We start from the raw sequence: 288,358 nt of genomic DNA on the forward strand, positions 1-288,358 counted from the left end.
GAATAAGTGCTGTTTGTTGGAACTTACGACTTTTAATTACACCATGAACTGAAAGGACAGAACCGTGGGTAATAGTAGTTGTAGGGCCATTTCTGGACGACCAGATTCGTGTGGATGGTACTCTGAGAGTGACTATGACATTTGTGTTTAATGTGTTCAAAATGCCGATTTGAGTGACTTAAAGACTTTCGTCCGGGTAACCATGGGAGAGATTTGACACCGAGACAGTGTTTCTAGGAAAACTGTCAGAAACTTTTTGACCCCAAGAAAATCACAGAATGAAATGATTCCATGTGACTCGCTAGATAGGGAATAATGTATTTGTACTTGTAATTGTGTAAATTTTTTTGTGTGTTTCATTCCTGAAGGGACAGCAAGTGTAATTGTATTTCATTAACATTTGTGTTTAGAATAGTTAGTGTTTTTTTTGTTTGTTCTGGGTTATCAAGTTCACGTAGCATGTTTATTAGAATATTTGGTACAATGATGCTTTAATTATTAGCCAGTGGTGATATACTAACGTAGCGGCTCTTGTTGCATTGGTCAGTAAGGTTGTCACAGGGGACAAGAGTGTGCATTGCACAACAATTATCGGGATTAACTGATGCATTTTGACGTCGTCGACAGTAATGATCTTGTTGGTGTGTTGACTGAAGCCACTTATTTGCATCATCACAGTGGTGATATTTCACATTAAAGTTTAATGAAGGCTAGTCGAAATGCAAGTTCTTGTCGTCTGAAATGTGTAACAACAGAGAAATGAGCAGTAGAGTAAGATACGAGAGCTACTGGTGGATTCAAGCACTTATTGCTAACTATTTACTGCGTGTATTGATCAAAGTTGATGGACTGACTAGCTCAGCAGCAGGTATTTGTACTGGTGGACAAGGATAAGGTTAAACTCACAGTCGATTAGTGGTGGCAATTGCTTAAGTGATGATAGTTAATGAAGTATGACATGATGTCTTAGATGAACTATATTACGTAACCAGTATGTAACTTGTGGTATATTTCATTGTTTTTTTTTCTCAGTTTAATTTCTCTGTAGGTTTGATGTACATTTCAGGGTAATGGTATGGAGCCTGACATTCTACATGTAACTAGTGTATGCAACTTTTTTTCTTTTGTTGATTTTGTTTTGTATTTAGACATTGCCGTGTAAAGATTATTACAATGCAATTTATGAATGTCAGATTACTTGTTCTGTGTTTGGATGGTGAGCTATTTAAAATTTTATGAGTACAATTAGTATTTTTTTGTTTGTTTTAGAATTATTGAAGTTTGGATTACTCCTAAAAATAACGGAGATCCCGGTAAACAAGCAAATTTTTATCTCACCATTATTTTTATTTGTATGATGTAATGTTTTATTTGTCATTTGGATTGACGTAAATTTGTATGTGTACGTTACTCCGGATTGTGGAGAGTACAATAATGTAACAACTGTGTCAGTAATTTGGTAAAGTAACAGCATTTGGTCGTCTATTTGAGGTCACCAGGGGCTAAGGTCTCCTCCTGGTTATTATGATGACTTGCTACGTTTGTTCTACTACAGCTTTCTTAAAAAAATGCTCGGAACTATGCTCGCATTGCAAGGATAGTACCGTGCCATTTTTTTCTGCATGGGTAGCCGGTGGTGAAAGGGTACAGTACCGCCCGACATTGAAAATAGGTACAACATACTTCATTATTCTTGTCAGAACAACATATTCTTTGTAAAAATAACTCAATTTCCATTAATACAGCGAAGCCGGATACCAGTGTGGGAAAAAATGACAGTTTATTTATTTAATTGATCACATGTGCACTCCCACAAAATAAATCCCTACATCCAGTTTGGTGAGATCTGTGAAATGAATGAATGTATGGTAATCTGCTAACTGCAGATAGTGAATGTGAATATATGATCATCTTTGAGACGATCCTTTGGCCACCTTTGGTGGGACCAAAGAGATGAAATTTACCTGCGCTTTGAGCGCCTGAAATGTGGCTGAGCAATACGGTAGCAAGGTGCTCCCCCACTTCGGCAGAGGTGCGAGAGGACCTGAAGATCGGCCATGTTTCGGCACTCTGCCACTGGATCTTGTGCTGTTAAGACCTGTCTTAGGTGTGCTCCGTAAAGACAAAAGAGTGGAGACATGGTATGCATGTGGAATATTTAAGAGTACTTTGAAATAATAATTTATCTATTTCAGGAACTTTTGTGGGGAGAATTAAATGTCAGGCAGGTAATATTAATGGGATCATAGTAATCTTCAGAAGTGACCAACGGTCACAATGAAACCACGTGTAGCAATAAGTTGAAGTACTTCCGTGTGCTTAAGTTAAGCTGAATTACTAGCTTGTGTACTATAAGTTGAAATATTTAAGAAATAGCGTGTGCAGGACTTGAAATTAGAGACGAGTACTTCTACGTGTTGAGTACTGTGTGAGTCTCAATCTGTGTATGAGACAAAGGATAACGAGAAGTACTCGTCCATGGTATCAGTTGAGAGGACTCGTGTGTGATGAATATGTTCTTAATATTACTTTGCGTGATATGTTTCCATGTGATGCTTGATTCAAACTATAATACTCTGAGAGAGAAGCAAGGTGAGTAAGCCGTCTATCCAGCAACGGCACTTGGCTTGCATTGCACAGGAAGATGTGCATATATCTCCAGAGTTCATAGTAGGAAAGTAGAATTACGAAGTGGGGCAGTGTCGTGTGAAACTGGGATAAATATTAATTGAAGTGGGAAAGCTGAAAGTGATAATGTTGTGACTATTCCCTGTGTTGTATTTCATGTTGTAGTGTGGTGTATGTCATGTAATTTAAGTATGTGTGGTTTGCATGGGAGTGTAGCAAGGTAGTTCAGAGGTAGTGGGCTATGCGTGTACCTTTTGTACCGCTCGGTCTGGAGGAAAGTTTCGTGATGATGGTTGTGAGAGTCGAAGTGTGAGATATAGCAAAAGATCCACCATCCTATCCAGGAAGTGCACTGTAGCGTTAAATAATTACGAGACCATAAGGTAGAGAATCACCAATGTAAAGCCATGCCCACTGGGCGGAATTTCTCATGTGTTATTGTTGTACGTTATAGAATTTGTGTGTTTAGGTTATAGAATTTATCGGAATAAGTAAGATAGTGAAAAGAAAAAGATTGGTGGCCCTTTCCTTCGAATTGTATGTTGTCATGATATCCAGAATTTATAATGTGTGCGCCACTCATATTCAGTGCGATGGCCACATGTTGATAAAAGCCGTTAAATAAAAAAAAGAAAATGTGGTATTGCCAGTGCGTAGTGAACAGTCAGAGTTCTGTAAATTACTGATAGTCAGATGTGCATTTCCATTGTGTATTATTCATATAGGAGGATAATTTGTAACTTAATTGTAAGTACGAGAGTTCATGTCACTCGATAAATAAGAATGAATCCACTCGCTTGGCAGACTACTCATCTTGCAGGCCTGACTGCTTGATGCCACAGTATGAGCAAGGCATGTGGGTGCCTCTCAACTCTATACTGACGCCATAATCGGTAATGTCAGGCTTGTTTATAGATTGAAGGTTAATTTATTTACATGTCAAGTTCCATAGGAGCAAACTGAGGAGCAAATCTCAAAGGTCATGGAATGTGTCAGTACATGAAATTACAACATAAAAGTAATAACAGGTAAAAATAAAATGTTTATGAACCTGAAATAAGTCAAGCCATAAATCTAAATAAATGCAATCAATAACACAACAAGAATTAACTCCTCGAAAGAATAGGAGTGACCCATGAGGAAACTCTTCAGTTTCGATCTAAAAGCACATGGATTACTGCTAAGATTTTTGAATTCTAGTGGTAGCTTACTGAAAATGGATGCAGCAATTGTACCACTTATTGCCCGAACCGCCCATTTCTGAGCCAGAAATAGCATTTTACAATGGGAAGAGTTACCCCATAATATAACACAAGACGACATAAGCTAATGAAAATAAGCAAAGTAGACTAATTTGCATGTCGAATGATCACTCACTTCAGATACTGTTCGAATTGTAAAAATGCCAGCATTAAGTCTTTGAATAACGTTCTGAACATGGGCTATCCACGACAGCTTACTATCTATCTGAAAACTAGAAATTTGAACTGTTCAGTTTCACTAATCATATGCCCATTCTGTGAAATTAAAATGTTGGGTTTTGTTGAATTGTGTCTTAGAAACTGTGAAAAACTGACTTTTACTCTGATTTAGCATTAGTTTACTTTCTACAAGCTGTGAACTTAGCTACTGCACTACTTGAAACTGAACCAATGTTCCACACAACATTCTTTACTACCAAGCTAGTGTCATCAGTGAACAGAAATATTTTAGAGTTACCCATAATACTAGAGGATGTATCATTTATATAAATAAGGAACAGGAGTGGCCTCAACACTGATCCCTGGAGCACCTCCCACTTGACCATACCCCACTCGGACCTTTCGCTGTCTGTTGCTAAAGTAAGAGGTGAACCAATTGTTAGCTGCGCCCTGTATTCTGTAATCGTCCAACTTATGGAGCAATATTTTTGTGATCAACACAATTAAACATCTTACTTAAATCAAAAAATATGCCTAGTGTTCGAAACCGTTTGTTTAACCCATCCAGTACCTTACAGAGAAAAGAGAATATATCATTTTCTATTGTTAAAACGACTTCTAAAGCCTAACTGTACATTTGATAGCAAATCAAGCGATATAAATTGATCAATTACCCTTACATAATTTTAGCAAACACTGATGGCACAAAAACAGATCTAATATTGTCTACATTATCCCTTTCTCCATTTTGATAAAGCGGCTTTACTACCGAGTATTTTAATTGTTCAGGAAACTGAGAATTCTTAAAGGAAAAATTACATACAGGACTAACATGTGCAGCACAGTACTGTAAAATGGGGTTAATAGCAACAAATCTGAACTTTGTCAATTTCAAACAAAAAAATACTACCCAAAACTCAGGTCTGTATTGTTCTTATCAGCTTATGATATCAACAAATTATTTTCTTTCAATAAATTAAAAAAAAATTAAAAATGGTGTTTCTAATCACCCCACAGATAGGGCTGAATAGAAACAGTGTTATAAAACTATCATCATTTCTTATAAAAGCAAAGAGAGGTTGATAAAAGCTATGAAATTACTTTTTCCTATAATAAAATAAACAGATAAACATTTATTTCAAAAGATAATGGTTTATTAATTTTAAAAGTAAGTAAAATGTACAGAAATGTTTGTCGCATGACTAATCTATTCAAACTTAAGGTGAACAAACAGAACACAGCTGTTTGCCATGAGCCTGGTACTGTATTATTATTAAATTGTTAAACCAGACAGATCATCCTCAAAACATGTCTTTGAAACGAGTACTTGAACTGAGAACCAGCGATGACAATTTTAGGATGACAACGTAGTAGATAGTGTCGGAAGTTCCATGCGGCTTTTCGCGGATGATGCTGTAGCATACAGAGAAGTTGCAGCATTAGAAAATTGTAGCGAAATGCAGGAAGATCTGCAGCGGATAGGCACTTGGTGCAGGGAGTGGCAACTGTCCCTTAACATAGACAAATGTAATGTCTTGCGAATACATAGAAAGAAGGATCCTTTATTGTATTATTATATGATAGCGGAACAAACACTGGTAGTAGTTACTTCTGTAAAATATCTGGGAGTATGCGTGCGGAACGATTTGAAGTGGAATGATCATATAAAATTAATTGTTGGTAAGGCGGGTACCAGGTTGAGATTCATAGGGAGAGTGCTTAGAAAATGTAGTCCATCAACAAAGGAGGTGGCTTACAAAACACTCGTTCAACCTATACTTGAGTATTGCTCATCAGTGTGGGATCCGTACCAGATCGGTTTGACGGAGGAGATAGAGAAGATCCAAAGAAGAGCAGCGCGTTTCGTCACAGGGTTATTTGGTAACCGTGATAGTGTTACGGAGATGTTTAGCAAACTCAAGTGGCAGACTCTGCTAGAGAGGCGCTCTGCATCGCGGTGTAGATTACTCGCCAGGTTTCGAGAGGGTGCGTTTCTGGATGAGGTATCGAATATATTGCTTCCCCCTACTTATACCTCCTGAGGAGATCATGAATGCAAAATTAGAGAGATTAGAGCATGCACGGAGGCTTTCAGACAGTCGTTCTTCCCGCGAACCATACGCGACTGGAACAGGAAAGGGAGGTGATGACAGTGGCACGTAAAGTGCCCTCCGCCACACACCGTTGGGTGGCTTGTGGAGTATAAATGTAGATGTAGATGTTTCTTGAGACAAAATATTCCTCTTCAATCTTTGTGAACTTTTTGGTTTGATGAACTCTTTTTAAAAATGTTCGAACAAAACCGTTGCCAACAAGGTAATTAACTTTGCAAACATAACAACAATAAGATGAAGTTTTACCATATACTTTGACCACCATATAGTCTCATTGGCTTATGGAGATACCAGTATTTTCATCTTGATCTGAAGAGGACAAAATCAAGTCATCACCACTGTCCTGCACTGTGTATGCGTCTTCATCCTCTGATAATGAATCAAGACTTTTCTGTTTTTCTTGGTATTTTTTCTTTTTTTTCGTTACCTTGGCTTGTTCCGATGTACAAGGGTTTGGAACACTGTAAAGTGAAGAATTGGGTGTTACATCCTCCCCATCCATGTCCTCAGTCATCAATACTAGCACTTCCACCAGGTTGGACATTAACTTTTGTCCTTTCTTGCCTTTGTTTAGGAGTCTGGTCTTGTCTAAGACTCTGTCCGAGTTCTATAAAACTGTTGTCAACAGCATTAGTGGACTCTTCATCGTTCTTATCCTTGTTTTCATTTACCAGTACCTGGGAGCATTGACAACATTCATTGCAGTCTAGTCATACTCCCACATTTCCTAAAACCTGCAAAAACATATTTTTCCCTTCAAGGTGTCACACAACTTTTTCAAAAGCAGAGGAAATTTATTCTTAGAAACTGTTGCCTCATTTCTTCCTGGGCCTTTCTTCCATTCTTCTAATATTGGGCGCCAAGTACTTTTAAAAGACCCAAAAAATGCCACATGCAGTGGTTGTGTCAAGTGTATTCAATTTGCTGGCAGGAATATAAATCTTATGTCACTGTCCTGACAGGTAAACTGATTCTATGGACAGATGCGAAGATAAATTGTCTCCAATGAGAAATTTCTTACCTTCCAGCTTTTTCAGGTATGGGACAACTGCAAGGACCCAATCGTTTAAGTAGAAGGAATTGAACCAGACAGACTTTGTCTGATTGTATCCTGCATATTTTGGCCCACCTTCAATATAAATGCAAAGCCTTATACACGACATAAGGGGGTAGTATAGTGCCATCTGTAAACATTACGGAGATTGATGCCTTTGAGGAGCTCAAGACCCTTTCAGCATATGTAGTACCCCTCTGTGTGACTCCCTTTGCTTTTCTTGGATCATCTGTAAGGTTTGCCTCATCATAATTTATTATATTAGATGGCAGCACATTCTCTGACAGTTCATCGAAGTAACTGTTGATAGTTTCTGGTGTAACACCAGCTCTGGAGCGTTTTATGTTTTGGCACATTCACACTGCTAACTGATCTTTGTGTCGCCTCCTAAATGATTCCACAAAATCATGACCAGGGAGATTATTCGTAAGCCTTCTCACTTCCTTCCCCCTTCTGTCTAGAGAATCCTTTACTAGAAGTCTTAAGGTCGTAAAGTTAATAGAATAGCCCATTCACTGTATATTTTCAATCTGTCTACAAACAGCTTCTCTTCTTCAAAAGACACGGCAGTTTGTCCACCGTCAGGTTTAATCTTGGTGCCTCTTTTTCGGTGTCTGTATAGTATGCTAAAATGAATCCCATGTTTTTCAGCTGCTTTCCACAAGCTAACCCCCAATTTGGTATCAGAGAGGGCACTGTTTACACAGTTAGGTCTGTTTATTGTAACCACCTCCCATGATGGATTTGTATTTCCGTGACATATTTGAACAACAACTCTGAAACAAGGAAGATATGTTAGTTGTGCATGTAACATTACTAGAGAATTATGTAGTATTAATATGGCATACTAATATATTTTTTTTAGATTTCGTTATTGAGGGGCGAATAAACACCAGAATTCATATGTCTCTATTAACCGCGCAAAGTTTATGAATATAACCTAAAAATTTTGAAAATTCACAGACTGATTTCATTGAAAGTGAAACAAAACCAGATCTTACTGTTTTATACAGAACTTATACCTAGTACTTACAATGCCATTAATTGTCATATGTAGAATACATGTTTACTTACCAGAAAAGTTCAAAGTACATAGGAAAACTATCGACCAGACACAAAGGTAAACATCAACATACAACATACAATGTTGCCAACACAACAAAACATAATTTCCTTGTTAGTCTGAAGTGTTGCCAACCCAAAAACAATACTAGTTAAAAATTAATGTCCAGTACAACCTTATAGTATTCAAAGTAATTAAGTATCAGCATGTATACATGGACAAGGAAAAAAAATTCCCGGATTTTTCCTGATTAAAAATACATTTTTCACGGGTGGAAACAGACTTTTTCTGTCTTAAGAGACAGTATATTTTCCTCGGAATTGCAAAACTTATCAATCCTTTGAATGGTTATGGTTTTGGACACGGGTGTAGAATTTCCCTGCACTTTAGAAAACGAAACTCAGGGAAAAAAAGACACGTTTTGGAAATATATTTGATGTGCAGCAACATGTACGCTGCGTATTTTCGTATTACGAAAGTATACATTGTAATTACACCAAACACCGCATGTTACTTTCCGAATCACTGAAATCAAGATTGCGATGCGCTTTTGTAAGCCAGTCATAGCTCATGTCATGTGATCTCGCCAGCCGATGACAGAAAATATTTAGAGCATAGGACGCGTGAAGTAGTCAGCCAATAGCAACATCATTGTTAAGTAGCGGTAACACACAAGTTAATGGTTTAAATTAATATACGCAGCGTTGCTACAAGAAAAGCAAAGCTTCCCGCATATAATGTTTATTTTTTGGCGCGTATTACACTTTAAGATACATCACACAAATGTGCCAGTAAAATTTTTAATAATGACGTAAATGTCTGATCTTCAGGGTTCGAAATTCTTCAAATGGCTCGTCATCAAAGAAATGACTTTTAAATGAGAGTCAAACGCTCTGTTATTTAAGAAATTCATGGTACATTCTCGCGCATAGTCCAACTTACGTTAAAGGATATTTACTTTGAAAGTAACGCTTTTCAAACCAGCATTCGCAATATTTTTCCGCGACCTGTTAGAAATAGGTTCGTTTCAGCAGTTGCCAGATAGCGCCAGGTAACAGGCGACACCGCGCTTGCGCAGCTAGCATGACGTAGGAAGCCCCTATGAACGTACATGTAAAACACTAAAAGATCTTACATTATGTTGTAAAAGCAGCAAGACATCACAGGGTACTCCAAGAGCATAAGAATTTCTTGAACCATAGTAAAATGTGCACATTTAAACTGCAACTTAAAGAACACATTCGTATGTCCAGATTCCCAATGAAGTAGACCTCGACCTGATATTAAGCTTTTCAGTGTGGTTTTTCGCGATGTAAATTTTCTTGGAACACGCGTCCTATGCTCTAACTGGTTCTTTATTATGGCATAATGTCATACGCGCTAGAAGATGAAAACGTGCACTTGAAATGCAGCGAACAGTTTAAATTACCAGTACTGTGGAATTAAAAAATTCGTTTCAATTACATTGACTGCCTCTGCGGAAAAGGTTAATAAAAGCCAAATTTCTTTACGAAACACACAAAAATAGCTTCATTGTTCTGCAAGGCGATTAATGCTTGACTGTCAGAAAGGTGGAAATAAAATCTGAAACTAATAATGTATTTTAGCCTTCTTTAATTGTGTGAATGTATTTCAATTCACTTGATACCTCCCAGCCACAGTTATCCGCTTTGTTTTCCTTTGACGTGAGAGTAAAGGAAGGGGAAACAGCAAAATTACTAAAAGTGAACACAGGTCCGAATTTTCAAAAATATGTGCATATTGTAGAGCACATCATTCTGAAAAGTTTGAAACATGAAACGTGTGTTCGAGAAAACTTAAGGCATGTTATTTGGTCTTTAAGTGTGCCACAGTGCAGTGCCACGCCTGTTCATACAGCATTCTCCTATCACATGTCACTGTATTTCGCCCCGTGGAATTGAAAAGTGTATATTTTGTAAGCGATGCTATCAAACTATATTCAGCACAGTGGAAACTGAAATGTCCTGTAGTGCCGCTCCTGATCCCAGTCGGCAGGTTTGACAGCCTGCCCCTCTATTTTTTTTTAACTCGCCATTAATAGCGGATGGGATTATTTGTAATCGGGAGAACAAGAACTCTTCAGAAAATTTGCACTCTTCATTGTCTATTAGCAAATAACTTGCTGTTGACATAAAATTAAATATAGGATACACAAAACCAATATAGACAAGAGACAAGCTACACTCCTGGAAATGGAAAAAAGAACACATTGACACCGGTGTGTCAGACCCACCATACTTGCTCCGGACACTGCGAGAGGGCTGTACAAGCAATGATCACGCGCACGGCACAGCGGACACACCAGGAACTGCGGTGTTGGCCGTCGACTGGCGCTAGCTGCGCAGCATTTGTGCACCGCCGCCGTCAGTGTCAGCCAGTTTGCCGTGGCATACGGAGCTCCATCACAGTCTTTAACACTGGTAGCATGCCGCGACAGCGTGGACGTGAACCGTATGTGCAGTTGACGGACTTTGAGCGAGGGCGTATAGTGGGCATGCGGGAGGCCGGGTGGACGTACCGCCGAATTGCTCAACACGTGGGGCGTGAGGTCTCCACAGTACATCGATGTTGTCGCCAGTGGTCGGCGGAAGGTGCACGTGCCCGTCGACCTGGGACCGGACCGCAGCGACGCACGGATGCACGCCAAGACCGTAGGATCCTACGCAGTGCCATAGGGGACCGCACCGCCACTTCCCAGCAAATTAGAGACACTGTTGCTCCTGGGGTATCGGCGAGGACCATTCGCAACCGTCTCCATGAAGCTGGGCTACGGTCCCACACACCGTTAGGCCGTCTTCCGCTCACGCCCCAACATCGTGCAGCCCGCCTCCAGTGGTGTCGCGACAGGCGTGAATGGAGGGACGAATGGAGATGTGTCGTCTTCAGCGATGAGAGTCGCTTCTGCCTTGGTGGCAATGATTGTCGTATGCGTGTTTGGCACCGTGCAGGTGAGCGCCACAATCAGGACTGCATACGACCGAGGCACACAGGGCCAACACCCGGCATCATGGTGTGGGGAGCGATCTCCTACACTGGCCGTACACCACTGGTGATCGTCGAGGGGACACTGAATAGTGCATGGTACATCCAAACCGTCATCGAATCCATCGTTCTATCATTCCTAGACCGGCAAGGGAACTTGCTGTTCCAACAGGACAATGCACGTCTGCATGTATCCCGTGCCACCCAACGTGCTCTAGAAGGTGTAAGTCAACTACCCTGGCCAGCAAGGTCTCCGGATCTGTCCCCCATTGAGCATGTTTGGGACTGGATGAAGCGTCATCTCACGCGGTCTGCACGTCCAGCACGAACGCTGGTCCAACTGAGGCGCCAGGTGGAAATGGCATGGCAAGCCGTTCCACAGGACTACATCCAGCATCTCTACGATCGTCTCCATGGGAGAATAGCAGCCTGCATTGCTGCGAAAGGTGGATATACACTGTACTAGTGCCGACATTGTGCATGCTCTGTTGCCTGTGTCTATGTGCCTGTGGTTCTGTCAGTGTGATCATGTGATGTATCTGACCCCAGGAATGTGTCAATAAAGTTTCCCCTTCCTGGGACAATGAATTCACAGTGTTCTTATTTCAATTTCCAGGAGTGTAGAAAATACATTTCTTCAATCCTTACCTCCCAGCATTTTTTTCTCTATTAATCTTGCTACAGCTTTACATGGCGTGCTTTCCTTTCTGTGCAAGAATCTATTACCTCACCAAAGTTCGTCAAACGTTTTGCTACATGAAAAATCGAAATTTCGTTATCTAATACTGAAAAAGATGTTCATACAAATAATACCCAAGACTGGTGTGGTTTCTCGATCTGATTACGTCTATTTTGTCACTATACGATAGATAAAACAAAATAGGCCTTTCTAACATTGCAGCAATTTTGTAACACACGCCAAATAAGCGAGACTATTTTGGCACAAATGGTCATTTTTGTAACACGGCAGAATATAATTCACGAAGTACCAAATCAAATGCCTATTAGGCCTACTACAAGGAAAAAGCTTTACGTTAGGAAATAGTTTCACATTTCATTCATATGCACCAGTTTCTCAAGCATGAGATCGAAAAGTAGTATTACGAAATTTTTGAATAAATTTGGAATCGTCTATTCCTCCATAATTTGTGTGATGTCCCCGTTTCTTCTGCTTCCTCGTTCTAACAATCTGTCATCGCCAATTCTGTAGCTATTCCTGTCATTGTCAAAGTTTGTTCGCCGATTAACTTTACTAACCCTGCCAGAATCACCGGTTTAGTTACCCCGTGATTATTCTGCGGTTAGGCGTTGTTACATATTCGTACAAAACGTTTTCTGCGTTACTTCCAAAATAGAACTTAGTGGCTGCTAGCCGGGGACTGTACAACTGGTCCTTACTAGTGTAGCGATCTGGCCAAAAATTTTCTGTCAAAATTTCATTTTCTTGGATACAACGAGAAGATAATACGTAACCTTTCTCACTCGTTATTCCTGTAGTTGTTTATTTCTATTCTGGTAGACTGAATCTACGGATTTCGCCAGTCAACCACATAATGCGACAGCGATTGGCAGTCATCTGTTCGGCTTTACTCCGCTCAGCTCGTATCGCCCCATCCCCTTTTGTCTGCGGAAAGTTTATTTCTAGATGCGACGAGGATTCTCCTGACAGACATCACGTACACTATACACACATTCAAAAATTAACTTAAAATTCTGAATGTATGCTTTCCCGGCGTATACAGCTGGCGAAGAGTTCTCTTCTGGCGAAGATGATGAGTACAGACTCGTCGAAACGTCGCAGTTTGAAGACACCGCCACCTGGCTGGAAGCCCGAAAACTCTTCGCCAACTTATAATTCATTCAGAAATGAACTTAAAATGTGTTCAAAAACCAACAGGGATGGGTTTCAAAATCACATACACGATCGATCGATCAACGTGCGCTGGATGCAAGGCGCTTTGTGAAACAAGTTTTTTTTTCCCTCGAGAATATGAATTTGGCGCCCCCTTTTCCCGGCAGCATCTAGCTGCTTGCACAGCCAACATTCCCGTAGCCAGAAGCGGGAGAATCTACTACACAAACGTGACTCAACAGCGCATGCGCATGAGCCCGCTCGTAACTGCTAACACGAATCAAATGTAAACAGTTGTGACTTCACGCTCATCGGAGGGGATTCGTTGTTATGAAGTATTGCATAGTCTTCCTAAAGCCTTTGACACATTTGCTGTTGGGAGACACTTGCATGAGGACTGTGTGTCGTTGTTGGAGCATTTCCTTTACAATTTAAGTTATTTTCCTTTTTTCTATCTCGTTTATGTTTTATTGTTGAAGTATTATTCTGCAAAAGTGGGATATAGTAATATCCTTTGTTAGAGTAACTGTTCTTACCAGTCAAAATTAAAAAAACTTAACTGAAAACTAAAACAATGAAAAATTCCCAGAATTCTAAAAAATCCCTGGTTTTTCCCGGATCGTATACACCCTGTGTATATGAAGTTTTGTTTCTATTCACCCCGTTTTACGATACTTTAGTATTCTGCAAGGCACTCCATCATATCCATGAGAGTCCTTAGTCTTCAGCGATTTAATTATTGACTCAATTTCCCCCTTGTCTGTATCACAGAGGAGTATTTCAGAGATCAATCTCGGAAAGGCATTTGCCAGGAGAGTTATACGATTCCCTGTGGAAACTAAATTTTTATTTTTCACCAGCGATGCTCAGAAAATGATTGTCAAATACTGTACATATATCTGATTTAACAGTAACAGAAATATTTTTACCAAGCAGACACTTCACAACTGACCAAATGGTTTTAATTTTATCCTGAAAATTAGCTATTCTGTTTGCATACCACATACTCTTTGCCTTCCTAACAACATTTTTAAGTACCTTACAGCACTGTTTGTAATGGGCTACTGTAGCTTGATTGTGACTACTTTAAGATTTTGATTTAATTCCTGCTTTGTTCTACACGATATCCTTATCACACTAGTCAGCCACACAGGCTGCCTTTTCTCTCAAAGAACATGAGAAATGTGTTAAGAAAAGCATTATATTTGTCATCTATGTTTTCAGCACTATAAACATCCTGCAACTCTTGTTCCTTGACAAGGTTTAAGAAACACTCTATTGCTGTTGCATTAACTTTCCTACATAGTTTGTAATTGTATGTGACATTTGTTTGAGAAGGCCCATAAAAGCCTTTAAAGCGTTAAAATTTGCGCACCATGGTCTGAAAGGCCATTCATCTTTTTACTAACAGAATGCCCATCTAGCAATGAAGGATGAATAAAAATATTGTCTATGGCTTTGCTACTGTCCCCCCTGCACCCTAGTTGGAGAAAACACAATCTGCATCAGATCATACAAATTTAGATCTACCAACATCCTTTTTCTTGCACCTTCATATACAAAATTTATATTGAAGTCGCCACATATAACTAATTTCTGGTACTTCCTATAAAGTGAATCAAGAAACCTCTATCTTGAACAGAAATGCTCTGAAGTCGGAGTTAGGGGACCTATAGACAACAACAACTAGAAGTTTATTTTCACTGAATTCAACTGCCCCTGCAAAACATCGATATATCTGTTCAGTGCAGTGCCGTGATACATCTATGGACTCAAATGGCTTTTTACGTACATGACCACTCTCCCACCCCACAAGGAACTCCTTGAAAAACAGCCAGCTAATCTGTATCCAGGTAAAGGAAGACTCTGAACTGTCACATTACTTAAGTGGGGCTCCGATATACCAATAATTTCAGAGTCAACATCTATAAGCAGTTCACTAATTTTATCTCTAATGTCTCCTATACTTCGATGAAATATGCTAATTCCTTCTGTACTTGGAAACATGATGTCCTCTGAAGGTGAGCCCTTAGTTAGAGGGACTTCCTTTAAGCAGGTATACGTGTCAGCTGACATCAATCTAAAAAAAAGTACAGCTCTAACACCAACTACTACAGGAATTTTTCCAGGAGAGGTTTAAAATATTTTCATTGTGTGTGGGCTATTGAATTAGCTTGAAGGCAGTTTTCAGAAGTACTTCGTTAGACTGTCTCTGTACCTGCTGCAAAGAATCCATAGAAGTCCCAGTCTATACACAGTAGGTTAAAGTTGCCTCCAACTAATACTGCATGGTATGAGTATTTCCACACTAGTGACTGCAGACTTTCTTTTGGATGACTCAGGACTTCAAAATTGGACTCAGGTGGCTGGTAAAATCATACATAATGTCAACAATGTAGCAAAAGCTAGATTTCTACTTACTGTAAAGAAGACATGTTAAGTTTCAGATAGGAACAGTTAAAAGACACACACACAGCTTTTGGCCACAGCCTTCGTCAGCAGAAGAGGAACAGAGAAGAACACACCATTCATACACACAAACAAGCACACCTCACACACATGAGCGCCAAACCTGCTTTCACGTATACCTGTTACATTCGACCAGACAACTTCACTGTCACACTCAATACAAACCTCAATAGGGACAATATTTTTGTCAATTGCAACGAACACCCCTCTCCTATTGTGTCTAATCTGCCTTTTCGATATGTTTCATGAATCACTAAATATCTATGAGCTGTCTACTTTGGACTCAAGTATGTCAAACTACCACTTAACCTAAAAACCCCCAAGTGCATTCGTAAGTTCTCTGCTACCCAAAAAGCTGCTTCCTTTGTGTAGTGCACCCTCTGACCTATTCAGAGGCATCCTGCAATTCCTCACTCAATAATGCAGGTCCAGTAATCTGCACCCAAGCCTGTCATTTGATGAAGCCTTTGGCCGAGATCCTCCACTTGTCTTCAAAGCAAAGGACCACAATCAAATCTGGGAACAATGCTGCAAATTGCAAGCTCTACTTGCACCCTGTGCGACCAGCCAGTAGCCTTCACCAGCTGCCTGTATGAACTGAAGATGACCTCTGAACACAAGCAACAGGTGCCAATGTGAGACACAACTTGCAGACAGCTGCACTCTGCAGATCCGACAGCTGCAGGCAAAGCCTCCTTCTGACCCCGACCCGCTCCCCGCAGACGTACTAAGTGCACATTGGCTTGCTTTCTTGCCCTGACCATTACGTTCCTAAGGAGCTTTGCAACATGCCTAACATTGGAACTCCCAATAACTAGCAAACACCTGCCCCCGTGTACTTCCTCCTACCGTGCTGAAGGAATGACTACCTGTCTACTCTCAGGGTGAGGCCACGCGGTCAGCTTGAACATTGGCCCTCTGCTTATATAGACTTGAACGCGTCATCACTTGCAACTCACCCTCCCACTGCATCTGGTACACTGGATGATGCCTCAGATGCAGAGCCTGTGACATCTGAGGTGTTCCATGTGCTGCATCAGATTCTCCATCCCCATTGCACCCCAAGGCAGCAGCCTGAAGTGGCTGACCACAGCCAAAAGTGCATTGAGCTGCGAGCTGCTGGAGTAATGTAACCAGCTACTGTGTCTGCACACATCCTAGCAGGAATAACTGAAGAAGTAAACTGTAAAAGTACCAACAGAAACCTAGATATGCAACTTGTTACCATCCTGAAGTGTCACCAATGCAGGCTGATGCCTGAGCAAGCTGTTCAGAAGAAATGACGACTATGCTACAGACTGATTCTACACTTAACAATTACAAAAACACAGATTATACCTCAAACAGAAAAACATGCAAAACATTTAAGACATATTCACAATATAAGGGCACTCGTCTGTTGACTCACTGTACAGGACTGCAATAATTCTTGGACTGTGTATTGAGTGCCCTTTAGTAATTCTGCAGAGTAGTATTTCTGTCTAATTCCAGCAGTTACAAGAGTATTCTTTTAAGTTTCACAGTAAGTAAACATGCCATAGTTTTTAAAATCAAGTTTGCGAATACTCTGATGCGATAATGCTAAATATCATCACCTATGTGATTTATTTATTTTTGAACCACAAAAGGATTAGTTCATTTCAGAAACAATCTGAAAGAGATTTAAAAAATCATCTTGAAATTGCTACTGTTGAACTATGATTTTATTAAATGCATTTTGCATAAGAAATGCAAAAATATTTCTATATTAGTACTATTATCATGACTGAAGTGCGGCTTTCTTTTTGCATGTATCTTCTGGCTATACTTGTAGCTTTTTTCAAGGGCAACAAACCTTTTTTCCTGATGTAATCAGAAGGGGCCTATCTTTTCTTGATGGGCATAGCTAACAGAAATCTTACAGTCAGAGGTTAAAAGTTTTTTGAACATTCTGGTTGAAACTGTACATATGCCGCCTGTGACATCAACACTTACTCCAAGAAGTTTGATAACATTTGCAGAGCTCAGCTTTGAAGAAATGCACTTTTTTTGCTTCCATTCATTAGGTCATCACAATAAAGAACACAGCACAGGTGTTACCAATCATTAAATTTTTCCTGTACCAATGCATGTTGCATTTATACAGCCTTGTGGATCTTATTTTAAGATGGACAGTTCAGAGAACAATGCCAAGACATGACAAACCTGATTTAATTTTGTCCGTACTTTTCATTGGCTTTGAGAAGGTAAGTGTATTAAGTTGCTTTTGAATCTCATTCTGCCGTACTGGTAACAACTTGTGGGACCTTTTGTTGATTTAGCTGCTCTTTGTTTCACCCTAACAACCACACCACCACCAATAATTATACATGGAAGTGCTAACAGCTGAAGCAAATTTGTACGCTCATCTATACTAGAGTGGTAGCATGATCTTTCTTTAGAATTTTTTTTACATCTTCCAATTACTTTGCCCTAATTCATTGTTTGTGATTAGATGTAGAGGAAACAAAAATATTGAAACATTCACTTTAGCAAATTCAAAGCTTTGTAACTTTGATGGGTGGCAGAACATACACACTCCGTATTTTAAAAACTTTTATTCAGTTTTAGCTGGAGAACTTTCTTTTTTACAGCATGTAATTAATAATGTCTGGACGGAATTACCAGAATAATTTTTTAAAATAATAGTAACAATGATCTTTTTTACGTGCATTACACAGAAAGGGTAGGAAGAAATGATTCCAGGCAAACATATTACTTCAAACTAAGGCTTTTGCTGGACACAAGGGAAAGTAATAAATCTACCGCACAACTCACTGGTAGATTTCAACATAAAAATTTGCAGTAACTCTTCAGTTACTAAACAGGAATTTATGAAACTTGGCTCAGAATTGATGTTACTGATAAGAAAGCAAATCAGACTTAGTAGTTTGAAGGATGTATCATCAAATCGTACACATACATTATGGAAGTGTAACAACCCAGATACCTACAAGCTGCTTCAATTATCAACTTAGAATGTGAGTAGTCTCACATAAATTTCTGATCAAATGGTTTATGCAATGCTCAGATTTAAATGGAAATAATGCATTAAAACAATATTACACATAATTAATATTATTTTACAATATAATGTTATTTCTAGTTATCCACCTCGTCAAGAGTTACTGTATATTACACACACAGCAAAACTAATATAATGTACACAACAAATCGAAGTAAGAGAAACAGCTAGAACACATAGGTACATTTTGTACTTTTACATGATTAACTTTACTGTGCAAACTCTTATAATTAAAAATTACCATCTGATGTGATAAGCAATTTAGACAATGTGATAGTTTACACAGTTTAACAACATCCTTCGAAATGTACAACATACTGCATAACTTCTAACTGTACAAACAGAAGTTCAACCACACTTCCCGACCAGTTCGTTTAAATTATGTAATTCAAGCAACAGTAAGAGCTAAAGCCAAGGTGGAGGAGGAGTGATTTTCTTCCTTCTTGAAAGTGCCTGTCTTTCTCCTAATATACATATTTACAGTCACAAGGCAGTAATTAATACTGTTATCAATGTGATTAGTTCAGCAGTAGTATTTGTAGTCAAAATACTTCACAGATGCAGCCTGTAGCGGCAGCTTCTGCCTGTTAATGTGTAACTTGACACTAATTCTACATCCATGAATGTTCTCCTTCACAATGAGATTTATTGAACATGATGTGTGAATGAATGAACGAACAAACATATCCTGACAACTGTTTGGTGTAATAACATTTACTTCATTAAAATTAAAGTTTGTACACTTTGTTACACATTTCAGAACAAGGAGCTATATTCCTTCTGCCTCCTACTCCTTCTGCATGGGCGAGTCCGTGAAGAATTTTTTGCCTCCAAATGGCCTGGTAGACAGAAAGAAAGAAATAACAGAATTAAAACAAATTCAAAACAAAATATGTATGGTACAGTTCAATGGGTCAGATTATCTACAACACTGAAATGAGGGAAAGAGAAACAATTACAGAAGCATACTCCACACCTAGTGGCAAGAAATTAGATTAACCAAAACTGTAACTATGACCACAGATAAATAATGCTGAAAACATTTGCATTTTGAGTGGCAAACAAGAATGTATTTACAGAAGTGGAGAAATGGTAGGTAAACTGGCAGTGACACGAATAGTTCAACACTAAGGAAATAATTAGCTCCTCTTCGTGAAAGATAAACCCTGTAAACTGTAGTCCATGACAATGAAGCGAAGTACTACTTACCACATCAGTGCTCTCTAAGAAGACACTTGAGTGTGGTGACTGATGGCATAGCTGAATTGATACAAATCTGAGGACACTTAATTATTACTAACCTCACTTATCTCTGTTCTAGTTTACCAATATAATATAGTGTGTTAATTATTTTTAATTTCTCTCTTCACTGATTTTGGGTAGCTCAAAAAACCTAATCAATTGCAGAACAAGAAACGAACATACTTCACTAAGCACAGTGAAGACTTAACAGAAATGTAACAACAATAACAGTGTATGCCCCATTTCTGCTGGACTCTTAGTAACCTGAATGAACTGAACAACTGTTTGAAATATTGAACTATCTTGTGACTTCTATTCCTGTGACTCCCATCATCCATAATGCCATGTGTCTTCCTGAAGAGCCCGTGTAACAATCTTTGGCAGCTAGAATAAGACCATCAATAAAATAATGATGGTATTTAACAGTACTGCAAATGAGACTACGGACGACTATTCAAACACCTCTGTTAAACATAGGCAACTAAAAGTTTAAGGACATCCACCTCTATTTAACGAGAACAGAGGTATGAAGTGCTAAAGTTGTAATTCTGTAAGTTTTCTGTGACCCTTTGGAACTTTATATCCTACTATTACTTACCGATGTAACACTTTTCAGCGGGCTTTCTGGTTCCGAGTTCATTATAAATGTACACACAAATTACCACCCACTACAAGTCAAATTAAGTTTTTAATGACCATAAAATCAAGAGTTGGTCAACCACACATGAAGTTCAACAATATGAGCAACTGCAGCCAAATATCTGAGTGACTCAAGTAGAAAACAGACTTCAAATCTCAAACAGAAATGAAAATTCAGAAAAACGATAGTTGTTCGAGAATCCTGCAGTAACGTACCTCACATTTACGTGATATAATTTTGGTTAAAGAACAGCAAGAAAAAATTGTTGGGAGCATGCCATATAATGGAATACATGACAAGTGACCAACCACGAGCAGCAACAGAAAAAACCTGATTAGTCATCATGGACAGTTAAAAAAGTAAAAATGTACTGAAACGATGTTTTTACAAGAAAAGTGTGAAAAGCAGGTGATACAAAACTAAGTGCACTGAAGAATTTTTCTTGGCTCCTTGAACCAACACTTACAACTGGCAAGCTCAGCCAGTAAAAGCAAAAATATATGAGCAAGTCCTGGCTGAGCACGTGCTCACAAGCTTTATCAGTCTATATGAATTTGCCAGTTACGAAATGAAAAGAATTGAGGGGTGCAAAGAGGGAGGGGTTGTAGAGAGTTGAAATGTATGTTCACTTTCAGTCTTGTCAGATTGCTTCTAAAATCGGAGGGTAAAAAAATGTGCACTTTGACTTTCTTTACACTGAAATTCAAACTGGTATAATACGTCTTTAGTTATTTCATTTGGAAGCAGTACCTTCAATATTAGGAAAAGAATAGATTGCTACAAACTGTAAAGGTGACTTGTGGAGTTTCAGACAGGCACAACGAAAATTCTGTTACAGATTAATAGCTTTCAGCCAAAGCCTTCATCAGCAAAGAAAAAATAAACATATTCCCACAAGCAGAAGTCATGCACACATGACTGCTAACTCTGGCAGCGAGTATCACATGTATAACCATCTGGAGTGGGGTGGGGAAGGGGGAGGTAAATCAGTTGAAGCAGATGGGGGAGGAGTTGAGGTTCTGAAGAAATGATGATAGGGTGTCTTGGCCCAGAGTTCAGATCGAGGAGGTATCGTCAACAAACCAGACCAGGGGTTTGCGGTTTTGGGAGGCTAGGAAGGTTTCCTCTAGAAGACCCATAAACAGGTTGGCATAGGAGGGTGCCATGCAGGAAAGTAAACAAACAAATCAGTGGCACAGTCATGGGCACCCACATGGCATCCTCCTATGCCTCCTTAACCCAGCATACTGTCGTCTTAGATGTTCATCACTTCCTCCCTGGTGGCTCCATCCACACTTCCGTCCAAATTAAACCCACTAACCACACACAGTTCTTACATTTTGACAGCCGCCGACTCTTCAACACCAAAAGAATCCCTCCCATACAGCCTTGCCATCCAGGGAAAGCGTATCTGAACACTTTCCCAGCATGCTCAAGGTCTCACCAAGGCCATGCTCCCCAGGACCTATTCTTCAAACAGACTTCCATGCCATTTCCCACACACAACTCAATCCTCCCACCACTCCCAGGAGCCAGCTACAAAAGAGTGCCCCTTCACCACCCAATACCACCCTGGACAGGAACAAATGAACCACAACCTTTGTCAGGGCACTTGAATTAACATGCTTTATTTCAAAGGTAGCTTCACAAGGTGGGGCTCCACTTCTATTTCGGCTCCACTTCTATTTCTGAACTGCGCAATCCTTCCAACACTTTCTCCAGTCTCAAAATGATGCCAGCCTCAACCTACAGTAATCCACTGTCTCCATAACCTCCTCCCAACAGTTTCCACCCGTTTATCCTGCCATTCCCTCAGCCAACATACCCACCTATCCTATCCCCTTCCCTGATCCTTTCGTTTTAAACTGTGTCCCCCCCCCTCCCCAATGCCAGACAGCACTCCTCTCCACCCACCCGCACCCTGCCATCCCTCCCCTTCCCCACCCCACCCCACTCCAGATTGCTATTCAAGTGATAGTCACAGTTAGGTCACAGCTGCTGATGGTAGCGGTGTGTGTGTGTGTGTGTGTGTGTGTGTGTGTGTGTGTGTGTGCACGCGCGCACACAAACTTTGGTCAAGAAGACTTTGGCCAAAAACTATTTATCTGTAACAGACTTTTCGTTGTGCCTGTCTGCGACTTCACAGGTCACCTTTAAAGTGCGGAGGGGGGGGGGGGGGAATGGTTAGGTTAAAGTTAGATATAGTGGGAATTAGTGAAGTTCGGTGGCAGGAGGAACAAGACATTTGGTCAGGTGAATACAGGGTTATAAATGCAAAATCAAATACGGGTAATGCAGGAGTAGGTTTAATAATGAATAAAAATAGGAGTGCGGGTAAGCTACTACAAACGGCATAGTGAACACATTATTGTGGCCAAGATAGACATGCAGCCCACGCCTACTACAGTAGTACAAGTTTATATGCCAACTAGCTCTGCAGATGATGAAGAAATTGATGAAATGTCTGATGAGATAAAAGAAATTATTCAGGTAGTGAAGGGAGACAAAAATGTAATAGTCATGGGCGACTGGAATTAGACAGTAGGAAAAGAAAGAGATGGAACGTAGTAGGTGAATATGGATTGGGGCTAAGAATTGAAAGAGGAAGCCAACTGGTAGAATTTTGCACATAGCATAACTTAATCATAGTTAACACTTGGTTCAAGAATCATGAAAGAAGGTTGTATACATGGAAGAACCCTGGTGATACTAGAAGGTTTCAGATAGATTATATAATGGTAAGACAGAGATTTCGGAACCAGATTTTAAATTGTAAGACATTTCCAGGGGCAGATGTGGACTCTGACCACAATCTATTGGTTATGAACTGTAGATTAAAACTGAAGAAACTGCAAAAAAAGGTGGGAATTTAAGGACATGGGACCTGGACAAACTGATTAAACCAGAGGCTATACAAACATCTCATTTCAGGGAGAGCATAAGGGAACAATTGTCACAAATGGTAGAAAGAAATACAGTAGAAGAAGAATGGGTAGCTCTGAGGGATGAAGTAGTGAAGGCAGCAGAAGAGCAAGTAGGTAAAAAGACGAGGGCTAGTAGAAATCCTTGGGTAACAGAAGAAATATTGAATTTAATTGATGAAAGGAGAAAATATAAAAACGCAGTAAATGAAGCAGGCAAAAAGGAATACAAACATCTCAAAAATGAGATCGACAGGAAGTGCAAAATGCCTAAGAAGGGATGGCTAGGACAAATGTAAGGATGTAGAGGCTTATCTCACTAGGGGTAAGATAGATACTGCCTACAGGAAAATTAAAGAGACCTTTGGAGAAAAGAGAGCCACTTGTATGAGTATCAAGAGCTCTAATGGAAACCCAGTTCTAAGCAAAGAAGGGAAAGCAGAAAGGTTAAAGGAGTATATAGAGCGTCTATACAGGGGCGATGTTCTTGAGGACAATATTATGGAAATGGAAGAGGAGGTAGATGAAGATGAAATGGGAGATATGATAATGCGTGAAGAGTTTGACAGAGCGCTGAAAGACCTGAGTCGAAACAAGGCCCTGGGAGTAGACAACATTCCATTAGAACAACTGACGGCCTTGGGAGAGCCAGTCCTGACAAAACTCTACCATCTGGTGAGCAAGATGTATGAGACAGGCGAAATTCCCTCAGACTTCAAGAAGAATATAATAATTCCCATCCCAAAGAAAACAGGTGTTGACAGATGTGAAAATTACCGAACTATCAGTTTAATAAGTCACAGCTGCAAAATACTAACGTGAATTCTTTACGGACAACTGGAAAAAATGGTAGAAGCCGACCTCGGGGAAGGTCAGTTTGGATTCTGTAGAAACGTTGGAACACGTGAGGCAATACTGACCCTACAACTTATCTTAGAAAATAGATTAAGGAAAGGCAAACCTACGTTTCTAGCATTTGTAGACTTAGAGAAGGCTTTTGACAAAGTTGACTGGAATACTCTCTTTCAAATTCTGAAGGTGGCAGGGGTAAAATACAGGGAGCGAAAGACTATTTACAAATTGTACAGAAAGCAGATGGCAGTTATAAGAGTCGAGGGACATGAAAGGGAAGCAGTGGTTGGGAAGTGAGTGGACATGGTTGTAGCCTCTCCCCGATGCTATTCAATCTGTATATTGAGCAAGCAGTAAAGGAAACAAAAGGAAAGTTCGGAGTAGGTACTAAAATCCATGGAGAAGAAATAAAAACTTTGAGGTTCGCCTATGACATTGTAATTCTGTCAGAGACAGCAAAAGACTTGGAAGAGCAGCTGAACGGAATGGACAGTGTCTTGAAAGGAGGGTATAAGATGAACATCAACAAAAGCAAAACGAGAATAATGGAAAGTAGTCGAATTAAATCGGATGATGCTGCGGGAATTAGATTAGGAAAGGAGACGCTTAAAATAGTAAAGGAGTTTTGCTATTTGGGGAGCAAAATAACTGATGATGGTCGAAGTAGAGAGGATATAAAATGTAGACTGGCAATGGCAAGGAAAGCGTTTCTGAAGAAGAGAAATTCGTTAACATCGAGTACAGATTTAAGTGTCAGGAAGTCGTTTCTGAAAGTATTTGTATGGAGTGTAGACATCTATGGAAGTGAAACATGGACAATAAATAGTTTAGACAAGAAGAGAATAGAAGTTTTCTAAGTGTGGTGCTACACAAGAATGCTGATGGTTAAATGGGTAGATCACGTAAGTAATGAGGAGGTATTGAATAGAATTGGGGAGAAGAGGAGTTTGTGGCACAACTTAACCAGAAGAAGGGATCGGTTGGTAGAACATGTTCTGAGGTATCAAGGGATCACCAATTTAGTATTGGAGGGCAGCGTGGAAGGAGACCAAGAGATGAATACACTAAGCAGATTCAGAAGGATGTAGGCTGCAGTAGGTACTGGGATTTGAAGAACCTTGCACAGGATAGAGTAGCATGGACAGCTGCATCAAACCAGTATCAGGACTGAAGGTAACAACAACAACAACTCTGCAACTAATACCTTTTTTCTTAAGTGATCTCAGTGAAACATGTGTTTTACATTTTTGTGGGGTCCAGACTTAAAAACTGCAAAATTGAGGAAAACATTAAAGCTCCCAAAATAAGAGCCTAAGAATGTGATACGATTAAAACTTGTAACCCTTACCAATACAGTGTATATAATCTGTATAAGTGAAGGAAATTAAATGTGCAATACAATGTTTATGCAATAATTTGTGGTAAGGAATTTCCTCTGTTCTTTAAAAATCACAGATGTGTAACATCAAATAAAAACTCATCAAAAAATTGAAATAGATATCTGGGTACAAGGTAACAGCACTATTTTCCGACACGTGACAACCACAAAATATATGTCAAAACCCATCTTTGAGACATCTTACCCTTGCATTCACCTGCAAAAAAGAAAAATATCAATGAACATGGTGAATTAAACAAAAACTGTGAAATATGGTGAAAGATGTCGGAATTTAATGGGAGTTCAGGGGTGGGGTGGGGTTCCCTCCCATAGTCAAAGGCAGTTTTATTTGGGCGAGTAGACTTCAAACCACATACACACAAAGCTTGAAATACATTTTTGAAACATGTTTCTGGCTACTTGATGTGGACACCATTTGGAAACATCTTTCAAAACATGGGAACATCTATCCATAGCAGTGTCCGTAGAGATCATAGGGCCGGCCGGAGTGGCCGTGCGGTTCTAGGCACTACAGTCCGGAGCCAAGCGACCGCTACGGTCGCAGGTTCGAATCCTGCCTCAGGCATGGATGTGTGTGATGTCCTTAGGTTAGTTAGGTTTAATTAGTTCTAAGTACTAGGCGACTGATGACCTCAGAAGTTAAGTCGCATAGTGCTCAGAGCCATTTGAACCAATCATAGGAAACGATGTTCTGGGCAACTATGACACGCCACTGCTGCATGACCCAAGTGTGTATTTGTGTGTCGCATTGTGTCTTCCACTGTATACAGTTGTTACATGTTTTGTTTTCTCTTGCTGTATGAAGGTTTTCCAGGAGCAAAATGAGGGGTGGGGAGTAGCGGACGAGGCAGCGAGTGCCTGAGGATCATGGATAATAATGGAAGAGTTTTGGAGGAAATGCATGAGCTCAAAAAGATTTGGAAGGAGTACTTTGAAGATCTGTTGAATGCCGTCAAGCGGGTAACTAACAGCGATGGAGAGCCTAAGGCAGCAGACAATTATAATAGTGGGGAAATTGATGATCTAACTTGGAATGAAGTGGAAGAAGCCATAAAGAGGATGAAAGGGGGCAAGGCACCAGGTTGGGATGAAGTAACAGTGGATATGATACGAGCAGCAGGAGAAGTAGGAACCCAGTGGCTATACAGAGTGCTGAGGGTGGTGTGGAAGGAGAACAGAATTCCTGAGGATTGGAAGAAAGGAATTATAGTCCCGATCTTCAAGAAAGGGGATAAAAGGAGATGTGAGAACTACAGAGGAATCACCCTGCTATGCCACTGTGGAAAAATCTATGAAAAGATCCTGGAGAAGAGAATAAGAAGCAGTATTGAAAGTAGACTGCAAGAGGAGCAGTATGGATTCAGACCGGGAAGATCAACAACAGACCTCATATTTGCGGTAAGGCAACTGAAGGAAAGGCACTATGAGTACGGGAAGGACTTAATCATGGCCTTTTTAGATATTGAGAAGGCGTATGACAGTATCTATAGGGACAAGCTCTGGGATGTGCTGAACGCAAAAGGGATAGATGAAGAGATAACACGAAAAGTCAGAAAAATGTATGAGGGAAGTGAGAGTTGTGTGAAAGTGGGGAGGGAACGTACTGCATGGTTCAAGCTGGAAAATGGGCTGCGACAGGGAAGTGCACTTTCGCCTTTATTGTTTATTATTGTTATGGATGAAATCTTACAGCAAGTATCAGATGCAATTGGAGATCATAAAATGAAAGCAGTGCTTTTTGCCGATGACCTGATGTTATGGGGAAATTGCGAGAAGGAGGTGCAAGAGCAGTTAGATGTATGGGAGGCAACGGCAGCACAATATGGAATGCATTTCTCTGCAAAGAAAAGTGAAATAATTGTCACAACAAGGAAGAAGAATAGGCCAAATGTGGATATAACTTGTGGAGGGGAAAAACTACAAGTGGTAGAGAACTTCAAGTACCTGGGAAGCATGATTGAAAGTATGGGGGGAAACGCAATGGAAATAAATGAAAGGAGCAGAAAAGCAGGGCAGTTCTTCAAATGCATTAGGGGGCTTATTTGGAGCAAGGAGGTGCCACAGAAATCCAAGGGAATTATATACCGAACCTACTTTGTCCCCATATTGGCATACGGAAGTGAGACATGGGTAATGCACAAAAGCGACAAAAGTAGAATACAAGCTAGTGAAATGAAGTTCCAGAGGAGCAGGTTGAGTGTAACAAGACGAGACAGATTGCGAAATGTGTATGTGAGGGAAAGACTAAAGGAGGAACCAGTACAGGACAGGATAGAAAAATCAAGACTGCAGTGGTATGGACACATCAAGAGAATGGATGAGGGAAGAATTCCAAAGAGGATGTTTGATCTGCAACTGGAGGGGAAGAGGCCCAGGGGAAGACCAAGAGATAGATGGGTGAAGGGAGTGAAGGAATGTGTGACGAGTAGAGGAGAGAACTGGATGAAGGTGGAAGAGGGGGAATGGTAGAAAGACAGAACACGATGGAGAGGCTTGTGTTCCCGACAGACCCAGCCAGTGGCTGGAAACTGTCCAAGATGATGATGATGATGATGATGATGAATGCGCAATACAAAATTCAGATCAGTGGGTTTTAGTGTAATGAATAACGACGTGGTTAGCTGACTTACAGGTTATAGGTTCGCAACTCACTGTGTGATAATATTTTCTTTAACTTAGCATCGTTATCACATTCGTTATGATCATAATACAATACGTTCTGCAATATTCGATGTTGTCAAACATTTCTGCCTGGTTAGAGAATGAACCATGAAATAAATATTTGCCTGTTTATTTCTGAATCTGAGAGATTTCTGAGTATGTGCTTAGGCAAAGTTCATATTGTTCCTTGTCACAAATACTTCACTTTTCATTTCCAAATATGTGGCAATTTCTAAACATGTGGTTAGGCAGGAACCCAAGAGGACAGCTTGAATTGCTGCAAAGTGAAACAATGAGCAATAACATTCATACTCTTCACTGTCACAAATATTTCGCACACTGTGCAACCTACAAATATATTTCCCTAAAGAGTTTGTGACGAAGCAAGTTGGGATTTCTCTACCTCTTTTCTTGTTTTTCCATCTGCCTCCTTAAATTCATTTTATTTTCATTTTTGCAGAATTTCCATAAACATGCACAAGTATGATCTGCATTTCCATAAACGAGAAAGGTTGGCCCTCAGTCTTAAGGAATATATGCACTGGGTCTAATTTTGTGCTTAGTTTTGTGTATGTAATTAATTTCCCAATTTATTTTGACCATTCCTAGTTAATACTTGTTATGGGGTGAAATCGGCAATTGTTTCATGAGTTCGATTATGTTGTTGACTTAAAAACAAATATAAATTATGCACTAATTATGAATATTTGGAAAAAGAACTACTAGGATTCTTAACGTATTTATTTGGCTCTATTTAAAAACATATTAGCAAAGCCAACCCTTAATTAATTCCAAAATAATTACCAGATTTGTCAGAAGTATTGTTTGTACAATTATATCTGTTAATTTCATTATTTAAACAAATAATTCAGCCTAACCTTTACGACACAAGGAACTGTTACAAAGAAGCAATTTTTCGATGGTATTCAAGTAACTGAATGAATTATGCTTCAATAGTAATTTCTGTAACTTAAACATCGAACGATGTATAGGTTCAGTGCCTATTATTGTGAGGACAGATAAAGGGCTGAATTTTGGTCCCAAGATAGTCAGCCCATGGCCGATTTTCATTCGTATTGGTTACAATAACAACAATGCATCAACTTAACAGTGGAATTAGTGTAACACATATTGAGCCTGTGTTAGATCAAGTAATGACAATGCCTACTCAAGTTATTTCAGAAATGGTGCCACACGTACTGTATTATTAGGCAAGAACTGTGAACAGTGTGGTTAGGCTTTTAATACTCATCGATGTTCAACATCAAACTATTGTAGCAGTACGTTGATGTTTGCCTGCAACCTATTAACGAGGCTTATCAACATTTACCAACAGTGAACTGGCAATATAACTCATTCTGGAAACATCCCCAAGGCTGTGGCTAAGCCATGTCTCCGCAATATCCTTTCTTTCAGGAGTGCTAGTTCTGCAAGGTTCGCAGGAGAGCTTCTGTAAAGCTTGGAAGGTAGGAGACGAGGTACTGACGGAAGTAAAGGTGTGAGGACGGGACGTGAGTCGTGCTTGGGTAGCTCAGTTGGTAGAGCACATGCCCGCGAAAGGCAAAGGTCCCGAGTTCGAGTCTCGGTCTGGCACACAGTTTTAATCTGCCAGGAAGTTTCATAGTAAAAGTGGTTCATAATGCACTAGAGCTAGGCTTAACAAGATTTATTACCTGTTGCCTCCATGTGGAGTATTAAAGAACCTCCTTGTTGAAGAACCTGAATGCTGCCATTTTAATGATGTAGCTGACGGTGTAGCAAAAAGTGTGTCAGATCGAGAACTAATTGGTGTTGAATTATTATTCACAAAATGTGCCCAGTATTCTGAAGGTAAACTCATCAAATTTTCAACAACCTGTAAATAAAAGATCTCAATTTAACTACCAAAATTTTGAAGCAACAACACTTAACAAATACTACATCTAAAGATCCACCAGTAATTATAGAAGACTACCATGTGGCAGTTGACGAACTTACCAATTATCTCATGCAGACTAATTACAATTAACAAGGAATATAGACGTACACAACCATCAGCACTTGACCAAGTCCTTGTCCATGTAGGGGACATTAATAAACACAAGACTGCCGTCGTGGGTATGAGCAATGCTGAATAACTGTACAGTAGAATTCTCTCTTATTACTTTAAGAAGCCACATCACATACTCTCATGGGGAGTGGGGGATGCATATCGATCTGTTACAACTACCAGGCATAAATTAATATCAAACTCAAAATTTGAACATAGCCACAAAAGCATGTAAAACTAATTATGTAAACAAAATCAGGTGTTTCCGTACGAATGTGCAAAAACGTTGTAATCTCCCCATGGAAAATTACCCTCTACCACGCAATAATTAATAATGGTCAATCAAATCATCCACATTTATTCACTTTTGAAAAGTATCTGATCGGATTTTCTAGTAATATATGCGCCGACAGCTCGTCGACGCTAAGGTATTTTTCTAGTACATTTATTCTTTGGAATAACAGAGATACATATATGTATTCTCCATGGTTATTATGGACGGATAACTAGGACAGCTTCGGAAGTATCTGTTGGAAGATTGTCGGGTTGCTAAAAGAGACATATTTGCTCTTCTTCTCGCTAAAGCGAGCTATTAAAGTTTGTGCCACTAGCGGGTTATTTGAAGAGAGAGAAAAATTGTAAACGCAAATTAAGTAAGACTGAGAATCAACAGAAAACGGAACATGTAATGGAGATGGATTGAATATACAATTTTCCTCAGAAATAAGGTTTGTGACCCTTTTATTCTAGAGTGAATGACGAATGAGTTCTCTGTCTGAATCATTGATGATTGTCTTGGCCCTGTAATTAGTGGGGAAGTTTCAGTTGTGACGAAGAGAGCCTGCAATCACCGAGATTTTATAAAATCGTCCAAAAAGGCTTCGGACACATCTGAAATTCTAAATCTGTCGTAAAATGAACGAATTGTTCAAACAATCGATTTTCCCAACTGAATGCAGCGCTTAACAATAATAATAGATATAAAGATCTTTTACAGCAAGCCAGCCGCTGAATATTAAGACGAAGGGCTCCACCAGAGATTCTATTGGGCTGAGTTCACGTAATGAAATATTATATTTAAAACTGTATATAGATAAAGGACAGAGAGAGAGAGAGAGAGAGAGAGAGAGAGAGAGAGAGAGAGAGAGAGAGAGAGAGAGCGAATGAAATTAGAGAAAATACGCAGAATCCTCCATTAGTATAATTGTTTGCCTGTTTATCACGGATCAGCCTAAAGATAAAACAGGAGGCCCTTACTTTACTGTACAGGTTTATGTGTGAGAGACATTACACCAAGTTAGCAGCAAGCTGCATTCACTTACTTTCATCATTTACAGTATAATCCATTATAATGGCCAATCCGTGACAGGACACGTTTTTGGATGTTGTTAAAATAATTTTGTTCTCTGTTTCATGTGAACTATGACGAGCCAACTTAACTGATGCTTGGAAAAGAGAAGAAATACTCGCAGTCACATTAAGTGGATCTACAAATAAGAACATAAAACAACACGCTGGGCGCAGAGAAAAGGCCAGATCTATAATTTTATTATTACAGCTTGCTAGTATAGATGAAGTATACGCTTTTCTATTTAGTATTATTGGATATTTGAACATTGATTAATTGTGTTCATGCTAGATGTAGTTTGATTGACTTGCCCCAGTTGCATTTATTTGTATAAGTACAGTAAGAAACTAGCCACAGAAGTACTCTTGTGTGAACGGAGTTACATATAGTGACAGTAGAAGGGATATATATATATATATATATATATATATATATAAAAAAAATAGAGGGAAACATTCCACGTGGGAAAAATATATCTAAAAAGAAAGATGATGAAACTTACCAAACAAAAGCGCTGGCAGGTCGATAGACACACAAACAAACACAAACATACACACAAAATTCTAGCTTTCGCAACCAATGGTTGCCTCGTCAGGAAAGAGGGAAGGAGAAGGAAAGACAAAAGGATATGGGTTTTAAGGGAGAGGGTAAGGAGTCATTCCAATCCCGGGAGCGGAAAGACTTACCTTAGGGGGAAAAAAGGACAGGTATACACTCGCACACACACACATATCCATCCACACATACACAGACACAAGCAGACATTTGTAAAGGCCTTTACAAATGTCTGCTTGTGTCTGTGTATGTGTGGATGGATATGTGTGTGTGTGCGCGAGTGTATACCTGTCCTTTTTTCCCCCTAAGGTAAGTCTTTCCGCTCCCGGGATTGGAATGACTCCTTACCCTCTCCCTTAAAACCCATATCCTTTTGTCTTTCCTTCTCCTTCCCTCTTTCCTGACGAGGCAACCATTGGTTGCGAAAGCTAGAATTTTGTGTGTATGTTTGTGTGTCTATCGACCTGCCAGCGCTTTTGTTTGGTAAGTTTCATCATCTTTCTTTTTATATATATATATATATATATATATATATATATATATATATATATATATATATATATATATATATATATATATATATTGACGGTAGAACATTTATATGGTTTTAACTAGGGCAATGTTTAAGATGAGTCAAGCAGAGCAGAGCAGCACGCAACAGCCTTCAGCTGTTAGCACTGATAATAATGATGTAGTAAGAAGTGTTGTAGAACCGATCGTTACAGATAGCGCAAGAGAACGCCCTGTAGACACGGCTGGAGATGAAACGGCAAGTACGCAACATGGGTTAGATCCATTGGTCATTATCATGAGACAGATGCAGATGATAACTGAGAGCATGAATAATATGAATACAAAATTAGCCTCAGTCACTGAAGGGCAAAATGATTTGAACGCGAAATTAGCCTCAGTTACGGAAGGGCAGGAAAATTTGAAAACTGAGATTAAGCAGCAGTTACAAGACAGTTTTTCCGAATTAGAGCAGCGGATAGAGGCGAAGACAAAGGAACTCAAAGATCAGGCCGAAGAGACGGAACGAAAATTAACTGCACAAATAGAATTGGTGAAAGCTCAATGTGAGGAATCTACTCACCGCATACGTGTAGAAATGAAGGAGTATGTGGCTATTAAGATAGATACCGTACGGGAACAGGTGGAATTGGTTCCGCAATTAGTACAAAAGCAAGGTGCCATGTCATGTGCAATTGCGCAACTTCCTGAATTGGCACGTACGCAGACTAACCTAAAGGAAAGTGTTGAACATCTGACAGAGCGTCAAGATGTTATAGACCACCAAATTAATGTATTAACGGGCAAATTATCCGAAATCACATTAGAAAACAAAAGGCTATTGTGTGAAAACGTTGAGCAAAATGTTAAGGCAGCATTCCAGAGTCTATTTGGCAAACAGGAAGAGAATTTGTTTGCGAAAGGACTTGAGGAAGTGCGACAGCAGTTAGGTGCTGATTTCGAGCATTGGAAACAAACGATAGAAGAGTCGATACGCGTTTCACAACAAGGCTCAGAACAAATGAATACAGGCCAGCAGCAGAAGTTGGCAGCGACTATAGAGCCAGTTACTGCACATTCGCACACGATACCGACTGGTGTAAGTAACTCAAAACATTAAATTGCCACGAGCTAGTCGTTCGCGTGAATTTTTATCTAACGGAGATTACGAAAGCCTTTGCCATGGCGAAGAAAAAATGATAAAGCATCGGCAATTCCAGATTTTTAACACTGACAAAAGGGGGTCCATCCAATTGTTTTTATTCGAAGTTTCAGAGGAGTGCTACCCAGAAATTGGTCGGAGTGGCAGAAGATCCGTTTCGTTACAGGATATATACAAGGTTCGGGGGCGATTTGGGCCTCGGACATGACTTCTGTTTGCTCGACATATGACGATTTTGAGAAGGCGTTTTTAGCAAAGTTCTGGTCAGAAGGGGTACAGGAACGCCTAAGGCAGGAGGTGCTCTACCCAGAGCCTTTCTCCTTTTCAAAAGGAAGCCTTAGGAAGTATTTTGAAAAATATATAAATAAAACTAGATACTGGGACAGACCTATGCCCTTGCCAGACATAATAAACATACTTAAGGCAAGACTACCAATTAGCATCCGGAATCAATTGATTTACGGCAATGATAAAGACTTGGAGTCGTTCCTCACGACGTTAGACCATATAGATATTATTGAAGCGAACAACCAGAAAGCCCGTAATAACAGATTCCAATATAGGGAGATTGGACCTCCGCCCAACGGTAGGCAAGGGAATGGACAGAGATCGGTAAATAGCGGAGAAACCCCTCAAAATCTCAATAGTAATACCGGCAACAGTCTTGCGAGGGGCTATCCAAGGAACAACAGGAATGGGAAAAGATACAATCCCGTGTGGGGGAACGAAAGGAATTTCAGACCCCAAGCCTGGAATAATAACATTAATAGAAAGTGGAATCAACCGGGGGGGAATGAATTCAAATAATCAACATCAGTGGGGACGGACATCTACGAATCAACCGGTAATTACCGAAGTGACGGATGATGTCAACCAGCAGGCAAGTCAAAATCCAACAAACTTGTAAGGACCCACTCGTGCCCCGGAGGAGCGGTCAACAATTGGTTGAGGGGCAACAGGATATGTGTACCCATGCTAACGTATAATGATGGACGATTACTGGCAGATGAACTGACCGAGGACTTAGAACCACAGGATGAGGATAAGGAACAGGTGGCAGTAGCCGAAGTGCAAGTCATTTTGGAGACTGTACCTATAGTGGCGGTTTTAGACATAGCTGCAACCACAAATGTTATTTCGGAGGCACTAGTAAACAAGATCAGAAATATAAGACGAGTACCAATTTTTCCAGTTCAAAATTGCAGAATAATAGGCGCCGTTGGGGCTAGATCGGCTAATGTAAAAGTGCAGTCACTACTTAGTGTAGAAGTCGGAAATGCAGCAATATTAAGCACATTCCTTGTTGTGAAAAATTTGGTGGTAGACTGCATTATCGGAGTCGACAGCCTACGTCAATACGGATGCAGAATAGATTTTAAAACAGGAGAAATTTGGTTAAATGTAAATAAACAAGAAATTGAGTTGGACTTGTTGAAAAAAGAAAGCCTTACCAGAAAATATAATAGTGGGATCAGTGTGCAAGTAATCAGGAAGGCACAAAATTCTAAACAGCACGTAATTAATGAGTTCCAAGTCAAAGGAGATTTCGGTCAATTAGTGTACGAGAAGTTAAATGAATCCGACTGCATTACTGAAGATCAGAAGCAGCAGCTAAAAGAATTATTATTAGCGTATAAAAACGTGTTTGATGAAAGGCCAGGAGTTATTAAGGGATACATATGCCATCTCTACGTTAAGCCGCACGAAACGTATTGTAGAACTTTCTATCCTGTTCCCTGGAGGTTAAAGGCTCAACTTCAGAAAGAAATAGATCGCATGTTGAAATGGGGTTTGATCGAACCCTCTACAAGCCCATACTGCTCCCCACTGTTGGTCGTGCCAAAAGCAAATGGGACTGTGAGACTGGTACTCGACGCCAGAGAAATAAATAAAATCATAATTCCAGTGAGAACACATCCGGAAAACATAGACGAACTTATACAACGGTTCCAGGATGTCCAATATTTGACAAGCATTGATTTGCGGAGTTCTTATTGGCAAGTCAAGCTGGATGAGTCATCAAGGAAATATACGGCTTTCATTTATTCCGGAAGAAGTTACCAATTTACTGTAGTTCCTTTCGGACTCAACATTAGTGCTGGAATCTTTATAGCAGCTCTAGATTATGCACTAGGCCCAGAACTAAGAACCAGGATAACAGTGTTTGTTGATGATTTGCTTATTGCATCGAAGACTTGGGAGGAGCATATTACCTTACTGAGACGGGTGTTGGACGTGTTCAAAACCATGGGAATAACTGCTAACCTACAGAAATCCCATTTTGCAGTACACAGAATCAAGTTCCTGGGGCATATAATTGACGCAAAGGGAATTTTACCAACCAAGGAGAAGCTAATTGCGATTAGTAAGTTTCCAACACCCAGAAATAGGAGGCAATTAAAAGGGTTTATGGGTCTTGCCTCATTTTTTTAGAAGATTTATAACAAATCAGGCCATGAATGCAGCAGCTCTAAATAGTTTGCTGAAGAAGGATGTGCCCTGGCTCTGGACATTAGAGCGTCAAGAAGCATTCGAGGAGAGAAAGAAGCAATTAGTAAATGCACCGCTTTTGTACCATCCGGACATGCAAGAAGAATTTTACTTGTCAGCAGATTCGTCGAATGTGGGTCTTGGAGCGTGCCTTTTCCAAGTACGCAAGATAAATGGACAACTCACCTTCTGTCCTATTGCGTTTGCCAGTCGTGTTTTGTCCAACTGTGAACGAACTTACACGACGACAGAATTAGAGGCTCTTGCAGTCGTCTGGGGTTTTAAAAAATTTCATTATTATCTATATGGGTCAAAGACTATCATATATTGCGATCATCAATCATTAACGTTTTTACAAATGTGTAAACTGTTACACCCCAGACTGGCTAGATGGACTCTCGCTCTGCAACAATACCAATTTAAGATCGTGCATGTCTCAGGACAGCAAAACATTATTGCTGACGCTCTATCAAGGTCACCGCAGGGTTTGACTAAAGAGATTGAAGTAAATAATAACTCTGAATTCCCTGTATTGCTGCTGCAGGAAAATCCATTTAAGACGTACTACGTCAATTTGTGTGCGCATATGGCACAGTTACAGAAAAGAGATGCTCAATGGGAAAGTGTCATTCAAAGGTTACAACACCAACCTTCGGATCAGATGGCAAATTATTACAAACTGGTAAATGGCGTATTATTTTTCCGCTGTGGAAGGCAAAACAAAGTCCGTTGGTGTGTTTGTATACCTGAGGCGCAAATAGAGAAACTTGTATGGTTCACTCATTTAACCTGGGGACATTTCGGTGCGACAAAATGTGCAGACAAGATAAGTGGGTACTGTTATTTTCCCAACATAAAGCGCAGAGTGCATGAGGTCTTAAAGAGACGCATAATCTGTCAAAAAACAAAGCCGGATTCAAAAGGGACTAAGCACCCATTATGCTCTATATTAGTCCAAGAACCAAAAGAATTAATTTCGTGTGATCTGTGTGGACCGTTACCTACTTCAAGAGGTGGTGTTAAATATGTGTTAGCATTTCTCGATGTGTGTACGAAATACGTAAAGCTATACCCGATAAAGGCGGCTACAGCCAAAGTAATTGTATTAAGATTGATAAGGGATTATCTTCCACATGTTGGTACACCTAAAGCGATCATAACAGACAATGCTAAAATATTCATGGGACTCCGATGGAAACAGACTTTGTCTCAAGTTGGTGTGAAACACATACTAACATCATTTTACCACCCACAAGGCAATTTGGTTGAGAGAATTTTTAGAGAATTCAATCGATTTATGAGGACGTATTGCCATAATAAGCAGACTGCGTGGGCAAATTATGTGGAAGAGTTTGAGCAGATATACAATAACATGCCCCACTCCTCAACTGGATATACACCTTGTGAATTGATGTTCGAAGCAAAAGAGGAAAACTTCTGGACTGACCATATGCCCAAAACTCAGGAAACTGAGATGCCTTGGGAAGAAAAAATAAGACAAGCCATCAAAAATATGACGAGGGGGGCAAAAAAAAAAAAAAAAAAAAAAAAAAAAAAAAAAAAAAAAAAAAAAAAAAAAAACCCACACAACAAACGGATCAGAGAAAACAACAATTTGACAAATTAATCAAGAGGGTACAGACATACCGGGTCGGAGAAAAGGTATTAGTCAAAAGACATACCAAATCATCCTTAATAAAGAAGAGTATAAAGAAATGGGAGTTACTATATGCTGGCCCATACATTATCCTACAAATTCCGAATCCTGGGACTTACCTATTAGCATACCCGGGATCGAACAAAATAAAAGGGTTATTTTCCCATAACGACTTGAAGAAATTTAATGAAGATTAGAAGATAGGGAGGAATGGTGTTGCGAGTGACAGAGATAAACGCCCGTACGCCCGTAAAAAAAAAAAACCACCTGTGTGTGTAGTGTTAGAAAACTTTAAATTGAAATAATTAATCAGTGACATAGACTATAGAAATAGTGACTAACTATTACTATCGAGTGTTGCAAAGAAGATAGTGGAGATAGGCTTCACCTGTGTTTGGGTGAACATGGAACTTTAGCATTGCTAATGTCATCAAGATTTATAAAGGATCTAACTGACCTTCAAGAACAATGAAATGTTTCCCGTAAATGATGCTGAATAATCAAAAGAGGTTCCGAGTGAAGGTTCATATATAATTTCAAGTGCACGCTTAGATGTGTAAACGTGTGAAGGGATGTGTTGAGGCAGTGAATCATGAGTGACGGTTAACGCCGCAAAGACAATTTCCCGCGCAAAACAGTTGACATCGGCGCGAGAGATAGAATCGATATAGACGACACAGATATGCTTTGTAAGAGACTCGCACCAAACGCGAGGGTAAACTGATTCATGTTGAACTTTAAAAAGAAAAGGTGTTATAATTAGAAGTTAAGAGTTTTTAATTTATTATTGAATGTTTAAAGAAAGTAATATTCATAGAATTAATAATTATTTAATGGGTCGTGTTCGTTTGGAATTTTTGAGGGGGGGGGGGGGGGAGGGGGGAGCGGCGGAATCCATTTCCATATATGTGCATGTGTGAACGCCGTATGAATCAGAGAATAAATGAAAGAAGTGAATCTGCATTCCTCAATGCTAATAACTTTTACATTACAACAATCAATTGGAGAAATATGTGTATTTAGGATAAAAAGTTTTTGAGTATATATAAATTATACGACTTTCAAGGAAATGATGGGTTATGTCTTTGTATAAAATGAACTACACTTTCCATTATTCGATGATTTGAATCCAAAATCTATTGTAAGTTGCATGAATCCTTTAAATTACGAAGAACAAATCAGTGATAGAAAATGTGTCAGAACTTTTGGACTTATAAGCACAAGTGGGGATGCAAAGTCAAAAAGAGTATTCAAACGAGAGTAAATATGATGATGCTTTTGGCAACATCATTAGTTAATGGCTAAATTCCTTGACGTACGTCATAACAAAAAGGATCCATGAAGCCATAAGGATTTTGCTTTCAAAAAGGAGAATCTTGGACGGTGCAACCTAACCAGTTCTCTTACAGGAAGAGTTTCCCTTTTGGTCATTGCTAATTCTTTTGGAATGAATGTTGCATGTGAGTTCGAGTATCCCTGTCCCTTCTACTCTTCCCATTGTGGGTCGCGTAGAAGACCGACTACAAATGTGGACGTCGGGGACATGCAAGACCCAGGGGAGTTTTAGCACCTCAAGATATTGTCCTAGGAACAAGATTGTAAAACGAAAATTCACGTTATTTATTGTAAAATGGTTTTTTTTTTTTTTTTTTTTTTTTTTTTTTTTGCTAGAGGCACAAATCACTCTTCTCTAAATCGTGATATAAATTGATCCCTGTCTTTCCTTTAGAGATTATTTCAAAATTATTTTTTTCTTCTATAGGCTTTCCTATCTTCTATGTACCGTAGGCTGGGGGTCTAGGCTTAAGAGGTTTTCCAAGGTTTCCCTGCTTAAGATAGTTCCCGAACGGGTAGACCCTGATAACAGTTTCATGAAAGATCATCTTCCTTGGTTGTGCACAGCAAACATAACACCTAGATGCACGTAAAAGCAATACAGCCGCAGTAACTGTCTCTTCATTTCTTCTGTTTTCAACATTTCTTTTCTTCGTCTGTCTTAAATATAATATTCTTTTTCAGTCGGAGGACTGACAATCATCACTTCCGGGTTATCCACACTAATAGATAGCTCGCGAAGTGTGTTCGGTAAATCAAAATTGAGCTCACAAACTTCACTCGCTGCGAGGGGCATTGTAATCTCCCCACGGAAAATTACCCTCTACCACGCAATAATTAATAATGGTCAATCAAATCATCCACATTTATTCACTTTTGAAAAGTATCTGATCGGATTTTCTAGTAATATATGCACCGACAGCTCGTCAACGCCAAGGTATTTTTCTAGTACGTTTATTCTTTGGAATAACAGAGATACATATATGTATTCTCCATGGTTATTATGGACGGATAACTAGGACAGCTTCGGAAGTATCTGTTGGAAGATTGTCGGGTTGCTAAAAGAGACATATTTGCTCTTCTTCTCGCTAAAGCGAGCTATTAAAGTTTGTGCCACTAGCGGGTTATTTGAAGAGAGAGAAAAATTGTAAACGCAAATTAAGTAAGACTGAGAATCAACAGAAAACGGAACATGTAATGGAGATGGATTGAATATACAATTTTCCTCAGAAATAAGGTTTGTGACCCTTTTATTCTAGAGTGAATGACGAATGAGTTCTCTGTCTGAATCATTGATGATTGTCTTGGCCCTGTAATTAGTGGGGAAGTTTCAGTTGTGACGAAGAGAGCCTGCAATCACCGAGATTTTATAAAATCGTCCAAAAAGGCTTCGGACACATCTGAAATTCTAAATCTGTCGTAAAATGAACGAATTGTTCAAACAATCGATTTTCCCAACTGAATGCAGCGCTTAACAATAATAATAGATATAAAGATCTTTTACAGCAAGCCAGCCGCTGAATATTAAGACGAAGGGCTCCACCAGAGATTCTATTGGGCTGAGTTCACGTAATGAAATATTATATTTAAAACTGTATATAGATAAAGGACAGAGAGAGAGAGAGAGAGAGAGAGAGAGAGAGAGAGAGAGAGAGAGAGAGAGAGAGAGCGAATGAAATTAGAGAAAATACGCAGAATCCTCCATTAGTATAATTGTTTGCCTGTCTTATCACGGATCAGCCTAAAGATAAAACAGGAGGCCCTTATTTTACTGTACAGGTTTATGTGTGAGAGACATTACACCAAGTTAGCGGCAAGCTGCATTCACATACTTTCATCATTTACAGTATAATCCATTATAACGTAACAGGACATAGAGAATGGTCCACTGAACAATACGAGTTTTCTGCTTTGTCTAGCATTACTGTTTTCTGGCTTTTTTACAACTAACATTCATACAAGTTCACACTTATTGTGCTATTTACATACATGTACATTCTCTATTTCCTGCAAGGAAACAAGGAGGATAATCCTGATTACTAGGAAGTCATGATGCAGGTTTTGTTTACTTGACTTCTCCACAAGGTGGCTCTTTTTTATTGTATTTACATTTTCCCCTGACAGAATGTGCTATGAATCAATGACAGACCCATTCATTAGTCAGTGCTTTTCAGAGACGTACAGTACAAGTACTGGTACAACTTCGCAGAACTCCCACACGCGCACCTTGTTCATGGGGAAGTATGCTGCAATGCTTCCACTGCTGAAAGGCTGTACAAGGAACAATTTTCTAACAGGTTTCATCTTTCACAGCAAGTGTTTATTTCTCTCGGTTGACAGATAATAAGGGAGACTGGTTCATTGGAAAGAAGAAACCAGGCACCTGCCGACATGAGGACCACATGCAAACCCAATTTTGAAGAGGAGATGCTGGAACATGTTGCAGCGAACGCCACTGCAAGTACTTCTTGTACTGCACGTGAAATGGATGCTGTAGACACTAGCACGTGTCAAGTACTCCACGAACATCCATAATGAGTCCGTGCAATGCTTTTGACTGACTTTGCACCAGGGGTCGCATTGTGTCAGTAGTTGCTCCAACAAAGGATTAATTGACTAGATTTCCTCCAAATCGTGTTACTGATGAGGCCTCATTTGATTATGATGGTACTTCGAACAGCAGGAATAACCATCTGTTGGATGAGGAAAGCTCTCATGCTGTCGTAGACTCACAACATCAAGTACGTTTTGCTGAGAATATCTGGACCGGCATTATAAGTGGCGATCTCACTGAGCCGTATCTTCTACCTGGCCTTCTGAATGGCCACCTGTACTTGAGGTTTGTGCACATAGTTCTAACTGAGTTGTTAGAGAAAGTACCCTTGGCCGTTCGTGAGAGGATGTGGAAACAACCTGACAGTGCACCACGTCACTTCAGTGTGGATGTCTGCAACAATCTCAATGCTGTATTTCCTGGTCGCTTGATTTTAAGAGGGGGTCCTATTCCATGGCCTGCGATTTCCTATGGGGGTACCTGAAGTCACTTCTGTACAAGATCCCAGTGGCTACAAAGATGGAATTAACAGTAGAATCTCGCTTAAGGAGCATCTCCCATAACGAACAATTTGCATAACAAGCAAAACAAGTTGTAAAAAAATGACTCGCTTAACGAGCCATGTTTCTCATAATGAGTGGCGACAATTTAGTGTGATATCATCATCTGTTCGATCATGACGAGAGAAATGTTCAACAACATAAACGGTTTTCACTGTTGGCAGCGGCATATGAACAATGTCTTTAGTACATACTACTGTCTGGGTTTAGCGCTCTTTCTGCTACCATCTTACGGCGGCTTGTGATCAAACATTTTTCTAAACTTGTGTTCACACTATTATTTTTTGAGTGCAAATTTTAATAACCATCGTAGAAATCTTCCCAAAGATAAAGCTTCAAGATGACAACCATAAGAGAAAGAAAATTACCTCAGAAATGAAATGTAAAATCACTGAAAAACATGAATATTGCGTGAGCTTTGCTGGTTTAGCGTGCACAGACATTCACTCTACATCAACTATTTGCACTATCCTCAAGAAAAAGCAGAAGATTAAGGAACAGATGCTTCAAAGCAAGTGAGAAGAGTATCTACACAACAATTTCATATTAGGAACAATGTTGAAAGGTTGCTCCTTATATGGATAAATGAAAAGCAATTGCAGGACGACCCTATTAATGAGATCATCATTTGTGAGAAGCTGAGAATGTTTTTTGCCAACCTTGTTAAGAAGACACCAGTATCATCAGTGGGTGAAGAAGTGTTTATGGGGAACAGTGTGTGGTTCGAGATGTTTAAGAAAAGAACTGGCATCCACAGCGTTGTGAGGAACAGCAAAGCAGCCAGCTCCAACACAAAGGCAGCAGATAACTTCATCAGTAACTTCAAAATGCTCGTAGATTCTGAAGATTATCTGCCGCAACAGGTTTTTAATTGTGACAACATGGGTCTATTCTGGAAAAAGATGCTGAAGCGTACCTTTGTAACAGCAGAGGAGAATGCACCACCCAGTCATAAGCCAACGAAAGACTCTCTCATATTGCTATTCTGTGCCAATGGAAGTGGTGATTCGAAAATTAAACAGCTGCTTGTTTACAATTCAGAAACTCCTGAAGTCTTCAAGAAGTGTGAAGTACAAAAGAGCAGGTTAAAGGTGATGTGGAGGTCTGACAAAAAGGCCTGGGTGACAAGTGATCATTTTTGTGATTAGATGAATGAAGTGACTGATCCTTGGGTGAAAAAATATTTGCTTGAGATGACTCTGCCACTCAAATGTTTTGCTTGTTATGGACAATGCACCTGCCCATTCTCCAGGCCCACAAGACCACCTCCTTGAAGAATTTCAATCCATCAAGGTGCAATTTCTGCCTCCCAAACTACTCTGTTACCCCAGCCTATGGGCCAGCGGATTATTTCTAACACGAAAGCTCTATACTAGAGCACTCTTCGAGCATTGCTTTGGGTTGACTGAAGTTACTGATCTCACTCTCAGAGTTCTGCAAGTATTCCCTTTGACACTATTGCCAGCATCAAGATGATCAAAAAGGTGTCAGAAGGAGTTACATCGAGAACTCTCACTTCTGCTTTGAAGAAGCTTTGCCTGGAGTGTGTTGTCCAATGTGACTCTGAGGCATTTGAGTCAGTACCTGTGGAGCCTGTAGTCAACGAGATTGTGTCTTTGGCCAAGAGCTTGGGACTAGGAATGGTTAACAATGATATCGATAAGCTTGTGGAAGATCACAACCGAAAAAGGACCACTGAAGAGCTTATGGAGTTGCCGTATGTTTCACAGCAGGAAGTTTTGGAGAGGAGCTTTTCAGAAGAGGAGAGGAGGTGGAGGCGGTAACAGGTAAGTGGCAATCTTCTGGCACAATAAGAGAAATACTGAAAGCATGGGAATCGATTGCATCATACATTGAAAATTACTTTTGAATGCATTACGGGAACAGCAGTGATCAATGTCTTATAAATAATTACTATTAAAAACAGTCTTGACCACGATTCATTTAACAAGGTGACCGGTTTCGACCACTACTGTGGTCATCTTCAGACCATTGAGTAGGAACCTCTTTCTGTTGGAGAATCACTACTGATTCTCCAACAGAAAGAGGTTCCTACTCAATGGTCTGAAGATGACCACAGTAGTGGTCGAAACCGGTCACCTCGTTAAATAAATCGTGATCAAGACTGTTTTTAATAGTAATTAATTATACATTGAAAATCATCACCCCAATCAAGCAGTGGCTAAGCGCACTGCAAATTTATTTGACGATAATTCTGTGTCGCATTTATGCAAAGTGTTGAAGCATTGGCAGAAACAAATGACTATAGATAGCATCCTAGTAAAAAGAGAATTAGTTATATATCATGTTTAATGAAGTACATAATACTGTATGTATAATTTTCTATGAATAAATGGCACGAATAAGACAAAACTTTTAGTACTTGTTCCGCATGGAACACTTTGTCGTATTTTACATTAATTTATACGGAATATATAGTTTCGCTTAACGAGTTTTGCAGTATGAGTAAGATTCTGGAACAGTGTAGTTGCCAGAATTGTAGCTGCCTGTAATGCGATTCAAAACACACCAGGGATATTTGTATGGGTGCATCAGAATCTGGTTCACCAATGTCATGCTTGCATTGACGTTGGTGGCCATCAGTTTTAGCACATTTTGTAAGGTACAGTGCAAATCTTATGTTCACTGTGTCAGTGATATTATTTTTAGTTAACTGTAACTAATGTAAATAAAAAAAGTACACAGCAATGCGATTTTATTCCTATTATCTCCTTCAGTTAGCTTTTCTGACGCCAGGTTTCCTGCCTGAAATTGTTCAATGGAGCATCCTTTATGTCCTGTTAGTTAAATTTTTGTGCACTCTTGTGTAAACACCCTGTAGAAATCACATCTAAAAGATGTAAAACTGTCTTACATAATGTAACACTTACTGGAACTAGCTGCTTTGATTCTGTCATCACTGCCATTGGTTCCGGTTCTTGAGAAGAGAAACCAATTAACGTAGGACCAAATACCTTGGCAAGATTTGATGCAGGCATTTTGCACTCTGGGCACTCTGACACTCTGCAACCAGATTTTGTCACAATTTAATAACGAAAACTTAGCTTTAGTAGTCACACTACAATGTTCTACTCAAATTCCTCCTTGTCCCAAACTTCAACACCTAAACCCTCACACAATTTACTGTATAACTATAACGCACCAACGACTTAACACTAAAATATTCCAAACATTGTTCCTTAATGGAATGCCTTGAAGCAGGTAACAGGTGCAAACTACTATTACAGCTGTACTTACTTTTGAAGGTGCAGAATCATAAATGCCAGTGTATCTCTGTTGGGCTGTGGCAATTCTGAAATAAGTTGATATAATGCTGAGTTTCTTTCTGTGAGATCTTTTATATCCACAGTCCGAATAAATTCTGGCCACAGAGAGTAGGTTACAAGTGGTTCCTTCAATGAACGTAGAAAATCCTTTATTGTCCCACAGATAACAGGAATTTCAACCCCAGAAAGGTTTGGGACACCTCGTGCACGTAAGAATTTCTCCTGCGTAAAGATATAAATGCATATCAAGAACCTCTGACTTACAATTATCAGTGTAACCCACGGTTAAAAACGATAATTTACAAAATGATAAATACCCAAAATTGATATAAAAATAACATAAAACAACATTCTATAAGTGAAAAAATATCATTAGTGTGGCATATAACATGAATTTTAGTTACACACAGCAGCAAGCAGTCTAGTAAATGAAGTGAAGATTATAAAACCAAGCTAGAATTTGTGCAGATTAACAGCCTTGTCCGCCCCTGGTAGCGCGATGGAATGTCATACCTAACGGCCAGGGTATGATTCCCGGCTGGGTCGGAGATTTTCTCCGCTCAGGGACTGGATGTTGTGTTGTCCTTATCATCATTTCATCTCCATCGCCACGTAAGACGCCGAAGTGGCGTCCACTCAGAAGGATTGCACAAGGCAAACGGTCTACCTGATGGGAGGCCCTAGCCACATGGCATTTCCATTAACAGCCTTGAGATGGAGAGGGGATTAGGGCCACAGGTAATAAAAGTTTTCACACTGGAATAGTGTGTGTTACAACTTTGTTATGTAAGTGTTAGAAGACTGGATAATCAATAATTCTGTTATTTCAAGCAATAATGGATAGCAATATGATCCCATAAAGGTGTATAGACAAAAAATCTGATTATTTTACTACAAATTAGTTCCAATGTATCTGTATTTATGGAAAACCTTGAGACTAATTACACAGGGATCTTGACGGCTGAAATGACATACACGGAGTGGCATAGTACAATACAGAATATGAAGAGCATGGTCTACTGACTACAAATGATACCTTCCAAAAAATTATTCAATGGTAATATAATTAGAGTACTAAGAGGAACTTAACATCAGTGACAATAGGGTTCCTGCCTTTTGTAAATTTAAAATGCCAGCATGCTTCGACATCTCCGTGCTGTGCAACACTGACACGGAGATTGAGTATGGCAGTGCAGTATCATCTCTGGTTGTTTCAGTATACACAAGTTTCCTGTGCTAAGGGGAAGGTTTCTAAATGTAACACTCATCAGGACATATTCTTTATACAGGATAGAAAACAAACACACACACACACACACACACACACACACACACACACACACACGGAAACTTCATTAAGTGAATAATGTCGAGTCCAGGCAATATAGCCAGACGTGATAATTTCGCCATGCTGGTAGTGCTATATCCTACTATATTGAGTGTTTTCAGTGCACTAGTTCCATGGAGTATGTTTGGTTCATAAGTCTTAATGACACCTTTATTAAGATATTTCCAATAGTCATCACCTCTTACTTGTAATAAGTAAAGTAGTTGTTATGTTTGACAAGAGAAAATGGAATGATTAGACAGAGGACACCAAGTTCACTTGCAGAGTGCAACTGAAGAAAAACTAGAACAGTTCAAAAAAGATCAGTGTTCATTATGAGAGCTGAAGCGCACATATCTTTTTCAAGAACAGCTACTATATCTGCGAACAAGGTATACCTTTTCCTGCTATTTTGTAGTGCAAAACAGGACATGTGAGTATGCTGTTGCAACTGAAACAATTCAAACAAAAGGTTGCAAAATGGCACGTAAAAGAAACATTTCGCCACTGGAATTTAAAAGTTCATATGGGAGGGTTTGGCAATTTATGGAATGAAGTAATACATCCACTAGTCACAGAACTACAACCACGCAAAAACTGCCTCAAGCTTACAAAAAGAATTTTATATCTTTCCAGCATTTTGGGACTTTACGGGTCAAAAATTTTTATTTACATTCCCCAATAAGGGAATGCAGACCGAACACTTGTCTCTCTTGACATGCTAAACAGCACTACAGTAAATAACATAGGGGAATGTAGTGCGCAAAAATGTACAGCTGTTGCCGAACAGCAGCGGTTTCTTTTTCAAGAACAGCTACTACATCTGCGAACAAGGTATACCTTTTCCTGCTATTTTCTTCTTAAGTCTTTGATGGTTTGTAAAAAGTAATTGCAGTAACTTGTAATGGTATTAATTTCAATAAAGATGTGTGTATATGTCATTCTGAAATTGATGATTTATGATCTGAGGGGAACAAATCTAAATTACAGGCCACACCATGATTTTTCAAGACAAAAGCAAGGGAAGAAGTGTGGCGTACATTTGCGCAAATACAGGACATAATATTTTTAATTGAGATTTTAATTGTTTGTAGGTATATGTCTGCAGGCCTGGTACACTGAAATTCTCATACCACAGGACCACAGAATACCAATACAGTACGCAAACAAAACAAAATAGCACTGCCCATTGATAAAGTGGTGTATAATGCTGTAATTCATGTTTGGCAGCACTGGTAATGTTGCAGCTCCATCAAGCAATCCAGGAGACGCCTTTTAAGAGTTATGGATTGACTGGACAACTACAACCATTTCCATTACTGCCAGAAACAAATTACAGCATGATACTACATTTTATTGGTGTACAGCAAACACAAGATTTTTCCAAGCTTGACTGTGGTTAAAAACTGTTTGTTGCTATATCCAGGTTTTGTCATGATCAGATAACCCAACTGACAACTTTGCTCAACTTGGGCAAGAAGGTGTGACAGCATTTTTACTTTTGAGTAAAATTATAATGGTCTAACTGTTATTGTCTGGAATTTTGTAACCACAGGGTTAACTACAGACCTGTTACATGGCAACTGGCATACACAAAATTGGTGAAATTCCACGTCTTTGCTTCATGTGAGAAATGTTAACCATGCCAGAGCTGCACCCATTGCTGAAGACTATATGCATCTGGTCACCTGTAGTGTTTAAGCTCAGCCACTTTCTAGCAATTCTGGATGTGTAGAGTGTCGCATTGTCCTACTGTAATTGCTCAAGTACATCAGAATGCGCAATGGACATGAATGGATGAAGTGATCAGACTGGATGCTTACATACCTGTCACCTGTCAGAGTTGTATGGTGGTTTTGTTGGGCCCAGACAAGGCGAAAAGCTTTGTGTTGTGCAATTATCAAGGGTACACAAGAGGGCCTTTGGCTCCAAAAGCACATACTGATGATTTTTTTGTTGACTGTTTCACACGCTGACACTTGTTTATGGCCCAGCATTGAAATCTGCAGCAATTTGTGGAAGGGTTGAACATCTGTCATGTTGAATAGTTCTGTTCAGTTGATGCTGGTCCTGTTCTTGCAAGATCTTCTTTTGGCTGCTGCGATGGTGGAGATTTGATGTTTTACCAGATTCCTGATAGTCACTTTACACTCGTGAAATGGTTGTACAGGCAAATCCCCATTTCATCGCTATGTCGGAGATGCTGTATCCCATCACTCGTGCGCCAACTATAACACCACATTCAAACTCACTTTACTCTTGATAGCCTACCATTGTACCAGCAGTAATTGGTCTAACAACTGCACCAGATACTTGTCTTACATAGGCGTTGTCAAACGCAGCGCCTTATTCTGCCTGTTTACGTATCTCTATATTCGAATACGCATGCCTATACCAGTTTCTTTGGCACTTCAGTGTATATTAAGGTAAAATTTACATGCATATGTTTGTTATGCTTTGAAGAACTGTCAGATAGGCATTTTATCATCCAGCCTTCCATGTACTTTTGTAGGGAAAGAGTAATTAAACAATCACCTAACTTATTAAAATAACTCTACATGTCATGAATATTTAAGGATGGTCAGCAAGGCTGGTGATGCAACTGAAACATGACAAAATTTTAGAGCGGCCACAAAATTCTAAAGGTGTGGAAAAAATCTGTGGTATGTGCACTCTTCTGCCAAAACCATTAGCGGCTTGTTACACCAACAGTTAAGTGCCACATTGATTATGCTGGTAACTGGGTATTGTATTGGCAAATTGTGTGGAAGCTTGCGTGGTTGCAGCTTTGGCGTGGTTTACAGTCCACACACCCAGTAAAGACATGGAATTACAGTAATTTTGTGCATGCCAGTTGTCATGAAACAGGTCAGTAGTGCACCATGTGTTTACAAAATTACTGTAACAGTTAAACCACTAAAATTTTACTAAAAAGTAAAAGAACGGAATGTACTGTCTTCTAATGATCTTCAAAAAGTTAACAACAAAACAGTAACACTAAGGCGTGAGCCAAAAAGGATTATAAAATATAAACTAGACCATGCTCTTTGTGGCTTATAAGTATGGAATTCAAACATATCATAAAATTATTTACTTTGCAATAATTAAAATAGAAATGAATGACAATTTTGCCAAAAAAATACAGAGAATACTAAAATTGTTTTATTGTGTCACCTTAAAATGTATACCATAAGGATCAAACTATAATATTGTCAAAATCACTATATTTTCAAAGAGAGAGAGAGAGAGAGAGAGAGAGAGAGAGAGAGAGAGAGAGAGAGAGAGAGAAGCTGGTGTATCTCAACAGGTATTGGAGAAAACTAATAATCCAAGAGCAAACTTGTTCAACAAGTTTTGTACAGCAACCACCAGAATAGTTACTGACCAAATATACCAATATTTTTAATAGAGAACAGCACTTAAGAGAAAATTTCTTATTGGTTCAAACTAAAAATAATTTTACCCTTAGCATTCGAACATCTCTATCAGAACCAGGAACACGGTAGAGTCCAACTTCATTCAATCCCCTTGCTTCCACTTCCTTCACACAATGCAGAATGAGAGCTGGTATCATCGGTGGTGTTGGTGGCGCGAAATCCGCAATGGAGCCCTAAGAGAGAATGCAACAATCTGAAATGCATTACTAGTCTTTACATCAACCAAAGTAAAGAATGCCAATTGGTTCAAGTTTTCTTAATGGCGTAAAATCTTTTCCCAAGGGGATAAAACTGATCAGTTCAATGCACAATCTGATTCAACTAGCAGGTACTCATATGAATTACCTCAAGAAATTATTCTTAACATTTTAAACTTCCAAACAGATTAAAAGTGTATTCCAGAGCATGCCTAGAACCTGGAACAGGTATTGTCAAACTTTTTTTCTCAAGAGCCAATATTGCACCGTGGGGCGGCACTTCAGGCAGCATATATCCAATCTTAGTATTAACTGGTGACCTGCACAATTTACTATGTTAAGAATCACAATAGACTAGATGTAGTAATATTAATCTGCACCATTTGAAACACTATGAGTGAACTGTTCTTTGTTTAAGATTACTGTCACCTTCAGTAACCCAAAGTTTTGACACTGTAGTTGCCGGATTAAGTGGTGTACTGTCTGTGTGGGGAAAATTATTGATTAATAAAAGTAATTATATTTAAATGCATTATGCCTTATGTGACACAAACATAGATGATGAAATTCCCTCTACCTTCTAGCTGTGGCAAGTGATTTAAAATGCTTGAGCTTTTGGCCGAGTACTTCTTAGCCATTGTCAAGTAGCATCACCATGGCTGAGGAGTAATCGGATAAAAGCTCATGGATTTTAAACCATGTAATGCGGCTGGAAGCTTGAGAGAATTTTATGAGTATATCTACCTGTGAAACCATTCAGTCATATATAACAAGTATAAATGTTTACTACGCACTTTCAATGTAATTTTTGTTCTACCCATTGCATTTTATTACAACAACCATAGTTTCACATTCCTTGCTACAAATATGTATCACTTTCTTTATAAAGCACATTAGAGAATCAATGTTATTTACATGTCAAAATTTATACCATAGCACCTCATCAGTATGAGTCACACACACCTGTGATTTATCAGTACTGAAAGATGAACAACAAAACAAAATACCTCTCACTTCCTCTAACCCTGCAGTAGCCACACTATGTACCCCTCTGCCCCTGAAAGAAGTGGTCAACTTGACTTAAGCCCATCTTAATATATTACACCCCCCCCCCCCCCCTATTTTTGTTTGTTACTGAGCAGGGAAGGTACAAAAATGGTACACTCAATCTTAGTTGACCTAGGATTGATTTGACTGTTAGTTGCTATATGCAATTTTCAAGGCATGTATTCAAATAAAGTACTGCTTCAGAAAAAAAACCTCATAAAAACATTTTCATTACATGTTTATTTTTATTTTAATGCCTTGTGCACTGTCCACTACTGTTTCAAGACTGTCACTACTTTACAAGGTGTATTCTTTTTCCTGTGATCAGAAGAAAATTATCTCAGTAGAGCCGTGGTACCACTGAGTTAGTGGACTGTTGTCTGGCTCCACTGGCTGAAGTGTAGTATCGACTATCCCTCTTGCGGCCCCAGTTGGTATCTGCGAGTTGTATCCTTAAAAGGTCTTTGCTTGCTGTTATATATAAGGGGTTCGCGGGCCCCAGAAGCAGGTATGAAGTTAGGGGATTGGTGGTAGTGTTGCGACAAGAGGTGGTCACGAGGTCTGAGCGGCCGAAGCCATAAGCTGCCAAAGGAGGGCCTGTGCAGAGCCAAAATACCGGAGTACTTCACCAGAGTCAGCATCTACAAGCAGCAGACCAACACCCTGTCGGTTGGTTGGCACAACATTCATGTTGGGCGACCGCTCCATGGCCTCGCTGCTCTCTTCTACCTGGCTTTCATCGGCACCACTCAGTAAAGGCTGCGATGCACTCTGGACCCACAGACCTGCTTGCTGATAAAGGGGAGTAACATGCTGTAATCCTCGTGGTGATTTGTTTCATTGTCTATCTGCCCGCCTTATTATTTTCTGGTTTGTACCCAACCCTAAATGTTCTAATTGTTTGTAAATACAGCCAGGTCAATTTTACTAAGCATAGGTTGCTGTTAAAAGAGGGACCTTATGGTTAGATTTAGCTGTTAACCAGTTCAATTATTTGATTGTAATTGCATTTATCAGTCATTACTTATAATCTGATCAAGCTGTTGTATTAAACCATTCGTTTCCGTATTTGAAAGAACGAGTCATTATTGGTGTATTTTAGCTGGATCTTGTGGTTCCGTCGAGTGAGTTCTCTTGTAATAAGTGTCCACAAGTGATGTTTGAACACGTTTCTTCAGAGCAGTCTTAATAACTGACTATCAGTTTAACCTTGAAAATATTAACAACCAACTGTCACCAGGGCTTTAGTCAACTGTCAGAAGGGAGGGGTTGGGGTCCAGTCGCATCTTGGTTGCCGACTGAATATGGTTGGTTGCTTTGAAGTAGGCCTTATCATTGTCATATAGTTTGCTAATCTGTTTAACCTTTAAGCACAGGTGTCCATCTTAGCCCCGAACCTTTCGACATACAGCTTTCAAATTAAAAGTGCAGTCATTTGTTTTGAGTAATTGAATCACTCTTGTGGTCAATGGTGCTTATATAGTTTTCATGTGTTGCAGAGGGGCAGTTAAAAAGACGGACAGTGTCCAGCACAGCAGTAAACACCGATGTTCACCCGATAATGGGCGGGCTCCAGATCCAGCCATCTTGTAATCATTATAATTTTGGAATACAGCACTTCAGATTTCTTTTGCAGAGATTAAAAACTTATTCACCTTAAGGTTTACGGTCAAAAGAATTTTGCAAATTTGTTCATTTTGTTAAAAAAATTTATGGTTAAAAGCTTCGATTATGTAATAGAAACTTGCCTTTCAAGGGAAGATGGGGCTGCCTTCCCGGGATAAATGCTTAGGGGAGCTTGCCCTGCATTTCCTAGGTCCATATTCCATTGTCAAAATTCTAAGCCCAGTCAATCTTTTTGTCAGGGATCTGGGAAAGGGCAAGCTCATAAGGGTTCATCTCAGTCAGTTTAAACATTCTAGCAGAGTGAGGGGTTCTCAGCCCCTTGCTAGGGTTCTCAAGATGCATCATAAGCAGTGCACTATTGCAATACCACCGGAGATAATAGGCATTAATTTTCAAGCACAGAATACTCAAATTTTTAGGTTCTTAGTATTTAAAACATTTTACGAGGATGAGACGACAGGAATTATTTCCTGTACCAATAAATGATTCACAGGAGTTGTACGAAAAGAAACTTCCCATATTCCTACAGAGATAGTACCAGCAAAAAATAGGTAACCGTTGACCCATCACCAAGCCACTTCTTGTAGAACTGGAAATATAGTGAATAAACTGATGGCAAGACAACAGGTAGTTTCTTATTACCTGTCACAACAAACTTATACATGGAACACTTCGAAGCAAGGGCACTAGAAGCTGCCACGTTGAAATCTTTGTGTTTCTATTGGTGTGGCTACATGGAGTGTAAAAGCTTCAAGATTTCCTAGAGCATTTGAGCACTATCCACTGTAACATAAAATTATCCACTGTAATGTAAAATTATCCACTGTAATGTAAAATTCGTAATGGAGCTTGAAAAGTGAGCTAATTAATTTTCCTCGATGTGTCAGTTAAGAGAATACCAGATGGATCCCTGGGTGACAGAATATGCACAAAAATTACACCTACAACTGGTGATCCAAAGGAATGGGTACTAAGAACATCAAACTGAACGGTTAACAATCAAAATGAAGAATGGGGGCGGGGTAAGGTTTCAGACAGACTGAGGAATGGAAGCCCAAAAATCACTGTCTACCTTGTGCTGGCCCAATATCTGCAAACATTGGTAGAATACTGTGGAAACATGGCATCCAATGTATTTTTTCCCTTTAACAAAGATAAAAAGTATTCTTTGTTCTATTAAAGACGATCTATCCGTGAAATATGGTGAGACCAGTGCTGTGGTGTAAACACCAAGTTTCTGGGACAGCGTAATTAGAGAGTCTATCGAAATAAAAATATCAGAAAACCTAATAAACAGGAATGGAAGTTTCATTTAAATATTACTTGGGGTCAGCTGGGACTCAATTTATTAAAATCTCGCCAACTGCCACACACGAGTCTGAAAACGCAGAGGGAATTTGTGTTTCATGGAGTATCAGTGTCTTCTCTGTAAAAACAGAGTATCAAAGGGCTCAGCAGACATCAGGACTAACTCTGCTATAAACAGCAGTTTGAGACCAACAACAGCTCACAGCCTGGTTGAGCCCAGGCAGTGAGTACACACAGCAGCAAAACTCGCAGCACCTGAAGAAGAGTTTACAAAATAGTAGCCAAAACTGTTATGCAGAGACTGTCAACAGTCATTCCTTAATTTATTGATGAAGGTCAGTCGCACAGTCCTGGGGCAAGTATTCTACAGACTAATTGAATACAAAGATATAATAGCAGTAACTTCCGCAACTATAATGAGAAGAAGCTTCTCCCCTCCCCCATTTTCCCCGACTTTCATAAAAGAGTCTGTCAAGCTCCAACAGACAGTTTTCTTAACATTCCACAGAGTCAATCACAATCACCTGATAAAAACAATGAAGAACATGGATCTCATTGACAACAACATGGAAGTGTTGACAAATATGATAACTGGAACTACATGAAAATTTATGTAAATGGATGATCATCTAAAGAAATAAGAATAAAATGTCAAGACCCCAAAGGAAGTCTTCTATCAATATCAATTACTGTTATCTTACCACAACTTATGATCATAAAAAATTGTCACAAATAACAATTCTTTAACAAAATTTCAAAATGAGAGCTTATGCAACTGATGTTACAGTGTTAATAAAAATGCTGATGGCATGGATCTTCTTGAGGAAGAAGGAAGGAACTGTTTAACAACAACCTGCACACTCCATGCAGACAGAGGGCGGCTTGAGCTCAGTATCCACGATGAACGAGCAGCCTGTATACAAATAGAATAAATCGGGCTTTAAAAAAAAACACTACACAGTGTATTACAGCATAGCTCTTTGAAGCATCAGCTCCGAAAAGTTTGCTAGATCTAACAGATACAGAAAAGAACTATTACGAAGACCCAAAGGGACTTACTATAGAGGGCTAAGTTATTTAAAATGCTGTATGATAGGAAAACTAAACAGTACTACAAAAGACATCAATAAGGATTTGCAGGACTGAAGAAGGACATTGAAAACTAGTTTGCAAACATAGTATGGAAAATGGTCTGAGAAAATTGAAATACCCAGATACATGCAAAATCTGCTTGACAAAAGGCTATAAATAACATAATAAACACAAATGAAACAAATTGTGTCCAGCACACAGTTTTCATCCGCCAGAAAGTTTCATTTCAGTGCGTACCTCGCAACAGAGTTAAAACTTTGTTCTACAAATGAAAAGCTTTACTGGACTGGACTTCTTAGTGAAACAGACAAATGTCACAAATACTCCTTAAATTATATTACATTTCACCCATCCACATGCAAGTCCTTTGTGTACTGGCCAGGCCGGTAATCCTCCAACTACTATGTCGCTTTTGAATGGTGCATAGCCCCATGTTATATCTTTTTTTGACTGACTGACCTCCCTGGCCCACAGCCACAATTTTAACTGTTGTGTGGTCTGCTGGTGGAGCTACAGGTGTCTTAGAAACTAGTCATGCAATACATGATGTATCATTCGCAACTGAAGCGTACTTTCAATCTAATCAATATGATTCTCAGTAGCAGTTGTTCTTTGAATCTGCTTTTATGTCATATGGAGGAGTGGAAAATTGGAAATGAATGAGGAGAAATACAGCACTCAGCAGATGTACATATCTGGCTCGGAAATAACTATCCAACATACTTTGACCTCAAGAAATTTCCACCCGAAGAACACAAATTCAATAATGTGCCTAATGGGACAATATGTAATTTCACAGTTAATCATCATGAAATGGACATTTTCATTGACTTCTTGATGTACTATTTCTGCTAACAAAATAAGAGAAGGTGAATTGTCTCAACTGGCCAACTGTTGACGCATTTCATAGCCTACCTTAAATTGCACCACATAGTGCAATGTTAAATAGCCATTAGTGCAGAAAGGTGTAAGATGGAATGTAACACGGACCACCACTGGACAGACATCAAACACCTATAGAGAAATTTATGTTCAGACAAAACTTGCCAAGCAGTACAAATCATTTCGATATTATGAGTGGTGCATTTAGACTCCATCTATGGCAACCTAGACTCAGCTCCAGAACACACACTGTCCTAAAGGAGCCTGAGGCATCTGGCAGATATCTGGACTGGGAAAACTCTTAGATTACGGAACGCGGTAAAAAGGACGAAAGTATCTATGGCACAATGGACCCTCTTTAGGGGGACCAAATCAATCTGTGTGCCTGCAGAGAACCACTAACTATCCAGCACGTATACATTAAATTCCAAGAGTGTAGTTGCATAAACTATTTCTTCTAATATTTTGACTATACACTTTCCTGTTATTTTCTGGGTGAGCCGGTGCCAGAACACCACATTACAATTGCTTCTTTCCCAATCGAGTCCAAAATAGGTGAAGCCAATGCTAGAATTAATGTACAGCCTACAAACGATGCACGGAACACTGTAAGTACACCCAAATCCTACAACCCAGTATGTCAGTTGTGGAAACTTATTGCCGTCAATCAGTGTCTCTGGTGCTTGCTTATCTGTGGCTATATACAGGGCTATTACAAATGATTGAAGCGATTTCATAAATTCACAGTAGCTCCATTCATTGACATATGGCCACGACACACTACAGACACATAGAAAAACTCATAAAGTTTTGTTCGGCTGAAGCCGCACTTCAGGTTTCTGCCGCCAGAGCGCTCGAGAGCGCAGTGAGACAAAATGGCGACAGGAGCCGAGAAAGTGTATGTCGTGCTTGAAATGCACTCACGTCAGTCAGTCATAACAGTGCAACGACACTTCAGGACGAAGTTCAACAAAGATCCACCAACTGCTAACTCCATTCGGCGATGGTATGCACAGTTTAAAGCTTCTGGATGCCTCTGTAAGGGGAAATCAACGGGTCGGCCTGCAGTGAGCGAAGAAACGGTTGAACGCATGCGGGCAAGTTTCACGCGTAGCCCGCGGAAGTCGACGAATAAAGCAAGCAGGGAGCTAAATGTACCACAGCCAACGGTTTGGAAAATCTTACGGAAAAAGCTAAAGCAGAAGCCTTACCATTTACAATTGCTACAAGCCCTGACACCCGATGACAAAGTCAAACGCTTTGAATTTTCGGCGCGGTTGCAACAGCTCATGGAAGAGGATGCGTTCAGTGCGAAACTTGTTTTCAGTGACGAAGCAACATTTTTTCTTAATGGTGAAGTGAACAGACACAATGTGCGAATCTGGGCGGTAGAGAATCCTCACGCATTCGTGCAGCAAATTCGCAATTCACCAAAAGTTAACGTGTTTTGCGCAATCTCACGGTTTAAAGTTTACGGCCCCTTTTTCTTCTGCGAAAAAAACGTTACAGGACACGTGTATCTGGACATGCTGGAAAATTGCCACAACTGGAGACCGACAGCGCCGACTTCCTCTTTCAACAGGATGGTGCTCCACCGCACTTCCATCATGATGTTCGGCATTTCTTAAACAAGAGATTGGAAAACCAATGGATCAGTCGTGGTGGAGATCATGATCAGCAATTCATGTCATGGCCTCCACACTCTCCCGACTTAACCCCATGCGATTTCTTTCTGTGGGGTTATGTGAAAGATTCAGTGTTTAAACTTCCTCTACCAAGAAACGTGCCAGAACTGCGAGCTCGCATCAACGATGCTTTCGAACTCATTGATGGGGACATGCTGCGCCGAGTGTGGGAGGAACTTGATTATCAGCTTGATGTCTGCCGAATCACTAAAGGGGCACATATCGAACATTTGTGAATGCCTAAAAAATTTTTTTGAGTTTTTGTATGTAATGCAAAGCATTGTGAAAATATCTCAAATAATAAAGTTATTGTAGAGCTGTGAAATTGCTTCAATCATTTGTAATAACCCTGTATAAGTTAGCGTAAGGAGGGCTATGCGTGAAGTGTTCAGTGAATTAAAATTCAGTGAAGTAAAATTCTATGTACCGACTTGACAGAAAATCCTAGGAAGTTCTGGTCTTATGTTAAATCAGTAAGTGGCTCGAAACAGCATATCCAGACACTCCGGGATGATGATGGCATTGAAACAGAGGATGACACGCATAAAGCTGAAATACTAAACACCTTTTTCCAAAGCTGTTTCACAGCGGAAGACCGCACTGCAGTTCTTTCTCTAAATCCTCGCACGAACGAAAAAATGACTGACATCGAAATAAGTGTCCACGGAATAGAAAAGCAACTGGAATCACTCAACAGAGGAAAGTCCACTGGACCTGACAGGATACCAATTCGATCCTACACAGAGTGCGCGAAAGAACTTGCCCCCCTTCTAACAGCCGTGTACCGCAAGTCTCTAGAGGAACGGAAGGTTCCAAATGATTGGAAAAGAGCACAGGTAGTCCCAGTCTTCAAGAAGGGTCGTCGAGCAGATGCGCAAAACTATAGACCTATATCTCTGATGTCGATCTGTTGTAGAATTTTAGAACATGTTTTTTGCTCGAGTATCATGTCGTTTTTGGAAACCCAGAATCTACTATGTAGGAATCAACATGGATTCCGGAAACAGCGATCGTGTGACACCCAACTCGCTTTATTTGTTCATGAGACCCAAAAAAATATTAGATACAGGCTCCCTGGTAGATGCTATTTTTCTTGACTTCCGGAAGGCGTTCGATACAGTTCCGCACTGTCGCCTGATAAACAAAGTAAGAGCCTAAGGAATGTCAGACCAGCTGTGTGGCTGGATTGAAGAGTTTTTAGCAAACAGAACACAGCATGTTGTTATCAATGGAGACACGTCTACAGGCGTTAAAGTAACCTCTGGCGTGCCACAGGGGAGTGTTATGGGACCATTGCTTTTCACAATATATATAAATGACCTAGTAGATAGTGTCGGAAGTTCCATGTGGCTTTTCGCGGATGATGCTGTAGCATACAAGTTGCAGCATTAGAAAATTGTAGCGAAAAGCAGGAAGATCTGCAGTGGATAGGCACTTGGTGCAGGGAGTGGCAACTGACCCTTAACATAGACAAATGTAGTGTGTTGCGAATACATAGAAAGAAGGATCCTTTATTGTATGATTATATGATAGCGGAACAAACACTGGTAGCAGTTACTTCTGTAAAATATCTGGGAGTATGCGTGCGGAACGATTTGAAGTGGAATGATCATATAAAATTAGTTGTTGGTAAGGCGGGTACCAGGTTGAGATTCATTGGGATAGTCCTTAGAAAATGTAGTCCATCAACAAAGGAGGGGGCTTACAAAACACTCATTCGACCTATACTTGAGTATTGCTCATCAGTGTGGGATCCGAACCAGATCGGGTTGACAGAGGAGATAGAGAAGATCCAAAGAAGAGCGGCGCGTTTCGTCACAGGGTTATTTGGTAACTGTGATTGCGTTACGCAGATGTTTAACAAACTCAAGTGGCAGACTCTGCACGAGAGGCGCTCTGCATCGCGGTGTAGCTTGCTCGCCAGGTTTCGAGAGGGTGCGTTTCTGGATGAGGTATCGAATATATTGCTTCCCCCTACTTATACCTCCCGAGGAGATCACGAAAGTAAAATTAGAGAGATTAGAGCGCGCATGGAGGCTTTCAGACAGTCTTTCTTCCCGCGAACCATATGCGACTGGAACAGGAAAGGGAGGTAATGACAGTGGCCCGTAAAGTGCCCTCCGCCAAACACCATTGGGTGGCTTGCGGAGTATAAATGTACATGTAGATGTAGATGTATATATAGCACAGTTCATGCATATGTTTAAAAGGATGAAGAGCGTGTTGCAGCTTCAGACTGTTGGCCTGCTCCAGAGATGGCCAAAATATTGTAAGAGGCAATTAAAAAGTTTCCATTCAAAGACCATTCTGTCCAGAATCAGTATGCCAATCAGGCAAAATCACCTTGAGCACTGAAGCAATCAATCCAACGCTATGGCAGGTTTTAATATACCCATTTGGCAGAACATTGTGTCCTGCTGTACGAAGAAGTCTGTAACTACCTGCTGCATACCCTCATCTGACAGGAATAGTTGACTCTTTAAGTGACCACAGGTGTGATAATCATATGGGGAGAGATCAGGACTATAGGGTGAATTCTGAAGTGGCTCCCATTTTAACTCGGTGTAACTTCCATGTCACAAGACCTATGACGTGTGATATGAAGCAGCAGCACCATTCTGCAATGGTGGGTTTCTACAGACATTTACCCCTATACACACTGTTTTTCCCCAATGGATGTCTACTGGTCGGCAGCCAAGGTTAAATTACAAAAATGTAATTACAAAAACTCGAGTTTCATTAATTTTAATGATCCTCAGTCATTTTCATCATCAGTGTTCTGCCTTAAGGCAGGTTTTCACATGGTAATTCTCCAGGCTGTCCTGTCTTCCGCCATCCTCTTCAGGTCTGTATAATTTCCCCTTCCCTATATGTCATCTATCCTCTTGTATCTCTTTCTTCCTCTCAGTGTTATGCCACAAACCAATCCTTCCAAAGCATCTACTAGCAAGCACTCCCTTCTCAATGAATGTCCCTACCAGTTCTTTTTCCTTTCTCTTACAACCTTCAGCAGACATCATCTCTCACCAACCCTTTCCAATCCTCAGTCAATAAACAATAAAATTATGTATATGAATTAAAATTAAACTTCTAATATATACAGGTTTAATACTTACATCTGCTTTAATTAAATCCGTCATTCACATAGTAAGTAGTTACTTGGCTATTACAACCAAGTTTGTCAAAATTTAAAGTATAATAAACTTTGATTAAAATGGTCTACTGCACTTGTTGAGAAATTCATGGATGGAATAGGAGTAGTTGGCCACCAAAAATTCTTTTAAATTATGTTTAAATTGTGCCTTGTCTGTAACTAAACTCTTAATGGTTGCTGGTAACTTATTGAAAATGTGTTGCTGAATACTGGACTCCTTTCTGGGAGAGAAGTGATTTTAAATCTTTATATATATTGTTTTTATTCCTAGTATTGATACTGTGTACTAAGCAGTTAGATGTAGAAAGAGATGTATTATTTGCAACAAACTTCATAAAGGAATAAATATATTGAGAAGCTGTGGTTAGTATGCCCAATTCTTTGAATAGGTTTCACACGATGTTCTTGGATTTACACTACACATTATTCTTATTATACGCTTCTGTACCCTAAAAATTTTTTCTCATCTGATTCGCTACAGTTTATTCTACATTTTATCGTATTTAAATAATCAAAGCTTGACCACTTTCTAAATAAAGTAACAATAATATCAATTACACAATAAATAATAAATTCTTTTACATGAAACCAATACAATTTCCTTCTTAGCTTTGAATGCCACAGCCAGTAGTCTTGCACAAATGTGCTTTCTGATAACTAAATAAAGAACAAAAGTAACTATTATGCACTAAACTTTACAACAAATGTTCTATTACCTATTGATTCAATAAGGTGTCATGCTGCCATCTTTCAATGCGTTTTGTGCGGAGGAAATGATGATCTGATGCTTAACTGAAAATACTAATAATTTAAATTTACTGTATCTTTTAAACAAATAAAGTTACAGAATAGATATTTACAACATTTGTCATTTTAATTATGCTCTTCTATATGAAATGTCGATCGTTGAGATCGACCGAAGCATTCAGATTTTAGCATTCAGGTCTTTGTTACAAAACTTGTTAATTTCACTTAACAGTAAATCCTAGATAGATATGATCAGTATTAAAGTTTTGTTGGGATCAGCATGAAAATTTATGAAGGATGGTAGATTAAAATTATTGTGGCTTCATTGCCTGAACTACTACAGAAATACATGGTTTTCATAAATGTTTACCTTTATGGCTGATATTAGGTCTGCCATATTTAACACTGCTATGTCTCCCTGGCCACAAACAGCTTCTATGGGGTTTCCCTATGACGTAGATTCTCGTCTGTCTCACTTGACACTACAGCACTTAGACCTCATTCAGCACAATAGATGCCTGTGAATTTACCCATCTCGTGGCGAATCTGTGCTCTTTGTGGCACACGGTCCTGGACAACAGGGTACATTTCGCAATTCCTGAAGGATGGCTCTTTCAGCCATATACTTAAATAAAAGTGAAATGCTCGTTAACTCACAACATTATTCATAATCCACAGAATCTGTAAACTGCTGTCTGAGAACACCATCACATTCAGCAGAGAACTACTGTTGGCATACTCGAAGATGACATTAGACTTTGTGGCAGATGGGAGTAAAGTAAATGGTGAACTCCTTCATGGTCACTCCTATCAGCCACTGTGCCGAGTGTCAGCTTGGAATGCATGAATAGTAAATGTGCACATCCACCCACAATATGAAATGAGCAGTGAATGTCAACAGGAAGAGAATGTTGTAGTCACCCCAAAGGTTTGTTAGAAGTGCCTCTCCATGCTGTGCAAACCTTTTGATCTTTGTGTAACTAATGCAGTCTACATTCATTTGAAACTACTTAATTGTATTCCTTCCTTGATTTCTCTCTCTAATTTTTACTGTCCACACAACCCTTCGTTACCAGATAGATAACCCTCATATGGCTCATGACTCTTTTGAGAGTGCCTTGAGAACATGGGGTCCCAAGCCATTACAGTACTTCTTCCTTTGCTGTGCTGCAATTCTGCTGTCTGTCTTGTCTGACCTATCGCGTGGGACAGATTGCTTGCTGACAAAATAGCTCACTCATAGGTTATTGAGTATGTTTTTTTTTAATTTTACACCACATATTTAGATTAACTTTAGATCCTCACATCTGGGTTTGATCTTCAATTTTCAAAATTCTTCTGTCTGTTCAGGGGTGCCATATCTTTAGGCACTGGCGATCACACCAGGTGGCCTGTTCTCTGGCTGGGTGGTGTCTTTAGGGAGAATCCTTGTTCGGAGTTGTTGACATGAGGGTGAATATTTGACATCATGAAACAGCAAAGTTATTAGTTGGTGGCCGTGAGGCTCCAGCTATCCTTTCAGACAGACCGCTATTCAGTGCAGATTGTTATGAACGTAGAAATCTTTGCTCCTTGGACACGCTATGGGAGGAAAACAAAACCAATTGACTGGCTGTTACTCCCCTCAGTTCCTGGTTTATACCTGAATAGATGGTCATGTGTCCCTGTGTCTTTGTGAAGGCAGCGTTATTTGTGATGGATATTTGAAAATGTATTTGACGAATACTCTTCCCTTGGTAAATTGTGAAAGGGGTTCCAGCTGAAGTTGATAAAATGTACCCATTCCGGGGCATTTTCACATGAACAACTTGGTGATGTACGTGTTACTACACTCCTGGAAATGGAAAAAAGAACACATTGACACCGGTGTGTCAGACCCACCATACTTGCTCCGGACACTGCGAGAGGGCTGTACAAGCAATGATCACACGCACGGCACAGCGGTCACACCAGGAACCGCGGTGTTGGCCGTCGAATGGCGCTAACTGCGCAGCATTTGTGCACCGCCGCCGTCAGTGTCAGCCAGTTTGCCGTGGCATACGGAGCTCCATCGCAGTCTTTAACACTGGTAGCATGCCACGACAGCGTGGACGTGAACCGTATGTGCAGTTGACGGACTTTGAGCGAGGGCGTATAGTGGGCATACGGGAGGCCGGGTGGACGTACCGCCGAATTGCTCAACACGTGGGGCGTGAGGTCTCCACAGTACATCGATGTTGTTGCCAGTGGTCGGCGGAAGGTGCACGTGCCCGTCGACCTTGGACCGGACCGCAGCGAAGCACGGATGCACGCCAAGACCGTACGATCCTACGCAGTGCCGTAGGGGACCGCACCGCCACTTCCCAGCAAATTAGGGACACTGTTGCTCCTGGGGTATCGGCGAGGACCATTCGCAACCGTCTCCATGAAGCTGGGCTACGGTCCCGCACACCGTTAGGCCGTCTTCCGCTTACGCCCCAACATCGTGCAGCCCGCCTCCAGTGGTGTCGCGACAGGCGTGAATGGAGGGACGAATGGAGACGTGTCTTCAGCGATGAGAGTCGCTTCTGCCTTGGTGGCAATGATGGTTGTATGCGTGTTTGGCGCCGTGCAGGTGAGCGCCACAATCAGGACTGCATACGACCGAGGCACACAGGGCCAACACCCGGCATCATGGTGTGGGGAGCGATCTCCTACACTGGCCGTACACCACTGGTGATCGTCGAGGGGACATTGAATAGTGCACGGTACATCCAAACCGTCATCGAACCCATCGTTCTACCATTCCTAGACCGGCAAGGGAACTTGCTGTTCCAACAGGACAATGCACGTCCGCATGTATCCCGTGCCACCCAACGTGCTCTAGAAGGTGTAAGTCAACTACCCTGGCCAGCAAGATCTCCGGATCTGTCCCCCATTGAGCATGTTTGGGACTGGATGAAGCGTCGTCTCACGCGGTCTGCACGTCCAGCACGAACGCTGGTCCAACTGAGGCGCCAGGTGGAAATGGCATGGCAAGCCGTTCCACAGGACTACATCCAGCATCTCTACGATCGTCTCCATGGGAGAATAGCAGCCTGCATTGCTGCGAAAGGTGGATATACACTGTACTAGTGCCGACATTGTGCATGCTCTGTTGCCTGTGTCTATGTGCCTGTGGTTCTGTCAGTGTGATCATGTGATGTATCTGACCCCAGGAATGTGTCAATAAAGTTTCCCCTTCCTGGGACAATGAATTCACGGTGTTCTTATTTCAATTTCCAGGAGTGTATAACACCCCTCAAGAACCTAAACATTGTACAGGGATTAATTTGTCACTAGGATCTAAAACTGTAGATGGACAAAATACAATGCCAACACTTGGAGAGGTGAGGGGTGCAAGTGGTATCATCCCAGGGAACCATTCCCTGCACATGGCCAGAGAAGCAGCATCCTCATTTGTGTCTACCGATGACAGGGCTCCCTTTCAGGAACTCTCTCACTGGAAATCCACAACTCAGCACCCAGACACTAGCCAATGACTGAAGGAGCCATCAATTGTGGGTCCCAGGGCTGCCCACTCTTCTTCGGGTACTACACTCATGTTGGGGAAATCCTATCTACATTCCCAATCGCCAAACGACAAAATCTGTTAAAAAGAGGCTGAAGAAATCTCCGGAGGTGCCAGATTCCCTCATGCCACTAGACTCCCAAACAATGTTCGTTGTTCTACCTCCTTGGGTGACAAGTTGATTTTGTGGCATGACCTGTACTCCTAGTTTCATCGCAATTAACCAGTACACCCTCAAGGCAATTATTTACCAGAACTGCAGTGGATATTGCTATCACCTGTCCAAACTACAACTAATTTCCTCTTGTTCTGCAATATGTGTTGCTCTCAAAGTACACTTCCTTATGAAAATGCTCCAGTTCTTGGAAGTTACTGTGCATTCGGTCTCGAGAGAGCATCTGTGAGGGTCGTACAGACATCGTCAGTGAGGAGGAGAGGGCCACAGCAGTGCAACTGACTTTTTGAAACCATCCATACAGTTATGTTAGTTAAGATGGTGGGAATCACATCCTGCAGCCATTAAACCTCATGGGCTCTCATTTGAGAGTAATTGACAAAAAAATATCAGAGTTTTGCTTGTTGCTCCATAGTGTTAAAGAAGTAGAATTACATAGCTTGCATGGTGTAATGGATAGGGTATTAGCTATACATGAAGCAGGCTGTGGGTTTGAATCTCATGAGATGCAGCAATTTTTAATCCTTATTGAGATGAAATGACTTTGATCATTGTTTTATGTTCCTTTGTCACATCAAACTGCCAGACAGAAACCAAAGCCCTTCTGCTATGTTGGCGACACTTTTGTCGTTTGGGGACATGGAAAGCAGCACTATATGAGTTTCTGGAGCACCTCAGCAGCATCCATCTCAATATCAAATTTACGATGGAAATGGAGGAAAATGGATGCCTCCCCTTCCTGGACATACTAATTAAGAGGAAGTCTTCCACCAAAATGGTCACAGTGAAACACAGATCAACAGGGTGCTTAAAAGGAAGAGGCAAGCAATGACAACTCCAGAAGAAGACAAATGACGTGCATTCCTTCTGTATGTAGATCTGCTCTCGGCCAAAATTGCACGACTTCTGGGCGAATACAATGTGAAAACCGTTCTCCGCCCACCACCGAAGACGAGGGAGCTCCCTGGTTCTGCCAAAGACCCGCTGAAGCATAACACACCATGAATATACAGCATCCCATGCGAATGTGGTAAACAATACATTGGACAAACACAGCGCTGTATATCTGAACGCTGTGAAGAACATACCAGATGTGTGTGACTAGGTCACACAGAAAAATCAGCCATAGCAGAACACAGCATAAATGAAGAACACACCTTCAACTTCGAAAACACGAAGATGCTGTGTGGAGCATCTGGATTTTGGGGAAGTATTATTAAAGAATCCCTAGAAATAAGGATTAAAGACAACATGGTCAACAGGCATGAGGGATACGAACTCAGCACAGCATGGAACCCTGCAATAGCGGCAATCCGTTGGGAGCGCACCCGTCAAGATCCTCTGCCGCAGATGCAGACGGAATGCTTACACAGAGAACCAAACGCTACCCCCGCCAGTGCGCGCTCGCTGCTGCCCACCGCGGCCTCCCAAGGTCTAGTGGAGGGGGCTGACTGCACGTATAAATACCCGCTCCTCATGAATCTTGACACTTCACCAGAAGATGGGTAGTATGACACTTCCCGAAACGTCACGATTATAAACATTACCACCCGGCTGGAGACCCGAGAAACCTTCATCAACAGTTTACGCCAGGAAAGCCTACAGTCTCATATATAGCCATGTAATTTAAATTCAGTATTATTGTTACTGGTAGAGAGGCTGTGTTGAACATTAATTCTGATGAATACTTGAGAGGGTGGTTTGATAAGTTTAGTATAAAAGTAAGAAAAATGTTTCTTTTGCATACAACTCGCCTTACGTTTTGACAGTCTCCTTTGAGGCATGTACACTTGATCCAGTGAACCTACAGCTTTCTCCTCTCATCGGGAAAGTAAGTTCTGTCAAATTCTGTAAAATACTCTATGACTGCAACTACCACTTTCTCATTTGCTGAAAATTTCTTCCCAGCAAGCCAAAGTTTCAAGTTAGAGAACAGGAAGACGGGCTAGGTCTGGTGAATAGAGTGGACAAGCAACCAATTTAAAGCCCAGTTCACACACTTTTTATGATTGTTATTGCTGATATTTGGAACTTTGCATTGTCCTGGCAAAAAGAGCACTTTTTCGTGTGTCAACCTTGGTCTTTTTTCAGCCAGTGCAAGTTTCAAGTGTTCAAACAGGGAAGCATAATAGGGTTCTTATGGTTCTGTATTTTTCCAAGTGATCGTGAGGATTATTCCTTGGGAACCCCAAAAAAACCACCTGACAAAATGGTCTTTGCCTCCTTTGGTGCGTTTTCACCAACCTTTGTCCATCGTTTTCAATGCAGTTTTGTCTCTGGCACTTAATGATACTCTAGGTTTCAACTGTCACAAATCGGTCTAAAAGTCTTGTACATTGCGATTAAACATCACCAGACATTGTGTCGAAATGTTGTGCCACATGGGCTTTCGGTTGACTGTGAGCAATTGCGGTGGCTCCTTGCTCAGAACTTTTCATAGCTAACTCTCCATGCAGGTTTTATGCATAGCTCAGTTGAGATGCAAACAGTCTCGGTAATATCCCAAATTTTTATTTGGTGGTCTTGCATTACCATATCAGCAGTTTTCTTTGTTGTGACCTCACGCTTCATCATCGCTGATTGTCCAACCAAGTTTGAATTCATTAAAAATGGCTCTGAGCACTATGGGACTTAACATCTGTGGTCATCAGTCCCCTAGAACTTAGAACTACTTAAACCTAACTAACCTAAGGACATCACACACATCCATGCCCGAGGCAGGATTCGAACCTGCGACCGTAGCAGTCACACGGTTCCGGACTGAGCACCTAGAACCGCTAGAGCACCGCGGCTGGCTGAATTCATTAATCCTAAAGTAAATGGACTTCAGTAATGGCACAGAGTCTCTGTTAACTTCATCTGGTTCTGTTTTGATTTGTGTTGTGCTGTTTGTTGGCGACTTTTCCCAGTGGTATAGTGACCAGTCTTTGGTCTCGATTCAGTGGCAGATGTTAAGCTGTAGGCTCCATTCGAAGGGCCTCAATTTGGACTCTTTGCCATGGATTCCAATTCTCATCTGCAAAAATATGAGTCGTGCATATATCTCATACCACAATCCATCCTGACCCAGATGCTTGGACTTTGCACAGTCCCTATTTTTGGAACTTCTGTTTAGTAAATATCTGATATGACTGCTCCGCATTTGTCAACTAGACGAGCTGCACGAGAAAGTTTAATGATTTGTGTTTCATTGCCCACATTTCTTACAATGCAGAACCTGCTACCGTTCTCCAAATTTACTGGGTCCTTGTCTCGTCTCAGTTGGCTTGTGGTTGACAGTTTCATGGCTCAGTGGCACCTTTAGCTTTGAAACTGTTGGACCCGGGTCCACTCTTGTGCCAAAAGATTGGACACCGGCGTCTTCTTGCTGAATTGGGGATCTTCCCTCTTCAATTCAGATGTTACCCACTCTAGCTCACTTCTGCAATGAAATTCGATTACCATATTCATTTTGCATACAAGGGGCCACTTCATACCTACCCTCTAGTGGATTATCAGTTAGAGTGTGCCTTGAGAACCTCTGCCCAAACTCTTAGAACATACTCCATGTTTCATCACACCACACCAACCCATGGCTTCCACCCTACCCTTTCCTGGTTAGTGTCCATACTGTGAATTACACCAGATGTGTTTCAAGGACCTTAAAGATTGTCATCTCCATGACCTTTCATTGTCTGTTCCTCTCAGTTCTTCAGGAGTATCATAGTGCTACCATCCACAAGACATATGGCTGTAATTGAAAAAGTGCTATGATCATTTCTCCAGTGGCAAAAGCTTGTGGCTTAGACCCCATTCGGATCACTGGGAAGGAGTAGCAGAAGGGAAGGCAACCAAGAGAAAAGATGGAATAAACAATGAGAAGGTAAAGTACGAAGAGTTAGGGTGTGGAATGTGAGAAGTTCAAATACAGTAGGGGCCTGAAATATCTGGCAAGGGGTGTGAAAAGGCTTAGTCTCGACATCATGGCAGTCACTGATGCGAAATGGTAAGTAGAAAAGGCTTTCTGCACAGACATATATAGGGTATATAGCAGCAGCAGAAATGCGTAATTGGAGGAGGATTAATTATGAATAGGAAAGTAGGGCAGAGAGTGAATTACTGTAATAGTCAGTGATAGGATTATTCTCGTCAGAATGGACAGTGAACAAACTGCACAACAATAGTTAAAGTATACTTGCCAACATTACAAATAGATAATATGGAAGTGTATGAACACTAAGATAATGAACATACATTTCAGTGTATGAAAGAAAGTTAAAATCTCATAATCGTGGGTGATGAGGAAGGTAATAGAAGACAGATTTGTGGGGGGAATATGGAATCGATAGTAGGAACTGGCCATCATCAGTCATTTTGCTCCTTGAATAGCAAAGCCCATATGCTACTTTACTTTTGTTGACATTCGTGTAGTACCTTTTTTCCATGACACTGTACAGCCATTTACTTGTCCTTTGCTGTCTGACAGAATTACAATGTAGTCAGTGAAACTCCAGTTACTGTTCTTTTCCCTGAAATTTAATGCCATTCCAAGTTTCTTGTTCTTTTCATATACTGCTTGCTCAATTTACAGGTTGAATAACATAAGGTGCAGTCTACAACTCTGTTTCGCTCTCTTCTAAAAGCAGCTTGGTTTGTGTTTTAGTTGTAACCAACCTCTTGGTTCTTAAGTTTTTTTTTCCCTGCTTCTTGTAGACTTCCATTCCGTTCAAAAACACTCTCTAAAACTACTAATGCTTTAATAAATACGGATTTGCATTTTCTTAACTCACCTTGTAAGATGAGTCACAAAGTTAGTAAGACTTCACGTATTCCTGCATTTCTCTGGAAGACAGACTGATCTTCCCTTAGGTTGGCTTTTTCGCGAAAGTGGACGGTCAGTCCTTAGGTAGCTTGGAAGTGAAACGACTTAGAAAGTTTCACGTTGTGCGGTATTGTGGGACTTAGGCTCTGAACGGTTAGCAGCCGTGCACCTGGTATGGACTAACTTTTTGAGTAGTTAACGAGGTGGAGTATTGGACTTTTAATTTGCAATGAGACTGTGAATGATTGAACTGTGTCAACGGATATAATGTAACAGTAATTCTAAATACGATCACTTTCGCTATTAGTCTGCTTTCTGAATAAACATTATTCTAACCAAATCACAACTGTGTGGCCTACATCATTTATGGATCATTAATTTAGCTCCCAATATTAATATTACTGTTGTTGTATGTTACATACAATTTAGCACACTTGCCATCAGCCACACAATTTAACCAAAGGGTCACAAGTATCTAATTTAGGGCGTGTAATGCGACACATGCAGTTCAGTGCCTAGATGACTTTGAGCCAAGACATTTCAACAAAGAGGAACCGCATGTAAGCTCGAACACCTTTGGGATGTTAGCTCGCAATGTAACCAAGAGAGTGGTAATCTTATTCCATGTGGGAAATGGAAAACACAGTAATGTCCTACAGTTTACCAAATTATGTTAATCGGAAGGTATGTGTCGTGTAAATTGCTGGGCATGTCATACATCAAATACTATTCCATTTGGGAAGATAGCCGAAATGACTTGCAGACATGCAATCATTCATAAGGACAAGGGATCACAGTAGATCTCGCATAGTTTGCACGCCAGATACTGAGGTGCAAGTATTGTGAGGTGTAGATCATGATATTTCTCCAACAAGTGTGTGTAGAATTAGAACTGCTGAGGGTGCAACTGCTCTTGCATCGTCAATTCTGTACAAGTAGTTACTTTATCATCACCACTTACACTACGTGAGAGCTTTTAGGGTGTGAAAGAGACCGTGCAATACACGTTGACTGGTGTGCAACAACCAATTTGTGTGTTAAGCGCTGGGCAAGTTCATTTGTCTGTTCGGAAGGAGAGGCAAAGATTGTCTGCCCACTTACTACCGGTCAGAGGTGCGCTGAAATTACAGTATCAAGACGCACGCTCTGTAGTCTCTCTCAAATGTATTTTACAGAAACTATTTGGTAAAAAATTTCAGTAATCTATCTTCAGCAACTGTAATTTTATATAATGAAATAATAAGCAACCTGTTGCATAAAGGAAATTTAATTTCTTTTCCGGCTTCTTATTGTTGACACTCGCAAATAATGCAATAGATGTACCCTTATGAAGAAGGGCACTAAGTGCCCGAAACCAGTAAAGAAATTAAATTTCTTTTATACAACTGGTTGCTTATGAATTAGTCACAAAAAATTTCATTTTTGTGTTACTTACAGCTTTATATGTCAGCCTCATGAAAATGTTCCCATCATTTTTTTAAGGGTCACAATTATTTTAGTATTTGCACTGAAGACATTGCACGAAAATCGAAAAAATTTGCAATGAAAAATGGGGGTCACAATGATTTTGCGTTTGGTGCATATTACGCAATATGTTGTCGGGTATGAAATTTAGCTAACCTACTGAATTTTTGTTTAGACTTTGATAGAGGTCTCTGCCTGTCACCAATCTCAAGAAAACTGATCTTATCTAGTGGACCCATTTGCAACCTCAAGTGCCAATGATAAAGCCAGAATGAAATTTCCATATCATTCCTCATATCTCAAATGGTTTGAGATACTGAAATGATTTTGCTGAATGATAGCCTGTGAAGCTAGAGTATTTTGCCACATGGTTATTACGCAACACTTCATTAATGGCCACTGACAGCTAGTTAAATGAGAAACATTGTGGGTTTTGAAAAAACTTAAGTAAAGGCATTACACGTTTATTTTTGTGCCAAGACGGTGCTTCTTCATAAGTTATTGACCTTGTTCTCAGTTCCTCACTCAACACTTTAACTGCCTGTGTCAAATTGGCACACAAGGTTACTTTCCTGCCAGGACAAGTGCATAAAATAAATACACCATATTTCAGGCTGCCTGTGTACTTTGTGAACACAGCTACATTGAACTCAAATGGATACACACAATGAAGAAAAATTCGCACACTCTGGCTTCACAGTGCGACTCCTCACATACTGGCAATACAAAAGTCTCTCTCTCTCAAAATTTCATCCTGCACATATATTAGGCAGTAAATGGACTTTAAAGATTGGCAATGTGGCAACACTGTAATCACGTGTATACTGACTACCGTTTTCAGGATATAGCAGTAGTGCTCTGCAGTTGGCACAGTGGATAGCGTTTAGGGTTAGCATTCAGAAGGTTGCAGCTTATTTTGTTTTCAATTGATGAAAGTACTCTGCAGATATGGTATCTGGTGTCTTAATCGTCATACAGTGGGTCTTCTACAAAACATTTGCAGTTACGTACTTCGAACACAGAAATGAAAGTAAAATCTTTTTCATTGGTCAGCTTTTATAGAAGCCTTTTGCATGTTGTGGATGTTTGATTTTTTTTCACGGCACAGCATCTGCTACATTCCAACCCGTTTTCTCTATATACACTCCCCCAAACGGTCCCATCGAAATTATTTGCAAAGCACGTTGCTAACCCTACTAGTGAGGTAAGGCTCTAACAAAATGTAATGAACCTGAACGTGGCAAGAACAACAGTTGGTATTAATAGATGGGACCACTGGAGAGAGGGTCCACACGAGTTTAGAATCTAGCAGATGCAGTATTGAGTCATGACATACAAAAGGTTTCTTTAAAACATGAACAATGAAAACAATTGTATTTCCAGTTCTGTGTTTGTAGAACTTATCTTACGTAGAAGACCCACTGTAATCACTGTATGTTGATTGAGATGCCAAATACCGTGCCACGTAGCCTACATTTAGCAAATAAAAACAAATAAGCCTCGATCCAGAATCAAACCATCTACCTTCTGCATGCTAACCCACAACGCTATCTACTGCACCAACTACAGAGCACTGTTGCTATATCCTGACAGCGGCAGTTAGTAAACATGTGATAACAGTGTTTCCAGATCACCAATCTTTAATGTCCATTTACTGCCCGAAATACACGGAGGATGAAATTTTGTGACATTTTTGTATTGCTAGTATGCGAGGAACGCACTGCAAAGTCTGAGTACGCAAATTTCTCTTCACCCTGTATACCTCCCCAGCCCTCTTGGACAGGTTTGGTTCTGAAATGTGTTGATGGACCGCCTCCATATTTGCCATGTGATTACTGACAGCTTCTTCTCAAGGTTGACAACTATGTGCACGAGTTATCCAAAACAAAAGCTCATGTGCTTGGACTGTCTTTTCAGTATTCACACTTGTAAAGCATACAAATTATTAATGAATTGAAATATGTTTTTACATCTGCTACGAAATTTTAAACGACTTACTGAAGCATAACAAATTCAGCATTTATGTTATTTTTCCTTTATTCCTGCAAAAATAAGTGTCATTCACCTGAGCCTTTATTTGTAATTGAAGAATGTTTATATACATATGTACGAGCAGGAATAATATTGAAGAAATTAACTTCAAAGCCATATGCCTAACAATTACACAGATCTGAAAAACACCTCAGCCTGGTACATAACCTTGGGGATTAACGTCCAGCAACTAAGGTATTAATACAGGGTGTATACGTGGACAAAGAAGAAACATTCCCGGATTTTTCCCGGATTTCCCGGTTAAAAATGCACTTTCTCCCAGATGAAAACACACTTTTTCCGTGTTATTAAGTGACAGTATATTTTCCCTCTGAACTGTAAAACTTATCAGTCCTTTGAATGGTAATGTTTATATACACGGATGTAGAATTTCCCGGAACATTAGAAAACGAAACTCAGGGAAGAAACTCCGGAAAGAGTTTTGATGTGCAGCAACATGTACGCTGCATATTTTCGTATTACGACAACATAAATTCGTATTCCACCAAACATCCCATGTTACTTTCCGAACCATTGTAATCGAGATTGCGATGTGCTTTTGTAAGCCAGTCATAGCTCATGTAACATGATCCCGCCAGCCGATGACAGCGGTTAATCAGACCACAGGACACGTGATGTAGTCAGCTAATGGCAACATCACAGTTAAGTAGAGTGGATACGCAAACAGGAAAAGTTAATCTTTTAAATTAATATACATAGTGTTGCTACAAGAAAAGCAAAGCTTTCAGATATAATATTGGTCTCTAAGGTTAATAAGCTGCAAGAGAAGCCAAGTTTTCACTTATAATGTTGATATTTTTTGCGTGTTACACTTTAAAATATATCACAAAAACGTGCCAGTAAAATTTATAACCGAGTCCAGTGACCTGTCCTCAAAGTTATCCACAAATAAATTAGCTACCACAAAGGAGAGAGACCTTCCCGTAGCACTACATCAATTTGCTCATAATAACGACATGAATGTCTGATCTTCTGGGCTCGAAATTCTTCTAAATGGCTCGTCATCCAACGCTCTTTGATTTAAGAGATTCATCGTACACTCTCGCACATAGTTCAACTTGCGCAAAAGGAAATTTACTTCGAAAATAACGCTTTTCAACCAACCATTCGCAATATTTTCCCGTGACCTGTTACAAATAGGTTCGTCTCAGTAGTCGTCAGAGAGTGCCAGATAACATGCGTCACCGCACTGTGGCAACTGCTATGATGCATGGAGCCCTTATGTTCGTACGTGTAAAACATTAAAAGATCTTACAGTATGTCATAAAAGAGGAGGGGGGGGGGGGGGGGGGGGAAGAAGAAAAAACACATCAGAGGATACTCCAAGAGCATCGGAATTTCGTGAACCATACTAAAATGGCACTTTTAAAATGCATACTTAAAGAGCACATTCGTATGTCCTGATTCCCAATGAAGTAGGTCTCGACCTGATATTAAGCTTTTCATTGTTGGTTTCGGAATGTAAATTTTCTTGGATTACCAGTACTGTATTAACTCATATTTGACTATTATGGCATAATGCCACATGCTAGAAGATGGAAAAGTGCACTTGAAATGCAGCAAACAGTTGAAATTAGCCAATAGTGTGGAACTAAACACTTTGTTTCAAACACATTGACTGCTTCAGAGTAAATGATTAATAAAAACCAAATTTCTTTAGCAAACCGACAAAAATAACTTCATTGTTCTACAAGGCAATTCATGCATGGCTGTCAGAAAAGTGGAAATGAAATCTGAAACTAATAACGTATATTAGCCTTCCGTAATTATGTGAATGTATTTTAATTCACTTGATAGCTCCCGCCCACAGAAATCCATTTTATATTCATTTTACTTGAGAGCAGTAAACGAAGAGTAAATAGCAAAATTACTAAATGTAAACACAGGTCACGTGGAGACTACCCACTTCCCCACAATAACTCAGACTGCTCTGCACATCAGCCCCGGACATACGATATTTCCGAACGGGGCAATACTAAGATAGTGGCTTTACCCCCCCACCTCGAGCGTTTGAGATACATCAAAAATTTTAAAAAATCGAATTTTCAAAAATATGTGCATTTTGTAACACACATCTTTCTGAAGAGTCTCATAAGTAAAACATATGTTTGAGGAAATGTAAGGCATGTTATTTGGTCCTACGTGTGCCAGCGTGCAGTGCCGCCCCTCTTCATACAGCATTCTTCTATCGCACGTCACTGTATTTCGCTCTGTGGAACTGAAACGTGTATATTTTGTATCGGATGCCATCAAACTACATTCAGGACAGTGGAAATTAAAATGTCCTGTGCTCCCAGTAGCCCGGTTTGACATCCTGCCCCTCTTAAAAATGGTAAGTAAATAAAAATAAAAAACACGCAATTAATACTGGATGGGATTATTTGTAATCGGGAGAACAAGAACTCTGCAGGAAATTTGCACTCTTTATTGCCTGTTAGCTAATAACTTGCTGTTTTGTTTGACATAAAATTAAATATATGATAGATAAAACAAGTAAAGACTTTAAGTCCTAGCTTTTTTCCCTCTCTAATCTTGCTACAGCTTTACATGGCGTGCTTTCCTTTCTGGGAAAGAATCTATTACTTCATCAAAGTTCGTCAAACTTTTTGCTACATGAAAAATTGAAATGTCATTGTCGACTTATGAAAAAGCTGTAAATACAAATAGTACCCAAGATTGGTGTATTTCTCGATCTGATTACGTGTGTTTTGTCACTGTCTACTAGATAAAACGATATAGTCCTGCCTAATACTGCAGCAATTTTAACACACACCAAATAAACGAGACTGTTTTGGCACAAATGGTCGTATTTATAACACGATATAATTCACAGAGTACCAATATCAAATTCCTATTAGATCTACTACAAGCAAAAAGTAGTATGTTAGAAAATAGTTTCACATTTCATTCATAGGCTCCAGTTTCTCGAGCATGAGATCGAAAAGTTGTAGTACGACATTTTTATATAAATTTGGATATGTGTCATATTCTTCCCTAATTTGTTTGTTGTTGTTCTCCTTCCTTGTTCTAACAAACAATCTTGTGATGACTAATTCTGGAACTATTCCTGTCGTTGTCAGAACTTATTTGCTGGTTAACCTCACTAACCCTGCCAGAATCTCTGGTTTAGTTATCCCTGATAATTCTCCAGTTAGGCATTGTTATGTTCGTACAAACCATTTTCCGCGCTACTTCCAGAATAGAACTTAAGCGACTGTACAAATGGTCCTTACTTATGTAGCGATCTGGCCTAACATTTTCTGACAAAGTTTCATTTTCCTAGATACACCACGAAGATAATACGTAATCTTTCTTATCTGTTACTCCAGTTAGTTGTTTATGTCCACTCTAGTAGTCTGAATTTACGGATTTCCCTAGTAATTGTAACAACGCTGATCATTCGCAAACCCAATCAACAACATAATCAGACAGCGATTGGTGTTCACTCGTTCGGCTTTACTCAGCTCAGCTTGTATAGCCCGGTCCCCTTTTGCCTGCAGGAAAGTTTATTTCTAGATGCGACGAGGATTCCCATGACAGACATCACGTAAATTATGCACGCATTCAAAAGTCAAATTATGATATTTTTTTAATATGCCACCAAACTGGAGTTGTCATCGGTCCCTAGGCTTATACACACAAATTAATCTAACTTACATTAAGGCCAACACATACACCCATGTCCGAGGGACGAATCGAACTTTCGATGGGGAGAGCCGCTCAAACCTTGACAAGTCGCCCTAGACCGCGCAAACCGTGACAAGTTGCCCTAGACCGCACGGCTACCCGCGCAGCTTATGATTCATTCAGAAATCATCTTACAGAGTGTGTTCAAAAACCAACAGGAATGCGCATGAAAGTCATATGAGTAGTCGATAGACCAATGTGCGCTGGGTGCTAGGCACTTTGTGAAACAAGGTTTTTTCTCCTCAAGAATATGAATTTGGTGCCCCCACCCTCATAGATCCGGGCCCACTACACATGCGTGAATCTGAGAGCTTGGGCACGGCAGTAAAATTTTTCCTATTTGCATCTAGCCGCTTGCTGCGACTGCTTACACAGCCAACAGCCACATTTCTGTAGCCAGAAACGGGAGACGATACTACTCATACGCCACTGAACTGCGCATGCGAATGAGCCTGCTCGTAACTGCTAAAACGAATCTAATGTCAACAGTTGTGACGTCACGTTCATCGGAGGCAGTTTGTTATGAAGCATTGCGTAGTCTTCCTAAAGCCTATGACATATTTTGCTGTTGGCGAACGCTTGTATGAGCACTGTGTTTTGTTGTTGTATATGGCAAATTTCCTTTGCAATTTATGTTTTTTTTTCTCGTTCACGTTTTATTGTTGCAGTATTATTCTGCAGTAGCGGGATACAGTAATATCCTTTGTTAGAGTATCGATTCTTAGCAGTCAAAGGTACAAAAATTTAACTGAAAATAAAACAACGAAAAATTCCCGGAATTCTAATAAATTCCCGGGTTTTTCCCGATTTTCTCCCGGGTGAAAAAATTCCCAGATTCCCCGGGTTGTATACACCCTGTAATGAACCATTGTTTCAGAATTCTCTTCCAACTGGCGTCTGCACTACATGTTAGTGAGCTGACATTGTGTAAACTCAGCTGCGTTTTGGCAAAAGAAGCAAATGCTAACATGGGAACAAGAGGAGGTTTTAAGCCAAATTCAGCACTCATTATCCTTCTCTCAAAGTTACAAATTATTAAGTTAGGTGAAAGCAAATTGGAGTTTGTGACAAAGTAAGCTGGGATATCTTTATTTCCTCTCTTGTTTTGCCTTCTGCCTCCTTAAATTCATTTTATTTTCATTTTTGCCTAAGTACCATTAACATGCATAGGTATAATCTGCATTTCCATAAAAGAGAAAGGTTGGCCTCAGTCCTAAGGAATTATGCATCGGGTCTAATTTTGTTGACTTAATTAATTTCCTAATTTATTTTGCCCATTCATTCCTAGTTAATACTTTTGTTATAGGGTGAAATCTGTAAATGTTTCATGACAGATTCTATTGTTGGCTTAAAAACAAATATAAATTATGCACTAACTACAAACATTTGTAAGACGAACGACTAGGATCGTTGAAGTATTTATTTCGTTCTATTTGAAACCATATTAGCAAAGCCAGCCCTTAATTAATTATAAACTAATTACCAGGTTTGATAAAAGTATTGTTTGTATAACTATCTTAATATCATTATTTAAACAAATAATTAGGCCTAACAGTAGAAGGAACTCTTAAAAAGAAGGAATTTTTCCATGTATTCCGTTAATTGAATGAGTATGTTTTAACTGTAATTTGTGTAATGAACACTGTATAGTTTCAGTGCCTATTATTATGAGGATATATAAAGGATCAATTTTTGGTCCTGAGACAGTCAGTCAGTCCACAGCCGATTTTCAGACATGAAACATGTATTGGTTACATTAACAACACTGCATCAACTTAAGAGTGGAATAAGTGTAAGACAAATAGGCCACTTGTTAGAACAATTAATGACAATGTTTGTTTAATTTATTTGAACAATAGTGTCACAGGTGCTGTACTATTCTGCAAGAACTGTGAACCATGTGGTTAGGTTTTTACTGCTCATAGATGTTCAACAGCAAACTATTGCAGCAGTATGCTGATGTTGCCTGCAACCTGTTAATGAGGCTTATTAACATTTCCCAGTAGTGAACTGCCCATATAATTGTGTAATACTTGTGTGTGTGTGTGTGTGTGTGTGTGTGTGTGTGTGTGTGTGTGTGTGTGTGGGGGGGGGGGGGGGGGGCTGTGAACAATAAAGTAAGGAACTGTGAAACGCAATTGTGCAACTGACACCTACATCATCTACAGTAGTCAGTGCTGAATTTCCACACCCTTTTTTTCAGCCAGTATAACAAAGCTGTACATCAACACCGAGGACTATCAATGAAGAAATTAAGCAGGCGAATGTAGCAAGTTTTTGTTGCATATTCAGTTGAATTCATTTATGTATTAACCAAAGCAGAGGTGACAGTAGATCTTTTTGGGTGGTCACCGTGCCAATCTGATGTGGAGTGACTATAATTAATATTTACGGAAAATATGAACATAAGTTCAGTTTGGAATGGTACTTCCCCTCCACTGGTTGACATTTCACCTATAGTAGGCGACCACCGGCCCGCAACACCCACCACTACTGCTCTCCTCACGCCTACCCTACTGACTGGAGGGGACTTATGACCACAGCAGTTGAGTCCCATAGTGCTCAGAGCCATTTGAGCCTACTGACTGGGCATGTACCACTCACATTAAGCTGCATGGACTCTACATAGTTTTGCAGCTAGCATTTATGGATTATGGAAGGTTCGCAGTAAGTGGGATACTAAATTACCCGAATTTTCATAAATGAGCAGATAAAAATTCACAAGCATTCATGGAAAAAAGGCCTCATTATCTCTTTAGCACCATTGTGGCATGAAGGACAATTTATCATCAATTACTATGCAACAAATTACCTGCACTATTTTTAAACATTACCTTTGTAAATTGTCATTTATGTGCAATGGAGGCAGCAACCTCTATTCTACAGCTTGTAGGACAGTCCCATACATAAGAATTTAATGCATTATGAATAGGTAGAGTAGTATAACTTTCCCATTCAGCTGACCACAGTCTCTCAGATTTCTGTCTATGGAGACATTTAAAGGCATTTGGGTATCCCATACTCACTAACATTCATACATTAAATGGACATGGGTAGCATGCATGATCTGAGGGCAGCTGATAATGTTTGTAGGAGAAAAAGGGCTGAAGGATTTGTAAAAATGAGAGGTAGCCACATTGAGCACTTACTGTACTGGCGGACATGTGGCTGTCATACAACTAAATAGCTCTTATTTGCATTCAGACATATGTCTGCAGGACTTCTCTTGTCTTGTCCGGAACCATCCCTTTAAGAATATTGGACTTTTTTCAAACATCCCGTACAGTACTTATCAGAAACACAGGATTAATTTTCTTTCCTGGAGCATAATTCAAACACTATTCAAATTGAACGAGAGCTCAAATAAAAGGCAGAATTTTATAACAGGTTTAAATTTTTTTCCATCATTACTTAAAATGAATGGTAGGTAACTTGTTGATTACTAACTTATTCCAATGACCACGTAACGTAAGATGCAGGTCCCAACACAAAGGTGTGTAGACATTTTTGAACAAATTCTAGTTTTTATTATTCCCAAAGCTAACATGAATAAAGTCATTCAAGAAACAAAGGGCAAGCAAAATGAAAGTAATTAGGCCCAACACAACTCAGGTGAGCACTGATCTTGTCCATGCATTGTGTAGATTGAATGGGCGGAGAGGGAGCGAGGTGTGTGTGTGTGTGTGTGTGTGTGTGTCTTCTATACACCTTCAAGTGCTACACAATTGTGTAGATTGAATGGGTGGAGAGGGAGCGAGGGGGAGGGGGTGTTCTATACACCTTCAATTGCTACACATAGAATTGCTAGAGTTTCTTGCATCTGGTTTCTAGAGAAGCTTCAAGTGACCACGTTGTCTCATTTTAAGTGAGAGCTTGCAGGTAACCCCTAAGAAATAACCACACAGTGAAAGATCTAGTGAACAAGGCACCTACTCCTTAATTCCACAGCAGTGGACTGAAGTGTCCTTTAGAAATTTACTAGTGTAAGAAGCCATGGATCTTCTTGAGTTACGACAGGTGTTAACTGCACACCCTAAAAATGCTCTGTGCAAAGGCTAATGTGAGTAGAAGAAGGGACAGACATTTCAAGTCTACAACTGGACCAGTATTCATTTGTTCTGTGTCATTGCCAACCTCAGTCCAACATATAATCCAGTCTACACTGGCACTGCTGTCAACATTCTGTATCGACTTTACTACACTTAAGTTTTCTTTTTGGAGTTGTTAACTGTGCATTACATCTACTTACATATGAGGGGTTCAGAGCACAAGTGTGGCATAACTCCACTTTTAGCTGGAAACGATTTACCCAGGTATTCATTAACAGAGACATCTACATGTGTGTGAAATCTTATGGGACTTAATTGCTAAGGTCATCAGTCCCTAAGCTTACACACTACTTAACCTAAATTATCCTAAGGACAAACACACCCACCCATGCCCAAGGGAGGACTCGAACCCCCGCTGGGACCAGCCGCACAGTCCACGACTGCAGCGCCTTAGACCGCTCGACTAATCCCGAGCGGCAACAGCACACCTACAGTTCAGAGCTATAAATACACACTGAAGTTTCATCAACTGTGCATAGAGTTGGGCACTGTGTTAGTGCCTTTAACTGTTTCCCGCCTTTATTCAGAGCACAATGTACATATGTCCATGCACATTAGTGGAAGATGGAATGTAAAGATTTTTGCAGTGGCCATATTATGGAGTGTTGTACAGAATATCCACCAAACATGGAAAACATTCCTATGAATGATACTATGACAGGTAAGCCACACCAATAACTATTAATAGTATTCTATATGTAGTCAAAATGGATAAGATACTGTTTCTAACCTAACCTGTCTAAGGGTGCTGCATTTTACCGTTACATATATACCCCAACAGAAGTGCAATTTATAACAATTGCATACTGTGTACCGTATGCACTCGAATCTAAGCCGCACCTGAAAAATGAGACTTGAAATCAAGGGGGGGGGGGGGGGGGGGGGGGGGGGGTGTATTCCCGAATCTAAGCCGCACCTGAAATTTGACACTTGAAATTCAAGGGGGAGAGAAAAGTCTTAGGCCGCACCTCCAAATCGAAACAATGTTGATCTATTGTAATATGAGCCACAATTTAGGTCGAATGAATGACGATACAGCTACAGTAGTTCGGTTCGAGTCGTAAGCTTAGCAGTTAAGCTTTACCAGGTAGCCATTGCTATGCGTCAGGCGCTCCGTCCGTATTTATACGGATACCCTTCCTTTTTCAAGTGCTTCGTCTGGTTTGAATCGGTTGCATATTTTTCTTTGATCTGATAAGTGCCGTTCACTTTGTTAAAGGTGTCTAAGCTGAAAATGCATTATTGTACTGTGTCATGCATTGTTTGTCGCATTCTGATAATGAGTGTTTACTGGCTTGCTTTTGTGCGCGCCACCACCGCTTACAAATTTAAAAAAAAAAAAAAGAGAGAGAGAGAGAGAGAGAGAGAGAGAGAGAGAGAGAGAGAGAGAGAGAGAGAGAGGAATTGTCTCATTAGCGAAACAATGGCAAGAGACTGCTATTTGTTGTTACTTACACTATTGCTTTCTTTGATAATGATCAACAAGAACCAAATAATAGACTGCGTATGATAGATGTTCTGAACGAGAGTTTAGCTAAGAATTTTTCTCTGTTTGAAAATCTTTGCAGACGTCTCTTTTGTGCATTACATTCTGCACAGAAATTAGAGTCATCTTAGATTTAAGAATGTAGTCAATTGCCGTGCTTCATTTCAGATTGTATCACTATTAGGCATAAGAATAATACAAATATAAACATGACATGATATGTATATTCTTCCGTATTTGCTGTTGTCTCGCACTAGTTTCGTAGGTTATAAGGCAGACAGGATTTAAATGAGATAGCAGCAAACACGAAAGAATACATGGCAAAATGTTTATATTCGTTTTATTCTTATGATGAAGAGAATACTGCATGTGATTCACAATTCATAAAAGTTCCTATTAGCAACCATCTCTTCTCACAAGTAGGAAAAAATTCGGAACGTAGAGTTGGACATATTGACAAACATCCCAAACAGTCTTGCCAGTCGGATTTTCGTAGTACATTGAAATGCTGCTACATTCGAAGGTGAACAATACGGAATTTGTATTTACTTCGTTGGATAATGTATAAAAATGCAGTGGTCGAAACTCGGGGCGGAGAAAAGAGCTCGTCTTCCACCTTTTTTTAAATTTATTTACTGACGCAGAGGTTTTGGTGCCAGTATTTATCTTTGTGCCTGCAAAGCATGCCTGTGTAGCGCTACATACATTTGACAGCAAAAGTTAGTTGTGGGGGCACCTACCAACGTTTTTCAGAACTTCTGCATACTTTGCACTCGATTCTAAGCCACAGGCGGTTTTTTGGATTACAAAAACCGGAAAAAAAGTGCGGCTTAGATTCGAGTAAATACGGTATACTATGAATATATAACAACTGCATAGTACAACAGAACTGCAGAATTTGACCTAACTTTATCATACTTTTAGGTTCTGAGGAAGTTGGTAGGGGCCATAAAAGCACAGTAACTCCCAACGCATGGAAACAGAACATCCATAAAAATAACAGGAACACAGGACTATTGTATACAGTATATCTTGTAGTGGAAAGAAAGTTCCAGAAAAGATATTTGAGGACAAGGAGTGTAACTGCAGGACGGAATATAATGCAAAAATTGAGGCAAGTAAGAGGAAAGAAATATTCGAAAATTTTTGGAGGAGGAGGAGGAGGAGGAGGTTAGTGGTTAACGTCCCGTCGACAGCGAGGTCATTAGAGACGGAGCGCAAGCTCGGGGTGGGGAAGGAAATCGGCCATGCCCTTTCAAAGGAACCATCCCGGCATTTGCCTGAAACGATTTAGGGAAATCACGGAAAACCTAAATGAGGATGGCTGGAGACTGGATTGAACCGTCGTCCTCCCGAAGAAAATTTTTGAAAATTAACAGACTACTCCAGACAGAATGTGTATATTCGGTGACTTGTTCCGTCGAACTTAGTACAAAGAAAACACTTGGAAGAATGGATGTCATTCTCCAAACGCAATCACATACAAATACTTTCTTAGGGTAGGAAATAATAGTACACAGTTGTGCAAAAAGCACTCTTAGGGACACTGCAAATAAACGGAGATTATACAGATGTATAGGAAAGGAGGAAGTGTTTGCTGCGACTGATTCACGCGGAAGAAAAACACCTGAAAATAAAATAGACGACAGTAGTGTTCAAGAACATATTAAGTTGTTTCCATTATACCAGAAAGGTAATCCCCATTGACGATATCTCAGCCAGGACATCATAGTGAGAAAAATGTATGAACTCTATATTCAATGGTATAGGATCACTCGCAAAGAAGCGGTCAATGCAAAATATTAATATCATGTTTTCAGTTCAAGATTTAATCTACATTCAAGCCTCCATCGAAAGACACTTGTAAAACATGCCACGAACTACAGCTGAAGACTGCAACTGAGGATGCTGTACAAAAGAGACGTAGGTTGCAAAACGAGTACGACGAACACCTAGCACAGGCTGAAAAGCAAGAGTGTCGATGAAATAAGGCGAAAACTCAGTAACTAGTGACCACTATGTGCCTACACTTGATTTACAGAAGGCATTCCGCTTTCCAAAACTGTAGATGTCTGTTGCCTACTATAAGAGAAATTTATACGTGTGTAATCTGGGATGGCATTCTTTTAATGATAGAAACGGATACATGTACATGTGGGATGAAACAGAAGGAAGTCGAGGTTCCCAGGATTGTGTGTCCTGTGATGTGAAACACCTCGAAGAATGTGCGAAGACATACAAAGTAATAACTTAATATACTGATTCATGTACAGGACAGAACCATTAATTGTAACTTGTGTTTCCTTCATGAAATTAGTGCAAGACCCAGACATGAAAGTGTAAGTAATAAAACACAAATTTATGATACCTTGCCATAGATACTTGCCTGAATTAGCCAGCAAAAATTAAAAAAAAAAAAAAAAAAAAAAAAATTTGGTGTTACAAAAAGGTACCGCCAAACTTTCAGGAAACACTCCTCACACACAAAGAAAGAAAATATGTTATGTGGACATGTGTCTGGAAACGCTTACTTTCCATGTTAGAGTTCAATTTATTACTTATCTTCAAATCACATTAATCATGGAATGGAAACACACGGCAACAGAACGTACCAGCATGACTTCAAATACTTTGTTACAGGAAATGTCCAAAATGTCCTCCGTTAGCGAGGATACATGCACCAACCCTCCGTCGCACAGAATCCCTGATGCGCTGATGTAGCCCTGGAGAATGGTGTATTGTATCACAGCCATCCACAATACGAGCACGAAGAATCTCTACATTTGGTACCGGGGTTGCGTAGACAAGAGCTTGCAAATGCCCCCATTAATGAAAGTCAAGAGGGTTGAGGCCATGGAATTGGTCCGCCTCTACCAATCCATCGGTCACTGAATCTGTTGCTGAGAAGCATATGAACACTTCGACTGAAATGTGCAGGAGCTCCATCGTGCATGAACAACATGTTTTAGTCGTACTTGTAAAGGCACATGTTCTAGCAACACAGGTAGAGTACCCCGTATGAAATCATGATAACGTGCTCCATTGAGCGTAGCTGGAAGAACATGGGGCCCAATCAAGACATCACCAACAATGCCTGCCCAAACGTTCAAAGAAAATCTGTGTTGATGACGTGATTGCACAACTGTGTGCGGATTCTCGTCAGCCCGCAAATGTTGATTGTGAAAAGTTACAATTTGATCACGTTGGAATGAAGCCTCATCCGCAAAGAGAACATTTGCACTGAAATGAGGATTGACACATTGTTGGATGAACCATTCACAGAAGTGTACCCGTGGAGGCCAATCAGCTGCTGATAGTGCCTGCACACGCTGTACATGGTACGGAAACAACTGGTTCTCCCATAGCACTCTCCATACAGTGACATGGTCAACGTTACCTTGTACAACAGCAACTTCTCTGACTCTGACATTAGGGTTATCATCAACTGCGCGAAGAATTGCCTCGTACATTGAAGGTGTCCTTGTCGTTCTATGTCTTTCCCAGTCGCGAGTCATGGGCTTGAATGTTTCGTGCTCCCTAAGACGCCGATCAATTGCTTTGAACGTCTTCCTGTCGGGACACCTTCGTTCTGGAAATCTGTCTCGATACAAACATACCGCGCCACGGCTATTGCCCCGAGCTAATCCATACATCAAATGGGCATCTGCCAACTCCGCATTTGTAAGTATTGCACTGACTGCAAAACCACGTTCGTGATGAACACTAACCTGTTGATGCTACCTACCGATGTGCTTGATGCTAGTACTGTAGAGCAATGAGTCGCATGTCAACACAAGCAGCGACGTCAACATTACCTTCCTTCAATTGGGCCAACTGGCGGTGAATTGAGGGAGTACAGTACATACTGACGAAACTAAAATGAGCTCTAACATGGAAATTAAGCATTTCCAGACACATGTCCACATAACATCTTTTCTTTATTTGTGTGTGAGGAGGAATGTTTCCTGAAAGTTTGGCCGTACCTTTTTGTAACACTGATGTAACTTACCAAACGAAAGTGTTGGTATGTTGATAGACACACACACAAACACAAAATTCAAGTTTTCGCAACCCACGGTTGCTTCATCAGAAAAAAGGGAAGGAGAGGGAAAGACGAAAGGATGTGGGTTTTAAGGGAGAGGGTAAGGAGTCATTCCAATCCCGGGAGCGAAAAGAGTTACCTTGGGGGGGAAAAAAAGGACAGGTAGACACACACACACACACACACACACACACACACACACACACACACACACACACACACACAAGTAGACATATGTAAAGGCAAAGAGTTTGGGCAGAGATGTCAGTCGAGGCGGAAGTACAGAGGCAAAGATGTTGAATGACAGGTGAGGTATGAGCGGCGGCAACTTGAAATTAGTGGAGGCTGAGGCCTAGTGGGTAACAGGAAGAGAGGATATATTGAAGGGCAAGTACCCATCTCCGGAGTTCTGATAGGTTGGTGTTAGTGTGAAGTACCCAGATAACCCGGACGGTGTAACACTGTGCCAAGATGTGCTGGCCGTGCACCAAGGCATGTTTAGCCATAGGGTGATCCTCATTACCAACAAACACTGTCTGCCTGTGTCCATTCATGCGCATGGAGAGTGTTGCTGGTCATTCCCGCATAGAAAGCTTCACAGTGTAGGCAGGTCAGTTGGTAAATCACTTGGGTGCTTTCACACGTGGCTCTGCCTTTGATCGTGTACACCTTCCGGGTTACAGGACTGGAGTAGGTGGTGGTGGGAGGGTGCATGTGACAGGTTTTATACCGGGGGCAGTTACAAGGGTAGGAGCCAGAGGGTAGGGAAGGTGGTTTGGGGATTTCATAGGGATGAACCAAGAGGTTACGAAGGTTAGGTGGACGGCAGAAAGACACTCTTGGTGGAGTGGGGAGGATTTCATGAAGGATGGATCTCATTTCAGGGCAGGATTTGAGGAAGTCGTATCCCTGCTGGAGAGCCACATTCAGAGTCTGATCCAGTCCCGGAAAGTACCCTGTCACAAGTGGGGCACTTTTGGGGTTCTTCTGTGGGAGGTTCTGGGTTTGAGGGGATGAGGACGTGGCTCTGGTTATTTGCTTCTGTACCAGGTCGGGAGGGTAGTTGCGGGATGCGAAAGCGGTTTTCAGGTTGTTGGTGTAATGGTTCAGGGATTCAGGACTAGAGCAGATTTGTTTGCCACGAAGACCTAGGCTGTAGGGAAGGGACTGTTTGATATGGAATGGGTGGCAGCTGTCATAATGGAGGTACTGTTGCTTGTTGGTGGGTTTTATGTGGACGGATGTGTGAAGCTGGCCTTTGGACAGATGGAGGTCAACGTCAAGGAAAGTGGCATGGGATTTGGAGTAGGACCAGATGAATCTGATGGAACCAAAGGAGTTGAGGTTGGAGAGGAAATTCTAGAGTTCTTCTTCACTGAGAGTCCAGATCATGAAGATGTCATCAATAAATCTGTACCAAACTTTGGGTTGGCAGGCCTGGGTAACCAAGAAGGCTTCCTCTAAGCGATCCATAAATAGGTTGGCGTACGAGGGGGCCATCCTGGTACCCATGGTTGTTCCCTTTAATTGTTGATATGTCTGGCCTTCGAAAGTGGAGAAGTAGTGAGTCAGGATGAAGGTGGCTAAGGTAATGAGGAAAGAGGTTTTAGGTAGGGTGGCAGGTGATCGGCGTGAAAGGAAGTGCTCCATCGCAGCGAGGCCCTGGACATGCGGAATATTTGAGTATAAGGAAGTGGCATCAATGGTTACAAGGATGGTTTCCGAGGGTAACAGATTGGGTAAGGATTCCAGGCGTTCGAGAAAGTAGTTGGTGTCTTTGATGAAGGATGGGAGACTGCATGTAATGGGTTGAAGGTGTTGATCTACGTAGGCAGAGATACGTTCTGTGGGGGCTTGGTAACCAGCTACAATGGGGCGGCCGGGATGATTGGGTTTGTGAATTTTAGGAAGTAGGTGGAAGGTAGGGGTGCTGGGTGTTGGTGTTGGTGGGGTCAGGAGGTTAATAGAGTCAGGTGAAAGGTTTTGTTTTGTATGTAGTGTTGTCTGAAAGCTGACGCAGTCCCTCAGCCACATACTCCTGATGATCAAGTACCACGGTTGTGGAACCCTTGTCCGCCGGAAGAATGACAATGGATCGGCCAGCCTTCAGATCACGGATAGCCTGGGCTTCAGCAGTGGTGATGTTGGGAGTAGGATTAAGGTTTTTGAAGGTTTGAGAGGCAAGGCTGGAAGTGAGAAATTCCTGGAAGGTTTGGAGAGGGTGATTTTGAGGAAGAGGTCCCGCTGTGACGGAGGACGGAACTGTTCCAGGCAGGGTTCAATTTGGATAGAGTCTTGGGGAGTTGGATCATTAGGAGTAGGATTAGGATTATTTTTCTTCGTGGGAAAGTGGTATTTCCAGCAGAGAGTACGAGTGTAGGGCAGTAAATCTTGGACGAGGGTTGTTTGGTTGAATCTGGGAGTAGGGCTGAAGGTGAGGCCTTTGGATAGGACAGAGGTTTCAGATTGGGAGAGAGGTTTGGAGGAAAGGTTAATTACAGAATTAGGGTGTTGTGGTTCCAGATTGTGTTGATTAGAATTTTGAGGTTTTGGGGGGAGAGGAGCTGGAAGTGGAAGATTGAGTAGATGGGAGAGACTGGGTCTGTGTGCAATGAGAGGTTGAGGTTTGATTGAAAGGTTGTGGAGGGTGAGCAGTTGCCTTTCTGAAGGTGGGAAACCAGGACATTGGATAGTTTTTTGAGGTGGAGGGTGGCATGCTGTTCTATTTGCGGTTGGTCTGTAGGAGGATGCTCTGAACAGCCGGTGTTGATGTGGGAGAGGAAAGATTGAGGACTTTTATTAAGGATAGGAGTTGACGGGTGTGTTCATTGGCTGAGTTGATGTGTAGGTTAAGGATTAGGTGGGTGAGGGCTATGGATTGTTCAGTTTGGAACTCGTATAGGGACTGATGGAAAGAAAGGTTACAGCCAGAGATGGGAACTTTAAGTGTGAGGCCTTTGGAGGTAATGCCAAATGTCAGACAAGCCTGAGTAAATAAAATATGGGAGCGTAATCTGGCTAGGGCGAAGGCATGTTTGCGGAGGGAATGTAAATAAAACTTAATGGGGTCGTGGGGATGTTGTGAGGGTGGATTTTTGTAAGCATGTGTTAGGCAGACCTCTTCAAAGCCTGGCATCAGTGACACAAAGCCGAGTCCACAAGACCAGGCGGACTGTGATAACCAACAAGAAGAAGGATATGCTTGATCTTATAAAATTTATTCCTACTGTATATCGCGAATTCTTCAAGAACTTGCCTATGAAGGTGACTACTCAACGTTCAGATTCCCGGGATCACATTTCGGATGAGCAACGAACCTGTATTCACACCATGTATTTGAAGTTACAGTAGATGACTGATAAAAGGGTTCCCTTTCTTTTTTGTTAAACAAGTCATTTCCTGCACATTTCCTGTATGATATTCTGTTTTGTTAATATATTTACAGACTTTAGTGCATATTATCACATATTCACCAATACAAATAAATTATTAACATTAATAATTGTTTATACACTTCTTAATTAATGCTCCTCTTACTCAAAACTATCGTAGGTGGAGTTACACCACTTGTGCATTTTCCATGTTGTCTTCTTTTGTACATGAGGGGTTCAGAGCACATTTGGTAACTAAGTAAGGCTAGGTGGACTGTGAGGAAATGTCAGCGTTGGTCACGTAATTTTGATTTGTGTCAATTCAGCTAATGACCACACCGACTCTCTTCAAGGTCTGTTTAAATAACTCTTCATTATGTGTATAAGCAACTGGCCATGCTATTCCAAGCTCAATATGGCGAGGGAGAAAGAGTGCTAGCCAAGATCTCGCTATACGCACTTCAAAATAAATAAAAGCAGTGAACATATCACAAAAAAGCAACAGTGTCTCTATTGTCAAATGATGGAAGGAAGTCTGCCTTGAATTCTGTATATTTTTCTGCATTGTCTTAGTAAGGCACAATTCTCTTGGAAAGGGAGTATCAGTAGCTAAAGAAGAGGGAAAGGGGGGGGCAGGGGGGGGGGGGGAAGAAGAAAACGAGACAGCAAATAAAATCACACACCAGAGCTGAAGCCTATTTTCAATATCACAAGAGAGTAAGAATGGGGTAGAGAAGTAATTATTGTTTGTGGCATTTTGGCAGTCCATAAATACATACTGCCATTGGAATCTTTGGGAGACAGTACATCATGTTTGCTTCACAACAACTGCAATAAGATCTGCATTGATCCGTTCTTAGTAGGAACACGATAGTGGCTGCACTGTCTATGAAGATAGTAGCTTTACTTTTGTTTGTACACAGCAGTAAGAATTTCATTTCACCTACGCTCAGACAGCTTTTGTTTTGCACCAGGGATAGTGATGATTTTTAGACTGGCATATCATAAGCTTCCAGTACTCTGTGTATTATTTTGATAAGTGGTTTCACAAAGTGGAACTTCATCAAATTTAGGCTCAAACACATTAGAAAGCAAATTTAGGTAAGGCACTTAGAATCAATGCCGGCATCATTTTCTTTCTTCTTGGTAACAGTGTCACATATGTTCTTTTACATTTATTTGCACCTATCATACAGTTAGGACTGGGTAAAAATAAATAAAGAAATTCACTGAAATGTGACTAACAGTGAAAGCAGCTTAAGTTGGATATTTCTTTTCTTTATTGTGAGTGACAAATGACGCGTTGTACCCATCAGCAGCAGAAACAAAATAATCAAACAGCATTACCGAATTATTTAAATATACTCCTTCAATTACTGATGTTGGATACAATGGCTGACTGGTTCAGAAAAATATTTATTTACATAACCTTTGCAGTTAACTACAGCACAATGAATTTTTTAACAGTTCACACCCATTTCAAAATTGTGAAGTTTATCGTGTCAGTCACAGAGAGCATAAAATATTCTTTATTTCTTTGCACTAAATGGTGATTCCAGTTCTCAATTTTTCACATATATCTTGAAATACATATATATCACAAATCCTAGAGCATAGAATACACACGTTATACATACATTTTTGTCAGCCATTAAATTACATTATTATCTCTTTTTTTTTTTTTACAAAACGTATTCTACAAATTAATTAATTTGTAACCTGACAGGGGCCTAATCTAGTTTCACTCCCCCAGGCCTCTGAGAAGCTTAGTGCTTAGTCCGCCACTGCAAATGGTATATATAACGAGAGAGAAAAGGACAACTACATCATTATGGCATTGCCTTTAGTGTCTGGTGATAGTGATGTGAAGTCTTTAAAAATATGCTAGCTGAAGTAACAGTGTCAGCAAAATTGGCAGTATCTGCACTTCAAACGGTGCACATTAGCAGATTTGCGTTACCATTAGTTGATAACCGTACCCATTTACAGTACAAAAAGACTCAATCTGAAAGGCAGAATAGTCGATTGCCAGACTTAATCTGTCTTGGAAATCAACAGTGTAAAACCTCTATAAGCCACGACATATTTTTATGATAGTTGTAGGATAATGTTACACAAATTATGACGATTTGATAAGAAAAGAAGACAGAATTGATTGAATTCACCAGTTGAGATCGAAGATCAAGAAGTAAAATAAATAAACTTTATCAAAGTTTTCAATACTCACAATAAAACCTTTCCCTGTAGGTGTGTTCGTAACTGGTACACACGGCAATGGAAGATTATCTTTACAAGTCAGATGGCAAACTCCTCTGCAGTCACGACACTTGAGTGCTATTTTACCAAATTTGATTCTGAAATGAACATAAATTACTTTTAACTGACGATATGCAAACTGACTTACAGTGAAACACTTATTTTACATTTTCTTGAGGTCCAGACTTAAAAACCATAGAAGTGAGGGGAATGCAGAATTGGGGAAAACATTAAAACCCCACAAAATACAAGCATAAACATATGTAATCGGCATCTACGATAGAAAATAATAATCCTCCCCAATACAATGTATAAAATCTGCCTAAGTGAAGGAAATTAAACATACAATACACTGATAATGAATTTCATCAGTTCTCAAAAAAATCACAGCTGTGTAACAGCAGGTAGAAACTCGTCAAAAAATTGAAATTGGTATCTGGGTGCAAGGCAATAGAGCTGGTCTCCAACATGCTACGACCACAAATTATACATCAAATCACGCGTTTTTGAGACCTATTTCCTTTGCGTTCACCCAAGGAAAGTCAAAAATTGATGAACATGGTGAATTAAACCGAAAACTGTGAAGGCAGTGAAAGGCATCGGAATCAAACGTTTGGTGGCTTGTGTTTTCTTTCAGTGGCGAATGGCAGTTTAATTGGGTCGAATAGACTTCAAGCTGCGTACACACTAAGCTTGAAACATGTTTCCAGCTACTTGATGTTGACACCATTGGGAACATCTTTTGAAACACAGAAATGTTTATCTGTAGCTGCGTCGGTACAGATCAAAGGAAACCATGTTTCAGGCCAGCTACTGCATGTCACTGCTGCATGAGGCAAGTATGTGTTTATATGGTGGATTGTCTCTTCTGTGTTATAGAATTGTTAGGTGTTTCATTTTCTCATGCTGTATTAAGTATTTCCATGGGGGTGGAGGGGTGAAATGCAGTGGACAAGGCAGGAGACTGTAGTGTTCTTATACCAGTACCAGGCTGACAGCTGCTTGTGGAATATATGAAGCAAGCAGTACAAGAACAGCAATAAAACAAGATACTCTGCAGAAACTGCTATTACATTTGGCAAAGCTTGCTTCAAAATGTGAAATAAATGCTCAAGGATCTGGAATGAATCTCCTGTTGGCATATAACTAAGACAACAGCATGTCTGGTTGTAATTGCATTCCCGATTTTTTTTAAGGATGATGATATATGTCAGAAATTCAAAATCGTTAGATGATATCCAACTGAAATTACACAAACTAGAGCTGTATATACAGTTCCCACACATAGCTAGCATCCCACCAGTTCTGTAGTATGTTTTTGCTCACCAAAAAAGACGATTATATGCAAAACAACGAACTCATTCCTTACAACAACTAATCCTATTTTCTCAACCATTAACAACTACTATACAAACGCTCCATCAAAATACTATCATAGTTTTAAAACCAACTACAAAATTATTGTGATAAATGCGACCTTATTCTGTAAATCTACGAAACACAGAGATGCTTATGGCCAACGGGTTACGATAAATAAATAAAAACAGAATGAATGACGATAATGTCTTTCTGTTTTGTTTGCGTAAACCTTCGAGCATTAATAATGCAGCAGCACATATTACAGTTTCCTCATTTCTATATATACCATGGCAGACAATATGAAAACAACACAACACACAGTGTTGCAGACGATGCAGATACACTAAAATATGTTTACTGCAAATATGGACAGAAACAGAACAAGAAACGAAGTCGGAAACTGATGCAGTACATTGCAGGAAATGTTTCCAACTGAAACATGTTTCCAGTGGCAGTGTGGACACAGCTGCACACTGCTTTTTGCAGTTATGACATCACTAGTGGGCTTTCGACTATCAGCTTATGCAAGCACTTGTGAATTGTGTGCATTTCAATTGTTCATTTCCTTCCTAGTGTGTGACATGTATGTGCACAGTACACCATCTGAAAGCAACGGTGCATTTAAAGTCTATCAAAGATACCTTACACTTATCATCGTTAGCTGACAGAGGATTTAAGTTCACAACTCACTGCATGCCAATATTTTTTTCAACATATTGTTGTTAACGTGTTCATTATAGTCTTAATACAATATGTTCTGCAATATTTGATGATGTTAAACGTTTATTTATGGTTTGAGAATGAATGATGAAATATACATTTGCCTGTTTATTTCCAAATGTGTGGTGATCCCAAGCGTGGTTACACAGAAAACTACGAGGACAGCTTACATTCCTGCAAGTTAAACGAGCAGCAATAAAATTCATATTGTTCCTTGTCACACATACTTGGTTGTTTATTTCCGAATATGTGGTGATTTCTAAGTGTGTGGTTACGAAGGAATCTAATAGAATAGCTTAAATTGCTGCAAGTGAAACAATGAACACTTCTTCCTTGTCACAAATTTTTCACATGTTGCACAACCACGAACATATTCTTCTAAAGAGCTCTTGCTACAACTGAGATTTTCCTGTCACTATCGCACCCATAAACATCAACCTAATGCTATAGCGACCAATAACTCAATAGCCTCATTCTAATTGCTTCCACATTGCCACCACATTATGATTAAGTCAGTTCCTGAAAAACGTAGTGTGAAATGTACTTGACCCATCATCACTGTGCAGTAAGCCAAACATTACAAGTTGTGTCGGCAATGCTGATAGTGAGTTATGTCAGCATTTCCTCTCTCTGCAACAGCCTGAAATTTCCATTAACTGCGTTCATCCAAGGTGCAAACTCCTGTCTTTTGGGCCACTTCTAACTCATTTAGTCACATCAGACGTCACTAGGAAGAAAACGGGACAAAGTCAAGTGAGACTAAGTAAGAATGTAGAATCAAGTAAATTTTACTAGGAAGAAATATATATTAAAAAAAAAATAAAATAAAATAAAAAAAAATAATTAGGATTGATTTTACGAGTTTTTCACAGGGACTATGAATTTATCGTGTAGGACCGTGAAATACATAAAATTGGAGAACGTAAAATCGAAGTTCCACTGTAGTTTCTTTTTATATCTATTTACTTCTTTCACTTATTATTCAGGAACAGAAAACAGCAGAAACATCAGAACATTAGTCTGACACATAAATTAACAAAGATGTCTCAGTTTTAATTATCAGCTTAAAAAATAGTTATGTAATTAATTTTTGTTTATAGCAGCACGTCTACTGTCCTGGACAAATTAAAAAACCCTGTGCCACAGTATAGTAGCACATGCTAGAAGAACCAGACCTAAATGTTTCAGCCCATTTCCAATTTATCGATGGAAGGCAGAAAACATAGGTGCTGAAAGGAAGGAAAAAATTGATGGAAACTACGTACTAGGCAAGAGATGGAGTACATGGAACTAATAGTGAATGTCATATGGTATCACAGGTTAGTTGTAGGACTGTTGATGTTTTTAAAAATATAGAGAATCCGATAAAACAATATTTAAACAAATATCATTGGCCCTTGTTATACTTACAGAAAGTATCGACATTGCAAAGAAAAAAATATCAATGTCTCATCCAATAAAAATATCATTATTGAATCACGTTGGGTCTTTTCCATTCTTTATCCACTTACTAGGCACGCAACTCTCCAGATCATGATTTACAATCTGCTTAAACTTTGCCCATAATTCCTCTACATCCATCTTAATGGAACTAAGTCATGCCACTTCACTATCTAAGTGAGATTTTAGTAACTGTTTACTTGCTCTATCTACCAGAAACACTCTCCTAGCATTCTTAACTGATTTATTAACTTTCAGAATCATAGCTGCTATAATGAATCTCTATCACTAATCCCTGTTTCTATACTGACACAGTCTATAATGTCCAGCCTATTTCTAGCTAAAAGGTCCAAGTTATTTCCATTGCGTGCGGGCTGCCGTGTTAGCTGCTCAATACAATTTTCAGAAAATGTGTTCAAAAGTATTTTGCATGACTGTCTGTGCTCTGACAATGCATCCATAGACATCCCCGTCATACTTGGCAAGTTGAAGTCGCCTCCAGCTAGTATTGCATGATCTGGGTATTTATACACTATTGAACGTAGACTTTCTTTGAATGACTCTAGAACTGTAACAGTGGAGTCAGGTGGCCAGTAAAAACATCCAACAATTAACTTAGTTTCACCGACAACTGTTGTATGTCACCAGAAGACTTCATGGTCACACTCAACTCAGACTTCAATAGAGAGAATATTTTTGTCAACTGCAATGAACACTCCCCTTCCTATGGTCTCTAATCTGTCTTTGCGATGTATGTTCCACAACTCACTAATTCTCTCAGAGCTTTCCACTTCAGGTTTCAGCCACCTCATAGCACAAGAATAATTTGAGCACAAAACTTTTCCGGCGGGGCAGCAAATTCAGGAACTTCATTATGAGTTCTTCCAATTCAACGAATTCGAACATAAAACATTGGCAAACAAGAACCCTAAAAAGTTTTGGTCATATGTAAAATCGGTAAGCGAATCTAAATCCCCTATTCAGTCACTCGTTGACCACGATGGCACCGAAACAGAGGACGACCGAAGAAAGGCAGAAATACTGAATTCAGTGTTCCGAAACTGTTTCACTGCGGAAAATCTTAACACGGTCCCTGACTTCAGCCGTCGCACGGACGCCAAAATGGAAAATATTGAAATAAACGATATCGGAATTGAAAAACAACTGCTATCACTTAGTAGCGGAAAAGCATCCGGACCAGACGAGATACCCTTAAGATTCTACAGTGATTATGCTAAAGAACTTGCCCCCTTTCTATCAGCAATTTATCGTAGATCGCTGGAAGAACGTAAAGTACCTAGCGACTGGAAGAAAGCGCAGGTCGTTCCCATTTTCAAGAAGGGTCATAAATCAGATGCGAATAATTATAGGCCTATTTCGCTTACGTCAATCTGTTGTAGAATAATGGAACATGTTTTGTGTTCTCGTATTATGACGTTCTTAGATAATACAAATCTCCTTCATCATAACCAACATGGATTCCGCAAACAGAGATCATGTGAAACTCAGCTCGCCCTATTTGCCCAAGAAATTCACAGTGCCGTAGACACTGGCGAGCAGATTGATGCCGTATTCCTGGGCTTCAGGAAGGCATTTGATACGGTTCCGCACTTACGTTTAGTGAAAAAAATACGAGCTTACGGAATATCGGACCAGGTTTGTGATTGGATTCAGGATTTCCTAGAAGAAAGAACACAACATGTCATTCTTAACGGTTCAAAATCTGCAGATGTAGAGGTAATTTCGGGAGTACCGCAGGGAAGCGTGATAGGACCTTTATTGTTTACAATATACATAAATGACTTAGTTGACAACATCGGTAGCTCTGTGAGGCTATTTGCAGATGACACGGTTGTCTACAAGAAAGTAGCAACATCAGAAGACTCGTACGTACTCCAGGAGGACCTGCAGAGGATTAATGCATGGTGCGACAGCTGGCAGCTTTCCCTAAACGTAGATAAATGTAATATAATGCGCATACATAGGGGCAGAAATCCATTCCAGTACGATTATGCCATAGGTGGTAAATCATTGGAAGCGGTAACGACCGTAAAATACTTATGAGTTACTATCCGGAGCGATCTGAAGTGGAATGATCACATAAAACAAATAGTGGGAAAAGCAGGCGCCAGGTTGAGATTCATAGGAAGAATTCTAAGAAAATGTGACTCATCGACGAAAGAAGTAGCTTACAAAACGCTTGTTCGTCCGATTCTTGAGTATTGCTCATCAGTATGGGAGCCTTACCAGGTTGGATTAATAGAAGAGATAGACATGATCCAGCGAAAAGCAGCGCGATTTGTCATGGGGACATTTAGTCAGCGCGAGAGCGTTACGGAGATGCTGAGCAAGCTCCAGTGGCGGACACTTCAAGAAAGGCGTTACGCAATACGGAGAGGTTTATTATCGAAATTATGAGAGAGCACATTCCGGGAAGAGATGGGCAACATATTACTACCGCCCACATATATCTCGCGTAATGATCACAACGAAAAGATCCGAGAAATTAGAGCAAATACGGAGACTTACAAGCAGTCGTTCTTCCCACGCACAATTCGTGAATGGAACAGGGAAGTGGGGATCAGATAGTGGTACAATAAGTACCCTCCGCCACACACCGTAAGGTGGCTCGCGGAGTATAGATGTAGATGTAGATGTAAAAATCTGACAGTCGAAGCGTCTCTATCGTGAACGCTGTTTGACTTCCATAGCTGTGGATCAACTGGTGATTGTTCATCAGAACACCTAAGTCTTACAGCCTAGTCTAAAAAAATCCTCGTGTGCACTCCTCAAGTACTCTGCTTCATTTGTTTTGAGCACGACTGACCTATTAAGGGGAGCCCTACTAATCCCCCACACGAAAACTTAAGTTTAGAAATCTGCAGCCAAGACTGTCACAAAGTTGAAGCCTTTGGTTGAGACCCTCTACTCGGCTCCAAACAGAAGGACCCAAATCCACTATGGGAACGATGCTGCAAATTTGGAACTCCGTTTGCACTGTGTGTGCGAGGCCAGCAGTCTTCACCACCTCCACCAGCCGCCAGTACAAACTGAAGATTGCCCCAGAACCCATGTGACAGGTGTCGCCGGTGCCGACGTGAGCCATAACTAGCAGACAACTGCACCTGCACTCTCGAACGCGCGCAAGCAGCTTAGCACCTCTTTGAACAGAGGTGCACGATATTTGTGTTTGCTGTGAAAGACGTCTAAGAGACTTTTTAGGGGAATTCTCCAGGCAATGTCATCGAGATAAGCTTCAGTGAGCACAGTACATTATTGTTTATGCTTCTTGTCTTACACACTTCCTGTTTCATGAAATTTATTCACTAATTTGTGAACTGCATCGCAACTCTGAACTCCGACACCTGGAAACTTCTGTTCTCGCCATTGTTGTGGCCGACAAGACAATATGTCTGCGTGGCCTTCAGGCTAAAAAACTGGGGCAGGTGCAGCTTCCTTGGCCGGCCTGCAATACCCCGGTCACGCTGACATCAGATAAATGGAACACCCAACATTACCACAACCTTGTTACTTTCTCTGTTTAATAGAGGTAAAGTTAACAAGATCCTGAAAATATGGTGTCTTCTCAACAGACGCAAAGTTTTGCACTGCCTGTTACCCGAACGTCAACTGGCACAAACCACAACAAGAGTCCCATTATCTGGAGCCTCAATTTGCTTCATTGTAGTAATTCAACAAATGGAATGTGGAAGTATATACTGTATTATATGTGTGTTAAAGTCATTCAGTTACTGGCTGACCTTCATAACATTAACTTCATGTTAGTACGGTAAAGGTGGTTTTTGAAGCTTTTGTATGAAAAACAAGAGAATAAACAGTGAAGTTAAGTTACTTATAAAGAAAATTTTGAAATATTTAAGAAGGAAATATATTAATTTCAGTCTACAGGAACAGAATTAAGAGTAAAGTCTTTCATATTCAGCCTCAAAAATTGATGACATTGAAATACAAGGAAAATAGAACGTCCACAATTTAAAAGTGCAGACCATAACATAAAAATTCTGAAGAGCACAAATTGGTCATTAAAGTTGGTGAATATTTAAAAGAGATCTTATGCTGTAAACAGCACCAAGTTCTCATCCCTGGTCATCTACTTATTTAGATTTATGTTACCGAGCATTAAGCATTACCAATCTATTTATCAGTGAAGTCCCTCAATAAAGAAACTTACTTTTTACTGCAAGGTTCGCACATCTCTGGGCGAATAATTGTCTTTGAGCAAAATGCATGAGGCCTGTTATTAATAATTTTATCAGCACCAAAATTAAATCCACCAACATGAGGACTCGGTTGTATGGATTGCTTGCGACTGGTTTTTGGTGTCAATGAATCATCTGTATCAGAAGACACTGGAAAGAGAGAACAAGAAATTTAGTATTTCCGTAATGGGTAGCACACACAAGTAATACTAATCATTACTCAAATTAAAAGAAAAAAAAAAAGAAAAAAAAAAAAGAAAAAAAAAAAAAAAAAAAAAAAAAAAAAAAGGCTAACAATATTTTTAATGCAGTTGTTACTCAGAAATAAATGCATCAAGAGAGTGTTGTCATGATGCAATGCAATCTCAACCAAACAGATTTAAAAATGGTAAACTGTAAGCCGACTGCATGAAATTACCTGAAAGTGTGGCAATGGGAGTGGTCCCACCGCTGAATCTATTAGAGATTCATGTATCACATATGAGAGATTATTCATGAAACTGAATTACTATTTTCATTGTGAAAGCTTCTTAAAGGTGTCAAAAATCACCATCACTGTATGCCCACACACAATTTTCTATTTCTTCCTGTGAGAGTATACGAAAATCACTATTTTGATACTTTATCTGCAGCCCCTATCCCAAAGGAAGGCCCACTACATAAATTGCTCAGGAAAATAAATGCATAATGCACAAATATGTAAAATTTTGGTTTGTAATGCATTGTAAAAGTGATATAGCGTCAGATGATCAACCACAACAAAATAAAATGAACATATAGTAGTTATTAAAAATAAAATACAAAACCAATCACAATTTTTGTATAACAATCAATAGAAATAAAAAGACCCACTGAAGATGATATACAAGTTTCAAACACGTTTCAGTAAAAAGTAAAACAGAGAAAGCTTAAAATTTTGGAGAGTGTGAAGTATTTAAAACACCAATTTAATTTGCAAACATAGGATAAACAGCAACAGGCTGTTTCACCACCAGGTGTTGTTATGAGCATATGCATAGAAGTACAGGGTTATTACAAATGATTGAAGCGATTTCACAGCTCTACAATAACTTTATTATTTGAGATATTTTCACAATGCTTTGCACACACATACAAAAACTCAAAAAAATTTTTTTAGGCATTCACAAATGTTCGATATGTGCCCCTATAGTGATTCGGCAGACATCAAGCCGATAATCAAGTTCCTCCCACACTCGGCGCAGCATGTCCCCATCAATGAGTTCGAAAGCATCGTTGATGCGAGCTCGCAGTTCTGGCACGTTTCTTGGTAGTGGAGGTTTAAACACTGAATCTTTCACATAACCCCACAGAAAGAAATCACATGGGGTTAAGTCGGGAGAGCGTGGAGGCCATGACATGAATTGCTGATCGTGATCTCCACCACGACCGATCGATCGGTTTTCCAATCTCCTGTTTAAGAAATACCGAACATCATTATGAAAGTGCGGTGGAGCACCATCCTGTTGAAAGATGAAGTCGGCGCTGTCGGTCTCCAGTTGTGCCATGAGCAAATTTTCCAGCATGTCCAGATACTCGTGTCCTGTAATGTTTTTTTCGCAGAAGAAAAAGGGGCCGTAAACTTTAAACCGTGAGATTGCACAAAACACGTTAACTTTTGGTGAACTGCGAATTTGCTGCACGAATGCGTGAGGATTCTCTACCGTCCAGATTCGCACATTGTGTCTGTTCACTTCACCATTAAGAAAAAATGTTGCTTCATCACTGAAAACAAGTTTCGCACTGAACGCATCCTCTTCCATGAGCTGTTGCAACCGCGCCGAAAATTCAAAGCGTTTGACTTTGTCATCGGGTGTCAGGGCTTGTAGCAATTGTAAACGATAAGGCTTCTGCTTTAGCCTTTTCCATAAAATTTTCCAAACCGTTGGTTGTGGTACGTTTAGCTCCCTGCTTGTTTTATTCGTCGACTTCCGTGGGCTACGCGTGAAACTTGCCCGCACGCGTTCAACCGTTTCTTCGCTCACTGCAGGCCGACCCGTTGATTTCCCCTTACAGAGGCATCCAGAAGCTTTAAACTGCGCATACCATCGCCGAATGGAGTTAGCAGCTGGTGGATCTTTGTTGAACTTCGCCCCGAAGTGTCGTTGCACTGTTATGACTGACTGATATGAGTGCATTTCAAGCACAACATACGCTTTCTCGGCTCCTGTCGCCATTTTGTCTCACTGCGCTCTCGAGCGCTCTGGCGGCAGAAACCTGAAGTGCGGCTTCAGCCGAACAAAACTTTATAAGTTTTTCTATGTATCTGTCGTGTGTCGTGACCATATGTCAATGAATGGAGCTACTGTGAATTTATGAAATCGCTTCAATCATTTGTAATAGCCCTGTATATAGGGCAGTACGATATGCTGCGATCACTGCTAGATAACCCAGCCTCTCGTTCGAACTAACATACCTATGCCACACCAAAAGTGCTTGAATCCCAATCTTGAATGACTGAGTGAGTGAGCAAGAAAATGCTGATGGAAGTTTGGGTAAAGAGGTATAGAAATTCAAGAAGAATGCAAATACAATCCTCTATCTGAAGGGTTAGAAAACTGCAAATCACAATATAATGCTAAAACACTATGTAACATTCAGCGCTAATCAGTATTATTTCTTATATGTTGAGTGGAATATATGAAAAATTAACAGCTGATCATCATTGTGACTGATAACACTAGTAAACATAATAAATGTTAATGATGTGTGCGCTGAATTTAGAACCTTTGAGGAGGTATGCCTGGCTTTTTGTTTTAACGTTACGTGAAAGTTCTTCAGGTGTATAAGTGAATACAGCTGATCAAGTGAATAAGAAGATGCAGACTGGGATTATGTGCCTGTAGAGGAAAGCAGTTCATAACTGAGAAAAACATTTCCGTATAAAAAGGGGAAGTAACAAACAGCAACAATAAAAAACATGAAAACGCTAAAAATAATGCATGAAGTTGTCTGAAGTAGGAGACAATGGAAGATTACAACAAGCAATTAAGAAACAAATATACCAGAATGGGTATTTCACTTTGTAGAAGAGTGTAGGCCGTCGTGAAACTTTCTGATTGACTATGCGCTATAACGGAACTTTGACCCAGACACTTGGCTTTTGTAGAGATTGCATACCATGCTGTGGGGCATGGCTGGACAAGTTTACAGGTAAAAACATTTTTCACCAAAGTAGATGGTCCTGGTTAATGTCTACATCTGACAAACAGCTTATGAATGCCATGAAGAGTCAAATTAATACTCTTTTTAACTACTTTGGGTTGAAGCTGGAAAGTAAAACAAAAGTTATGTAGGTATTTGAAAGTTCGTTCTCACCAAGAATAGAGTGCAAATTACCACCCTTGCTAACAGCTGCAGCCTCAGGAAAAAATTACCAAGCAAAATTGAACTGCTGTGCATCTTTTTCCATACCCTATAAGTATCACATACTACAATGTCCTATAATTGGATAGATTGGGGGAGATATGCTCACAAAGCAGCGATATGAGACCATACAAAGGTTAAAGGAATGTACAAGCTTTCACAGCCAGCGAGTCCTTATTCTGTCAGAATGGTTGAAGGGGAACGATAGGGGATGAATGGAAAGGACAACTGAGGTCCAGGAAATTGGGAGAGTTCTGATATTGACCAGAACACCAGGTCAGGGGAGACTTATCAAAAAATGTTCAAATGTGTGTGAATTCCCAAGGGATCAAACTGCTGAGGTCATCGGCCCCTAGACTTACACACTACCGAAACTAACTTATGCTAATACACCCCCCCCCCCCCCCGCCCCACACACACACACACACACACACACACACACACACACACACACACACACACACACACACACACGCACGCACGCACGCTTGAGGGAGGACTCTAACCTATGGCAGGAGGGGCCGCGCAATCCATGACATAGCGCCTCAAACCGCATGGCCATTCTGTGCGGCGGAGACCTATTAAATGTGATGAGAAGGAAAGATTAACTGCTGGAGATTGCATTGGACAAGATTTGAAAATCTGAAAGCTTGAAGGTGGAAGATGGAGTAATAAGCGTGAAAGAAACTACTGACAAGCTGGTACAGTTCATAAGAGTGGAAAGCTAAGGGCATTGTATGTTGTATAGGTGCATGATGGGAAAAATAGACAGGTCAGAAAAATAAAACTAAACGGGAATGAAGAAAGGAGTAGTTACTGAGAAGAAATGCTGACACCGAGGAAATTAAAGAAAATAATGAACGTGAATTAAGACTAGGTGGGTGGCACCAACCAAGGACTTTTAGAGCCAGTTCCCACTTGTGAAGCCCTGAAAAACTGGTGCCTGGTGGAAGAATACAGATGGCATGTGTTGCAAAACAGGTACCGAGGTCATGACATGTTGTACAGCAGGATCTGCAACAGGACACTGAGTGACGCCAATGTACACCCTCTGCCTATACCCATTCATCCTAAGTAATAACTTAGTGATAGTCATACCAACGTAGAAAGCTGAACACTGTCTACGGTACATACGTAATTTCACAGGTGGCTCTCCCTTTGATAGCATATGTTTTGCCAACTAACGGGCAGTCAAGTAGACAAGCCACAGGGTAGGGAAATGGGTGCAGAAGGTGCACAGGGTGTGACCAGGTTTTTTTAACTTAAACAGTTTTCAAGTAGGTATGAACTTTCCCAGTTCAATTTATTGTTTTAATTCTTTCTTATCATATAGTTCATTTTTCTTGGGAGAAATTCTGGCCCACTCACTTGTCCTTAAAATTTTCGTACGAATTTGCCTACGTTTTTCCCATCCTTTTCCCTGATTGTTTCCCTTACTTCCCCCTCTGCTTTTTTGCTACTCCCACCATCTATAATAGTCCAAACCCACCTCTTTCACCACAATGAATCCCATCACCTGCTTTTGAACTATCACAACTGATGTTTCACAGTGTTTCTTGAAATCTGCTTGTCCCTGGGAGTTACTCCCAAAATAAGGCCCTGTTTCTGGATGTAATGCTGCTCTACACCAGGCCCTTTTACAGTTTCAAATACAGCACCCTCTTGCACTTACCGAGTTGATCTGTGTCCTATATGCCTTATCTGCCTATTTTCTTTTTACCGCACTCCTCTCCTACAAAATCCTACAATTATCTGCCCCTTGAGTGTCCTCTGATGGTCTCATCCATCATGCCAACTTGAAACTGGAACAGATCACACTTTACCCTCTCCTACAGAACGAACTTGGCCAACTTGCTCATCATTCCCCAGCCTTTGCCAATGCCTTGCTGGGCAATGGCAACTTATGATCACAAGAACTAGCCACAACAGTACAGTGTTCTCAAACTCTCATCCAAGTCCCTCTCCCCTCATGAAATATCTGTATTATCCAATGGTTTCACTTTCAGCACTAAACCTGCATTTACTCATGATTTTGACTGATTAACTGAGAGGGTTTATGGGACCAAACGGCCAGCTCATCAGTCCTGCAGTTCCGAAGTTAGGCACAGAAGAAAGAGGGTCTGCCAAAAGTGGATGGATCCAGCCAGCAGAGTAAAATTATAATATAATGAAGTTAAAACACACACAGTAAAAGACACAGAAGGTGAGAACAAATCTAGAAACTGGAAAAAAGGGGCATCTTTCTGTGGGGGAGTGGTCATGGGGTGCCAAACCGAGAAGACAAGCAGAGAGGTCCCAACCACAACCATCCTGCCTCTGCTCGAAGAGTAAAGTAAAACCTTATGTCTGGAAATAAAAACCACTTTCACGAAGGAAACTGAGGACCAGTTCAACGATCTGTAAATAGTCTGCTAATATTATAATTAAGGAAACAGGAACACTATACTTAGCACAAAAGGGACATTCCATGAACACGTGGGATACCACCCGTCTGACTCCGCGACCACATTATGGGGGCAGTTCATTACAGAGGAGGAAACGATGGGTGAGCCTCGTATGACCAATGCGTAGACAGAATAAAACAGTGGACTCCTGAGAAGAGCGGAAGGAATATTGCCAAACTGCAGTAGACTTCTTGAGTGTGCAGAGTTTATTACTATGAGCAGTAGTGCACCAGATGTCATTCCACTTTTGGACAAAGACAGATTTGACATAGATCGGCATTTCAGCAGCTGGAATCATGAAAGGGAATGGGAGGTAAGTATGTGCTTCTCTAGCCAAACTGTCTGCCAGTTGTTTCCCTGAGATGCCCACGACTTTGGGAGGACCCAGAAAATAACAATTGAGCACGTGGCACAACCAAGGGCAGAGAGAAGATTGTGGATACCAGAGATCAGATTATGGATAGCAGAGATCAAAGTGTGACAAAAGTAACATCGGTGGATAGCCCGCAGGCTGCTCATTGAGCCTGAACAAATTAAAACACTATGGGAGGGGGGGGGCTAAGAAACATAATTGAGGGTTTTTTGAATGGCTAGAAGCTCTGCTGTGAACACACTACATGATCCCAGCAATAAATGATGTTCTAAGCCAGTAAGAGACATGAAAGCATATCTCACTTTATCAACTGTCTTAGAACTATCAGTGGAGAAGATGGTGGCACCCTGGAACTCTGCAAGGATGGCACATACAAGACGCCAGAATACCACAGGGGTGACACAGATCTTAGGACCCTGGAATAGGTCGTTCCCAATCCGTGGTCTAGGCACCATCAAGGTAGGATATGTGAGGAAATATATGGGGTGCATTCTAGCGAGTGGAGATGGAGATCCCAAGAGAGGGAAGTGAGACACATGCCAACCGGCCGTCCCACCTGTGGGCAGGTGTCAGGAGGGAGACATCCCTCATTTGCAAAGAGGCTAGGGGACACAAAATGGTCAGGACACTGGCAAATGGCAATTGCGCAAGAAACCATGAGTTGCGTCCTTCGTATTTGTAGAGGGGGAATCCCCACTTCTGTGAGGAAACTTTCAATGGAACTAGTACGAAAGGCACCAAAAACCAGATGCACCCTACAATGGTGAACAGGGTCAAGTAGCTGCGAAGTGGAAGGAGCTGCAGAGCCATAAACCTGACAACCATAATCTAGTCTGGACAAGACCAGATCTCGATAAAGATGGAGAAGAGTGGTACGGTCTGCACCCCAAGATTGTGGGCCAGGATGCGGAGAGCATTAAGCTTCTGCATGCTTGTAGTGTTTAGGCAGCAAATACAGGGCAACCATGTCATATTTTTATCAAAAATAAGGACCAAGAAACAGGACTGCTACAACATCGATGAGTGGTTGCCTAAATAAAATTCTGGTTCGGGGTGTAGAGTGGGTTGACAACAAAAATCTGTAACACACTGGAAGCCATGGGAGGTGGCCCACAAAGAGGCCCGTCAGATGGCACCTTGGAGTTGGTGCTCAGCAGATGCTACCGAGTAGGAGCTGCACCAGATGCAAAAATCATTGACGTACAATGGCGAGGTAACCAGAGGCCCAACAGAGTTTCAAAGCCCATTGACGGCTACAAGGAAGAGTATGACACTTAGCACAGAACACTGTGGGATACAGTTCCCCTGAAATCGAGGGGCATTGAGTGAAGTGCCAACTCTAATCCAAAAGAGCCGGTTACATAAAAACTTGCGGATAAAAACTGGAAGGTGACCACGGAAGCCCCAGCAGTGGGGGTAACTATAATGTGATGGCACTAAGTCAAGTCGTATGCCTTGTGTAGGTCAAAGAAGACTGCAACAAGGTGCTGGTGGTTAGTAAAAGGCTGTCGGATGGCTGTTTCCAATATCAGTAAATGGTCAGTAGGAGATCGTCCTGCCCGGAACCAACACTGATAAGGGTGGAAAAAAGCCCCGAGGTTCGAGTGCCCAACATAAACTGAAGCCAATCATCCTCTCAAGCAGTTTGCAAAGTACATTCGTCTGGATAATTGGGCAGTAGATGTTGAGAGAAGTTGGTTCACCCTGGGCTTAAGGCTGGGGATAACTATACTGTCTCGCCATTGTGACAGAAAAGCACCAATGAGCCAAATGCACTTGAGAACACTGATGAGACGCTGCCTCTGGGGAATGTCCAAGTGTCGGATAATCTACTTGTGGATGGAATCCGGGCCTGGGGCAGTGTCTCATGCAAGGATTCCCATTCAGTGAAGGGCTTAGTACAGGGCTCAGCAAGGTGCGGGATGAAACAGAGGGGGTCTGTTCAACTTAGGGTTTCTGCCAGAGAAAGGTAACAGGATAGGAAGAGGACGCTGACATGCACAGAGCACCTTGGAGGTTAAGACCCCGGACTGGCGGCCCAGAGGGCTACGGAGCTTGGATCAAACCTGCAATGAAGAGTGTAATGTAATTAACTGTCGGAAATAAAGTTTATCTCATGTGAAAAGTACGATGCCCACAGTAATAAGTTAAGGTAATTTCATTATGTTGCCAGAAAATGTGTTTAATTTATTTAATTATGAATATTTTCTTCTATGATAAATAATGGATTTGTTTGAGATGTTAAATACTTTATATTTATATGTATTTATTCATATGTATCTTTGGAGTTTATTAAGGTCAGTAGACCAAAGAATCTAGAATGCAGGAATGTCTGCAACTTCCGGGCACATGTTGGCTTGCCCGCCACTTCTTTGTCTGTATTGGATGGAGATGGACGTGTTTATGTGACAAGTGCAGTATAATGGATTTAAAGTATCAATGTTCATAGTGAAAATGGTGTAGTTACTAACAAAAAGTACAAATAAATATAATGTTTAGCTGAAAGTATTTCAGATTCGGTAGTGTTTATTTCAAACAAGAAGAAAACCCAGGCCATGCTTGTTGGAATGATTAATTTTGCAGACAAAACTTTGAGAACCCCCTAGACAAACGAGATCTGCAGTGTGTAATCTTTCAGCAGCTACTAAAAAATAAGTCTTGCTGAAATTGTGCTGGAACTACTCATACTATTCTCATTCAAAAAACACGTGGTGAGAGTGTGGTCCTACCACAATATACCACGTAAGATTCCACAACTGTGCAGTTATCAAGAAAAGAAATAGGTAACAACCAGTACAATATGGTGGCGTCGTCCGGGATTATCGAAAATATTACCGAAATAAATTACCACCGAGATTGCGAAGAAAACTACAGAATTCGTACATCCTGGATGAAAATGTTCAAGGAAGTCGTATACTGATAGCTTCAAGACAACGGAATGCAGTTACTGGAGCAAAAATAATGGCGCAATAAGTCAAGAAAGAAGAAAAATTGTAAAGTGTTGTAAAAAAAAAAGGGCAATATTCATAACTGTATTGTTTCAGTGTTGTGAATTCCATCACGCGCCAATCAACAAAAAAGATGTAATAAGATAAGAAAATCAGTAAACAGTAAACTGGGAGTAAGATAATTTAGTATCCTTTAGAAAAGATAAATTTATTGTATTTTGTTTATTCCTGTGTAAAAAGATGACTATTGTAAAAGAGGAAAGTATTGACGACGGTGTCGCCAACGCTAGTACTGATGTAAATTTATCATACGAAAGTGAATGCAACAGTAATAGTCTGGATCCTGTAGACAAAGTTGAAACTCGTATGGAAAGACAGGATGAAGTTAAAGACATGTTATCAACAATAATAAATTATACGGAGGGAAAATTTAAGGCAATTGATGACACTAACAGACAAAATGGGCAGTGGTTAGGAAATATTAAAGACAGACGTGATGCTAATGAGATTCGTTAGGAAACAAAGGAGCAAAACAATGCTGCTCAGTTAGACCAGAATCTTAAGCTCATCAGTGATAGATTTGAAAAACAGTTCAAAGAATATGAAAATAAAAATGACGATCACTTTCAAAAAGTAGAAGCATATATTTCCAGTTTCAGTTGTAACATGGTTAATATCACTGGTAAGGTCAATTATGTCGGGAGAAAAGTTAAAAACGTAGATGCAAATGTCAAAAATCTGAAAACTGAAGTTAGTACAGGTAGAGAGAAAATCCGTAATGCATTTAAAGTTGTGCATTCAGGTATCAAACATGTAGAAGAAACAGTACCTGATTGTATTTCTATTGTAGACAATAAAATTCTTCAAGTAGAAAGCAAATTTGAACAAAAGATAGGAATTATTACTGAAAAAAAAAAGTAATTAACCGGATAAGCAAAAATGAAGTCAAAAGTTTATAAAGTAGTATTAATGGCATCACTAAGAAACTTGAAAGTGTTAGTAGCAATATGGTCACCAATAGTTTGACGAACAATATTGGCACTTTGTGGTGCAACATTCCAGTAAAAAACTTTTCAGATGAGAGCAGTATGCATCCGGTAGATTTCCTGCAGCATTGCAAAGATAACTTTTTTCCAAATATGAATGATAATTTGAAAATTAAATTTGTGAAAAGATTTCTAGAAGGTGAAGCATTGTCATGGACTAATCATTATTGTACGGAGGGAATGGCTTTTGCAGAGTTTGAGGAGAACTTCTGAGGTAAATTCTGGTCAGAGACAGAACAAGCAAGAATAAAAAGTGAATTCTAGAACGGACCTGTTTATAAACATGAGTTTGGTAGCATGAAGCAATTTTGCAGATATCAGTTAAGGAAACTCACTCACCTAAGCAAACCTTTTGATGAACTCACTCAAATCGATGCACTTAAAAGGAGGCTAACGTATGAACTACAGTGGGAGTTAGCTTATGGTCCAGATGAAACAATAGATCAGTTTTTGAAATATGCTGACAAACTAGACAGAATTAATGAGAAAACAGGTAAACCACCACACCATAGTCAAAACCATTTTCAAAAGACAGGGCATACAAATTGGGGAAACACACTACATGATAAAAAGGAACCACACAATTTTTGAAGTAGGGATTCTCATCAGAGAAATCACCAGTGCAACTTCAAGGGGTCACAAGGACACAATTTCCATTACAAGGGTCAATATGGAAATAGTCATAATCAATTTGGTAGCAGACACTTTGGAAATAAATCAAAGGAGTGGAATAGTCATAATGGTATGGGGAGAACTGCAACAGGAGTTAAAAAACTGAATAGGGCTCCATTGGCAGTCCACAAGGTAGGAGCTACTTACACACTAATGGAAAGGGCCAACCCAAACTGTCAAACTAAACAGAAAGGTAAGTAAGGATGAGTAATTATTTTAAAGACAAATGTTATCCCATTAATGTAGTATCTGTTACAAATAATATGTCATACAAATAAACCAGAAACAAAAGATAAGTTATTTAAAGACACTGATTGTTTAGAAAACTGTGAAGAATTAAACTTAGATTCATTCTATGAGTGGGCTGAGAGGGGCACCTTGCTGGAAAATAGTTGTTCAAATGATCAAAGAGTATTAGGAATTAGAGAACTTATGGAAGAGTCTGGTGGGCTAGGAATGAAAGAGAGCACCTAGTAAAGATGATTTAAATGTGTATCTGCATACTGAAGGTGAGGGTGCAGAGGATCAATAGGATAATTTTTGTGATGTTGATTAAAAGAGGATAGTAATGAAATTAGCGAGGTACACATGAACACAGTTGACAATTTGAATGATAAGGATGCCAGAATTTTTGTCAATGAGTTATTTGATCTTGATACATGTAAGAAAAACGAGAAGGAATTGACAGCAGGTAATCTTAACAGCATTAGGGGAGTAGATGATGAAATGTCTGATAGTGAGCAATTTTTGTTCAACTTACGGGTTAACAGTAGTGCCATTAAGGATGATGAAAATTTCAGAAAGGTGACACTTGATATATGTGAAACTTTGTATCCAGAATGGTGGCATAGAATTAAGTATCACATTGCACAAATGTTAAGAGATAAATATAAAGGAGAGACACACAATAGCACAAATGAATGTAGTTGGATTAAAGAAATATTCAGGAATAGTAATCAGGCCAAAGAAAATGCAATTAGGGTAATAACAGCATATAACTCTGGTAGTAATGATACAGGTAAGGACACTGGAAAGGGATATAGATTTAGTGAAATTGAAGATGACTTATTACATGAGAATATTAACAAAAAATTTGACTTTGATGTAAGCAGTCCGTTTATTGATGTGCAGATAGGATCATGGAAAGAAAAGTGTTTAGTGGACACAGGAAGTCAAGTATCTGGGATATCAGAATCATTAAGGAAAAAACTGAAAACTAATAAGGATTATGTTGAGTTACCTGTAGTAGGAATTAAAATAAGAGGTGCTACCGGGAAGCACAGTAAATCAATAAGGAGTCAGGCTTTTATTACTTTTGAAATTGAAGGAGTATCATGGTCACATGGGTGTCTCGTCATTCCTTATCTCACAGAGGATTTTATCCTAGGCTTGTCTTGGATAACAAAAGTAAGTGCAGCACTTGACTGGGCCAGACAGAAATTAATGATGACTCTACCAAGTGGTGAAGTCATCGCTAAGAAACTTCTTGCAACAAATGTTTTCTGTATGAATAAGACTATGAACAGTATTGAATTTACAAAAGAAGGTAGGTACATTGAAAGCCATGTCACAGATTTTGATACAGATGGGAAAGTGTTTGAAAAGTTGGTAAATGAAAAAGTAGCCGAAGCTAGAGAACTAACTGAGAACCAAAAACAAGATTTGAAATTATTTTTGTGGGAATATAGTGACGTATTTAGCAATATACCAGGTAAAGTAATTGGATACCAATGTACTTTACAGTTGAAGCCACATGAACCTTTCTTTACAAAACCGTACAGTATTCCAATCTCGAAAAGGGTAGTACTGGAGAAAGAATTACAAAAGATGGAAGTGTGTGAAATCATTGAGAGGAGTATAAGCCCTTATAATAATCCCTTAGTCATTGTAAATAAACCTAATGGGCAAGTCAGGTTAGTACTAGATTTCAGACAGTTAAACAAATGTTTATACAGAGAAACTGACTACCCAGAGAACATCGATGAGTTGTTATACAAACTTAAAAATATCCAAATTATGTCAAGCCTTGACCTAACTTCAGGTTTTCATCAAGTACTTCTTGCAATTAGTTCTAGAAAGTACAATGCTTTCTTATACAATGGGAAATGTTACCAGTATTGTGTAGTGCCTTTCGGATTAAACCTATCAGTCACTGAATTTATACGGGCACTAGACTATGTACTTGGCCAAGAAGTTGTGTCAGAATTAACAATTTATGTAGACGATATATTAATGTCAAATCAAAGTTGGGAGGATCATTTGAAGTTATTGAAAAAGGTGTATGACAAACTCTGAAGGGGGGAGGGGGGGGGGGGGGGGGGGATGACATTAAAACTGGAAAAATGTAAATTTGATGTGTCAGAACTCAAATTTTTAGGTCATGTCATTACTAAGGAAGGGATAAGCGCACATCCTGAGAAAAGAAAATCTATTGTAAACTTTCCATCTCCTAGAAATTGAAAACAATTGAAATCTTTCTGTGGACTCTGTGGATTCTATCGAAAATATATAAATGGACAATGAATTAATGTAACATGTTTAAGCAACTTACTTAGAAAAAATGCTACATGGAATTGGTCTGAAGAGTGTCAGAAAGCATTCAATAAAATTAAGAATGAACTTTGTAAGAACAGTCTTTTACACAGACCAGATTTTAGTTTGCCATTTTGTCTTCACACTGACAGTAGCGATTATGGACTAGGAGCAGAACTGTTTCAGGAGAAAGTTGTGAATGGAAAAAATCTTCAATGTACTATTTCATTTGCCAGCAGAATGTTACTTAAACATGAGAGAACTTAAACAGTCACAGAAAAAGAATTACTCGCAGTACACTGGGTGTTTGCAAAATTTAAAACATACCTGTTAGGACACAAGATAAAAGTGTATTCAGACCACAAAGCTTTAAGTTACTTGCAGGAGTGTAGACTATATCACAGTAGATTAACTAGGTGGGCAATGTTCAAGCAAAAGATTGACTACGAAATTGTGTATATTAAGGGGTCAGAAAATGTAGTAGCTGATGCTTTATCCAGGTTACCAGTAGGAGGAGATCAGGAAATGTTTGATCAAGAAGAAGAAAAAGAATTTAAAATAAGATACATGAAGGGAATCCAAAATGAAAAGCTCATAAGGACACTTTGCAATAACATCAGGAGGGGACAAAATAACGATCCTAATTGGAAATTGGTTAAGGACTGTTTAGGCAAAAGAGGGTATGATAAACTTGACAAATACTATAAGATCTTTAAGGGAACACTCTTTAGAAGAACAGATGTGGACTCTGACAATTGGAAGCTATGTTGGCCAGAGTGTGAGGCAGACAAGTTAATTAAGTACACCCATGAGATTTATGGTCACTGTGGAAAACAGAAATGTGTAAAAAAGTTACAAGAAAATATCTACTTTTATAACATGGTAAAGAAGGTGAGGAAAGAAATATCAACATGTGACAAGTGTCAAAGAGTAAAAGTAAGCAACAGAATATGTCAGGGAGAAATGCAGAATATCATTCCAGATAAGCCATTAGATTTAGTAGCTGTAGACTTTTATGGTCCTTTACCTAAACGCAAAGATGGCCATTGTTTTATATTCGTCATGGTTGATGTATTTTCCAAACTAATTAAACCTTATTCTGTTCGAAAAGCTACAAGTAAAGAGATCATTTCAAAGATTGAGAGAGATTACTTCAAGAGTGTAGGGAAACCTAAAGCTATACTATCTGATAATGGTTCACAATTTGTTTAAAAAAACTGGAAAGCATTCATGGAAAAAACTAACACAAAACACATCTTGATATCTGTGCACAACCCATCTTCAAACCCAGCAGAAAGGTACATGAGAGAAATAGGGAGACTTTGCAGGACGTATTGTAGTCACAAACACCCTAGAAGTTCCGACCATGTAAACCACTTTGAGGATATCATGAACAGCTTGCAGCATAGCACTACTGGGTTTTCACCATATGAAATTATGTTTCAATCTCAGACCAGTGAATCTTATTTTTGAATTAATAGACTTTCCACAATGTAGCTCAATATCAATGAAAGAACCTGAAGAGATTGTAAAGAAAACCATGAAGAAACTAGGTGACGCTAGGAAAAACAGATATGATAGGAAAATAAAGGCCACCACATTCAGAGTAGGCGACCATAAGAAGTTCTTTGATATTTACATTGGGCCATTTGAGATTATTGAGAATCCCCACCCAAATGCATACCGATTAGTATATCCCAAGTCGAGAAAGCTGTTTGGTCTTAGAAATGTTGTTTCTTTGAAGCCATATATTGAGAAAAGAACAAATTGAGCCTACGAACATGCCCGTATCTGCAAAGAATTTTACGGGGTGGGGGGTGGGGAATTACATCAAAATGCTGTGAGATAAAGTCACAGGAACAAATTCCAGCCACCATACTACGCCATGTAACATATCTCATGCAAAATGATGTATCTAGACTGATTGTCACTTAATTCTATTGTAAGATTAGATTTCATGATTCCAACATGCTTGTTTAAGCAATTGTACAGTATTTAATGAATTGCAAAATATGTAAACTTGATAAATGAGGGACTTTATTTTACTGAGGATGCTTGGAGACAGCTCATGTCACCCACCCCAACAGTTTGAGAATAGCAAATCTCATAATTTGGCAAATCTTGCTCAGTCACTTAAATAGACCATAATGCTTATAAAATATGTTCTCTAGTTAATAGACTATACTTTCTTGTATATGCAAGTGTGGTTTTGTTTTACATCATGCTCACCATGATAACCAATTTTTGTTCAGCTATGTTGATAACATAACACAGATACTTTGCTTATTTCGCCTCTTACTCTTGATATATATCACATAATCTACAAGGCTCATGACAGAATAGTATTGTTGAACTGAAATACTTTTGCAACCTCAGTGATGATATAGGAGTTAATGATATGTCTATTCTAATATGAGAAAATGTTTTAACTTTAGTATTATTTTACAGTAAATTTCTGGGCAACAAACCGATATGTGTGTTTATGTAATTTATGTTGTGACACAAAGGAGGAAGTCAACGGGTGGGGGCTGTCTGCAGCAGCAGGGGATCTTCTTTTCTCTCTCTCATAAGCTGGGCAATCTGGCGAGTGAGGGGAGTGGCCGTCACAATAATTGACACTCACAGGTGGTGGAACACAGGGGCTGCATTTATTCATGCTGCTTTGGTGAAAGACTTACTTTCCTTCACATGTAATGCCAACTCGAAATATCATTTTGCAACCCAATCCCAAAGGCTTTCCAACAGCAAACCTAACATTGTGGTTCAATGTTCACAGTTCTGGCCACGGTTCCAACTTCATCCACCATTAAAACCTCAAAATGACCCCTTACAAGACTTCCAAGAATTCCTAACATCCAGTATTACTTCACAATTCTTTCTCAGGTCCCTACAACACGACTCTGAACTGTCTTCTGCACAACTCATTCACCCTGGCCATCCCATTGTTGCTGGCTTCAATATTCCCAGTGAATGTACGTCTGCCCTACTTGATGAATACCTGCAACCTACAGTACTGGTTTGGTGCACAGGTTCGTAGCATTTTACCCCAAGTTTAATAAACACATCAGATACACATTGACTCATCATCAATAATATAATCTCCTTCATTATTTAAAACAGTCTGCCAATGCTGGGGTAACTTTTCAATTCTGTGACTGTAGACACCGTGTGATTTTGAGGCAAAGAACATGTCGAGCCCTGTTTGGAGCGTATTTTCAACCGGAAATGAAGCTCCTTGAAGGATGATCAATAGGGAGAAAAGAGTATGAAAATCTGAGAGTGCAAGATCAGGTGAATAACGTGCATGTAGAATGACCTCCCAAACCAACACCTGTATATTACATGATCTGCCTGCTGCTGAATATTACCTAAAGCAGCACCGACCAGATTCCTAAACTATAGCATCCTTCCTGCTCACCTTAAACAACTTTTACTTACCAATAATTACTTTAACTTTTAGGATCAGAATACAAACAGATCGGGGGCACAGCCAAGGTAATCATTATGGCTACTTAATATGCCTATCTTTTCACCCCTGGTTTGGTTTGAATACACTGATTGCATCTTCGCCATATGGATCCATGATGATTACTTATTAGAATTTTTTCAATCTCTAAATACATTACCCTATAATTAAATTTCACATGGTCCTATCCCGAATCCTATGCCTCTTTCCTTATGTTGTCCTTGTCCTCATCAAGTCAGCTAAAGACTTCTGTTTACATTAAACCTACTTACGAGGAACAGTAATTACATTTTGACAGTTCCATCCTTTCCATGTCAGATCCCTCCTGAACAGCCTTAGCATTTGAGGCAAACATATCTGTTCAGATGCAGACACTTCACGGCAACACAACACCATTCTCCCTCAGCCTTCACTGGACGTAATTGCCTCACCAGCTTAGTTCAAAAGCATATTTCCTGAGATATCACATCCTGTCCTGGTACTTCTGATCCCTCCAAAAAACAACTTTGGAGTAAACCTCTTGTCACTCATTGTCACCTTGGTCCTGCATGTACTGATCAGCTAATTCAACAAGCTTAAGACTTTCTACAACCACATTCTAAATGTGGCCATTCTGTCCAACATTTGGCGCAAACCTAGAATAGCTTTTCATGACCCCCGAATCTCCGCAATATCCTTGTCCGACCATACTGTCCTTCTGCACCTACTTTCCTCCCCTATGGTCTTACCCCTTGGAATGTTACCATTGGTTTTTGCTGATGAAGAGGTCTTAATCAGGGTACCAATTCCATGAATGTGACCTGTCAGTCGTATGTTCATAATTATCTGTACCTTTAAATCTTCTCTTTCTGCACTCATGTCACTCCTTGATGCTGTGCTCCTGCTATGCAGTGCCAACTGTAGCTATATCAAACTTCTTCACCGTCTGCAAGGATGCACTGTGATAATGGAAGATTATGTTTGCTATCCACTAGCTATGAAATTAAGTAACCACTTCTTTTTATGATTCTTCTGAATAACATTTTCAATGTATCAGTTAACTTTCACAGTTAAGCTCTTAATAACCAAACTTGTAGACAGACAGACTGTTGCATGCGCCTTCACTTAGTTTTGCTTTGTTTTTCTTCTGTGATCTCTCTTAACGAACAAACAAGCTATGTCAGTTTTGTGTAAAATTCTGTGTCTGCTGGGTTAACGTCATTAAATGTGAAATCTATTGAGGACTACTGTAAATATTTTAATTCTACCGAATCTCATTCGGTGCAATCACTCTTTTCTTCTCATCCTCTCCGGTATGTCTACCCTCGACTCAGGGGTCTGGTCGACTTATGAACTCTTCCCACTTCCTAAACCTCATCAATCCTTTTCCTTCATCCCTCTTCCTTCCCCTTCAACTATGCTATTCTGCCAGAAGGAACCACTGCCTCTGAAAGGTTGCAAATTTCTTTAACCTTTATAGGTCAGTATTTCTTTCTGCTGATTTTTGAAAAGGTTATCAATAAAACTCGTGTGCGACCAAAAACTCCACTGATTTTTGACATATCCTGGCTTGAGAAAAATAATAATACTTCTTACAATACTATAATTCAGGCTGTAAACAGGATACTTCAATGAAATCACAACTACTTACATCATAGGCTAATTAGTACATGAACATAACAGTCAAGAAGACATCAATGTTTAACAGCAGCAGGTATTGTGAATATTGGTTGGGAGCATACATAACATGACTTCATTGATAAATGCAGCAGATATGCAATAACTGAAAAAGGCTTTACACAATGAAACTTGTTTAATGTAACAAAGGCAAGAAATAATATAATACACATTGGAAATCACATGCTAGTTCGACTTTACAATCACAGTTGCAGCCTTTTTAGCTTCCCGCAAAAAGTCTTTAAAAAATGTTTTGTCATAATAGGGTCCAAAACTCCTGGTCTTCAAAATAGAAATAGACTCCAGAGATTCAGTGGACATGGATAATCTGGACTCTGTTCTATTTTTCTTCGCAAAGCTGAAAACACATTCACATTCTGCATTGCTTTGGGGTAAAGTGAGAAAAGAGAACATTACCCTGGAGAGTCAGTTATATTTAAGAAGTCTATCGGCTCCACAAATTCTTGATATTTGTTCCCAAACAGAATCACTTGCATCATCTTGATTTGTAGCCATAGTGTTATCTACCTGGAGAGCAGTGAACTGCCTCTGAAACTCATTCACCAACTTAACTGTAGTTTCATTCTCTTCCTTGCAGAATAAGACGGGAAAAATTTCCAAGAAAAAAAGAATGGAAGACAACTGTTGAGGTGTAGCGTCGTATAACGATCCTGCCTTGGAGGCGGTTAAGTGGGAGATGTGTCTCAGACCTGGATAGTGACAGATGGTGACGCGAGACTGGACGCGCACGTAGTTTATGTATCAGCCGATAGAGGACAATATTGGATAGGGGGACTGTGATTTTAGTTTCGATTTGTGCCCAGTAGAGTGCACTAAAGTAACAGAATGTTTTTCATACACTGTTCAAGTATTTTCAGAAAGTGTTATTATGTCTTTTTGTGTATGTAAAATGTTATAAATGTGTTTTAGCAGTATGAATGATGCGTGAGTGTGGTTTAAGGTTAATATGAAGATAATTGCTTAACGGGTTATGTAGTAGGATTTAGTGTGGGAACATTTCAAAGAAGTATGGATGTGGACAAAGGGGATTTTTGTAGAATAGATTTGTAAAGTAAGTTTATGGTAAAGGAAAAGTTAATTCAGGTATAAATAACAATAGTAAATAACTTCATGCATAAACAAAACTTCAGCATATTAGATAATTACGTCGGTAAAAGGTGCAGTCGTTAGATTTACTATTTTGCCATTGGTTACTGATGAAAAGCGCAGACTGACGCGGGAGAGTGTTGTTTTGCTATTGGCTGTTGAATAAACTGACCAATGGTAAAGCAATATTCTACGCGCGCCTTTCTCTGCTGGTAGATAAGACAGAGTATTCTAGAGAAGGGTCGAAATCTAGCCACGAAACAGATCAAATGTGTGTGGTGGTAGTAGTAGTAGTAGTAGTAGTAGTAGTAGTAGCAGTAGCAGTACCGATGGAAACGATAAGTTGCCGGATCTAGCAGTGTTTCACACATCAAAAGTGTTGGAAAGTAACGGCATAATTATTCCGATGTGTGTGTAGAAATTTCAGAATTTTTTAAGTGAATTTTGTGACGAGAAAAGACATATATTCTGCCTGGCGTATTGAGCAGGTCGGTGGCTAAAAACTGACTGCATTTGGTACTGACAGACTTAATATTTGGCGAGCATTCTCAATCCAAAACAATCAGTATTTTTGTATCTATTACGTTTTCGGGAAATGCAACACCATAAACTTGCTAATGTGAGTGAACGGGATTGTGAGTGACTGTGTTAAGGCTAGCACAGGCGTGGCAGTGATACTTTTTCACCTAAGTTTCAAAATATATTAATTGAGGACAAAACTTCCAAACTTTCATTAGTGACTTAAATTGCATCCTGGTTCACGTCGAAGTACAGTAGGTTTCACTCGGCTTTCGTACTGATGATATGCTGAGACAACGTTCACGGATAGGTGCAGGTTTGTTGTAAAGGGACGGAAGTAACCGCGCCGCTGCATGTGGTGCATCGGTGCCGGGAAACATTAAAGCCGTAGTATTTTGAAGCCGCGGTCTCGACAAAGATTTTGATGGACTGAATAGTAAATGTTAGTGAAAGAATTTAGTGAACCGGTACTAGCACAAGTCTGAACAGAACCCGTTTCGAGTTGCTGTAGTTGCAAAAAAGAAGATGATACACAATGGCTGCAGTAGCAACGGGAGGGCAGCGAAGCAGCAGATGGCATGTTAACATTGGCAGGGAGCAGTACAACGGGGTAGCGCGGCTTGCCTACACGATGAGCGGGGGCCCGGAAACTGTTACGGCAGCCGCAGGGGATCGGACTCACAGTTTCAACATGCCGATGCTGCAGAATTCGACCTAAAATGACTCAACTTTGTTACATCTCTCTCTCTCTCTCTCTCTCTCTCTCTCTCTCTCTCTCTCTCTCTCTCTCTCTCTGTGTGTGTGTGTGTGTGTGTGTGTGTGTGTGTGTGTGTGTGTGTGTGTGTGTGTGCGCGCGCGCGCGCGCTGATATGGTAAGTGATAAAGATTTTGTGAATACGGTGAAGGAGGAAGAACTTTTATTCAGTGTGAGTGCTTCACACACTAACACACCTGAACAGAGAGAAGGAGTAGATGTTAAAATAAAAGGGGATGTTTTTGATGATATTTCTATGTTATGTACGGACAGTGGAATTGAGTCTCCTTCAATTATGCCTGTTAAAATAACTCGTGGGGATAATACTAATTCAAAAAGTGACATTAAGCATGAACTCAGTGACGATCAGGTGTGTGATGATAGTGTTGGGAATGTTACTGAATCAAATGTATCAAATGTGGATACCAAACTTGGTATAGTGACGGTGGAACAAGGTGAACAATAAACAGTGATGCCAAAAATGGAACTAGGAAGTCTGTAGGAAATGTTTGCCGCTTCAATGGGTTCTATACACGGACAAACTGAAAAAATTATTAGTAAACTTGACAGTGGTTTTAACGAAAAAATTAGTAAACTTGACAGTGTTTTTAATGAAAAAATTTGTAAACTTAATAGTGGGTTTAATGAAAAACTTGAAAAGCAGACTGCTGTTTTAAAAGAAATGTGGGAAAATGAATTGAAGTCATTAGAAAATAAAGTAGATGACAAAATTTCTCGAGTTGAGAATAATTGCAAAAGATCTGTTAGCATTGTAAAAGGTGAATTAACAGAGGCTTTGAATAGAGTTGCAATTGGAAACAAACAAAGAGTAGATGAAATTAAAGAAGGTATACAAAAAGTACAGGTTAAAATAGTGGCTGTAGAATATGTATGTGAAACTGATCACAAAGTGTTAGCCAGTAAAATCAGTTCTGAATCTGAAATGTATGAATGAAGTAAAAACTGTGTCAGAACGAGTGGATGAGTCTGGAAGAAAATAATAATAATAATAATAATAATAATAATAATAATAATAAAATGTTCTTCAGCTAACTAACGAAGTAGAAGAGGTGGAAAGTAGGTTGGATGAGCATGACAGTAGACTATGCCAAGTTGAAACTAACCTCAAACATGGAATTAACAGTAGTGGGTGTAGTTTGTGGTAGAATCATCTGAAATTTCACATTTCACTGTTGTTGTTGTTGTTGTGGTCTTCAGTCCTGAGACTGGTTTGATGCAGCTCTCCATGCTACTCTATCCTGTGCAAGCTTTTTCATCTCCCAGTACCTACTGCAACCTACATCCTTCTGAATCTGCTTAGTGTATTCATCTCTTGGTCTCCCTCTACGATTTTTACCCTCCACGCTGCCCTCCAATACTAAATTGGTGATCCCTTGATGCCTCAGAACATGTCCTACCAACCGATCCCTTCTTCTGGTCAAGTTGTGCCACACACTTCTCTTCTCCCCAATCCTATTCAATACTTCCTCATTAGTTACGTGATCTACCCATCTAATCTTCAGCATTCTTCTGTAGCACCACATTTCGAAAGCTTCTATTCTCTTCTTGTCCAAACTATTTATCGTCCATGTTTCACTTCCATACATGGCTACACTCCATACGAATACTTTCAGAAATGACTTCCTGACACCTAAATCAATACTGGATGTTAACAAATTTCTCTTCTTCAGAAACGCTTTCCTTGCCGTTGCCAGTCTACATTTTATATCCTCTCTACTTCGACCATCATCAGTTATTTTGCTCCCCAAATAGCAAAACTCCTTTACTACTTTAAGTGCCTCATTTCCTAATCTAATTCCCTCAGCATCACCCGACTTAATTAGACTACATTCCATTATCCTTGTTTTGCTTTTGTTGATGTTCATCTTATATCCTCCTTTCAAGACACTGTCCATTCCATTCAACTGCTCTTCCAAGTCCTTTGCTGTCTCTGACAGAATTACAATGTCATCGGCGAACCTCAAAGTTTTTATTTCTTCTCCATGAATTTTAATACCTACTCCGAATTTTTCTTTTGTTTCCTTTACTGCTTGCTCAATATACAGATTGAACAACATCGGGGAGAGGCTACAACCCTGTCTTACTCCCTTCCCAACCACTGCTTCCCTTTCATGTCCCTCGACTCTTGTAACTGCCATCTGGTTTCTGTACAAATTGTAAATAGCCTTTCGCTCCCTGTATTTTACCCCTGCCACCTTTAGAATTTGAAAGAGAGTATTCCAGTCAACATTGTCAAAAGCTTTCTCTAAGTCTACAAATGCTAGAAACGTAGGTTTGCCTTTCCTTAATCTTTCTTCTAAGATAAGTCGTAAGGTCAGTATTGCCTCACGTGTTCCAGTGTTTCTACGGAATCCAAACTGATCTTCCCCGAGGTTGGCTTCTACTAGTTTTTCCATTCGTCTGTAAAGAATTCGCGTTAGTATTTTGCAGCTGTGACTTATTAAGCTGATAGTTCGGTAATTTTCACATCTGTCAACACCTGCTTTCTTTGGGATTGGAATTATTATATTCTTCTTGAAGTCTGAGGGTATTTCACCTGTTTCATACATCTTGCTCACCAGATGGTAGAGTTTTGTCAGGACTGGCTCTCCCACGGCCGTCAGTAGTTCCAATGGAATATTGTCTACTCCGGGGGCCTTGTTTCGACTCAGGTCTTTCAGTGCTCTGTCAAACTCTTCACGCAGTATCGTATCTCCCATTTCATCTTCATCTACATCCTCTTCCATTTCCATAATATTGTCCTCAAGTACATCGCCCTTGTATAGACCCTCTATATACTCCTTCCACCTTTCTGCTTTCCCTTCTTTGCTTAGAACTGGGTTTCCATCTGAGCTCTTGATATTCATACAAGTCGTTCTCTTATCTCCAAAGGTCTCTCTAATTTTCCTGTAGGCGGTATCTATCTGACCCCTAGTGAGATAGGCCTCTACATCCTTACATTTGTCCTCTAGCCATCCCTGCTTAGCCATGTCACTAACAGACAGTTTTTACGTTTTGATCCAACAGGAAATGTGCATCCAAAAGAATTTTGGAATGATTTTGAAGGCGTGTTACCTGGTTTGTCGTCAGACAAACAAAAAATAGGTTTTATTACGTCAAAATTCTTAGGAGATGCCAGAACTTGGGGGATTATTGCTACTGAACAGTACGATACTTTGGATAAATTTAAAGAGGCATTTTTGAAAGAATATTGGGGTAAGCAAAAACAGATGGAGTTATTAAATAGCTTCTGGGCGGGGGAAAAGTTTAATCCCAGAAGGGGAAGTGTAAAAAGTTTGTGCTAAAGTGGATGTCAAATTTGCCATACTTAAACAACAAAATCGAGCCAGAGCAAATTGTTATGGGTTTGGAAGGTAAACTGCCTATGCACTGGCGGAATTAACTTATTTCAGCGCTGATGGATGATATGCGTAAGTTCATTAGTCATTTGGAGAGGGTTGAGAAGTTACTGCATGAGGAGGAATATGCAAACCGACATGACAAACCACCAAATGATGCAGGACCGCGACATAATGTAAACATTAACAGAATTGACGTGTCCCGTGGAACACGGAGGAGGAGGAGGAGGAGGAGGAGGAGGAGGAGGAGGAGGGGGGGGGGGGGGGCATTCAAAAAGTAAATGTAAAAAAAAATTATTTCAAAAGTTGGAAATGTTTTTGAGAGATCTGCAAAAAATGTTTTCATGTAAGAGAGGATTTTTATTAAAGAAATTAAAGATTTTCGACTAGGTTAGCTATAGACTGCCAAGTCCTAAGTAAGAGATTTGTGATTTTAGTCTATCAGAATGAGGATATTTTTTTGTGAAATATTTTGTAATTTTATGTCAGGATTGATATTAGTATAATTTTAAAATTTTTTGGAATCAAATTTTATAATCATTGGGGGTTGAGGCATAGCGCCGTATAACGATCCTGCCTTGGAGGCGGTTAAGTGGGAGATGTGTCTCAGACCTGGATAGTGACAGATGGTGACGTGAGACTGGACGCGCACGTAGTTTATGTATCAGCCGATAGAGGACAATATTGGATAGGGGGACTGTGATTTTAGTTTCGATTTGTGCCCAGTAGAGTGCACTAAAGTAACAGAATGTTTTTCCATACACTGTTCTAGTGTTTTCAGAAAGTGTTTTGATGTCTTTTTGCGTGTGTAAAAAAGCGCTGGCAGGTCGATAGACACACAAACAAACACAAACATACACACAAAAGTCAAGCTTTCGCAACAAACTGTTGCCTCATCAGGAAAGAGGGAAGGAGAGGGGAAGACGAAAGGAAGTGGGTTTTAAGGGAGAGGGTAAGGAGTCATTCCAATCCCGGGAGCGGAAAGACTTACCTTAGGGGGAAAAAAGGACAGGTATACACTCGCACACACGCACATATCCATCCACACATACAGACACCCTGATGAGGCAACAGTTTGTTGCGAAAGCTTGAATTTTGTGTGACCTGCCAGCGCTTTTGTTCGGTAAGTCACCTCATCTTTGTTTTTATATATAATTTTTCCCACGTGGAATGTTTCCTTCCATTATATGCGTATGTAAAAAGTTATAAATGTGTTTTAGCAGTATGAATGATGCGTGAGTGTGGTTTAAGGTTAATATGAAGATAATTGCTTAACGATTTATGTAGTAGGATTTAGTGTGGGAACATTTCAAAGAAGTATGGATGTGGACAAAGGGGATTTTTGTAGAATAGATTTGTAAAGTAAGTTTATGGTAAAGGGAAAGTTAATTCAGGTATGAATAACAATAGTAAATAACTTCATGCACAAACAAAACTTCAGCATATTAGATAATTACGTCAGTAAAAGGTGCAGTCGTTAGATTTACTATTTTGCCATTGGTTACTGATGAAAAGCGCAGACTGACACGGGAGAGTGTTGTTTTGCTATTGGCTGTGGAATAAACTGACCAATGGTAGAGCAATATTCTACGCGCGCCTTTCTCTGCTGGAAGAGCAGCATATTAGATAATTTGCAGAGAAGAGCCTGCTGACACGTAAGATTCATATGAAAGAACTGTTATTCCGCCTTTTAATAAAATTCCAATGACGACACAAACATCACATGGTTAAAAGTACCAATCATATCAAAGAATAAGTTATTGACAATTGTAGACAACTGTACATAAGTGGAGTAGTTAACATTTGATAACGTTTCAAATTTTTGTCTGAAGTTGTAAAATGACACTGTCCATACGTAAACTGCAGTGAACCCCTATTTTATCTATTCGTGGGGTCCAGACTTAAAAACCGCGAAACTGAGAAAAATGCGCAGTCTAGGAAAATGTTAAAACCTCAAAAATATGAGGAAAAACTTATGCAATTGGCAATTATGATAAAAATCGTAATCACCACCAATACATTGTATAAAATCAGTACAAGTGAAGGAAATTTTAGAGGCACAATACAATGTTTATACAATAATTTGTGGTAGTGAATTTCATCAATTGTTAAAAATTCATATGAGTAACAGCAAGTACAATCTCCTCAAAAATTTGAATTGGTATCTGCCTACAAGGTAATCGAGCTATTTTCAGACATGCTACGACCATAAATTATAGATCAAATCACACAACTTTCAGATATCTTTCCTTTGTTCACCCAGAAACAAGCAAAAACTGATGAAATTAGTGAATTAAACCAGAAATTAAAGTACAGTTAAAGGCGTCGGTATCTAACTCTGTGTGTGTGTGTGTGTGTGTGTGTGTGTGTGTGTGTGTGTGTGTGTGTTTTTTGTGCAGGCAATGGCAGTTTACACTTGAAGTCATGTACACACTAAGCTTGAAACACATTTCCAGCTATCTGATGTGGACACTATTTGGAAACATCTTTCAAAACACGGAAAGATCTGTCTGTAGCAGCATCAGTAAAGATCAAAGGAAACAATCGATCAGGCCAGCTACTGCATGTCACCGCTGAATGCGGCAAGTGGACGTTTATAAGCTGCATTGTGTCATCTGTTGTATAGATGTTTTGTTTTCCAGGGTGTGGGTTGAAATGCAGTCAACGAGGCAGCAGACTGTCTTGTTCTTATACTTTTACCTGGCTGACAGCTGCTTGTGGAATTATTGAGGAAAGGAGTACAGGAACAGCAATAAAACAAGACGCTCTGCAGGAAACTATTGCTATGTTTGGTAGAATACTGCAAAAGTCTGCGTAGAAAAGAAAATAGGGTAGTTTGTTGTAGCTTGCTTCCAAATGTGAAATAAATACTCAGGGCACTGGAATGAATCTCCTGTTCAAAAGTAACTAAGACTAACAGCATGTTTGGTTGTAATTGCTTTCCGGAAATTTATATCTTCTTCTTTTTAAGAAACAGTGATGCATGTCAGAATTTCAAAAATCTGTTAGACGATATCCAATTGAAATTACATGAACTAGAGCAAGTTTTTCCCACAAGTTGTTCTATGGTATGTTTTCGCTCAACAAAGAAGACAACTGTATGCAAACCAACAAACTGATTCCTTACAACAACTAATCCAATTTCATCAACCATCAACAACTACTATACAAACTCTCCATCAAAATAATATCAGAGTTTTAAAACCAATTACGAAATTCTTTGATAAATGCAACCTTACTCTGTAAATCTATTAAACACTGAGATGCTTATGGCCATCGGGTTATGATAAATAAATAAAAAAAAGAATTAACAAAGACATCTTTCCTTCTGTTTGCATAAACCTTCGAGAATTAATAACGCAGCAGCACATATTACAGTTTCCTCATCTCTATATGTGACATGGCAGACAATAAGAAAACAATACAACAAAGCTTGTTGCAGACAATGTGAATACACTGAGAAATGTTTGCTGCTAGTGTGGACAGAAATGGAGACAAGAAACAAAGTCAGAAGCAGATATGAAATGCTGTAGGAAATGATGTTTCCAACAGAAACATATTTTCAGTGGCAGTGTGGACGCCACTTCACACTACTTTTTACTGTAGTGACATAACTTGTGGGCTTTCGACTGTCGACATTTGGAAGAGTTTATTAACGAACCCTGTATGAAGTGTGTGCCGTACGAGTGCAGTATGTCTTTTCAAAACAATGGTGCACTGAAAATACCATATCACAAATACATCACACTTATCATTAAATGAGAATTAATAAAGCATCAATGACGTAAGGCTTCGATAGAGTTTATAATCACTAATGCACAACACAAAATTCAGATGAATAAGTTGTAACAGCTGACTTAAGAGGTTAGAGGTGCCAAACTTGCTGCATGCCAATAGTTTCTTCAACTTATTAACGTTATCACTTTCGTTATAGTCTTAATACAGTATGTTCTGAAATATTCAGTGTTGTTAAACATTTCTATCTAGTTAGAAAACAAAGGATTAAATAAATATTTGCCTGCTTATTTCCCAATGTGTGGCGATTTCAAGTGTGTGGTAAAGCAGGAACCTAAGAGGACAGTTTAAACTGCTACAAGTGAAACAATGAGTAATTCTTCCCTGTCACAAATGTTTCACACACTGTGCAACCATTAACATATTCTCTAAAGAGCTCTTGCTACAACAGATTCTCCTGTCACTAACACGCCCATAAACATCAACTTGATGCTATAGTGGGTGACAAATGAATAGCCTCATTCCTGGTTACCTTCATAGCGCCACCATCTCACAATTATGTCAGTTCCTGCAAAAAGTAGTGCGAAACATATTCGACCCATTATCATTGCGCGATGAAGCTAAACACTGCAAGCTGTGTTGGCTACACTGAATGTGGATTATGTCAACATTTCCTCTCTTATGTCTCCCCTCTCTGCAATAGCCTGAAGTATTCTCTTAACTCTGCCATCATCCATGTTGCGATTCGTTTGTCTTTTGTACCACTTACAGCTCATTCAGTGACATCAAATGTCAATAGAAAGAACGCGGGATGAAGTCAAGCGAGACATCAAGTAAGAACTAGAATTGAGTAAACTTCACTAGAGAAACATCTCACTAGAGAATGAGATTTTCACTCTGCAGCGGAGTGTGCGCTGATATGAAACATCCTGGCAGATTAAAACTGTGTGCCGGACCGAGACTCGAATTCGGGACCTTTGCCTTTTGCGGGCAAGTGCTCTACCAACTGAGCTACCCAAGCACGACTCACGTCCCACTCACGCCCCGTCCACACAGCTTTACTTCCGCACACACCACTGCAGAGTGAAAATCTCATTCTGGAAACATCTCCAGGCTGTGGCTAAGCCATGTCTCCGCAATATCCTTTCTTTCAGGAGTGCTAGTCCTGCAAGGTTCGCAGGAGAGCTTCCATAAAGTTTGAAAGGTAGGAGACAAGGTACTGGCGCAGGGTGTATACGTGGACAAGAAAAAAAAAATTCCTGGATTTCCCGGTTGAAAATACGCATTCTCCCACTTTTTCGTGTTAAATGACAGTATACATTTCCTTGGCACTGTAAAACTTATCAATCCTTAGAATGTTTATTGTTTTCTACACAGACGTAGAATTTGCCGGTACTTTAGAAAACGAAACCCAGAGGGGAAACAAAAACACCTTTTTGGAAAGATCTTTGATGTGCAGCGACATGTACGCTGCATTTCTTCGTTTTACAGAGGTATAAATTCGAATTCCACCAAACAACGCATGTTACTTTCCGAAGCAATGAAATCAAGATTGCGACGCGCTTTTGTAAGCCAGTCATAGCTCATGTCACTTGATCTTGGCACTGATGACAGCACGACACATAGTGTAGTCAACCAATAGCAAGATCACTCTTAAGTAGCGCGAACACACAAAAAGAAAAGTTAATGTTTTAAATTAATATACATAGTTTTGCTAGAAGAAAAACAAAGCTTGCACAAATAATATTGGTCTCTAAGATTAATAAGCTGGAAGAGAAGCTAAGCTTCCACATATAATGCTGATCATTTTGTGCGTGTTACACTTTAAGATAAATCACACAAATGTGCCAGTAAAATTTTTAATAACGACGTAAATGTCTGATCTTCTCGACATTCTTCTAAATGGTCGTCCTCAAAGAGTTGATTTTTAAATGAGAGTCAAACGCTTTGTGATTTAAGAAATTCATTGTACATTCTCGCACATAGTTCATCTTGCATAAAAGGAAATTTAACACTTTTCAAACCGCCATTCGCAATATTTTTCTGTGACCTGTTAGAAATTGGTTTGTTTCAGCAGTTGCCAGAGAGTGCCAGATAAGAGGCATCACTGCGCCTGTGCAGCTACGGTGACGAAGGAAGCCCGCATGTTCGTACGTGTAAAATACTAAAAGATCTTGCATTATGTCATAAAAAAAAACAAAACATGAAAGGATACGTCAGGAGCATTGGAATTTCGTGAACTATACTAAAATGCATAATTCGGCTTAAAGTGCACAATCGTATGTCCAGATTCGGATGAGTACCAGTACTGTATTATCTCATGTTTGGTTCTTTATTATGACATAATGCCATACGAGCTAGATGGAAAACGTGCACTTGAAATGCAGCGAACAGTTAAAACTAGCCAACAGTGTGAAATTAAACACTTTGTTCAAATAAATTGACTGCCTCAGCGCAAAATATTAATAAAAGACAAATCTCTTTAACAAACCAACAAAAATGACTTCATTGTTCTGCAAGGTGATTAATGCTTGACTGTCAGAAAGGTGGAAATAAAACCTGAAACTAACAACATATTTTAGCCTTTCGTAATTATGCGAACGTATTTTAATTCATTTGGTAGCTCCCGGCCACAGAAATCCGTTTTGTTTTCGTTTAATGTGAGAGCAATAAATGAAGAGGAAAGTGCAAAATCACTAAACGTAAACACAAGTCACGTGGAGACTACCCACCTCACCACTACAACTCAGACTGCTCTGTGCATCAGCCCTGGATCTACGATATTTCCGAACCGGAGCAATTTAGATAGTGGCGCCCAGCCACACATCTGTAGCCAGAAGCGGGAGAAGGTAGTACTCATAGGCGACTCAACTAGGCATGTGCATGAGACCGCCCGCAACTGCTCAAATTAATCAAATGTAAACAGCTGTCATGTCACGCGTATTGGAGGCAATTTGTTGTTAGGAAGCGCTGCATATTCTTCCTAAAGCCTTTGACACACTTTGGTTGGCAGACGCTTGTATGAGCACTGTGTTTTGTTGTTGTTTGTGGTGCATTTCCTTTGCGACTTAAGTTTTATTTTCGTTTTTTTCTCTTGTTCATGTTTTTTTGCTGCAGCATTATACTGCAGAAGTGGGATACAGTGACATCCTTCATTAGAGTATTGGTTCTTACCAGGCAAAATCACAAAAATTTAACTGGTAACTGAAACAAGGAAAAGTTCCTGGAATTCTAAAAAATTCCTGGGTTTTTCCCAGTTTTCGCCCGGCCGAAAAAATTCCTGGGTTTTTCCCGGATGTCCCGGGTCGTATACACCCTGTAGCGGAAGTAAAGCTGTGAGGACGGAGCGTGAGTCGTGTTTGGGCAGCTCAGTTGGTAGAGCACTTGCACGTGAAAGGCAAAGGTCCCGAATTCGAGTCTCGGTCCAGCACACAGTTTTAATCTGCCAGGAAGTTTCGTATCAGTGCACACTCCGCTGCAGAGTGAAATTCTTATCATGTTTGGTTCTTCATTATAGCATAATGCCATACACGCTAGAAGTTTAAAATGTGCACTAGAAATGCAGCAAGCAGTTGAAACTAGCCAATAGTGTGGAATTAAACATTTCATTTAAAATACATTGACTGCCTCAGCAGGAACGATTAATAAAAACCAAATTTTGCGAGCAAACCGACAAAAATAACTTCATTGTTCTGCAGGATGATTAATGCTTGACTGTCATAAGAAATGGAAATGAAATAAAATCTGAAACCAATAACATATTTTAGCCTTCCGAAATTATGTGAATGTATTTTAATTCCCTTGATAGCTCCCGGCCACAGAAATCCGTTTTGTTTTCATTTGACGAGAGCAGTAAACAAAGAGGAAACAGCAAAATCACTAAATGTAAAAATGGGTCATGTGAGGATTACACAATTCCCCAATATAATTCAGACTGCTCTGCACATCAGCTCCGGATCTACGATATTTCCACACCTAGGCAATACCAGATAGTTTGGTTTCTCGATCTGATTACGTCTATTTTGTCACTGTCTGATAGATAAAACAAAATAGGCCTTTCTAATATTGCAGCAATTGCAACACACATCAAATAAACCAGGCTGTTTTGGCACAAATGGTCATTTTTGTAACACAACAGAATATAATTCCAAGTACCAATGTCCAATGCCTATCAGGCCTACTATAAGCAAAAAGCTTTATGTTAGTTTCATGTTTCATTCATACACTCCAGTTTCTCAAGTCTGAGATCGAAACGTAGTAGTACGAAATTTTTTATATAAATTTGGAATCATCATATTCTTCCATAATTATGTGCTGTTCCTGTTTCTTCTCCTACCCCATTCTAACAAACAATCTTGTCATCACTAATTCTGGAACTATTCCTGCCACACTCAAAACTTAATTCGCCGGTTAACTTCACTAGCCCTGCCAGAATCACCAATTTAGTTATTGCGCTTTTTACATGTTCGTAAAACTCGTCTTCTGCGCTACTTCCAGAATAGAACTTAAGCGGGGACTGTGTAACTGGCCCTTACTAGCATAGCGATCTGACCAAAAATTTTCTTTAAAAATTTCATTTTCTTGGATACACCGAGGAGATAATATGTAATCCTTCGTACCTATTAGTCGTTTATTTTCACTCTGGTAGACTGAATCGATGGATTTCGCTATTAATTATAACAACACTGGTCATTTGCAAACCCAACCAACCACATAATCAGACAGCATTTGGCATTCTCCCGTTCGGCTTTACTCCGCTCAGCTTGTATAGCCCCATCCCCTTTTGCCAGCAGGAAAGTTTATTTCTAGACACGACAAGGATTCCCCTGACACAGGTATCACACACACACTATGCATGCATTCAAAAATCAACTTACGATTCATTCAGAAATCAGCTTAGAATGTGTTCAAAAACAAACAGGGATGTATTTCAAAATCATATAAGTAATCGATAGACCAAGAAGTGCTGAATGCTAGGTGCTTTGTTAAACAAATTGCCCCCCTCCCCCGGGCCCAATTGGCATGTGTGAACCTGGCAGGTTGAGGGTGGGAGTAAAATTTTTCCCGGTTGCATCTAGCTGCTTGCTGTGACTGCTCACACATCCCACTACCACACTTCTGTAGCCAGAAGCGGGAAAAGGTACTACTCATCTGTGACTCAACTGTGCATGCGCACAAGTCCGCTCTTAACTGCTAAAACAAATCTAAATGTAAACAGTTGTGACGTCACACTCGTTGGAGGCAATTTATTGTTATGAAGCATTGCATGGTCTCCCCAAAGCCTTGACACATTTTGCTGTTGGCAGACACTTGTATGAGCACTATGTTTTGTTGTTGTATAATGTGCATTTCTTTTGCTTTTTATTTTCGTTTTTTTCTCTCTCTCTAGTCCGTGTTTTATTGCTGCAGTACTATTCTGCAGTAGCGGGATACAGTAATATCCTTTGTTAGAATATCGGTTCTTACCAGTCAAAATTACAAAAAATTAACTGAAAACTAAAATAATGAAAAATTCCTGGATTTTTCCCAGTTTTCTCCCGTATGAAAAAATTCCTGGGTTTTCCCGGATCGTATACACCCTGTATCACTATAACAAAGAGCAGTGGAAACAAAAGGAACAACAAGTGATTATATAAGATGGAGACTGGACACAGTTCTGAAACTGCTACCATCTACTACCAAGCAGCAGCCAGCGGAATCTATGTGCTGCCTGAAAATATGGAATTTCAGATGTCTGGCACCGTTCCACTGCCTATTTCCCATTTAAGACTTTCATTATTGCTACAATTTAACTATCTAACATATTAGTGAATTTAAAACAGAATGTTTAAAAAACAACACTTTTATACATACTTAAAGTATTTGTTTGAAATTGTGTACACCAAGTAATTAATTATTACAGCATAGAGTAAGAAAACTGTGTACACCACAACATTTAATTATTGCAGCACAGAGTAACTGAGGACTACTTACAGTCTGTCGGTTTTGGTGGAGCTGATGCTACAACATTTTTTAGAGGTGGCACAACTGGTGTTGAAAATGAACTTTTGGTTTCAGATGATGGTACAGCCTCAATTCTGGAAGTTGCAGATATGGGACCATCACGCGCCATTTTGAAAGTAGTTGTCGCAACAAGGTGTTCATCAGGTCCTGCCTCCACACCATCAATCTAAAATGCCAGTAGTGTGGATACAATAAAATATGGCATAATTAAAAAAATTTGTTTCCAGGTGAAGACATACTGAAGCTCAACAAAACTTTTCAGTTATATTCTTAAGTATACAAATAGTAGCAAGAAACAAAGATGATGTGACTTACCAAATAAAAGCGCTGTCATGTCGATAGATACACAAACACAAACATACACACAAAATCCAAGCTTTCGCAACCAACCGTTGCTTCGTCAGGAAAGAGGGAAGGAGAGGGAAAGACGAAAGGATGTGGGTTTTAGGGGAGAGGGCAAGGAGTCATTCCAATCCCGGGAGCGGAAAGCGCGCGCGGACACACACACACACACACACACACACACACACACACACACATATCCATCCGCACATACACAGACACAAGCAAAATGTCAGCTTGTGTATGTGCGGATGGATGGTGTGTGTGTGTGTGTGTGTGTGTGTGTGTGTGTGTGTGTGTGTGTGTGTGTGTGTGTGTGTGTGTGTGTGTGCGCGCGCGCGCGCTCTTTCCGCTCCCGGGATTGGAATGACTCCTTGCCCTCTCCCCTAAAACCCACATCCTTTGTGGGCGCACGCGAGTGTATACCTGTCCTTTTTTCCCCCTAAGGTAAGTCTTTCCGCTCCCGGGATTGGAATGACTCCTTACCCTCTCCCTTAAAATCCACATCCTTTCGTCTTTCCCTCTCCTTCCTTCTTTCCTGATGAGGCAACAGTTTGTTGCGAAAGCTTGAATTTTGTGTGTATGTTTGTGTGTCTATCGACGTGCCAGCGCTTTCGTTTGGTGAGTCACATCATCTTTGTTTTTAGGTATATTTTTCCCATGTGGAATGTTTCCCTCTATTAATTCATATATATATATATATATATATATATATATCGACAATAAAAAAACACACAAACACACTAGGTGAATGCAGCCTACGGATATTCTCGATGAGTTGACTGAGGGGTGTTGCAGAATCTACGTAAGGTGAATGACATGAACTAGTGCTGACTAGTTTCTGGTGATTACCAACTTTACCTAGGAGAGAGGAATGTATTTAGTGCATCTAACTACTGTATTTACTCAAATCTAAGCCGCACTTTTTTTCCGGTTTTTGTAATCCGGAAAACCGCCTGCGGCTTAGAATCAAGTGCAACGCAATATATGTAGTGCTACACAGGAATGCTTTGTAGGCACAAAGATAAATACTGGCACCACATCCTCTGCAAAAAAAAAAAAAAAAAAAAAAAAAAAAAAAAAAAAAAAAAAAAAAAAAAAAAAAAGTGGCGGTAGCGCGCACAAAAGCAAGCCATGCCGTGAGCGGCGACAGGCCATAAACACGCACTATCAGAATGCGACAAACAATGCATGACACAGTACAGTAATGCATTTTCAGCTTAGAGTGACGTAAACACCCATAACAAAGAAAACTGCGCTTATAAGATCAAAGAAAAATAAGCAATCAATTCAAACCAAACTAAGCACGTGGATAAGGAAGGGTACCCGTATAAATACGGACGGAGCGCCTGACGCATATCAATGGCTACCTGGTAAAGCTTAACTGCTAAGCTTATGATTCGAACCAAACTACTGTAGCTGTATCGTCATTCATTCGACCTAAATTGTGTCGAATATTACAATGGACCAACTTTGTTTCGATTTGGAGATGCGGACTATAACTTTTCTCTCCCCTTGAATTTCGAGTCTCAAATTTCAGGTGCGGCTTAAGATTCGTGAAAATTTTTTTTCCTTGATTTTGAGTCTCATTTTTCAGGTGCAGCTTAGATTCGAGTAAATACGGTACCATAACTGCAGAGTCTCAAAAAGTTAATGAGTGCTGAAACTGTGTGTGTAACTGAGCTCATAATCATTTATTAACCCATTCAATGAATTAAAAACAGAAAAACTGAAGTCAGTAACAAGTGTGTGTGTGTGTGTGTGTGTGTGTGTGTGTGTGTGTGTGTGTGTGTGGGGGGGGGGGGGGGGGGGAAATTGCTAACAGATGCTCAACGGCAAAGTTATCAGTGCCCCCACAAACATTACATGATATGAATGTGAATAAAACAGCAAAAATGTTAACATACACGCTAACACAATGAATAAATACTAAAATGTGATATACAGGAGATTGAAACAAGTAAAACAACAGAGGAGCTAAAAGAAAAGCACAGGGAAATGTGACTTGCTGACCACTTATAAAAACGTAGGTGAGCCAGTTACCCTGTGAACACATTAAAATCATTCCCCTAAATTCTTGGGGAAAACATTGGACAATTCACAAAACTTTAAAAATCTAACCACATTCGTTTGAACATTATGTAAAACAGAGAGCAGATCCTTTGGCAAATCCGCCACGGCCTGCTGGTTAGAAAATAGAACACATTTCAATAAAATGTGGCACATAATGATCTGTGTTCCACAAGCACCACACGTCAGAGGGTCCTTTTGCCACAGCAAAAAGCTATGTGTCATAGGGCTGTGGCTGATGAGATGAAGATTAAGAAGGACTTCGTCCCTTCGATGTGGCTGCAAGGAAGTATGCCACAGCCGAGTTGCGGGCTTTACTACACGGAGCTTATTGTCAGTCGCTTTCAGCCACTCGTCTCCCCCTCGATGCACGACTTTGTACCTCAACAGCGAGGTGCTAGCATGTGGGAGGATGCTGCACTGAAGGAACTGAGGATCACAACACACCTCCTTGGCTGCTACATCCGCTCTTTCGTTCAACACAATACTCATGTGCCCTGTTATCCAATATAAAGACACCTCCTTCCCCAGTCATCCTAGTTGGAGGAAGGCATTCTGGATTAATTACCCACTGGGTACAAACATTGGATGGAGTGGAGTGCACTCGGATAATTTGAACAGACAAGAAATTTACCACTGGAAGAACATCTCATCTGATCCAGTGTCCACAAGAACACACATAATTCGGCATCAAAGACAGTGAATTCTTGAGGCAGTTGAACACTGAAGACACGATCCAAAAAACGACAGAGCAACCAATGGAGTCCCCAACTTTGCACATGGATCTCAAACAACAGTGTGGCTCATGGATAGTTGGAGAAAAGGTGTTCCAGAGGTGGAAGAGCAACAGCATGGTATGCGGGAGAAGTTGGAGCTGTAAGGAACTTACATGCCCTACATGAGAAGCTGCCACGAGACGGTGAGTGGTGGTTCCCCAGCCTCAGCACAGAGATTCAATACAGGATTGGTCTATAAGCACCCATGGCGAGCCGAATCCTATTGTGGTGTACAGTGTCAATGATCTTCAAATAAGCCCTCGCTGATCCATACACTGTGCACCTATAGTCCAGCCAAAAATGCATGAAAGCCCTGTAACCATGGAGTAGACATGCCCTGCCCACTCTCCAAAACGTGCGGCTAAGATACTTTATGATATCTAGTGACTTCTGGGTCCTCAGGGTTCTGACTTTCACATCCGTCAGGTGTGGCAATGAGGCCCAGAAAACTCCCAGAGTCTCTAAAACAGAGTGGCGCACCTCATAGTGAAAAAAAATTCAAGAACGATGAAAACGTGTGTGCGACACACACACACACACACACACACACACACACACACACACACACACACACACACACACACACACGGTAACACTTAAAACAGTGCTGTAAGGGACACCATTCTCCTGCCCAAAACGATCTGACAACTAGTCACCAACTCAAGTCCTAAGGAACTGCTCAAACAGGAAAGACCATGTGAAGACAGGGAGGTGGCCACGAAAGCCCCACTGATGTAGCTGTGTGAGAATACAGTGTCTTCAAGCAGTATAGTACACTTTACTGACATCTAAGAATATGCAAATGCAGTGATGTTTACATAGGAAAGCCTGCTGAATAGCTGCCTCTAACAGGGTAAGGTTGTAGGCAGTGGATCGAAATCTCCGGGATTCACACAGAGTGGCAAAGGTCTCTAATAAACAGAATAGATGATGGTTAGTGATATGCTCCAGGGTCTTCCCTACATACCTTGTTAAGGTGATACTCCAATAACTACTGAGACATGTGCGGTCCTTTCCGGTTTGAGGAGAGGTACCAAAAGTGCCCCCCTCCACAAGCTGGGAAAGTCCGCCATATAAAATTAAAACATTTGAGGAGGATTTCCTTTTATGCTGCTGCAAACTTCTACGCATACAGTGAGGGATTTGGCTGAGACCAAGTGCAGTATTGCAAGTCTCAGACAGGGCCGATTCCAGCTCACACATAGAGGAAGGGTAGCTGTAAGTCTCAGAACTGTTGGATCTGAAGTTTAATCTTCCATCTCTACAGTAGCATGGCAGTCACGAAATGCCGGATCCTGGCTGGCACTGGCAGCAGTTAGTGCAAAATTCTCCGTCAGCATTTGAGCGAAGTCTCCGGGCACTGTTTGGAGATATCCTTGTTTCAGCACTGCTGCTATTGGTAAACAGCTGCGTTTGCCAGAAATCCTCCTGATGGCTTCCCATACTTTCATAGAACAAATGTAATGGTTGATAGAGTACAGGAACACTTATGACCTTTTCTTGCTCTCCTAACTACGTATCGAGCCTTGGCTCTTGCAACTCAAAAGGCTGTGAGGTTATCTGCTATAGGACAGCATTTAAATCGTCTGTCCCAGATAGCTGACTGGCACTCATCTGTCCACCAAGATACAGGTGGCCTCCTAAGATGACCTGAGGACTTTGGGATGGTTAAGTCAGCAGCATGATGGATCACTTGTGATATGTAATCCACTCAGTCCTGGACACTGTTGTGATGTACAAATGCAGCCAGCTGACTGAATAGCATCCAGTTAGCCCTGCTGACCATCCATGATGGTAGCTTTTCTTCTGGTAATGCTCCATTCAAAAGGTGAATGCAGTCACTGGAAATGAAGGTCGTCAATGACCTCCGATTGAACGGAGTCTGCAAGGGCCAGAGAGCAGAAAGAGAGGCTGAGGATGACCCACAAGCAGTGCAGAAATGAACGTGATTACCCGTGTTGAGGAGGCACAGCTTATGAGATGTCATGAGGCTCTCCATAACCCGACCCTGAGGGCAAGTAGAGGGAGAGCCCCACAAGACATGATGGACATCGAAATCTACCAGGAGAAATGGTAGCGGGAGTTGGCCCACAAGGTCTATGAGAACCTGAGTCTGTTGCATCTGGCAGGGGTAAATACAGCTAGCAAATGGCGATCCTTTGACATCCATGAATTTTGACAGCAACTGCTTGCAGGTCAATAGCCAAGGAGAGAGCAGTGGAGTGAAGCAGATTATCGCCGAACACAGCAACCCCCTATTGGCTCTGTCCCAAGTCAGATCACCCTTTCGGTGAAGGATGCCCTATAACACCGGGGTGTCAGTGGCTCTTTTTTTTTTTTTTTAACTCAGGCACAGGGGGCATTCCTGCACTTGCAGTTTCAGTTCCTCCACATGTGTCCTGAACCCATTAATGTTCCACTGTAACATGTAACATGGGAGCCATCTATCATGGGGGTTGCTCGTTCACCGTGTTTCCGTCGTGGAGGGGAGCCTGTAATGGATGGGGGTGTGATGATTTCCCCAGTCAATGGAAAACAATATCGGTTTTCTGATGTTCGTCAGTGTGTGTGTGTGTGTGTGTCACTGAAGCACATTTAAAGGACTCTGTGAAAGAAATGAAAGGGAGACTAAAGAAACATGTTTGACATTAAAACAAAAATTTGCAATAATTGAAAGATTTGAGAAGGGGGAAACCAAGTGCTGATCATGGTACTAAAATGCGATTCTAGTTCTGGACTATCTGCACAAAAAAATCACTAAGAGATCTACATTTTATGAATTAGATGCTGCTCTTTTGCAGTGGTTCAGCCAAAGCAGAGCAGAAGGTTCATTAGTTGAGGCACGGTTTGTGTCGAAAAGGTACGATTTTTCTCATTAAGCTCTGGGGTTAGAGGGAGAATTTATTGTCTCATCTGGATGGCTAACCAGGTTCAAAAACCATCATGTATTTTGTGAAATTACTGTACAAAGACAGAGGCTTAGTTCAAATGTTGCAGCTGCTGATCCCTTCCAGGAAGAGTTCCAGAAATTTGTGGACTAGAATTTTACACCAGTCCAAATTTACAAGGCAGATGAAACTGGTGTATTGGAAATGTCTACCAACCAGAACCTTGCTTTTAAGAGCGCAGTTCATGCTGTTCTGATGAGAGAATTCTCATATATGATGGTGATCTCATTGTAACTAAGTTTTTACGCACTAACTTGACTGCCATTACACAGCCAATGGACAAAGACATAATTGCACCAGTAAAACAGCACTAATCGGCTCATCTGCTGAGATTGTTACTTGGTGAGGACAATTTGGTGGTGTTCTGGAAGAAGATAATAATTCTAGATGCCATGCACGGGATTTGTGATGCCTGGCAGGACGTCAAGCCACATACACTAGTTTGATCACGAAGGAAAATTCTTCCATATTTAGAAGAAACTGATTTCTCAGGTTCCAGTGATAAAGAAATAACACCTGTTCAATTAATGGATCTGGCAACCGGTTTAAATGGTTTTATAGACGTCAAAGAAAATTTGAATGATTGGCTGAAGGTCAGCACATACAAACTGTTTCCAGTACAAGAGTGACACTGAAATTGTCACGGATCCTAAACAAAACAAAGAAGACAGTGAATGTGAAACTGGGGATGAAGTCAGTGACCTTGTCAATCATTGCACCATGTTGCAGTCTGCTGATACTCTTCTAGATCATATGGGCCAGAGGGTGTTTCAGCACAATGGCATTGCTGCTGCAAGAAAAATTTGAAATGCTGTGAGGAAAAATATAAATTCCTCTTGGGAGCAGATCAACATCACAGACTATTTTAAGAAATAATCAGGCATGCTGTACCTATGCACAGAACTTCAATAAACTTTTGAAGAAAGAGTAGGTATTTGAAAATATCTCTATTATTCGTGCATTCTTTTTGTTGTATCCACACACACGAACCCGCAACTACACGGAAGCCTATAAATTCCTCCCCACTCCCCCTCCCTCCCCAAGCAGTTTGCAAGCAACCTTGGCCAATTTTTGGTGATGCTGTACTTTCCAGGTTGATCTGTAGATTACCACTTTGTCAAAAATCTTTTTATGTGGTCAGCAATGTCCTTAATAAAAGGCAGAAAAACTTTCCATTTCACAGAACTTGTGCACCACTATGATTTTTGTGGTGGTCTTAATGCTCCTTTTACGTCAGCGGATGAATAACCCACCTTGAGCCATGAATTGGTGAGGTATTTTAATACTGTGTCAAGCAGCTATGGTTTGCAGATGTTCCTTACTCTATCTGCCAATGTTCTTATGATGCATCACTTTTGTTGTATGTTGGTGGAGGTTCAAATTCCAGCATAGATAACGCTCTGTGTGTGCGAGTTTTCGATAAACTGTGTGGCCTGGGTCATTCCATGTCAGGTGGCCTAAAAGGGTCCCCACTCGACCATCTCCAATTTCAATGAAATTTTTACAGGATGCACATATAGACCTAACATGAAGCACTGCCAAATTACAGCGTCACAAGTAGTATGGTGGGGCCACTAGACACTTTTTCATAAATGATTGTTTTTTTGACACTGCGACTGAAATGAATAAATGATCGACTTTGTTTTACCATTGTTCAGGATCTAAGAGACCTGTTGAGCTGAAACTTGTGATCCTTGGTTGGTTGGTTGGTTGGTTGTTTGAGGTTAAAGGGACCAAACAGCAAGGTCATCAGTCCCTTGTTTCAAATAGACTCCATTCTGCTAACGGGACATCTCAGTATAGTCAGAAAAATAAAACGGATAAAGGGAAAACGTAAAAGGGCAGTCACGTTGTCATTAGTAAAAACAAATGAGGGAAGTTGGCAAGAGAACGAACCCAACACTATGCTGAAGCAGCATAGGCAAGACCACCTGTGACTTAAAAGGTACAACTGCTATAATGCAGAAAGTACGTATGGGAATAGAAAAACTAACCAAGCCTTAAAAAGAAGGGGTAAAAACAGAGTAAAAGGGAAAGAAAAGAGGATTCCGGTCAGGGAGGTGAATCGGGAATCTCTGAACACTGCCCACAGTGGGAGACACCCAAACACTCACCGCCCTGCCCCAACACCAGAGGGAGGTTAAAAACTTTAAAACTGAGAATAAAAACCACTCTCCCGGAGGAAACCTAGAACCAGAGAGACCATCCGGGAATCGTCAGCCAACATCAAAGGTAAAGTGTGGGGGAGTCTGTACTTAGCACGCAGAGCCAAAAGAAGGGGGCATTCAACCAAAATGTGGGCCACTGACTGGAAGGCTCCACAACCACATAGTGGGGGTGGCTCATCACGCAAAAGGAAACCATGGGTCAGCCTGGTATGGCCAATGCGGAGACGACACAGTGTGGTCGAGTCCTTGCGGGAGAGGCTAAAGGAAGAACGCCATGGGCCTGGATTCACCTTAATGGCACGAAGTTTATTAGACAGTGGAGTAGCCTCCCAAGAATTGGCCCATGACTGTGCAAAGTGGGATTTGATGTGAAGCCGTAAATCCGCCGCAGGAGGGGTTACAGAAAACGGGGGTAAGTAACTGCTCCCCCAGCCAAACGATCAGCGAGCTCATTACCCGGGATACCCACATGGCCCGGGACCCATAGGAAGTCAATGGAACAAGCAGCACGGTGAAGATCAGCGAGATGGTCATGGATGGCAGAGACCAAGGGATGGCGCGAAAAACACCGGTCAATAGCAAGAAGGCCACTCATCGAGTCCGTACATAACAAAACGCGGTTGTGTTGGGATTGTTTAATAAAGGTAAGGGCCCGGGAAATTGCCATCAATTCCGCAGTAAACACTCCACATGAGGGTGGCAGTAGATGATTTTCCGTTCCAACAAAGGACGTGAAGGCATACCCAACATGATCAGCAGATTTAGAGCCATCAGTGTAAAAAACAACAGCATCCCGAAACTCCCATAAAATTTGGCGGAAAAAGGAACGGAACACCACTGGGGGGATGGAATCTTTCGGACCGCGGCGGAGATCCATCCGAATTCGAGGCCGAGGAACTAACCAAGGAGGGGTGGAGGGGAGGGAGCGAGGAAGACAGGACAAAGAAGGAAGCCGAAAATCACGGTTAAGAGACGCAAGGCGCAGCCCAACCGGTAAACCCGCCCGAGGGCGGGAGTCAGGCGGGCGACTTCCATGGTCTGGGAATAGGATAGAATAGGAAGGATGAGCGGGAGAAGAACGGATAGTAAGGGCATAAGACACCAGAAGCTGGGACCGCCGAACAGAAAGGGGGGGGGATCCCAGCTTCAACCAGGAGACTATCAACAGGGCTAGTAGGGAAGGCACCGGTGGCCAAACGGATACCACGATGGTGGACTGAATCCAGCACGTGCAGCGTAGAAGGAGCAGCTGAACCATAAACTTGACACCCATAGTCCAAACGTGATAGAACTAGAGCACGATAAAGACGGAGGAGGAGGGAACGGTCCGCACCCCAGGAGGAGTGGGCAAGGAAGCGAAGGACATTGAGTTTACGGAAACATCCTACCTTCAGGAGTCTGATATGGGGCAGCCAAGTGAGCTTGTTGTCGAAAAGAAGAAACTTGTGATCCTGTCCAACTTTATGCGTACAATAGCTTAGTTGTAGTTCTAAAGGTCAAACTACGGTAAATTAATCGTAGTGTGCTATCAAAGTGGCTCATAAATCTTGACGTACCAAATTTTGACTATACAGTACTTCATTGCCATATATCTACTGAAAGTATAGCTTTCTGAAGCTGACACTTTACTTATCTGCAACCTGTCAGCATGTCATAAAACTCTGCAAGTGGCATCCAGATTGCTCAAATAATAACCGAGTTAATAAACCAAAGAAGTGAGATACGTCTTACTGAAAATCCACAAATATGCTTTCATCACAAAGCAATACTTGTGACTTTCTACAGAGATCTTGTTGTAATCCTTTTGGTGCAAAGAATCATTCTGTTAAAAAGGGTTTACCGATTATCAATGTGGAAACAGCAAAATAATTGCAAGCCAAGACTAAGATCAATGTCAAACCTGGTCAGCCCAACTTGCAGAAAACAATTTTTAGCAAAGAAAGCAGAAAAATCACAGTCCACTTCAAAGCAGTCAGAAGATGAAGCATATCCAGAAGTATCAATCGATTGATGTCTGACTGCTTTTGGGGTCTCCCCTGTAAAATTTCAGAGTATCAAAAAGGGATGTGAAAGGTTATGCAAAATGAAAAATAAGCAAAGTTCAAGAGCAAATTGGGAGTAACATTGCTGCTCGAGGATTCACCCCAAAAGATTTTCAAACACCTAGCACAAGCAAGACATGCCCTGAGTAAAAATTTCTCGGTGTACATGCCGCGTCAAATCAGGATAAATCTCCAAGCTTTCGACCACTACCTCCATGGTCGTCGTCAGGGCTAAAACTGACTGTCGTGAACTAGCGAGGTTCCCACTTTTATATGCAAAGGACGGCTTCTTATTGGCTGGAATATGTCAGCGATATGGCGCGTAGTGAAGTGGTGCCCTCTACTTCCATAGATGTAGTTGCTATCCCGCGTTGCTTGCAGCGCCATCCCTTAAATCAGGAGGTAAAGTGCGAGAGGTTTTTCTCTGCGATTTTTCTTTATCCAGTGCACTCTTCCAAGTGTTGCTAAGTGCATAGCCGTTGTCTCTATTAAAGTTATTATCGCTAAGTCTAATTTCGACTGCTTCCCGGATCACAGAGTCCCAGTAATTCGATGTGTGGGCTATTACTCTGGTTTCTTCAAATAAAATCTTATGCTTGTTAAGCAGGCTATGTTCAGCCACCGCTGATTTTTCCAAATACCTGTATTTCAGGTGGCGTTGGTGCTCGATGCAGCGGTCGGCAACGGTTCTTACAGACTGGCCCACGTAATTCTTGCCGCATTCGCAAGGAATAGTATAAATTCCCGGCACTCTTAAGCCGAGACTATCTTTGACTGGTCTCAACATTTCCTTAATTTTCCTAGGTGGTCGGAAGACTGGTTTTATTCCTTGCCTCTTCAGGACTCTGGCTATCTTGCTCGTTGTAGCACCGCAAAAAGGAAGCCGCGCTATGTGTTGGTCCTCTTCTTGTATGTGGCCGGCATCGTGTCTTACTTTCTTAGACAAAACTGATTTAATTTCACCGGCAGAATAACCATTCCTCTTGAAAACAGTCGTCAAATGGTTGATCTCGGGACCGAGGTGGTCCTTGTCGGAAATAGTCTTGGCTCTGTGTACTAAAGTATTCAGCATAGCTCTCTTCTGAGACGGATGATGGAAGCTATGGCTATGCAGATATAAGTCTGTATGGGTTGGCTTCCTGTACACAGAATGGGCCAGTCGCCCATCCGGCTTTCGCTCTACCAACACATCTAAAAAAGTTAACTTCCCTTCCTTCTCTACCTCCAATGTAAATTTTATGTTTGGATGTACACCATTCAGATGTTCGACGAACTGCTGCAGCGTGTCGCTGCCGTGTGGCCAGATTAAAAAAGTATCGTCGACGTATCTGTAGAAGCATGATGGGCGGAGGTGAGGGATGGCGCTGCAAGCAACGCGGGATAGCAACTACATCTATGGAAGTAGAGGGCACCACTTCACTACGCACCATATCGCTGACGTATTCCAGCCAATAAGAAGCCGTCCTTTGCATATAAAAGTGGGAACCTCGCTAGTTCACGACAGTCAGTTTTAGCCCTGACGACGACCATGGAGGTAGTGGTCGAAAGCTTGGAGATTTATCCTGATTTGACGCGGCATGTACACTGAGAAATTTTTACTCAGGAAATACGTCGCGAAAGACTTCGTAGCCATATAAGACATGCCCTGATTGTGAAGATTATAAGCAGCTGATTAAAGAATTGAAAGAGAAGTTGCAATTGTCAAGGCAGCCTGAAAAATTGCAAATACTGACATTAATACCACAAAGCTGAGCTATAAAAGAGACAATGCAAAAATTTGGTGTATCAGACAGGATGGTAAAAGCAGCTAGGAAGTTACGGGCAGAAAATGGTGTATTAGCTCTGCCAAGGAACAACTGTGGCAAGAAGATTCCAGATGCCGTAAAAGAAAGAGTGGTAGCATTTTTTCAGAATGAAGAATTTAGCCGAATTTGTCCAGGTACAAAAGACCGTGTATCAATTAGAATAGAAGGAAAGAAAGTTTTGATGCAAAAATACCTTCTTCTGAATAATTTGAAAGAAATGTTTGCTGCATATAGACTTCAGTATGGGCCTGAAATTTGATTTTCCAAATTTTTCAAATTGAAGCCAAAATGGTGCATCACTGTGGCTGCCGCAGGAACCCACTCAGTCTGTGTTTGCACTTTACACCAAAATGTGTAACTGATGCTTGCAAGCACTCCAATTAAAGAAGATTATAAGAGTCTGACTGCTAAAACAGTGTGTGCTTTGGAATCCAAAGACTGCATCCTTCATCGCTGTGAAATGTGTCCAGGAAAAGAACTACTTGGAACGGTTTTTAGAAAGTAGTTTTGAAGACAGTGATCCACATTATACCATTGAGTTCAAACAGTGGGTGCACACTGATAGAGATACATTAGAAACCAATCAGATGACCACTGAGGATTTTATTGAAGATCTGATTGTCAATTTTTTTCCACTCATTATTATGTTGCAACACACCAGAGCAAGCACCTAAAATGGATAAAAGAAAGCTGTAAGCCAACTGAACTGATCATATTAATGGACTTCACTAAAAATTATTCCTTCACTGTCCAGGATGCAGCTCCAGGTTTTCACTGGAATAACAGTCAAGTAACTTAATACCCATTTGTTGTGTACTTCAGAAATAACTTGGACATCAGCAGCATCAGCTGCTGTATAATAAGCGACAGCCTGAAACATGATGCAATCACTGTACATGCTTCTATAGTGAAATTAATAGAAGATCTAAAGTGTCTCCTTGTAAAAATAACACACATTTACTACTTCAGTGATGGGTCAGCAACACAGTACAAAAAGTTCAAAAATATTCTCAATCTCCGCCACCATCAAAATGACTTTGGAATCTCAGCTGAATGGAACATTTTTGCTACAAGCCACGGGAAATCTCCATGTGATGGAATTAGAGGAACTGTTAAGTGCCTGGCAGCAAGAGCAAGCCCTCAAAGATGAACTGAGGACCAAATGTTGACACCAACTGATTTCTTTAAATACTGTACAAAGAATATCAGAGGAATCCAATCTTTTTCTTTTTTCCCTTCCAAAAGAAGAAATTGAAACATTAAAAACTGAGCTATCCAATGATACAATTTTTTTTGTGGCAAATGTTGACCAAAGTCAAGCAACAGTTTCATTCAGAAATATTACTACCTTACAACCAGGCCAATACATTGCCTGTATATATGATAGAAAATGGTGGACTGGTAATGTGTGTGAAGTTTCAGAAGAAGAAAATGATGTTTTAGTCAGTTTCACACACCTCAATGGACATGCACATTCATTCTGTTGGCCCGCCAACCGGAGTGGCCGTGCGGTTCTATGCGCTACAACCTGGAGCCGAGCGAGCGCTACGGTCGCAGGTTCGAATCCTGCCTCGGGCATGGATGTGTGTGATGTCCTTAGGTTAGTTAGGTTTAATTAGTTCTAAGTTCTAGGTGACTGATGACCTCAGAAGTTAAGTAGCATAGTGCTCAGAGCTATCTGAACCATTTCTGTTGGCCCGCTAGGGAGGATGCTTGTTGGATTCCTAACCAACACATTATTTCTGTCATTCCAGCTCCATCAGCAACAAGAATGGGCTGACATTATACCTTGGTTGAATCAACTGAAATTGCTATTAATAACACATTTCGGCAAATGAATTAATAAGAACTGAACTTTTTTTCCCCCTAGAAGCAAGAAAGTTCAATACAAAAGACTTGTTTTGTCTTTATTAGGTACAAAGATATTTTTTGATGACATTGTAAAGCAGGAAAATAAACAACTTACCTCAATAGCCCTATTTGATTTTCTACGGCGCTTTGGCACATGATCTTCCACCTCATCTACAGTTATGGAAGGACGATGCTTTCTCCAAGATCTAATAGTACGGACCACGTCCACATCAAGGTCATCTTCAGACCGGGAGTAACTTAAATCCGAAAGCAGCGAACCTTAAAGAAAAACTTTTATGACCAACACTACCAATTATTATTTATTTATTTGTATACGATACACATTTAAAACAAGTGAATAATAAATCATAATTTTCATTTACACCTTGGGGTATCATTGCATGACTGTTAATGGACTTCAGATTTGATGGATGTAAGGATAAAAACAGGATGTCCTGCCACAACCCATCACATAAACACAAGCTGCACTCCCAACAACACTGATGAGAAGCTTTAATGAGTCTATCAGTAAAACCGCTTTTAAGTTTTCTTACGAAAAGGTTTTTTTTTATGAGGACTCCATCAAGAGTTGTGTGCACCATGACCACCACAGCAGTATTAGTAACAAAAGGAGGGTCAGCATTTGTCATTGTAGTAGAAATCCTTATTTCTGTTACAAATCGATTTCAATCACTGCATGACCATCATCAGTGCTAGTATTGAAGCCTTACGGACTCAAATACAAGCAGTAAAACTGCAATATCTGAACACACCAATGACGAGTACCAGTCAGACAGAATTCGGCTGGGCTAGCCCAGTTGCATATGTACCTTTGGTCTGACAAGTAAAAATTTAACTGGGCTAACCCAGCCCAGTTCAGTCTGACAATTGCTCTGCATTGGTATGTGCAGATATTGCAATTTTACTGCTTGTATTTATGAGTCCAATATTAGCACTGATGATGGTCACACAGTGACTCAAATCGATTTGCAACACAAAAAAAGATTTGTACTTCAACAACCAATATTCACCCTCCTTTTGTTATTAGTAAGAAATGATAATATTCAGGCATAACGAATGTAGCAAGATTTACTTAACAGCCCAATGAAATCTTTTCAAGAGCTTATCATGAATGCCACAGAATTTATAACAGTGGAATCATAGGCATAATAAGAAGAAATTTTCTAATATTGTATTCGTCACTGCCATTAAAAATACACTCCACTTCCACCTCCTCAGTAACAGACACACTTAAAGATAAAGGTAAGAAGAGTGATGACAATCTTTTATATGGTCGAAATAACCAATAATTTGGTAACAGGTATGAAAAATTAGATCAAACAAAAATTAATCCTATGGGGAAAATCAACTTCAACTTCATGATAGAACAGGTCCTGGAATTCAAGGCCTTAATTTGTGGATCAAACTATGACTGACTGCGTTTCAGTAATTTAAACATTCTGTCATTTCAAAGAGACACTCAAACATTGTAGCACAATTCTTGCTTTTGGCTGCTGATGTTGCCTATCTCATAACTTCCAACTTGAGGTGATACTCTAGCAACACCCCAACTGAATGACCTGCATGCCCGATTCAGAAATTCACTTTTTTTTATTTATTTATTTATTTTTTTTTTTTAAATATTACCCTCAGAACAATATCCTCAACTGCACAGACAAGCTGCTTAAGTTATTTCAATGTTGTGATTTAAGTTGCAAACTTTTTTCCCCTTGTTCTTTGCCCCTCTCAACCTGTGAAACAATGGTGGCTATGGACTTAGTTTTCTGTTAAGTATTTTACACATTATGCAAACAACACAGAAATGCCTTAACATTGTCACCAGCATTTCAGTAATGAAATGACACTGTTCATCTGAAGAGGATGAAGTGACATATTAACCCCTTTGTAGGCCATGGGGGATACACTTACCACTGTCTGTTTTTCCTTACTGGATTTAAGGGAATACATTGTATCAGTTCTGCAAGTGCCTGGTGTATAGTAGTAATCTGCTGCAGTTTGTTGTGAAATGTCTCTTTTAGGGCTATGAGAAGTACATATCAAACCAAATAACATTTTAATTTTCAAGGGAATAATATTTAGCACCAAGCCGTTTCTCAAAGAGATTTGGGCAGCATGTATGTATTGAACTGGGGAGCTAGAAACGACAGAGAGGCTTCATCCCCGCTGTAGCCCTCAGTGGTACACAGTCCAACAACAGGCTACAGCAGCCCATTCAGCCCACGGCCACCCCAACGTCCATTCAGCCCACGGCCACCCCAACCCCGTGTTATTGTGCGGTTCGGCCCCCAGTGGACCTCCTCGGGAACGTCTCATTCCAGACAATGTTTGCGTGGTAGAGTAATTATGGTGTACATGTACGTGGAGACTGTTTACGTAGCAATTGCTGACACAGTGTAACTGAGGCAGAATAAGGGGAACCAGCCTACATTCACCGAGGCAGATGGAAAATGACCTCGACGCTAATTTGCAGATGGATTCGTGCCGGGGACTGGCACTAATACCCGCTTGGGAAGCAGTGCGTTAGACCGCACACGGCTAGCAGGGAGGTACACTAACCGCAAAATTTGTTTGTCTTCTGTTGACCTTGGGAAGCACACTTTCACCAAATTAGTGGTTTTACAAAGCTTCTGTGAATAAGTCTTACCATGTCTGGATGTGCCAATCATCTTGTGGTCCAAAAAAAAATCTGCTTTATTTTGACATTGACTCGCTACAAAAGAATGCGCCCATGAAAGTGTTAAGAAATACATTTGAAGGTGAATGTGGTGTGTGCAATTTGCATCAGCTACAAATGATTTTACTCATTTCTCCACTGTTATACCATGCTGACAGTTGCTGATAATTGGTGGCCCAACTGACTTAATTAATAACTGGGTATATAACCACCATAACACTTTATGTAAGGTGAATCTCAACTTTTCCTGCATTGCAAGTTCCTGAAGAAACTTTGCACCACATCAACACTTTCTTTCTATCTGACTGGGTACTAGTGGTAATTTTGACAGTTCCTTACAGAAACTTGCATCATCTGTGAAAAGTCAGATGCAATTAATAATTTCTGTGAGGCCATTAACATACAATGTTGACACTGGCGATAGTAAGACTTTCCTGGAGTGCACAAAAATTTTTTCTGGCTTTGGCTGAACGGTCATCAAGGTAACGAGCAACATTTTGCCTGTCAAAACATTTTCCATGAGCTGCAAACTTGGATAAATATCAAACAGAACTATTTTATTTAGTAGACATCTAAAGCACTGAATCAGAAGCTTCAGTCCGTCTAAAAGCATCAAATCCACTGAGCCATCTCCATCCATGGCTTCCAGCAGATATTACATCCAATGTGTTACATAATTTCAGAATAACGAAAAGGATCGTTGCTACTCACCATGTAGCGGGTATGACAACTCGCAGAAAGGCACAACAAAAAGACTGTTACACAATTAGCTTTGAGCCAACAGGGTATTTGTCAAAATTAGACAACATACACACACGCACATACTCATGCAAACGCAATTCATACGCACAAGCTCTGCGGGTGGGGTTTGCTTTCAACAAAGGCCTTGTTGGTCGAAAGCTAATTGTGTGACAGTCTTTTTGTTGTGCCTTTCTGTGATTCAACGTCTCCACTATACGGTGAGTAACAACTATCCTTTTCCTTATACTGTTACGGATTTTCCACTTTTCACTCAATTTCACACAACCCAGATTTTCAGAAATCATTGGGAAAAGTTGTAGCTTTGCTCATCCAGAAAAAAATACTTTTTTTTCTCTTTGTCTTCTGTGGCTGTGCTAATGTTCTTGCACAGACTTTTCAGTTGTTGCTGTACTACATGTAATGTGTTAGTGTAACAATGTACTTTAAGGCCCAATTTTCTGATGCTGCTGGAGATCAGCGACTACCCACATCAAATTTGTGGTACAAATCTAACCGAGGCGCCCCCCCCCCCCCCCTCTCTCTCTCTCTCTCTCTCTCTCTCTCTCTCTCTCTCTCTCACACACACACACACACACACACACACACACACACACACACACACAAAAAGTATGGCCCATGTGGCAAGGAGTTGGGAATGGGAATAGTTGTGCACTACAAATAAATAAATAAATAAACAGATGATGCAGGACAATAGATATTGCATGAGCAGTGGATAGCCTTTTGAGACTGTGGGATGGCTTATGGGCAGTACATTCCACATTTTCAAATATACCCTTTCCTCCCCGTAACCACCTCCTCTCTCTTCACAGGACAATATAGGTTTTGTGTGTGTTTCCTCTGTAAGTTAATTCTGAAGGACATCCTAAAGCTCTGTGACATTTTAAGTCTTGTTTAGATGCCTGTCAAAACCACAAAAAATACAATGAAAGCATAAATGAAACAACTTGGAAGTGGTCCTGTATTGGTACCTGTAGTATCACAGTCTTCTTTTATTGCACTGAGTCTCTGTGCTTCAAGGATGTTAGTATCTTGTCTCCCTATGCTGACACGACTGCGGCTGGCAGTGTTATTTAAGAATGCAAGTCTTTCCTTTGTTTCATCATTTATTCTGTTTTCTATGAATACTACCTCTCTCACCAGACCAATCTGCTTCTCCTGGAAAAAAAAGAAAGTTTTGGTTCTAACAAAGCACAAGCTACATATCACTAAACTAAAATGGAAATAAAATAAATGCAATTTTTAAGACCTTAACAGCATGTACCGGGTAGTTATACTTAAACTGACAATGTTCTGAGTGGTGCAGTGTTGGCTGTATACATCATAGGATGCTGGAACATGGTAGCGTGTTTCCTAGGGGTTGAGTTGTTTTTGGGGAAGGAGACCAGACAGCGAGGTCATCGGTCTCATCGGATTAGGGAAGGATGAGGAAGGAAGTCGGCCGTGCCCTTTCAGAGGAACCAACCCGGCATTTGCCTGTGTGTTTCCTAATCGGTGTACTTATGAAGTATGCTGAAAAAATAACACTTCCACTTTCTGCCGCCAGGTGAAAAGATGATGCTATAAGCAGTCAACGTGGTTTGGGTGCAGCAAAAGGGGAGGAACAATCAAACACATGACAACCCTAGATTTGGAGCACGGTTATTACGATATTGTCACATTTTACAATGTGTGTTTAATATCATTCCTGACTCAGGAACATGCCGCATCTCTAACACAGCATGTCTGACAGTAGCTCGCAGCATATCTGGTGTAATCAGAGCAATATGTCGCCATATGATATCCTTCAGGTCAGGAAGTGTCCAGATACATCCCTGATAGACATGACCTTCCAGATATCCCCACAACCAGAAGTCACATGGATTCAGACAGGGAAGTCTGGAAGGCCAAACACCTTGAAACTGCCTAGAGATAATGCAGTCATTACTGAAGGTTTCTCGAAGCAAATCTGTCACCTGTCAAGCAACATGTGGTGTCCCCCCCACCTTGGAAGAATATACTGGTGTGGACACAGTTGCATTTATGTGAAGCTGTAATCGTGTGCAAATGTCACTGTAAGTCTAACTGGCCAGCGATGTGTCATATCCTTGAAGAAAAACAGACCAAGAATGAAATCACAGCCACCAGTCACATAACATGAGTGCTGTGGATGTTGCACAACACATGGTTGGTTGGTTGGTTGGTTTAGGAGAGGGGGAGAAGGCACCAAACTACAAGGCCATCAGTCCCTTGTTCCCAGTAAAATAATTACACAACGAAAAGAACAAAAGAAAGGAGATGTACAGCACAATAACAAGAGAAAGGAAGAACCAGAAAAATGAGAGGACAACCAACACTACGGTGGACAAAAACAGGAAAGGAAAACCACAGAGAGAAGCAAGAAACAGGTAGAAGGGGAAAAAACCAAGAGAGCAGATGACTGTAGCCATGAAAATAAAAAGGAAAAGCCAGCCATTATGCGACACATTAAAACATCCACCCTTAAAGTATTAGAGTGGAGAACACAAATGGGACAAAGGACATGCGCTAAAACATATATAGAATGATAAAACACAACGTCGCATATAGAACGTAAAACTAAACCAGCCGATGAGGCCTTGTCAGCTAAAATTAATGGCAATGAGTCCTGTAACTGAAGAGCCTGTTGCAGGGCATCCAAAGAAGAATAGCTCACCAAGATATGGGCCACTGTCAGCCGGGAGCCACACCGAGACTGAGGTGGCTCATCACGGTGCAGGAGGTAGCCATGTGTCACCCAAGAGTGGCCAATGCGGAGCCAGCAGAGAACCCCAGTGTCCCCACGAGAGGCCCACATGGAGTACAGCCACACATTCATAATCTCCTTCGTGGCACACAGTTTGTTGTTCATGCTGAGGTCATGCCATTTCGTCTCCCAAAGCTGCAAAACCTTGCGGTGTAGTACTGAATGCAAGTCAGTTGCAGAGAAGCCAATCTCCATAAGCGGTTTCTGCGTAGCCTGTTTGGCCAGCCTGTCTGCAAGTTCGTTGCCTTGGATTCCAACATGACCTGGGGTCCACACAAACACCACAGAATGACCGGACCATTCCGGTGCATAGATGGCCTCTCCTGGATGGTCGCTACCAAAGAATGACAAGAGTAGCACTGGTCGAGAACTTTTAGGCTGCTCAAGGAGTCAGTACACAGAAGAAATGCCTCCCCAGGACATGAAAGGAAGTGCTCAACAGCACGTGATATAGGCACCAGCTCGGCAGTGAAAACGCTGCAGCCATCAGGCAAGGAATGCTGTTCAACATGTCCTCCATGGACATACGTGAAGCCAACGTGAGCATCAGCCATCGGTGTAAACCACTTTGTGGCCTCTGTACTTGTCAAGAATTGAGGGGAAGTGGCAGTGGAGAGCTGTGGGGTTAACAGAGTCCTTTGGGCCACGTGAAAGGTCCAGGCGAAGCTGCGGCCTAGGTGTACACCATGGAGGTGTACGTGAATGGACCTCAAGTACAGATGGTAAAGGCAAGGACTCCAGTTTGGAAAGAAAGGATCGTACGGGAACTGCAATTGGAAACCCTGACCTGGGCCGCCGATTCGGGAGATGAACCGCCGTGGGTGGGAAATAGATATGGTGATTCAGATGCGCAGGAGAACTATGAACGTGTGCTACATAACTGGCCGGCAGTTGTGCACGCCTCACCTGCAATGGAGGCACTCCGGCCTCCACAAGGACGCTTGTCATCAGACTCATCCTAAAAGGTTCCGTCGCTAGGTGAACACCACAGTGGTGCACTGGGTCGAGTAAACGCAATGTTGAGGGCGCTGACAAACCTTAAACCAGACTCTCATAGTCAAGGCGGGATGGAACAAGGGCTCTGTAGAGCTGCAGCAGCATGGAGTGATCTGCACCCCGGTTGGTGTTGCTCAGGCAGCAGAGGGTACTGAGATGCTGCCAGTACTTCCACTTAAGGTGAGGAAGCCAAGACAATCAGGTGTCGAAAACCAGTCCTAAACTTCGATACATCTCTACTACAGTGACGGGATCGTCAGTAAGGTAAAGTTCTGGTTCCGGATGAACGGTACGAAGCCGACAGAGTTGCATAACACATGACTGCAGCCGAAAACTGGAAACCGTGGGCTAGAGCCCATGACTGCGCCTTGTGGATGGCTCCCTGTAGGCACCACTCAGCAACACCAGTACTGGTGGAGCAGAAAGTGCAGTAGTTGTCTGCGTATAGAGAGGGTGAGACGGGCAGCCCTACAGCTCTGCTAGACCGTTAATGGCCACTAAAAATAGAGATACACTCCACTCAATACAGAGCCCTGCGGGACCCCTTTTGGATATGGAGGGGGTGGGGGCTATGGGAGGCACCAACTTGTACACAGAAAGTACGAAGAGACAGGAAATTCTGGATAAAAATCTGGAGCGGGTCTCGGATACCCAACTCTTATAATGTGCCAAGGGTATGATGGCGCCAGGTGGTGTCATACGCTTTTCATAAATCAGTAAAGACTGCAACAAGGTGCTGGTGTCTGGAAAAGGCTGTTCGGATGGCAGATTCGAGGCTCGAGAGACATCAGATTATCAGTGGTAGAGCGACCCAGGTGGAAACTACCCTGGCTCAGAGCCAGTAGGCCACATGACTCCAGGACCCAACTCAACCGCTGTCACACCATACATTCCAGCAGCTTAAAAAGAACGATGATGAGGCTGATGGGCAGATAGCTATCCACATCGAGTGGGTTTTTGCCGGGTTTGAGCACTGGTATGACAGTGCTTTCCTGCCAGTGCGATGGAAAGACGCCATCGCACCAGATGCGGTTGAAGATCAAGAGGAGATATCACTTGTAGTGAGACAAGAGATGTTTAATTATCTGACTGTGGATCCGATAGGGCCCAGGAGCTGCGTCAGGGCAATGTGCAAGGGCACTGAGGAGCTCCCACTCTGTAAATGGGGTGCTATAGGGTTCACTGTGGCGTATAGTGAAAAAGAGGACTTTCCCTTCCATCCGCTGTTTGATAATGCGAAAGGTTGGGGGGTAATTCTCCAACGCTGAGGCACGAGCATAATGCTCAGCGAAGTGCTTGGCAATCGCATTTGGGTCGGTAAATAACACACCATTTATGTTAACACCAGGAACACCTGTTGGGGTCCGGTACCCAAAAACTCATTTGATCTTTGCCCAGACTTGGGAAGCTGACGTATGGCACCCGTAGGTCGAAACGTACCGCTCCCAACACTCCTGTTTCCGCCTTTTGATAAGCTGGCGAACACGGGCACAGTGCTGCTTGAAGGCTATGAGGTGCTCCAGGGAAGGGTGCCGTTTACGCCGCTGTAGAGCTCGCCGACGCTCCTTGATTGTCTCAGCGACTTCTGGCGACCACCAAGGGCATGAGGGATTGCGTTTTCCACCACATAATCGATCATTGTAGTTACCTGCTCAACCACCACATCAATGTTACCACGTGGGGGAGATTCAACAGTGACAGCAGAGGTGAAAGTTTTCCAGTCCGCCTTGTTTGAAGCCCACCTGGGCAGGCGTCCATGGGCCCAACAAGAGGGCAGTGACAGGAAGATGGGGAAGTGGTCACAACCATACAGGTCATCATGTGCTCTCCAGTGGATAGATGTGAGAAGGCCAGGACTGCAAACTGAGAGATGAATGGGTGAATATGTGCCGTGTGCCACACTTAAATGTGTGGCGGTCCCAGTATTTAAGAGGCAGAGGTCGAGTAGTGACAGTAAATTTTCGACATCTCTGCCTCGGCCAGTAATAACTGTGCCACAAATCAAGGAGTTATGAGTGTTAGAATCTCCCAAAAGTAGGGAAGGTTTAGGGAGCTGATCAACCAGTGCAGCCAGTGTGTTCAGGGGTACTGCACCAACTGGAAGAAGATATATGTTGCAGACAGTTATTTCCTGCGTCGTCCTTATCCTGACAGCCACAGTTTCAAGAGAGCTTTAAAGTGGCACAGGTTCACTGCATACTAAGTTCAGGACATGAACACTAACTCCACCTGACACTATTACAGTTGCTATCGTCCCTGTAATATCCTTTATGGCCACGGAGGGCAGGGGTCCGCATTGCCGGGAACCAGGTTTCCTGGAGGGCAATCCAGAAAGCAGGTGTAAAGCTTAACACTTGCCGTAGCTCAGCCAGACTGGAAAAAACCGCTGCAATTTCACTGGAGGATGACGTTATCGCGAGGCTGGGAAGGAATGAAGCATGCAAGAGGCAGGTTATGCCTCGGGGTCACCTGCTGCCCAGACTGAGTATTTGTAGCCATTTCTATTGTGGATGAGGCACCAGTGACATCCAGGTCCGCAGGGGATGCCAAGATCTCCACTGCATCATCAGATGCAGAACTGATAAACTGATAGGGAGTGGTGTGTTGGAGACACCAGAGGGGTCCTGTTTCTTAGCAGACTACTACTTAGTTTGCTTGCTCTCTCTCTTCTCTTCAGGGGCTTGCTGGGAAGATTTCTCAAAACAGCTTCAGGCACACAGGAAGACCATGAAGCTCTTTATCCAGCAGCTTGTGGCTCCTTGAACCACTGGCAAGTGTCCGTGGTGGCATTAGTGGAGGCTTCAGAAGAGAGGACCCCAAGGGACCCCTTCCACATGAGAGCCGGAGGAGGCTGTTGCTCCTCTGGCAGGGGGGAGGGGACTGCATCTGGGGGGAGAGGACTGCATTTGGGGGGAGGGGGCCTTGTTCCCAAAGTAGGTGCTTTGGGAGCAATGGAGGAAGATTTGCCCCCAACAAGTAAGGAGGCAGATGTATTCAGGTGGCCCAGGGGGGGGGGGCACTGTTCATGGCACATGGTGATGAACCACTGACACATGGGACAGCGGTGGTGATGTAGCTGCAAGCGTATGTCGACATCAACGGAATGGGGTGTAATCTTTAGAATTTAAGTAAAGCATCTGTGAGTCAACCAGTCCAGGGTCTTTTACTTCATAATTTTCTGCTCCTTTTGGAGTGCTGGGCAGTCTGGCAAGCAGGAAGGAGTGGTGCTCTCCACAGTTGATGCAAGTGGGAGGTGGTGCACTTGGAGTATCTGGGTGCAGTGGATGTCCAGTCTCGACATGTGGTGCTGGAAGTGCAGCGGGAAGACGTGTCTGAACTTCCAGCACTTGAAGCACCAAATAGGGGGAGGGACGTATGGTTTAACATCACAGCAGTAAACCATCACCTTGACCTTTTCAGGCAATAAATCACCCTCAAAGGCCAAGAGGAAGGCACCGGTAGCAACCCTGTTGTCTTTGGGTCCCCGGTAAACAAGCCAGACGGCATGAACACCCCGACATTCCAAATTCGCGCGGAGCTCGTCGTCAGGCTGAAAGAGGAGGTCACGATGTAAAATAATCCCCTGGACCATGTTGAGGCTTTTATGGGGTGTGAGGGAAACAGGAGTATCACCCAGCTTGTCACAGGCGAGTAAGGCTCGGATTGGGCTGGGGATGCTGTCTGAATCAAGACCGGGTCGTTTCACATCTTGGACAGCTCTGTCACTCCTCCGAACTTATCCTGAAGGTGTTCAACGAAAAACTGAGGCTTCGTCGGCAGAAAAGAGTCCCCTTCGGTTCTGCTACAGACTAAAAACAGAGGCAAATATGGCTCTCTCCATTTTGTAGCTCTACATACCTCCCATGGTGTATCGAGAGAGGGAAATTATTTAGGGTCATATCTGTCAGCATGGTATTCTATCTTTCCCTTCTTAGAGACTGCTGGTGCCATACGGTCACCAGCAAGAAATGACTTAGTCAACTTGATCGAGGGTCATCCGCCCTGATGCCACCCACTCCGATCAGGGGCTCTCCCCACATGCGCCACCGAGCCACAGCAAAGGCCAACTCACATGACGGCCGTTGCCGGGAGTCCTGATGCCCCAGAAAGACAGGCATCTACTCCCTGGCATGGAAAAAGGGGGGGGGGGGGGGAGTTTACAGCTCACGCATCAGCAGTGTGATCCCTGTGTTGTTAGGAGGCTACCACCAAATGGGTACATGAAGGCCCCACCACAATAGACTGACTACTGTGCTGGATATTGCCGGCCGCGGTGGTCTAGCGGTTCTGGCGCTGCAGTCCGGAACCGCGGGACTGCTACGGTCGCAGGTTCGAATCCTGCCTCGGGCATGGGTGTGTGTGATGTCCTTAGGTTAGTTAGGTTTAAGTAGTTCTAAGTTCTAGGGGACTTATGACCTAAGATATTGAGTCCCATAGTGCTCAAAGCCATTTGAACCATTTTTGTGCTGGATATTGGGTGCAGAGAAATCCAATACTGTCATGGGGCAAAGAGGACAGGTGACAATGGAAGACGATGACATACTCCTGAAACTGTCCTCACACAAATAGTTGAATCGCAGGTGGAGATGCAAAGCCATGACAAGAGATTCAGGATATTTAATCTAAGGTCACTCTTACACCACATAAAGCATCCTTACCCATATGGCCTGCACTTCTGTAGAATTTTGAAAGTGACACGTCAAACAATAGAATGGGACCTGAACTCATAGGGCCGAAAAGTGAGAGACTCCTTTTTGTTGCCTCTTACGACAGGCAGGAATACCTCAGGCCTATTCTAACCCCCGGACCCATAGGGGGGAACAGTATCGACAACATGCATGTAAAGACTGGCTCTGTTAGCAGAGCCAATGATTCCATTGCTGGCCACAGCTTTGTTAACCAGCTGCTCAAGTCAGAGATGTTAACAGCTTTATATTGAACAAGTGACGAAAGAAAAGGTATCCACACTTCTATTAGGAACTTGGCCGTAATCTCTATTTAGCATGAGAAGGCACAAAGTAACTGACCATTACCATAGCAACAACCAATCAGAGGATGAGCTTGGCCCCACCAATTCAGTCCATCACTGTCACTAACCAATAGTTGCAGCCAGAAACACAAAAATTTACTCCTCCTCATTATTTTTCTGTGTGGTGGTTATTTTACAAGAATGTATTAAAATACCTGCAAAAGTATGTAGAAAAGTTTTAAATTGAGCCACGTGCCAGGATAACCCAATAATGCACATTAAAGGGCAGTGTGAGAATGTATCTAGGAAACACCCTGCAGCCATATTGTGTGTACATACAAATGTGAACCAACATGCTTGAATGTCCATCACTGTTATTTTCATTAAGATATAACTGAGAAGTCTGTCCACAGTTTGAAGCAACACATTGAAATAAGGGAAATAAAGGTTATGTGTGATCTACAAATACTGGAGAAAGCTGAAGGGTCATTCCACGCATTGTCCCCAGTGGATGATACTGTGACCATCTCAGAATTTAGTCATATTTGGTACAAGGATACCTATGTGTCTTAACAGTAAAACTCTCAAATAGCAGTGTCCTAACTAACCTTGAGGAAAATCAGTTTTGAATGCTCAAGGGTGTGTAGCTTGTCAGCCAGGCACGAATTTACAAATTTTCAGAGATCTACTACTTAGTATGTAGATCTCAGTTTTTTAATGCGTCCAGTACACAGGCCATTAAGTTCATACAACGTATAAAAAGTAGGACGCATCATACAGGTTGTTCGCAGAAAATGTTGAAACATTCACTTTTTCAGGCTGTGCAAAGATTTCATGATTCTTGTAAAAAAAAAAAAAATCGTAACTTCGTACAAGAGAACAGTTCAGACCCCACCTTGTGCTCTTTAACTCTTTTAATCATAGTGTTAAGTATAAATTACAGTGAAAAGCATTTCACACGGCAACAAATTTGACAAACTTCAAAGACCTGGAGGAAGGGGGTAGGGGCGAGGGCAGGATGTAGACAACTGAACCTCAGCTTGATTTTTTGCTGAAATATTTACATACCTAATAGAATATTCTTCTTTGTCTTGACAATTGCGAACGCATTTTATTCAATGACAAAGAATAAAATGAAAATGCCACTCCACATTCACCACTAAAGAGAATTGGTAATTCCTTGAAAAATTGTTCCTGAAAGATGTGGTTGATCCAGGATACTAGAGATGTTTCCATCACAAAAAGATGTGTCTGGCACTCACATCAGCAACTTCGTTGTGCCAATTCATTCTCCAGGCATAGGAGACAAATTACAAGTAAGCAATTTCATCACTATAAATATTATTTGTGTAATTAGTACTGAATGTGAAGCCTGTAATTGGTGTCTAAAATTTACGTAAAATAGAGGTTTTACCATCAGCAGTTTCAAATAAGTCTTGTTTTAATTAATCGTGCTATTTCATTTTCTCCCAAACTGTAAAGCATGAAACTTTCTCTCTTACAGAAGTCATGCATGAAGTGAATGAAGCTGAATGTGAAGCTGGCCAATATTTGTGTTGTACCTGCTTCAATACTGCTGAAAGGAAAGAAGTCAGCTCAAGAGATTCAGACGATGCTCTTGACCCATCCAGTATTCTTCGTCAGTCCCTGAACAAATCTGACACTCTGCTCAGAATGTTACCACCGAGGTCAGTTCCTGCCAGCTACGAACAAGCTTATGGAAACAAATCACATCAAATCAGCTGTGCAGCAAACCAGAAAATTCATAAAGCCTTGAATCCTGATTCTACAGTCCAGTAAGTAAGAAATGCAAGTCCATGAGAGCAGGGCAAAGATTTTTCTGATGTAATGGACCGCCTAATTTGGACATGTAGAACTTAAACTTGCAGTGAACATATTCAAGTTTTAACACTTGCCCCATCTTCATGGAGCACTGCCAGAGTAACAGCTACTTTTGGTGACACAGGGCACACTGTATACACAGCAAGGAAAGTTAACAACAGTAGTCGTGTATTTGCTTCTCCAGAATACAGGAATCGTCAAATTATGTTACCTGATACTGTGAAACAAGATGAGAAGTTTTATTAAAATGATGATTTTTCACGACTTTGTGCAGGAAGCAAAGATTATGTTTCCAACACTGTAGATAACATGTCCAATGTCCTGGAAAGACCACTGTATAAGAATTCGATGGACATCAGATGGACCTGAAAGATGATCGTAGTAAGATGATAAATTCACTTCGATACCCAGGAATTCCGAACCACTTAAATTGGAAAGAATGCACAGAAAATGTTGTGGGGAAGGTGAACCAAAGACTGCTTAGCAGAATGCTTAGAAGATGCAACTGGTCTACTAAAGAGACTACCTACACTATCAAATGTTTTTCATTCCAGTCTTTGCTCACAATACCAATTCTTTTGATGCTGACCGGTTTCAGTCTGTAATGACCATCCTCAGATCTTTTCAACATCATGTCCTAAAGTGATAAAGTCATAATGGCACTACGCCTATCCATCCTCTTTTGGAAGTACTGCTGCATGGTGTGAGATCTTTAGGAAGTCCGAAGAAGAGCAGCAAGATTTGTATTATTGAGAAATAAGGGACAGAGTGTCATGGACATAATACAGGAGTTGGGGCTGACATAATTAAAACAAAGGCTCTTTTTGTGCTGTGGTGGAATCTTCTCACGAAATTTCAATCACTAACTTTCCCTTCCGAATGCGAAAAATTTTTTCTGACGTCATCTTACATAGGGAGAAATGATCATCATACTAAAGTAAGGGAAATCAGAGCTCACACAGAAAGATATAGGTGTCCGTTTTTCCACGCACTGTTCAAGATTGTAATAATAGAGAATTGCTGTGAAGGTGGTTCGATGAACCCTCTGCCAGGCATGTAAGTGTGATTTGCAGAGTAGACCAGCTTGTGTAGATGGATGCATATGGGCAGAACCACCATAATAAGTTTCCAACTGCCTGTCAGTGAACTCTGTGAATATCTAGCCAAGATGGTTGATGATCTGCAGCAACACCATTACACAGCAAAAGTGCAGTCTTCATAATTACAATACTGCATGGAAAATTCGGCCCATTCTGATATCCTAGTTATTCCAGAATTGACTGAAAATTATAGTTTCTTGATACAAGGCAAGTTGCAGAACATTAGTGTGATAATTCTCAGGCAACTCTGCATCCATTTGCAGTACACTACAATTCTGTAAAATATCTGAGTATGTGCTGTATACACAGGCACCGACTCCATGGGGCCTGAGGGGGACCGAGCCCCCTCAAAAATTCGTTTCAGGAGGGGGTCAAAGCCCCCCGCCCCAAATAATTTAAGAAAATTATTAGTTATGTTATATTATTATTATTATTATTATTATTATTATTCTTTAACACTCACTATTCGACGTGTAGGCAGGGAAATCAGGACACGCTCAGTGTAAAGACACTTCAGCTATCAAGATATTAGCAGTAAATTTTCAGAGTGTTCGGAATAAAGTTCCTGAATTTACTGCCCTCCAGGAAGCGTGTGGTGCGCAAATTATTCTTGGGAGTGAGACTTGGCTGAACCCTGAGATAGGAACGTGTATCGGAAAGACAGATTAGACACCGTAGGAGGTGGTGTTTTCATTGGAGTTGACAAAAATATTGTGTCTACTGAGGTCGAAATAGAGTAATTGTGAAGTTATCTGGACTCGTTTAACAGGGCTAGGGGAAATAAAGTTAATTGTGGGGTGGTGTTATCGGCCACCAGGTTCCACCGTGACAGTTCTAGAATCATTCAAAGGGAGTCCACATTCTGTATCGCGTAAGTACCCGGAGCATGCTGTATCAGTCGGAGGCGATTTCAACCTACCTAGTATAGACTGGGATGTCTATGGATTCATTACAGGTGGTACAGACAAGCCATCGTGTGAATTACTTTTGAACACATTATCCGAAAACTGTCTTGAGCAGCTAAATCAAAAGCCAACGCTTAATGGAAATATTTTAGATCTGGTAGCCACGAACAGACCAGACCTAATCGACAGTGTCAGTGTTGAGACAGGGATTAGTGATCATGATGTTGTCATTACGACTATGGTTACAAAAGTTAAAAAGTTGGTCAAGAGGACTAGGACAGTATTCTTACTAGAAAGAGCAGATAGGCAGTTGTTAGCATCCCACTTAGTAAATGAATCGACTTCATTTACTTCCGCTACGATGGACGTGAAAGAATTATGGGCAAATTTTAAACACATTGTAAATCATGCATTGGAGAAGTATGTGCTGAAAAAGTGGGTTACGGACGGAAAAGACCCACTGTGGTTTAACAGCGCAATTCTGAGAATGCTCAGGAAGCAAAGACAGTTGCATTCCCAGTACAAGAAAGGTCGGGCGAATGAGGACAGGCAAAAGTTAGTAGAGATTCGCGCTGCTCTAAAAAGAGCGATGCGCAAAGCATTCAACCACTTTCACCGTCACACCTTAGCAAAAGATCTTGCTAAAAACCCAAAGAAATTCTGGTCTTACGAAAAATCGGTAAGCGGGTCGAAGGCTTCCATCCAGTCACTCACTGATCAGACTGGCCTGGCAACGGAAGACAGCAAAACGAAAGCTGACATTTTAAAATTAGCATTTGAGAAATCTTTCACGGAGGAGGATCGTACAAACATACCGCCGTTTGAGTCTCATACAGATTCCCATATGGTTAAATGATGATGGTGTCCTCTTGGGTAAAATATTCCGGAGGTAAAATAGTGCACCATTCGGATCTCTGGGCGGGAACTAATCAGGAGGACGTCGTTATCAGGAGAAAGAAAACTGGTGTTCTACGGATCGGAATGTGGAATGTCAGATCCCTTAATCGAGCAGGTAGGCTAGAAAATTTAAAAAGGGAAATGGATAGATTAAAGTTAGATATAGTAGGAATTAGTGAAGTTTGGTAGCAGGAGGAACAAGACTTTTGGTCAGGCGAATACAGAGTTATAAATACAAAATCAAATAGGGGTAATGCAAGAGAGGGTATAATAACGAATAAAAAAATAGCAGTGCGGGTAAGCTACTACAAACAGCATAGCGAACGCATTATTGTGGCCAAGATAGACAAGAAGCCCACGCTTACTACAGTAGTACAAGTTTATATGCCAACTAGCTCTGCAGATGACAAAGAAATTGAAAAAATGTATGATGAAATAAAAGAAATCATTCAGATAGTGAAGGGAGACGAAAATTTAATAGTCATGGGTGACTGGAATTCGGTAGTAGGAAAAGGGAGAGAAGGAAACGTAGTAGGTGAATATGGATTGGGGCTAAGAAATGAAAGAGGAAGCCGCCTGGTAGAATTTTGCACAGAGCACAACTTAATCATAGCTAACACATGGTTCAAGAATCATAAAAGAAGGTTGTATACATGGAAGAAGCCTGGAGATACTGACAGGTTTAAGGTAAGTTACATAATGGTGAGACAGATTTAGGAACCAGGTTTTAAATTGTAAGACATTTCCAGGGGCAGATGTGGACTCTGGCCACAATCTATTGGTTATAGACTGTAGATTAAAACTGAAGAAACTCCAGAAAGGTGGGAATTTAAGGAGATGGGAGCTGGATAAACTGACTAAACCAGAGGTTGTACAGAGTTTCAGGGAGAGCATAAGGGAACAATTGACAGGGATGGGGGAAAGAAATACAGTAGAAGAAGAATGGGTAGCTTTGAGAGATGAAGTAGTGAAGGCAGCAAAAGGTCAAGTAGGTAAAAAGATGAGGGCTAGTAGAAATCCTTGAGTAACAGAATAAATATTGAATTTCATTGATGAAAGGAGAAAATATAAAAATGCAGTAAATGAAGCAGGCAAAAAGGAATACAAACTTCTCAAAAATGAGATCGACAGGAAGTGCAAAATAGCTAAGAAGGGATGGCTAGAGGACAAACTTAAGGATGTAGCGGCTTATCTCACTAGGAGTAAGATAGATACTGCCTACAGGAAAATTAAAGAGACCTTTGGAAAAAAGAGAACCACTTGTATGAATATCAAGAGCTCAGATGGAAACCCAGTTCTAAGCAAAGAAGGAAAAGCAGAATAGTAGAAGGAGTATATAGTGGGTCTATACAAGGGCAATGTACTTGAGGACAATATTATGGAAATGGAAGAGGATGTAGATGAAGATGAAATGGGAGATATGATATTGCATGAAGAGTTTGACAGAGCACTGAATGACCTGAGTCGAAACAAGGCCCCGAGAGTAGACAACATTCCATTAGAACTACTGACAGCCTTGAGAGAGCCAGTCCTGACAAAACTCTACCATCTGGTGAGCAAGATGTACGAGACAGGCGAAATACCCTCAGACTTGAAGAAGAATATAATAATTCCAATCCCAAACGAAGCAGGTGCTGATAGATGTGAAAATTACCGAACAATCAGTTTAATAAGTCAAGGACGCAAAATACTAATGCGAATTGTTTACAGATGAATGGAAAAACTGGTAGAAGCCGACCTCAGGGAAGATCAGTCTGGATTCCGTTGGAACACGTGAGGTAATACTGACCATATGACTTATCTTAGAAGCTAGATTAAGGAAAGGCAAACCTATGTTTCTAGCATTTGTAGACTTAGAGAAAGCTTTTGACAATGCTGACTCGAATACTCCCTTTCAAATTCTGAAGGTGGCAGGGGTAAAATACAGGGAGCAAAAGGCTATTTACAATTTGTACAGAAACCAGATGGCAGTTATAAGAGTCGAGGGACATGAAAGGGAAGCAGTGGTTGGGAAGGGAGTGAGACAGGGTTGTAGCCTCTCCCCGATGTTATTCAACCTGTATATTGAGCAAGCAAAGAAGGAAACAAAAGAAAAAAAATCAGAGTAGGTATTAAAATCCATGGAGAAGAAATAAAAACTCTGAGGTTCGCTGATGACACTGTAATTCTGTCGGAGACAGCAAAGGACTTGGAAGAGCAGTTGAACGGAATGGACAGTGTCTTGAAAGGAGGATATAAGATGAACATCAACAAAAGCAAAACGAGGATAATGGAATGTAGCCGAATTAAGTCGGGTGATGCTGAGGGAATTAGATTAGGAAATGAGACACTTAAAGTAGTAAAGGAGTTTTGCTATTTGGGGAGCAAAATAACTGATGATGGTCGAAGTAGAGAGGATATAAAATATAGACTGGCAATAGCAAATAAAGCGTTTCTGAAGAAGAGAAATTTGTTAACATCGAGTATAGATTTAAGTGTCAGGAAGTCGTTTCTGAAAGTATTTGTTTGGAGTGTAGCCATGTATGGAAGTGAAACATGGACAATAACTAGCTTGGACAAGAAGAGACTAGAAGCTTTCGAAATGTGGTGCTGCAGAAGAACGATGAAGATTAGATGGGTATATCATATAACTGATGAGAAAGTATTGAACAGAATTGGGGAGATGAGAAGTTTGTGGCACAACTTGACTAGAAGAAGGGATCTGTTGGTAGGACATGTTCTGAAGCATCAAGGGATCACCAATTTAGTATTGGAGGGCAGCGTGGAGGGTAAAAATCGTGGAGGGAGACCAAGAGATGAATACACTAAACAGATACAGAAGGATGTAGGTGGCAGTAGGTACTGGGAGATGATGAAGCTTGCACAGGATTGTTGGATCTCACATGTTCCACATCCTGGAGGACCACCTCACTACGGATCAATTGGAATGAAAGTAAATCTAATCTAATCTAATCTAATCTAAGAGTAGCATGGAGAGCAGCATCAAACCAGTCTCAGGACCGAAGACCACAACAACAACAACAACAACAACAACAACAACAGATTCCCGAAGGAAGGACCTAGTGATAAACATCCTTGGGGTTGTGAAGCAGCTGAATGGGTTGAAAAATAAATAAATCGCCAGGTCCTGATGGGATTCCAATTCAGTTTTACAGAGAGAACTCCACTGCACTGGCTCCTTACTTAGCTTGCATTTATGGCGAATCTCTTGCCCAACGTAAAGTCCAAAGTGACTGGAAAACAGTGCAGGTGACACCTTTATATAAGAAGGGTAGAAGGACAGATCCTCAAAATTACAGACCAATATCCTTAACATCAGTTTGCTGCAGGATTCTCGAACATATTCTCAGTTCGAATATAATGAATTTCCTTGAGACAGAGAAGTTGCTGTCCATGCATCAGCACAGCTTTAGAAAGCATCGCCTCTGCGAAACGCAACTCGCCCTTTTTTTCACATGATATCTTGCAAACCATGGATGAAGGGTATCAGACGGATGCCATATTCCTTGACTTCCAGAAAGCGTTTACCTTGGTGCCCCACTGCAGACTCCTAACTAAGGTACGAGCATATGGGATTGGTTCCCAAATATGTGAGTGGCTCAAAGACTGCTTAATAATAGAACCCAGTACGTTGACCTCGATGGTGATTGTTCGTCGGAGCATCTGAAGTGCCCCAGGGAAGTGTGGTAGGTCCGCTGTTTTCTATCTACATAAATTATCTTTTGGATAGGATGGATAGCAATGTGCGGCTGTTTGCTGATGATGCTGTGGTATACGGGAAGGTGTCGTCATTGAGTGACTGTAGGAGGATACAAGATAACTTTGACAGGATTTGTGATTGGTGTAAAGAATGGCAGCTAACTCTAAATATAGATAAATGTAAATTAATACAGATGAATAGGAAAAAGAATCCCGTAATGTTTGAATACTCCATTAGTGGTGTAGCGCTTGACACAGTCACGTCGATTAAATATTTGAGCATAACATTGCAGAGCGATATAAGTGGGACAAGCATGTAATGGTAGTTGTGGGGAAGGCAGATAGTCGTCTTCCGTTCATTGGTAGAATTTTGGAAAGATGTGGTTCATCTGCGAAGGAGAACGCTTATAGAACACTAATACGACCTATTCTTGAGTACTGCTCGAGCGTTTGGGATCCGTATCAGGTCGGATTGAGGGAAGACATAGAAGCAATTCAGAGGCGGGCTGCTAGATTTGTTACTGGTAGGTTTGATCATCACGCAAGTGTTGTGGAAATGCTTCAGGAAATCAGGTGGGAGCCTCTGGAGGAACAGAGGCGTTCTTTTCGTGAATCGCTACTGAGGAAATTTAGAGAACCAGCATTTGAGGCTGACTGCAGTACAATTTTAATGCCGCCAACTTATATTTCGCAGAAAGACCACAAAGATAAGAGATTAGGACTTATACAGAGGCACATAGGTAGTCAGTTTTCCCTCGTTCTGTTTGGGAGTGGAACAGGAAGAGAAGATGCTAGTTGTGGTACGAGGTACCCTCCTCCATGCACCGTATGGTGGTTTGCGGAGTATGTATGTATATGTAGATGCTTTGTAAAATCACAAAATTATGTTAGAATTTTTTATTTTCCTTGTTTGAGGATAGCACTGTCATAACTAACCTTGGCGTGAATTATGATAGTGTTATGGTGCTATGGGCACACTTAGAATTTGTCCTAGTGCTCGAACCTACAGGGAAAGTCTGGCGCCGGCAGGCCAGCGCTGTGGCCGCGGTGTCATCAAAAGAACTACAGCAGAAGCACCTGGAACCCTCCACCTCGCGTCGCCTAGACACTTCAAGACATTACAGTGCCGCGGCTATATAAAGCCCACCCTGCTGATGCAGTCATTCAGTGCGGATAGTTCCGTTCAGTGCATGCTGTAGATGTGTTTAGTGTTCCTACTTTAGTGTCTATTGCTCTATTTTATACAACTATACTTTATTCGTATACTTTAGTCTCTTTAGTGTATTGTGAAACAAGTTTGCAATGGATTAATTTGTTACCTAAAAGGTGTGCTTGGAAGTTGTTGATACTGCAAGTCAGCCTCCAACAATTATTGTGTCGTCAACTGCTTTGTCATCTTTAGGCGAGAACCGTTCAGAGCTGAAACCTGGATAATACGGTAAGGGAAGATTGTTTCAGAAGTCTTGGTTGATCAAATATACATGGCTAGAATATGAAGCATCAACCGAAAAAGCTTTTTGCAAAACCTGCAATGAGGCAGATGCTGAGAATCTATTACAATTTTCTTCAATAAAAGGAGATGCATTTACTTTCATATTGTTTTCTAACTGGAAAAAAGGTTTTGGAAAAATGCCATCTTCTTGAAAATACATTTACGCATAAAGAAGGGGTTCTGAAACTAAATTCTATCACTAACCCAATTGAATGAACAGTTACATAGTGACATGAAGAAAGGCCACTTAGCTCTTGAGAATTTTTACTACCGTGCAATTTCTATGCCGACAAAGACTAGCAATTAGAGGGCACAAAGATGTAAACGCAATTTTTTTTTCAATTGTTGGAGCTCCGAAAGAATGACATACCTGAGTTTAAAGATTGGTTAGGGCGTTCGGGATATAAGTGGATGTCCCATGATATTCATAACGAGAGCATTGATCTACTACGAAAGTCTGTGTTGAGAAAGGTATTGGCTTCAATCACGAAGATGGAACATTTTTCTATTATGGTTGGTGAACAAGTGATTGTTTGATTCATGTGAACAAGTGTCTTTTCGTATTCATACTGTCGATGATTCCTTAATCATCAATGAAGACTTTACTGGCTTATACAAGACCCCAACACTAAATCTGTTTAATATTTTAAAAGATGTTTTTGCTCGTCTTGATTTGTCACTGGATAACTGAAGAGGACAGTGCTATGATGGTGCCTCAAATATGAGAGGTAAGTTCAAAGCACTAAAAAAGTTAGTTTTGGATATACAACCAAGAGCATGTTATGTGCAACGCACTGCTCACAGTTTGGGCTTGGCAGTTTAAACAGTCTCCGCCATCTTACGTCCATGAGGGATATTATGGCTTTAGCCACAGACTTAATAAACACCGTAAGGGAATCCAACAAAATGATAGGACATTTCAGAAGCATACGCTGTGAGAGCGCCAACGACCAAGGTGGTCTACGACCCCTTTGCCTGACTTAATGGACTATGCGAGCTTCTAGTATCTTGAGAATATTGAAAAACTTTGAAGAACTTCTAGAATTTTTTTTTAAACATTTTCTGCAGAGGATGAAACAGAGGCAGGTTACAAATGTGCAGGCTACCTGAGTCAATGTTACAATTCAAGACTGACTTCTTTTTATGTCTTTATCGCCAGGCAATGAACCCACTAGAGGATGTCAATGAAAAAACTCAGTGCCCTTATCTAAGAGATGCTGATTTGGAAAAAAAAAAACATATGTGGGCTCGATTTGTATATTGAATGGACGGCGTCGTAGTTCTGAACACTTTTGGGAATTGTGTCTAAAAGAAAAACCTTCACAAGTTGATGATCCTTCGCTTCCTCATAATCTAAGTAGACGAAAGAAGTACAAAAACAACGAAGCCAGCTCACGGCACACTTTCAAAACCCCAAAGGTATACTACAAAGCTATTTACATTGAAGTTTGTGAAACAGTGCAATCTTGCATTACTGAGCGGTGTGCTTCAACTGGACTCACAAAGGTCATTGTAGTTGAACACGAGTGCTTGCTTTTAGTGAACAGAGGTGAAACAAATTTGGAAAAATCAACTACATTTCTCAAAAATGACCTAGACATTGAGAGACAGCGCTTACACTTTAATATGTTAGCCAATATCGCTAATAAAAAGCAAGTGAAACTTCCTGGCAGATTAAAACTGTGTGCCCGACCGAGACTCGAACTCGGGACCTCCGAGTGAGAATCTCATTCTGAAAAAACAACTGGTCATAAAAACATGCATGATGTAAGAAAGTACATTACACAAGAGCCTGCAGTTGGAGAAATGTTACGTGAAGTAGTGAAGTGCATTAAGCTTCTCCAAGTAGTTCCAATCATGACAGCAACAGCAGAACAGTCATTTAGCACCCTTAGATGGGACAGAAGCGACAACAACTTGGCTGTTCTTCATGCCCACCGAGATGTTATGGACGAATTGGATATCCGACCAGTCATCAACGACTCCATATTCAGTAATCCAGTCAGATGGTCGACTTTGCACCTTTCTAAAGACACTCTAGCCCTAATAATGGCATTTAGAGCAATCTTGAAAAATCTTTATAAATTAAAGAATTAAAATACATGCATAACAAAGTTTCAGTTTCGAAATATTAGTACTAGTTTAGTACTATATTACTGTTTTATTTATTTTTTAATACTTAAATATTTTTAGGGTGTAAGAACCAATTAAAACCCGCTATTTACATACTTTTTGACTGAAAGTATTAGGCATACTGTATTAACTTAATTAACTGTATTAAAGCATTAACTTTGAGATATTGTTTTTATTTAATGAACCCTGAGCCTTATTCAAAGTAAGCTTAAATTAGCTATTTCAGTTATTAATCAAAGTGCTGTTACTGTGTGACAGCAATATTTTATGTTTTATTCTTTTAAGGATAGTTCAGGATTTAAATAAATATAATTTCAGTCTTTTCAGCGCGATGTATTCACTGCTCTGTAATAGTCTATATATAAGACTGATTACTACTGCAAATTAAATTATCTTTTTACAAAAATACTGTGCATGTATGTTTTGTTACTTTTTTCGAAGACAAAAAAAATGTGTCAAGCTTGTCGAGTTATCGAGAGTCCAGTTTTCGGGGCTGTAATGTTGGTAATCTGAATCTAAAATGCTTTAAAAAAGTTAAAACTCACTATTTTCCCATCTAAAATTTCCAATTTCCCAGGGTAAGACCCCCTCCCCCAATACGTTTTATAAGTCGGCGCCCCTGGCTATATACCTGATCAAATGCAGCACAATACCACAGCTGTGAATGTGCTTCTAAGACATTTTGTCAACAATGTAAAACTGCAGCTTGCAGACGGGCAGTTTATTTTATTTTTTAAAATTATACTTCAGTGATGGTGCTGTGACACACACATCCTCACAGACCCAATTTACAATCAAGAAAATTTTGGGATTGAAGCAGGATGACCATTTTTGCTTCAAGCCATGGGAAAAGTCCCTGTAATGATGTTGGTGAAATATAAAATGCCTAGTCAGAAGAGCTATTATCATCATCCAATAATGAGAGTAAAACTCAAAAGATTGTATTTAGTTTGAGAGATCCGCCAGCAAAAGACTTCAAGAATAGTGTTAAGTTCTTATGTATTGTTATAGATACTAAACTGACTTGGGAGCCACATGTTAAATACATTAGTGCAAGGCTGTCTAGAGTGGTGTATTTGTTAAAAAATTTAATAAATCATGTACCTGCGGCCTACGTAAGATCAGCCTACTTTGCTTTTTTTCAAAGTATTATATCTTATGGGCTTTTAATATGGGGCAATAGCTCACACCTTCAGGACATTTTGGTACTTCAGAAGAAAGTAATTCGAATTATCACAAACAGTGATAAACTGGCCCACTGCAAACCACTGTTTATCAACTTAAAAATATTAACTGTGATAAACATGTATATTTACACTGCCCTACTGCATATAAAGAGCAACTTATCAGAAATGGCTCTGAGCACTATGGGACTTAACGTCTATGGTCATCAGTCCCCTAGAACTTAGAACTACTTAAACCTAACTAATCTAAGGACAGCACACAACACACAGTCATCACGAGGCAGAGAAAATCCCTGACCCCGCCGGGAATCGAACCCGGGCGTGGGAAGCGAGAACGCTACCGCACGACCACGAGCTGCAGACACTTATCAGAATACCAGCGTAGAAGAGATGTACACTCTCATGGAACCAGAAATAGTAGCAATCTTGACATACCTTACTACAGATTATCCAAGTCATTGAACAGCTACAAAGTGGTGGGTATGAAGATGTTTAATAATTTGCCACTAGAGTGGGTAGAAGCTCCATTTGATTTATTTAAAGACAAATTGTTCAGTTGGTTAGCTGCAAATCCATACTACTCACTTCAGGAATTTTACGACTGTAAAATATCATAGTGGTACCGATTTGGAGAGTGCAGCATAATTTCTTTAACTGAATCAGTTATGATGCAATGCTTTCATATTATTTCATTTTAAATGTTGTATTTTATGTAAAACCTATGTCACATATTGATCTTTAACCCATGTATATATGATGTATAACTTGTATATATGCAACTTTACTTTGTCAATTGCTGTAATAGCTAACCGACAATAAAATTTCATTCATTCATCTATCTTCACACCTGAAGATCTGTAAACATTGGTATTCCACAAACTACTGACTACTAATAGGTTCTTTGTCTCTTAAAAGGCATTCAATCTTATGAAGATTTCTTGCAACAGAGGCACAGTACAGTAAGCAACACAAGTACAGTACAGAAAGTAGTTCCAGATTACTGCTACTAAACACTATTCTAATGAAGACTTTGCACAGATGTAAATGGAAGAACTGTTGCTATGCTTCATCAGAACAGCTGCAGGTTGAGCAGTATGTGGCTTTCAAATACATTGAAGACTGGCACATATGACACTTCCAGCTTTCACACGAATTGGAAGATTATGTGAGTCAGCAGGAAAGACGCAGTTGACCTCAATTCTTTTTGTGACTTAGTGCCAAAGATCGTGTTTGGGTCTCTTCCTCCAACATTATATGCTAGGTGGATGTTCAGTTATTACCAAGGCACAGGGCACAGTTGTATGAACTCAACAACAAATGCTATGAAAAGATCTTATTCCTTACCTTGAAGTGCATTACATTTTTTGATCAGGATGTAAAGGAAAACAATGGGATATCCAAGGTGGAAGAGTATTTAAAATACAATTTCTTTATATTTGAATTTGTTAAATGAAACTGTTCTTTGCAGTATTTTGCTGTCTATATATACTGCTATACGCGTAAAAATATTATTATATGTTTATTATTACTGCTTGCATCTTATACTTCACTGATTTTTGTTTGTAACTTGCAACAACAAAATAAGGATATATCACCACATTTGGGCACCCAACCTGCCTCTTAATTCTTTACACCGAAAAGAAAGCAATGCAATACTGCATAAGCATCAATCTCTTATTTGTTTACAATTCTAAGTTACAGGTTAACCACATATTTCAGGAATAGTTTTTCAAGGAGTACACATTGTTTACGATTACCAATTCCCAGCAGTGTTGGATGTAGATGGTATGTGTAAATTATTTGCCAATGAGTAAAGTGAGTTGGGTGTTGTTCTTTGCACCGAAGATTGCTGTCATCAGATATGTAAATATTTCAGTATAAAATCAAGTGGAGATTCGATTGTCTTGTTTCGTTGTTTGTGACAACATTCCCAAAACAGAGATGCAGAACAATAACAATATTTACTGAGCTATTATATTATTATGGAGTGTATGCTGTGGTCACAGAATGTTCTGTAGATTACCCTGAGGCCACATCAGGATGCAAGGTAAAGGCTTATCATGCATTGTGTGGTGTCATGAGAATAACTGATGCTTGTAATTGATATTGTTTAACACACATTATCCTTAAGCAAATCATTATGTTCACCATTTGAATGATTGAAGTCAAAACAGATTGATGGTACTGGCAAGTTCAATATTTTCACAATTCTTGAGCTGTACAAAATCGCAAATATCTACATATGCATAGTAGCCTAATTTAAACAAACATGTAAAACAGAGTACTTTTTTTGTAGTGAAGGTGTCAGAAATGACTGACTGCAAGAATACAATTTACATTAGTAACAAACCATATCAACAAAGAGAAAGAGGAACATACCTGTTGCCACTGCAGGATATTTGACAGAAATAAGAAATCATTACTCTCAATTATAACTGTTTCTTAGAAGACCAGTGGTCAGTGAAAATTTATTTCAATCTTTCCATATCACCACAGTAGATAATGAGAGCAGCCAAGAATATGAGCATGAACGTTATCTTGGACTACAGAAAAAGAGGACCATTATATTTTAGAAAGTGCTGGTGAAAACACTTGTGACAGGAACACAGTTCTGCTTCCAGGTCATGGCAGTGTAATGATAAAACCACTATTTATAGAAAACAGCTTTCTTCGCAGTACTGTATCACTCGACACACGAAGTCCAAGTACAATTATCTCCTTACTCTTAAAATACATTAGCTCTATATAAACATTATATTGGCGGATATCAAAAAAGTAAACAGATAATACAATTAGGTTTTGATAGTTGGTGAACATTCATATTCCAAAGGCTTTATCATAGCCTCACAAAAACTGACAAACTCGCCGATGAACGAGGACGGGGGGGGGGGGGGGGGTGGTGCACAACTACACACTCAGTTCAGAAATGGCGAAGGAGGGTGGGGGAGGGTGTTCACTACCAGTCTACCACACACTGGTGCAGTAGAGGGACGGGAGCTGGAAAAGACAACAATATAGCACCTTACCAATGAGTCCCGCTCTTCTTCCGCTTGGCGTCGCTTTTTCTTTTCCATGTCAACAATTCGGCGTGCCATGCTTAAATTCATCTCTAGGTTCTCCTTCACTGCGTTCAGCTTTTCCAATTCTAAGCGAAGACGTTTGCATTCTTGTTCCGATGCCAGCCATCGTTTCCGACATTCTTCTTGGTTTAACACAAATTTGATGAACTCTGAAACAAAATGACACTTCGTTCAACTCTAGAAGAAAAGACATCATACACTACCCTTAAGCGTACACTGCATGAAAACTACCTGGCTCACAGCCTCCTCCTGTTATCACATTAGTGCACCTTATTAAATCATCATATTGAGCAACAAGTGACGCAGCCATACCGCTTTCTAATCCACAAACAACCATCTAACGACGCAACAATTTTAAATTTCAACCGCCATCAGAGAGAATGTTACAAAGCAAGGGGTATAGCTGCGCTGGCCGATCAGGTAGATGGATCGATACGTAAGTTAGTTCAAAGTCCATGGAGCTTTCGTACGAAAAACCGTAGTTACATGGAACGAGTTCTTTACATTACGTAACAAATTAATTTGCAAATATGCCTACATGTTGACCATTTACAAACGTATTTTTTCGTTGTACAGATGTAAGTTAGTACTCCTATTAACAGAAACACTTTTACGAAACAGAAAGGGTTCTCAAGGAGAAACTTTGCACCTTGTTTGTAAATTCTACTTTGGTGTCTGTCAGACATTTTATATGACTATGTAACTTCTCAAAACTTTTGAATGTAGCACTATGCACACATGTTTTCAAGACAACCTTAATGTAAAGTAATGAACTCATTTTTTTCTGTTATTGTAGTTACGTAGATTATTGTTCCTTTTGGACTGCAGTGGATTATTTACCACAAACTTCTTAAGGGCATAAATATTCTGTGAAGCAGCAGTCAGAATGGCCAACACCTTAAACAGATGTCTAAAAAATTATGAGTTACCTGAGAACATAAGTCCAAAAGACAATAATAAATGAAAATAACTAGAATGCCTCAACTTACTGATTTTCCTCTCCCCAAGATTTTCAGTGGTTCTGTGTACAAATGTGGCTGAAGTAAGTTGTTTTAGGAGTTCCAAAATGTTGTCTTTCAGATTAAATTCTCATCAGTGTGGACACCTAGAACTTTTGAAGTTCCCACCCTATTTACTTCCTCCCCATGTGTTACAAACATCATTGGTGTGGTACCCTCACATGTGCAGAATTGAATATGTTGTGTCTTTTTAAAACTGTAGTTGAAACCATTTGCAGAAAACCAGTCAATGATATTTTTAATAACTTGCTTTACTATTTCTTCTGCTTCTGTGTGTACGTTTGGATTGATTACAATATTAGTGCCATCTGCAAAAAGAACTAATTCTGCTTGTTGTATATTAGATGGTAAAGGATTACATATAATCAGTATTATGCCTCTGGACTGTATTATTTGAATTACTAAGTACAATTTTATACATTCTTTTGTCTATATATGACTTTATGCGTTGGTTGGCTATATAATCAATCCCACAAAAATATCTAATTAAACGTCTTAAACACGTCACAGAAGATACCAAACTGTGATTTCCTGGGGATATTATTTTTGGTAAAGTGTGATACTATTCTAGAACACATCACCTTCTAAAAAATTTGGAAAATGATGCCAGTGGTGGAACAAGTCGGTAGCTATTGACATCTCTCTAATATGTCTTACATTTCTCTCTCTAACAATGGCATATTCAGATGCAGACTAGTCTGAAAACGTTTATTTCATATGCAACTTGAAACTCCATACCTACCTGCAGTGGATATCTGATTATGGATGAACTCTGAAACATGTCAAATGAGCAACAGACTCATTCCTTACCTGATGTTTGACTTTTACCATTGTGACCCACTCAGCCTGAAGGCAGAGCTATTGACTGTTTTAATTCTAAATTTGATGTCGGATAACAAACACAAAAAGAAATATTTTTTCATGTGATATAATTACATATTAACAATTTTCGGTTTTTTCCTTTAGCTGTACTTTGAAACTTTACTTCTTGCCAAATTTCACTGTTGTAGATCAACAGGAGTACTCTTTAGGCTTCGATGAGTGAATTTGTGAGACTCAAAACATGTGACATAATTCTTCAATTAAAACAATACCAGTCATGAAAGCATACATTGTATGATGTGACATAATTGGCCATATCTCTTTATTCCATTGACTTAAAAGGTAACGTTTATTATACCGCCAAGGGACCATAGACTTTACGGTATGACATATGTGAAACTGTTCCTGAGGAAAAGAGGTCTTAATAGATAGATGAACACACGGAGAGTCAGATAAGAAACGATAAAAAAAATTTCTTGTGGTATATTTTCAAATTAATGGATTCGATTTTTTTCCTTTGGTTGTACTGTTACACCTTCGTTTTTGCTAAATTTCATCATTCTAGGCCGACAGAAAGTATCCCAAACGTTCTGATGGGTGACTTTGGGAGTATTAAAATTGTGACCTAAATGGCCATATCTTTGTATTGCATTGACTTAAAAGCTACAATTTTTAACATTTCCATAGGACCGTAGCCCTCACATAGTATGTGACATAAACTTGATATGTCTACCCCTTACTCAGAAAAAGAGTTTTTATCAGTTGAACAGAGAGACAGACAGAGAGATAGCAAAGTGATCCCAAAATGATTTTCTTTTACCAATTGAGGCACAAAACCCTAAGAAGAATTTCATTTAATCATTTATTCATTTGTTCATTTATTCATTAACTAACATACATTAAGAACTTAATTCGTTCAGTCATTCATTAAGTAATATGCTTTTAAATAATATTTAACTTTGACTTGAAGACAAACATACCCTAATAACAGGAACTTAATTGAGAACAAATTTCTTGACTATTTAAAATCTGTCTTTGCAACTAGCAAAAAATACGAATTTATTTTACTATATTTTGCTTCATTCATTTTAAACAACATCAGTGGTCTGGGACAGAAAATGTTTAAAATTTGGTTCGGTTCTAGATGTTTTTATACTCACAAAAGGCATGATGAAACCTCATCCTGTCATCACATTTGTCAAGAGTGTATTGATAGGAAACATCATGCTTCTGTTAATGTAATTGAACTATTTTGTTTTCATGATTACCAGGGGTGTTATCACATAATATGAAGTGCTCACATCTTTACACAATTGATGTGAGCATAGTGACAACAAAATTAAATGTAACCAAAAACTCTCTTCAAACAGATGTTTTATATTAGAGGTTTATCCAATTCACATACAATATCTGACTTGTACCTTGATAAACTTGTAATACACATAAAGGAAAGAAAGCAACTTGTGTTTTCTAGAAGTAAAATGTATAATGCAGAAAACAGACTACCTCAATTTCAGTCTTATGATATTCTCAAACAATCATCCTTTCCCTTGTCAGTTGTTATAACCAGAGAATTGTGACAGTTGGTGATGAGGGACGACTTGTGGAGCCACTAAGTTGAAACGATCTCATCTTTTAGCAGCGATTCACACTTGCCAAGAAGAAACGAAGCACCAAAATATATCCTTAATTATTTCAAATGGAGACACTCACAACCCATTAATGGCACAGAACAGAACAGATCATCAAAGCCAGTTTTCTCTGGAAGAAAATATGATTAAGCCATATCACCAGAAAAGAAAGGGCAAAACACAGAAAAAAAATTAAGTTTAATTGAACAGAATCTAAGAGTCCTTAGGCTTAAAATCAAAAAACAAGACGTGATACACTGGGAAGAGACTCTTCACTAAAGCACAATGAGACATTTTATCTACATCTACACCTGCATCACTCTTCTGCAGTTCACACTTAATTACCTGTTAGCGAATTCTTTGAACTCCCTTCAGACTATTTCTTTACCACTCCTTCAATAACAGCTTGTGGAGAAGATGAACACCAAAATCTTTCTATATGAGCTCTGATTTCTCTTATTTTACTACGATGATCATTTCTCCTTATGTTGTTGTTGTTGTTGTGGTCATCAGTCCTGAGACTGGTTTGATGCAGCTCTCCATGCTACTCTATCCTGTGCAAGCTTTTTCATCTCCCAGTACCTACTGCAACCTACATCCTTCTGAATCTGCTTAGTGTATTCATCTCTTGGTCTCCCTCTACGATTTTTACCCTCTACGCTGCCCTCCAATACTAAATTGGTGATCCCTTGATGCCTCAGAACATGTCCTACCAACCGATCCCTTCTTCTGGTCAAGTTGTGCCACACACTTCTCTTCTCCCCAATCCTATTCAATACTTCCTCATTAGTTATGTGATCTACCCATCTAATCTTCAGCGTTCTTCTGTAGCACCACATTTCGAAAGCTTCTATTCTCTTCTTGTCCAAACTATTTATCGTCCATGTTTCACTTCCATACATGGCTACACTCCATACAAATACTTTCAGGAATGACTTCCTGAGACTTAAATCAATACTGGATGTTAACAAATTTCTCTTCTTCAGAAACGCTTTCCTTGCCATTGCCAGCCTACATTTTATATCCTCTCTACTTCGACCATCATCAGTTATTTTGCTCCCCAAATAGCAAAACTCCTTTACTACTTTAAGTGCCTCATTTCCTAATCTAATTCCCTCAGCATCACCCGACTTAATTAGACTACATTCCATTATCCTTGTTTTGCTTTTGTTGATGTTCATCTTATATCCTCCTTTCAAGACACTGTCCATTCCATTCAACTGCTCTTGCAAGTCCTTTGCTGTCTCTGACAGAATTACAATGTCATCGGCGAACCTCAAAGTTTTTATTTCTTCTCCATGAATTTTAATACCTACTCCGAATTTTTCTTTTGTTTCCTTTACTGCTTGCTCCATATACAGATTGAACAACATCGGGGAGAGGCTACAACCCTGTCTTACTCCCTTCCCAACCACTGCTTCCCTTTCATGTCCCTCGACTATTATAACTGCCATCTGGTTTCTGTACAAATTGTAAATAGCCTTTCGCTCCCTGTATTTTACCCCTGCCACCTTTAGAATTTGAAAGAGAGTATTCCAGTCAACATTGTCAAAAGCTTTCTCTAAGTCTACAAATGCTAGAAACGTAGGTTTGCCTTTCCTTAATCTTTCTTCTAAGATAAGTCGTAAGGTCAGTATTGCCTCACGTGTTCCAGTGTTTCTACGGAATCCAAACTGATCTTCCCCGAGGTTGGCTTCTACTAGTTTTTCCATTCGTCTGTAAAGAATTCGTGTTAGTATTTTGCAGCTGTGACTTATTAAGCTGATAGTTCGGTAATTTTCACATCTGTCAACACCTGCTTTCTTTCGGATTGGAATTATTATATTCTTCTTGAAGTCTGAGGGTATTTCGCCTGTTTCATACATCTTGCTCACCAGATGGTAGAGTTTTGTCAGGACTGGCTCTCCCACGGCCGTCAGTAGTTCCAATGGAATATTGTCTACTCCGGGGGCCTTGTTTCGACTCAGGTCTTTCAGTGCTCTGTCAAACTCTTCTCGCAGTATCATATCTCCCATTTCATCTTCATCTACATCCTCTTCCCTTTCCATAATATTGTCCTCAAGTACATCGCCCTTGTATAGACCCTCTATATACTCCTTCCACCTTTCTGCTTTCCCTTCTTTGCTTAGAACTGGGTTTCCATCTGAGCTCTTGATATTCATACAAGTTGTTCTCTTATCTCCAAAGGTCTCTTTAATTTTCCTGTAGGCGGTATCTATCTTACCCCTAGTGAGATAGGCCTCTACATCCTTACATTTGTCCTCTAGCCATCCCTGCTTAGCCATTTTGCACTTCCTGTCGATCTCATTTTTGAGACGTTTGTATTCCTTTTTGCCTGTTTCACTTACTGCATTTTTATATTTTCTCCTTTCATCAATTAAATTCAATATTTCTTCTGTTACCCAAGGATTTCTACTAGCCCTCGTCTTTTTACCTACTTGATCCTCTGCTGCCTTCACTACTTCATCCCTCAAAGCTACCCATTCTTCTTCTACTGTATTTCTTTCCCCCATTCCTGTCAATTGCTCCCTTATGCTCTCCCTGAATCTCTGTACAACCTCTGGTTCTTTTAGTTTATCCAGGTCCCATCTCCTTAAATTCCCACCTTTTTGCAGTTTCTTCAGTTTTAATCTACAGGTCATAACCAATAGATTGTGGTCAGAGTCCACATCTGCCCCTGGAAATGTCTTACAATTTAAAACCTGGTTCCTAAATCTCTGTCTTACCATTATATAATCTATCTGATACCTTTTAGTATCTCCAGGGTTCTTCCATGTATACAACCTTCTTTCATGATTCTTAAACCAAGTGTTAGTTATGATTATGTTGTGCTCTGTGCAAAATTCGACCAGGCGGCTTCCTCTTTCATTTCTTAGCCCCAATCCATATTCACCTACTATGTTTCCTTCTCTCCCTTTTCCTACACTCGAATTCCAGTCACCCATGACTATTAAATTTTCGTCTCCCTTCACAATCTGAATAATTTCTTTTATTTCATCATACATTTCTTCAATTTCTTCGTCATCTGCAGAGCTAGTTGGCATATAAACTTGTACTACTGTAGTAGGCATGGGCTTCGTATCTATCTTGGCCACAATAATGCGTTCACTATGCTGTTTGTAGTAGCTTACCCGCATTCCTATTTTCCTATTCATTATTAAACCTACTCCTGCATTACCCCTATTTGATTTTGTGTTTATAACCCTGTAGTCACCTGACCAGAAGTCTTGTTCCTCCTCCCACCGAACTTCACTAATTCCCACTATATCTAACTTCAACCTATCCATTTCCCTTTTTAAATTTTCTAACCTACCTGCCCGATTAAGGGATCTAACATTCCACGCTCCGATCCGTAGAACGCCAGTTTTCTTTCTCTTGATAACGACATCCTCTTGAGTAGTCCCCGCCCGGAGATCCGAATGGGGGACTATTTTACCTCCGGAATATTTTACCCAAGAGGACGCCATCATCATGTAATCATACAGTAAAGCTGCATGCCCTCGGGAAAAATTATGGCTGTAGTTTCCCCTTGCTTTCAGCCGTTCGCAGTACCAGCACAGCAAGGCCGTTTTGGTTATTGTTACAAGGCCAGATCAGTCAATCATCCAGACTGTTGCCCTTGCAACTACTGAAAAGGCTGCTGCCCCTCTTCAGGAACCACACGTTTGTTTGGCCTATCAACAGATACCCCTCCGTTGTGGTTGCACCTACGGTACGGCTATCTGTATCGCTGAGGCACGCAAGCCTCCCCACCAACGGCAAGGTCCATGGTTCATGGGGGGGTCTCCTTATGTAGGCGACAATAAAATATTTTCACATTCAGGGGAGAAATCTAGTGATTGAAATTTCGTGAAAAGATCTCGCCACAACACAAAATGCCTGTGTTTTAACGATTGCCACCCCAACTCGCTTATCATACCCATGATTCTTTCTCCCTTGTTTCACAGTAATTCAAAACGAGTTTCCCTTCTGTGGATTTTTTCTATGTTGTCCATCAGCCCTATATGGTAAGGATCCCTTATTAGATAGAAATACTCTAGCAAGGGTGAATAAGCATAGTGTAGACAGCCACTTTAGTAGACCTGTTGTACCTTCTAAGTAAGTAAATACTTTTTCCTACTATCTCGATATAATATGCCCAGTAAACAAGATTATACCAAAATTATCAATGGACAGCAAAAGGTATTTCGATCTCCAGAAAAAAGATAAAAATGGTGCACTGGATGTATAGGACTAGAAATGACGCAAACTTTTGAGTATATTACTGAAATTAAAAAAAAAAAGTGCCAAATTCTGCAGGCACCCAGACAACTAGATGTAAAACCTTACATAAGTACTGCCAACAACAAATGCAAGGTTTGCTGGAAAATTATCAACAGGACTCATACACCATCAGACTCACAGGAACATAGTAAAAGCAGTTAACATTCAGCAAATATAAGAAATCTATAACTGGACAGAACAATGTTGTAAATCCCTTACTGATCATGTTTCCACAGTAGACAGAAGTGTAAGAGAAAAAAAAACAAATAGTAAATGCAATAACAAATGAAAAACATCCATTAGTCACCACAACAAATCTATGGCAGTGTTGACACTGATAGAAGAAGGAACATTACAGGTAATAGAAAGCCTGAAAGAAACAAACTCATATGGAACTGGTGGAATAGCTTGTATATAAAACAAAATTCTGCATGCAGAAATTCAAGAGACCTCATATAACAACTAAACAACACAACATTCTTGGAAGAAATTTTTCCAAACTGCTTGAAGATAATGTTGATAAAACCCATAACATGAAAAGAGAAATGAATACAAACCAGAAAATTGTACTCATAGCTCCACTACCAGTCACGTCAAAAATATTTGAATGAGTTTAAATAATGTAACTTACAGCAGTTGAAGATAAAACATTAATGAGTAAGAACCAGTTTCGCTTCCAGAAATGTACCATAATGCAGTCACAGATCTCACTGAGAATGTCATGACCAACTTCGAGCGTACAAATAAATGTGTAGGAATATTTATGGGTCTAACAGAGGCATTTGACTGTGGAGATCACAAAATACTATTAGATATATTAGGACTGTGAGCTACAAAAGGAAATGCAGGAGTTTGAATTCTATCATACACGAGAAAAATGGAGCCAGCATAAAGAAAATACAAAAACGCCACAGGAGAAAATAAGATCTGAAAGGAGAATTTTACACTTCTCTTTCCAACAGGAATCCAGTATGGCTCATTGCTTTTCATTTTACACACAAATCACATCTCAGATTTTGTTAACAGTGGGAATATAGTTATTTACGCAGATGACACAAGGGTAAAGACACAGTATATCTAAAAATAAAAATCAAGTTCGAGTTAAATACCAGTAATGTTGACTGAAGATTTACTGAATTAAACGTACATCATATTGTAACTAAAATAGTTTGTCTAAATTTCAAACTGTCACAATAAAGATACCATCATTTACATAGGTGAGTTGGAACAGAAAACTTAAAATTCACAAAATTCCTTGGAACAATATGACATTTTGGAAAGAAAAGGTCCTGAGTAACTGCAATAAGTTTAATATTCTTTATAGCAACTGTTTCAGCTTTATTAACATTCTTCAGTAACACATAGTTTGATTTGATGTCCATATTGCATCTATAGTAAACTGTTTTTGTCTAATTCATAGAGATTATGTGATATGTAGTAATTATAAGTGTGTGGAAAACATTTTGACACTACTCTGATAGTTTGCTTACTACAAAATACGATTTGACATTTATTTGACAGGTCATTTACTTTGATTCTTGCAATCATTATTGTACATAATCATAATGTGCTAAACTCCAATTATTAAATAATATTTACTTATCAGTAACATCATATCAGCTGCTCCATAAATGTATTTTGTCTACAGATCCAGGTCCAATAAAAAAGTAAATGTTAATGTTGGTGGTGGGGCAGTGGGGTCATCTACTAATGTTGGAGGTTAACACATTCTCACTGGGCTCACACATGTTGTAGCTGTGGATTCCATGAATTTGCATCTTCTTAATCGTTATTTTATTATCTGCTTTGCTTCATGACACATTGTAAAGGTTCCATAACGACTTGAATATTTTTCCTATTTCTTCCACAAATAATGTCCCATACCTGATAGTGAAATTGTTGTAGGTTTTACATACATGGGTAAAGAAAGAACTTGGCTTGTGTGTAAGTAAGAACATAAATTAATCAAACAATTTTCAGTACATGAAATATTTTAGTCAGAACCTGTCAGTTCTGTTGAAGGATAAAATATAATTGTATTTCATTTTGTTTGGTACTTTGAGAAAAAGACAAAATTTAACATAAAAGGTATTACATACATCCTTCTAAATATTGGTTACCTTGTGTGAGTGAACATATTTCCTCTATGAAATAAATGTTGATGTTCTGAAAGGTTTGGGTGACTCCTTTCTTATTGTTTCATCCTTCAGCTGTGTGCCATGCAAGATATGTGAAGAACATCCATTATGAATATTGCTTTTGTATAGTTAAATTCTGATACTACATTCAGCCCTTTTCTATCACAAACGGTGTCTCATAACCTCACTGTCTTGGATGGGCATAAACAGATAAGTGGATTCTTCTATTGAGCACCAGACCAACCACCTGATATAACTGAAAACACTCTAGAAAATCTCATTTCATTAGTACATAGGTTCCTCAGTCATATTGTAATCATCAAAGGAAATTTTATCCACCCAACAGTTAATTGTACAATTACAGTTTTGTTGGTGGTGGGCATGACAAGACCTCCTGTGAAACATTATTGAATACCTTCTCTGAAAACAGGCTAGAACAGATAGATCAGAATCCCTTTCACAATGCAAATACATTGGATGTAATGACAGCAAAGACATCTGACCTCTTTGAGAATGCCCACGTTGACTACAAGGCCACTGTAGCAATAATGATTACCAAAGCACATAGAGTACCAAAACAAGTAGACACCTTTATATGTTCTTTAAACTACATGAAAAAGGCTTAGTGTCATATTTCAGTAAGGGACTTGAAACTTTAGACCAGACTGGAGTGTGCAGAGAACTATAATCCAAGTTTAAAAGAATAGTTGAGCATGCACTGAACAGATAAGTAAGTACCTACTACAACAGTTCATAATGGGAGCTTCATGATATATAATCACTGTAATGGAACTTTTAAAGAAACAGAACTACTGCATACTAGTTACAAACAAAGTATAGTGATGGTAGACAATGAAAATCTCATAACTTCATTTTGTGAAATTGTACAAGAGAAGCAAAAAGGTGACATAAAAAGTAATATAACGTGATACAGTTAGTCTTGCTGTATACGTATCTATATAGTAGAATTCTAGTTATTGACAGACTGGAGAAATCCATGCACTTTCAAATCTCTCTTTCATAATGGAGTTGCAGGTTACTGGAATTACGAGGTTTTCACAGACAGATGGATTTGTGAGGTTTCCATAGAGGGATGTGGAATGAAACGTATTTGGCTGTCAAGGGAGTAATGCATGAAGCCTTTAATGACTACCATGGCAGAATATTGTAAACAGATCTTTCACACAACCCAAAGAAATTATAGTCATATGTAAAGGCTGTCAGTGGCACTGAAGTTAGTGCCTAGTCACTCATAGAAAAGACAGAAACTGAAACTGAGTGTGGCAAAACAAACTCAGAAATACTTAACTCAGTTTCTAAATGTACCTTCACAAAGGAAAACCCAAGACCACTGCCCCAATTTAACTCCTGTACTGCTGCAAAGAAAAGTGGACTACAGATTTGTGTCTGTATTGTTGAGAAATAGCTGAAATCGTTAAAAGTGAACAAAACTACAGGGCCTGATTGAATCACTATCAGATTATGTTTTGTGGCTAAGTTAGTCCCTCTTTTAACCATAAATTCTGGTGAGCCTTCGAACAAATACTGTTCTCAGTAGCTGGAAGAAAGCACATCCATTTGTTGTAGGATCTTAGAACATATTCTGAGCTCAGATGTAATGAGGTATTTTGAACAGAATGACCTTTATACCAATCAACATGGATTCATGAAATATCGAGCTTGTGAAATCCATCTTGAGTAATTCTCCCATGACGTCCAGAAAGCCATGGATCAAGGCATCCAGACAGATGCAGTGTTTCTTGACTTCAGAAAGGTATTTCACTCATTATCACACATGAATTAATATCGAAAGTGAAATCATACAAGGTATCAATCGAGATCTGTGACACAACATATTATCTTGGATGATGAGCCATCCGTAGGTGTAGCAGTAACTACAGGTGAGCTCCCAGAAAGTGATTTCGGATCCTTGATGTTCACTTTGTATGTTAATAACCTTGCAAACAATGTTAATAGAAATATCAGACTTTTAACAGATGATACATCTATACATATGAATTACTGACTGAAAACACTGTGTAAATATTCAGTCAGATCTTGATAAAATTTCAAAGTAGTGCAAAGATCGGAAACTTGCTTTAAATGTTCAGAAATATAAAATCGTGCACTGCATAAAACGAAAAATCTTACTACCCTATGACTGCATATGAATTAGTCTCAGTTTCAGTTGGTCAGCTCAAAAAAATATCAGGGTGTGACAATTCTTAGGGATATGAATGATCTCACAAGCTCTGTCATAGGTAAAGCGGGTGCCAGGCTGGAGTTCATTGATAGAATACTAGGCGAATGTAATCAGTCTACAAATGATACTGCACACAAAAGAGTTGTATGATCTTCCTACTGTAATATGTTGCTCGTGTGTGCTGGACCTTTGAGAAATAAGTTAGTAAAGACAGAAGAGAATCGTATCAGTAACAGGAGATACTGAATTTAACTGATGAGAGGACAAAATACAAGAAGGCAACAAATAAAGTAGACAAAAGGAATTAATAAAAATGTTGTTTACAGAAAGCTAGCAGGAATGGTTAGAGGACAAAAGTAAGACTGTAGGAGCATGTATAAGTAAGGGAAAGATAAATATCGCCTATTGGAAAATTAAAGAAGCCTTTGGAGAAAAGTGAAGCAAATATATGGATTCAAAGAACTGAGATGGGAAACCAGTACTAAGCAAAGAAGGGGAAGTTGAAAGGGGCGGGGGAATTATATAGGGGCATGAAAATGAAGGCAGTATTATAGAGAGGGAAAAGAGGTAGATGAAGATGAGATGAGAGATATGATACTGCAAGAAGAATTTGACAGAGCACTGAAAGACCTAAACTGAATCAAGTCTCCTTGAGTGGATGGAATTCCCTCAGAACTGCTGATGTCCTTGGGAGAGCCAGCTGTGACGAAACTATTCCACCTGATTTGCAGTAATGATGAGATGGGGGAAATACTCTAAGATTTCCAAAATAATGTAATAATTGCAACTGCAAATAGAGGAGGGGCTGACTGATGAGAATATTAAGGAACAAGCAGTTTAATAAGTCAAGGGTGCAAAATACTAACAGCACCTATTTGAGAAGAATGGAAGCACGTCTTGGGGAGGATCAGTGTGGGTTCTGGAGAAATGATGCAATATTGACCCTCCAACTCATATTAGAAGACAGCTTAAACAATGGCAAACCTACGTTTAGAACTGTTGTGGACTTAGAGAGAGCTTTTGACAGTATTGCCTGGAATCCAGTATTTGAAATTCTGAAGAAAGCATGGTTAAAATACAGAGAGCTGGCTGGTATTTCCAGCAGGCAAACACGACTGGAATAGTTAGCATGGGTGGCATAGTTAGTGTGGCTGCTAGCACAGTTGACATGGCTGGCTGGCTTGCATTTCTGGCTTGGCTGCAGTGACTGGTATTGGTGGCACGGCTCATATGACTGGCATAGTCGCTATAGCAGGCAACACTAGAAGGCATGGCTAACACATATGGCTGTCTGCCATGTCTGACATTTCTGATATGGCTGGCATAACTGGTATGGCCAACATGGTCGGCTGGCATGGTTTGCTGACTGGCATAGCTGCCATGGTAGGATGGCATGGCTAGCTGGCATGGCTAGCTGGCATGGATGTATTGCCTGGCGTGACTGACTGGCTGGCTGGCATGACTGGCATTGCTGGCATTACTGGCTGTTGTGGCTGACTTATATGGTTGACATGCCTGTCTGGCAGACTGGCATGGCTGACCAGTATGCCTGGCAGGCATGTCTGCCTTCGTGGAATGGCTGGCATGACTGGAATTGTTGACAGGGATGGCTGGCTGGCATTTGGTATGAAGAGACTTCAGTCTCCATGATACAGCTTATGTGTGTGGAGTTGGTAACAATAAGGTAGAATCACTGAGGACAACACTGCTCACTTTTAGCATTGGGATCGAAAAGTTTACAGAGTATATGGAGGTACTGGCACATGTGCAATTCTCAGTACTTGTTTTCTGAAGAAGAAGGAAAAAAAAACACCATGCAGTAATTGATCTTTTGTGGCATATGATCAAAGTGATGTAACTCTGTTTCTGTCAGGGAGAAAGCTGCTAATGAAACAATATCACAAGGTGCACGTGTAATCAGTGTAGCACTGGCTAACTATATACATGTACACTGTGGGATGTATCATCAGGTATAGGAAAATTGATCTGGGTTAGCGTTGGTTCAGACTTATTGAGATATTTGTTTTGCATGGTAGAACCACTGGCATGCACAAAGACTTAAATAAGTTGTATTGTACGGTGCATAGGAGCACAGTAGACATTATGGATATAGATGGAGGATTTGATTTGAAACTTCATATGGTTCCTTCTAAGGTCATCAGTCCCCTAGGACTCAGAACTACTTAAACCTAACTAACCTAAGGACATCACGCACATCCATGCATGGAGGATTTGTGGTGCCTGACAATTTTGGTATAGACAAGGTGAGTCTTACAAATGGCCTAGTGGTTGCCAATTTGAATGTCAACCATATCATTACCATTTCTGCTGTAAATGATAAAATCAAACAGTTGCAAGGAAAAAATTGGGAAGACATGGAAGCTTTATTGATTAGATTCACAGATTTGATTAAGCCAGCAGGTCTGTTACCAGTGACTCCAGTCACACAGCATATAATACCAATCGGCCGCGCGGTATTAGGCGCTACAGTCTGGAACTGCGTGACCACTCCTGTCGCAGGTTCGGATCCTGCTTTGGTCATGGATGTATGTGATGTCCTTAGGTTAGTTAAAGTAGTTGTGAGTTCTAGGGGACTGATGACCTTAGAAGTTAAGTCCCAAAGTGCTTGGAGCCATTTTTTTTAAAAAAAAAGCATAGGATACCAACAGGAAGCAATGCTCTGGTGTATAAGGAACAATATGAAGTCTCAAATCAATTACAATAGCTAATGAAGGAATTCATTGAGCAGCAAAAGAAATTTTATGGTGCCAGAGACCTCTCCAAGTCCCAAACATCTGTGATGCAGGCTGAAGCAGAGAATGAAAACTTGAACCAAGACTGGGATTCAAAGCAGGTCTTCTTCTCACTAGGCAGGCGTGCTAATCACTATGCCTCCCTGGCAAAATGGTTTTGCACAACTGGAAGGAATACTTTAGCATGCCTCCTTCCTCAGTATAAATTGCCCTTCATGCCTGAGCCCACTTGGTATCACTCCTAAACTCAAACAGTATTACACAGGCTCTCCAACTGTATTGGGATAGCACCTCAGCATTGAACGAGACAGAGGATTCTGCCTGAGAGCCAGGCATAGATGCTTCATTCAAATGAAACTCTGTGGTTCCATAGACCTTTCCAAGTCTCAGACATCTACGATGTATATATACAGACTAAAGTGACAAATGAAAATTTGTATGATGGCTGGGATTTGAACCTGGACCGAGGCAGATGTGCTAACCACTGTACCTCCATGGCACAGTGGCTTTGCACAACTGTACCGATTACCCTAGCATCCAGATTCCTATTCACAGCTCAGCCCATTTGGTGTTCCCCCAAAACATGAATAGCACTTTAGCATGTGGCTGTGTTTCAGGCACAATCCCCTATTTCATTTGATGCTGAGGTGCTATTCAAATACTGTTGGGTGGCCTTCGTTATGCTGTTTGAGTTTAGAGGGAATACCCAGTGGGCTGAGATGTGAATGGGAATTTGGGCCAAATAGGGACTTGTGCTACAGTAATTCCATCTAATTTTGCAATTGTGCTACACTTTCTGGGGTGGTAATAGTTAGCACATGTTTCTAGTGGGTGGGAGATCTGGATCTGAATCCCAATCTTGGTACAAATGTTCATTTGTCACTTCAGTCAGCATATATACATCATTGAGTATATTGATAGTAGAGTGTAAAAGTTATTATTATGCTCCAAAAATCATCAGATTGTGCCAAAAAAAAAGATTCTGTTGCGATTATCACTTCTTAAATGCAAAAAGTGTCACTGAAGTGTATCTCATTCCGAACTTCGTGGAGACACTCTACAATCAGGGTCAATGTAAGTATTTTTCGACTATGGATTTGAAGAGTGGCTACCATCAGCCTGAAGCAGTTCCATAAAACCGGCCACTTACAATTTTTGCCACACTATAGGGACATTAACAGTATAGTTGAATGCTGTTTGGACTAAAATGTGCAGTGGCTAGCTCTCAGAGACTCTTGATGGAAGGCTTCGCTGTTTGAAACCTCAAAATGCTTGTTCTAAGATGATGACATAATCGCATTTTCAAACAAAGTGTAAGAACATGTGAAACAGTTGCAAGAAATCTTTAAATGACTAAGGGCAGCTTGCTTAACACTCGGTGCCAAAAAGGGCCGTTTCACTCAAACAAAAGTAAACCATCTAGGGCATGTAAATAGACAGGAAGGAGTAAAGACTAAACCACATTTAATTTCAGCAGTTCGTGATTTTGTGCCACCACAAACTACAAAACAGTTACAATCAGTTTTAGCTTCTGCAGTTATTATTGGAAATATCAAAGAAATTTTTCAGGAATTGTTGAGCACTTGAATCAAACCTCAAGTGTCTGTGCCGATTTTTGTAACACGAGCGGGTGCACAGTGCACTCTGTACAAATTTAAAGAATAGTTGTCTTCATGTTACCAAGGTAAACATGAGTGAGCAAAATCGCAGATTAACCTTAGTTTAATTAAACAAAGATAAAATAAACTCATATTATATGAGCTAAATCTCTGTTTAATTAAAAAATAATGAAATAACCTTTGATTTTATCATTCTGATGCTGTGTAAAAGTAATGACACTCTCTAAGCATTGAACAGCACTGTTTCATCAGATTCCAACCAACCATTTATTCGATTACTAATTATCTCATAGACAACTGCCTCCTTGTGAGACTGTGTCGCTAACTCTGAATCTTGGTCGTTCTTTTGCATGGATCGCACATTTTTCCTCAACCAGCATGCAGTTTATTTTACATTACTGCTGCTCAGTTCGACGTATGACAGCATAACTTAGCACTGGATTAGCTGACGCAATAATGAAGGAATAGGTATGGGCCCGCAGTTGTAAAGCAACAATGGAACATTACAATACAATGTTATTTGTGTTTGGCTCACTTTATACAAAGGTGCGTCCGCTCGAGGGTTAAGAAAAGGAGTAAAATTCGAGTGGTCGGTAGAGTGTCAAGTCCAATTGGAGAGGTGCACAGCTTATCCTGCTACGCAAGGAATACGACAGATGGGTGTGTCTCGAACCAAATCGTGGATAATAATGAACGTGAAGTGGTTTATGCATCGAGACCATTGAATAAAGAAGAAAGCAATTATTCAACAACAGAAAAAGATATGCCAGCTGTTATTTATTGTGTTATCTACTTTAGCTGTTATTGTTTAAGGACAAACATTTAAGGCAGTGGCTATTGGGACTGAAAAACCCTCCAGTAGATTAACATGATGGACATTGAAATAAAGCAAGTTCACTTATGAGATAGGGCACAAATCTGGGAATATGCACACTAATGCAGACACATTAAGTAGGAAAACTGAGCTCTGTAAGCACCAGACAAAAGTTTGTGAGAAAGGCGGAAAGCAGAAGCAACAGACACAAGTCGTCAGGCTTCCCGTCCACAGCAACAGTTTTTGATACATTATGATTTGGTGTGCAGAAATACAAAGTGAGCACCATGTGTGGTGGTTCCGGCATTATTTTGAAATGAAGTATTGCAACAGGCTCATAATCACTTGATGGCAGATCATGAAGGACATGAACGACAGATAGATGCATAGCAGGAAAGCTGTTGTGGATAACCAGAAACCAAGATGTGACTAGTACATGACTGATTGTGTGTCATGTGCGCAAAGAGCAGGTTTAAGTCACTGATGTGCTCAATTTCAGAGATTAGCAGAAGCGACGACACCTTCTGAAATGTTTTCTTTAGATATTCTTGGACATTTCAATAGGACAGCAGCTGGTAACACGTATATTCTAAGAGTAATAGATCCTTTTTTCTGGTTCAACGCAATGATGGTAATTCTGGACAGTGAGCAAGCACAGCAGTAAACACATCGCTTACGACTTAGATACTAAAGTTTGTTGTTCCTGATTCTTTAATTGCAGATCAGGATATAAATTTTATGTCAGACCTTCTGAAGAAGTTGTGTCACCTGTTTCTATATGAAAACTTTGTACTATTCCTTTCCATCCACAAGCTAACGAGTGTACTGAATGGGTTCACCAGACAATTTCAAGGGTTTTAAGGTACCCTCCATGAACCATGGACCTTGCCATTGGTAGGGTGGTTTGCATGCTACAGTGATACAGGTAGCTGTATTGTATGTGCAATCACAATAGAGGGGTACCTGTTGACAGGACAGACAAACATGTGGTTCCAGAAGAGGGGCACAAACCTTTCCAGTAGCTGCAGGGACAACAATCTGGATGATTGATTGATCTGGTATTGTAACAAGAACCAAAACAGCCTTCATGTGCTGGTATTGCGAACAGCCAAAAGCAAGGAGAAACTACAGAAGTAATTTTTCCCGAGAGCATGCAGCTCTTCCGTATGGGTAAATGATGATGGCATTCTCTTGGGTAAAATATTCCAGAGGTAAAATAATCCCCTATTCGGATATCCAGAATCAGAGTGTGGAATGTTAGATCCGTTAATTGTGCAGGTAGGTTAGAAAATTTAAAATGTGGAATGGATAGGTTGAGGTTATATATAGTGAAAATTAGTGAAGTTGGGTGGCAGGACATCTGGTTATGAGAATAGAGGCTCATAAAACCAAAATCAAACAGGGGTAATGTAGGAGTGGATTGAATAATGAGTACGAAAATAAGAATGTGGGTAAGCTACTACGAACAACATAATGAACATATTATCGTAATCAGGATAGACACAAAGCCAACAACTACCACAGTAGTACAAGTTTATGTGCCAACTAGCTCCACAGACGATGAAGTGATTGAATAAATGTATAATGAGATAAAAAATATTCAGATGGTTATGGGAGATGAAAATTGAATTGTGATGGGTGACTGGAATTCGACAGTAGGAAAAGGAAGAGAAGGAAAAACTGTAGTTGAATAAGCACTGGGGGCAAGGAATGAAAAAGGAAGCTGCATGCTAGAATTTTGCACAGAGTATAATTTAATCATCGCTAACACTTGGTTTAGAAATCGTGAAAGAAGGCTGTATATGAGGAAAAGACCTGCAGACACTGGTAGAGTTCAGATTGATAATATAATGATAAAACGTAAATATTTTAAATCGAAAGAAATTTCCAGGGGCAGAAGTGACCTCTGACCACAATTTATTGGTTATGAACTGTAGATTAAAACTAAAGATATTGGAAAAAGGTAAGAAATTAATTAAATGGGGCCTGGACGAATTGAAAGAAACAGAAGATGCTGAGAGTTTCAGAGCGAACAGTAGGCACAGAGTGAGTACTACAGGGAAAAGGAATGTGACAGAAGACGAATGGGCAGCTTTGAGGGATGAAGTAATGAAGGCAAACGAGGATAAAATGGATAAAAAGACAAGGCCTATCAGAAATCCTTGGATGACACAGGAGATAGCGAATTTAAATTAAAAAGGGGAGATATAAAAATGCAGCAAATGAAGCAGTTGAAAGGGAATACAAAAGCCTAAAATCAAGATAGAAAAGCCAGCTGTATGAACATTAGGAGCTCAGATAGAAAATTAGTCCTAAGGAAAAAAGGAAAAGCTTGAAGGTGGAAGGAGTATATACAGTGTCTATACAAGAGAGACGAAGACAGTATTACAGAAATCGAAGAGAACATAAATGAAAATGAGATGGTAGATATGATACTGTGAGAAGAATTTAATGGAGCACTGGAAGACCTAAGTCGAAACAAGGCACCAGGAATAGACGACGTTGTGCCAGAACTACTGATAGGTTTAGGAGAGCTAGCCATGAAAAAACCCTTCCATCTGGTGAGTAAAATGTATGAGAAAGGCGAAATATCCTCAGATATCAAGAAGAATGTAATAATTACATATCCAAACAAATCAGATGCTGACAGGTGTGAACACTACTGAACTGTCAGTTTAATAAGTCACAGTTGTAAAATACGAACACGAATTCTTTACAGAAGAATGGAAAAACTGGTGGAAGCTGATCTTTGGGAAGATAGGTTGGATTTCGGAGAAATCCAGTAACACGCAAGATAAAAATGACCATACAACGTATCTTAGAAGATAGGTTAATGAAAGGCAAACCTACGTTTATAGCATTTGTAGACTTTGGGAAAGCTAGATTACTCTCTTTGAAATTTTGTTGTTGTTGTGATCGTCAGTCCAGTGACTGGTTTGATGTGGTTCACCATGCTAATCTATCCTGTGAAAGCTTCTTCATCTCCTAGTGACTACTGCAACCTACATCCCTCTGAATCTGCTTACTGTATCCTAAAATTGTCCCTCACTTGCACAGCTGCTCGTGATGATGCATTGTATCTCTTTTGTAAATTGTCTTGTGCTGTATTTGGTCTATTTCAGTATACATCTTAGAAAAATGCCTCCTCTGGCTCATTAATTGATTCAAGATTACGGATGTTGTTGTATAATAGACTTATAGCTTTAACAATATGTACTGCATTTGCCACACTAGTTTCGATAGGTTTATGCAAAATTCTAAATTTAGATGTTATAAAACCAAATGAACATTCTACCACCATTCTTGCCCGATATAACCGTTAGTTGTATGTCTCTTTACCATCACCTGCAGTCGTTGTGCTTTCTGCTAAAGGCCTTATTAAATATTCCCTTAGTGGAAATGCTGCATCACGTAGAAAAACATACGGACACTTGACACTGGATCCTGGCAAAAATTCTTCTTCAGGTAGTTTTAGTCTTCCCTTTTCTACTGCATGTCGGAAGGGGCATTCATCATACATATTTGGTCACTGTCTTTGCCGTAGGAGCCTACATTCACCATGACAAACCTAGATATAATTTGCGTTGGTAACGGCTAATAATCCAATGGAAAAGAAGGATTTGTAGCACTAATACATGGAACCAGATTTACTGGGTTTTTTAATACAAATGTGTTTCGCATCTATACTTCCAATACAGTTAGGGAATTGCCAACTGTCCCAAAAACATTGTGCTATTTTTTTAAAGTCATCTTCTGTTGGCTCAGGCATATGATTCATTAAGAGTGTTGTCTAGATAGCTTTACAAACCTCTGCAACGATTGTGGAAATAGCCATTTTAGAAATTCTGAATGAAAAAGCGAGTTGGCAGAACAGTATGCCCATGGGTAAGTACATGGAATGATGAAAAATCTTTGTTAATTTCTTATATTTTTCAAATTTGTTTAAAAATGGGGTTGGTTGTAAATTGGACAATATTATTTGTTTCCTTTTTATGTATGTAATGTGATATATCGAACGTTAACAGATAACATAGTTATTTGTATAACCTGTCCCTTTCACAATTGATGACAACAGAATAGTGAGCTAGTCTTTGTTTACACGCTAATGAGCTCGAGATTATAGTCACTATAGATTTCAGAGTGATATCCTGCCATTATGTGCCTTTAACATCTTTTGAAAGAGATTGTCAACAAGCTGTCAGTTGTGATATAGAGCGATTCAGTGGAAAAGCAATTATAAATCATGTAGGTCACATCTGCCTGTGGAGGAAAGTCTGCAGCATCTCATCAGTTATTATGTTGTTAAACAGTTGCATTAATTTCCTACGCTTCTATGTACAAGGATGAATCAGTAGTATGGAGAGTTTGATACTAAATTTGTCTCATGTTCGCTCAGCTCATATAGTGTACAGAAAGTTCCATTTTCACTGAGCGCGAATATACTGTTAGCCATCAATTCTAAACAAACAAGTCAACAATTTGTAGCGTTCCCCACTGAAATGGCAATTGTTAAAGAGACAGGGTAACAATCTTTTAGTACCATTACGCATTAAAGACTTTTTCTTTTTAAATTTTTACTTTAGGTGATGTGGCAAAGAAAAAAATGGAAAAATATAAGGGCCACATTTGAAAAGAATTGAAAAAAATACCTAAGCCTCGTTCTGAAGCTGATGCCGACAGTGAATCGGTATATAGAGGCACATGGCCATATTTTGAGTCCATGCTACTTTTAAAAGATATTTTAGCACAACAAAAAACAGAAGGGAACATTTAGCCAGAACACTCAGCAGCGAGCACATCTTCAGACGTTTTGGACTCTACATGTGCTACTACTCTGGAAGACGAAATGTGTGTGAGGGACACAGAAAATGCCTCTGAAAGTGCTATTGTCAATATCAGTTATGAGACTCAATGACAGCAGTGTTGATAACAACGATGACCTGAACTTCAGGTTCCTGTAGTTGAATAGCCAGAGCAGGCTACGCTGCTGATTTTCCAAGCAGCAGACACTACCCACAATGATAGCATCCCTTCACGCTCGATAAATCTACCGGTTGCAACAAGAAGTAAACATAAGCAAAAAGATACGCTATATTCATTTCTCTAGTTACAGACAGACAAAATTTAAATAATGCATCAAGACCAAAAAGATAACAATGTGGTTCAAGACAATATTGCCATTTATCAAACAGTTGCCATTGTTAAATAAATTACATTTTAAAACACAAATGCAGGAGTTTTTATTAAAGGAGTTGTTGAAGCTACAGGTGTCACAAGTTGATCATTCAGATATTACTAATGTTCGATAAATGTAAAAGATTAAGTACATACAGTTATTTGAATAAAGAAGTAAAAGGATTGATTTATTATTTGTTTGTGTTCTTACCTTAAAGTCACCACAATCGTTCTTCAACTGAAATAGGTCGCTGGAAATTAGTTGAATTGAATGGAAGAACAGGTTTTATAGCATCCACGATATAATCAAAAGTTGTAGGTAACATTCGAGCATACTCCTTGAATAGCAGATGTCGACATTTCAATTCTTCATACAAATGGTGAAATCTCCATGAATATGCCTTTCCAAATATATAATATTAGTTTTACTCTTTTGTTGTAGGCAATATTTCTTCAGTATCTGATACTTGAGATACGAGTTTTCCATTAAAAATGCAGTGTATTGAAAGGGTGAGTGTGCTGACACCAGAATAACGTGTCTGCTTCCACAAGTACTCACGACTGACCTGAAGGCTACTTGCTGGTGGTGCACTCAGACAGCACGCTCGGCACCTGCGCTCTCGAATTAAAGTACTTCAGCATCTTTCTTCATGCTGTAATGAGATATGGCTTTTGTTTCGGCTTTAGAAACAATCGATATGTCAGCTACATTTTATATGCAGGGACATATCACCTAAAATTAACCAAAGGTGAAATAGCCAGCGACCACATTTTTCACTGTGAACACTCTACATTTGATGTGATAGCTTACTTAGAAATTGATTATCACAGTGAATATGACAAATATCGAAAAAATTGACACTTCATCATCAAGCTGCTATATGATACTGTAAGATACGGAAAAATCGGTTCTTTGCAACAATTAGTTTTCTTATAGTTGAATGAGAAGTGTTATATAGTGAAGAAAACTTCCAAAACCAAAAGAAGCGGTTTTCAATTTTTTAAAGGAGGAGGAGAATCTCTACCGAAAAACTAACTATGGGAGTTGATGTAGCCCTGCTTCATTAACATACAGTGTTTTTTACTGCAAGAAAATCGGATAAAACTTTTTTCTCATGAGCTGTCATCATGCGCCGCGCAGCTGACAGCTCACATAGGAGACAGAACGAGCGAACCGCACTGCTTCGCAATGTGTCGCTCGCCTGTTCACGCGGTCCGGCGGCACGCCGCGTTCGCTTTTGACCGCTCACGTAGGACGTGGTGTAGCGGTCTGTTCGGTCGGGTCGGGCGGGAGAGGCAGCGGCGACAGCAGGCAGTGGCCGCGACCCCGGGTCAGCGCCAGAGGCTAGGAGCGGCGGCGCGCGTGCCGTGCAGTATTGATCTCTGGCGAGGCGCGGAGTCTCGCACACAACAGCACCACACGACACAGCACAGCGCACACCTGTTGCCTGCCTGGCGCTGGCTCCACGAGGCCTGTGGCGCGCGAGCGCTAGCACACACACACACACACACACACACACACACACACACACACACAACTTACTGCTGCTGGCTTAGGGGCGTCGCCTCAAAGGTAAATACCTGGTTCATCGCCCCACGCTATTATCTAGACATCTATGGTGGACATTAATACGAGATGTATCCATGATTCTCTTTTATGACGGCTTGACTCTGGATACTTTCAGGGAGGTGTCTAAATTTCTGTGGAGGAGGAGCAACCTATTCTTCCACTAGATCCAACACGTATCGCCTCAGAAGTTCATGTCTGGTTCTTCGCCTCACTATATTATCTAGACATCTATTGCTGGACATTAATAGGGGTGTGCGTCCATCCTTCACCTTTATTACAGCTTCATATCTGCTGGGGACACTTTCAATCAGGTGTTTGAGTGCCTGTGGAGGAGTGGCGGCCCTTTCTTGCTCTAGATCCGACACAGGAGACGCTAACAATGGAGGGCGCTGGAGTCTGGAGCGAAGTCGACGTTCTGTCTCATTCCAAAGGTATTCCATTTGGTTTAGGTCAGGACTTTGAGAAAGCCACTCCATTTTAGGGATGTTACTGTCCACAAACGATTGCCTCACAGGCGCTGTTTTACGATGGGTGGATCGTAATGCTGATACTGTGGTGTCATCATAGGACACGTCCGCGCCTCGTGGTCTTGCGGTAGCGCTATCGCTTCCCGCGCACGGGGTCCCGGGTTCGATTCCCGACGGGGTCAGGGATTTTCTCTGCCTCGAGATGGCTGGGTGTTGTGTGTCTTTCACCATCATTTCATCCTCATTCACTCGCAAGTCACCGTAGTGACGTTAAAGAACTTGTGGAGCGGCGGCCGAACCGCCCCGCGAGGTGTCTCCCGGCCACCAATGACACACGCTCATTATTATTATCATAAGACACCACTCATGTGCTGGCCGTCAAAAGCCCACCAGAACGAACATCAGTACCTGCGGATCCGGAGGGGTGGCACCAGTGAGGCAGTATATGGAAATCGGGCGCCCCACCTCCCCTTTCTGGGAAGACTACAAGATACCGGCATCCTCTCTGGCGCTGCCATAAAGAACGCCGACGACAGCGCTCGGGGGCCAGTTCGTCAGCGCACATTGTCTCCTCAGTTCGACAGCTCGGCTCCACGGGACAGCAGCTGCCTACCTCATAATTAATTAGGTCTGCAAGAACTATAGTTGAATTCTTTTATCTTGGCGGCTCGCGCATGCCCGCCCAGACGCGGGAGATTGCTGCGTTGCCAGTTGCACACGACGCACGCGCCAATAGAAGCAGCGCCATAGTATAGCATAGTTCGCAAGCTTATGTTTAGGGGGGAGCGCGCAGTTCATGAAGTAAAGCCACCAAGGCCGCATTAACCCTTTCGCTGCTACAAAGACGTGCTCCCTGCATTCCGCGCTGTGCGCGATTTTGTCACTGCACTGCTCGCCTGTGCAGACACATCGTGTTCCGACTGCTTTGACACACTTATCATTCGACTCCACAGAAACTATTTGGCCCAAAAATTAGATTTTTACACATCTTATTGACTGATACCTTCCCCCAATAAATGACTTAATTTTGTTTCGATGTTCAACGCAGTTATTATGCAGCATTAAATATAGTAAACCATTGCAAGAAATTTTGAAGAGTTTGCGGAGGTAAAAGTCCATAGAGTATACTTTCCGTATGGTCGATTTTAGTTGCCACGATGTTGAGAATGAAATGTGGACAAGATACCTAAATTTCATATAAAATTTACTGTATAACAATATCTCATTTATGTACCACATAGGTGTCGTATGTAATATTGAGAAATATTCCGTCTTTCGCGACCGTAATAAAAGTTTTATTTACACTGAGCACGTTTGGCTTTATTTTAAAGCACTTCAATCAATCAAAAGGAAGTAGACAAAATACATTAAACAAAACTGTGGACTTACAAAAACATTAGGACTTGAATATACCGTCTATCATTGAAGTGCTCTGAGCTATGTCAAATATAATTTTTGTGTGTGGCACACACAAACATCATTTATTTGCTAAAACACTGATCAGCCAACACAAACGTTGAATATTGTGTTACCGCAGCACAAAACTACGAAAGGTGACTTTGCAATGGAGGAGACAAAAAACTGTACACTGAAGATGCTTCAAAAGAGAGAAACGTGTTTGGTCTAAATAAGTCGCTTATTACAGTTGCAGAAGAGGAATATATTTCAGTACCATTGGTAAAACTGCGACTGTTGAACAAAAATAAGAAAGATAACATGAGTACCATTGTGTATGTGCCATACCTTTCATTGAATGAAGTGCTTTAAAGAAAGCCAAAAGCGTCCGGTGTAAATAAAACTTTTATTACAGTCGCGAAAGACGGAATATTTCTCAATATTACATACGACACCAATGTGGTCCTTAAATTAAATGAGATATTTTTATACAGTAAATTGTATATGAAATTTAGGTATCTTGTCCACATCTCATTCTCAACATTGTGGCAACTAAAATCGACCATACGGAAAATATACGCTATGGACTTCTACCTCTGCAAACTCTTCAAAATTTCGTGCAATGGTTTACTACATTTAATGCTGCATAATAACTGCGTTGAACATCGAAACAAAATTAAGTCATTTATGGGGGAAAGTATCAGTCAAGAAGACGCGTAAAAATCAAATTTTTGGGCCAAATACTTCTTGTGAAGTCGCATGATAAGTGTGTCAAAGCAGTGGGAACACCATGTGTCTGCACCGGCGAGCAGTGCAGTGATGACAAAATCGCGCACAGCGCGGAATGCAGGGAGCACGTGTCTGCAGCAGGGAAAGGGTTAATGAAGAGACGAAGCACTAGAAGTTTCAAAAAATTTCATTCAAGCGAATATAATTCGTGAAGTAAGGCATTTCGATATTGTTTTTAAATAATGAAAATGTTAATCACTGCACAAGGTTTGAACTCATCACCTTTCGGGTAGAAGCCCAACACCTTAACCGTTACGCTAACGCAGCTCGTCTGATTGTAGTATGCCATAAGGACTCTAACACGTCACGCAAAATACTGACAAACGCTGTTGGCATGACTATGAATTACTCATGCTTCGTCGAAGTACAATAGGAAATAAACAATTACCGCTGTTCTTTATTGCGAAAAAGCGGTTCGTGAGATTGATACAAACACCTTTCCTTGCTATCGCCTGAATTAGGAGTCTTATTGCTTGTTTGGTTTAATTAATTAATAGAATATGAAGCAATTGGTATAAAGAATGCTTTTTCCAAACTTTCTATACAAGAAAGTCTGCTATCAAGATATTGCTTTTGTTCTATTACTTTATTTATGACTGAACGTTTCTAAAACTGAAGACACTCGTTCATGCTCTGCACTGCAGTCGAGATATGGCAATGTCGTTCTCTGTTCATTGGCTGACTGTGTTTTGTGACGTCAGGTGCGCAGAATGAACTTAAACTCGGCTGCCAACATAAATGACGCGCACTTTAGTGCAGCTAGAAAGATACGAGGGTAAGTCAATTATTATCCACAAATTAGTTATAAAATTTTGTTGTAATCAAGTAGGAAACTTACAAGAACATCATTTTTCGACATAGTCTCCTTGCGTTTCAACGCACTTGGTCCATCGTACCTCATAAAAGAAGGTTCTCGGTTGAGTTGCGAGCCAGGAATGCACTGCTTCTTTCACTGCTTCGTACGAGGCAAATAGTCGGCCCCGTTAACGCCGGTTTGAGTGGACCAAACAAGTGACAGAAGGGGCAAGATCGGGACCATATGGAAGATGGTCCAGTACTTCAAATTGGAGTTTCTGGAGCGTTTCAGCAGTGTGGGCAGCAGTATGCGGACGGGCATTGTCGTGCAACAACACAACACCTTTTGACAGTAATCCTCGGTGTTTGCTTCGAATTGCAGGCTTTAGCCTGGCAGTAAGTATCTCACTGTAACGTACACTGTTTATTGTTGTGCCCCTTTCTCCATAATGTTCCAGTATTGGACCTTGCGCGTCCCAAAAAACCATAAGATTCAGTTTTCCTGCGGACGGTTGGGTCTTGAACTTTTTCTTGCATGGCGAATTTGGATTTTTCCATTCCATACTCTGCCGTTTACTCTCCGGCTCGTAATGATGGATCCATGTTTCGTCACCAGTAACGATCCTGTCTAAGAAGTTGTTGTCCTCTTCGTTACCATAGCGATCAAAAATTTTTTTGCAGATGTCCAAGCACGTTTGTTTATGCAGCTGTGTGAGTTGTTTTGGCACCCATCTTGCACAAACTTTTTGAAACGCAAGTCTGTCATGGATGATTTCGTAAGCAGAATTGTGACTAATTTGCAGACGATGTGCCACTTCGTCAATAGTTAATCGTCTAAGGGAACGGTTTCACGTGAACGCTCAATGGTTTCTTCATTTGTGGCGGTACATGGTCGTCCGGCTCCTTCATCTTGCGTAACACTTTTGCGACCATTTCGGAATTTTTCCATTTGTTTGGCAAAACACTGTTCCCGTACTGTACCGAAAGTCTTCGATAAATTTCGACCCCTGATACGCCTTCCGACAACAAAAGCGGATCACTGAACGTTGCTCTTCTACGGTGCAAATAGACACTGGAGTAGCCATGATTAACAGCACGGCAGCGATAACGAAACTAACCTAGCAGCTTGAAAACCGCAAACATATAACAACAAATAAACAAAGCATTCGCCATCAACGTAAAACGACAGTACTACCAAAATAAACAAAACTATAACTAAATTGCAGATAATAATTAACTTACCCTCGTAGTTTGCTGTTGAAATGTCGAACGCAAACACCTTCAGTCGTCTAAATTTCCAGTATTTTATTTGAGTAGCCAGTTTCAGCGCTACATTTCGCCATCTTCAGGCCCTCTGATCGACATGCAGGAAGAATCCTGCTAGAGATAAGGGCGTTCGCGAACTAACGAGTCCAAAGGAACGCTTCACCAAGATGAACGGAACGAGCGAGGAACGATTTCTAAGGAACGGTCTTTCATAGTTCACTTCGGCCGCGACTTTCTACTTATCGTTCCCGGGAATGGGAAACGGTCGATCTCGTTCCCGCAACGGCACGTCGGCCGGTCTCCTTCCAGCCTCGGTCCCGTTCCCGTCGGTCTCGGTCTCGTTCGGTCGGACTCATCCTTCTTCGCGTGGCCACTCGTCGCAGTTCCACTGCCGACTGGTCATAGTTCAGTATCGAATTGCTGTTCGTTTCGTTCGCTGCGCACGCCCGTTCTACATCTGTTTCAAACCTTTTTTGAACTCTGAACTTCTGGTCCTTTTCGTATTCTACTCAGGGTCCACGACCGGTAATTAAAATGTGTTTTATAATTACGTAAATTACATAAAAATTACGTGGAATGTAATACGTACATCTTTTCAGGTAACAAAACGGCTTATCAGCTTACTTCACTATTTCGATAAACAGCAGAAGAAATACGTGTTAAAAGGCAAGATTTTGTTGTTGTTACACATGCAAAGGAAGTCTGGACGGCACACACGAGTCGCCATTTTCCGTCTTCTTTTGATCCAAGGTAAAAGGGCATGTTCATTTTTATGGGAGGTAGACCGACCTACAACCGAATGAAGCCCGAGCTCCACAAACGAGTGTCTGGTGTCACATTTTGAAAAGAAAATATGATAACTTCTACAATATTATTTCAGTGGTACAGGGTGGCGCACGAAAAATCGCCCCCGAGTACTAGACTGCTCATTGTCGCCCACCAGTCCTCATCTATTGTTTCTAAGTTGTTGTCTGCATTAGCTTACTTGTTATTTCTTCACTGCCTAATTATTACATGTTTATCTATTCTTCTCGGAGTGGTCAACAAATCATGCATAACTGGCGAGCAGTCTGTACTCGGGGTAGGTTTTTATTTCACTACGATCAGCCACATAACGCTACAGTTGGCTAAACGAGAGGTTTTGCAGAATCACGAAAATTACAAGTGTGTGATAATTCTGTTATGAGTAAAAACTCTGTACTCCCGGGGGGAGGCAAGTGCCCCTCTTGGCGCCTTCCATCTTCGGTCACCTATGCTACTAATTTTCAGTTTTTCAAAAGAACCACATACCAAGCACATATGAACGGTGAACGAGTAAAAATAAACGGTTCCCCAAAAAAGAGGGATCACCAGTGAACTAGTTCCCAATGATGAACGAGTTTGCCCATCTCCAAATCCCACCTCTGATCCAGTCAAAGTTGGGGCCAGCACTCAATGACTGGTATCCATAGATGACACAGCGATCCCTTCGGTCATCACTTGGCACATGGTCAAAAAGTGATGAATGAAGATACCATTCACTGAATGCTGGCCCCTATTTTGGCATCCAAAATTTTCGCCGTTTAGTATCCGTTGATAACTTACACTGTACTTCCGATTCTGGAACTGTAATCTGTATTACGGAAACTATATTTAATACGTAATCGATGTACTAGTGTATTTATTTCTGCTGTGTGTAATTGATTGTTATTACAATGACAATATTGTAAATTGTTGGGCAATAGCCAAGGGAGCTTAATTGAAATATATCGATAACAATGACAAAATGGTAGTAGATGTACCGTTGTTTATCTTTGAGTATGGCGAGTCTCTGTCGCGTTGCGAGCAGAAAGGAAGCAGAGCAGCCTGAGTGATGAAAGAGTGCGGAAGTGTTTGTTGGGCGCTCCCGCCGGCGCGGTGTGCAGCTGTGCTCGCGTCAGTGTAGACGCGCCTGATTTGTACCCGCGAATATTGAGAACTCGACAGGTGTGGACAGGCGGAGGAAGCTGCAGTTCCATCTATTGCCTGTCCCATAGTTATCAATGGCTCTGGATACGACTCAGGGTTTTTACTGAACAGCAGTAGCAGCAACATCGGCTGCTCAGCATTGTCGTCGGCTACATTCTTCGTCGTCCGCACAGCTACAACATCGTAAGACTGTTATGTGAAAAATTATGAACTCATGTTGGTAGTGTCCAGCAATATTTCTTTCGCAGAGTATAAATAACTTGAATAATAACTTGCAATAGTTAAAACTTGTAGGGCATCGGCGTTGTCATTGCCCTCAGGCATTGTTACCAAGCAGGGTCCTTTTCCTTTCCATGCAATCACAGAGTGTCGTAAGAATATCAAAATTGATTAAATATTTACTGCCAATTTCGTATGTTTGCTAATGATCAGTTTCAGTCTAAATTTGCTGCCTCAGTAACCGTTCGTTATTGTATTGCGTAACAGAAGCTACTTAAAGTGAAGTAAAATTTCACTGGCAAAACTAATAACCAAAGATACAGCCCAAATTAAGAGTGTGCAATTTCGTTTATTCTATATTTAGCTTGGCCAGTGACTTCTGCTGTCTTAGTATGCATTTCATTGTTGGTATTTTAAAAGTAAAACCAGTTGCTCATTTGCTTAAAGTAAATTCAGTTCAGTCTTTCAATAATCAAAAATAAATTGCTTGCTTTTTTCTAAATTTTGCTTTATGTCACACTGAGGTTACTGAAGGTCTTTTTTCTTTTTTTTTGCGTAACAGAGTTTAAGTTACGCCAGTCATTCATTTAACGAGTAACTCCATTTAGTATTACCTTCAAAATTTAATATTTCAGAATAAGTAACTGCAAATTCAGTGCTTTCTGATTCATTTACTTTCTCATGAACTGTTGCATTTTTGAAAAGCGTGACAACCTTCTTTTGTCTCGCCAGTGCTTAAATTTCGTTGCCATTACCTTTTTCGAGATTCTGGAGATGCATTGCCCTAGCGGGCTGGCGACAGTTTAATTATCCCTTTTTTGGTAAATCGGTTTTTTCTTTGTGTTATCAGTGATTTTTGTAGTAAATACTGCGTGGTACCCTTTTCCCGCCCGAGCGGTTCGTGAGCGATTGTACAATTTTCCACCCATTTCAAACTTATCATCAGTATTTAGCTTAAGCTTAAAATAGATTCTTCCTTCAGTAGAGTCTGTTGTAAACTTTTCTCCGACTAACCGGCGTTACTTTCCTTCGGTAACGAAAGCCTTACTCATTGTAAAATTTTAATTAGGCATATGCGATTACGGTCAGTTACACCGGAGTCTAGTAGGCCGATTAGGAAGTGGGAGCTTACAAAGGGTTCTCGTTTGTTATGTTGGTGTTACTCTCCGTGATCCTGTACGAAGGTAAATGGACTATGCTTTCCAGTGGATACCTTTTTCGTCAATTCAGAAAATTACACTGATTATTACTCCTCATTTTGTATTACTGTTTAAACATGAAGGCAGATTAAGTATAGTTGAAAAGTTTTACTATTAGACGTACACAACAGTAAAAAAGAGGAAAAACCCATATGACAACGCAAAAATGGTGCAATCGACACGGGAAGCCATGTGCTCCAAGCAAGAGTCACATAAGCTGCGAACCAGTCTACTCTTGTCTGAACTCAGTACTCATATAAATTTTTCGTTGTATGGTGGCTTTTTCGTATCGCCCTCCTCAGTTTCTCTCCCTGCTTCTTCTTACCTTTCTTTAATTCTCTTACGACATTTACTATGGTAGATCTAGTTCTTTCTCTTTCCATGTAAAAGATACTCGCTTCATCGTCTTTTTTAAGTTGGTCTATGTTAGAGTTAACAACATTCTCGTCCACTTCTGATTTCTCATTTGACCCTGTTACTGTTATTACAAATAATATCTCTCCACTCACTTTCTGTTAGATCTTCAACTAAATCGGTAATTTATACGCCGCATTGCTATCACTAATACTATTACCTTTATATTATCTAACTCTTAGTTCTATTTGTCCTTCCTTTCTTCGCTCACACCTACTTTTATTTCCCTAGTAATGCTAAGTTCCTGAGAGGGGAGCTAAACACTCCTCAAGACCTTGACCCTACTGAGTAAAGAATGATCTAGGCCGTCGCAAACCAGTGTTCTACTAAATCCCCTGCCAATACGGCAAAGCACACATCGGGGAAACTGTAGGCACGGTAGAAAAGAGCTGCTATGAACATACACACCACACTGAATCACGCCAACCCACTTAAGCCGTGGCTGACCACAATGTCTAAACTGACCATTCTATAGTTACAACATAACCGAGATACTTAAGCAGTCTTCTTCCTTCTGGGGTTGCTTGATTAAAGAGGCCTTTGAAATTTCACTGAGACGAGAAAAAGAAAACCGTTCCTGTACAGTATGCTCTGCACCCGACGACAATAGCACGGACACAGCAACCGGGCTTCGCCACCCATGCCACCACCACCGCTCACAGCAAAGCGCTTTGAAGAAAAGAAAAAATCCACAGCTGTAATTATTCATCTATCGTCTACCTATGACACAGTACGGAGACAAGGAATGCTGCTGAAATTCCTAAGCATCTTACCTTGTAAATAACTGGCTACACTACTTAACAACGTGCTGGAAAATAGACACATCGAGGTACACTTTCGTGGCAAGAAAAGCCGCAACTACCAACTCAATGCCGCACGGAGTGGCTGCACGGTTTGAGGCGTCATGTAACGGATTGCGCGGTCCCTCCCGCCGGAGGTTCGAGTCCTCCATCGGGCATGGGTGTGTGTGCTGTTCTTAGCATAAGTTAGTTTAAGTAGTGTGTACGTACAGGGACCGATGACCTCAACAGTTTGGTCTCTTAGGAGTTCACACACACTCTTCAATGTATACATACACTCCTGGAAATGGAAAAAAGAACACATTGACACCGGTGTGTCAGACCCACCATACTTGCTCCGGACACTGCGAGAGGGCTGTACAAGCAATGATCACACGCACGGCACAGCGGACACACCAGGAACCGCGGTGTTGGCCGTCGAATGGCGCTAGCTGCGCAGCATTTCTGCACCGCCGCCGTCAGTGTCAGCCAGTTTGCCGTGGCAAACGGAGCTCCATCGCAGTCTTTAACACTGGTAGCATGCCGCGACAGCGTGGACGTGAACCGTATGTGCAGTTGACGGACTTTGAGCGAGGGCGTATAGTGGGCATGCGGGAGGCCGGGTGGACGTACCGCCGAATTGTTCAACACGTGGGGCGTGAGGTCTCCACAGTACTTCGATATTGTCGCCAGTGGTCGGCGGAAGGTGCACGTGCCCGTCGACCTGGGACCGGACCGCAGCGACGCACGGATGCACGCCAAGACCGTAGGATCCTACGCAGTGCCGTAGGGGACCGCACCGCCACTTCCCAGCAAATTAGGGACACTGTTGCTCCTGGGGTATCGGCGAGGACCATTCGCAACCGTCTCCATGAAGCTGGGCTACGGTCCCGCACACCGTTAGGCCGTCTTCCGCTCACGCCCCAACATCGTGCAGCCCGCCTCCAGTGGTGTCGCGACAGGCGTGAATGGAGGGACGAATGGAGACGTGTCGTCTTCAGCGATGAGAGTCGCTTTTGCCTTGGTGCCAATGATGGTCGTATGCGTGTTTGGCGCCGTGCAGGTGAGCGCCACAATTAGGACTGCATACGACCGAGGCACACAGGGCCAACACCCGGCATCATGGTGTGGGGAGCTATCTCCTACACTGGCCGTACACCACTGGTGATCGTCGAGGGGACACTGAATAGTGCACGGTACATCCAAACCGTCATCGAACCCATCGTTCTACCATTCCTAGACCGGCAAGGGAACTTGCTGTTCCAACAGGACAATGCACGTCCGCATGTATCCCGTGCCACCCAACGTGCTCTAGAAGGTGTAAGTCAACTACCCTGGCCAGCAAGATCTCCGGATCTGTCCCCCATTGAGCATGTTTGGGACTGGATGAAGCGTCGTCTCACGCGGTCTGCACGTCCAGCACGAACGCTGGTCCAACTGAGGCGCCAGGTGGAAATGGCATGGCAAGCCGTTCCACAGGACTACATCCAGCATCTCTACGATCGTCTCCATGGGAGAATAGCAGCCTGCATTGCTGCGAAAGGTGGATATACACTGTACTAGTGCCGACATTGTGCATGCTCTGTTGCATGTGTCATGTGATGTATCTGACCCCAGGAATGTGTCAATAAAGTTTCCCCTTCCTGGGACAATGAATTCACGGTGTTCTTATTTCAATTTCCAGGAGTGTATATGACCTATCAAACACCCACTCTAAAAAGTTCATTTACACCGACGACATATGTTTAATTAGCCAATCTGTCGACTTCGATACACCAGAAAATACTCTTGAAAACGACATGAAAAAGATGGATGAATATTTCGAAGTATGGCGACTTAAATCCAACGTCATGAAGACAGAGAGAGCCTGCTTTCACCAAATCAACGAGCAGGCTCACTATGCACCCAGAATCGCTTTCAGAAACCAAATGTTGAGATACAACCCTCAACCAAAATACCTGGGAGTAACGCTTGACCGCGCTCTCACCTTCAGAGCCCACCTGGAGAAGACAGCCTGCCAAATAAAAACTAGAAATAACATAATACAAAAACCGACAGGAAATGGCTGGGGAACGAATGCGATAACCCTCAGCTCATCGGCCCTTGTTCTTGTCTATTCAGCAGTAGAATACTGCAGCTCTACGTGGTTAAATAGCGCCCATACAAGAGCAGTAGATACTCAGTTCAATAATACATTGAGGTTGATATCGGGAACCATCAACAACACCAACCCAGTGGTTCCCTGTTCTGTCCAACATCCATCCTCCACACTTATGAAGACAGCTAGCACTGACAAAAGAGTGGCAAAAATGCCTAGACAACCGTCAAATTCCTATCCATCAAGACCTCATCTCCCAATCGACTAAGGTCTCGTAAACCATCATGGAAGATGGGAGAGGGTTTAGTGAGAGACAATTTTAACATTGACGATGCTTGGCACCGAGAATGGTCTTCCTCCAACCCAGACTCAAATAATCTAATCAAAATCCGAGCCGATGCCCTGTCGGATTTGAGGTACCAAGGAGATCCTGGACATTACTCAACCGGTTCCGAACAGGGCATGGAAATTGCCCCTACTGTAGGCATAAATGGGGCCTGGTTGATAGACCTGACTTCGACTGTGGACACAAGAAACAGACAGTATAGCACATCGACACTGAATGCCTTTCCAGGACCTTCATTTGCTTAGGAGAGAAGTTACCGCCTGGCTGAAAGGACTGGACATCCATCCTTGAACAGTACAGTAATGCCAACTACATGGTCACCTTACGGAATTATACATCACTTATTCTTTTATTCTATGTGACTTGATATTATATACATTTGTCGTTATCAGTATTTTATCTTATTATCAGTATGTACTGTACATATATCTTTTATCTCAAAATGTACCAGATGTAATCTGATGCTGTATTTAAAGCCATACGAAATAAATAAATAGAACAGCAAAGCTTGCGTTGACAGCGACGGGATAAGAGTGGTGGAGGGGGTAACAACCAACGGAGACAGGACGCCGACAAGAGTGAAGCAACAGTGGTTACAAACTACCTGACGATGATAGCTAGTCTGTCTACGAAATATCGCGGATAACTTGCGACATGAACCAGGCAGCCATCCAACAACTCTACAAATTGGATATGTATCAGGAAAACGTCAGATAGTGTATTCGCTATTACTAATTGAAATTTATTTCAGAATTCATTTAGTGTTTCTCGTCTCACTCCTACCACGAAGCTTATATTCTCCTCTAACTATATATTCTATTCCTGCCCCTACAACCGCGTTACAATCCCCCATGATATTCGATTTTCATCTCTCTTCACCTGCTGAATTACCCGTTCAATATCCTCATACACTTCCTCTGTTTCTTCATCTTCCCTTGCGATGTTGGCATGTATAGGTGAACTATCGTTGTCGGTAGTGGTTTCTTGCCGAATCTGATGAGAACACTCTTATCACTGAATCGTTCATAGCAGCTCACTCTCGGCCATACTTCCCTATTTGCAATGAATCCTACTCAAGTTTTGTCATGTCCATTATAATTATCCGGGCTGTTATGCCGTGGTTGGTTGATGAATTCTTTGGTGATTCCCAACGTTTCGTCTCCGACTGCGTGAGACATCTTCAAGGGGGTCCGTAGCTCGATGGAAGGTCAATCACCACAGAATTCATCAACTGACCACGGCATAACAGCCCGGATAATTATAATGGACATGATATTTCCGGCCGTGAAAGTTTACATTTTAGTAACTACTCAAGTTTTACCATTTTCTGCTGCTTTTGATATTACCCTATATTTGTCTACCCAGAAATTCTTTTCTTCTTTCTATCTCACTTCACTTACCACCGCTGTATCTAGATTGAACATTAGCATTTTCCTTTTTGCAAGGGACGTTCAATAAATGATACAATACATCTTTTTATGACAGCAGGTTGGTTTCGCTAAAGTTTAAAATACACCATATTTTTCCCACTCTTTTGGCTACAAAATGCAAAGGGCGTACGCTACCATACTGGGAAGGCCTGTAGCCCACATGGTACTACTCTGTTGATCGACGAGCCGGCCGCTGCGGCCGAGCAGTTCTAGGTGCTTCAGTCAGAACCGCGCTGATGCTACGGTCGCAGGTTCGGATCCTGCCTCGGGCATGGATGTGTGTGATGTTCGATTGGTTAGGTTTAAGTAGTTCTAAGTCTAGGGGACTGATGACCATAGATGTTAAGTCCCATATCAGAGCCATTTGAACCATTTGCTGATCGACGTCGGAGCCAACGTCTTGTTGCATCAATAACTTCCCTATCTTTTACGTACTGTTTTGCGCCAAGTACATCCTCCATTGATTCGAACAGATGGAAGTCGGAAGGACTGAAGTCGGAAGGTGCGAGATCCCAGGAAGAAGGGTCCAATGAAGTTTTTTGAGCTTCCCTCGGGTGTGCAGGCCTTGCGCTGTCATGGAGAAGGAGAAGTTCGTTTGCATTTTTGTGGCGACGAACACGCTGAAGTCGTTTCTTCGATTTCCTTAGAGTAGCACAGCACACTCCAGAGTTGATCGTTGCGCCATGAGGGAGGACATCAAACTGAATATCCCCTTCAAATCCCCAGAACACCGTCGCCATGACTTTATCGGGCTGAGTGTTTGGTTCTGAACTTTTTCCTCGGAGGAGACGCCACTCCATGGATTGTCGTTTGGTCTCCAGTCAGAAATGATGAACGGATATTACATCGCCTATGAAGATGTTCAACAATAAGTGTTTTTTACTGGCGTATTAACAAAAATTGTCTTATTCCCGTGGCATCTGATCCGTAGTGCCGGAGCTCGCGGCAACCCAAACGATAACTAAAGAACTTGTGGCTGGGCGCTGACACATGCATGAGGGAATCAACGTGGCGTAAGGAAGGGTATAGTGCTCAACTTTGGGGTGTATTTGCTGGATAAAATATTAGACCAAGGTCCCGCATTATCCGTCAGGGAAGCGCGCTGTTCCGTATCACCTGCAATGTCGTGGTAAAGGCACTGCTGTTCCATCCCCGCCATGTAAAAGGACCATGGTTCCACTAAACGCTCGAAGCGGCGACATCGGCCAGATTTTGCGTATGGAGGAGTCAATCTGTGCAAAGTGCGACTGGGTGACAGCCGCCAACCTTTCGACGGGAAGGTCATTAGTGCACTGCATTCTCAGCAGCAGAACGATCAGCGGATGGGTTAAACCCACTGAGTCTGCAGCGGCTGCCATGTCAGAAATAGTCCTTTAAACAGAGGTAGACTACATGGAACAAAGGCCGTGGAAAATTTTCTTCCTAAATGCTCGTTGCCATCTGATATATCTGGTTCCACGGAGACATCCACTTAGGTAGTCACATTAACTCAAGTATATTTCTCTAACACATCGTTAAAAACATCCTTAATGGAATATTGAGGTAAAATTCCCTTAAATCTCAAATTAAACAAAATTCTTGCGCAGGCGAACAAACAAAATAGTTCTTCAATGACAAACAAATTGCAAGTTCCTGAATCACAAAAACAATCAAGTTGCTTTACAAGTGGAATAATCACAACACTCTTTAAAGGTGAGCCAAATCTTGAAATCTGGATAAAGTTCAGTTCAGCGTGAAACAAACAACGGAACAAAATCCGCACTCTAGCTTAAGTAGTGAAAACAAAACATCTTCGAAATATCTCACAGCAGCACTTCACAAGAGAAGTGGTCAAACAGTTTACAAAAATCAAACATAGAATGTCTTGCTGGTGAAGAAAATAAACAGTAGAAAGTTATACCTAGTCCCAGCTAGCATGTCGCTGATCACTCTTTGTCCAACTGGGGCAGGCGGTGTGCCGCCCAGGAATATGACATGAGTCCAGAGGAAGGCGCAGCGGAGACCTTTCGGTAGGCTGCTCACTACGCCGAATATTCTCTGCTAAGCACACGCTCTGGCCTAAATAACTAGTTCAAAATGGTTCAAATGGCTCTGAGCACTATGCGACTTCAGTCGCCTTGAACTTAGACCTAATTAAACCTAACTAACCTAAGGACGTCACACATATCCATGCCCGAGGCAGGATTCGAACCTGCGACCGTAGCGGTCGCACCTAAATAACTGCCCCATGGAAGGATCTATCTGGGCCTATTTTCAGCACGTGAACCCGCAGATGAAGGAATGCAGGAAAAGGTGCGATAGGTCAACGACCTCTACGTCGCCATGCAAGCCGCCTGGCGCCTTGGCCGAACGCTGTTATCGCCACCTGCTGATCTGGCTGTGGAGCTCCCGAGGCATCCGTTCCGTAGGGGCAGAGCTCCAGGCAACCCAATCGACTTACAAGTTGTGCGGGGTGCAGTCGGCGCCTGAAGTCTAGGGCGCCGCGGCAGTATTTTCATGCATGTCTGTAACAGCTTAACATCTGTTCGGAAGGCAGGTCTTTCAACTAGGATGTCGTTCACACATATTCTTGTGACATAATCAGTGCAATAGAAACGTCCCACTGTAATGCTCAACATAATGTAGTAAAATGGTTAAATCTAGATTTACAGCATTGACTATTTATCATATTAAAATGTAAAGCACCCAGACGTTGTCGGATACCAAAGAATTTTTGTACTCATACACACCATTGGCGGAATGTAAATGATCGGAGCTGCAATTCTCTGTGACAGGTAAAACTGCCACCAGAATGCATTAATGTTGTCTGTGGTTAGTGTTGTTACCAGGGCTGGTAGGGTGTGCAAGGAGTGTGAACAGCCTCAGACGTTGGAAGACCAGCGTGAAGGATACAGAGATGCCGCGTACTCCTTCTAGACAACATTATCTGCACTGACAAAGTTTGAAAGGTGCCTCGTTGTGGGACTTCATTTGGCCGGCTTGTCGAATCGGGCTATATCTGGATACATGGTGCTTTCAGATGTGACAGTGCCCAGATGCTGGGCGTCATGAGAACGTCAGAACAGGCGAAGTAGTCATCAAGAACCTAGTCGACCAGCTACGGCCATCACAAGGGCGGATCTCCTTATTGTGTACCAAGCATATCGTAACCCATTTAAATCTGTTCCTCCCATTCGAAAACGAGTAACGGACCTTCAGCAACCTTCTAAGTCATCCCACACTACTGGTCGGAGATGAGCTACAACCAGACTGGGGAATTGCTGTCACATGTGTAGGCTGCCATTAACACCTATATCTACATGGATACTCTGCAAATCACATTTCATCTACATCTACGTCTACATTTATTCTCCGCAAGCCACCCAACGGTGTGTGGCGGAGGGCACTTTACGTGCCACTGTCATTACCTCCCTTTCCTGTTGCAGTCGCGTATGGTTCGCGGGAAGAACGACTACCGGAAAGCCTCATTGCGCGCTCGAATCTCTCTAATTTTACATTCGTGATCTCCTCGGGAGGTATAAGTAGAGGGAAGCAATGTATTCGATACCTCATCCAGAAACGCAGCCGGCCGCGGAGGTCTAGCGGTTCTAGGCGCTCAGTCCGGGGCCGCGCGACTGCTACGGTTGCAGGTTCGAATCCTGCATCGGGCATGGATGTGTGTGATGTCCTTAGGTTAGTTAGGTTTAAGTAGTTCTAAGTTCTAGGGGACTGATGACCACAGATGTTAAGGCCCATAGTGCTCAGAGCCATTTGAACCATTTTGAACCAGAAACGCACCCTCTCGAAACCTGGACAGCAAGCTGCACCGCGATGCACAGCGCCTCTCTTGCAGAGTCTGCCACTTGAGTTTGTTAAACATCTCCGTAACGCTATCACGCTTACCAAATAACCCTGTGACGAAACGCGCCGCTCTTCTTTGGATCTTATCTCTTCTGTCAACCCGACCTGGTGCGGATCCCACACTGATGAGCAATACTCAAGCATAGGTCGAACGAGGGTTTTGTAAGCCATCTCCTTCGTTGACGGGCTACATTTTCTAAGGACTCTTCCAATGAATCTCAACCTGGCACCCGCCTTTCCAACAATTAATTTTATATGATCATTCCACTTCAAATCGTTCCGTACGCATACTTCCAGATATTTTACAGAAGTAACTGCTACCAGTGTTTGTTCCGCTGTCATATAATCATACAATAAAGGATCCTTCTTTCTATGTATTCGCAACACACTACATTTGTCTATGTTAAGGGTCAGTTGCCACTCCCTGCACCAAGTGCCTATCCACTGCAGAACTTCCTGCATTTCGCTGCAATTTTCTAATGCTGCAACTTCTCTGTATACTACAGCATTATCCGCGAAAAGCCGCATGGAACTTCCGACACTATCTACTAGGTCATTTATATATACTGTGAAAAGCAATGGTCCCATAACACTCCCCTGTGGTATGCCAGAGGTTACTTTAACGTCTGTAGACGTCTCTCCATTGAGAACAACATGCTGTGTTCTGTTTGCTAAAAATCTTCAATCCAGCCACACAGCTGGTCTGACATTCCGTAGGCTCTTACTTCGTTTATCAGGCGACAGTGCGGAACTGTATCGAACGCCTTCTGGAATTCAAGGAAAATGGCATCTACCTGGGAGCCTGTATCTAATATTTTCTGGGTCTCATGAACAAATAAAGCGAGTTGGGTCTCACACGATCGCTGTTTCCGGAATCCATGTTGATCCCTACAGAGTAGATTCTGGGTTTCTAGAAATGACATGATACGCGAGCAAAAACATGTTCTAAAATTCTACAACAGATCGATGTCAGAGATGTAGGCCTATAGTTTTGCGCATCTGCTCGACGACCCTTCTTCAAAACTGGAACTACCTGTGCTCTTTTCCAATCATTTGGAACCTTCCGTTCCTCTAGAGACTTGCGGTACACGGCTGTTAGAAGGGGGGCAAGTTATTTTAAGTGCCTGGCAGAGGGTTCATTGAACCACTTTCGCAATTTTCTATTATTCCACTCTCGAACAGCGCGTGGAAAGAACGAACGCCTATATCTTTCCGTACGAGCTCCGATTTCCCTTATTTTACCACGGTGAACGATTCTCCCTATGTAGGTCGGCCTCAACAAAATATTTTCGCATTCGGAGGAGAAAGTTGGTGTTTGGCATTTCGTGAGAAGATTGCTCCGCAACGAAAAACGCCTTTGTTTTAATGATGTCCATCCCAAATTCCGTATCATTTCATTGACACTCTCTCCCCTATTCCGCGATAATACAAAACGTGCTGCCCTTCTTTGAACTTTTTCAATGTACTCCGTCACTTCTGTCTGGTAAGTATCCTACACCGTGCAGCCGTATTCTAAAAGAGGACGGACAAGCGTAGTGTAGGCAGTATACTTAGTAGATCTGTTACATTTTCTAAGTATCCAACCAATATAACGCTGTCTTTGGTTAGTCTTCCCCAAAACATTTTCTATGCGTTCCTTCCAGTTTAAGTTGATCATAATTGTAATTCCTAGGTATTTAATTGAATTTACGACCTTTAAATTTGACTGATTTATCGTGTAACCGAAGTTTAACGGATTACTTTCAGCACTCATGTGGATGAACTCACGCTTTTCGTTATTTAGGGTCAATTGCCAATTTTTACACCATAAAGATAACTTTTATAAATCGTTTTGCAATATGTTTTGATCTTCTAATGACATCAATAGTCGATAAACGACAGCATCATCTGCAAAAAACCTAAGACGGCTGCTAGATTGCCTCCCAAATCGTTTTTACAGATAAGGAACAGCAAAGGGCCTATAACATCGGGGAACGCCAAAAATCACTTCTGTTTTACTCGACGACTTTCCGTCGGTTATTACGAACTGTGACCTCTCTGACAGGAAATCACGAATCCAGTCAGATAATTGAGACGATATTCCATAAGCACGCAATTTCACTACAAGCCGGTTGTGTGATACAGTGTCAAAAGCCTTCCGGAAATAATGAAATACGGAATAAATTTGGGATCCCTTGTCAATAGCGCTCAACACTTCATGCGAGTAAAGAGCTAGTTATGTTTCACAAGAACGATGTTTTCTAAACCCGTGTCGACTGTGTGTCAATAGACCGTTTTCTTCGAGGTAATTAATCATGTTTCAGAATCTTTCTGCATATCGACGTTAATGATATGGGCCTGTAATTAAGTGGATTACTCCTACTACCTTAATTGAATGTTGCTGTGATCTGTGCAGCTTTGCAGTCTTTGGGTACGGATCATTCGTCGTGCGAACGGTTGTAGATGATTGTTAAGTATGGGCTAATGCATAGCACACTCTAAAAGGAACCTAATTGGTATACAGTCTGGACCAGAAGACTTGCTTTTCTTAAGTGATTTAAGTTGCTTCACTACTCCGAGGATATTTATTTCTACGTCACTCATGTTGGCAGCTGTTCTTGATTCGAATTCTGGAATTTTTACTTCGTCTTCTTTTGTGAAGGCATTTCGGAAGACTGTGCTTAGTAACTCTGGGTTGGCAGCACTGTCTTCTCCATTACTAACGCGCAGAGAAGGCATTGATTGTTTCTTGCCTCTAACGTACTTCACATTCGACCAGAATCTCTTTGGATCTTCTTCCAGGTTTCGAGACAAAGTTTCGTTGTGGAAAGTGTTATAAGCATCTCGCATTGAAGTCCGCGCTAAATTTCGAGCTTCTGTAAGAGATCGCCAATGTTGGAGATTTAGCGTCTGTTTAAATTTGACATGTTTGTTTCGTTGTTTGTGCAACAGTGTTCTGACTCGTTTTGTGTTCCAAGGGGGATCAGCTCCGTCGTTTGTTAATTTATTTGGCATAAATCTCTCAATCGCTGCCGATATTATTTCTTTGAATTGAAGCCACATCTGGTCTACACTTATATCATTAATTTGGAAGGAGTGGTGATTGTCTGTCAGGAAGGCGTCAAGTGATTTTTCTTCTGCTTTTTTGAATAGGTATTTTTTTCGTTTATTTTTCGAGGATTTGCGGGTTACAATATTCAGTGTCGCTACGACATCCTGTGTTCACTAATCCCTGAATCGGTTTTGATGCTCGTTCTTAAGTGAGGATTATTTGTTGCTAAGAGGTCAAGGGTGCTTTCACAACCGTTTACTATTCGCGTGGGCTCGTGAACTAACTGCTCGAAATAATTTTCAGAGAAAGCGTTCAGCACAACTGCGGATGATGTTTTATACGTACCTCCGGAATCCCCCCCCCCTCCCCCCCTCTTCTGGAGTGTTGGTGCGCATAATGAGATCTGCATGAGATGGGATTGACGGTGGACCTCGAAAAAGTTCAAAGAAGTACAGCTCGTTTTATATTATCGTGGAATAGGCTAGAGAGTTCCACATAGATAATATGTGAATCGGGGTGGCAAACATAAAAACAAAGGCGCTTTTTGTTGCGGCAGGATCTTCTCGTGAAATTTCAGTGACCAATTTTCACCTCCACATGAGAAAATATTTTGTTAGGGCACACCTGCGTAGGCAGAAATTATCATCATAATAAAATAAGAGAAATCAGATCTCGCGCAGAAAGATTTAAGTGCTTATTTTTTACGCTCGCCATTCGAAAGCGGAACTGTAGAGAAATAGCTTGAAGGTGGTTCAATGAACCATCTGCCACGTACTTAATTGTAAGATGCAGAGTAATTATGTAGATCTAGGTGTGTCAGTGGTAACTATAGCCATCATTATGGAAGACTTCTGAGAGAGCTTCATTTAGGTAGAGAGGTTTTCCCAGTCACTACTGACCCGTGTTTTGTGAACGGGAGACTTCACAATAGTGCTGCGCTGTGCCGGCAAGATGCATACAAATGATCTGTCCAATTATATTGCGTCAGGACCCGGTGCTGCACATGCCTTTTTTAAAATGTAGATCAACTGAAACGGAATTTCTTTCATGTGAACAATGTGGACAATACAGTAGGAGTACTAGCTCAGATGAGGATGAGGTAAGAAAGAACTAGGGTTTGCTTAAAGAACAATAATTCGCTTGAAGTGGTACAGTAAAATGGTGGAAGAATTGAATGTTGTGTATTATTCTTTTCTAAAGGATGATACCACATTCTTGAAAATAGTAATTGATGGTTGTAATAGGTCAAGAAATTCATAAGGAAACGGCTAATACCGCATTCAGCTAAAGGCCGCCGGACTAAGGGTGGTATTTGGCGTTGACTCGCTCGTAATCACACGTATCTTCAATCGGGTAAAGTGATCTCGTTTCGGCCAACAACTGAAGAGTGTGTTACGGTGCAAATATCAATTTACATGCATGACGGACAATTAATTTTCACGTGTTTATTCAAGGTCTAGAAATAATTCCAGCAAAATAAATTAGTTTTCCAACATTAATTAATGCGTTTGTTTGCAAAGTGCCACACTTTTGTCTCGTACAGGGTAACCTGCCCTACGTTTCCAACAGTTTTACTGTCCAGCTATGCTGTACAGATCTTGGCAGTCAGCGTATCTGATTAGTTAGGACTGCAGTCAATGAAGTATGTTCGGTAAATAATACGTGACACATGCATTTGAAAGAGAAAAACTATACTGATGTTAAGAAAGGAACGAAAATAAGCGCGTTAAGCAGTTTGTTTTTGTATTGCAGTCTTCCAGAGGAAAGAGTACTCAGCCTGGTGAAAATTTTCTTCGAAATGCTCGTCACAACTTTGTCGTCATAACTTTCTTAATGCAGATTAATTGAACAAAACGTACGGACTGTAACGAGTGCCGAACACAGAGGAATAATATGTTTTACAAGATATCGTGCAATTGTGATTTACTACAAAGAAAGTTTTGTCTAAAATGTAGCAGTTATGCATCTAATTCTAAGTGACTGTGCGACTAATAAATGTCTCTTTGTTGTAAAAATATTTGTGTTTACTCTCATGTAATCTGTTAACCAGTATTGCAGGATTCAATGAATAGTTGTAAAAAGAATTACGCAGCATTGTGTTGTACTAAGCATAAATTGGTCTTTATTACTAGAAGACCAAATATTCTTTTAATTCTCTCGTTGTATTTCACTTAGAAAGCAAACAACGACGTTAATAAGCTCATCTCTAGATTACCTCTGTTCAAGGCGATCTTTTTTCCGAGTTCTTTACTCATACTATCCAAGAGGTGCATGAAACCAGTTTTCAGACTTTGAAAACAGTTCATCTGTCTCTGTTCATCATCCTCATACTTTTAGTGCAGTAGCAACTTCTTACACCGAATGTAACAGCAACACCAAATGTAGCGGGAAGAGGTAGAAGGAACCGTATTAAGACCGAGCTTTCCAAGTGATTTATTGTTTACATATACAGCGCCGCATTCCCCTCAGTCTGCATCACCGAATCCCGAAATGCTGAGGACGCCTCTTCAGAGACCCGACAAGCGCTCTGCTAATGTGTCAGCCTTGTACGGCTGCGGTGGTATGATGACGTCAGGGCTGCACCGGCAGCCGACTATGCAGATTTCGTCCTGCGCTGCCACAGCGCCGCCCGTTGACGACTGCAAAGTGGCCTGCACCATGCTCCCTCGCCGGCGTGGCTTGGGTCGCAGCGACAACAAGCGCCCATGATCTGGCAGCTGAATCTGTGGCCCTCGCCATGGATGTCTCTGGTGCATGTTGGGACCCAAGACGACTGCCCACAGTAGCGAGCCATGAGTGGCCCGCTACTGGCTAGCTATGGACCCTGTGTCAACCTCAGAGGGTCGAACCAGCGACCCACTGTGGACTGAAATGCTGGCGCCCCATCTGCTGCTGTGTGTAGACGGTGGTGTGACATGCCCCGCTGTCCAGGAGAGCTGCTACACTTGAATGCTTTGTTAGTGAACGGACAACTATTTGTATGCAGCTGTCTAAACATTCTGCGTGGTGTCTGTTTGTTCTATATCGTGTCTCCCTACCACTTTCGCGCAACGACGCTCTGAGCGTGTTTTTTAGGAAATTGACTAGTTTGAACCTGGGATCTGTTACTGGTAAGGAGACGCCAGACCACACATGACATGTAGAATTCAGAAGAGTTCAGTGAGACTAGCGATGATATAACCAAATACTTAATGATTTCAGCGTCAGCTCCACTGCACTCCCTGTAAAAGAATCTTGATACTAACTAAATTTAGTGGAAGGGGTTCAAGGGTTTCCTATTTTTAGTTAGCTGCTAAAATAACGTCGAAAAAGCAGTTAAGTTTACCATTGGAAATTTTATTCTACTCACAAAACATTGTTTCTAAATTGCATTATTGATAAAAGGAAATGTTTTAATACAGGATGGCAAAAACCAACTGCGTTCAACAAAAATGTGAACGAATATTCCCTGAGTGGGTTTCCAAGTTCTACAATGGATCGAAGGATGACCTACGCCATATCACATCTATAATCTAGATTTAAATTAAGTTTCACAAAAGAGAAAACTATCAAAATGGTCCACAGTGACCCTCAATTACCTTTCATTATTTATCTAACTTGTCGTAAATTACAGTGGCTGATGTGGCTTCTCAATAACTATATAACAGAAAAATCATCGCGTTTCAGATTTTTACTTCAAGTGGCAAATGTGAACACCATGAGCTTTAATTGACGATCGACACTAGTATTACGCAAAAAGGGGATGTAACAGATGAGACTTCTGCAGTTCTCAGTGAAGCCTTATGCGCTCAAAAATGCGGCATCGCGTGCGTTCATTACCTTGTCAGTGTTCGTCAGGGGGCGGCGGGCAGCACAGCTCCGCTCACCTCGCCGTCTCGGAATCAACTCTGTCCTACATCTACATCTACATTGATACTCCGCAAGCCACCCAACGGTGTGTGGCGGAGGGCACTTTACGTGCCACTGTCATTACCTCCCTTTCCTGTTCCAGTTGCGTATGGTTCGCGGGAAGAACGACTGTCTGAAAGCCTCCGTGCGCGCTCTAATCTCTCTAATTTTACATTCGTGATCTCCTCGGGAGGTATAAGTAGGGGGAAGCAATATATTCGATACCTCATCCAGAAACGCACCCTCTCGAAACCTGGCGAGCAAGCTACACCGCGATGCAGAGCGCCTCTCTTGCAGAGTCTGCCACTTGAGTTTATTAAACATCTCCGTAACGCTATCACGGTTACCAAATAACCCGGTGACAAAACGCGCCGCTCTTCTTTGGATCTTCTCTATCTCCTCCGTCAACCCGACCTGGTACGGATCCCACACTGATGAGCAATACTCAAGTATAGGTCGAACGAGTGTTTTGTAAGCCACCTCCTTTGTTGATGGACTACATTTTCTAAGCACTCTCCCAATGAATCTCAACCTGGTACCCGCCTTACCAACAATTAATTTTATATGATCATTCCACTTCAAATCGTTCCGTACGCACACTCCCAGATATTTTACAGAAGTAACTGCTACCAGTGTTTGTCCCGCTATCATATAATCATACAATAAAGGATCCTTCTTTCTATGTATTCGCAATACATTACATTTGCCTATGTTAAGGGTCAGTTGCCACTCCCTGCACCAAGTGCCTATCCGCTGCAGATCTTCCTGTATTTCGCTACAATTTTCTAATGCAGCAACTTCTCTGTATACTACAGCATCATCCGCGAAAAGCCGCATGGAACTTCCGACACTATCTACTAGGTCATTTATATATATTGTGAAAAGCAATGGTCCCATAACACTCCCCTGTGGCACGCCAGAGGTTACTTTAACGTCTGTAGACGTCTCTCCATTGATAACAACATGCTGTGTTCTGTTTGCTAAAAACTCTTCAATCCAGCCACACAGCTGGTCTGATATTCCGTAGGCTCTTACTTTGTTTATCAGGCGACAGTGCGGAACTGTATCGAACGCCTTCCGGAAGTCAAGAAAAATAGCATCTACCTGGGAGCCTGTATCCTAACTTCTCCTTACTACAATTTACCAAAGTTGGTTTAAAAAAAACTATCTGGCTGTGTTTTTATCTGACCAATCAGTGTCTCAATGTTAACCTTAAGCTCCGCCTACAAAAATTCTATCTATCCAATGAGAAACGTTATACTTTTCGTGGTGGGGCAATGTTTTTAAAGTTTGCAACGTAACAGAGACGCGAAAAAGTCTCACGCTAAAACTTGCGGGTGGTGTAGCCCTATTTGTGTTATCGTAAGATCTATACTGTTCTTCTGGAGGGCTCTAGCTATTACATGGGCTGGGGGGTGCTCCTAACGTAACAGAGACGCGATAAAGTCTCACGCTAAAAACTTGCGGGTGGTGTGGTCCTAGCAGTTAGCTAGCGACGTGGGTGTCCGTCCGTCCCTTATCGTAGGGCCTTCCAGCTTAACACGGTTCTGCTCTCGGCTTCTGTTCTCGTTTCTCCCCTCGGAACTGCGTCTGTCTCACGGTGGGAAGGTATGACATGCATTTAGGCATTCTTGTGTTAATCTGTGGTATTCCATTTGCTCACTCGTTACTCGTATTACTTTGGTTAATTTAATGTCACGATTTATTCGGAGCTATGTGACATACTACTGGATTTGCTTATCATGTTAGGGTTTTCATGGAAGGTGTTGGATTTGCCTGACACCTTACAGCTGTGCGCCTCTGTTTTGCTAAACGCGCTGCTCCGTGTCATGTACTCATAACAGGTTTGCCAGTGGGCCCCTTCTGCCTGTAACTTCCACCATGCAAACTGCTGCATGTACTTTTTGTGGCAGTTCTATGCCCCTGTGGCCTCTATTTTACTTCGTAACTGTTGGTAAGTGTAACTCACTGTAAACAGACCCGCACCTGGCTGTAACTTGCACACTCGGCAGGCTAAGTGGTAAAACATTGCACACGTATTTGGGAGAACGTTGATTCAAATCCATCTCTTACCAGTAATATTAAGGTTTTCCGGGGTTTCACTAACTCACTTGAGGAAAATGCCGGCATGGTTCCTTTGACAATGACGCTTCCGACATCCTCCCGCAATTGGTGCTTGTTCTACGCATCTAATGATCATGTCGTCGATGAGACTTTAAAGCCCAGTGTTCCTTCCTATTTCTACTGACTCCAGTACGTATGTAACTATCATTAATTTCTGCAGACTCTGTTGAGCTCATTTAAAAAGTGCTCGATTACCTACTTTCTCACTTAAAACTGCATCCTATTTCAGTGTCATGGTGCGTAACTGTATTAGCAGACCCTTTGCTCTGATGACAGTGGGGCAGCAAGGCATTGGGCCCATAAAGTACCAGTAGCTGATCCGTGGCCACTCAAGATGAGCTCGCACATTGTCCAGGGACGTCGCAAAACGCGCTAGACATTCTCGACAGTATTTTTGTACGTTTTTCTTGAATAATTCACTAACTATAGCCTCTAACGAAGTCGTAGCCCAATACAATATTCCTACAAAGAGGTCCCGGTCATTTCTTCTGCAGGAGTAATAGTTCACTCGTAGCGAGCGAGAGAATCTGGAAACCTTGAGTGTTGTGTTTCAAGGCGTTGCAGGTTGCATAAAACTCATGGATAGGGGCAGCTGAATCACCACATACTGTATATTATTAAACAGACAATTGCTTTAGTGAACAAATGAGATGTACTGGGGTGACAAAAGTCATCGGATAGCGGTATGCACATACAGAGACGGCGGTGGTATCACATACACAAGCTATTAAAGTGCAGTGCATTGGTGGAGCTGCCATTTGTACTGGGGTGTTTCATGTGAAAAGATTCCAACATATTTATGGTCACACAACAGACTCTAAATACGGAATGGTAGTTGGAGCCAGACGCATGGGACATTCCATTTCGGAAATAGTAGGGAATTCAATAGTCGTAAATCCACAGTGTCAAGATTCCAAAGGTACCAAAGATACAAAAATTCAGGCGTTACCTGTTGTAATATAACAAAATAAAAAATGTCTCTGAGCACTATGGGACTTAACTTCTGGGGTCATCAAGAACTACTTAAACCTAACCAACCTAAGGACATCACTCACATCCATGCCTGAGGCAGGATTCGAACCTGCGACCTAGCGGTCTTTGCTATACGTGTAATGTAATAGAATGAACATGAGCCGTGACTTATATAAAAAAGAAACACACATAATGCAATGGCTCAGCATAAAAGAGAAATAACTAATGTAGGAATATTGTTAACAGTGTAATATGTTGTTTAATTTAGCCTGACGTGTATAAGCACTGAGTAAACTAGCTCAGTTCTCAGGGTAGTTACGTAATCGTCGATAATTAATTGTCCTTTTCTTATTTACCCAACACTACAGATATTATTCCAGGCTCGTGAGAAGTCGTGTGCTTATTGCACCAGAGAATATTTGCCAAGTCTGTTCGATGTGCACTACTGCAATACGTAACTTAATATCGTGGTTTCGTCTCGATTCCCCAATATAAGATAAGAGTAGCATCTACAAATGAAATCCTGTAATGGAACTGGAATCCTGTGACCAGACCTTTTCTGATTGGGATGTTATCTCGTTATACAGGGTGTTACAAAAAGGTACGGCCAAACTTTCAGGAAACATTCCTCACACACAAATAAAGAAAAGATGTTATGTGGACATGTGTCCGGAAACGCTTAATTTCCATGTTAGAGCTTATTTTAGTTTCGTCAGTATGTACTGTACTTCCTCGATTCACCGCCAGTAGGCCCAATTGAAGGAAGGTAATGATGACTTCGGTGCTTGTGTTGATATGCAGCTCATTGCTCTTCAGTACTAGCATCAAGCACATCAGTACGTAGCATCAAGTGCAGTCAGTGCAATGTTTATAAATGCGGAGTTGGCAGACGCCCATTTGATGTATGGATTAGCACGGGGCACTAGCCGTGGCGCGGTACGTTTGTATCGAGACAGATTTCCAGAACGAAGGCGTCCCGACAGGAATACGTTCGAAGCAATTGATCGGAATCTTAGGGATCACGGAACATTCCAGCCTATGAATCGCGACTGGGGAAGACCTAGAACGACGAAGACACCTGCAATGGACGAGGCAATTCTTCGTGCAGTTGACGATAACCCTAATGTCAGCGTCAGAGAAGTTGCTGCTGTACAAGGTAACGTTGAGCACGTCACTGTATGGAAAGTGCTACGGGAGAACCAGTTGTTTCCGTACCATGTACAGCGTGTGCAGGCACTATCAGCAGCTGATTGGCCTCCACGGGTATACTTCTGCGAATGGTTCATCCAACAATGTGTTCAAATGGTTCAAATGGCTCTGAGCACTATGGGACTTTACATCTGTGGTCATCAGTCCCCAAGAACTTAGAACTACTTAAACCTAACTAACCTAAGGGCATCACACACATCCATGCCCGAGGCAGGATTCGAACCTGCGACCGTAGCGGTCACGCGGTTCCAAACTGAAGTGCCTAGAACCGCACGGCCACACCGGCCGGCAACAATGTGTCAATCCTCATTTCAATGCAAATGTTCTCTTTACGGATGAGGCTTCATTCCAACGTGATCAAATTGTAAATTTTCACAATCAACATGTGTGGGCTGACGAGAATCCGCACGCAATTGTGCAATCACATCATCAACACAGATTTTCTGCGAACGTTTGGGCAGGCATTGTTGGTGATGTCTTGATTGGTCCCCATGTTCTCCACCTACGCTCAATGGGGAGAATCCGCACGCAATTGTGCAATCACGTCATCAACACAGATTTTCTGTGAACGTTTGGGCAGGCATTGTTGGTGATGTCTTGATTGGTCCCCATGTTCTTCCACCTACGCTCAATGGAGCACATTATCATGATTTCATACGTGATGCTCTACCTGTGCTGCTAGAACATGTGCCTTTACAAGTACGACACAACATGTGGTTCATGCACGATGGAGCTCCTGCACATTTCAGTAGAAGTGTTCGTACGCTTCTCAACAACAGATTCAGTGACCGATGGATTGGTAGAGGCGGATCAATTCCATGGCCTCCACGCTCTCCTGACCTCAACCCTCTTGACTTTCATTTATGGGGGCATTTGAAAACTGTTGTCTACGCAATCCCGGTACCAAATGTAGAGACTCTTCGTGCTCGTATTGTGGACGGCTGTGATACAATACGCCATTCTCCCAGGGCTGCATCAGCGCATCAGGGATTCCATGCGCCGGAGGGTGGATGCATGTATCCTCGCTAACGGAGGACAATTTGAACATTTCCTGTAACAAAGTGTTTGAAGTCACGCTGGTACGTTCTGTTGCTGTGTGTTTCCATTCCATGATTAATGTGATTTGAAGAGAAGTAATAAAATGAGCTCTAACATGGAAAGTAAGCGTTTCCGGACACATGTCCACATAACATATTTTCTTTCTTTGTGTGTGAGGAATGTTTCCTGAATGTTTGGCCGTACCTTTTTGTAACACCCTGTATAAAGAAAATCTGTAAGTAAAATTGTTAAATTATTAGTAGCTGCCTACGGTCTCGTGTGATCTGACACGTCTCGTAGATGAGCTAAAAGAAAAATGTTAAAGATTTTTCTAAGATGGCGCCTAACAATTAAAATTATTTGTTAAGGCCCATATCTACTTAAGACAATCCACGTATCAGACTACCAACTGATTGACCACATGGACGAATTATTTTGACAAAATAACCATTATATATTTCGGCTCTTAAGAACAACTTACATTATCAGCTGGTACAGCAAGATGAGCTTCATACAAGAACGTCCTCTTAGGTCCGAATCCAAGCAGATAAGATTAGTGAAAGACAAAGGAAAGATAGTTCATGCATATAAGTGCAAGAGTCCATGGAATAACATGTCCATTGCAGTTCTATCTCTTCTTCTTTGGCGTACTTGTCGATTATTTATAAAATTTACCGTAATATTTAGTTTACATTTTTTTAAACCCAAGTCCACCCAGGAGAAACAGTACACTGTCGCCACGGACAACGCAGTGGCCGACGGCCTTCACGTAACGACCGAGGGAGGGGGCATTTACGTAGAGTTGTCAGTGCTAACTAACAAACAACACTGCGTGAAATAATCACAGAAATCAATGTGGGACGTACAAAGAACTTATCCGTCAGGAGAGTGCGGAGAAATTTAGAGTTACTGGGCTACGGCAGCAGACGACCCGACGCGAGAGACTTTGCTAACAGCACGGCATCACCTGCAGCGCCTCTCGGGGCTCGTGGCCATAGTGGTTGGAAAACCTTGGCGTGGTCAGATGACTCCCGATTTTAGTTGGTAAGAACTGATGGTAGGGTTCGAGTGTGGCGCAGACACCACGAAACCATGGACCCAAGCTGTCAACAAGTCACTATGCAACCTAGTAGTGGCTCCAAAATGGTGTGGGCTGTGTTTACATAGAATGGACTGGATCCTCTGGTTCGTGGACTGTGTTTACATGGAGTGGATTGTGTCCTCTGGTTCAACTGAAACGATCATTGACTGGAAACGGTTACGTCCTAACTCTTGGAGACCATCTGCAGCCGCTCCCATGACAATGCGGCATGTCATCGGGCCACAACTGTTCGCGATTTGTTTGAAGATCATTCTGGACAATTCGAGGGAATGATATGACCATCCACGTCACCCGACATGAACCCAGTCGAACGTTTATGGGTCATAATACAGAGGTCAGTTGATGCACAAAATCCTACATCGACAACACTTTCTCAATTACTGACGGCTATAGAACTAACGTGGCTCGATATTTCTTCAGGGGACAACGACTTGTTGAGTGCACGCCACATCGAGTTGCTACGCTGTGCCGGACAAAAGGAGGTCCGACACGGTATTAGGAGGTATCCCATGACTTTTGTCAGTTCAGTGTATTGTCTTTCAGCGTGCTGCCTAAGGTGGAGCACTGAAGTAAAACAGATCATTGGTGGTGATCTGCGATCAGGTCCCTGTGTTGTTCACCTAAACGACGTTATGACAGGCGTAGTACTCCCCATAGGCCAACGGCGTTGCCGCAGTGGTAACACCGGTTCCCACTTGGATGGGTGACCATCCGGTCTGCCGAACGCTGTTGGCAAACCGGGTGCACTCAGCCCTTGTGAGGCAAACTGAGGAACTACTTGATTGAGTAGTAGCGGCTCCGGTCTCGGAAATGACATACGGCTGGGAGAGCGGTGTACTGACCACAAGCCCCTCCACATACCCATCCAGTGACGCCTGTGGGCTGAGGATGACACGGCGGCCGGTCGGTACCGTTGGACCTTTATGGACTGTTCGGGAGGAGTTTTTTTAGTATTCCTCATAAACATAAGAGGATATCATTAAAAATGAGAGCTACACTCTGCTGAAATGAGGTTACGGTCGCCTAACGCAGTCTGCAGTGAATGGTCATCACTGGTAAAGACTTTTCCATGCTTCCAACATACATAGTGTTTGAGACGTTTCCACATCTTTCTTAACTTCGTACAATTTGGAGAAATACATAGTTGTTCTATTGGGCATTGAATCCGACAGAAAACATTGCTGTTAGCAGGGTACTGTTTTTTTTTTCAGTATTGCAGTGTTTCAGTAACGAGGCAATGGTTAATGTGGGCGGACACAGTTACACTGTGGATGTAAAATATTAAACCTCTTGTTTTCTTACATATATTTGGGATTGTAAATTTCTGGCACTTAAGAGTAAAAGAAAAATAATTTTTTTTTACAACGTGTTAAATAAAGTCTTTTCTGGGGGATAATTTAAGTTTTTGCATGACGGCATTTTACCACGCCAATCTACTTGCTTGCAGAAATATTTCAGAGATAGTGTGTTGTTGTGTTACAGAATAAGGCGCGGAGTTGCGCTTCGGGTAATGCGTCTTCACAGGCAATTGGAGAGTCACGTGCTTTGGGAGAGCAGTTTACCTGAGAGCCTCTCTCTTTTACCTACGTTCGGATAACGATCGGCTCTTGAGGCAGAAGACCTACGTCCTCTCGTCGCAGTCTCTTTCCTGTCGAGAGGTCGGTAACGACGCCTGCGGGAAAACACGGCAGCTATACGCGGTCGTCCCGTGCGGTTCGCTGTGTCACTGTGAATACACACACAGCGTGGTACTAGATGGTTACAGTTAAACTAGCTATACCCGGCGAAGTTCGTTCCGCCTCTGAAAATCTTTATATGTTATAGCTGACCGGCAAACGTTGTTTTGCCATATAAATTATCTCTAGTCTATAAGAATAACGTATACGTGTGACACAATGTATACGTGTAACACAACAGCCGTTGTTGGCGAGAGCTCGTGACACAAACAATAATAATGGCCAAAAACTGTGTAGGGAATGAGAAAAGGCTTTGGGGGAAGTCCGGCAGTATCGGGCACTATTATGTCTAGCGTTTCTACGGTAGATCGCGCTGATTTAACAATTGAAGCCGATACACGGCTCGTCCAAGAGCATACAAACATACCGGCAGTTTCATGTCGAAACGTGTTCGCCAGCATTATGAATAAGGCCAAGCGCATATGCATCGATGTTTATCGTACGTAAAAATATTGTACGATTTAATTCTTTTAGAGGAACAAAGGAGAGCATAGGAACTTCTTTGTTCCCCTAGGAGAATTTGATCGTACGATATATTTCCTTACGATAAAAATCGATGCATGTGCGCTAGGCCTAGCGAGTGACGCGTGCTACCTAGTTAATCTTCTAGGTCTTGTTACGTCGATTCAAAGAAGGATATTCGAGTCGTTGCTTTTGGTACGTTTTCTTCAATTACCTATCTATCGAATAGTGAAAGACTATCTCCGGTAGACACCTGGCGGGGATAACTGATCAAGTGATAATTGAACAGTTATCGACCGGAGTTGAAAATTATTATTATTACTAAAATCGCTATTAAAAATAGGGGTTGGTGATAGAAGGGTGAAAATTTAGGGTTGTGTATATTTTGTAATGCCACATAATAAAAAAATAAAAATAAAAAGTTATGTCCAAAAAATAAGAAAATTTTTTTTGGGGTGGACCACTCTTATCACTTAGGAGTAGGGAAAAATAGATTACGACCGATTCTCAGACCTACATGCAAAATTTCATTAGAATCGATCGAGCCGTTTCGGAGGAGTACGGCATCTAACACCGTGACACGAGAATTTTATATATAAGGATTGCAGCACCTCACGGATTTCCAGTGAGGGCTGTAATTATCGTATGGCAGCGAAAGGTGGTAGATATACTAAAGAGTTAATGCGGATTCGATTTACATTGAAAAAAAAGTTCCAATTTTGGGCGCCAGGTGCAAATCTGGCGCTGTAGACTGATTGTATGATGATATAACACCCATGCTCTCATTTGACAGCCAGCCGTGGTGGCCAAGAGGTTCTAGGCGCTTCAGTCCGGAACCGCGCGACCGTTACGGTAGCAGGTTCGAATCCTGCCTCGGACATGGATGCGTGTGATGTCCTTAGGTTAGTTAGGTTTAAGTAGTTCTAAGTTCTAGGGAACTGATGACCTCAGATGATAAGTCCCGTAGTGCTCAGAGCCTCTCATTTGACAAGCCTCAGTACGGCTATCGAGAAGAGGTATCATGCGCTGTCAGTGAACGGCAATAATTGCAGTGCTACATTGAGAAATTATCGCCAACTGAAAGGTCTGAGGGAAGACCTGATGTTATTAAATCGTTTAAAGGCCAACATACATGAACACGTCTTTCACGGACGCAACATCTCGTCGATGTCTCCGCTGTTAATATTGAACAAATTGTGTAAGAGGCGGTTAGTACTCTACTGGCCATTAAAATTGCTACACCACGAAGATGACGTGCTACAGACGCGAATTTTAAGCGACAAGAAGAAGATGCTGTGATATGCAAATGATTAGCTTTTCAGAGCATTCAAACAAGTTTGGCGTCGGTGGCGACGCCTACAACGTGCTGACATAAGGAAAGTTTCCAACCGATTTCTCATACACAAACGGCAGTTGACCGGCGTTGCCTGGTGTAACGATGTTGTGATGCCTCGTGTAAGGAGGAGAAACTTTGATAAAGGTCGGATTGTAGCCTATCGCGGCTGCGGATTATCGTATCGCGACATTGCTGTTTGCGTTGGTCGAGATCCAATGACTGTTAGCAGAATATGGAATCGGTGGGTTCAGGAGGGTAATACAGAACGCCGTGCTCGATCCCAACGGCCTCGTACCACTAGCAATCGAGATGACAGGCATCTTATCTCCATGGCTGTAGCGGATCGTGCAGCCACGTCTCGATCCCTGAGTCAACAGATGGGGATGTTTGCAAGACAACAACCTTCTGCACGAACAGTTCGACGTTTGCAGCAGCATGGACTACCAGCTCGGAGACCGTGCCTGCGGTTACCGTTGACGCTGCATCACAGATAGGAGCGCCTGCGATGTGTACTCAACGACGAACCTGGATGCACGAATGGCAAAAGGTCATTTTTTCGGATGAATCCAGGTTCTGTTTACAGCATCATGATGCTCGCATCCGTGTTTGGCGACATCGCGGTGAACGCACATTGGAAGCGTGTATTCGTCATCGCCGCCGTACTGGCGTATCACCCGGCGTGATGGTATGGGGTGCCATTGGTTACACGTCTCGGTCACCTCTTGTTCGCACTGACGGTACTGTGAACAGTGGACGTTACATTTCAGATGTCTTACGACCCGTGGCTCTACCCTTAATTCGATCCCTGCGAAACCCTATATTTCAGCAGGATAATGCACGACCGCATGTTGCAGGTCCTGTACGGGCCTTCCTGAATACAGAAAATGTTCGACTGCTGCCCTGGCCAGCTCATTCTCCAGATCTCTCACCAACTGAAAACGTCTGGTAAATGGTGGCCGAGCAACTGGCTCGTCACAATACGCCAGTCACTACTCTTGATGAACTGTGGTATCTTGTTGAAGCTGCATGGGCAGCTGTACTTGTACACGCCACACAAGCTCTGTTTGACTCAATGCCCAGGCGTATCAAGGCCGTTATTATGGCCAGAGGTAGTTGTTCTGGGTACTGATTTCTCAGGACCTATGCACCCAAATTGCGTGAAAATGTAATCAATGACAACATAGTGCATTACAGGAACATTTTATGTTTTCTTGTCAGCATTACTCCATAATAAATAACACGAACATGTAAGTAGATTTCTCTTATCCTTCGTTGGTCTTGTACATAGAAGATTCCAGTATCAGGCATTAACCTGTGAAAGTACGTGTGTTAGTAAACGTCGAAAACATTCACCCAGTCTCATTTGCGAGTTGCTTATCTAACGGCTTCCAGTGTCAACAGAGTTTCATGTCCCAAAAGGTAACGTGCGAAAATACCGTTTTTCACGGGGTTCTGTTACTCACAGAAATAAGGAGTGAAGTGTTCTGGATAGCCTGTGGCCTAATGACCATTCATATACCTATCGGAAGAACGGGCATACTGTAGCGACTCTAATCTAAGGGGTCAAAATGTAAACATTACACTCTTCCTCCACCCCAGACAAATTGAATAACTCGTTTGGCTTTTTTTTTTTGCATTGGGTGTATTGTAAGGGGGACCTTGTGTATTATAAAAGTACAATTTGTTCATGGACGGTTCCCGAGAGAACCCCAAAAGAACCACGATTTTTGGGGTGCGAAAAATACCAACTGTGAAGATGGCCGCTTCTATTATTTCTGTTCATTGTAGATCGTCGAAATGTTTGCCATATGTTCTTAAGATGATATTTCGAGGAACGTCGGAACTTGTTTCGATATCATTATTCGTTACCGAGAGCCAGAGGTTCAAACTTTCCGCATTTAAGCAGAAAATCGAAAAAATCGGTCTTTAACCGTTTCTGCAACGTCTGCAGTAATATTATTTAAATAAATAACGTTAGCAATGGCCCAAATTTTAACTGTACATTCCTTTGAAATTCATCTATTCACCTAGAAACGCCATTTTTCCGTTTTCGAAATCTTCATTCGTTATCAAGATAATTAAAGTAACCATGATTTTTGGGTACCAAGAGGACCAGTTGTGGGGACGGCCACTACTTTAGCTCCTATTCATGGCAAAGCTTCGAAATGTTTTCCATATATGCTTAAGATGGTGTACTCGGGGAACCTTGAAACGTTTCCCGATATTATAGTCGGTTACCAAGATCCAAAGGTTCAAAATTACCGTACTTATGCGCGTAAAATATGCATGTAATATCCGGTCTGAGGTGTAAGTGTAGTTTTAACCGACGTAGTGAACAGGCTTCTGAGGTCCTGACCTTGTTTATAGTTGGCATTTTTTCACCAATAAAACTTGCTTGGTGTCTCTGTATAATTGGCCTTCTACAAACTTTCTTGGTGTCACACCTATACAAATATACCCGCAGTGGTACTACAGTGACAAAAATGGCCTAAAAAGGGTCTTAACATACCCGAAAAGAACTCAATATGACTGCCAAAAATTATGTAAAACTGGAAAGCTGCTATCTGTCTACTGCTGTGCGTGAATGCTAAGTTGTTAGTCAGATTTTTATTTTTCGATTATTTATCTCAGGACACTTTATTTTCGGTGTATGCACAGATGAAAGGTACATTGCTGTACAATCTTCCATGAGGGTCTTCTTTATTTAATTTTGTAGGGAGGGAAGACAGAATTCCTAGTCAAAGTGAATTTTTTGCTGTTGTGTTTACGAAAAAAACAGTTCCACGTTCGGTTCAAAATGGTTCAAATGGCTCTGAGCACTATGCGACTTAACTTCTGAGGTCATCAGTCGCCTAGAACTTAGAACTAATTAAACCTAACTAACCTAAGGACATCAGACAAATCCATGCCCGAGGCAGGATTCGAACCTGCGACCGTAGCGGTCGCGCGGTTCCAGACTGAAGCGCCTATAACCGCTCGGCCACTCAGGCCGGCAGTTCCACGTTCGGAAGCTGTACAAGACATAGAACACTATATTTGCAGTTTCTCTCTGGAAACGTATCGATATGAATTAAATATCTTTTCCCTGATGTTCTAGCACAAAATTACTAAACCCTGAATTAAAGTTTGTTTAAGAAAAGCTCCAGTCCGCGTCAACGACACCACCTCAGTAGAACTGCATGACGAAAACCTTTCAGCAAATCCACAACAAGTGGATCGTTGTCAAGATGAACAGCAGCAGATGACAAGAGTATGGCAACGCCCCGTTCGCCGACAAGCTGCAATTGTATCGCCACTGGGCGTACGACAGTTGCACGCCATATTTCACATCTGCCAATCAAATGTTCGCCAAGCACTGAATTGATATCCAACCACCGAGCGTGTTTTTAAGACGATGCCCAACCACTACAGGCAGTACAATTCGGTGAGCCAAGCAGTCCTGCTGCAGTACCAAATCTTGATCTACATCATGCAGTGACAGTAATTCCAGCCACCACACGCCTCAGCAGTCACTACGAGCAGCCACTGTCTCCGAGCCTCTGCGACAATGGTCTCTGGGGGAGTCTAGCATCGGCATTTGGTATCTGCAGGATATGACTGAGTTCTGTGATGTTGTTCTAGTACTGCCGTCCGAGATTTGGTCCGTATTAACTTAGATTTCTTATATTAAACACTTTGCAGCGACTGAAGTACAATCCAGACATATTTACTTCAACTGTCAGTGCATTTCACGCTAAATATAGGAGAACTGCTTCGACATTTACATCTACACTGCTACTCCGCAAATTACACTTAAGTGCCTGGCAGAGGGTTCATCGAACCATTTTCGCACTAATTCTCTATTACTCCACTCCTGCGAGCTCTGATTTCCCTTATTTTATTACGAAGGTCGTTTCTCCCTACGTAGGTCGGCTTCAACAAAATATTTTCGCGTTCTTAGGAGAATATTGTTGACTGAAATTTCGTTGGGCAACAAGAAACGCCTTTACTTTAGTGATGCAAATTCCGTATCATGTACGTGAGACTCTCTCTCCTATTTCCCAATAACACGTAAGGTGCTGCCATCCTTTGAACTTTTTTCGATGTACTCCGTTAATCCTATCTGGTAAGGATCGCCAGAAGTACTCCAAAAGAAGACGGATAAGCGTAGTGTAGGCATTCTCTTCAGTAAATTTGTTGTATCTGCTAAGTATTCTGCCAATAAAACTCTTCCTTTGGTTCGCCTTCCCTAGATATTTTCAGTTTTATTTCCAATTTAAGTTGTTCGTAATTGGAATTCCTCGGTATTTAGTTGGATTTTCGGCCTTCAGATTTGATTGATTTGTCGTGTAACAGAAGATTAATGGATTCCTATTAGCACTCATGTCGATGATCTCACACTTGTCATTATTTAGCGTCAACTATCAAACACTATATTTGCAGATTCTCTCTGGAAACGTATCTGATTTGGGTTACTTTATGGAGAAATACGTCCGTAGCAGAGGCAGGCGACGATTCAGATTTGTCTCAACGCCGAAATATAGAATGGTCTTGATCGCACAATTCTTTATTAAGCGTTAGGCGTTTATCCCGTATCCATCACGAAGCTAACATTGTAAGATAAAAATTTCCTATCTTTTTAGGTTGAAGGCAATGAAGACTTCCATGAAAGCGCGTTTTAATAGGCAATGTTATCCTGTAATGTTAGCTTCGTGACGGATATAGGATATACACGTACCGCTTCATAAGGAATTGTGCGATCAAGACCTAACTATATATCAAAGCTGTGCCGTATCTGATTTGAATTAAGTGTCGTTTCTCTGCTGGCCCAACACAAAATTTTTAAACCCTCAATTTAAGTTTATTTAAGGAAAGCCGACTAGTGCACGGGAATGAGAGCCAGAGATATCCGTTATTGAATCATTTGATTGTCATTACTTTGACTGGCTTGGATTCTGCCGACAGAGGACTGCTATACGATGAATTAGAAGGTTCTGTGATTTTTCCAATCTTCTTACGTATTTCTCTAGTTACATCTTCTATTTTAGTCCAAGGTACAGAATACTAGGCATGGCAAAAGGTGCTGTGCGGATAAACTTCCATATGATATATACTGAGGTGATGAAGGTCGTTGGATAGCGATATGTACAGAGAGAGATGGCGACAGTATCGCGTACACAAGGTATGTAGTTCATTGGCGGAGCTGTCATTTGTACCCAAGTGATTCATGTTCAAAAATGGTTCAAATGGCTCTGAGCACTATGGGACTTAACATCTCTGGTCATCAGTCCCCTAGAACTTAGAACTACTTAAACCTAACCAACCTAAGGACATCACACATCCATGCCCGAGGCAGGATTAGAACCTGCGACCGTAGCAGTCGCGCGGTTCCGGACTGAGCGCCTGAACCACTAGACCACCGCGGCCGGTGTGATTCATGTGAATAGCTTTCCGCCGTGGTTATGGCTGCGCGACGGGAATTAACAGACTTTGGTAGTTGGAGCTAGACACATAGGACATTACATTTCAGAACTGATTCAGTATTACGAGATCCACAGATTGTGCGTATTACCTCTCACCACGAACAACGCCAGCGGCCTATAGCCTTCACTTAACGACCGAGAGCAGCCGCGATTGTGTAGAGTTGTCAGTGCTAACTGCAAGGAACATTCCGTGTAATAACCGCAGTGATCATTGTGAATCATAGGATGAAAGTATCCATTACAACGGTGCTGCGAAATTTGGCATTAATGAGCTATGGTAGCAGATGAATGGTGCGAGTGCCTTTGCTAATAACATGACAACAACTGCAGCACCTCTCCTGGGCTCGTGACCATATCGTTTGGACCCCAGACGACTGGAAAACCGGGACATGGTCAGATGAGTCCCGATTTCAGTTGGTAAGAGCTGATGGTAGGATCCGAGTGCGGCGCAGACGAGTGAGACGCAGACGCCACAAAGCCATGGATCTAAGTTGTTAACAAGGCACTGGGCAAGTTGGTAGTGAATCCATAATGGTGTGGGCTGTGTTTATGTGGAATGGGCTGGGTCCTCTGGGCTAACTGAACTGATGACTGACTGGAAATGGTTATGTCTGGCTACTTATAGACCATTTGCAGCCATTCATGGATTTACATTCCCAAATATCCATGTAATGTCAAAGGGCCACAGTTGTTCGCGACTGGTTTGAAGAACATTCTGAACTATTCGAGCGAATGATTTAGTCACCCAGATCGCCCGACATGAGTCTCATGGAACATTTATGGGACATAATTGCGAGGTCAGTTCGTGCACAACAGTCTGCAACGGCAACATATATTGTGGACGCTGCAATTCTTTTTTCAAGCTGCATTATGACTACTAGGGCCTGCCATATCATTACTTCATGAAGGCAGTATTGCTCCACTCGGATCTATTAGCCAGCATGCATGGCCACCACCGCACAGCAAAATTGTGCAGTTGAGGCCACAGGCACTGTTTCCCATGCAGCATCACGTGGAGGTGGAGCTGCGTGGAGTTCTTTTGCCTGAACTTTGGTGTTATCTTTTATTTACTTACAGAAATTACATTTATTTTTTAAAGAAAAATACAGGAATTTGGAAGTAGGAAATTATTAATCTGTGGTATAATTTAAGAAGAGAATAGAAGGGGGCAAGAAAGGGTACATATAGATATCTCGTCACCAACACCACCTGGGGAAGGGAACTAGCCATTGAATTTTAAGTCCAGCGTCCACATGTGGTGCTACCCATTTTAATGTTACCCACACGAACATCCCTCTTCGGGAAACAGCGATTTGTTTAGTCAATTCGGATCTAATACATGTCGGTATTGTTTGTTAGAGTGCCGTGTGAGTTAGTGTTTGTTTGGTTACATAGCAACTGCTACTACTAGGCCAGTTAGTAAACATGTTCTGCATGGCTTTGGAATAATACCCAGACTCAACGAACCTAATTGAGTGACATACTGTTCCTACACAACTGTAGGAGAAATAACAAGCCACCACTAACCTATTACTAATCTTGTAAAAATATTTTTGTAGAATAAAACAAGACTTTTTTTAGTAGTAGACTCATTAATATTGTATGACATGTATCATTTGTTTCTATTGTGTATTTACGCTGTTTGATTTTGCTTGCTTACTTCATATTAAATTTATATTGCATTCATATTATTACATTTTCAATGACGCAATTAATTACTTAGCTACTTAACGGTGTTGGGTGCAGGTTTAACGTGGATTCTAGAACAATATCAATCCACGGACTATTCTGATTATTTCTACTTTTAATTACAGTCATTCATAGTAAGATAGAAATTGGAATCACATGAGTAATTGTGCATAATTTACGCATCTTATGTTACGTATGTTTTGTGTGTCTATGCTGTGTCGGTGTTGTTACTGTCACTCGTTTCATCGGCAGTACTGGAGCTATCTATGTCGACCTCTCTTCGTCTTCTGCGCCTTCTGTATCGGTGAGTCTGTATATGTCACGTTCTGGGGAAACAATTTCCCCGCTTGTGCAACATTGGTTTCTGAAAGCGACATGCACTACAAGTGGGTGGGATTAGGGCCATGTCCAATCACAAAATGAACCATGCCTCGGCCGAGGTTGACATGGAGCAACCATAATCGCTCCGTGATATTGGGAAAAAATGAATAGATTCGATGGTCCTTTTCACTGTCCACGCACCAAATTTTTAGTTGGCTCGTGTCTTCTTTGTGCTGCCCAGTGATCTGCAACACTCTCTCAGGTGTGCCCATCTTCAGCCAGCATGTTGCAGCCCGATATCTGATGGTTATATCGATCGGGAATCTTCCAAGCACCTCATACAACTGATCTGGTGCCGGACACCTGAGTTAGTCTAAGTAGCACACGCTTTGCCCCCGCATAACTGTGATCCTGTTCATGACGAGAGCGAGTCTATGCGCCCATGAGCTAACTGCAAAGCTCAATACAGACTCGAAAAGTGCGCACAGTGGTAATTTGCATCATGTCGAATGTAATGTTGCTAGTTTGTGAGGTATACTTCCTGCTTTGTTTGTGATTAGTCGTATGTGTTCGCTGAAGCTATGTCGTTCGTCAGTGTGTACCTCAAAATATCTTGTTACTAATTTGAGTTTTGTGTTTGTTTTGTTTATTTTAATTACTGGATGACTTTGTAGTGATCCTTTAAGCATTATTTATGCTGTTTTTTGTGCTGCTACTGATAATTTGATTTATTGCACTCGTTTTGTTGTGTGTAGCATACTACTGGTGTTGTTTTCCAATATTGCTCTTGTGTTGGCTGATATCACAACTAACAGGTAGCGAGCATACGCAACGATCCCGTCTGAACGTTCATCTCTCTCCATCAAATTCAAGAGCGGCTCCGTTGTGATATGGGTCCGCAGATGGAGCACTGTGGACATCGTTTGGTAATCCTTTTTACAGCCTTGCGGTTGCCCTCTTGTCACTCAGCCATTCTGTTTCTACAGTTGTCTCGAAGACTATTGTACAAGGATCCGCGTAACTGTAGTTCTCGAAGTCGTGCAGACATTCCTGGCCGCCAAAGATTATGAAAAGTACCAGCAATGTCATTAAGAATCACAACTGCGTACTTCTGTGATGCCTGTCCTACAATTTGGAAACCTCGATTAATTGCGTCGTCAATAGATTTTCGCGGTATAAAACCAAACTGGTGCTGAGTAAGGCCATGGGGTTTCCTATGAGGTTGGAGGCGGTTACACAGAAGCCTCTCATGGACCGTAGCCAATGAATTTAACATGCAAACTGGTCGGTACGGCTTTGGTTCTGATGGACCCCTAGCTGAGGTTCTTTTAAAATAGTTATTGAGTTGGGTGTTTTCCAGACTAGAGGCATCCGTCCCAGACTAAGGACATCATTTATTAGATTTGTTAAATGTGAGATTATCTGAAGTGAGACCTGGAGAAATGTTTCCGAATGGATATTGTCTGCTTCTGGTGCTTTCTTGTTTTTCAAGTCAGCAATTGCTAGAGTGTAGAGGCAGTATGGCTCAATATTTCCGCACGGGACTGCCAGCTATTTTCTGAATCCTTGCCACATCGAGATGCAGCACTACCCCGGGTAAAAGGAGGTCCGACACGATATGTGGAGGTGTCCCATGACTTTCGTCACCTCACTTAGTAGCCTTTTATTATTCCTGGTTTTTCAAGAAACACTTGAATGTACCGGTTTAATAATTAATATAACTCTCTCTATTGGCATTCAAATTCTTCCAATCCACATGTGGCATACAGCAAACCAGTGCTTAACAGTACTGGTTAAAAACAGTATTGGTTGCAATTTTAGTTTTTTATTTTTCAACGACGCGTTTCACCTTATTTAGGCATCTTCAGGTTATCTTAATTTGGTATTTCTTAGAAGAATCCTTTAGTCAGTGTAGCCAAAGGGCATCGCCGAATATATCAGGCCAACATCGCCTTTGGTAAATGTAAAAACTAGAAAAAAAGGCGATGTTGGCCTGATATATTCGACGATACCCTTTGGCTACACTGACTAAAGGATTCTTATAAGAAATACCAAATTAAAATAACCTGAAGATGCGTAAATAAGTCGAAACGCGTCGTTGAAAAATAAAAAATAAAAAAATTGCAACCAAGACTGTTTTTAACCAATACTATTGGCATTCAGTTAAATACTTGGATCCGATTACTTTGCTACCAACGAAATTATCCTTATTCGGTATGTTTCCTTAAGCTGAACTTTTCGAATGAAAACCAGTCGCATTGTGTAGCAACATAGGTGCAACACACTGTGCGTTAATACGCTGGCAATATTTCCCATGCTCTAAATAACGATGTCCTGTCTCGAGATCTACACTCCTGGAAATGGAAAAAAGAACACATTGACACCGGTGTGTCAGACCCACCATACTTGCTCCGGACACTGCGAGAGGGCTGTACAAGCAATGATCACACGCACGGCACAGCGGACACACCAGGAACCGCGGTGTTGGCCGTCGAATGGCGCTAGCTGCGCAGCATTTCTGCACCGCCGCCGTCAGTGTCAGCCAGTTTGCCGTGGCAAACGGAGCTCCATCGCAGTCTTTAACACTGGTAGCATGCCGCGACAGCGTGGACGTGAACCGTATGTGCAGTTGACGGACTTTGAGCGAGGGCGTATAGTGGGCATGCGGGAGGCCGGGTGGACGTACCGCCGAATTGTTCAACACGTGGGGCGTGAGGTCTCCACAGTACTTCGATATTGTCGCCAGTGGTCGGCGGAAGGTGCACGTGCCCGTCGACCTGGGACCGGACCGCAGCGACGCACGGATGCACGCCAAGACCGTAGGATCCTACGCAGTGCCGTAGGGGACCGCACCGCCACTTCCCAGCAAATTAGGGACACTGTTGCTCCTGGGGTATCGGCGAGGACCATTCGCAACCGTCTCCATGAAGCTGGGCTACGGTCCCGCACACCGTTAGGCCGTCTTCCGCTCACGCCCCAACATCGTGCAGCCCGCCTCCAGTGGTGTCGCGACAGGCGTGAATGGAGGGACGAATGGAGACGTGTCGTCTTCAGCGATGAGAGTCGCTTCTGCCTTGGTGCCAATGATGGTCGTATGCGTGTTTGGCGCCGTGCAGGTGAGCGCCACAATCAGGACTGCATACGACCGAGGCACACAGGGCCAACACCCGGCATCATGGTGTGAGGAGCGATCTCCTACACTGGCCGTACACCACTGGTGATCGTCGAGGGGACACTGAATAGTGCACGGTACATCCAAACCGTCATCGAACCCATCGTTCTACCATTCCTAGACCGGCAAGGGAACTTGCTGTTCCAACAGGACAATGCACGTCCGCATGTATCCCGTGCCACCCAACGTGCTCTAGAAGGTGTAAGTCAACTACCCTGGCCAGCAAGATCTCCGGATCTGTCCCCCATTGAGCATGTTTGGGACTGGATGAAGCGTCGTCTCACGCGGTCTGCACGTCCAGCACGAACGCTGGTCCAACTGAGGCGCCAGGTGGAAATGGCATGGCAAGCCGTTCCACAGGACTACATCCAGCATCTCTACGATCGTCTCCATGGGAGAATAGCAGCCTGCATTGCTGCGAAAGGTGGATATACACTGTACTAGTGCCGACATTGTGCATGCTCTGTTGCCTGTGTCTATGTGCCTGTGGTTCTGTCAGTGTGATCATGTGATGTATCTGACCCCAGGAATGTGTCAATAAAGTTTCCCCTTCCTGGGACAATGAATGCACGGTGTTCTTATTTCAATTTCCAGGAGTGTATTATCGCTTTTCTCTCGCACATGAAATCCCATCCCCAGGTACAAGCAACGGATGATATTTTGTCCACCAAGAAGGTTCATTTTAAGTGTTTGTTCTTGACGACTACGTCCAGTTGTATTTGAAATTTTGCAGCCTGTGACCGTGTGCCAAAAGATCTAGTAATATTACAATTCTAAACTGGTGAAACCGGGTTCTTACTATTATGACTAATCTGGTTTGAAAAAAACCTGACTCATCACGCTCGTAGTAGCGACAGCTTCGAAAATTATCTCCACACGTACCTTCTTCATAGTTGCTTTAATTACAACTTGCACTAATTTATCTTTGCCCAACTCACACTGTCTTGGTTCGGTACCTAATTTCCTATTTAATGTCAAGTCAATCATTACTGCTGTACATCTACACCCTATTTCTTAAGTTTCAGTTCTCCCATCATCCGACCAGTCTCCGACGGCTAAGAGTGGTCGGTCCTAGTTTGGAGGGGAGGATGGTCCGTTCTGTGCTTCATCTGTTACGTCATCAATTTTTATTCTGTGACTTTGTTAAGTCCAGGGTCTATGTGGACCATGAGCAGGTTGTATGTTGATACTATTATTACTTACTTGACCGTGCATACACAAGCTTTTTTTCAGTTATTGCCCCATGTGGTTGGTGCCAGGGACCTGGATTAGGATTATACCATTGATTCCTTTCATTCCTACTGTTGTTATCGTTATTAGGATTGAAATTCTCATTGTACTTTTATTTCCTATTTAACTTTTGTACATTATTATTATTATTATTATTATTATTATGATAATTGTTATTATTGTAATTATTATCTTTGTTATGGTCGTACCCATTATTATAATTCTCCATGGAGTAATTTGTTGTGTTTTACTGTCATTAAGTTATTTAATACGTTCCTGAATTAAATCTAAGGAATCAAAAACTGACATAAAATGATGTAAGTCTGTGTGTACCACATGATTAGTTTCTCTCTACTATGTGTGGGTAGTTTGGCTTTAAGAATTTGCAACAATTCTCTACGCGTAATAGGTTCATTCCAGTACAACGCTCAAAGTACGAGTATTTTCTTAGACTGACCTTTTTTGGATTATAATATTCAGGTCTGTATACTTCCTTTGAAGATGATTCTGTTTACCGGGAGACCAAAATTTTGAAATAAACAATTTTTTCAAACTATTTTCAAGTTCTACAAGATTCAGCTGCCTCGTTAGTCCACAAAGAAGCCCTCCAGTAATTGAGAGACAATGAACTGCATTTTGTGATGTTCTGTCCCTGACACTGGAAAAATATTTCTAAAACTTTTTATGAAAACAATTACGTGAGTTACGTGTTTTTTTGAAGAATGTGTTTGGAATTGGCGATTTTTAATAATTCTCTGTTAGAGTTTAAGCAACCTCATGCCATTCTCTTGTTTAGGATACTTACTAAAGTACGTCGGTTCTGTCTAGATACAGATTTGTAACTTTCGTCTGTTTTCGGTATTGAAGGTGAAGTATTCCGCTCTGTACTGATTTCCACAGAGACTTTGTTTTCAATTAAACTTAACCTATGATCTATTGCGGATTGCCATTTCGGAATCTCAGACACTGCCTTATCTTTTATTTACTGAAATTCATCTTTAAATTCTTACACTATATCGCTATTATGTAATCCTGATTCTACATTTGGTGGTGGATAGTTGTCTTAATTTCGGAACTCACATGCGCGTTTGTGTATGTGGCTTTTGTAGCTTTAGTTTAAATCCACTCAGACATATTATTCTTCCATTGTTTTCGAACGTTTGACGAAATAAATAGTCTGCTTTTTATTTTCTAATTCCATGCCCTTAATCTTGCTTGCAAGATTACCACAGTCTCAATTTTAATCTGTGCGGGTTTGACTCTTTGAACCGCGCCTTTTAACTGGTTGACCAACTCAGATAAACTTTCATATGTTTTATTTACTTCTGCCAATTCTGATCAAATCTGTCCTAAATCACCGAAGATTTTCTTATCCCGTTTCTCTTGTTTACGTTCTAAACCATTGAAGATATTCTTATTTCGTACCTCTTGTTTAAGTTCTATATCATTGAGGATTTTCTTATTCAGTTAATCTTGTTTATGATCTCGTTGTTCATACCATCATTTAATTTAATTAAAAGTGCTGTGAAATGATCCGTTACTTTGCAACAAACTGGCGCATTTTCCACCGTGTTTTCGGCAACATTCTCCGATATCTCCGTCAAATCACAGTCAGATCCTACTTTGCTTCGATCTACTTCAGACGTAGATCCCGAGGATACCCTGTTCATTGCCGATTATCCTATTTTGAATAAGCATCGGCATGCTTTCCACGTCTGATTCTTCTAATGATTCTTCTAATGATCCTAAAACCAAGAATTTCCAAGGCTCTGCTTTTACTTTCCGCATTTTAACCATTTCAGTTACAAAAAATGACATTAAAATTTCTCTTAATTACTATATTTAATCGCGATAAAGTATTAATATCCTTCACCTAAAATTTGGTAAAATTGCTGTCAAAGAGTTTATCACATAACAAATGAAGATTATTAAATCTTATAATGTGATTAAAACTAAATCTGCAGACTTGTCTCACAGATTGTTAAGGAGTGTTAATTATTGTTATTGTTATGCGTCATGAGTTATCGTAGAAAAATTGCGCTTTCACTACTGCGAGATGTCACAAATAAAAATGTCCTTACCTTGATATAACTTAACCACATCACTATTAAAAATTGTTCTCAGTAGCTCGATCAGTCATAATATTCTTTTCGGACCCCACGTTGGTGCCGTTTGCACTGTCTCCTCTAATTCTTGAGTGCTAAGTTGTTACACAGATTTTTATTTTTCCATTATTTATCGAGGTAAGCCGTATTTTCGTTGTATGCGCAGGAGAAGTACAAAGATGTACTGTATACCATGAAGGTCTTGTTTTTTCAATGTAGTTGGGAGGGAAAACAGAATTCCGTAATCTACGTAATTTTTGCTTTTGAGTTTATGCAAAAATGAGACCCAGAGGTGCCCGTTATTGAGTGAGGAAGCAACTAACCCAGACAGCTGAAGAATGTTCTGCTCCATCGCATAAATTTCATGTAATTTACTACTGTGGATAATTAAGTCACTTTTGGGTAAAGTGACTTAGTTTTCAGATTCCAAAATATCTCTGATATTTCGTATTAAAATCGCTTCAATTTCTCAGTGCCCATAAATGGCTGAGAAAATTCGAAATCACTGTCAGGTAATTGTTCACTTTAAAAAAGGCATCTCTTGCGCTACTTTAAAGATAATAACTTTATCTACAAATAAGTATATACAACTCACTGCTTACAGCTGCAAATTCTTTATAGCTGTAAGTTGTTAGTATTTTTAATATTCTTTAATATTAATTATTAATTTCATGGAAGTGATAAGTTAATTAACTATACGTAATATTTATTTAGATTGAAAATTTCAATTTATTATCTACCAAAGGAGTGGTTACACTGCAAATTCAGTAAAATATTGCTAATATATTTAATCTTTTATGATACAAACCATAAGCTAGGTGTTTTCGATGAACTGCGATCGATGAGCAAAGTATCCAGAGAAATATGAAGCAAACGTTTTTATGTCAAACTTATTTGCTGTTTATATGTGTCAAAGTACTTACATGTTCCGAAGTATATAAATAAATTGTCTGAAAATTAATGACCTATAGCATTCGTTTTGTATCAACAGCACACCCTGCTGTTGCAAGAAAAAGAAGGGAACCAGCGGAAAAATGGTCCTGTCGGAGTACAAAAAAGTCTGACAGAAAAGTGGAGGAACGCCGCTTCAATCCTCATCCCGCCTACCTCACCAAAAATTTTTGCATAGGAACATATTCGCGCTTTTTTGTGCTGAAAGAGAGTAGTAGATAGGCAGTGACGGTGGAAGAGAGAGGAGACAGCGTCAGTGGGAGAGAAAGAGAGGGGAGACAATGATGGTGGGAGAGAGAGAGAGAGAGAGAGAGAGAGAGAGAGTGGCAGTAAAAGAGAAAGAATGAGGAATGAGGACAATAGCAGTGGATGCCAAAGAGGGGAGACAGTGGGAATGAAAAACACAGAGGGCTAGAGACCATACACAGACTTTGGGGGATCTGGACCGTGCCAGATCAGCGAACACATAGGTATAAATTGAAGGCGTATTTTGGATCGAAATTTTAAACTCGTGAGTGTAGGGGAAAAGATAATTTGTACCCCAGAGAAATTTTGAGCTGCCGAGGTGTGGTGGAGACAGTGGCAGTGGGAAAGAAAGACAAAAGGAGACAGTGTAAGTTAGAGACAAGTTACGGGCACTGGCGTATACTGTAAATCAATAGGTGGAAAAAGGAGGCAGTGGGATAGAGACATATGAAGGACTTAATTCAATAGTGGTACAAGTCCATTTTTGTTCATATTGAGATACAGAGGCCTAAAGTTAAATGAGCGCTGAAAAATCTGCAGTTGAGATACCAGAAAGATTCAAGCATATGGCTTCTTGCTAGAGATGAATCTTTATTTCTGTTTGTTTGGCTCATTATTTTCAGAAGCATTATAGACAGAAAAGTAGAGGTAATGGACTTGTACCACTATTGAAATAAGCCCTTCATACACTCCTGGAAATTGAAATAAGAACACCGTAAATTCATTGTCCCAGGAAGGGGAAACTTTATTGACACATTCCTGGGGTCAGATACATCACATGATCACACTAACAGAACCACAGGCACATAGACACAGGCAACAGAGCATGCACAATGTCGGCACTAGTACAGTGTATATCCACCTTTCGCAGCAATGCAGGCTGCTATTCTCCCATGGAGACGATCGTAGAGATGCTGGATGTAGTCCTGTGGAACGGCTTGCCATGCCATTTCCACCTGGCGCCTCAGTTGGACCAGCGTTCGTGCTGGACGTGCAGACCGCGTGAGACGACGCTTCATCCAGTCCCAAACATGCTCAATGGGGGACAGATCCGGAGATCTTGCTGGCCAGGGTAGTTGACTTACACCTTCTAGAGCACGTTGGGTGGCACGGGATACATGCGGACGTGCATTGTCCTGTTGGAACAGCAAGTTCCCTTGCCGGTCTAGGAATGGTAGAACGATGGGTCCGATGACGGTTTGGATGTACCGTGCACTATTCAGTGTCCCCTTGACGATCACCAGTGGTGTACGGCCAGGAGATCGCTCCTCACACCATGATGCCGGGTGTTGGCCCTGTGTGCCTCGGTCGTATGCAGTCCTGATTGTGGCGCTCACCTGCATGGCGCCAAACACGCATACGACCATCATTGGCACCAAGGCAGAAGCGACTCTCATCGGTGAAGACGACACGTCTCCATTCGTCCCTCCATTCACGCCTGTCGCGACACCACTGGAGGCGGGCTGCACGATGTTGGGGCGTGAGCGCAAGACGGCCTAACGGTGTGCGGGACCGTAGCCCAGCTTCATGGAGACGGTTGCGAATGGTCCTCGCCGATACCCCAGGAGCAACAGTGTCGCTAATTTGCTGGGAAGTGGCGGTGTGGTCCCCTACGGCACTGCGTAGGATCCTACGGTCTTGGCGTGCATCCGTGCGTCGCTGCGGTCCGGTCCCAGGTCGACGGGCACGTGCACCTTCCGCCGACCACTGGCGACAACATCGATGTACTGTGGAGACCTCACGCCCCACGTGTTGAGCAATTCGGCGGTACGTCCACCCGGCCTCCCGCATGCCCACTATACGCCCTCGCTCAAAGTCCGTCAACTGCACATACGTTTCACGTCCACGCTATCGCGGCATGCTACCAGTGTTAAAGACTGCGATGGAGCTCCGTATGCCACGGCAAACTGGCTGACACTGACGGCGGCGGTGCACAAATGCTGCGCAGCTAGCGCCATTCGACGGCCAACACCGCGGTTCTTGGTGTGTCCGCTGTGCCGTGCGTGTGATCATTGCTTGTACAGCCCTCTCGCAGTGTCCGGAGCAAGTATGGTTGGTCTGACACACCGGTGTCAATGTGTTCTTTTTTCCATTTCCAGGAGTGTATATAGACAGTGGCAATGACAGTAAGAAGATTTAACTACAAAAGGTGACTGGGTAAAAGGGTTTACAATTTTCTGTGCTGAAAGAGAGCGAACATGTTCGCATGCCAAAATTTTTGGTTAGGAAGACGGAATGTGGATAGGGGTAGTTGGTTCCTCACTTTTCTCTCAGAGCCTTTTTTTAAAAGAGGAACATATTCGTCTTTTTCGTGCTCCGGCAGAAGTATGTTTCCACTGGTAATTATAATGAAGTATTTCACATTATTACTGACCAAATTTAAAAAGTTAAAATGCTATATGTGCAGTCCTGCCCACTCGTCTCTTACAGGGTGCACAAAGGATGCTGCCTTCTCGGATAGCTATACAAAAATTCAAGCACATTACATTAAGAAGAGTGACAATACGTAACTTTGGATTTACAACGAGTTGTCGCAAGCAATGGGGGACATGCAAACAGTCAGTGTCCTTCACTATACAGGGTGTTCCATTGATAGTGACCGGGCAAAGTATCTCACGAAATAAGCATCAAACGAAAAAAACTACGAAGAATGAAACTCGCCTAGCTTGAAAGGGGAAACCAGATGGCGCTATGGTTGGCCCGCTAGATGGCGCTGCCATATGTCAAACGCATATCAGCTGCGTTTTTTAAATAGGAACGTCCATTTTTTATTACATATTCGTGCAGTACGTAAAGAAATATGAATGTTATAGTTCGACCACTTTTTTCGCTTTGTGATAGATGGCACTGTGATAGTCACAAACGTATAAGTACGTGGTATCACGCAACATTCAGCCAGTGCGGACGGTATTTGCTTCATGATAAAATGTTAAAAGGGACCGTTTACCAATTGCGGAAAAGCTCGATATCGTGTTGATGTATGGCTATTGTGATCAAAATGCTCAACGGGCGTGTGCTATGTATGCTGCTCGGAATCCTGGACGACATCATCCAAGTGTCCGGGCCGTTCGAAGGAAACAGGAAGTGTTCAGCCACATGTGAAACGTCAACCACGAGCTGCAACAAATGATGATGCCCAGTTAGGTGTTTTAGCTGCTGTCGCGGCTATTCCGCACATCAGTAGCGGACAAATTGCTCGAGAATCGGGAATCTCATAAACGTCGGTATTGAGAATGCTACATCAACATCGATTGCAAATGGCTCTGAGCACTATGGGACTTAACTTCTGAGGTCTACAGTCCCCTAGAACTTAGAACTGCTTAAACCTAACTAACCTAAGGACATCACACACATCCATGCCCCAGGCAGGATTCGAACCTGCGACCGTAGCGCCTAGAACCGCTTGGCCACACGGGCCGGCAACATCGATTGCACCCGTACCATATTTCTATGTACCAGGAATTGCATGGCGATGACTTTGAACTTCATGTATAGTTCTGCCACTGGGCACAAGAGAAATTGCGGGACGATGACAGATTTTTTGCACGCGTTCTATTTCGCGACGAAGCGTCATTCACCAACAGCGGTAACGTAAACCGGCATAATATGCACTATTGGGCAACGTAAAATCCACGATGGCTGGGAAAAGTGGAACATCAGCGACCTTGGCGGGTTAATGTATGGTGCGGCATTGTGGGAGGAAGGATAATTGGCCCCCATTTTATCGATGGCACTCTAAATGGTGCAATGTATGCTGATTTCCTATGTAATGTTCTACCGATGTTACTAAAAGATGTTTCACTGCATGACAGAATGGCGATGTACTTCCAACATGATAGATGTCCGGCACATAGCTCGCGTGCCGTCGAAGCGGTACTGAACAGCATATTTCATGACAGGTGGATTGGTCGTCGAAGCACCATAGCATGGCCCGCACGTTCACCGGATCTGACGTCCCCGGATTTCCTTCTGTGGGGAAAGTTGAAGGATGTTTGCTATCGTGATCTACCGACAACGCCTGACAACATGCGTCAGCGCATTGTCAATGAATGTGCGAACATTACGGAAGGCGAACTACTCGCTGTTGAGAGGAATGTCGTTACACGTATTGCAAAATGCATTGAGGTTGACAGACGTCATTTTGAGCATTTATTGCATTAATATGGTATTTATAGGTAATCACACTGTAACAACATGTGTTCTCAGAAATGATAAGTTCAAAATGGCTCTGAGCACTATGGGACTTAACATCTGAGGTCATCAGTCCCCTAGAACTTAGAACTACTTAAACCTAACTATCCTAAGGACATCACACACATCCACGCCCGAGGCAGGATTCAAACCTGCGACCGTAGTGGTCACGCGGTTCCAGACTGAAGCGCCTAGAACCGCACGGCCACACCGGCCGGCTGATAAGTTCACAAAGGTACATGTATCACATTTGAACAACCGAAATAAAATGTTCAAACGTACCTACGTTCTGTATTTTAACCTACCTGTTACCAACTGTTAAATTGTGAGCCATATGTTTGTGACTATTACAGCGCCATCTATCACAAAGCGAAAAAAGTGGTCCAACTAAAACATTCATATTTCTTTACGTACTACACGAATATGCAATAAAAATGGGTGTTCCTATTTAAAGAAACGCAGTTGATATCCGTTACACCTATGGCAGCGCCTTCTAGGGGGTAACCATAGCTCCATCTGATTTCCCCCTTCAAGCTAGACGAGTTTCGTTCTTTGTAGTTTTTCCGTTTGACGCTTATTTCGTGAGATTTTTGGTTCGGTCACGATCAATGGACCACCCTTTATACAATGTCCATGTAAGCATTCACACTCGCTCGTAAGTCACTGCTATCGTTAATATGACTGCTCATCTAGGCCTCTCTCCTAGTGTCCTCTTCTACGGTCCGGCCGAGGCTGGTAGGAGCGGCCCTTATATTCTCTTTTTGTAGAGGTCGCTCCTGTCGTGGTGCCGTCCTAGTTAGTTGGCTGACATCGTCTGACAGCCCTCTCTGTGCTTGCGTTCTTCATCTCCGTGCCGATGCTTGTCGATACGCCGGAACGTTATTATTATCTACTCGTTAAGAGGTATAATCTTACATTAAAGGTAAATTTATAATATGTGTATATGCCTTGAGGCAGCATAATTTACGTCGTGTCAGTTATCCAGATTATATTCGACCAGTACTTGAGAATGAGAGCATCTAGCGATTCCTGAGAAACGTTACACATAACTTCAAACCTTTTCGACACTCCACACAAAATAATAAAAGCGAAAAAAGCTTACCGCTTACTATTGTTTTCGGTGTTGGCGCAGTAAAACTTCAGCAGCAGGTATGATTATTTTTAAATTTATTACTTCTTCACTACTAACTCTAACCGAAATATGTTTTGCAGGCAGTATATACATATATTACTGAATATACCTGGAAAATTGTATCACTGCAACATTATAGCTACGGGAGATGCGGGTAAAACAAACTTTTCTTAAAACAGAGTGTGAATTATCCGGATGATATTCATCCAGCGTTTGATAAAGAGAACACTTACCGACTTCCAGACTAAAGAAAACAAATGTTTGAAGCTATTTCATAAACGAGAGAACAATTCCTTAAAGAACGAGGGGTTGGAGGATTACTGGTATCGTGGAAAGGAAAGATAGTTACAGTGCTGAAGCGTTGTAGCAAATATGCTTGACAAGGCGACACGAAGAATCGTGGTTTTAGGGGGTGGGGGATGGAGGGTTGTAACGCCGGAAATGCATATCCTCCTATTTCCATCTATTGTACTATTATTTTTTTTCCTTATTTTTGCTACCTGAATATATGATATTTCTGTGTCTTTACATATTTTAATTGTTTTACTTTTTGTATATATATATATATATATATATATATATATATATATATATATATATATATATATATATATATATATATATATTTATGCATTTATGTCGATGTATAATTGGTTTGTTGTGTAAAGATTATTTGTATTTTTACGCTGGGTCTTGCCTAGGGAAAACTGCTATCGAACGATTACATCGATAGGTTGTGTGAAGAATCAAAGTGTGTAGGATCTTTGGTAGTGTTAACTCTGCCGCGTGGAGCGCGGGCAGAGCTGTAGGAGTCTGGCTGGAGTAGCGAGTGGAGCAGGTGTGTTGTGTGACGCTCCCGCGAGTTGCCGCGCTTTCGGGGTTTGGCAGCATGTAATTGCGCTCGACTCGCGATGATAGTTTCTGACATGGTGTCGCGGACGGGAAGCATTAGCTGGCGCACATCAAGAGCCCGTTTCGCCTGGTGACCGTGTCGAGAAGAAGGCGCGCCAACATCCAGCTTCTGCAACAGCGACGGCCGACAATGAGTGACTGTCGCCACCTCCTCGATCGACGGCTTCAAACCTTCAATCAACCAACAAGGAAGACTAAAAGCACGTAAAGTTTCAGAACTGTATGGCAGACCTCAGCTTTTCAAATTGTTCCATTTGCCTCGCAAAATTACAGCAACTTAGCATGAACCTTTGTTGCTCATTGTCCCAATTGCATTGCCAAGCAGGGTCCCTTCCTTTTCCGAAATGAACCCGAGTGTCGTTGAAATTGAAACGCCAGCATAATTCCATTTCACTGCTTTAATTTCAAAGTTCAGCTGGCTACAATATTTAGATTGCACAAGCACAAATTAAGAGTGCGAGTTTTGTTACCGTATTTTAGTTACCTGTGACTGCAGCTCAGCTTGGTACGTACTAAATTTTACTATTGTTAATTGTTCAGAATCATTTAATTCAAGTTCAAAGTTAATTATCTTATTTCTAAATTGCGTAGATTCAAGTAGCTTTTGAAATGATTGTTGAGGTAGTCCAAGACTAACCTTATTTTACTGAATGTCGATGTGCTTCAGAAAGAAAGCTCACTATTAACTTCAGTCACTAAATTAACTTTCGATTTTCCAGTTTTATTAATTCTTTTGCTAAATTAAGTCAGAGTGTAGCGAAATTTATTACTTCTGACAAACTTTCAGTTTTCACACTACACGTGTCAACCTTCAGTTGCCACGCTTCTAGTGCTAATTATATGTGTAATTACCTTTCTTTTTCAGTTACTATAGTAATTGTCCTTAGGACTGGCAACCGTAATTTCCCCCAAATCTCAAATATCTAATCACCGCTAGTTAATTGTTAACGTAACGGCCGCACATTTACTTTCTTCATTAACTTTACCCCTTTTCAAAATTAATTTCCACCAGTTTCATTTGCATTTTTCCTTTCATTTAGATGTAACCCTTTCCTCCCTCTTTACCGACAGATTAACTTCGGTGACGATTGCTTTTCCCAAATTTCCATTAGGTACACTGTCATTAAGGTCGATAAGTGAGGGGGAGGTTACAGGGTCTTGGTACTCGGTTCTTAGTTGAGCTGGGAACATAGGGTAGGAAGTTATCGGTTTGGAGCGGCCCAACGGTCATTTTTGCAGCCATTCGAATATCTTTCGTGTTACAGTAGATTAATCAAAGTTTGAACGACGAGCCAGAACTGGCGCACAGAAAAGTTGTGCGAACCTTTTAATAACTTTCGATGAAGATGATAATTTGGCCTGAAATTAATGCTCAGCAAATGGCACCATTTTTACGTGCACCAATAGGATTTTACGTGCAAAAAACACGTTTTCTGAGAGCTTTTGGAAGCACCGCTTCTATGCTTTAAACTTGTACGAATCTCTTCAATCTTTACACTAAGGTGGATAAATGGATAGAGTCAAAATGAAATTTTATACCCAGTGATCTTTATGCGTTGCCGAAATATGATGGATTAAAGCCGAGATAAATGTAGCGCGTAAAATTCATTCTTACTTGAATTGAATGCGTAGAAATGGTTTAAACTGGTTCAGATCAATAAAAAATAGCTTATTACGACAAAATTGAAAATTTGTTTTCAAAAATATTGCTTCGTTCGGATTTTAAGTGCAAAAAAAGACGTTTTTTGCGAGATTTTTCAAGCGCGTCACTTTAGACTCGTGCGAATCGATTCAAATTTTGTGAGAAGGTAGACAAATGACTGTCATTTATGGTCATCCTGTTGTTTTGTGACGGCCTTATCCGTTTCCATTAAACAAACAACACAATTCGGAAAACAATAATAATCCTATACTGGAACAGACGTCGCCAGAATCAGCAAAAATGTACATCGGCTGCCATACTAAGGTGGTCTAAAGTCAAAAGTATGTCGAGTAAAAGTTGGGAACCAGAATGAAAAATGTTTCTCTCGTAGCACAGAAAAAGCGAGTATGTCCTGGGCAGAGTTAGGGATGTAAAAGAAGGTCACTAGCTTTTTGACCTACCTGGCAACTTCAAAGACATTTAAATCAAAACATTTTGACATGTTCGAGCTTTTTTACGAGTTAACCTTATTTCGCCAGGGCAGTGAGTTCGCTTAGGTGCAAGGTGTTGGCACACCTGCATCTTGCAATTCACAGGTTAAATTTCATGTTCTGGGCCTAAAATCCACAAGATTTGCCAGCCAAATTAAGCAATATATAATATCATATGGCTGAACAGCACACATTTAATAGCTAATTTTTTTTTCCAGGGGATCAAGTTGCCGGGCGCGAGTTTGATATGAGCGGATGACACGTATCATGTTACTTTATCTGACTGAGGCATCATATTACATGACATCCATACTAACACGAACAAGTAAATATGCTCGAATACGTCAAGATGTTCTGATTTAAATGTCTTTTGAAGTTGTCAGGTAATCCGAAAAGCAAGTTCCCTTCTTTTACATTCCTACCTCTGCGCAGGCCGTGTTCACCTTTTTGTGTTATAATAGGAGAATTTTTGATTCTGGTATTATAATCGCAAATTCACATTACATTCTGTCGAAATGATATTCTGCAAATAATGCTGACTTTAGTATGCACTATTTAAGAGATAAGCCCTAACTGCCTATTTAAATACGATTCCTTCGGAGTTTATTGTACAACTTTAGTCTGTGGTAGAAAATACTGTTTTGAGATTTTCGATTATTTTGTTTTGGTAAATATGAATCATTTTTTAGTCTGTGATGATGAAAGAAAATAATTATTTGTATCTTAGTGATAAATATTGCTAGATACCACTTTAGGAGTTAACGTTAATCACATGTATTAATTAGTAAATGCAGGCACTGGAGTGTGAAACTGGCAGTAATTTTCATAAATAAAAGGATTTGTTGCGAAACTTTGTAATCTATCCCTCCCTCACTTGTTCATTGCCACTGACTTGATAATAAACTACTTTAACAAGCTTCGAGAGGAGGAAGATCCACAATAAACTTTTTTACTTATTTTTTCTTGTAGATTGCTCTAGTTCTTCACTTTTAGGGGTTGATTCTTGAACCTGAAATTTTTTATATCATAGGTTCTCATGGTTCTAATTGACATAGTAACTTCTGAAGAATTGCCTGAATAGTTAATTTTATTCTCTCACATTTTTTTTATATTATACTGTCTTTACAATTTACACTTCAAAACCGAAAACTTCATTGTTATTGCCAAAAATAAAAACAATTCCGATCAAAACCAGAGGCACGCCCACAACTAATCCATTCTGCGGTACTAACAATATTCCAAAGAGTTCACAAATTTTATAGACAAATGAATCTTCACCAATTTATATCATTAATTTATAAATGAATCCAGAAGGAAACGTGATAAATATTGTCAGATTGCGCAGTTATTAATAGGAATTTTAAGTGTGCCAGATATTTCGTAATTTAAAATATTTCTAAAAAAAGTAATTTTAACTGTATCTACAGAGTTCGTACATATCGATTGTAACAACGAAAATAAAAGTAATTTCTTTTATGGATTATAGCTTGAAATTTACCACATAATGCACGAAATAATATGAAATTCTCATTGAAAACCATTCGAAATAATATATTCAAAAAGTTGTAATTATTTTTGATATCGCCTACTCCTGCTGAGGAAAAGTAATGCTAGGAGAGGGTGTCCGTTTACAACTAACAGGAATGTAAATATAGCACATTATAGTTGTTTTATTCTCATTAAATGTTCTGATATGGCGCACAACTAGTTTTCGATTGCCCTTTACAAACCACAAGTAATAAACTACTAACACGTATCCATCACCGAGTTTAAAATAAAAGGAAGCATCCATAATCTGTATTGTAATATATGTATATACAGGGTGTTACAAAAAGGTACGGCCAAACTTTCAGGAAACATTCCTCACACACAAATAAAGAAAATATGTTATGTGGACATGTGTTCGGAAACGCTTAACTTCTATGTTAGAGCTCATTTTAGTTTCGTCAGTATGTACTGTACTTCCTCGATTCACCGCCAGATACGGGATACTCTACCTGTGCTGCTAGAACATGTGCCTTTACAAGTACGACACGACATGTGGTTCATGCACGATGGGGCTCCTGCACATTTCAGTCGAAGTGTTCGTACGCTTCTCAACAACAAATTCGGTGACCGATGGACTGGTGGAGGCGGACCAATTCCATGGACTCCACGCTCTCCTGACCACAACCCTCTTGACTTTCATTTATGGGGGCATTTGAAAGCTCTTGTCTACGCAACCCCGGTACCAAATGTAGAGACTCTTCGTGCTCGTATTGTGGACGGCTGTGATACAATACGCCATTCTCCAGGGCTGCATCAGCGCATCAGGGATTCCATAAGGTGGAGGGTGGATGCATGTATCCTCACTAACGGAAGACATTTTGAACATTTCCTGTAACAAAGTGTTTGAAGTCACGCTGGTACGTTCTGTTGCTGTGTGTTTACATTCCATGATTAATGTGATTTGAAGAGAAGTAATAATTTGAGCTCTAACATGGAAAGTAAGCGTTTCCGGACACATGTCCACATACCATATTTTCTTTATTTGTGTGTGAGGAATGTTTCGTGAAAGTTTGGCCGTACCTTTTTGTAACACCCTGTATATATACACTCCTGGAAATTGAAATAAGAACACCGTGAATGCATTGTCCCAGGAAGGGGAAACTTTATTGACACATTCCTGGGGTCAGATACATCACATGATCACACTGACAGAACCACAGGCACATAGACACAGGCAACAGAGCATGCACAATGTCGGCACTAGTACAATGTATATCCACCTTTCGCAGCAATGCAGGCTGCTATTCTCCCATGGAGACGATCGTAGAGATGCTGGATGTAGTCCTGTGGAACGGCTTGCCATGCCATTTCCACCTGGCGCCTCAGTTGGACCAGCGTTCGTGCTGGACGTGCAGATCGCGTGAGACAACGCTTCATCCAGTCCGAAACATGCTCAATGGGGGACAGATCCGGAGATCTTGCTGGCCAGGGTAGTTGACTTACACCTTCTAGAGCACGTTGAGTGGCACGGGATACATGCGGACGTGCATTGTCCTGTTGGAACAGCAAGTTCCCTTGCCGGTCTAGGAATGGTAGAACGATGGGTTCGATGACGGTTTGGATGTACCGTGCACTATTCAGTGTCCCCTCGACGATCACCAGTGGTGTACAGCCAGTGTAGGAGATTGCTCCCCACACCATGATGCCGGGTGTTGGCCCTGTGTGCCTCGGTCGTATGCAGTCCTGATTGTGGCCTCACCTGCACGGCGCCAAACACGCATACGACCATCATTGTCACCAAGGCAGAAGCGACTCTCATCGCTGAAGACGACACGTCTCCATTCGTCCCTCCATTCACGCCTGTCGCGACACCACTGGAAGCGGGCTGCACGATGTTGGGGCGTGAGCGGAAGACGGCCTAACGGTGTGCGGGACCGTAGCCCAGCTTCATGGAGACGGTTGCGAATGGTCCTCGCCGATACCCCAGGAGCAACAGTGTCCCTAATTTGCTGGGAAGTGGCGGTGCGGTCCCCTACGGCACTGCGTAGGATCCTACGGTCTTGGCGTGCATCCGTGCGTCGCTGCGGTCCGGTCCCAGGTCGACGGACACGTGCACCTTCCGCCGACCACTGGCGACAACATCGATGTACTGTGGAGACCTCACGCCCCACGTGTTGAGCAATTCGGCGGTACGTCCACCCGGCCTCCCGCATGCCCACTATACGCCCTCGCTCAAAGTCCGTCAACTGCACATACGGTTCACGTCCACGCTGTCGTGGCATGCTACCAGTGTTAAAGACTGCGATGGAGCTCCGTATGCCACGGCAAACTGGCTGACACTGACGGCGGCGGTGCACAAATGCTGCGCAGCTAGCGCCATTCGACGGCCAACACCGCGGTTCCTGGTGTGTCCGCTGTGCCGTGCGTGTGATCATTGCTTGTACAGCCCTCTCGCAGTGTCCGGAGCAAGTATGGTGGGTCTGACACACCGGTGTCAATGTGTTCTTTTTTCCATTTCCAGGAGTGTATATTTATTTCATATGTGCATTTCTTTGGCACTTGACACGTTCCACATCATAACGGCTACCGTACCATGCGGTTGATCAATGGACCATGCATCCAACTAACTAACTAACTAACTATGCCGATCGCAACATCAAAATCTTTTTTCTGGGTTATAATTACTGCTCTGAGGCAAATGGAACGTTATCATTCTGACTAAGATAGGTTTTCTGTTGTCAGTTTCATTTATGAGGTTGTGCAAGCTGCAGTGCTGATGTTGAAACTGATGGTGGCGTAAACTCATAGGGGGAATTCTTGGTGGCAACTGCTGCATTGAGGTCGTGGGTCAGTGTGTGACTTGCAACCGGAGCCAGAGTTGGGCGTAGGCAGGTTTCTAATAACTATGAGTCACTCTGACCATTGCACATGGAACCAAAGTACAGAGTTACGTTCGAGTAGTAGCTGGAAGTGCTTGACTTCAGACGTCTCAGGAGGCTCTATGTCATGAGTGGCCAAGAATTTAGCTCAAAAGCAGTGCCTTGGGACAAGTGCCGGAGCGCTCAGCCTAAATGCACATTTCGCCAACACCACAGCACGCTGTACGTAAGGAGGTGAAACAGCAAACTCGCCATGCACTACATTTAATTGGCAGTGCAACCGCACGGCACACGTCTTGGTTTTATGCTTCACATTTCTGAACAACATATATAAAAAATTATCGATATTAATTAATTATTTTCGGCACACAAAAGACATAATATAATTTTTATCTGGTACAGATTGTCAGCATATTGAGAGACGTGGCAGTTTCGCAGATTTTCGTACTCACATTGCTGTGCCACCCTCAACGGCCTTGCCGCAGTGGTAGCACCGGCTCCCGTCAGATCACCGAAGTTAAGCGCTGTCGGGCTGGGCTAGCACTTGGATGGGTGACCATCCGGTCTGCCGAGCGCTGTTGGCAAGCGGGGTGGACTCAGCCATTGTGAGGCAAACTGAGGAGCTACTTGACTGAGAAGTAGCGGCTCCGGTCTCGGAAACTGACCTACGGCTGCAAGAGCGGTGCTGATCACATGCCCCTCCATATCCGCATCCAGTGACGCCCGTGGGCTGAGGATGACACGGCGGCGTTCATGGCCTGCGCGGGAGGAGTTTAGTTTAGTTGCTATGCAATCATGTCTTATTTAGTATCATAATCTATAAAAAGTTCTATCACACACACACACACATATATATATGATCAAATTATTATAGTACTTCTTTAATGGAAAGTCAATCTGAAGAAAACAATGTAGACATCCTAGAGAATTTTCATGTTAATGGATTTCACTTCAATACTTGAATTACATTGTAGATGAATCAGTTACGTCTGGACATGTACAGGGGCATTTGAACTGAAATGGCTAACGGTCTCAAAAACGATCGAAAACAAGTGTAATATTGTCAGTTTCCTGAAAACGTTTGGAAAACTATCCTTGTGACTCTTTCAAGGCCACAATGAGTTCTTCAAACACAACGTTTTCTTTAACGCCAAGCAGCTTATGAAAATAGACTGTGTTTTATGTCACAATTTGCCCCTTCCACAACGTGATTTTCTTTTTAAAAGCATCCCTGTTAGACCTGAACTTTGCTGTGCCTTACTGTGGGCAGCGTGCAATGCAGTCTACATAACATGTGAGGTCTGCAATCCATTCTGGATTGTCTAAGTTTCGTTCCTGCACTCCTCCTTCCTTCATAAATTCAACAATAGCTGGTTTTAAAACGTAAAAGCGTTCTGGGCATACTTCTTGACTTGACTTAACCAATATGCTGCCCGCACAACCGACTCCAGCGATTTGGAATGTGTGTCCGGCACTACCCTACGTCCAAGTTACACATAGGAACAATTTTTCAGCTTCCTTCCTGCAAAGTTGCCAAGGATATATTCAAATGACTAATTAGCTAACCAATAGAACTGCTTAACTCGTGGTCTAGGGGTAACGTCTTTGATTAGTAATGAAGCTGTTGTATGCTCCGGGTTCGAAACGTGGCACTGATTAACTTCCGGCATGAGAAGTCACTCTCATTCTGGGCGGGGAAACTGCCTCTAAAGGCGGAACAATCAGCAATGATCAACGGCATGAGGAGGCAGAAGGCAATGGAAACCACTGCATTAAAGACACGTAATGTGTATCCACAGTACATGTGGCATGTAATTGATCTCTCTATTGGCAAAAAATTCCAGACTAGTCCCTCATTCGGACTTCCTGGAGGGGACTACCAAGGGGGAGGCACCATGAGAAAAAGACTGAATAACCAACGAAAGAATAACATTCTATGAATTGGGGCCTGGAATGTCAGAAGTTTGAATACGGCAGAAAAATCTTAAAGGGGAAATGCTGAGTCTCAATCTAGATATAGTGGATATGGCCAGTGAAGTGAGATGGAAAGAAGGCAAGGATTTCTGGTCAGATGAGTATTAGATAATAGCAACAGCAGCAGAAAATGGTATAGCAGGAGTAGGGTTCGTTGCGAATAGGAAGGCAGGGCAGATAATGTACTACTGTGAACAGTTCAGTGATAGGATTGTCATCATCAGAATCGACAGCAAAACAACACCGACGGTAATTCAAGTATACGTGTCGCAAGATGAAGATAAAGATACAGAATAAGCATATGAGAATATTGAAAGGGAGATGTAAATTTAATAGTTGTGGGGGACTGGAATGCAGTTGTAGAAGAAGGAGTAAAAGAAAAGGTTACAGGAGAATATGATCTTGAGACAAGGAATGAGAGAGGAGAAAGATTAATTGAGTTCTGTAATAAATTTCAGCTAGTAATAGCGAATACTCTGTTCAAGAATTGCAAGAGGAGAAGGTATACTTGGAAAAGGACGGGTGATACGGGAAGACTTCACTTAAATTACGTTACGGTCAGGCAGACATTCCGAAATCAGATACTGGATTGTAAGGCGTACCGAGAAGCAGATATAGACTCGGATTACAATATGGTAGTGATGGCTGAAGTTCAAGACATTAGTCAGGAAGAACCAATACGCAAAGAAGTGGGATGCAGAAGTACTAAGGAATGACGAGATACAAGATACTCTTGAAGCGCTTGAAGTTCTTTAATTCTATGGGTACAGCAATAAGGAATAGCTTAGTAGGCAGTACAATTGAACAGAAAGGAATATCTGTAAAACGGACAATCACAGAAGTTGGAAAGAAAAAGATAGGTATAAAGAAGGCAACAGCGAAGAAACCATGGGTAACAGAAGAAATACTTCGGTTGATCGATGAAAGGAGGAAGTACAAAAATGTTTCGGTAAACTCAGGAATACAGAAATACAAGTCACTGAGGAATGAAATAAATATTAAGAGCAGGAAAGCTAAGACGAAATGGTTGCATGAAAAATGTGAAGATATCGAAAAGGAAATGATTGTCAAAAGGACAGACTCAGCATACAGGGAAGTCAAAACAATCTTCGGTGATATGAACATTAAGAGTGCAATGGGAATTCCACTGTTAAATGCAGAGGAGAAAGCGGATAGGTGGAACGAATTTATTGAAAGCCTCTATGAAGGGGAAGTTAGGCCTGATGTGATAGAAGAAGGAACAGGAGTCGATTTACAAGACATAGAGAAACCAGTATTAGAACTAGAATTTAAAAGAGCTATGGAGGACTTGAGATTAAATAAGGCAGAAGGGATGGATTACATTCCATCAGAATTTCTAAAATCATTGGGGGAAGCGGCAACGAAACGACTATTCACGTAGGTGTGTACAATGTATGAGTCTGGTGACATACCATCTGGCTATCGTAAGAATATCATCCACACATTGCCGAAGACTGAAAGAGCTGACAAGTGCGAGAATTTTCTCTCAATAGCTTAACAGATCATGCATCCAAGTTGCTGACAAAAATAATATACAGAAGAATGGATAATAAATTGAGGATGTATATTTATTTATTTATTTATTATTTATTGCCAAATTATAGACCTACTACCTGATGTTTAAAACAGGTCGTACATCTTACAATTTTCGTTTTTCATCTTTTTACAGTTCTCTTTTCTTTTGTTTTATCTACAAAATTTACAAAGAATGATACTTTTCTAAATAAAAATAATTTAAGGCTGGAATATAAATAAAATTTTGTTGTTTTTTAAAGAAGAGTATAGAAAGATGATAGGATAGAGGTGAGATTTGTTAGTACCATCACCGAATGTGACTGACGGTGCATACCTCGGAATGGGTTCTTTGAGCCTTTGACCACCAGTTGCACACACACAGAATCACACGTGCACGCACGCAAACACACACACACGCACACACACACACACACACACACACACACACACACACACACACACACACACGAATGGTTATTAGTAGAGAAATGATACAGCTTATCCTATTTATTACTAATCCTATGTATTAACTTCTTTAGGTGCCCATCCATGTACTATATTTGGTGATTTCTTGGCCAGATCGCCAGCACCTTATGCTTATTTACTGTTAAATCTCAGCTTCCTCCTCCTGTTCCTTTTCATTGCCACTATTCTCGCTGTCACTGTGGGTATCGCTGTCCACACTCTGGAGACCTGTTACATTGCTCATAGGCATGTTCGGTATGTCGTGTCCGCATGAGTAGAGGGACTAAGTATGTGTCACCTCACTCTCCGTTGTTGCCAAATTTATTCAAGATGGCGGCGATGACGTCATCCAAGATGGCGGCATGTAGACTTGGCAACATCACATGACATCATCCAAGATGGCGGCTTTTGGCGGGAAAATAGGACAATTGTGCTACATCCACTAACCTAACCTCAAGAAAAAATGGCGGGAATTTTGAATTTTGGCGGGAAAGTAGGCCAATTGTGCTACATCCACTAACCTAAGCCACCAGAAGAAAAAATGGTGCGAAGTTCGAATTTTGGCGGGAAAGTAGGCCAATTGTGCTACGTCCACTAACCTAAGCCACCAGAAGAAAAAATTGGCGGAAGTTTGAATTCAATGCATGCAAAGACCGTACTTGTCTTTATTATTATTATTATTATTGATTATCATTTATTAACATTCATTATCATTCATTATCATTTATTATAATTTATTATTATTGACCTGCCTCCACTAGAAAATTCCCACCAAATTCAAATTCCACCACTATAATGGCTGCAAAACCTTACTTTTGTTTATTATTATTCATTATTATTTATTATCATTCATTATCATTCATTGTCATTTATTATCATTCATTATCATTTATTTACCTTCATTATCATTTATTATTATTATTATTATTATTTATTATTATTATAGGCCTACCTCCACTAGAAAATTGCCCCAAATTCAAATTCCAACACGATATTCTCTCGAAAACTGTACTTCTATTTATTATTATCATTTATTATTTATTCAAGATGTCCGATTTTCTCGGTGAGAAAGCCGTTTTCCTTACATCCATAACAAAAATCTACCATAAGTTCAAATCCCAACACCATAGTTGATCACATGTACGAGCTTTCTCCGTCACTTATCTTTTTTCGCTGGTAGCCTATCATAATCACGTCAAATAATAAACCGCAGTTATACTAACCTAAGTCACGTCCTTGGATTTTACAGGGGGGAAGGGACTGAAGACTTTATTTCAAGCGGTACGGTCACCACTTGTTCTCCAACACAGTCAGCACACACATCTTTGATATCGCAGTGCAGTCACCACGACATCCGCACTCCAACTGAATTAGTTCAAATCCTCGCCACCCTCTGGCCAGAGCGCAGAGACACTGCCGACGCCTATCACGTGAGGCGGTCGGCCACTAGCGCTGGGGCGAGCCCAGCGATCGCCCCCACGTCGTGAACATGTTTTCGCTGGACACGCTGGAACTAATTGAATTTCATGTCACAGCGGCCCCTTGTCCGCTCACCACGTGTATTCGTCGCCTCTGCACGTTACCCGCCAAAATTGTTTGCCTCGGAGCTGAATCACACAACAGTCAGACGTTCGCTGCCACACTTGTGGCGCTAAAGTTGTTTTCCTGGGCACGATCAAACCTGTCGATGCCGACCGCTCACCATCCACCACGTGTCCCTGTGTGAGCGAGAACGCAGTGCTACGCTTTTGGCGGCAAAGTTTGCTCCACAGTGAAATCTGCCATGACTATATAACAGCACGTTTGGACTAGAATGCCCGCTAATTGACTCGCACTCGCACGAGCGTAATAACTGTATAATCGCTGCGCCGCCGCCCCGCTTGCGTCACACACCCTCCATACACGCGACGGATATAGCTTTCTGTAAATGCCTGTAAAATGACTCTTTATTTCAGACATTACGGTCATGCAGGTGTGCCCCAACTGACTTCTACATGCTCACACAGCAAAACTCCAGAGCGCAGCTGACGCACTGGCAGCTGGCTGAGCCCGCTCCATCGGCAGCTCCCTGGCCGGCTGACGTTAAGCAACCAGCAGCGCCTGCACACCGCCATGGCCAGTGCGCCAGGTAGGAGGCGAGCAGCACCTCAGGGACCCGCCACAAACGGTCAGCCACGCTTGCCTCAGAGTCCGACTACGTAAACATCCTTCCGCGCCCGCGAGCACTTAACACTGGACAGGATGGAACCTGTCGACCGTGTGCCGGACAAAGGATACGTCTGGCGCCAGAGTTTGACCGACAGTCGAATCCACCATGACCGTATAACAGCACTTTTGCTCATCGCGAGAACATTCGCTAATTCACTCTCACCACCCCACAATAGTAAATAATTCAGTTTAAAATTTCATATGCTTATGCAAAATTGTTCAACTCCCTAATTTCAACTACTTTTTGAGGACCAGACCGCCACCTCCTCCTCCTAGGAACCAGCGCCAACTTTGAAATCTGCCAGTAAACAAAGCTCACTTATGCTTCCACCACCAACCTAACAAAATTGTTTCAAATTAACCCACCAGCACTCAACCTCTTCCTACAGGTTTCTGGTAAACGGACTCACCCTGCACTAGGTCCATGGATGGAGGAACGAATTTACTTTATTTAGGAATGGAGTATATGTATCACACCGACATGTCCCACATCATACAGACCTGCAAAAAACTCCTACATAACTCATTTATAATGTTCTAAACACACGCTTGCTAATTGTAAACAGTTAAAAATAACTCATAGCACAGCCTATAGACATGCGAACCGCTCGTAAATAATGCAAAACATTTACCTCCAAATAGCCAAACAACTTCTAATTTTCGGAAATAATTTCAGTGCATAGGCTGATGGAAGAAGGAACGAGTGTACTTTATTTATTTGCTACATATCTTTTTGAAACTTTTACTTCTCACAGGTTTCGATATGTAAGGCTGACATAAGGCAGTTTCTGAACTCCAGTAGTGCACTACACTTGGCAACACAACCACACCCATCGAGATACTCATTCCAATCCAGACCTGTAACTCCTCTACAGATAAATTTGTCCAGTTATTTGTCTACTCACTCACATTCTGACCAGATTGCCGTTATTACGCAAAAACAGCTCAGACTGCGCTGTGCTGCTCGGTGGAAGTAAGGGAAGGCTGCACTGTATTTATCTGGAGCCCTTTTATTTAGTCGTGGAGTATATTTGTCACAAAACTCTCGCACTGATCCGACTATGGTCATCTGACACAGACCACAAACACATAAACAACTCCTAATTTCTCCACACAATAGGAAACAGCTCTTAAATAATGCAGTACGCAATATCATCAGACGAGCTCTGTACTCTTAAACTTTCCAAATAAAGCACTGCACAGTGCACAGACATGCTCGCAAAATAGTGCAACAGACGCGCCCAAACACCCCCAGCTGCCAAACCGACCAAAAGTCTCTGCTCGGCCTCTCCCAGACATGACTTCAACACAGTCACTTTCGCACCTATCACCGGAGAAACTGATATCGCCTATGCGCCTTAGATTACGCTCCAAGGCAGGCCGCGTGCGCGTGCGGTCGGCGGGGAAGGGGGTTCCAGAGTCTCCAGCCAAGTTCAGCTTCTGAGCGCTCGTGACAACCGACACATGTGAAAGCTGCATTGTTCTTCTCATGTATACCGCCGGCGTCTCAGGTCTGGACCTGCCTTCACATCTATTGTCAGAATAGCTCACAGCTCGTTGACACACACGATTAACGCAGCCGGGAAAACATTTATTACTCGCTTGCAACCGAGATGGTGACAAAAAACCAATCGCTCTGATCTGCACTGCTGGTGCGTGTAATCATTGAGAACACTCTATTTATTTTTTCGAACAACTTATTTAACCATACAGTATATCTATCACGCTATCACAAAACACCTATCCCAGATGTGCCCTGGGCCATGTTGCACAGCCCACAGACATGCACCCAATCATAATTTCAGTACACACTATAGCAAACTGCTACTAAATAATACATCACACAGATGTGTAGATACGCTCAGTACTCGTAAACTATCCTAATAACACATAGTAGAGCCTGCAGATCCGCTCGCAAAATAACTCAACAGACGTGCGCAGGTACCCCCACTCTGCACCCTGCCCACAGGATCGTGAAGTCACCCATCTGTCTGACTTCAGACCTCACACAGCCCCTGCTCGGCTTCCGCAAGCGTGAGTTGGCGCGGTCAACACACTCATTAGCGATCAAAGCACACACATACGTCCGTCCAGGACCGCGATCCCGAGCCGCGACCACCGAACGCGGGTGAAAATCAACTATATATCAACGTAGCATAATTCCAAAGCGCAGCCTCCATACGCTAGACACATAGCAGCACATGTATTTACCTCCTATGACACTGTAGCACACTGTGCATTGCTCCTCACACGACATTACACGGCCTTTTAACTAAACATAACTACACATCCCTGCTCTCGCCTCGTCACGTGACCAGCCATCTAAAACCTACTCAATATTATTCTTACTTTACAACATTTTTTTAAAAAAAATATCTAATTTACACCTCCCACCGCACCTAACCTCACACCTGTCCCACCATCAACATAGGCAATCATCCTGAACCCTATCTTGACATTCATATATCACCCCACAAACCATGTCCATCAATCAATTTACCATTCTCATCCCCTCTTTTCGAATTACAAATGTAGCCTCTATCTAAACACCAATCAACTCATCTTTCTCGCACTTTCAACAGTAAAATTAATTTTACACACACCCAGAAATACCAAACGCAATTGAAGAGTAAAGCTTTTATACAGAGCATCAAGCACATACGACACTCACACCAATATTCAAAGCCTGGTCCATATTTACCACCTCCACCTTCAATTAAATATTATTACCATTGCCGCAACATTCTGCCAGCGCTCGATTTGTACCTATTTTTCCGCTCTTAACTGTTGTCACTAGCAGTCGAATATCACTATCTATAGATTGCATAAATTTCCACATAAAAAGAAAATCTCGCCCTGCCGTTTAGAGACTCCTATATCCGAACACATAGAATCATTCAACTATCACTTGCTCTTATCTAATAACTCATCCATCAGGTCTGGGGGCAAGGTCATCGCTTTCTTTCTTTCTTTCTTTATTTCAGCAGGAGACAGCTATTTTTTTTACAGTGGTAGCTAAACTGCACCATCAACTTAACATCACCATTCGCGAAACATATCTTCAAATACGTAAACACACTTACTCAATCACACAGCAATCCCACTGAGGACATGACCTTCAATATTACAGTTCTTAATCCAATAACCACCGAAACAAGTACAAAATGCTCAAACTAATCCTATAGCGCCTTACAAAGCGAGTGTCCGAGCGCCGCTGGCGGTATGTCAAAGCCACATAGCTGTCCATCTAAACAGCCATCCACTCAGCCCCAGCACCAGAATGCTGAAGTGGGCTCTCCCTATACCTGCTCTCCAGCTATTGTCTAACGACATACAGTGCACAAATGGATTCCTGAATAGCGCAGATCTCTATCTCCCCCTTGCATCTCCAACAGGACATGTAAACACTGTCTCCCCCAGCCAGCAAACCTGATGTCATTCACCCTTCGCTGACAATTTCCACTCGCATACATAAAACCATTTTCACTCCTACCAAAACTCACTTAATAATAAAAAAGCATTCTCCCCATCTAAGCATAGATGAGTATGCATTTATCTTCACCCATCTGATCTCTGCAATTTAAGTCAGAGAAAGACATATCTATTACCTTCTGCAACCTGTCTATAAACAGAACTATCTCAGTTACTACAACAGGACCTTGTTTTGACCATTCGCCGGAAATGCGCGCAATGTTGTACGCCTCAAACTAGGTACAAGTACAACAGATCCTCAACACCCTATCATCTTTATCCTCTACCATCAAACAGTGAAAAAGTCGCGAAGGCACCAATGCGCCCCACATCCAGCGCAGACAAACTCCCCCCGAATAACTCAGAATGCAACCATCCAAGAATTCCTAACGGCTCGCCAAATCCAACACCTCAAACTACAGATGCCTATATGAACAAGACCATATTAAATATACACACACACTGCAGAGACCCCTTTAAAGTTTGATCACCCATACTCTAGGCGAATGAGAAGCTGCCTCTGGCCCTTGTTCAAACAGTGTTTTCTAACATGCTTTTGCACACTGCCGAGCATTTCGTCTTTCTGCCGCAACTTCAAAGTCATTGCCTGATTCTAAACAGACATTAACACGGACTGATGCACGGCCTCTCACAGGAAACTATACCTTGCACCTTATAAATCATATTCTTACAGTTGATCGCATAACATTAATGATTTTAAATAAAGGACAGCCACAACACAAGGAAAATAGAAGAGCCTGCTGGCGTTGTAGCGACTTCCCTCGAAAGTGATTGACCACCTCTACATTTAAACTCATATGTCGCAGTGACCGAATGGCTTATAACTTTGCATTCCATTTCTAGTGATTGGTCATTTTTGCACACAAGTACAGGATCACCGTTTTCGGTGCTAGCAACCCTGGAAGTTGCGGTCCATCAACCAAAATTTCTCCTCCAACTCAAGCAAGCATTGTCAGTCAATCATTATGTCATACCCAATGCACAGATGTGATAGATAAGACACCACCGATCTACTGTAATATTATCCATCACAGCTGATATCGCGAAAAATTCTACAGTAAGTCCAACACTGGCCAATCATGTGACAGCTTGTTTTCTTAATTTCAGTATCATAGCTAAACCATACATCCTCTACTTTGCAAGTATCATTGCGACCATTCATAGATGACTGCTCAGCACGTCCATTCACACTTAATTCTCGAACACATAAAGATGATCAAATTATGCCAGACAACGCTATACATATTTCTAAGACCTCGCGCACAGTACTCGATCAATCTCTCTTCGTATGGCGGTTACAGAGCTATCTAGTCCTCTTACATTAAAAGACCATCCTCACCTCGGCATTGACCTACATACCCCACAACATTGCTATCCAATTATTCCTCAACCGAGCAGACGAATACAGCTACACTCCGTCTCTCTTGACTGAATAAAGCTTTCCTAATCCTATCCCATTCAAGTGCACCACATTTCTCGAAATGTAACCAAATCTTGGAGCTTAGCACACCATATCGATCTATAGTAACAAATCTCAAAGTGCCTCAATTTAATAGCATACAGTTAAGAAGAAAAAGAATGGAGCGATACTTATACACAACGTAGTTCGATAGATTTTTAAGCAAAACATCCAATCCATCATGTGTAAAGTATTGTTCTAGAGTCCATGATCGGTGCATCGAAGGTTCCGGTAGGAGAGAGAGAGAGAGAGAGAGAGAGAGAGAGAGAGAGAGAGGGAGAGAGAAGATAAACACACACACGCTCCTAAGACTAGAACGTTCAGCACTTAAAAATGGGCAATAACCTTAGATCGCTTACTTTTCCGTCCTGTCAGACATACATCCTTCTCCATGGTCACCCTACGCTGAGCTATCTCTACCCCAATCGTAAAACTTTTCCTTTCTATGGTACGAGCCCAATATAGCCCTGCGAACACGTCTAGTGCCCAATGATCACACCAGATCACGAGTCAGAAATAATACTATTACTCCATCAAGTCTATATAAAAAATGATACTTATTAGCAGCCGGTACATCCTACAAGCAAACAGATACGTATAACAGCAGCGTCCAACATGTGAAAATTACAAGTCATCCAGTCACCGACTCTGTAAACACCCGTCTGTCGGGTAAGTGTGCACACAATGATTACAGCACCTCACAAATACCCACAGCTAACTTAGTTATTACGCTGAAATCTCGATTTTACAACAAGCACGCGACAGGGTGGGGATCGCGTAAATCAAAGCGCGTTTAGAGGAATGTGTCAACTTTCATCACACATGAGATGGAAGTCCTCTGATGACCGACGGGTTCACCGTTAACGATCGCAAGTAGACAGCGCTTTAAACCACATACCAAACACGTAGCCGCATACGACTAGAACGCTGGCTACATCACGTGACTAAAGCATCCAAATAGAATACTGGAAAAAAAATCTACCTTCAGCAACTTGTCCTTCTCTAGAATAAATGAGTCAACGTTTGAATCGTACCTAGTTGCAGCTCTGTCTCAATCGATCATCCCGTACACCCTCTGTTATGATTTAACACAGATGTGAGTAAGTTTAGACGTGAATGATTCTCTGTTCTCCTGAAAAGCATCAAATACAGTAATCAACTCGCGTGTATCACTGCTACCTCAGTAGACATACACTATAAAACGAACTCAACGAGAAAAAATTGACTACCTTCCTTATTTGGCTCGCTTCGACGTCATCGTTTTCCTGCGTTCCTCTCGTTGCCGCATACTTGACTCCATGTACAAATTCACCCCTGCGAACCAGAAGATAGGCAAGTACGTTCTCATTTTCACCGCATTTCGGTGTATATTAGGTTAGTTTGTATCTATGCGCTAATCAGTTTTCGCATTTCTCTCGATTTTATGTCAGATCCATTCATGAGACCGCGGCATAAGTTATCGTTCCGTGTTCTAAAGTTGTCTCTAAATCTAACCAGCGCGTATCCAATTAGGGAGTTGAACAGGTTTGCATACGTATATGAAATTGTAAACTGAATTATTTAATATAGCGGGGTGGTGAGAGTGAAATAGCGAGTGTTCTCACGATGAGCAAACGCGCTGTTATACGGTCATGGTGGATTCGACTGTCGGTCAAACTCTGGCGCCAAACGCATCCTTTGTCCAGCACGCGGTCGACAGGTTCCACCGTGTCCGGCGTTAAGTGCTCGCGGGCGCGGAAGGATGTTTACGTAGTCGGACTCTGAGGCAAGCGTGGCTGACCGTTTGTGGCGGGACCCTGAGGTGCTGCTCGCCGCCTACCTGGCGCGGTGGCCGTGGGGGTGTGCGGGCACCGCTGGTCGCTTGACGTCAGCCGGCCAGGGAGCTGCCGATGGAGCGGGCTCAGCCGGCCGCGCGTACGTCAGCTGCACTCTGGAGTTTCGCTGTGTGAGCAAAGAGAAGTCAGTTGGGGCACACCTGCATGACCGTAATGTCTGAAATAAAGAGTCATTTTACAGGTATTTACAGAAGGCTATATCCGTCGCGTGTATGGATGGTGTGTGACGTAAGCGGGGCGGCGGCGCAGCGATTGTACAGTTATTACGCTCGCGCGAGTGCGAGTCAATTAGCGGGCGTTCTAGTGCGGTCCAAACGTGCTGTTATATAGTCATGGCGGATTCCACTGTGGAGCAGACTTTGCCGCCAAAAGCGTAGGCGCCAAAAGCGTGGCAGCGAACGTCTGTCTGTTGTGTGATTCAGCTCCGAGGCAAACAATTTTGGCGGGTAACGTGCGGAGGCGACGAATACACGTGGTGAGCGGACAAGGGGCCGCTGTGACGTCAAACTCGGCAAGTTCCAGCGTGTCCAGCGAAAACATCTTCACGACGTGGGGGCGATCGCTGGGCTCGCCCCAGCGCTAGTGGCCGGCCGCCTCACGTGACAGGCTTCGCCAGTGTCTCCGCGCTCTGGCCAGGGGGTGGCGAGGATTTGAACTAATTCAGTTGGAGTGTGGACGTCGTGGTGACTGCACTGCGATATCAAAGATGTGTGTGCTGACTGTGTTGGAGAACAAGTGATGACCTGCTTGAAATAAAGTCTTCAGTCCCTTCCCTCCTGCAAAATCAAAGGACGTGACTTAGGTTACTATAATTGCAGTTTATTATTTGAAGTGATTATGATAGGCTACAAGTGAAAAAAGGTAAGTGACGGAGAAAGTTCGTATGTGTGATCAATTATGGTGTTGGGATTTGAACTTACGATAGATTTTTGTTATGGATGTAAGGAAAATGACTTTCTCACCGAGAAAATCGGACTTCTTGAATAAATAATAATAATACAGGGCTATTACAAATGATTGAAGCGATTTCATAAATTCACTGTAGCTCCAGTCATTGACATATGGACACGACACACTACAGATACGTAGAAAAACTCATAAAGTTTTGTTCGGCTGAAGCCGCATTTCAGGTTTCTGCCGCCAGAGCGCTCGAGAGCACAGTGAGACAAAATGGCGACAGGAGCCGAGAAAGCGTATGTCGTGCTTGAAATGCACTCACATCAGTCAGTCATAACAGTGAAGTGAACAGACACAATGTGCGAATCTGGGCGGTAGAGAATCCTCACGCATTTGTGCAACAAATTCGCAATTCACCAAAAGTTAACGTGTTTTGTGCAATCTCACGGTTTAAAGTTTACGGCCCCTTTTTCTTCTGCGAAAAAAACGTTACAGGACACGCGTATCTGGACAAGCTTGAAAATTGGCTCATGCCACAACTGGAGACCGACAGCGCCGACTTCATCTTTCAACAGGATTGTGCTCCACCGCACTTCCATCATGATGTTCGGCATTTCTTAAACAGGAGATTGGAAACCCGATGGATCGGTCGTGGTGGAGATCATGATCAGCAATTCATGTCATGGCCTCCACGCTCTCCCGACTTAACCCCATGCGATTTCTTTCTGTGGGGTTATGTGAAAGATTCAGTGTTTAAACCTCCTCTACCAAGAAACGTGCCAGAACTGCGAGCTCGCATCAACGATGCTTTCGAACTCATTGATGGGGACATGCTGCGCCGAGTGTGGGAGGAACTTGATTATCGGCTTGATGTCTGCCGAATCACTAAAGCGGCACATATCGAACATTTGTGAACGCCTAAAAAAACTTTTTGAGTTTTTGTATGTGTGTGCAAAGCATTGTGAAAATATCTCAAATAATAAAGTTATTGTAGAGCTGTGAAATCGCTTCAATCATTTGTAATAACCCTGTACATAGAAGTACAGTTTTCGAGAGAATATCGTGTTGGAATTTGAATTTGGGGCAATTTTCTAGTGGAGGTAGGCCTATAATAATAATAAATAATAATAATAATAATAATAATAATAATAAATGATAATGAAGGTAAATAAATGATAATGAATGATAATAAATAATAATGAATAATAATAAACAAAAGTAAGGTTTTGCAGCCATTATAGTGTTGGAATTTGAATTTGGTGGGAATTTTCTAGTGGAGGCAGGTCAATAATAATAAATTATAATAAATGATAATGAATGATAATGAATGTTAATAAATGATAATCAATAATAATAATGCATTGAATTCAAACTTCCGCCAATTTTTTCTTCTGGTGGCTTAGGTTAGTGGACGTAGCACAATTGGCCTACTTTCCCGCCAAAATTCGAACTTCGCACCATTTTTTCTTCTGGTGGCTTAGGTTAGTGGATGTAGCACAATTGGCCTACTTTCCCGCCAAAATTCGAAATTCCCGCCATTTTTTCTTGAGGTTAGGTTAGTGGATGTAGCACAATTGGCCTATTTTCCCGCCAAAAGCCGCCATCTTGGATGACATCATGCGATGTTGCCAAGTCTACAAGCCGCCATCTTGGATGACGTCATCGCCGCCATCTTGAATAAATTTGGCAACAATGGAGAGTGGGGAGACACATACTTAGTCCGTCTACTCGCATGTACTCTTCATGTTTTGTTTTTGAAATACTGTTTGTCAGTGTGTTTAATTGTGCCTATTGTTCTTCGTCTCTTATTGCTGTGTATATATCAATGTCTGTATCTGTGTAGTCTAAGTGTAGTGTATGTGTGGTGTCACCGCCAGACACCACACTTGCTAGGTGGTAGCTTAAATCGGCCGCGGTCCATTTAGTACATGTCGGACCCGCGTGTCGCTACTGTGTGATCGCAGACCGAGCGCCACCACAAGGCAGGTCTTGAGATACGGAACAGCACTCGCCCCAGTTGTACGGACGACTTTGCTAGCGACTACACGGACGAAGCATCGCTCATTAGCCGAGCAGATAGTTAGCATGCATTGCTCATTAGCCGAGCAGATAGTTAGAATAGCCTTCAGCTAAGTCCATGGCTACGACCTAGCAAGGCGCCATTTGTAACATTGCATGTACCTCAAGATAGAGTCTCACTTGTATCACCAAGAATGCTGTATACCAAAGGACGATATAAAAGTTAAGTGTTCTAGTAGCTACATACTTTTCTTTATAACATTAATAAGTATCCTGTTTCAGACCTCTATCTAGCCTACTTGAGATTACGCGTGCCTTTCGGCTACTTCAGTGTGGCGTAGCTGTCTTGTTACGCCACAAAAGTATGCCTATTGTTAGTGTATTGCCCGCAGAAAAAGACAGTATGTTCTGGGGAACCTTCTCCCCCTCATGTGCATGTACGTGTCTGCCGCAGACTCACGTGGTTCAAGTGTGTGGGATAAGGTCCGTGTCCAGTTAAGAAATGTACCATACCACGGCTGGGATCGATATGTCTCATTCTCAACCGCTCCCTTATGTCAGGGAGGAAGTCGTGCAGTCTACGTCCATTATAACTTACATCCCACTCACCTTGCCACATATCCAAACGCCAACTTTTAAGTTGACATATCATCTCTATCGGCAAACCGGTTATTGTGTGTACCTTATCTAGTCTCCCCACCTTTAACCAGTACCTTGCAGCTCTGTATTTGATCGTGATATCTATGGGGCATATTCCGAGCATCACATACAGTGCATCCGCTGAGGTGGTACCGAAGGCTCCAGATAGCCTATGTAGGACACTTCTCTGCCCTCGTCTGACCGATGCTTTGTTGGTGACCACGTTCAGTCTAGGTGCCCACATGCTAGCTGCGAAGCTGAGAACTGATTTGAAGAGCGCACAGTTGTATGTCCTTATGACTGGTAGAGGTAGTCTGTACTGTTTTGAATTTAGCCTCACCAGTTTGTGTAGTATTTTTTCTGCTTTGTCTGTTGTTAGCCTTATGTGTTTGTGGAAATTCAATTTTCCATCTATGTGTACCCCAAGATAGTGGGTAAGGGGTGCTCGTTTGATGTTTGTGTCCCCAATTTTAATCGAAGGATTCCTTTGGAGTTATCCTTTCAGTAAAGTATATGTTGTTTTGTATTCAACTATCATCAGTTTGTTGTTGTGACACCACTGAGTAATTGTAGTATTCCACTGGCTTTCTCTTCTAAGTGGGCTCTGTTGTTTGCAGTGACTACAACTAATAGGTCATCTGCGTAGGCGACAATTCCGTCTGACCTGTTATGCCCACCCAGAAGTTGTAGGAAGGGTTCGATTGTTATGTCCCAGAAGACGGGGCCACAGATCGACCCTTGAGGACAGCCTTTGGTAATTCTTTTAATTACTTTCCGGCTGTCCATCTGCCATTCGACTACTCGGTCCTTACAGTAGTTTAGAAAACCGTTGTACAGTGACTGCGGTACCTATAGATGTCTTAGCCTCTGAAACAGTGTGGGCCACCAGAGATTATCAAATGCCCCGGCAATGCCACACTCTATTACCATGGCGTATTTCTGTTTTGTGGTGTTAACTATGTGCAGGGCCTGGGTGATGGCATCATCTATTGATCTGCCAGTTCTGAAGCCGAACTGGTGTTTGCTCTTACCCCTGAGAGCTCTGTGTGTTTGCAGGCACTTACACAGTAGCTTCTCCGGAATCTTTGCTAAGGTGTTTATTAGGCATATTGTCCCATAAGTCTTTGGATCTGAAGGGTCCCTGTCTGCCGATTTCTTAGTAATGACTGCTTTTGCGGTTTTCCATACTGCCCAGCCGTAAGGCATCGTTCAGTAACGTTGTTAGGCATGGAGTGATCTGCAATGTTGGTTTTTTGAGTGGTGTGCAGGTCTTTAGTCTTTTATGTTATTTTTCGACAATCCTCCTGTGTTTCCGTTTCTACTATAACTGCAGTCTGGGTGGTTCTGATTGATTTTATATGTATATTCTCTTTCCTGGGATTTATGTTCTTGGTGATTGTCTGTCGAACAGCTTTGGCGTTTTGATTTGCTGTCGATTTGATATGTAGGATTGTGGCCTGTTTTGTTTTAGCCTATTCTGTTCTTCGAGCCTCTGGTTTTGGGCTCTATTGTTAAGGCGGCAGCATATGTCAGTGTCTGTGCTTGTGTTGGGCTTGTTGTGTGACTTTATTAGTTAGTTCTCTAATTTGTTGTTGCAAGTCTTGGTTCGCTACACTCAATTCCCTATTTTCGTCGTCTAATTTCTCAGCCTTCTCTTGCAAAGTTGGTAAGTTTTTCACTGGATTCGAGGCTCTCTGTAGTTCAAGTCTTAATCGCCTATTTTCATCGTTTAGGCAGGACAGTTTAGCTTCAAGGCTAGTTATTTGGAAAGCTAAGGGAAACACTTTGTCTCTGATGATGGTTAACAGAGCACATGAAACATGTTTAGCTTATAACTCTGCACCTATGTCGCTCAGTATTTTGTCTATGGCTGCTATCTTTTTACTGGGGGACATAGGTACAAGTTTTCCTCCGTGTGTTCCATTCAGGGTGTGACGTTGATGGCTCGAGCTAGCCTCTTACCCCATGCTTTCCTTCTCCTTCCGTCGGCCTCTGGTGTGGTCGTGTCGCTGCTTCGTCGTCTTGAATCCAGGGCCGTGTGTAGGCAGGCGGTTGTTTATCAGCGGCAGAGAGCACACGTGATGGCCGCTACTGCTGACGTCGACGGCGGGGGGCGGGGCAGCCGGTGGCCGCCGCCGACGCGTCGGATTCCGCTGCGGCTGGTGAGGTGAGGTGTCGCAGCGTGCGGCGCGGAGTGCCGACACGCGAGAACCGACGCGGCTGACTGGTGAAACCGACACGCGCTCGGCCGGCGGGAGGGCGACAGCCCCTCTCCGTTGACGCGTTGCACACGGCGAACGCACTAGAACTACTTTAATCACTCTCTCTGTTTTATTTGCAGTACTTAATAAGTAAACGAGTAGGGACTGTGTAAGAGCTCGTGGTCGTGAGGTAGCGTTCTCGCTTCCCACGCCCGGGTTCACGGGTTCGATTCCCGGCGGGGTCAGGGATTTTCTCTGCCTCGTGATGACTGGGTGTTATGTGATGTCCTTAGGTTAGTTAGGTTTAAGTAGTTCTAAGTTCTAGGGGACGGATGACCATAGATGTTAAGTCCCATAGTGCTCACAAGGGAACCTCCCCATCGCACCCCCCTCAGATTTAGTTATAAGTTGGCACAGTGGATAGGCGTTGAAAAACTGAACACAGATCAATTGAGAAAACAGGAAGAAGTTGTGTGGAACTGTGAAAAAATAAGCAAAACATACAAACTGAGTAGTCCATGGGCTAGATAGGCAACATCAAGGACGCTATGAGCTCAGGAGCACCGTGGTCCCGTGGTAACGTGAGCAGCTGCGGAACGAGAGGTCCGTGGTTCAAATCTTCCATCGAGTGGAAAGTTTAATTTTTTATTTTCAGTTTATGTGACAAACTCTTATGTTTTCATCACTTTTTTGGGAGTGATTATCATATCCACAAGAAAACCTAAATCGAGCAAGGTAGAAGAATCTTTTTACCCATTCGCCAAGTGTACAAGTTAGGTGGGTCGACAACATATTCCTGTCATGTAACGCACATGCCGTCACCAGTGTCGTATAGAATATATCAGATGTGTTTTCCTGTGGAGGAATCGGTTGACCTATGACATTGCGATCAAATGTTTTCGGTTCCCATTGGAGAGGCATGTCCTTTCGTCTACTAGTCGCACGGTTTTGCGATGCGGTCGCAAAACACAGACACTAAACTTATTACAGTGAACAGAGACGTCAATGCAGATCATAACTATGCAAAAATAAAGAAAGTAAACTTTTCACTCGAGGGAAGACTTGAACCAAGGACTTCCCGTTTTGCAGCTGCTCACGCTACCACCGGACCACGGCGCTCCTGAGCTCAGACTATCCATGATGTTGCCTATCTTGCCCATGGACTACTCAGTTTGTATATTTTGCTTATTTTTTCACAGTTCCACACAACTTCTTCCTGTTTCTCAATTGATCTGTGTTCAGTTTTTCAAGGCCTATCCACTGTGCTAACTTACAACTAAATCTGAGGGGGGTGCGATGGGGAGGTTCCCTTGTCAGAGCCATTTGAACCATTTTTGACTGTGTAAGATAACATTCCCGTTACCCGAGTATTAAATATCAGTGTTCACAATCAAATTTTTACCTAGAAAATCTGCATCTGAATGCGGAGCCACATCACACTGCAACCGACTCTGCAGCCATCTTGCCAACATCGAGGATGTGCGAGACGACCATTAGTTTGGGTTTAGGAAAGGTAAAGGCGCCAGAGAGGCAATTCTGACGTTGCTGTTGATAATGCAAGAAAGGCTAAAGAAAAATCAAGACACGTTCATAGGATTTGTAGACATGGAGAAAGCGTTCGACAATGTAAAATGGTGCAAGATGTTCGAAGTTCTTAGAAAAATAGGGGTAAGCTATATCGAGATACGGGTAATACACAATATGTACAAGAGCCAGGAGGGAATAATAAGAATGGACGACCAAGAAGGAAGTGCTCGGATTAAAAAGGATGCAAGACAGGGATGGATCTTTCACCCATACTGTTCAATCTATACACCGAAAAGCAATGATGGAAATAAAAGAAAGGTTCAGGAGTGGAATTAAAATTCAAGGTGTAAGGATATCAATGATAAGATTCGCTGATGACGTGAAAGTGAAGAAGAGTTACATGATCTGCTGAACGGAATGAACAATGTAATGAGTACAGAATATGGAGTGAGAGTAAATCTAAGAAAGACGAAAGTAATGAGAAGGAACAGAAATGACAACAGCGATTAACCTAACATCAGGATTGATCCAGAATGAGATTTTCACTCTGCAGCGGAGTGTGTGCTGATATGAAACTTTCTGACAGATTAAAACTGTGTGCCGGACTGAGGCTTGAACTCGGGACTTTTGCCTTTCGCGGGCAAGTGCTCTACCATCTGAGCTACCCAAGCACGACACGCGATACTGGCAGAAGTAAAGCTGTGAGGACGGGGCGTGAGTCGTGCTTGGGTAGCTCAGATGGTAGAACAATTGCCCGTGAAAGGCAAAGGTCCCGAGATCGAGTCACAGTTTTAATCTGCCAGTCAGGATTGATGGTCACGAAGCAGATGAAGGAATTCTGCTACCTACATAGCAAAATAACCAATGACGGTGAGAGCAAGGAGGACATCAAAAGCAGACTAGCGTTGGAAAATAGGGCATTCCTTGCCCACAGACGTCTACTAGTATCAAAAATAGGCCTTAATTTGAGGAAGAAGTTACTGAGAATGTACGTCTGGAGTACAGCATTGTATGATAGTGAAACGTGGACTGTGGGGAAACCGGAACAGAAGAAATCGAAGCATTTGAAATGTGGTGCTGCAGACGAATGTTGACAATTAGGTGGACTGATAAAGTAAGGAATGATGAGGTTCTGCGCAGAGTCGGAGACGAAAGGAATATGTGGAATACATTGACGAGGAGAAGGGACAGGATGATAGGACATTTTCAAACACGAGGGAATGACTTGCATGGTACTAGAGGGATCTGCAGACGGCAAAACCTGTAAAGACAGAGATTGGAATACATCCAGCAAGTAATTGAGGACGTCAATTGCAGGTGCTACTCTGAGGTGGGGAGGTTGAATGGCTGAAATGGCTCTGAGCACTAACTTCTGAGGTCTTCAGTCCCCTAGAACTTAGAACTACTTAAACCTAACTAACCTAAGGGCATCACACACAACCATGCCCGAGGCAGGATTCGAACCTGCGACCGTAGCAGTCGCGCGGTTCCGGACCGAGCGCCTTAACCGCGAGACAACCGCGGCCGGTGGGGAGGTTGACACAGGTGAGGAATTCGTGGCGAGCCACATCAAACCAGTTAGAAGACTGATGACCCAAAATAAAAATAAAAACTGTTCTACTTGTTCCATAGAACCCTTCTTTATCACACTAAAAGACCGATACTCGTCAACAAAGCGACTATCTGGAGGCGAATTTGGATTATCTGACTTATGTGTAGTTAGTTACCACAATATCTACTAGCCCCGTGTCGTATTTATGTCTTCACTTGTCTTGGATAGGCATCTTGATTTTGAAAATGTCTGTGCCCCAGTAGCTGGCCAACAAACATGTGCTGGGTTAACATCTAATGTATCTGGTCAGACAGTACTGCTAGGGTCCCTCCTGTAGTATTTTTCCAGTCATGGTTGCTACCCCCAGGTGGCTATGAAAAAAAAAGTGTGTCAAATCTTATGGGACTTAACTGCAAAGGTCATCAGTCGCTAAGCTTACACACTACTTAACCTAAATTATCCTAAGGACAAACACACACACCCATGCCCGAGGGAGGACTCGAACCTCCGCCGGGACCAGCCGCACAGTCCATGACTGCAGCGCCTCTGACCACTCCGCTAATCACGCGCGGCGGTGGCTATGACCCCTCACCCTCTTATCCCCCTGGTCAGCGACCTACCATATGCTTCTAAATATACGCCGGCCGGAGTGGCCGTGCAGTTCTGGGCGCTATAGTCTGGAGCCGAGCTACCGCTACGGTCGCAGGTTCGAATCCTGCCTTGGGCATGGATGTATGTGATGTCCTTAGGTCAGTTGGGTTTAATTAGTCTACGTTCTAGGCGACTGATGACCTCAGAAGTTAAGTCGCATAGTGCTCAGAGCCATTTGAACCATTTTTCTAAATATACATAATTAAATGATAAATGAGTAGCAATTGCTAAATGTAGTCATATAGTGCAATTATGATCACTAACTCTTTAAGGAGACCTTTTCAACATACCAAATAGTATATTTTAAATTATTTTCGTTACGACCTTTTCCTGCTGTCTTGTAAGAATTGATCGCTTTTCCGCAATGTGTAGCCACGTAAGGAATTAAACCACGACTCTCAAGATTTTGTGACAATATTGCATCTATCACTAGGCTGAGATAGCCGGCACACGCAGGCATAAACTACGTTCAGGAGGCGGCTACTCGGGCAGCAGTGTACGTTAGCAAGTTTATTTTTAATTAAGTGACGCAATTGTTATGTGAAAGTCTATACGTTTCACACACTCAACGAATTTGTGGCCATTATCAAGTGCTCAATATGTATAAGTAATTCAAAAAAATTAAACTATAGACTGCATCTGTGTCCACACAATGTTTCAGCTGGTTGTATGTACTCTGAAATTGTTTTTCTAGGATACACAGATTTTGCCTATGTAGCTTTCAAAAAACAACTTCTGTTTAACAAGTACCTCCAAATAAACCAAAACGTAATTGCTTACTTATATTGTATAGGCTGTGGACCACAGTTCACTTACCCACAAATCAGCGGTGAATATTATCAAATCTGTTTAATAGATAGAAAACGTTTTATCGTCCAAATATCGAGTTGTCATACCAAAATCGGCAACTCCCATCGATGCCACCGAAGTCAGCGAAGTCTCGTTGCAATCCGCAACGATGTATGGATGAATGAGAAGCGCTGGCAGAACCATAACCTCGCTCCCAGCTCTGCAGTGCCATCGCTCGGAGGCCGATATACAGCCAAGCGTGGGAGGGCTCGACGCAGGTCGTGACATCCCATCGAGCAGACAACATCGACTAGACAGGGCTCATGTGTTACTCGTGTCAGATGAAACTGGACTTTTGAACACTGAGAACTATGTACTTCGAGAGAAGAGCTAGTAAATGTGTGCATCAAATGATAGTTAATATTGAAAGACATTTGTAAATATTTGGCGTATTCCTGTTGCTGTGGACTGTATAAAGTTAAGTAAATCTTTTTGTCATTCTGTCATTCTTGTAACAAAAAAGAACTAATATTTAATATTTTGAAGTTCTGATCAGCCCTCTTCCACAGCAGTCAAAGAACTCACAGTGTGGCCGAGCTGTTGCAGTTTCGTGAGGTCATAACAGAAAACACGTCGAAAAGTTACCATATCCGTACATAAAAGCCTTTAATTACACGTAGCTTTCGTTTGCTTAAGATTTTCGAGCAGTGTGCAAAGTTATTTTTCCATTCAGTTTCTCATGAACCGGTCAGCTGCTGTGTATCTGTAGAAATAGTCGTTAAGTTACATATCTCAAGTTCTGCTATGAGTAGCAAACAGACTTTTTAAGACTCATAAGGAAGAAAGGTATTGTATTGTATTAAACCGGGGACCTAGAAACGACGGAAAGGCTTCGTCCCGCCGTAGCCCTCGGTGATCCAGAATCCCACAACAGGCCACGGCAGTCCACCCACCCCTCCGCCACCCCACGCAGAATCCCAGTGGACCCCCACGGGAACGTCTCAAACCAGACGAGTGTAACCCCAAATGTTTGCGTGGTGGAGTAATTATGATGTACGCGTACGTGGAAACGGTGTTTGCACTGCAATCGCCGACATAGTGTAACTGAGGCGGAATAAAGGGAACCAGCTCGCTTTCGCCGAGGTAGAAAGAAAATCGCCGTAAAAACCATCTACAGGCTGGCGGCACACTGGACCTCGACAATAATCTGCCGGGCGGATTCGTGCTGGGGACGGCACGCCTTCCCGCTCTGGAAGCAGCGCGTTAGACCGCGCGGCCAGCCGGGCGGGCTGGGAAGGTATGCTAGGAAAACGTCGAGAACTTAAGACAAGTCAACACACCCACAAAAGTGTCTGACGACATAAAATGATGAAGGATGGTTAAAATTCCCAGAAAAATAGGGGCAAGTTAAGAGTACAATATGTAAAAGAAGCGAGAGGAAACAATAAGAATGAAAGACCGAGAAAGGATTACTTGAATTAAAAAGGATCCAATACAGGTATGTATTTCCCTTTACTGTTCAACTTCCACATCGAAAAAGCACGACAAAAATTTAAAAATAGTTTTCAGGAGTTGTATTAAAAGTCTTGTTGAAAGAATATGAATGACAATATCCATTAATGACGCTGCTGTTCTCGGTGCAAGTGAGGAAGAATTACGAGTTCCGAATAAATAGAATGAACGGTGTAGAGCCCACAGAATGTGGACTGACTGTGAGACCAAACCAAAGAAAGATGA

General features: G+C 41.3%; 1 protein-coding gene and 1 pseudogene across 1 annotated transcript; one reads left to right on the forward strand and one right to left on the reverse strand.

Annotated features, from left to right (window-relative positions):
- Window positions 1-18,165: 18,165 nt before the first annotated feature.
- LOC126474173 (rac GTPase-activating protein 1) lies at window positions 18,166-177,954 on the reverse strand. Its single transcript, XM_050101632.1, has 12 exons — window positions 177,809-177,954; window positions 177,524-177,726; window positions 153,488-153,674; window positions 149,178-149,341; window positions 135,031-135,226; window positions 101,035-101,212; window positions 93,295-93,421; window positions 50,640-50,786; window positions 45,821-46,071; window positions 45,454-45,586; window positions 30,036-30,217; window positions 18,166-19,486 (listed from the first exon to the last, which is right to left on the reverse strand). Exons 1-12 carry the CDS (start codon window positions 177,912-177,914, stop codon window positions 19,435-19,437), a joined length of 1,926 nt encoding a protein of 641 aa, XP_049957589.1. The 5' UTR covers window positions 177,915-177,954; the 3' UTR covers window positions 18,166-19,434.
- Window positions 177,955-263,843: 85,889 nt separating this feature from the next.
- LOC126476208 (5S ribosomal RNA) lies at window positions 263,844-263,961 on the forward strand (annotated as a pseudogene).
- The last annotated feature ends 24,397 nt before the right edge of the window (window positions 263,962-288,358 follow it).

The sequence above is a fragment of the Schistocerca serialis genome, chromosome 4, assembly GCF_023864345.2.
Source record: "Schistocerca serialis cubense isolate TAMUIC-IGC-003099 chromosome 4, iqSchSeri2.2, whole genome shotgun sequence".
NCBI lineage: Eukaryota > Metazoa > Arthropoda > Insecta > Orthoptera > Acrididae > Schistocerca > Schistocerca serialis.

What these genes read in the sequence shown, in the direction of transcription:
- LOC126474173 (XM_050101632.1), bottom strand. Translation starts at nt 177,914, where the DNA reads ATGGTTGTTTGTGGATTAGAAAGCGGTATGGCTGCGTCACTTGTTGCT. An exon ending in AGGAGGAGGCTGTGAGCCAG is followed by an intron (nt 177,727 to 177,808) that starts GTAGTTTTCATG and finishes ATTTTGTTTCAG; the next exon opens with AGTTCATCAAATTTGTGTTA. An exon ending in ATGATTCTGCACCTTCAAAA is followed by an intron (nt 45,587 to 45,820) that starts GTAAGTACAGCT and finishes ATCTGGTTGCAG; the next exon opens with AGTGTCAGAGTGCCCAGAGT.